This window comes from Musca domestica, unplaced genomic scaffold (genome assembly GCF_030504385.1).
Source record: "Musca domestica strain aabys unplaced genomic scaffold, Musca_domestica.polishedcontigs.V.1.1 30, whole genome shotgun sequence".
Lineage (NCBI taxonomy): Eukaryota > Metazoa > Arthropoda > Insecta > Diptera > Muscidae > Musca > Musca domestica.
In genome coordinates, this window is record NW_026712300.1 from 8,216,034 (window position 1) to 8,504,391 (window position 288,358).

At 36.6% G+C, this 288,358-nt stretch overlaps 2 protein-coding genes and 5 long non-coding RNA genes across 9 annotated transcripts; 3 read left to right on the top strand and 4 right to left on the bottom strand.

The window, feature by feature from the left end:
* Positions 1-50,022: 50,022 nt before the first annotated feature.
* LOC131803516 (uncharacterized) lies at positions 50,023-81,649 on the bottom strand. The gene is made up of 3 exons (XR_009342624.1): positions 81,607-81,649; positions 50,544-50,825; positions 50,023-50,449 (listed from the first exon to the last, which is right to left on the bottom strand). It is a non-coding gene; the product is annotated as an uncharacterized LOC131803516 (long non-coding RNA).
* On the bottom strand, positions 50,907-73,218 carry LOC131803517 (uncharacterized). Of its 2 annotated transcripts, none has more exons than XR_009342626.1 (3): positions 72,861-73,218; positions 72,054-72,781; positions 50,907-51,055 (listed from the first exon to the last, which is right to left on the bottom strand). It is a non-coding gene; the product is annotated as an uncharacterized LOC131803517 (long non-coding RNA). The 2 variants fall into 2 exon arrangements; XR_009342625.1 differs by lacking the exon at positions 50,907-51,055 and adding an exon at positions 71,107-71,356.
* On the top strand, positions 66,680-69,981 carry LOC131803519 (uncharacterized). The gene is made up of 3 exons (XR_009342627.1): positions 66,680-67,037; positions 67,117-68,487; positions 68,542-69,981. It is a non-coding gene; the product is annotated as an uncharacterized LOC131803519 (long non-coding RNA).
* Positions 81,650-92,267: 10,618 nt separating the features above from the next.
* LOC131803515 (uncharacterized) lies at positions 92,268-162,007 on the bottom strand. Of its 2 annotated transcripts, none has more exons than XR_009342623.1 (7): positions 161,870-162,007; positions 102,015-102,075; positions 101,075-101,938; positions 100,706-101,008; positions 100,306-100,646; positions 92,661-92,721; positions 92,268-92,585 (listed from the first exon to the last, which is right to left on the bottom strand). It is a non-coding gene; the product is annotated as an uncharacterized LOC131803515 (long non-coding RNA). The 2 variants fall into 2 exon arrangements; XR_009342622.1 differs by having other exon boundaries at positions 100,710-101,008; positions 161,870-162,003.
* Positions 113,376-122,214, top strand: LOC131803514 (uncharacterized). Its single transcript, XM_059124864.1, has 2 exons — positions 113,376-113,558; positions 120,637-122,214. Exons 1-2 carry the CDS (start codon positions 113,432-113,434, stop codon positions 121,629-121,631), a joined length of 1,122 nt encoding a protein of 373 aa, XP_058980847.1. The 5' UTR covers positions 113,376-113,431; the 3' UTR covers positions 121,632-122,214.
* A 68,969-nt stretch (positions 162,008-230,976) lies between the features above and the next one.
* Positions 230,977-239,631, bottom strand: LOC131803497 (uncharacterized). Its single transcript, XR_009342619.1, has 2 exons — positions 239,513-239,631; positions 230,977-231,158 (listed from the first exon to the last, which is right to left on the bottom strand). It is a non-coding gene; the product is annotated as an uncharacterized LOC131803497 (long non-coding RNA).
* A 31,408-nt stretch (positions 239,632-271,039) lies between these two features.
* On the top strand, positions 271,040-271,587 carry LOC131803511 (histone H3-like). Its single transcript, XM_059124862.1, has one exon. The coding sequence runs from the start codon at positions 271,128-271,130 to the stop codon at positions 271,488-271,490; it is 363 nt and encodes a 120-aa protein (XP_058980845.1). The 5' UTR covers positions 271,040-271,127; the 3' UTR covers positions 271,491-271,587.
* The last annotated feature ends 16,771 nt before the right edge of the window (positions 271,588-288,358 follow it).

A 288,358-nucleotide genomic window follows, 5' to 3' on the forward strand; every position in this document is an offset into this window, starting at 1 on the left:
AAAGTGAAGGATACTTATGAAAAGTATCTCGATTATTTGATAACCGTTGAGGGTACTACCTCAGACGGAATTGCTTCTGCTGATGAAAAATATCAGTCAACCAGGGAAAACTTCGTTGAATGTTTATCGGAAATAACCGAAATGTTGCAGAAACTAAGGTCTGCGAAAACACCTCCTTCCACACCATCTGAAATTCGTGTCAGTACCCCCCAGAATGTCCAAAATCAGGTTTCTGTGGCGCGGTCATGCAATAGGTCGAATACTTAACAGTCAGGTACTACCAATCCAAACAATGTACTAAATAATAGTTTGCCGCCTTTATCCAATATGGCTTATCCAGATATTCAGAGTACTTCTGATATCTCAGTTTCGAATTGGAGTTTACCGCCTTGTAGTTCCGACACCATGCATAACCTTAATTTACCGCCGTGCGATAAGATGATTTCCACGGAGATTTTTTGTCGTGGCCTACGTTCCGGGATTTATTTTCTGCAATGTTTATAAATAATTCCCGATTAACTGATATTGAGAGGTTGTGTCATTTGATTAAGAAAACTCAAGGTGAGGCTAGGGAAATTGTGTCGAAGTTTCCACTCACGTATAAAAGTCTTGTTCTGGCTTGGAAAGCTCTTAGGGACGCTTATGACAACAAAAGAATTCTAGTCAATAGTCATTTAAAAATTCTGTTCGATCTTCCATCGTTAGCTATTGAAACGAGTTCAGGTCTTAAGACTTTACAAAGGGGCATTAACGGTTGTTTATCTGTCATGTCAGTTTATGACATTGTCACGGATCATTGGGATCCTATTTTAGTTTTTATTTGTATTCAGCGTCTGCCAAAACTTACAGTGACACTCTGGGAACAGAGTCTCACAGATAAGTCTTCCTTATCGTCATGGGCTCAGCTCGATTCGTTCCTTACGGAGAGAATTCAGACGCTTGCCTGTTTGCGGGACATAAAAGGTATAGATTCATCAAAATCCCCAAACAAACGCAACGTTAAGGTACAAGTGGCGAAAACTTCTCCTTGTCATCGTTTCAAAAAGATGTCTTTCGATCAAAAAATTACTGTTGTAAAAAAGTTTGGCTTGTGTTTCAATTGTTTGTCAAGAGGTCATTCGGTTAGTAACTGTCCTAGTGCACATAGTTGCAATGTATGCCATGAAAAACATCATACGCTTATGCATAAACCTAATCGTTCGACACCTACAAATAGTTCCTCCTCAAATGTGACGCCCACAGTCCGAGTCCCAAGAACTGTTTCCAATTCTATTCTAGATAATGTTGCCTCTACATCCACTGGTGCCAATCCGAATGTAGTAAACCGTCAAGTGTTTCATACATCGCATAATTCGCGAGTCCTTCTCAGTACCGCCATGGTAAATATTATTCACGAAGGAAATTCTTATCCTGTTCGAGCCCTCATTGACCCTGCGTCTGAGGCTAGTTTTATAACTGAGAACCTTCAAAATAGATTGAAGTTATCGTCTCGATCCACTCTTGTAACCATTTCCGGTGTAAATGGTTCGTCCTCCGTTACCTCTAGGAAAAACTGTCGGATTTGTCTAAGCTCTCGCTTAAGTGCTTCAATTTTGTTGAAAACAGATGCTTTTGTGCTCCCCAAGATTTCTAGCAACCTTCCATCGTTTTCGGTTGACCCTACTTTAGTTCATTCTCTGCCAAATCTCCGATTGGCTGATCCAAACATTTTTGACTGTCGTTCCGTAGATATGTTGTTGGGTGCAGACTTATATCCGCAAATATTGTTGCCTGGGGTACAACAAAATATATTAGGCTCTCTATTGGCGCAAAATACCGTCTTTGGTTGGATTCTCTCGGGTCCAATTCCCTCCTCACCCATGCAGGTCTTTACGACCACTTTGAGGTTCAATAAAACCATTCTGCAGTTTTGGGAACTTGAGGAGGTCCCCAAACGCAAATTACTTTCGCCATCAGACAAGTTCTGCGAGGATAATTATCGGGCCACAACTACGAGAAATTCAGAGGGTCGTTACGTTGTCACACTTCCCATCCGTACTGAATTTCCTCACAGCCTGAAAATTGGTGATTCGCGTCAGAATGTTCTGAGTCAATTTTTTAGGAACGAAAATTCGCTTTTAGGCAAACCTTCTCTCAAAGAAATGTATGATGCAGTTGTTCGCGAGTATCTTGACTTAGGTCACATGTGCTCCGTTTCTCCCTCACAAGCGCCCCTAGTATGTTACTTACCCCATCACCCAGTTGTCAATCTAGAAAAACAGACCTCCAAATTGCGCGTAGTTTTTAATGCATCAAACAAAACTTCTACTGGTATAAGTCTAAACGACATCCTTCACGTGGGACCAACTCTCCAAGCAGACTTAGTCTTGTTAATATTAAGATGGCGCTTATTTCGGTTTGTGTTTAATTGTGACATCACGCAAATGTATCGTCAAATTCGCCTTCACCCACAACATACATCTCTTCAAAGAATTTTGTTTCGGGAATCCCCCAATGACCCTATCTCAGACCACGAATTGCAAACTGTCACTTTTGGAGTAAATTGTGCCCCTTATTTAGCAATTCGTACTTTGCTCCAACTTGCTGATGATTGTGAGTCTGAATATCCTTTGGCTTCAAATATCCTTCGAAAAAGTATGTATGTTGATGACGTCCTTGCTGGCGCTCATGACCTAGACACCGCTATTCTTGCTCGGGACCAGCTCATTGCATCTTTGTCCACAGCTAAATTTGAGTTGAGAAAGTGGACTGCAAACGACAAATCTGTTCTTGCTAGTTTGCCCACTGACCATCTAGTTGACGCTCAGGTTCTTTCCTTTATAGAGGCAAGTAGTTCCAAACCATTGGGTATTCGATGGAATGCCAGTTTGGACTCGTTATTTTTCTGTGTAAATCCCATTCCTAAAAAATCTAATTATTCGAAGCGGGAAGTTCTTTCACATATAGCCAAGTTGTTTGATCCCGTAGGTTGGTTAGCTCCCATTTTAGTGGTAGCAAAAATTATTATGCAAAAGGTGTGGCTAGATAACATCGGATGGGACGATTCGCTTCTTCTTGCTACGAAGAATTCCTGGCTCACTTTTGTTGACAATTACCCTCATGTTAACTCGATTACAATTCCGCGTTGGGTTCGTTATGAACCAAACACCTTGGCAGAACTACATGTGTTCTCTGATGCTTCGGAGAAAGCATACGCGGGGGTAATTTATATGCGAATAAAAAATTCTTTAGGGGAAATTAGTGTTCATTTGCTGGCATCTAAGACAAGAGTAGCCCCAATTAAGTCGGTTTCATTACCTCGCTTGGAATTATGTGGTGCTGTACTAGCGTCGGAACTCCTAAAGCCCATTTTGAGTGACTTGGATATTCCAATTGACAAGATTTACTGTTGGACTGATTCCACAATTGTGTTAGCTTGGTTGCGAAAAACTCCTACATCTTGGAATACTTTTGTGGCAAACAGGGTTTGTCGAATACAACATAACGTAGGAAATGGTCATTGGCTCTATGTTAGGTCTGAGGACAACCCGGCGGATTTGGGAAGCCGCGGGTCTCTCCTTTAGAACTTGCTAATAATTCCCTTTGGTGGAAAGGGCCTAGTTGGTTGAGTTTAGATAGCTCTACTTGGAGAACTGCAGATCCTTCTCCACTCGAAACTGAATTGGAAACTCGTAGTGTAAAAACACATTTTTCATTCTTTACAAAATATGAAGATATTTTGGAGCGATTTTCATCACTTGATAGAGCGTTGCGAGTTTTGGCATATATGTACCGTTTCATTCATAAAACTCATCCCCACAATCGGCCTGCAAATTGTTTCACAAGTAAAATCCCAACCTCTGAAGAAATTAGAATGGTTAAGAATCATTTAGCCATATTAGCACAGAAGTGTCATTGTGCAGATGAGTACAAGCATCTTTTGGATAAACGGCCTTTACCTTCCTCTAGCTCCCTTCTTTCTTTAAACCCCATTCTAGACGACTTTGGTGTTATGCGTCTGCATGGACGTTTAGTAAATTCTCCCACTTTATCTGAAAATGAAAAGTGTCCCATTTTTCTACCATATGGTTGTCGATTGGCACGTCTTCTTGTTGAATACGCACATTCAAGAACTGTGCACGGTGGAAATCAGCTAATGTTGCGTATAATTCGAATAGAGTTTTGGATTCCTCGTGTCAAAACGCTCATCCGTACAGTAGTTAATCGTTGTAAGGTTTGCTGGCTAGAGAAAAATCGATCGTGTCCGCAGATTATGGCTGCACTTCCTCCCGAAAGAACTTCGATAAATAGACCTTTCACTACAACTGGAAGACTTTGCTGGACCTTTTGATATTAAGTCATTTACGGGTCGTGCTTATCGTATCACCAAAGGATACGTTTGTGTCTTTGTTTGTTTCACGACCAAAGCCGTGCATTTAGAGGCGGCGTCTGATCTATCGACGGCTTCATTTCTGGCTACCTTTTATCGATTCATAGGTCGTCGTGGTTGTCCAAAAACCATATTTTCGGACAACGGGACTAATTTTGTTGGTGCATCGCATGAATTCGAAAAAGATTTTAGAACATTTCTTAGTGAAAGTCGTCATACCATTTGTTCCTCTATGGGGTATCAGGAACTTACTTGGCAATTTATACCAGCTGGCGCTCCCCACATGGGTGGTCTTTGGGAGGCAGCAGTCAAAAGTTTTAAAAAACATTTTTATCGGCATGCCAAGTCCTTGTCATATACGTTTGAAGAATTTTCTATATTAGCTCGCATTGAAGCCTGTTTGAATTCTCGGCCCCTATATCCTATGTCGGATAGTCTCAATGAATTGGTAGCGCTTACACCGGGCCATTTTCTTATAGGTGCCCCCCTTCTTGCTCCGCCAGAACCCCTTGTTGAAGAATCGCCATTGAGTTTAGTCAATTGGTATAGAAAACTGAAGGCATTGACGCATCAGTTCTGCATTAGGTGGAAAGAAGAGTATTTGTTTAGTTTGAATAAGCGTTATAAACGGAAATATCCAGAGAGAAATGTTGCAATCAATGATTTAGTAGTCATTAGGCATGAAAAACTTCCACCTACTTCTTGGAAACTAGGACGTGTAGTCGAGACACATCCCGGTAATGACGGTAACGTTCGCGTTGTAGACGTCCGAACTGCTCAGGGTATTATTAGGCGACCAGTCGTCAAGTTAGTCGTGTTACATAATTAAGTCTGTTGTTTGCGAAATATACCTCGTTTGGTTGGGTAATTTCAGGCCCGTCAATTTGTAATTGCCGCGGTATAGATATCTAATTATATGAATTAAAATGATTTGAATAATATGCTCACAAATAAACTGAACTTACGTCCTTGTAAATCTTATTGTACATATTTATATATAACATAATTCCTTTGAGCTTTTATTAGTTGATACACATGCATGTATATCAAGGTGGGCGGCAATGTATAAGTTAGATACTTTGTCCCTCAACTTCCCTTGCTCGATCAATCACGGATGCTGATTGGCGCACAGGCATCTCCTCTACAACTCCCCTGGCGGAGACCGTAGTGAGCGGATCGTCGCTGGGCATTGGTTGTTGTCGGTAACCTCACCTTGTTACACATGCTCTCATTGGAAGTAGTTGTAGTTGTATTAGTAGACAGACATGAGACCCTCAGCGGTCACCTAGAACCTCTGCGTTCACTTGTCTTTAGTTTTTGAAACGAAACACAACACGGCCACTGTCGCCAACACACCATATTGAAAAGAGGTAATACTTATTGTCGAAAACACACCAAAAGCAATTCAATAAACCAGCAAATTTTGCATGAAAAGAAATTAATTCTATTTGTTTGTTTTATTTCTTATTGTTTCTTTTCCCCCATTACTCCACATAAACACCAAATTTTGATCGATTCTTCTCAAGTCGGAAAGATTGGAAGATTGGCCTGTTTCGAGGCTTTATAAATTTTTTAAGTAGGTTTTGGCGGATAGTAACATATTTAATTTTTCTTTATACTTTTTGAATCTTTTTTGAAAGAAGTTTTCGGAATTTCAGAAAATTTTTGTGCAATATAAATAAATATATGTGCACAAATTTAGAATACCTCTTCGTGGTCGCTTTATATTATTAAAAAGGTATGCAATTTTCTCCTGTTTAATACTCATTTTCAAAATGTGTTTCCGCAAACTTGCTTTGATTGAAATTGAAAGTTTTATGTTATGCTATCAAATATTCTATTAATGTACTGCGTACCTGATTAAAATTCGATCTTTTCTCCCAAGTTTTGTTTTAGGATTTTTATAAACTACATCATAGTACGGAGGGTATGTTTAGTTCGAGTTAGTCAGATGTCTTTTATGAAGCAACCATAACCAATTTGGGTTTATTTAATAAACATCGTCTTTCCTTCAAGTTTATGTGATTGTAAGGAGAATTTTAAGGACTGTAAGTGTCAGTTCAAATTTATGTGTTTGAACTGAATCCCACTAGGTCCGATTTATATTAACATTTTTGGTGACCCCGACGTGATCCTTTTAGCCCACAAGTGGTAAAGGATCTGAAACGTAATAGGGTTCGTTTACACACATCTTTTGCCCCACAAGTGGTAAGTGTTTTGATCGTAATACGCGTTCGTTAACACACCTCCTTTTACCCCACAAGTGGTGAAGGATTTGAATCGTAATACGCGTTCGTTTACACACATCCTTTTTAAAGGATTTTGGTCGTTATACGCGTTCTTTAACACAAATTCTTTTACCTCACAAGTGGTAAAAGAGGTTGATCGTTAAACGCAGCCTTCTGCCCCACAAGTGGTAAAGGATTTGGCAACATATATCCTGTTTTGTCAAACGTGATACACACGCATCTTGTACACAAATTTCTTTGGAAATTTAAATGTCAACAATCGCACTAAGTTTAAATATAAACAATGGCATCGCTTCAAGACCTTATAGTCCAACAAGAAGTAAGGGGCAGTAATTTCGAAAAATTCATTGCGACAATTAAGAAGGCACCGCTTGAAAGAAGATCTGAGAAGTTCTACATTGGCAAGCGTAAGGAGGTAGAGCAGCTTTGGCAGACGGCAGAAAACCAGATCCGCAAAGACCCATCATTGGCAGAGGATGATCCGTATATAGCGAAGAATCTGCACCACGCCATAGGAGAAAAGTTCAATGCAACAGTGGACTATATAAAGGCGGAGTTGGATCAGCTGAAGTCTGTCAAGGTCAATCCAGATAACCCCGCAAGGACAAGATCGGCAGAAAATGATTCAGAACCCTAAGCATCAGCCCAGGTTAAGGAACCTGAAGTTGAGGAACTGGCCCGAAGGGTAAAAGCGAGAATGACAGCCCTCGGTCGCCTTCTGCAGAGTTTGAAAATATAGAGACGGGACAGTCAAACCAAGTCTATGTGATAAAAGAAGAGTCGATTAAAGGGCTGTGGAGTCAAATTACAGGCCTGTATGATGAAATTTGGCAACAGGTCGAGGATCCTTCAAGAATCGGGCTGAATCAAGACTACTACGATAGCCTAAAAGATGCGGTTCAAAGCAACTTGATAAGGCTGGCAGTACTGAAAGAAAAATGCGGTGGCAATATAACAAGCACACCTCAATTGGGAACTGACTTGGTAGCACACAGCTCACTTCCACTACCAAAGGTAACAATTCCTCAATTCAATGGGGATTGTCTGAAGTGGCGTCAGTTCTATGAACTCTTTCTGGAGATGGTGGACAAGCAGCATCTTCCTAATGTCCAAAAGATGTGGTACTTAAAAACTAATATGTTGGGCGAAGCTGGAAAACTCATAAGCCACTTAGCCTTGACAGAGGACAACAACGCAACTGCATGGATGTTGCTCCAAGAACGGTACAATAACAAAGAACGTATTCTGAACCAGCCAACAGGAACCTCATCAACCGCTTCTATCAAAGCTTTGCATGATACGACGAGGGAATGTATGCTTGCCCTGAACAACCTGGATATTGACACTTCATCGTGGGACGCGCTATTGATCCAATTGATTACGAAGAAGTTGGATCATACGTTGTACATACGGTTTATGCAATCGTTAAAAAGGCCGAAGTAGGTCCCTTCCATGAAAGAACTGTTTGCATTTTTGGAATTGCAGTTTGAGTGGATGGAATCGATTGGGAAAGTGGCAACTGCTCACAAAGGTTCAAGCAAAGCTGTTTCGTCCACAACATCAAGCTGATTGAGCTCTATAGACTTATGAGCGTGAAGGGTGCAGTGACAAAGCATGAAGTCATCTTCGAGGTCAAGATACCCTTAGTCAATCAACAGTTTTTTGAACTATTCATGGTAGTACCCGTTCCAGCAATAAGGAATGGCAATCTAATAGCCATTAAGCCAGAATAGTCATACTTGGCTACAGATGCGCACAGAGACGAATACATACTTTTCCAACCTGAGGACATATCAAGATGCCTTAAACCAAAGAATGACGAATACATCTGTAGAAATCAGATCACGATATTCGTTGTTTTGATCATTTTAGCGCATTATTCACCAGAATTGTTTTAAATTTGGTATTTGAAGTTCGTAATAGATACTACAGCTTAAGACAGAAAATTGTCTGTGCAGGTCCAAGTCTTCGTATAGTTTATATTGGAAATATTACTTTTCACAATATTATAAACCTGGTATTTGAAGTTCGTAATATATACTACAGCTTGTCAAGTTAAATGTAGTAGATACATTTTGTTGCATACATGTGAAAATGTACGATTATATACAACCCTGATACAACCCATCATTTTTTAATGTAACGAAGTTGAATATACTCAGCCAACCTGACAACACGTATTAGTTTAAGCTTTTATAATTGACTTCAATAAAAGTTTTTGAATTCTTATTTTAATATTAAAAGGGTCGTTGTATTTCATTTGAGTATACGGAATCCAATACTCTGCAATCGATCACCTGACATTTTTCTCAGAAATGGGATACGAATAGTCTTATTGGAAGAAGAAATATGGAGAATTTGCACAAATGCACGATTAAGCAATTGCAAGCGACATGCAGAGAAATTGGTGTTTCTCAAAGTGGTAACAAAAAGCAATTGATTGAACCACTTGAAGTCAACAACGAAAGGGAGCTGCACGGATTCACATCTCCTCATGATATGCGGTAGCGAATTTCGCATTTGGTAGATATTGTAACTGATTTGCGTTTATCTATGGAGCAACGTGAACAATCAGAATTTGAGTCGAACAACGCAGCATCCCCTTTGAACACTTTTGCGACACCTGGTGGTAATATGTCCTTGCACACGCCCTAGCTTGCCAAACGTGGCAAACGTTGTGACAATATTACCGGAATCACGTTCGATTCCATCGTATGTTCAAACGAATACTTCTTTTGGTGCAGTTCAGACTACGTCAGCAATTCCAACGCTGGTACTGTAGTTCTAACGAGGAAAGAAGAGTGCTGAACCCGATATCGAATTAAGACGAAAAACAACAATGAAAATAGAACTGCCCCAGAAATGAAAAGCGATGAAAAAGTGAATAAATTCAAATGTTTTAATTGTTGTAATACTGGTCACAAAGCCATAGTCTGCCCAGATCCACAGAAAGAGAATAGATGTACGGTATGCAAACGGACTTCACACGGAGCAAGTGAATGTCCAACGAAAACTCCGAACACAAATGTGAACAATATAAGGGACAGCGTAAAGTCCAACGAAATACTATGTAACCGTGTCAAAGTAAAGGACAAGGAGTTTGAGGCATTTATTGATTCTGGAAGTGATCGGAGTCTGATCAGACGAAGTTTTGCAATGATAATTGGCGAAACGAAAAATTGCAGTATTGTTTTAAATGGTTTTGCTGGAGGAAAAGAAGTGCACAACTGTTGTTAATGAGCCAATTGATATTGATGAGACGAGTTACGACGTGAATCTTTATGTTGTGGAAGATTCTATGATCCCGAATGATGTTCTTTTAGGTCGAGATGTTTTAAGCCAAAAAGGTCGACGCACCATTATTGAAGGAGATGAGTGTTTGATGCAAAACGTAAATGCAATTAGTAGCAACGAAAGCTTAACATCTGAAGAGCAAGAAACCGACAATGTTTTTCAGAGAAGTCAAGCGAATTGGGTAAGTGTAACTTAGTGAAGATGGACATCGAAGTTACTACTCCAGAACCAATACGATGAAGGCCATATCGACTAGCATTTGCCAAACGTCCTATTGTGGCAAATATTGTGAAAGACTTGCTGAATTACGAAATCATAAGGAAATCGAATTCTCCGTATGTATCGGGAATTGTTTTGGTCGAAAAGAAAAATGGTGAACACCGTTTATGTATAGATTATAGACAGTTGAATCAAATAACCGTACGTATAGCGCATCCTATGCCTGTACTGGATGAACAGATTGCACAATTGTTCGACACCTACAAATAGTTCCTCCTCAAATGTGACGCCCACAGTCCGAGTCCCAAGAACTGCTTCCAATTCTATTCTAGATAATGTTGCCTCTACATCCACTGGTGTCAATCCGACTGTAGTAAACCGTCAAGTGTTTCATACATCGCATAATTCGCGAGTCCTTCTCAGTACCGCCATGGTAAATATTATTCACGAAGGAAATTCTTATCCTGTTCGAGCCCTCATTGACCCTGCGTCTGAGGCTAGTTTTATAACTGAGAACCTTCAAAATAGATTGAAGTTATCGTCTCGATCCACTCTTGTAACCATTTCCGGTGTAAATGGTTCGTCCTCCGTTACCTCTAGGAAAAACTGTCGGATTTGTCTAAGCTCTCGCTTAAGTGCTTCAATTTTGTTGAAAACAGATGCTTTTGGGCTCCCCAAGATTTCTAGCAACCTTCCATCGTTTTCGGTTGACCATACTTTAGTTCATTCTCTGCCAAATCTCCGATTGGCTGATCCAAACATTTTTGACTGTCGTTCCGTAGATATGTTGTTGGGTGCAGACTTATATCCGCAAATATTGTTGCCTGGGGTACAACAAAATATATTAGGCTCTCTATTGGCGCAAAATACCGTCTTTGGTTGGATCCTCTCGAGTCCAATTCCCTCCTCACCCATGCAGGTCTTTACGACCACTTTGAGGTTCAATAAAACCATTCTGCAGTTTTGGGAACTTGAGGAGGTCCCCAAACGCAAATTACTTTCGCCATCAGACAAGTTCTGCGAGAATAATTATCGGTCCACAACTACGAGAAATTCAGAGGGTCGTTACGTTGTCACACTTCCCATCCGTACTGAATTTCCTCACAGCCTGAAAATTGGTGATTCGCGTCAGAATGTTCTGAGTCAATTTTTTAGGAACGAAAATTCGCTTTTAGGCAAACCTTCTCTCAAAGAAATGTATGATGCAGTTGTTCGCGAGTATCTTGACTTAGGTCACATGTGCTCCGTTTCTCCCTCACAAGCGCCCCTAGTATGTTACATACCCCATCACCCAGTTGTCAATCTAGAAAAACAGACCTCCAAATTGCGCGTAGTTTTTAATGCATCAAACAAAACTTCTACTGGTATAAGTCTAAACGACATCCTTCACGTGGGACCAACTCTCCAAGCAGACTTAGTCTTGTTAATTTTAAGATGGCGCTTATTTCGGTTTGTGTTTAATTGTGACATCACGCAAATGTATCGTCAAATTCGTCAAATTTGTTTCGGGAATCCCCCAATGACCCTATCTCAGACCACGAATTGCAAACTGTCACTTTTGGAGTAAATTGTGCCCCTTATTTAGCAATTCGTACTTTGCTCCAACTTGCTGATGATTGTGAGTCTGAATATCCTTTGGCTTCAAATATCCTTCGAAAAAGTATGTATGTTGATGACGTCCTTGCTGGCGCTCATGACCTAGACACCGCTATTCTTGCTCGGGACCAGCTCATTGCATCTTTGTCCACAGCTAAATTTGAGTTGAGAAAGTGGACTGCAAACGACAAATCTGTTCTTGCTAGTTTGCCCACTGACCATCTAGTTGACGCTCAGGTTCTTTCCTTTATAGAGGCAAGTAGTTCCAAACCATTGGGTATTCGATGGAATGCCAGTTTGGACTCGTTATTTTTCTGTGTAAATCCCATTCCTAAAAAATCTAATTATTCGAAGCGGGAAGTTCTTTCACATATAGCCAAGTTGTTTGATCCCGTAGGTTGGTTAGCTCCCATTTTAGTGGTAGCAAAAATTATTATGCAAAAGGTGTGGCTAGATAACATCGGATGGGACGATTCGCTTCTTCTTGCTACGAAGAATTCCTGGCTCACTTTTGTTGACAATTACCCTCATGTTAACTCGATTACAATTCCGCGTTGGGTTCGTTATGAACCAAACACCTTGGCAGAACTACATGTGTTCTCTGATGCTTCGGAGAAAGCATACGCGGGGGTAATTTATATGCGAATAAAAAATTCTTTAGGGGAAATTAGTGTTCATTTGCTGGCATCTAAGACAAGAGTAGCCCCAATTAAGTCGGTTTCATTACCTCGCTTGGAATTATGTGGTGCTGTACTAGCGTCGGAACTCCTAAAGCCCATTTTGAGTGACTTGGATATTCCAATTGACAAGATTTACTGTTGGACTGATTCCACAATTGTGTTAGCTTGGTTGCGAAAAACTCCTACATCTTGGAATACTTTTGTGGCAAACAGGGTTTGTCGAATACAACAAAACGTAGGAAATGGTCATTGGCTCTATGTTAGGTCTGAGGACAACCCGGCGGATTTGGGAAGCCGCGGAGTCTCTCCTTTAGAACTTGCTAATAATTCCCTTTGGTGGAAAGGGCCTAGTTGGTTGAGTTTAGATAGCTCTACTTGGAGAACTGCAGATCCTTCTCCACTCGAAACTGAATTGGAAACTCGTAGTGTAAAAACACATTTTTCATTCTTTACAAAATATGAAGATATTTTGGAGCTATTTTCATCACTTGATAGAGCGTTGCGAGTTTTGGCATATATGTACCGTTTCATTCATAAAACTCATCCCCACAATCGGCCTGCAAATTGTTTCACAAGTAAAATCCCAACCTCTGAAGAAATTAGAATGGTTAAGAATCATTTAGCCATATTAGCACAGAAGTGTCATTGTGCAGATGAGTACAAGCATCTTTTGGATAAACGGCCTTTACCTTCCTCTAGCTACCTTCTTTCTTTAAACCCCATTCTAGACGACTTTGGTGTTATGCGTCTGCATGGACGTTTAGTAAATTCTCCCACTTTATCTGAAAATGAAAAGTGTCCCATTTTTCTACCATATGGTTGTCGATTGGCACGTCTTCTTGTTGAATACGCACATTCAAGAACTGTGCACGGTGGAAATCAGCTAATGTTGCGTATAATTCGAATGGAGTTTTGGATTCCTCGTGTCAAAACGCTCATCCGTACAGTAGTTAATCGTTGTAAGGTTTGCTGGCTAGAGAAAAATCGATCGTGTCCGCAGATTATGGCTGCACTTCCTCCCGAAAGAACTTCGATAAATAGACCTTTCACTACAACTGGAGTAGACTTTGCTGGACCTTTTGATATTAAGTCATTTACGGGTCGTGCTTGTCGTATCACCAAAGGATACATTTGTGTCTTTGTTTGTTTCACGACCAAAGCCGTGCATTTAGAGGCGGCGTCTGATCTATCGACGGCTTCATTTCTGGCTACCTTTTATCGATTCATAGGTCGTCGTGGTTGTCCAAAAACCATATTTTCAGACAACGGGACTAATTTTGTTGGTGCATCGCATGAATTCGAAAAAGATTTTAGAACATTTCTTAGTGAAAGTCGTCATACCATTTGTTCCTCTATGGGGTATCAGGAACTTACTTGGCAATTTATACCAGCTGGCGCTCCCCACATGGGTGGTCTTTGGGAGGCAGCAGTCAAAAGTTTTAAAAAACATTTTTATCGGCATGCCAAGTCCTTGTCATATACGTTTGAAGAATTTTCTATATTAGCTCGCATTGAAGCTTGTTTGAATTCTCGGCCCCTATATCCTATGTCGGATAGTCTCAATGAATTGGTAGCGCATACACCGGGCCATTTTCTTATAGGTGCCCCCCTTCTTGCTCCGCCAGAACCCCTTGTTGAAGAATCGCCATTGAGTTTAGTCAATTGGTATAGAAAACTGAAGGCATTGACGCATCAGTTCTGCATTAGGTGGAAAGAAGAGTATTTGTTTAGTTTGAATAAGCGTTATAAACGGAAATATCCAGAGAGAAATGTTGCAATCAATGATTTAGTAGTCATTAGGCATGAAAAACTTCCACCTACTTCTTGGAAACTAGGACGTGTAGTCGAGACACATCCCGGTAATGACGGTAACGTTCGCGTTGTAGACGTCCGAACTGCTCAGGGTATTATTAGGCGACCAGTCGTCAAGTTAGTCGTGTTACATAATTAAGTCTGTTGTTTGCGAAATATACCTCGTTTGGTTGGGTAATTTCAGGCCCGTCAATTTGTAATTGCCGCGGTATAGATATCTAATTATATGAATTAAGATGATTTGAATAATATGCTCACAAATAAACTGAACTTACGTCCTTGTAAATCTTATTGTACATATTTATATATAACATAATTCCTTTGAGCTTTTATTAGTTGATACACATGCATGTATATCAAGGTGGGCGGCAATGTATAAGTTAGATACTTTGCCCCTCAACTTCCCTTGCTCGATCAATCACGGATGCTGATTGGCGCACAGGCATCTCCTCTACAACTCCCCTGGCGGAGACCATAGTGAGCGGATCGTCGCTGGGCATTAGTTGTTGTCGGTAACCTCACCTTGTTACACATGCTCTCATTGGAAGTAGTTGTAGTTGTATTAGTAGACAGACATGAGACCCGCAGCGGTCACCTAGAACCTCTGCGTTCACTTGTCTTTAGTCTTTGAAACCAAACACAACACGGCCACTGTCGCCAACACACCATATTGAAAAGAGGTAATACTTATTGTCGAAAACACACCAAAAGCAATTCAATAAACCAGCAAATTTTGCATGAAAAGAAATTAATTCTATTTGTTTGTTTTATTTCTTATTGTTTCTTTTCCCCCATTACTCCACATAAACACCAAATTTTGATCGATTCTTCTCAAGTCGGAAAGATTGGAAGATTGGCCTGTTTCGAGGCTTTATAAATTTTTTAAGTAGGTTTTGGCGGATAGTAACATATTTAATTTTTCTTTATACTTTTTGAATCCTTTTTGAAAGAAGTTTTCGGAATTTCAGAAAATTTTTGTGCAATATAAATAAATATATGTGCACAAATTTAGAATACCTCTTCGTGGTCGCTTTATATTATTAAAAAGGTATGCAATTTTCTCCTGTTTAATACTCATTTTCAAAATGTGTTTCCGCAAACTTGCTTTGATTGAAATTGAAAGTTTTATGTTATGCTATCAAATATTCTATTAATGTACTGCGTACCTGATTAAAATTCGATCTTTTCTCCCAAGTTTTGTTTTAGGATTTTTATAAACTACATCATAGTACGGAGGGTATGTTTAGTTCGAGTTAGTCAGATGTCTTTTATGAAGCAACCATAACCAATTTGGGTTTATTTAATAAACATCGTCTTTCCTTCAAGTTTATGTGATTGTAAAGAGAATTTTAAGGACTGTAAGTGTCAGTTCAAATTTATGTGTTTGAACTGAATCCCACTAGGTCCGATTTATATTAACATTTTTGGTGACCCCGACGTGATCCTTTTAGCCCACAAGTGGTAAAGGATCTGAAACGTAATAGGGTTCGTTTACACACATCTTTTGCCCCACAAGTGGTAAGTGTTTTGATCGTAATACGCGTTCGTTAACACACCTCCTTTTACCCCACAAGTGGTGAAGGATTTGAATCGTAATACGCGTTCGTTTACACACATCCTTTTACCCCACAAGTGGTAAAGGATTTTGGTCGTTATACGCGTTCTTTAACACAAATTCTTTTACCTCACAAGTGGTAAAAGAGGTTGATCTTTAAACGCAGCCTTCTGCCCCACAAGTGGTAAAGGATTTGGCAACATATATCCTGTTTTGTCAAACGTGATACACACGCATCTTGTACACAAATTTCTTTGGAAATTTAAATGTCAACAATCGCACTAAGTTTAAATATAAACAATGGCATCGCTTCAAGACCTTATAGTCCAACAAGAAGTAAGGGGCAGTAATTTCGAAAAATTCATTGCGACAATTAAGAAGGCACCGCTTGAAAGAAGATCTGAGAAGTTCTACATTGGCAAGCATAAGGAGGTAGAGCAGCTTTGGCAGACGGCAGAAAACCAGATTCGCAAAGACCCATCATTGGCAGAGGATGATCCGTATATAGCGAAGAATCTGCACCACGCCATAGGAGAAAAGTTCAATGCAACAGTGGACTATATAAAGGCGGAGTTGGATCAGCTGAAGTCTGTCAAGGTCAATCCAGATAACCCCGCAAGGACAAGATCGGCAGAAAATGATTCAGAACCCTAAGCATCAGCCCAGGTTAAGGAACCTCAAGTTGAGGAACTGGCCCGAAGGGTAAAAGCGAGAATGACAGCCCTCGGTCGCCTTCTGCAGAGTTTGAAAATATAGGGACGGGACAGTCAAACCAAGTCTATGTGATAAAAGAAGAGTCGATTAAAGGGCTGTGGAGTCAAATTACAGGCCTGTATGATGAAATTTGGCAACAGGTCGAGGATCCTTCAAGAATCGGGCTGAATCAAGACTACTACGATAGCCTAAAAGATGCGGTTCAAAGCAACTTGATAAGGCTGGCAGTACTGAAAGAAAAATGCGGTGGCAATATAACAAGCACACCTCAATTGGGAACTGACTTGGTAGCACACAGCTCACTTCCACTACCAAAGGTAACAATTCCTCAATTCAATGGGGATTGTCTGAAGTGGCGTCAGTTCTATGAACTCTTTCTGGAGATGGTGGACAAGCAGCATCTTCCTAATGTCCAAAAGATGTGGTACTTAAAAACTAATATGTTGGGCGAAGCTGGAAAACTCATAAGCCACTTAGCCTTGACAGAGGACATCTACGCAACTGCATGGATGTTGCTCCAAGAACGGTACAATAACAAAGAACGTATTCTGAACCAGCCAACAGGAACCTCATCAACCGCTTCTATCAAAGCTTTGCATGATACGACGAGGAAATGTATGCTTGCCCTGAACAACCTGGATATTGACACTTCATCGTGGGACGCGCTATTGATCCAATTGATTACGAAGAAGTTGGATCATACGTTGTACATAAGGTTTATGCAATCGTTAAAAAGGCCGAAGTAGGTCCCTTCCATGAAAGAACTGTTTGCATTTTTGGAATTGCAGTTTGAGTGGATGGAATCGATTGGGAAAGTGGCAACTGCTCACAAAGGTTCAAGCAAAGCTGTTTCGTCCACAACATCAAGCTGATTGAGCTCTATAGACTTATGAGCGTCAAGGGTGCAGTGACAAAGCATGCATCATCTTCGAGGTCAAGATACCCTTAGTCAATCAACAGTTTTTTGAACTATTCATGGTAGTACCCGTTCCAACAATAAGGAATGGCAATCTAATAGGAATGGCAATCCATTAAGCCAGAAAAGTCATACTTGGCTACAGATGCGCACAGAGACGAATACATACTTTTCCAACCTGAGGACATATCAAGATGCCTTAAACCAAAGAATGACGAATACATCTGTAGAAATCAGATCACGATATTCGTTGTTTTGATCATTTTAGCGCATTATTCACCAGAATTGTTTTAAATTTGGTATTTGAAGTTCGTAATAGATACTACAGCTTAAGACAGAAAATTGTCTGTGCAGGTCCAAGTCTTCGTATAGTTTATATTGGAAATATTACTTTTCACAATATTATAAACCTGGTATTTGAAGTTCGTAATATATACTACAGCTTGTCAAGTTAAATGTAGTAGATACATTTTGTTGCATACATGTGAAAATGTACGATTATATACAACCCTGATACAACCCATCATTTTTTAATGTAACGAAGTTGAATATACTCAGCCAACCTGACAACACGTATTAGTTTAAGCTTTTATAATTGACTTCAATAAAAGTTTTTGAATTCTCAGAAATTTTTCTCAGAAATGGGATACGAATAGTCTTATTGGAAGAAGAAATATGGAGAATTTGCACAAATGCACGATTAAGCAATTGCAAGCGACATGCAGAGAAATTGGTGTTTCTCAAAGTGGTAACAAAAAGCAATTGATAGCATAGCAATTGAGCAATTGATTGAACCACTTGAAGTCACCAACGAAAGGGAGCTGCACGGATTCACATTTCCTCATGATATGCGGTAGCGAATTTCGCATTTGGTAGATATTGTAACTGAATTGCGTTTATCTATGGAGCAACGTGAACAATCAGAATTTGAGTCGAACAACGCAGCATCCCCTTTGAACACTTTTGCGACACCTGGTGGTAATATGTCCTTGCACACGCCCTAGCTTGCCAAACGTGGCAAACGTTGTGACAATATTACCGGAATCACGTTCGATTCCATCGTATGTTCAAACGAATACTTCTTTTGGTGCAGTTCAGACTACGTCAGCAATTCCAACACTGGTTTACCAACGTTTACACCTTTATTACACGGACATGCTCAACTTCCACGAAATACAACGCGAAATGTAGTGACGTCATGCTACAACGTACCAACACATACAACGACACATTCGAATTTCACAACAGCAATATCGACAGGATTGTTCACCCAGCAGAACAATGGGTATCTTCAATCAACGCAACCGTATAACGCATATGTGCAGCCGCCGATATTTGCAACAAGTGTCTATTCAGCGCCGCCGCAGTCAGAAATAGTCATGCAGAATTCACAACGTTATGTTCAGTCCAACCCCTTTGGGAACGTTAAGGAAATAATTGAACTTTTGCCAGAGTTTAATCCGTCATCTGAAGAATCGATTAATCCTTCGCAATTCGTGCGGAGTGTGGAATTATTGAAGACAGCTTATAACTGGGACGACGCATCAGTTATATTTGCAGTGCAACAGAAAATGGCTGGCCCAGCTAAGTATTGGGTTGACTCATTGCAGGAGGTATTTCTGTCTTGGACTCAGATTGTTAACAAATTTCTTTTAGATTTCCCTCAAAATGAAAATGCAGCCGATGTACACATTAGAATGGCACAGACAAAACGACAGTTCAACGAATCGCCGCAGGAATATAATTACAGAATGTATGCTATTGGGAAACGGGGCAATATAAATGAATCATCCATAACACGGCATATCGCCAGCGGAATTAATGATCAAAGATTGAAGCAGAAAATATCTAACGAGTATATTACCTGTAATCAACTTCTGAGTGACATCAACGCGTACTGTAGTTATAACGAGGAAAGAAGAGTGCTGAACCCGATATCGAATTAAGACGAAAAACAACAATGAAAATAGAACTGCCCCAGAAATGAAAAGCGATGAAAAAGTGAATAAATTCAAATGTTTTAATTGTTGTAATACTGGTCACAAAGCCATAGTCTGCCCAGATCCACAGAAAGAGAATAGATGTACGGTATGCAAACGGACTTCACACGGAGCAAGTGAATGTCCAACGAAAACTCCGAACACAAATGTGAACAATATAAGGGACAGCGTAAAGTCCAACGAAATACTATGTAACCGTGTCAAAGTAAAGGACAAGGAGTTTGAGGCATTTATTGATTCTGGAAGTGATCGGAGTCTGATCAGACGAAGTTTTGCAATGATAATTGGCGAAACGAAAAATTGCAGTATTGTTTTAAATGGTTTTGCTGGAGGAAAAGAAGTGCACAACTGTTGTTAATGTGCCAATTGATATTGATGAGACGAGTTACGACGTGAATCTTTATGTTGTGGAAGATTCTATGATCCCGAATGATGTTCTTTTAGGTCGAGATGTTTTAAGCCAAAAAGGTCGACGCACCATTATTGAAGGAGATGAGTGTTTGATGCAAAACGTAAATGCAATTAGTAGCAACGAAAGCTTAACATCTGAAGAGCAAGAAACCGACAATGTTTTTCAGAGAAGTCAAGCGAATTGGGTAAGTGTAACTTAGTGAAGATGGACATCGAAGTTACTACTCCAGAACCAATACGATGAAGGCCATATCGACTAGCATTTGCCAAACGTCCTATTGTGGCAAATATTGTGAAAGACTTGCTGAATTACGAAATCATAAGGAAATCGAATTCTCCGTATGTATCGGGAATTGTTTTGGTCGAAAAGAAAAATGGTGAACACCGTTTATGTATAGATTATAGACAGTTGAATCAAATAACCGTACGTATAGCGCATCCTATGCCTGTACTGGATGAACAGATTGCACAATTGTTCGACACCTACAAATAGTTCCTCCTCAAATGTGACGCCCACAGCCCGAGTCCCAAGAACTGCTTCCAATTCTATTCTAGATAATGTTGCCTCTACATCCACTGGTGCCAATCCGACTGTAGTAAACCGTCAAGTGTTTCATACATCGCATAATTCGCGAGTCCTCCTCAGTACCGCCATGGTAAATATTATTCACGAAGGAAATTCTTATCCTGTTCGAGCCCTCATTGACCCTGCGTCTGAGGCTAGTTTTATAACTGAGAACCTTCAAAATAGATTGAAGTTATCGTCTCGATCCACTGTTGTAACCATTTCCGGTGTAAATGGTTCGTCCTCCGTTACCTCTAGGAAAAACTGTCGGATTTGTCTAAGCTCTCGCTTAAGTGCTTCAATTTTGTTGAAAACAGATGCTTTTGGGCTCCCCAAGATTTCTAGCAACCTTCCATCGTTTTCGGTTGACCATACTTTAGTTCATTCTCTGCCAAATCTCCGATTGGCTGATCCAAACATTTTTGACTGTCGTTCCGTAGATATGTTGTTGGGTGCAGACTTATATCCGCAAATATTGTTGCCTGGGGTACAACAAAATATATTAGGCTCTCTATTGGCGCAAAATACCGTCTTTGGTTGGATCCTCTCGAGTCCAATTCCCTCCTCACCCATGCAGGTCTTTACGACCACTTTGAGCTTCAATAAAACCATTCTGCGGTTTTGGGAACTTGAGGAGGTCCCCAAACGCAAATTACTTTCGCCATCAGACAAGTTCTGCGAGGATAATTATCGGTCCACAACTACGAGAAATTCAGAGGGTCGTTACGTTGTCACACTTCCCATCCGTACTGAATTTCCTCACAGCCTGAAAATTGGTGATTCGCGTCAGAATGTTCTGAGTCAATTATTTAGGAACGAAAATTCGCTTTTAGGCAAACCTTCTCTCAAAGAAATGTATGATGCAGTTGTTCGCGAGTATCTTGACTTAGGTCACATGTGCTCCGTTTCTCCCTCACAAGCGCCCCTAGTATGTTACTTACCCCATCACCCAGTTGTCAATCTAGAAAAACAGACCTCCAAATTGCGCGTAGTTTTTAATGCATCAAACAAAACTTCTACTGGTATAAGTCTAAACGACATCCTTCACGTGGGACCAACTCTCCAAGCAGACTTAGTCTTGTTAATTTTAAGATGGCGCTTATTTCGGTTTGTGTTTAATTGTGACATCACGCAAATGTATCGTCAAATTCGTCATATTTGTTTCGGGAATCCCCCAATGACCCTATCTCAGATTACGAATTGCAAACTGTCACTTTTGGAGTAAATTGTGCCCCTTATTTAGCAATTCGTACTTTGCTCCAACTTGCTGATGATTGTGAGTCTGAATATCCTTTGGCTTCAAATATCCTTCGAAAAAGTATGTATGTTGATGACGTCCTTGCTGGCGCTCATGACCTAGACACCGCTATTCTTGCTCGGGACCAGCTCATTGCTTCTTTGTCCACAGCTAAATTTGAGTTGAGAAAGTGGACTGCAAACGACAAATCTGTTCTTGCTAGTTTGCCCACTGACCATCTAGTTGACGCTCAGGTTCTTTCCTTTATAGAGGCAAGTAGTTCCAAACCATTGGGTATTCGATGGAATGCCAGTTTGGACTCGTTCTTTTTCTGTGTAAATCCCATTCCTAAAAAATCTAATTATTCGAAGCGGGAAGTTCTTTCACATATAGCCAAGTTGTTTGTTCCCGTAGGTTGGTTAGCTCCCATTTTAGTGGTAGCAAAAATTATTATGCAAAAGGTGTGGTTAGATAACATCGGATGGGACGATTCGCTTCTTCTTGCTACGAAGAATTCCTGGCTCACTTTTGTTGACAATTACCCTCATGTTAACTCGATTACAATTCCGCGTTGGGTTCGTTATGAACCAAACACCTTGGCAGAACTACATGTGTTCTCTGATGCTTCGGAGAAAGCATACGCGGGGGTAATTTATATGCGAATAAAAAATTCTTTAGGGGAAATTAGTGTTCATTTGCTGGCATCTAAGACAAGGGTAGCCCCAATTAAGTCGGTTTCATTACCTCGCTTGGAATTATGTGGTGCTGTACTAGCGTCGGAACTCCTAAAGCCCATTTTGAGTGACTTGGATATTCCAATCGACAAGATTTACTGTTGGACTGATTCCACAATTGTGTTAGCTTGGTTGCGAAAAACTCCTACATCTTGGACTACTTTTGTGGCAAACAGGGTTTGTCGAATACAACAAAACGTAGGAAATGGTCATTGGCTCCATGTTAGGTCTGAGGACAACCCGGCGGATTTGGGAAGCCGCGGAGTCTCTCCTTTAGAACTTGCTAATAATTCCCTTTGGTGGAAAGGGCCTAGTTGGTTGAGTTTAGATAGCTCTACTTGGAGAACTGCAGATCCCTCTCCACTCGAAACTGAATTGGAAACTCATAGTGTAAAAACACATTTTTCATTCTTTACAAAATATGAAGATATTTTGGAGCGATTTTCATCACTTGATAGAGCGTTGCGAGTTTTGGCATATATGTACCGTTTCATTCATAAAACTCATCCCCACAATCGGCCTGCAAATTGTTTCACAAGTAAAATCCCAACCTCTGAAGAAATTAGAATGGTTAAGAATCATTTAGCCATATTAGCACAGAAGTGTCATTGTGCAGATGAGTACAAGCATCTTTTGGATAAACGGCCTTTACCTTCCTCTAGCTACCTTCTTTCTTTAAACCCCATTCTAGACGACTTTGGTGTTATGCGTCTGCATGGACGTTTAGTAAATTCTCCCACTTTATCTGAAAATGAAAAGTGTCCCATTTTTCTACCATATGGTTGTCGATTGGCACGTCTTCTTGTTGAATACGCACATTCAAGAACTGTGTACGGTGGAAATCAGCTAATGTTGCGTATAATTCGAATGGAGTTTTGGATTCCTCGTGTCAAAACGCTCATTCGTACAGTAGTTAATCGTTGTAAGGTTTGCTGGCTAGAGAAAAATCGATCGTGTCCGCAGATTATGGCTGCACTTCCTCCCGAAAGAACTTCGATAAATAGACAACTGGAGTAGACTTTGCTGGACCTTTTGATATTAAGTCATTTACGGGTCGTGCTTGTCGTATCACCAAAGGATACGTTTGTGTCTTTCTTTGTTTCACGACCAAAGCCGTGCATTTAGAGGCGGCGTCTGATCTATCGACGGCTTCATTTCTGGCTACCTTTTATCGATTCATAGGTCGTCGTGGTTGTCCAAAAACCATATTTTCGGACAACGGGACTAATTTTGTTGGTGCATCGCATGAATTCGAAAAAGATGTTAGAACATTTCTTAGTGAAAGTCGTCATACCATTTGTTCCTCTATGGGGTATCAGGAACTTACTTGGCAATTTATACCAGCTGGCGCTCCCCACATGGGTGGTCTTTGGGAGGCAGCAGTCAAAAGTTTTAAAAAACATTTTTATCGGCATGCCAAGTCCTTGTCATATACGTTTGAAGAATTTTCTATATTAGCTCGCATTGAAGCCTGTTTGAATTCTCGGCCCCTATATCCTATGTCGGATAGTCTCGATGAAGTGGTAGCGCTTACACCGGGCCATTTTCTTATAGGTGCCCCCCTTCTTGCTCCGCCAGAACCCCTTGTTGAAGAATCGCCATTGAGTTTAGTCAATCGGTATAGAAAACTGAAGGCATTGACGCATCAGTTCTGTATTAGGTGGAAAGAAGAGTATTTGTTTAGTTTGAATAAGCGTTATAAACGGAAATATCCAGAGAGAAATGTTGCAATCAATGATTTAGTAGTTATTAGGCATGAAAAACATCCACCTACTTCTTGGAAACTAGGACGTGTAGTCGAGACACATCCCTGTAAAGACGGTAACGTTCGCGTTGTAGACGTCCGAACTGCTCAGGGTATTATTAGGCGACCAGTCGTCAAGTTAGTCGTGTTACATAATTAAGTCTGTTTTTTGCGAAATATACCTCGTTTGGTTGGGTAATTTCAGGCCCGTCAATTTGTAATTGCCGCGGTATAGATATCTAATTATATGAATTAAAATGATTTGAATAATAGGCTCACAAATAAACTGAACTTACGTCCTTGTAAATCTCATTGTACATATATATATAACATAATTCCTTTGAGCTTTAATTAGTTGATACACATGCATGTATATCAAGGTGGGCGGCAATGTATAAGTTAGATACTTTGCCCCTCAACTTCCCTTGCTCGATCAATCACGGATGCTGATTGGCGCACAGGCATCTCCTCTACAACTCCCCTGGCGGAGACCGTAGTGAGTGGATCGTCGCTGGGCATTGGTTGTTGTCGGTAACCTCACCTTGTTACACATGCTCTCATTGGAAGTAGTTGTAGTTGTATTAGTAGACAGACATGAGACCCTCAGCGGTCACCTAGAACCTCTGCGTTCACTTGTCTTTAGTCTTTGAAACGAAACCCAACACGGCCTTATTGTCGAAAACACACCAAAAGCAGTTCAATAAACCAGCAAATTTTGCATGAAAAGAAATTAATTCTATTTGTTTGTTTTATTTCTTATTGTTTCTTTTCCCCCATTACTCCACATAAACACCAAATTTTGATCGATTCTTCTCAAGTCGGAAAGATTGGAAGATTGGCATGTTTCGAGGCTTTATAAATTTTTTAAGTAGGTTTTGGCGGATAGTAACATATTTAATTTTTCTTTATACTTTTTGAATCCTTTTTGAAAGAAGTTTTCGGAATTTCAGAAAATTTTTGTGCAATATAAATAAATATATGTGCACAAATTTAGAATACCTCTTCGTGGTCGCTTTATATTATTAAAAAGGTATGCAATTTTCTCCTGTTTAATACTCATTTTCAAAATGTGTTTCCGCAAACTTGCTTTGATTGAAATTGAAAGTTTTATGTTATGCTATCAAATATTCTATTAATGTACTGCGTACCTGATTAAAACTCGATCTTTTCTCCCAAGTTTTGTTTTAGGATTTTTATAAACTACATCATAGTACGGAGGGTATGTTTAGTTCGAGTTAGTCAGTTGTCTTTTATGAAGCAACCATAACCAATTTGGGTTTATTTAATAAACATCGTCTTTCCTTCAAGTTTATGTGATTGTAAGGAGAATTTTAAGGACTGTAAGTGTCAGTTCAAATTTATGTGTTTGAACTGAATCCCACTAGGTCCAATTTATATTAACATTTTTGGTGACCCCGACGTGATCCTTTTAGCCCACAAGTGGTAAAGGATCTGAAACGTAATAGGGTTCGTTTACACACATCTTTTGCCCCACAAGTGGTAAGTGTTTTGATCGTAATACGCGTTCGTTAACACACCTCCTTTTACCCCACAAGTGGTGAAGGATTTGAATCGTAATACGCGTTCGTTTACACACATCCTTTTACCCCACAAGTGGTAAAGGATTTTGGTCGTTATACGCGTTCTTTAACACACATTCTTTTACCTCACAAGTGGTAAAAGAGGTTGATCGTTAAACGCAGCCTTCTGCCCCACAAGTGGTAAAGGACTTGGCAACATATATCCTGTTTTGTCAAACGTGATACACACGCATCTTGTACACAAATTTCTTTGGAAATTTAAATGTCAACAATGGCACTAAGTTTAAATATAAACAATGGCATCGCTTCAAGACCTTATAGTCCAACAAGAAGTAAGGGGCAGTAATTTCGAAAAATTCATTGCGACAATTAAGAAGGCACCGCTTGAAAGAAGATCTGAGAAGTTCTACATTGGCAAGCGTAAGGAGGTAGAGCAGCTTTGGCAGACGGCAGAAAACCAGATCCGCAAAGACCCATCATTGGCAGAGGATGATCCGTATATAGCGAAGAATCTGCACCACGCCATAGGAGAAAAGTTCAATGCAACAGTGGACTATATAAAGGCGGAGTTGGAGCAGCTGAAGTCTGTCAAGGTCAATCCAGATAACCCCGCAAGGACAAGATCGGCAGAAAATGATTCAGAACCCTAAGCATCAGCCCAGGTTAAGGAACCTCAAGTTGAGGAACTGGCCCGAAGGGTAAAAGCGAGAATGACAGCCCTCGGTCGCCTTCTGCAGAGTTTGAAAATATAGGGACGGGACAGTCAAACCAAGTCTATGTGATAAAAGAAGAGTCGATTAAAGGGCTGTGGAGTCAAATTACAGGCCTGTATGATGAAATTTGGCAACAGGTCGAGGATCCTTCAAGAATCGGGCTGAATCAAGACTACTACGATAGCCTAAAAGATGCGGTTCAAAGCAACTTGATAAGGCTGGCAGTACTGAAAGAAAAATGCGGTGGCAATATAACAAGCACACCTCAATTGGGAACTGACTTGGTAGCACACAGCTCACTTCCACTACCAAAGGTAACAATTCCTCAATTCAATGGGGATTGTCTGAAGTGGCGTCAGTTCTATGAACTCTTTCTGGAGATGGTGGACAAGCAGCATCTTCCTAATGTCCAAAAGATGTGGTACTTAAAAACTAATATGTCGGGAGAAGCTGGAAAACTCATAAGCCACTTAGCCTTGACAGAGGACAACTACGCAACTGCAAGGATGTTGCTCCAAGAACGGTACAATAACAAAGAACGTATTCTGAACCAGCCAACAGGAACCTCATCAACCGATTCTATCAAAGCTTTGCATGATACGACGAGGGAATGTATGCTTGCCCTGAACAACCTGGATATTGACACTTCATCGTGGGACGCGCTATTGATCCAATTGATTACGAAGAAGTTGGATCATACGTTGAACATACGGTTTATGCAATCGTTAAAAAGGCCGAAGTAGGTCCCTTCCATGAAAGAACTGTTTGCATTTTTGGAATTGCAGTTTGAGTGGATGGAATCGATTGGGAAAGTGGCAACTGCTCACAAAGGTTCAAGCAAAGCTGTTTCGTCCACAACATCAAGCTGATTGAGCTCTATAGACTTATGAGCGTCAAGGGTGCAGTGACAAAGCATGCATCATCTTCGAGGTCAAGATACCCTTAGTCAATCAACAGTTTTTTGAACTATTCATGGTAGTACCCGTTCCAACAATAAGGAATGGCAATCTAATAGGAATGGCAATCCATTAAGCCAGAAAAGTCATACTTGGCTACAGATGCGCACAGAGACGAATACATACTTTTCCAACCTGAGGACATATCAAGATGCCTTAAACCAAAGAATGACGAATACATCTGTAGAAATCAGATCACGATATTCGTTGTTTTGATCATTTTAGCGCATTATTCACCAGAATTGTTTTAAATTTGGTATTTGAAGTTCGTAATAGATACTACAGCTTAAGACAGAAAATTGTCTGTGCAGGTCCAAGTCTTCGTATAGTTTATATTGGAAATATTACTTTTCACAATATTATAAACCTGGTATTTGAAGTTCGTAATATATACTACAGCTTGTCAAGTTAAATGTAGTAGATACCTTTTGTTGCATACATGTGAAAATGTACGATTATATACAACCCTGATACAACCCATCATTTTTTAATGTAACGATGTTGAATATACTCAGCCAACTTGACAACACGTATTAGTTTAAGCTTTTATAATTGACTTCAATAAAAGTTTTTGAATTCTTATTTTAATATTAAAAGGGTTGTTGTATTTCATTTGAGTATACGGAATCCAATACTCTGCAATCGATCACCTGACATTTTTTTCAGAAATGGGATACGAATAGTCTTATTGGAGAAATTGGTGTTTCTCAGAGTGGTAACAAAAAGCAATTGATTGAACCACTTGAAGTCAACAATGAAAGGGAGCTGCACGGATTCGCATCTCCTCATGATATGCGGTAGCGAATTTCGCATTTGGTAGATATTGTAACTGAATTGCGTTTATCTATGGAGCAACGTGAACAATCAGAATTTGAGTCGAACAACGCAGCATCCCCTTTGAACACTTTTGCGACACCTGGTGGTAATATGTCCTTGCACACGCCCTAGCTTGCCAAACGTGGCAAACGTTGTGACAATATTACCGGAATCACGTTCGATTCCATCGTATGTTCAAACGAATACTTCTTTTGGTGCAGTTCAGACTACGTCAGCATTTCCAACGCTGGTTTACCAACGTTTACACCTTTATTACACGAACATGCTCAATTTCCACAAAATACAACGCGAAATGTAATGACGTCATGCTACAACGTGCCAACACACACAACGACACATTCGAATTTCACAACAGCAATATCGACAGGAGTGTTCACCCAGCAGAACAATGGGTGTCTTCAATCAACGCAGCCGTATAACGCATATGTGCAGCCGCCGATATTTGCAACAAGTGTCTATTCAGCGCCGCCGCAGTCAGAAATAGTCATGCAGAATTCACAACGTTATGTTCAGCCCAACCCCTTTGGGAACGTTAAGGAAATAATTGAACTTTTGCCAGAGTTTAATCCGTCATCTGAAGAATCGATTAATCCTTCGCAATTCGTGCGGAGTGTGGAATTATTGAAGACAGCTTATAACTGGGACGACGCATCAGTTATATTTGCAGTGCAACAGAAAATGGCTGGCCCAGCTAAGTATTGGGTTGACTCATTGCAGGAGGTATTTCTGTCTTGGACTCAGATTGTTAACAAATTTCTTTTAGATTTCCCTCAAAATGATGATGCCGATGTACACATTAGAATGGCACAGACAAAACGACAGTTCAACGAATCGCCGCAGGAATATAATTACAGAATGTATGCTATTGGGAAACGGGGCAATATAAATGAATCATCCATAACACGGCATATCGCCAACGGAATTAATGATCAAAGATTGAAGCAGAAAATATCTAACGAGTATATTACCTGTAATCAACTTCTGAGTGGTATGCAAACGGACTTCACACGGAGCAAGTGGATGTCCAACGAAAACTCCGAACACAAATGTGAACAATATAAGGGACAGCGTAAAGTCGAGCGAAATACTATGTAACCGTGTCAAAGTAAAGGACAAGGAGTTTGAGGCATTTATTGATTCTGGAAGTGATCGGAGTCTGATCAGACGAAGTTTTGCAATGATAATTGGCGAAACGAAAAATTGCAGTATTGTTTTAAATGGTTTTGCTGGAGGAAAAGAAGTGCACAACTCTTGTTAATGTGCCAATTGATATTGATGAGACGAGTTACGACGTGAATCTTTATGTTGTGGAAGATTCTATGATCCCGAATGATGTTCTTTTAGGTCGAGATGTTTTAAGCCAAAAAGGTCGACGCACCATTATTGAAGGAGATGAGTGTTTGATGCAAAACGTAAATGCAATTAGTAGCAACGAAAGCTTATCATCTGAAGAGCAAGAAACCGACAATGTTTTTCAGAGAAGTCAAGCGAATTGGGTAAGTGTAACTTAGTGAAGATGGACATCGAAGTTACTACTCCAGAACCAATACGATGAAGGCCATATCGACTAGCATTTGCCAAACGTCCTATTGTGGCAAATATTGTGAAAGACTTGCTGAATTAGGAAATCATAAGGAAATCGAATTCTCCGTATGTATCGGGAATTGTTTTGGTCGAAAAGAAAAATGGTGAACACCGTTTATGTATAGATTATAGACAGTTGAATCAAATAACCGTACGTATAGCGCATCCTATGCCTGTACTGGATGAACAGATTGCACAACTCGCCGGATATCGTTATTTCACCACACTCGACTTACGGTTGGGTTACCACCAAATTGAAGTAGAGGAGGAATCGAAAAAGTTCACAGTTTTCGTGACTTCAGATGGTCATTATGAATTCAACCGGATGCCATTTGGTTTGGTAAACGCACCTGCAGTTTTTCAGACAACGATGAACCGAGTTATAGGCTTTATGAAACTAGGAAAAGTTTTAGCGTATCTGGATGACGTCATAATTCCCAGTAAAATGGTCGATGAAGGTCTGAACCGAATAAAAAGATTTTTGGATATCCTAAAGAAATGTGGTCTCACGTTACGATTGGCAAAATCTTCGTTCCTAGCCGAAAAGATTTCTTATTTAGGACACAAGTTACACGTGACGGAATTTCACCTGGAGAAGAAAAAGTAAAAGCGATTAGAAATTTTAAGGTACCAACGAATGTAACAGAAGTACCACGATTCCTTGGCCTAACTAACTTCTTCCGAAAATTAGTAGAAGATTATGCAGCCATTATGAAAACTCTTACGATGTTGGCACGAAAGAGCGAAGAGAATAAATTTCGTTGGGACGTAACCAGGAAAACGAATTCAGAAATCTAATCCAAATTTTGTGTAGTGAACCAGTTTAACACGAGTAGGTGCACACGAGTAGCACGATGGCTGATGAAATTACTTGAATTTGATTGTGAGTACGTACACCGACAAGAGTCACGTATGGCTCACGTTGATGCTCTCAGTCTTTCGCCGGATCAACCACAGACAGAGATTGAATCAGCAGTGTTCATAATGAATATTGATAGCGATGATTGGGATCTCACGATGCAGCTAAACGACAACCACATAAAGAATGTTATGAGAGTACTGCGAGATAAATTGAAATCTGTGCAAGATAAGCAGATAAAATCTGAATACGTATTTCAAAAACATCGACTATACCGGAAAACGAAAAATGGACTACGATTTGTCATACCGAAGGCAAAACACTGTCATGATGATATTGGTCATTACGGGTTGGAGAAAGGCCTCTCACGAATCGAACAAACGTTTTGGTTCCTGTATGAGGAAATATATGAAGGAGTACATTGCAGCGTGTATAGAGTGTTGCTACAACAAGGCAAAAGGTGGTAAACACGAAGGAGCTCTACATTTTAGTAACGTCGAACAGCTATGAAGCAAGCATGGTCATTCGCATATAGTGGCAATCGCTGATTCCTTTACGAAATTTGTGGCTATTAAAGCTGTACGGAATACGAAGACATTGCCCGTCATCAACGTTTTAAATGAGGTTAGTGGATATTTTGGCTTACCTCGAAGAATAATTTCCGACCATTGAATAGCTTTTACGTCAAAAAAGTTTGAGGGATATTGTGATCGAAACAATATTCAACACATCAAGAATGCCGTTCGTACACCAAGAACCAAAGGACAAGTTGAGAGGGTCAATCAACATATCCTGTCTGTTTTACGAACTACCACCGAAGAACCGAAGGATTTGGACTCGGCACTTCGCGTTTTACAATGGTCAATCAATTAAACGAAAAATTCGACAGAATTTTTCCACCAGCGACAGGTGAATCCCGGAAGTTAGAATCTAAATACTAAGGTCCATACATAATAGCACGAGTATTGGGCAACGACACCTGATAGAGGACATTCCTGGGATAAACAGGAATAGGAAATTCTGTTCCGTATTCAGTTCCGACAAGTTGAAGAAATGGTGTGAATGTTCCCTGAATTGGATGTTTCAAGCGAAGATAAAGCCGAGGACGACTTCAGGTCAGTCAAGTTAAAAGTAGTAGTAGATACCTTTTGTTGCATACATGTGAAAATGTTCGGTCTTCGTATAGTTCATATTGGAAATACTACTTTCCACAATATTATAAACCTGTTAGTTATACAGTTATTGAAGTATATATTTTTTCATTATGATTAATACTGAATAAAGCTTTGAATCGTTTGGAAACTTGTTCTTGATCCTAATTCATTTTCTAACATTGGTTGTGGGCCAAGGAATTTTGATGGATTAAAGAATAATCTGAGGAATTTTCTAAAGGAAAAACTGTTCAAGATGACGTCGTTTTTGCAGATTAAAAAAAAAACTAGATGAAACAAGTAAAAAAACATTAAGTTCGGCCGGCCAAACTTTAAATACCCTCCAACTCATGGTAAAGGAAACATTAGAGCCTATATACCAATTTCTAGACATATTCATGGGAAAATGTGCCAAAAATCATCAAAATACCGAATATTGGGAAATACGGCTATATGGGGCTATACAAAAACGTGGACCTATACATACAGTGTTTCGCCAAAAGAGCTAGAACCCATTAGGACCAATAAATACCAATTTCTAGACAAATCCGCTAAGAAATGTGGCAAAAACCATTAAAATACCGAAAATCGGGAGGTACCATTATATGGGGGCTATACCAAATCGTGGACCTATAAATACAATGTTTCGCCAAAGGAGCTGAAACCTAGTATGAACTACAAATATCAATTTTCAGACAAATCCGTGAAAAATGTGACAAAAATCACCAAAATACCGAATATCGGGAGGTACCGTTATATGGGGACTATACCAAAACGTGGCTCTATAATTACAATGATTCGCCACACGAACTAGGACTCATGATGACCCACAACTACCAATTTTTCGAGAAATCCGTGAAAAAATGTGTCAAAAATCATCAAAATACCGAATATCGGGAGGTACCGTTATATGGGGGCTATACCAAATCGTGGACCCATACATCATAGATGCCAACTGGATTTTTCTATTCATTTTATTTAGTCGTCATATAACACATTGCATATCATCAAAAGCATTTTGTAGCATATAATAGTTTTCAAATGACATCATTGACATATCACAATAATTTTCAGTGTATGTGTTCACTAACAGCGGGCTCGATTACGATTAAATGTAAATATTACACAGAACTTCTGCCTGCGTAAATTGTCTCTCCCACTCATATTTCTGCTTTCCTATTGGTTGATTGGCAAACAAAAGATCGTAAGAATACGTGTGAGCTGAAATTGCTGAAATCAGCCACTACTGGGCATTTATGGTATACATGTAATGTCTCGCCACACGAACTTGGACCTGTCGTGACCTACAAATACCAATTTTCAGATAAATCCATGAAAAAATAATAATATAAATCATTATAATAAATCATCAAAATACCGAATATCGGGAGGCACCGTTATATGGGGACTATACCAAAACATGGACCGATATATCTCATTTTCAATACCAACCATCGTTGACACAAATCAAATAATGTGGTAAATTTATACCCTCCTTTCCAAGGTAGAGGGTATAAATTTATAATTCCTGGCATCTGCAAAAGAAATGCGTGTTGATCCACAATGGATTTTGGAAGTATGCTAATGGGCAATTAAAATGTAACCCTGAGTGGAATGCAGAACAAAAGGCAGATTGGGTAACAAATGATGAAAAGGCGCTAGCAACTATTGTTTTGAGCATCAGGGTTACTCAGATGTATTACATTAAAAAATGTAAGATATTGGTAGAGGCAAATTAGCAGAAGTGCACAAGCTCAAAGGACCTATTCAGAAGGTCATGCTTTACAAACGTCTGATGAATTTAAAAATGGAAGACAACGAGGATATGATCTAGTTTTTAAATAAATTCCAAGAAGTAATTAAAAGACTTGCCAATGTAGGTATTGAACTTCAAGATGAATTAATTGTGATTGTACTTTTGTCAATTTTACCGAAATTGTATTATTTACCATCATTTCACGTATTGAAACTGAAATTGCTTGAAGAAAGTGACCGCCGATGAAATATACAGCAAGATCCCGAAGTGAGTGGACAACAAGCATACACAGCATGTTCTAATAAAAACAAGTAAAAAAGCTGTAAGTTCGGCCGGGCCGAACTTTGAATGCTCTCCACCATTTAGAACGAATTTGTACATTTTCGAAAAAGATAACATTCGCCAAAAATTCTGTTAATATTTTAAAAATACCGATTGTTTAATTAAGAATCACTATTATTTTTCTAATTCCAATTAATTTTAATTGTATTCACATACCTTATAATTCTTGTACTACGTTTAAATACAACTTTGTGGTTTTAGTACAAATTGCTAATGTCAAGATTATATCTAACGAATTAAGCATTGAGCGCCACTTTGGAACACCTACGCTTTTCTCGTTACATCGTAACGATTAGATTAGAATCATAGAATTCGTTTCTGGATTACGTCCACTGCACCAGCATATCTAAGGTAACAATATTATTTACGATAATATTACCAAAATTACTAACAATAAAACCCAAGTCAATATTGACAACATCAAAACTAAACCATTTTGTGTTTTTTATTTTCTATTTCTATTTTTATTTTTTATTGCTACGCAAACATTTGGTCCAAGCGAGCCGGATAAAGTTTTTGTTTACGACAAACAACTAAACATCTGTTATTCTATTTCCATAGAAGCTCTACATCATCCTCATCAAAACTTCACATTTTCCCTTTAATCATATATAAAAATCAAGGTACGTATCTCTATTAAAGAGTACATTCGAGAGTGTTTCGATTTGTTTATTTTTTTCATAAAATAATTTGGCAAAACAATAACGCGTATCGTTTTTGTTGTTATTCTTCTTCACGATCGGTTTTTGCAAAGAGAGCAAGTAAAATCAATAATAATAACAAGCGAGAACAGTGAAAGAGTGCCTAAAACAAATTCAGTGGTTGTTTATAGTTATTCAATAACAATAAAAGCCTAAATATGGATTTACATCAAAAGAAATAAAAGGCTTAAGCATAAAACAGAATTGAAAACAACAACAAATACACAGGCATTCGTCGAACCACGCAGCAGCATTAACCGCAGTGACCATTATTGTTGTTGTTGTTAATGTTGGATGGTCTCTCACTTTTCCCACTCAACACCAGTTAAACTCACGAATAGGGTTGCCATCGCGTATTATAAAAATTGGTATAAGTAAAATTTTTGGTCGGAAATTTTTTGGTAGAATTTTCGGTAAAATATTATTTTAATATAAACGCGAATAAAAAATTGTTGGAAAATTGTCGTGCACCCTACAGTCGGTCCTCGTTAGTAGTGAATATATATTTTCATATATATATTATTAAAGATATTTTATTGTATATCTAAAAATTTGATATATTATTGATTTTTATTAATTTTGATATACTTTTTAAATACTTTGTTATTGGAAAATGGTCAGGCTTATCCCTTTATTGTTGTTTTTATAAAAACAACGTTTGTTTATTAGTGGAGAACGATGGTAATGTTTACCAGGGGGTAAGGCAGGGTATACCTAGGTTTCGGAAAGAGCCACCAATCCTCATCAGTTCCCTTGTTTTTTTGTCTGGGATATTCTCCCCAGAAGTTATTTTAAAAATAACTTCTATGACAAAAAACATATTTTACCCAAGTGACGAGATCGTAAGCTCAATAGAAGAGGAACCAAAGAATTAAATAAAACTAACGAAAGCATAACAAGTGGAGAAAGATGAAAATGTTTATAAGTGCGGTTGTAAGATTTAGAAGACTTTCCGAAAGAATTTTAGTTTTATTTAATTCTTTGGTTCCTCTTCTATTGAGCTTACGATCTCGTCACTTGGGTAAAAAATGTTTTTTGTCATAGAAGTTATTTTTAAAATAACTTTTTAAAATAACAAAAAAAACAAGGGAACTGATGAGGATTGGTGGCTCTTTCCGAAACCTAGGTATTCCCTGCCTTACCCCCTGGTAAACATTACCATCGTTCTCCACTAATAAACAAACGTTGTTTTTATAAAAACAACAATAAAGGGATAAGCTTGACCATTTTGCAATAACAAAATACTACGGTATCCCGAACAAACAAGCCACACTGTTCTGTTTTTTAAATACTTAAAAAAAAATTTTGGTCGTGTGTACCCTACTGTCCGTGCACACTACATCCGGTAATTTAAAAAATTACTTATTTTGTGAATATTTTTGATTTTTTTTTTTTTTTCGAGAAAATAATTCTTCTCTCGTAAAAAGTTTTAATATTTTTGGACACTTTGGTGTTATAATTAAAACTTTGTATATTACGTATACACTGAGAGAAATTTCTGGTATTTTCAATACACTTTGAAAAATTGTGTTTTTGCTTTTTTTCACTTTTTTATTAAATTTTGAGTAGTTTTCGCTACATTTCGACAAAAAATCTGTGTTGTATTTACGATACATTACACAAATAGAAAACTTTGTTTGTTTATTAAAAGAATTTCGTTCTTCTACAAGACTTTTATCTTTAATTCACTTGCAACTTTTAGCAAAAGTTTTGATTTTTGGGTTTTTTTTTTGCATTTTTATTTGTTCTTTTTCTATTTTATTACTTTTGTTGGAAATTTTGATTTCTTTAAACTTTGAAAACAATTGTCTATTTGCGCCATTTGAGTTTTTATCTACGATAATTAACTGGTTTTTTGACTTTTGAGCTTTTTTACATAAATTATACCCTCAACATGCCTTTGACTCCTCTCGATTTCTTCATCAGAGCCACTGATGCTCTTGTAAAATTCGAAGCCAACTTCACTTCCATTCTGGATGAAGATTTAGACGTCTATTCTTTAGAAATTCAAGGGGCTGAAGCAAAGGAGCTTTGGGTTAAAGTAAAAGATTTCTTCGAAAAGTGTTTAAACGACATTCAGTCCTCTGATACTTCATCTGCAGAAGAATTAACATCGGTTGAAAGTAAGTACGATGTCGCATTTAAAGCTTATGTAAAGGTGTTATCGGCTATAAATAGGAAAGTTGATCAGCTTCGGATTTCGCCGAAAGCTCAAACTTCTCCTAGAGTAGCAAATCAATCTAGCACTCCACGTGCCAATTTATCACAATTTGAGGAAACTATTTCTGTTTCAGGTGTTTCGCATCAATCAGCAAATCTTCCAGATGTTTCCACTGGTTCGATGAATGATAGTTTCCTGCATTGTATCAACCTTTCCCCATGTGTTATTGATGTTTTCGATGGTGACATTCTTACTTGGCCGACATTTAGAGATTTCTTTTCTGCGGTCTACATTAACAATTCGCGACTTAGTGATATAGAGAAATTGTGCCATATTCTCAAAAAAACAAGTGGTGACGCCCGAGAAATTGTGAAAAGATTCCCTCTCACTCATAAAAGTTTTAACTTAGCCTGGAAATCATTAAAAGAAGCGTATGATAATGTTCGAATTCTGGTTAACAACCAACTTAAGGCTCTTTTTGATCTTCCAGTGCTTGAAATTGAAACTAGCGCAGGTTTAAAAGGTTTGCAAAGAGGTATTAATGGTTGTGTCTCTTCTATGTCAATTTATGAGGTTGCTACTGACAATTGGGACCCAATTTTAGTATTTCTTTGTTTACAAAGGCTTCCCAAAAATACAGTTACGCTGTGGGAACAAGGTATTAGAGATAAATCAGCGTTGCCTTCCTGGAAAGACTTGGATCTTTTTTTGACAGAAAGAATCCAGACGCTCACCTGCCTTAAAGATATAAAGGGAATAGATTCTACTCAAATATCAGAGCGAAATAAAGTTAGGACACATTTTACGAATGCTGCTCCACCTAGGTCTCCACAATCTTCCTCTGAAAAATTCTGTTTATTTTGTCCTAGGCAGATACATCATTTACGTGTATGCCCAGAATTTAGAAAGCGCACTTCAGCAGACCGCTATTCACTTGCAAAGCGGCACAGACTTTGCATTAATTGCCTATCTCGAGGTCATGATGTTAGGAATTGTACCAGTTCCCATAGTTGCTCGAAATGTCATAGACGTCATCATACTCTGCTTCACCATGACACGGCACCAAATAATAATTTTACGACTCCTTCACAGAGTTCTCCTCAATCGATTTGTATTCCACGCTCCCCCCAACAATCTACTTCTACTCCAAATACGCCTTCGACTTCTTCGGGTCAAACGTCGAATGCCTTAACTAGGCAGGTATTCCATACCTCGCAAAATAAATCGGTCCTACTGGGCACATGGTGTCACGTATACAGCTCGTGCTCTTATAGACCCTGCTTCCGAAGCATCGTTTGTGTCAGAAAGCTTACAGCAGCGACTGGGTATAGACACAATTCCTACTCAAGCTACAATATGCGGGAAAACCAAGCGGCTTCAATCATGTCGCAAAAATTGTGTTCATTGTGTTTAGGATCTCCCGTAGACAGTACTCTCTTTATAGAAATGACAGCACTAGTTGTACCAACTATATCAGGCAATCTTCCTTTGATTCCCATCAGCAGGGAACTTGCTTCTAATTTGCCAAATCTACGTTTGGCAGATAAAAATTTGTTCGACTGTCGTCCAGTAGAAATATTAATAGGGGCAGATTTATATCCAAAAATACTTCTTCCAGGATTACAATCCAATATTTTAGGTTCGCTAGTTGCCCAAAAAACTGTTTTCGGCTGGGTTATTACAGGTCCGGTCCCTACAAGCATAACTCCTTCAAGAAGAGTAACGACATTTGCAACCAACGTTTCTCACTCCCCTCGTAACACACCTTTTCGTTTCTGGAAACTAAACCATTCGCTACATGCATAGATTTCGCTGATCTTTTCAATTTAAAATCCTTTACAGGGCGTTGTTGTGCAATTACGAAGGGCTACGTATGTGTGTCCGTTTGCTTTTCTACGAAAGCAATACATCTTGACGCTACCACAGATTTATATCCAATGAATGATTGTCCTGAGAATCGTATGGCATTAACATCAGGTCATTTTTGATAAGGGTCTCCGATCCTAGCACCTCCTGAACCTCTTATAGATGAATCTCCTCTGAATATCGAGAATCAGCATTGTAGATTAAAAGCGTCTACTCAAATCTACTTACGGCAGAAAGAAGAGTACGTTAAAAATATCCATAAACGGTATAAATGGCTGTATCTAGAGCGCGATATTCAAACGGATGATATTATAGCAATTCAAAACAAACAATTACCTCCCACAACGTGGAAATTAGTTCGTGTAACTCACGTTTATCCCGGCACCAAGGGTCGCGCCCTCGTCGCCTATGTATAAACGAAATTGTAAGACGACCAGTAGACTAGTTGGTCAATTTGGCCATTTTAAATTGTTAGTTCTTTTCACTTCGCGACGTCTCTATCTTTTCACAGAATGGAAAATATTTGTATGATGGCCGCCACTCTTCCCGATTATGAGGATCTCGTCCCCATATCCGGCAAGGAGAGAGACGAACTTCCGGCTACAACCATCACAGGAGGTATACAATCCCTATCTGGAAATTACCCCATACACAAGTTCCTAGTGATAACAAATCGGCAGCTGACACTCCCATGTACCATATTCTATCAGCGCTATCTTCCTAACATACAAAGGAGGCAAACCAGGCCGGGAGCACTGGACCTGCCCCTCTTTTAGAGGAAATCAAAGAATCAGGTCCCAGTGTAATACCTATGAAAGCACATAAAGGAGTGAAACAGGCTTCCCGTATTCGGTACAACTAACCATGTTTGGTTGGTGGTGCTTTCGAAAGGTGACCTGTTTGGCCTCTTTCTGAGTGCAGCCATACGGTGTCCCGCGACCTGCTGATTACTGAGCTCCAAACCATTTTTTCCAAATTATGCAATTGGCTTGGCTCACCGAGCATACTTTTATATTGAAATTTTAAAACTTCATTACTTTATTGCAACATAGCAAGATGTTGCAAGGCTGGCGGCAATGTTTAATTAAGAATCACTATTGTTCTTATATTTTTCTAATTCCAATTAGTTTTAATTGTATTCACATACCTTATAATTCTTGTACTACGTATAAATACAACTTTGTGGTTTTAGTACAAATTGCTAATGTCAAGATTATAACTAACGAATTAAGCATTGAGCGCCACTTTGCAACACCTACGCTTTTCTCGTTACATCGTAATGATTAGATTGGAATCATAGAATTCGTTTCTGGATTACGTCCACTGCACCAGCATATCTAAGGTAACAATATTATTTACGATAATATTACCAAAATTACTAACAATAAAACCCAAGTCAATATTGACAACATCAAAACTAAACCATTTTGTGTTTTTTATTTTCTATTTCTATTTTTAGTTTTTATTGCTACGCAAACATTTGGTCCAAGCGATCCGGATAAAGTTTTTGTTTACGACAAACAACTAAACATCTCTTATTCTATTTCCATAGAAGCTCTACATCATCGTCATCAAAACTTCACATTACTCTCTCATTTTCCCTTTAATCATATATAAAAATCAAGGTACGTATCTCTATTAAAGAGTGCATTCGAGAGTGTTTCGATTTGTTTATTTTTTTCATGAAATAATTTGGCAAAACAATAACATAACCTACGGTCGTCTTGCAATACGCGTATCGTTTTTGTTATTATTCTTCTTCACGATCGGTCGCATAAAAAGTGGTGGTTTTTGCAAAGAGAGCAAGTAAAATCAATAATAATAACAAGTGAGAACAGTGAAAGAGTGCCTAAAACAAATTCAGTGGTTGTTTATAGTTATTCAATAACAATAAAAGCCTAAATAGTGATTTACATCAAAAGAAATAAAAGGCTTAAGCATAAAACAGAATTGAAAACAACAACAAATACACAGGCATTCGTCGAACCACGCAGCAGCATTAACCGCAGTGACCATTATTGTTGTTGTTGTTAATATTGGATGGTCTCTCACTGTTCCCACTCAACACCAGTTAAACACACGAATAGGGTTGCCATCGCGTATTATAAAAATTGGTATAAGTAAAATTTTTGGTCGGAAATTTTTTGGTAGAATTTTCGGTAAAATATTATTTTAATATAAACGCGAATAAAAAATTGTTGGAAAATCGTCGTGCACCCTACAGTCGGTCCTCGTTAGTAGTGAATATATATTTTCATATATATTATTAAAGATATTTTATTGTATATCAAAAAATTTGATATATTATTGATTTTTATTAATTTTGATATACTTTTTAAATACTTTGTTATTGGAAAATGGTCAGGCTTATCCCTTTATTGTTGTTTTTATAAAAACAACGTTTGTTTATTAGTGGAGAACGATGGTAATGTTTACCAGGGGGTAAGGCAGGGAATACCTAGGTTTCGGAAAGAGCCACCAATCCTCATCAGTTCCCTTGTTTTTTTGTCTGGGATATTCTCCCCAGAAGTTATTTTAAAAATAACTTCTATGACAAAAAACATTTTTTACCCAAGTGAAGAGATCGTAAGCTCAATAGAAGAGGAACCAAAGAATTAAATAAAACTAACGAAAGCATAACAAGTGGAGAAAGATGAAAATGTTTATAAGTGCGGTTGTAAGATTTAGAAGACTTTCCGAAAGAATTTTAGTTTTATTTAATTCTTTGGTTCCTCTTCTATTGAGCTTACGATCTCGTCACTTGGGTAAAAAATGTTTTTTGTCATAGAAGTTATTTTTAAAATAACTTTTGGGGAGAATATCCCAGACAAAAAAACAAGGGAACTGATGAGGATTGGTGGCTCTTTCCGAAACCTAGGTATTCCCTGCCTTACCCCCTGGTAAACATTACCATCGTTCTCCACTAATAAACAAACGTTGTTTTTATAAAAACAACAATAAAGGGATAAGCCTGACCATTTTGCAATAACAAAATACTACGGTATCCCGAACAAACAAGCCACACTGTTCTGTTTTTTAAATACTTTAAAAAAAAAATTGGTCGTGTGTACCCTACAGTCCGTGCACACTACATCCGGTAATTTAAAAAATTACTTAATTTGTGAATATTTTTGATTTTTTTTCGAGAAAATAATTCTTCTCTCGTAAAAAGTTTTAATATTTTTGGACACTTTGGTGTTATAATTAAAACTTTGTATATTACGTATACACTGAGAGAAATTTCTGGTATTTTCAATACACTTTGAAAAATTGTGTTTTTGCTTTTTTCACTTTTTTATTAAATTTTGAGTAGTTTTCGCTACATTTCGACAAAAAATCTGTGTTGTATTTACGATACATTACACAAATAGAAAACTTTGTTTGTTTATTAAAAGAATTTCGTTCTTTTACAAGACTTTTATCTTTAATTCACTTGCAACTTTTAGCAAAAGTTTTGCTTTTTGGGTTTTTTTGCATTTTTATTTGTTCTTTTTCTATTTTATTACTTTTGTTGGAAATTTTGATTTCTTTAAACTTTGAAAACAATTGTCTATTTGCGCCATTTGAGTTTTTATCTACGATAATTAACTGGTTTTTTGACTTTTGAGCTTTTTTACATAAATTATACCCTCAACATGCCTTTGACTCCTCTCGATTTCTTCATCAGAGCCACTGATGCTCTTGTAAAATTCGAAGCCAACTTCACTTCCATTCTGGATGAAGATTTAGACGTCTATTCTTTAGAAATTCAAGGGGCTGAAGCAAAGGAGCTTTGGGTTAAAGTAAAAGATTTCTTCGAAAAGTGTTTAAACGACATTCAGTCCTCTGATACTTCATCTGCAGAAGAATTAACATCGGTTGAAAGTAAGTACGATGTCGCATTTAAAGCTTATGTAAAGGTGTTATCGGCTATAAATAGGAAAGTTGATCAGCTTCGGACTTCGCCGAAAGCTCAAACTTCTCCTAGAGTAGCAAATCAATCTAGCACTCCACGTGCCAATTTATCACAATTTGAGGAAACTATTTCTGTTTCAGGTGTTTCGCATCAATCAGCAAATCTTCCAGATGTTTCCACTGGTTCGATGAATGATAGTTTCCTGCATTGTATCAACCTTTCCCTATGTGATATTGATGTTTTCGATGGTGACATTCTTACTTGGCCGACATTTAGAGATTTCTTTTCTGCGGTCTACATTAACAATTCGCGACTTAGTGATATAGAGAAATTGTGCCATCTTCTCAAAAAAACAAGTGGTGACGCCCGAGAAATTGTGAAAAGATTCCCTCTCACTCATAAAAGTTTTAACTTAGCCTGGAAATCATTAAAAGAAGCGTATGATAATGTTCGAATTCTGGTTAACAACCAACTTAAGGCTCTTTTTGATCTTCCAGTGCTTGAAATTGAAACTAGCACAGGTTTAAAAGGTTTGCAAAGAGGTATTAATGGTTGTGTCTCTTCTATGTCAATTTATGAGGTTGCTACTGACAATTGGGACCCAATTTTAGTATTTCTTTGTTTACAAAGGCTTCCCAAAAATACAGTTACGCTGTGGGAACAAGGTATTAGAGATAAATCAGCGTTGCCTTCCTGGAAAGACTTGGATCTTTTTTTGACAGAAAGAATCCAGACGCTCACCTGCCTTAAAGATAAAAAGGGAATAGATTCTACTCAAATATCAGAGCGAAATAAAGTTAGGACACATTTTACGAATGCTGCTCCACCTAGGTCTCCACAATCTTCCTCTGAAAAATTCTGTTTATTTTGTCCTAGGCAGATACATCATTTACGTGTATGCCCAGAATTTAGAAAGCGCACTTCAGCAGACCGCTATTCACTTGCAAAGCTGCACAGACTTTGCATTAATTGCCTATCTCGAGGTCATGATGTTAGGAATTGTACCAGTTCCCACAGTTGCTCGAAATGTCATAGACGTCATTATACTCTGCTTCACCATGATACGGCACCAAATAATAGTTTTACGACTCCTTCACAGAGTTCTCCTCAATCGATTTGTATTCCACGCTCCCCCCAACAATCTACTTCTACTCCAAATACGCCTTCGACTTCTTCGGGTCAAACGTCGAATGCTTTAACTAGGCAGGTATTCCATACCTCGCAAAATACATCGGTCCTACTGGGCACAGCTATGGTCAACATCATTCATCATGGTGTCACGTATACAGCTCGTGCTCTTATAGACCCTGCTTCCGAAGCATCGTTTGTGTCAGAAAGCTTACAGCAGCGACTGGGTATAGACACAATTCCTACTCAAGCTACAATATGAGGGGAAACCAAGCGGCTTCAATTATGTCGCAAAAATTGTGTTCTTTGTGTTTAGGATCTCCCGTAGACAGTACTCTCTTTATAGAAATGACAGCACTAGTTGTACCAACTATATCAGGCAATCTTCCTTTGATTCCCATCAGCAGGGAACTTGCTTCTAATTTGCCAAATCTACGTTTGGCAGATAAAAATTTGTTCGACTGTCGTCCAGTAGAAATATTAATAGGGGCAGATTTATATCCGAAAATACTTCTTCCAGGATTACAATCCAATATTTTAGGTTCGCTAGTTGCCCAAAAAACTGTTTTCGGCTGGGTCATTACAGGTCCGGTCCCTACAAGCATAACTCCTTCAAGAAGAGTAACGACATTTGCAACCAACGTTTCTCACTCCCCTCGTAACACACCTTTTCGTTTCTGGAAACTAAACCATTCGCTACATGCATAGATTTCGCTGATCTTTTCAATTTAAAATCCTTTACAGGGCGTTGTTGTGCAATTACGAAGGGCTACGTATGTGTATCCGTTTGTTTTTCTACGAAAGCAATACATCTTGACGCTACCACAGATTTATATCCAATGAATGATTGTCCTGAGAATCGTATGGCATTAACATCAGGTCATTTTTGATAAGTGTCTCCGATCCTAGCACCTCCTGAACCTCTTATAGATGAATCTCCTCTGAATATCGAGAATCGGCATTGTAGATTAAAAGCGTCTACTCAAATCTACTTACGGCAGAAAGAAGAGTACGTTAAAAATATCCATAAACGGTATAAATGGCTGTATCTAGAGCGCGATATTCAAACGGATGATATTATAGCAATTCAAAACAAACAATTACCTCCCACAACGTGGAAATTAGTTCGTGTAACTCACGTTTATCCCGGCACCAAGGGTCGCGCCCTCGTCGCCTATGTATAAACGAAATTGTAAGACGACCAGTAGACTAGTTGGTCAATTTGGCCATTTTAAATTGTTAGTTCTTTTCACTTCGCGACGTCTCTATCTTTTCACAGAATGGAAAATATTTGTATGACGGCCGCCACTCTTCCCGATTATGAGGATCTCGTCCCCATATCCGGCAAGGAGAGAGACGAACTTCCGGCTACAACCATCACAGGAGGTATACAATCCCTATCTGGAAATTACCCCATACACAAGTTCCTAGTGATAACAAATCGGCAGCTGACACTCCCATGTACCACATTCTATCAGTGCTATCTTCCTAACATACAAAGGAGCCAAACCAGGCCGGGAGCACTGGACCTGCCCCTCTTTTAGAGGAAATCAAAGAATCAGGTCCCAGTGTAATACCTATGAAAGCACATAAAGGAGTGAAACAGGCTTCCCGTATTCGGTACAACTAACCATGTTTGGTTGGTGGTGCTTTCGAAAGGTGACCTGTTTGGCCTCTTTCTGAGTGCAGCCATACGGTGTCCCTGCTGACCTGCTGATTACTGAGCTCCAAACCATTTTTTCCAAATTATGCAATTGGCTTGGCTCACCGAGCATACTTTTATATTGAAATTTTAAAACTTCATTACTTTATTGCAACATAGCAAGATGTTGCAAGGCTGGCGGCAATGTTTAATTAAGAATCACTATTGTTCTTATATTTTTCTAATTCCAATTAATTTTAATTGTATTCACATACCTTATAATTCTTGTACTACGTTTAAATACAACTTTGTGGTTTTAGTACAAATTGCTAATGTCAAGATTATAACTAACGAATTAAGCATTGAGCGCCACTTTGCAACACCTACGCTTTTCTCGTTACATCGTAACGATTAGATTAATATCATAGAATTCGTTTCTGGATTACGTCCACTGCACCAGCATATCTAAGGTAACAATATTATTTACGATAATATTACCAAAATTACTAACAATAAAACCCAAGTCAATATTGACAACATCAAAACTAAAGCATTTTGTGTTTTTTATTTTCTATTTCTATTTTTATTTTTTATTGCTACGCAAACACCGATTATAGCCGCTATATTTGGGCCTGCCATTACCATATTCAAATTCAAAACTTGAAAAAAACGGTGAATAATGTAGCCAAAATCATCAAAGTAACGTACATAGGGAGGTACCGTTATATAGCAGCTACGAAGACCTGGACCTGCAGAGACAATTTTCTGTCACAAGCTGTAGCTTTCGTTACGAACTTCAAGTACGACATCTCAAACATTTTCGTTGAGTATTGTACCTAAAATCGTCAAAATACCGAATATAAGAAGGTACTGATATATGGGGCCTATACGAAGACCTGGACCTGCATAGACAATTTTCTGTCACAGACTGTAGTTCCCATTACGAACTCTTTATACATAATTTGATACTACTACGGCGAATAACGACGCTAAAATCATCAAAATACCGAATATTGGGAGGTACCGTTATATGGGGGCTATACGAAGACGTGACTTGCATAGACAATTTTCTGTCAAAGGCCCATTTACGAACTTTACCTTAAATAAACATGTGTGTAAAATTTTAGCCTTATATCTCAATTCGTTCGAAAGATAGCGTGATTACAACAGGCAGACAGACGGACATGGCTAAATCGTCTTAGAATTTTACGCTGATCAAGAATATATATACTTTGTTGGGTCTAAGATCATTATTTCGATGAGTTACAAACGGAATGACAAAATGAATATACCCTCCATAGTATGGTGGATGGTATAAAAACAAATTACTGAAACAGTAAGGAGACAAAAGAAAAGAGAACAATTAGTGGAAAATGCAAATTGTGAAATTCAACTAAAAAGATATTATATGCTCCGAAACTACAAGGCAACTTGATTTCTATTAGCATAGCAGTTGACAATGGATATACTGCCACATTTAATTCTGATGGAGTGCAAATAAAGATAGCCATGGTTATATTGTTTTTAAAACATACAAAAGAGACAATTTATTTTTTATATGGTATGGTATTTCTTATTACGTATGGATCCGACGTGTGTATTTATGCAGTAAACAACAAGGATATGTTGTCTTGTTAAAAGGTCTTGTTAATTGCATAAAGATTAAACAAGCAAAAGATTTAGGTCTTGCAATTTCCAAAATTTACTGAAAACGTTCCGAACATGTATTGGAGCTAATTCATTCAGACGTCTGTGGCCCGAGGAATATATCTTCAGTAGGTGGGTCGAAATACTTTGTCGCCTTTGTCGACGATAACACAAGAACTATATTCGTTTACTTTATGAAGATAAAAGATGTAATATTTGAAAATTTTAAAATATTTACGCAGTTCAACGTCAAACAGGAGAAATAATAACAAGTAAAAACAGCTCCACCAAGAAGAGTATTAAACCTCTCAATTAAGAAAGTACTTAGCTCCACCGCCACGCTAAGGCTTATTCCTAGGAGGAGTAGGCCATGTTAATTGTTGTATAGCATTTTATTTTAAATAATATGTACAAACTAACATAAAACGAACGTAATATGAGTTTGTTATTCAATAAGTATTTTTTATTTTGAAGAAATACATTTTAAAATGTATAAAAGTATATACGAAAATTTTGATTTATTTTAGAACAATAACATTGAGTATTTCTTTAATATTAATCTATATTTGGATTCAATTCAATTTAGAATTTTTGGAACTTTCCCTATATTGCGATTACTATACCGTCATGATGGATATGTCCAGTTGGATAAGTCTTACAAATAATATCACCATGTGGTATATTAGAGAAAGCCCAATCTATTTGAGTTTCTTGCTTTGTTGTGTGCACATATCTGTATAAAAGGGAAAGAATTCCTTTCATACAAAATAGTGTATCTGTTATGCTCTGTGTGCTTCGCCTGCACATATTAAAGTCACCAATAATTATTAGTTTTTGGTCGTGTTGCCAATCAATTTCATTCAGAGACTCGAATAGCACCTGTCGAAAGGTCGTTTCCGGAAAAGAAGGGTTTCTGTATAAAATCATTAATATTATATCTTTATATCTCTCGTTGACGCATTATTTCCGTCAACTCATAAAATTCGAAAAGATCCTAGAACCAACAATTAGTCCGTTAGGATTAAACGTTTTATCACTAAAAGCCATCTATCGCCTACCGGTGGAAGTTATTTGAATTCCACCAAATGGATTAATGCTCTTAAAATCTTGTTTTAATCGAGCATCCAAGTGACCTAGCATCCTTGATCCTACAATTGATATTTCATCAATAATTATTAGATTTACATTTATTAATTTTTAAATTATTGTGTTAACCATGTCGCTACTAAGTGGCCGAAGTTCTCCCGAATATTAGTTAACCGGCAGGCAGGACACGTAACGTTGATCCTCCAATACCAAATGCAGTTTTTCTAGTTGGCGATGTTAGTAAAACATTAGGCATTTCTGGATTACTTCCAGGAATAGAATAAATTCAGATTGGAAAATTGCTCTAATTAAACGGCTTTTACCTACACCAGTATCACCACCTATGTATTCATAGAAAGTTTTTTCTTTTTCAACAACATTATGTTAAATATGATGCAAATATGCACGATGTATAACATTTAGAGATCTTATGTCCGCAAGAACATCTCTTTCAATAACCAATGGAGGTAACTTTATAAATCTAATATCATCGTTAGTATCCGGGTCATTATTGTGATCAACATCGAAAATATTCATATTATTATCAATCAGGACATGAAACTCTTTACCCAGCATATAAGAAGCTAAGATGTTATTAACAATTTCATTATTTTCGGCGTTATCTTCATATTTTACTTGCAACTATATTTCTTCAAGTTTTCCTTTCTTATACAACTCAAATTGTGATCGGTTTTCTTCAATGGTGCTCTTGTGGGTAAGCAAGTATTCTAATTGTCATTTTGTAATAAGTCATCACCTTCATTTCTCCAAGGCAAATCCTAGTCCTCCCTATTTGTTTCAACTTTGTAAAAAGGAAATCTTTTAACTTTCCTTTTGTACACGTATCCCGAGTAATTTTTTAGTCGGATGGGGGCACCAACTTGATCCAAATTGGTATCATCGTTCTTAAAGAAACCTTCCTCTTCTTCTTGGTAGCATGATTTTTTTAATTTTCGGGAACAGCTGTAGTAAGCACCGAAGCATGCCAAACGCATGTTTTTAAATATATCGGGTCTTTGAATGTAATGATCGAGTATGTTTGTCTTAAATATATTAGTTGAATCTCTTTCGAGAGTTTGTAGCTCTTGCTTCGATTTTATCATACGCACTCGTTTCTCAGGAGCAAATGTGTTGATATAGACTTCTGCAATGCTACATTGTGACAAATTCATGCCGATGCATCTTGAGCTGATTCTTCAGATGATGAACTTATTTCCATTATGTTGAAGCCTCTCTTTTACTAAATAATGGACATCTCTAATTTCAGCCATAGCTTCTTGCATCAGTCTCGAAACTCTTCTATTCGATTTTTTAATATAATTAATGATGTATGATGCACAAGCATATGTATCAAAGATGAACAGAATATCCATTATAGATTATATGTATTGATTGCTCTATCCCTAAATGTTCTTTTTAAGAACATTTGTGGTTTTTTAATGGATAACCTTATATCCATTATGTATGCCGCTCTGTTTAAGTTAAGGTATCTGTGGAATAAAAACTGGTCAAAATTTTGAAGTCCTTCTACTTCATCATTTGATAAATTTGCGATAAGCGATGTACTTATTTTAGCCAAGTTTTCCTTATGTAGGTTTAATACATCTGAATCAATATCTTCAGGAAGTGGAAGCAATAGTTGTGTTTGAGGCATTGGAGGATATGGAATACGAAAGCGGCAAAACTGTTGACCTCTTACCTCACGCTGACAAGTCCTGGTGTGGTTGTGACGTTGAACGTTTATAATATTTTGAATACACCACTGGATGGAATGTAGCATCATCAACAATGTTTAATTGAGGTGCGTTATTTAACCAGTATATTCCATGTAGATGGGGAGATCCTCGTGTTGAAATTCTATTCTCCAATAAAGTTTAATAACATAATGATCTTTAAATATTCCAACAAATTTAAATAACAGTCTTCTCCCAGATAGGAATACCTAGAGCATGTTATTGGATCTGTTCGGATAAAATCATAATTTATCTAGGTTGAGTAAGATATTGATTCTTTTTCTATAACATCTTTTCCTTCCAATACTTTTACCAACATAAAGATTAATTCAAGCCATTGGGATTCAGCTGCGGATTAAGGTTTAAAATTGTAGGGAGTCCAAACAATCATGGCCAAAACATTTCTCCTTTCCCCTTCCCAATGCTGGTGACTTTCAATATATGATAGCCATCGTCATGTTGCTCAAGGTTTTGGATGAGTTGATCACCTCAAGTTTCAGCAGCAGTAAATTGTCTATTTCCATCTTTTTTTTCTCAAGCATGTAGCAGCAATATAAAACTTTTTCCACACGTGCACACCGTCTGTCATAACGCCGAACTTCAGACTTAATAATTTTTCCAATAGTAGCAGTGCATTTTTTTAACACCGCAGTATATTGACGGATATGACAGTTTATCAGAATCCTCATCCAAGAGCATATCTAATGGTCGTTGTCCCTCACCTGGGGCAATGGAAATTCTCTGTAATGGTAACGTCTTTACAGGATTATTATCTAATAATGTTTCTTGTGGATTTACTTCACCCACATCATCTTGTATGAAGTTGGTATTGTTTAACCGCGATACTTACTTGAGATCTTCAACGTTAGAAGCAAAGGGTTGTTCTTATGTACAATCCATTCTATTTAACCACTCCCTGAAAAGAACTAGTTTGTGTTTTTTGTAGAGTTCCGTAATTACAAGATATCTTCCGGCTTTGTAAATCTTCGCTGGTCTTATCGTTTCAGACATGAAACTGTATTCGTATTGTAGTCTACACTTAAGGTGAACTTGCACAACTCCAGTGTGATTGACTGTTCGCCGAAGCACATTCAGAGTTGTATTTAACTGAATTGGTACGTTAAAACGGCACCTCTTACAGCACATTGGCGATTGTATCCTAGGGAAACGATTTTCATAAAGGGTATTCTAGGTGAAACGAATCGCTGTTCTAACTGTGTTAAACCACGAAGGTCAGCTGGTATGTCTGGGAAATGTAATCCTTTAGAAAGGCATATTGAAGGTATTTTTCCATCTTGAGCAATATACATGCTATACGTATTTTAAAATTTGTATGAATTTTTTCTGATGGAAATGTTGAAGCTAGAAAGAAAACTTCAGTTAGATGTGCATATAATGTGATCTTACTGATATTTTTAATTTTTTTTAATGAACCAAAGCCCTCCGCAGCAAATACAAATTTCTGTTGGACCACTTATATCGGAGAACTCGCTCAATTGTCTTGACCTGTGTCTTATGGAGTCTGCTTGTAAAATTTCCCTGCGGGATTCTGGGGAAAGCATTCCTTTGTTGCTCGGATAATCTGTAGGTTTCGTCCTGACGATGAGCTTGATTGTTCATAGCGTCTGTTTCCCGCTCTAATTGCCTCTAAGATTCATCCTGTTTACGAAAATGGTGGCTTAATGCATCTCGTGCACGCTCCAATTGTTACATCTTGTCGGCGAAGAGAATGTTGGGCAGCATCACGTAGTTGTTCAACTCTTCGGTTAAATGAGTTATGCCTCCTCAATTGCCGAGAAACTCGGTCTCTTTTCCGTTCCTCTTCGTGGAAATTTATATTTAGCCGCCTGGTTGCTATAGACATAGCATTTCTACGTCTGTCAGATGGATTGCGTTCACGGTATTCATTTATTCGATTTGTTGCTAGTCTTTGGCGTTGTAAAGAAGATTGCTTGCGTAGTATAGACATATTTATATAATTAAATAGATAAATAGTTGTATACATAGTAAAATCGTATTTAAACTGTATTAACATTATTTATGGCACTGTTATATATTTTAACTGTTTTTAACTTTATTTGTGACACTTGTGGCACTGTTATATTTTAACTGTTGCATAACTGTGTTCTCTCTGTCGGACTGTTCACTACTAAACACTAAAGTAAACAAGTTAAAAACAGTAAGTTCGGCCGGGCCGAAATTTGAATACCCTCCACCATTTGGAACGAATTTGGAAATAAAATCCTGAAAAAAAAACTTTGTTAAATTTTATAAAAATACAGAATATTGCCTTTATATTGGTGCCTAAACGAAGTGAACCCACACAGGCATTATTTGTCATAAGTCATTACCAAATTCAAATTCGGAACTTGCAATAAACGGTGAATAATGTATAGAATATAGGGAGGTACCGTTATATCGGAGCTGTGCGAAGACCTGAACCTGCGTAGACAATTTTTTGTCATAGGCTGTAGCATCCATTACGAACTTCAAATACGACATTTCAAACAATTTCGGTGAGTATTATGCGTAATTTGAAAAAAAATTTAGTGAATAAAGACGCTGAAATCACCAAAATACCGAATATAGGGAGGTACCGTTATATGGGAGCTATACGAAGACCTGGACCTGCATAAACAAATTTCTGTCACAGACTGGAGTTTCCATTACGAACTCTAAATGCGTAATTTGAAAAAAATTTGGTGAATAAAGACGCTAAAATCATCGAAATACCAAATATCGGGAGGTACCGTTATATGGGGGCTATTCGAAGACGTGGACGTGAACAGAAAATTTTCTGTCTTAGGCTGGTAACAATTATGTGAGGCTATATGGAAATGTGGCCTTTATAAGCAGAGTGGTGTCTCACAAGGGAGAACCTTTGAAATGTTAGAATAGAACAATTGTCTAAGAAAATGTGGCTTAAATTTGCAAAATACTGAATATATGGAGGTACGGCTATATGTGGGATATAGGGCAACATGGAACCATATAGACAATGTTCTGTCACAAAAGATAGAACCCATTGCGAAATCAAAGTACCGAAGTTTAAAAAAATCTGTTAGAAAATGAGACCCACATTTTAGGAGCATTAGGAGGTACCGTTATATGGCGGCAATACCTAAAAACCTTAACCAACATGGCCGAACTTAACCTGTAGACGGGCAGACGCACTCATGTGCAAAATTACATCTTTCGAAAGATAACGTGATTACAATATCTATATATGTTTTTGTTATACTTTTACGCTGATCTATAATATATGCTTTGTAAGGTCCACCTTAAATATTCCGAGAAATTACAAACGGAATGACACTTTTAATGTACACTCCAAGGTATAGTGGGGGTATTAAAATACCGAATATAAGGAGGTACCGATGTAAGGGTGCTATAAGATGACGTTGACATGAATATGGAATTTTGTGTCATATGCTTAGAATATATAGCGAGCTTCAAATACGAAATTTGAAAAAAATCCGGTGATGTACAAATACGAAATTTGAAACAATTCCGGTGAATAATATGGCTAAAATTATAAAAAATACTGAATATCGGGAGGTACCGTTATATGGGTTATATACGAAGACGTCGACCTGAATATGCAATTTTGTGTCATAAGCTGTAGAATCTATTGCGAACTTCAAATCCGAAATTCCGTTGAATAATGTGGCTAAAGTTATCAAAATACCCAATATCGGGAGGCACTGTTATATGGAGGCTATACGGAGACGTGGACCTGAATAAATAACTTTTTTGTCAAGGGCTTTAATAACCATTACGATCTTCGAATATCGGGAGGTACCGTTTTATGGGTGCTATACGAAGACGTGTACCTGAAATTGCAATTTAGTGTCATATGCTGTATTGCGAACTCCAAACACGACATTTGAAACAATTCCGGAGAATAATGTAGCTAAAATCATCAAAATACCGAATACTGGGAGGTACCGTTTATGGGAGCTATATATATATATTGATATTACGAGGAGTTACAAACGGAATGACATTGTGGAGGCTATAGAATTCTGTGAAGTGAAAATGGACGCAAGTATCTTAATAAAGATTTCGATGCATATTTGCAGGAACAGGGTATTCTGCGTCAGTTAACAGTTGCTTATACACCACCACCAAAACCGTGCTGCCGAACGTACAAATCACACGTTAGATCCTATTGCGAACTTCAAACACGAAATTTGAAACAATTCCGGAGAATAATGTAGCTAAAATCATCAAAATACCGAATACTGGGAGGTACCGCTTATGGGAGGTACCGCTATGAGAGCTATACGCAAACGTGAACCGACACGGCCCATTCTCGCACTTAGCCTGCCTACTGAAAAACGTACATGTATGCAAAATTTTTCAGACAGGCAGACGAACTGACAGACAGACGGACATCTATAAATCGATAATGAATTTTACGCTGATCCAGAATATATATATATATATATATATATACAGAATATTGCCTTTATATTGGTGCCTAAACGAAGTGAACCCACACAGGCATTATTTGTCATAAGTCATTACCAAATTCAAATTCGGAACTTGCAATAAACGGTGAATAATGTATAGAATATAGGGAGGTACCGTTATATCGGAGCTGTGCGAAGACCTGAACCTGCGTAGACAATTTTTTGTCATAGGCTGTAGCATCCATTACGAACTTCAAATACGACATTTCAAACAATTTCGGTGAGTATTATGCGTAATTTGAAAAAAATTTAGTGAATAAAGACGCTGAAATCACCAAAATACCGAATATAGGGAGGTACCGTTATATGGGAGCTATATATATATATATATATATATATATATATATATATATATATATATATATATATATATATATATATATATATATTCTGGATCAGCGTAAAATTCATTATCGATTTATAGATGTCCGTCTGTCTGTCAGTCCGTCTGCCTGTCTGAAAAATTTTGCATACATGTACGTTTTTCAGTAGGCAGGCTAAGTGCGAGAATGGGCCGTCATCAGAAATGTTTAATTGAGGTGCGTTATGTAACCAGTATATTCCATGGGGAGATCCTCGCTGTTGAAACTCTTTTCTCAAGTAATGTTCAATAACATAATGGTCTTTAAATATTCCATCATTGGACCTGAAAAATTTAAATAAATGTCTTACTCTCTGATAGAAATACCTAGAGCATGTTATTAGATCTCTTCGGATAAGATCATATTTTTTCTGGGTTGAGTAAGATATTGCTTCTTCTTCATTAAAATCTTTTCCTTCCAAAATTTTTACCAATTTAATGTAATTCTGGCCATTGGGATTCAGCTGCGAATATAGTTCTAAAAATGTCGGTAGTCCTAGCTGTCTAATCATGGCCAAAACATATTTATTTTTTTCCCTTCCCAATGAGCTGGTGGCTATCGTACGCCTTTAAATATATAATAGCCGTCGTCATGTTGCACAAGGTTTGGATAAGTTAATCATCTAGAATTTAAGCAGCAGTAAATTGTCTAATTCCAACTTTTTTTCTCAAGCATGTGGAAATGCTACTATAGCAATATAAGACTTTTTCCACACGGGCACACCGTCTGTCATAACGCCGAACTACAAACTTAATAATTTTTCAAATAGTAGCAGTGCAATTTTTTACCACCGCTGTATATTGAAGTATGGTACAGTTTCTCAGAATCCTCATCCAAGAGCATATCTAATGGTTGCTGTCCCTCACCTGGGGCAATGGAAATACTCTGCAATGGTAAATTCTTTACAGGATTATTACCGAATCATGTTTCTTGTGGATTTACTTCACCCACATCATCTTGTATAAAGGTGGCATTGTTTAACCGCGATACTAACTCGAGATCTTCAACGTTAGAAACAAAGGGTTGTTCTTATTTACAATCCATGCTATTTAACCAATCGCTAGAAGAACTATGTTGTGTATTTTGTATTTACCGTATTTATAAGATATCTTGCGGCTTTCTAAATCTTCGCCGGGCATATCGCTTCAGTCATGAAACTGTGTTCGTATTGTAGTCTACGCTTAAGGTAAACTTGCACAACTTCAGTATGATTGACTGTTCGCGGAATCACATTCAGAGTTGTATTTAACTAAATTGGTACGTTAAAACGGCACCTCTTACAGCACATTGGCGATTGTATCCTAGGGAAGCGATTCTCATAAAGGGTATTCAAGGTGAAACGAATCGCTGTTCTAACTATGTTAAACCACAAAGGTCATCTGGTATATCTGGGAAATGTAACCTTTTAGAAAGGCATATTGAAGGTATTTTTCCACCTTGAGCAACATACATGATATACGTATGGAATTTTTTCTGATGGAAATGTTGAAGCTAGAAAGAAAAATTCAGTTAGATGTGCATATTTCTGCAATAATGTGATCTTACTGATATTTTTAATTTGTTTAATGAACCAAAGCCTTCCGCAGCAAATACAAATTTCTGTTGGACCCCTGATTATATCGTAGAACTCGCTCAATTGTCTTGACCTGTGTCGTATGGAGTGTGCTTGTAACATTTCCCTGCGGGATTCTGGGGAAAGATTTTGTTAGCACTTCTCTTCGACTGAAGGCTATTTTAACGTTCACGATTGTAAGGATTCATCCAATGAATTAAGACACGACAATGTCTAATCCTATTCTACTCCTGAAATTCCTGACTAGCAACTCGTCGCACTTCGCGACGTTGTTCAGTATTACGGACTGGTTCAATTGTGCGATAAGTTACATCGTGTCTTCGAACATTGCGACGTTGTGAGTCCAATTCACGTTCGGTTTGTCTCTAGTTCTCATTACGTCTACGTTGGGAACGACGAAAAGTACCCCCCGCCCCCTTTTGCTCAAGTTGTCTGTACGTTTCATCCTGCCGACGAACTTGACGGTTTAGAACATCTCTCTCGCTCCATTTCTCTATACAATTCATCTTGCCTACGAGCCTCTCTCTCTCGTTCTTTTTGTCTACAAACTTCATCCTGCCGAAGAGCTTAGTGATAAAATGCATCTCTTTCTCGTTCTAGTTCTATAATTTTCACCTTGGCGACGGACCTGGTGATTTAATGCGTTTCTCGTTCTTGTTGTCTAAAATCTTATCCTGCTGGAGAGCCTGGTAATTGAAGGCACCTCTTTCTCGTTCTTGTTGACCATAAACTCCATCCTGGCGACGAACCTGGTGACTTAATGCATCTCTCTCGCTCCAATCTTCTATAGACTTCATCCAGGCGACTAACTCGATGACTTAATGTATCCCTATCTCGTTTTAATTGCCTCTGGGATTCATCTTCCCGACGAACAGAGCGTTGTGCAGCATTTCTTTGTTGCTCGGATAATCTGTAGGTTTCGTCTTGACGACGAGCTTGATGGTTCATCTTCCCGACGAACAGAGCGTTGTTCGGATAATCTGTAGTTTTCGTCCTGACGACGAGCTTTGTGGTTCATAGCGTCTCTTTCCTATGGACGGTATATTAAGTTGGCCATTCCGTTTGTAACTCCTCGAAATGTCCATGTTAGATCCAACGATGTTTATATATTCTGGATCAGCGTAAAATGCTAAATCGATCTATCAGGTTAAGTTCGAAAGTGGGCCGTGTCGGTTCACGTTTTCGTATTTGATGATTTTAGCTACATTTTCCGGAATTGTTTCAAATTTCGTATTTGAAGTTCGTAATGCATATTAAAGCCCTTGACAAAAAATTACTTATGCAGGTTCACGTCTTCGTGTAGCCCCCATATAACAGTACCTCCCGATATTCGGTATTTTGTTTATTTTTTTGCCACATTTTTCACCGGAATTGTTTAACATTTCGTATTTGAAGTTCGCAATAGTTTCTACAGCATATGACACTAAAATGCATATTCAGGTCCACGTGTTCGTCTAGCACCCATATAACGGTACCTTCCGATATGTGGTATTTTAATGATTTTAGCGCCATTATTCACCCTAATTGTTTCAAAGTTCGTATTTGAAGTTCGTAATGGATACTAAAGCCTTTGCAAAAAATTAATTATGCAGGTCCACATCTTCGTGTAGCCCCCATATAACATTACCTCCCAATATTCGGTATTTTGATAATAATTTGCTTATACTCCTAAGCAATCTTCTTTGCAACGCCAAAGACTAGCAACAAATCGGTACCGTGAACGCAATCTCGGCAATTGAGGAGGCACAACTCATTTAACCGAAGAGTTGAACAACTACGTGATGCTGCCCAACATTCTCTTCGCCGACAAGATGCATTAAACAAACATTTTCGTAGACAGGATGATTCTTACAGCAATTAGAGCGGGAAACAGACGCTATGAACCATCAAGCTCGTCGTCAGGACGAAACCTGCAGATTATCCGAGCAACAAAGGAATACTGGACAAAGCTCTGTTTGTCGGTAAAATGAATCCCAGAGGGATTTGGAGCGAGAGAGAGATGTATTAAGTTACAAGCAGACTCCATAAGACACAGGTCAAGACAGTTGAGCGAGTTCTACGAGATAATCAGGAGGGTCCAACAGAAATTTGTATTAGCTGCGGAGGGCTTTGGTTCATTAAACAAATTAAAAATATCAGTAAGATCACATTCTTGCGGAAATATCTTCATCTAACTGAAGTTTTCTTTCTAGCTTCAACATTTCCATCAGAAAAAAATCCATAAAAATTTTGAGATACGTATATCATGTATATTGCTCAAGGTGGAAAAATACCTTCAATATGCCTTTCTAAAAGATTACATTTCCCAGATATACCAGCGGACCTTCGTGGTTTAACATAGTTAGAATAGAGATTCGTTTCACCTAGAATACCCTTTATGAGAATCGTTTCCCTAGGATACAATCGCTAATGTGCTGTAAGAGGTGCCGTTTTAACGGAACATTCAATCAAACTGATGTTGTGCAAGTTCACCTTAAGCGTAGACTACAAGACGAACACAGTTTCATGACTGAAACGATAAGTCCGGCGAAGATTTACAAAGCCGCAAGATATATTGTAAATACGGAACTCTACAAAAACACAACATAGTTCTTTCTAGCGACTGGTTAAATAGCATGGATTGTACATAAGAACAACCCTTTGCTTCTAACATTGAAGATCTCGAGTTAGTATAACAACTTCATACAAGATTATGCGCGTAAAGTAAATCCACAAGAAACATTATTAGATAATAATCCTGTAAAGAATTTACCATCACAGAGAATTTTCATTGCCAAATGTGAGGGACAACGACCATTAGATATGCTCTTGGATGAGGATTCTGAGAAACTGTCCTATCCTTTAATATACTGCGGTGTTAAAAAATGCACTGCTACTATTGGAAAAATTATTAAGTCTGAAGTTCGGCGTCTTGACGTGTGGAAAAAGTTTTATATTGCTATAAAAAATTAAAAATTTCCCGCATTAAAAATATCATTTCCACATGCTTGAGAAAAAAAGTTAGAAATAGACAATTTACTGCTGCTGAAATTTTAGATGATTTACTTATCCAAAACCTTGTACTACGATGGCTCTCACATATTTAAAGGCGTACGATAGTAACCAGCTCTTATATGTATATATATATATATATATATATATATATATATATATATATATATATATATATATATATATATATATATATATATATATATATATATATATATCACTTTGCTAATAAAGGCCACATTCCCATATAGCCTTATATAATTGTTACCACATAAATTTGGTATTTTGCTTTTAAAATTTTGCCAAAATATTCAAAGAAATTGTGTTAAATTCGGTATCTAAACTTCGCATTTGTTCTTACCTCCAGTGGCATGACACTAAATAATTCTGGATATTCGATGTTTTGGTTATTTGTCCAAATTTGATCGGATTTGGTAAAAACAGGTTCTACATATGTGCATATACCCTTTGTATAGGTAAATTGAATAATTCGACCATATTCGGCGAAAGTCGGTCACAATTTGGAAATATACCTGTAGGATTGATTTGTTTCGTTTGGCAATATTTCGACAGAGCCTTTTTTTAATAAATTTTAGGTCCAGGTATACGACATTTAAATATATTGATATTGTCATAAAATGTCGTAAAATGGTAGAAAACTTAATGGTGTTTTAAAAAATTAATAAGTAAATGTAGGCATAACTATTATTAAACACCATAACACAGGACCTACCTGATAAATATTTGTTCCAACAATATTACCTAAATACATTATATGTTGTATTTTACCGTGTAGTGGGCTACATGTATTGTTAAATGTTCAATTTATTTTGATTCTATTGGTAGATTTGGAGTATGGTTTGATAGGGTTTTAGTAGCAGCACGGTTCCGCAGCTGTAGCAACACCTTCTGGCAAAATATTTTGGTTCAGTTTCGTATGGACTGACATCGATCCGGACATCTCCACTAACGTGCGATTTGCACTTTCGGCAACAGCGTTTTGTTGTGGTGTATAAGCCACTGTTAACTGACGCAGAATGCCCTGTTCCTGCAAATATGCATCGAATTGCGAATCGCCTCCACTTTTTCTGGGCTCGTTTTGATGCCATCTCTAGATACAGCGAAGCCAATATATTCAACACTTTCCTTAAAAAAGTGAGATTCGAGAAACTCTCATGTTGGCTTCAAGCAATCTAGTCAAGACCCACGAAATGTGTCTAATGTGGTCTTCCTCGTTTTCGGAAAAAATTATAACATCGTCCACATAAACATAACATGTCTTTCCGATTTGTTCTCTCAAGACATCATCAATGGCTCAGGCCAAAAGGAAGTCTACAAAATTCATATTTTCCGTTTGCCACCGAAAATGAAGTTTTCTCCCTATCTTGGTCTTAGAGAGTAATCTTATGAAATCCTGATTTGAGGTCGAGAGTTGTAAAGTACCTTGCTTTGCCAAGGTTTGCTAGTATTGCTCTCACCTCTGGAATCTGATATTTATCATCGACTGTAATATTATTTAGTTTTCTGTAATCAATGACGATACGTTATTTAATGTTTCCTTGCTCATCCTTTCCCTTCTTCTCAACAACCCAGATAAGGTATGGGTACCTAGAAGCCCTTATTATTCCATTTTTTAACAACTCCTTTATTTCAGAATTTACAAATTCCGCCACACCCATTGGGTATGGGTAGAGCTTGGAATACGTGGGATCAGTCGTAGTAGTACGAATTGTGGCCACGATATTCGTATTGTATGGAAGTGCCTAGTCTCACTTTTTTAAGGAAAGTGTTGCATATCTTGGCTTCACCGTATCTAGAGATGGCATCAAAACGAGCCCAGAAAAAGTGGAGGCGATTCGCAATTACGAACAGTCCACTACGCTTTATAATATCAGCTCATTTCTAGGCCTGACAAGTTATTACAGATGTTTCATTAAAGACTTTGCTGCAATAGCAAAACCTCTGTATGACATTTTAAAAGGGGAGAATGGGAAGGTTAGCGCATCTCAATCAAGGAAACATAAGATTAATTTTGATGACAATCAACTCCATGCTTTCCAAAGGTTGAAAGAAATCTTTGCCTCCGAAGGTGTCTTACTGTTATACCCTGATTTTAAAAAGCCATTTGATTTGACAACAGACGCTTCGGCATTAGGACTAGGGGCAGTGTTGTCTCAAGGTGGTAGGCCTATAACAATGATTTCCAGATCATTGACCAAAAGGGAGCTAAATTATGCCACTAATGAGCGTGAATTATTAGCTATTGTTTGGGCTCTAGGAAAATTGAGAAATTACCTTTATGGTGTTAGCAACTTGAACATCTTTACGGACCACCAACCCCTTAAGTTTGCAGTCTGAGACAAAAACCCAAACGCCAAAAACAAACGTTGGATGGCCTTTGTTGATGAACATAACGCCTAAATCTTCCACAAACCTGGAAAAGAAAATTATGTGGCAGACGCCCTCTCAAGACATGCGATACATTGTTTGGAATTAAATTCACACGACGCCGTGAATCCAGAATCTCAGATCTTATATGCACTGGAAGATGATATGTCATCAGAGGTAGCGACAGTACACAGTGAGATATCTTTGACTCATACGATTGACGCAACTGACAAACCAGTCAACTGTTTCAAGAACCAGATTATACTCCACGAGGCGAACTTTCCTAAAACCAGAAAGTTCATCATTTATTCGGAGAAAGTCCGTCATATGATTGACTTCACTGACAAGAACACTCTAGTCAATGATGTGAAGTTACTAGTCAGCCCAAATGTTGTAAATGCCATTCATTGCAATCTACCTATTCTTGCGTGCATCCAGCACGAATTGGTAAGTCTTTTTCCAGGAACAAAATTTTGGCATTGCAAGAATATGGTTCAGGATATTTTTTATAGAAATCAACAAAGAGAGATAGTTGTTACTGAACATAATCGTGCTCATAGAGCAGCGCGGGAAAACGTGAAACAAATTCACTCAGACTATTACTTGCCAAATATGGGTAGGATAGCAAACGAAGTTGTGGCAAACTGTAGACTATGCACCAAAGCCAAATACATTAGGCACCCCAGGAAACAGGAGATGGGTTCAACACCGTTACCCTGCTATGTTGGTGAGATGCTGCATATCGATATATTTTCCACAGATAAGAAATATTTTCTAACCTGTGAATATAAATTTTCAAAGTTCGCTATAGTACAGACTATACCTTTACGAACCATAGCGGACCTAAAAGGTCCAATTTTACAATTAATCAATTTCTTTCCTCATACGAGGAATGCCTACTGCGACAATGAACCTTCATTAAAGTCCGATACAATAGGATCCCTATTACGAGACCAATTTGGTGTCAATATTTCCTACGCACCCCCACTTCATAGTGCTTCAAACGGCAAGGTGAACGCTTTCACAGTACCCTTTCAGAGATCTCAAGATGCCTCAAATTAGGAAAACAAGATTGAGAGGACGGTTGATCTAATCCTACTTGCAACAGTGAAATATAACCGAACCATACACTCAGTGACAAACCAAAGACCAATAGACATAATTCACTTTTCATCAGAAGATGGTAAAGAGAAGGTGAAAGAAGGATTAACTAACGCTCAACTGACTTCGTTAGAAAGAAACAACACCTCTCAACAGAACAGATCATTTAATGATGGATACAGAGTGATGGTAAGGAACAATAAACGGTTATGTAATAAACTAACCCCCATATATTCTGAGGAAATTGTTGAAGCAGATCTAGGAACAACTGCTCTTATACAAGGGAGGGTAGTCCACAAAGACAATTTAAGATAAAACGAACTCACCCTTACTACCTTTTTTTGAATAAATTACCTCTTTCAACTGATTTTGACAATGATACTATCCATCCGTCCAACGACAGCAACACTAATGGACTATTCCAACAGTAAATACATCCTGATTACAGACAGCAACGTGATTATTTGGAGAGATTTTGACTACTTGAGACATACAACAAACTTAATATTGCATTCTGAAATCGCAGATAAAACTGAAAGCCTCATTAAACACTTTTCTTTATCACACATGGTTAAATTACTAAATTCCGATACAATGCGGATACGAGACCTTTTAACAACTTTAGAAGTTCACCACAGACATGCAAGGAGCATCAATGTGATAGGAACAACTCTTAAAATAATAGCTGGAACGCCTGACTTTGATGACTTCGAGGGACTTAAATTTAAACAACAAGAAATCACAAACGCTATGAACAGACAAATATCAATAAACACAAAAACTCAGGAACAAATTAATAAATGTAGCTAAAATCATCAAAATACCGAATACTGGGAGGTACCGTTTATGGGAGCTATACGAAAACGTGAACCGACCCGGTCCATTCTCGAACTTAACCTGCCTACTGAAAAAATATACATGTGTGCAAAATTTTAGCCTTTAATCCAATTTTGTTCGAAAGATAGCGTGATTACAAAAGACAGGCAGACGAACTGACAGACGAACATCGATAAATCGATTTAGAATTGTACGCTGATCCAGAATATATAATCTTTGTGGGGTCTAACATGAGTATTTCGAGGAGTTACACACGGAATGACAAACTTAATATACCCTCCATAGTATGGTGGAGGGTATAAAAATTCTACGAAGTGACAATGGACGCGAGTAACTTAATATAGCATACAGACTCTATGATAAAGAATCTCACTGCATTATTGAGAAACGTGATGTAAGATTTGAAGAAAGTATATTCGAGAATTTCCCAAGTTTCGAATGTTCCCGTTGATGAAGATTCGGTAAAGATGGTTTTAATACTGCTGAAGAAGGAGAAGATATTACATGTGAAGAAGAAGAATCTGACGAAAACGCACTAAATAACGAGAACCAAATGGAAAAAACTCAATCACAAGAGGAGCTCGTTGTTTCTGACATTCAGCCACAGGGGGAGAATTCGGAAAATATTTTTCAAGGGTAATCAAAAGGATGAGGAGGTCATCCTAAAATAATTCGTGATGGTAAGCCTGGCGGACCTAAGAAGCAATATAATATGATAAATGGCTTGTCAACACAAGCAAATTTGGTTCCTCAAACTCTAACTGAAGCAGTATTTAGCAATACGTCAGCGGAATGGAAAAAAGCTATGAAGATTGAATACAATTGTTTGAATAAAAATCGAACCGGACCTTGTTTATTTGCCAACTGATAAAAATGCGATTGGATGCAAATGGGTTTATGACATAAAAGCTACGAAAAATGGTGATATAGAGCGATACAAAGCAAGACTTGTGGAAAAGGGCTGCAGCCAGAAATATGGTGTGAACTATCATGAAACATTCTCACCAGTCATACGTTATGCTAACATAAGACTTGTATTTGCCATAGCTGTTAACAAAGGTATGCATATACACCATATTGATGTTGTTAGTGCTTGTTTGAATGGTGATCTCAACGAGGAAGTATACATGCAGCAACCAAAGATGTTCTTTGATGAAATACATCTACGGTCTTAAGTAATCTGGCCATGCGTGGAATGCAAAGTTAAATTCATGTGTGAAAAAGATTGGATCCTCAAGCTGTGATAATGAATCATGCTTGTACAAAATGAAAGTAGAAGGGGAACTTGTTTTATTAACAGTATATATTGATGACTTTCTTATTGCAAATAAAGATAAAGCTTTTATCAAAAAAAGGAAACTTAAGATTAATTTTGATGAAAATCAACTCCAAGCTTTCCAAAGGTTGAAAGAAATCTTTGCCTCCGAAGGTGTCTTACTGTTATACCCTGATTTTAAAAAGCCATTTGATTTGACAACAGACGCTTCGGCATTAGGACTAGGGGCAGTGTTGTCTCAAGGTGGTAGGCCTATAACAATGATTTCCAGATCATTGACCAAAAGGGAGCTTAATTATGCCACCAATAAGCGTGGCTTATTTGCTATTGTTTGGGCTCTAGGAAAATTGAGAAATTACTTTTATGGTGTTAGAAACTTGAACATCTTTACGGACCACCAACACCTTACGTTTGCGGTCTGAGACAAAAACCCAAACGCCAAAATCAAACGTTGGATGGCCTTTGTTGATGAACATAACGCCAAAATCTTCCACCAACCTGGAAAAGAAAATTATGTGGCAGACGCCCTCTCAAGACATGCCATATATTGTGTGGAATTAAATCACACGACGCCGTGAATCCAGACTCTCAGATCATATATGCATTGGAAGATGATATGTCATCAGAGGTAGCGACAGTACACAGTGAGATATCTTTGACTCATACGATTGACGCAACTGACAAACCAGTCAACTGTTTCAAGAACCAGATTATACTCCACGAGGCGAACTTTCCTAAAACCAGAAAGTTCATCATTTATTCGGAGAAAGTCCGTCATATGATTGACTTCACTGACAAGAACACTCTAGTCAATGATGTGAAGTTACTAGTCAGCCCAAATGTTGTAAATGCCATTCATTGCAATCTACCTATTCTTGCGTGCATCCAGCACGAATTGGTAAGTCTTTTTCCAGGAACAAAATTTTGGCATTGCAAGAATATGGTTCAAGATATTTTTTATAGAAATCAACAAAGAGAGATAGTTGTTACTGAACATAATCGTGCTCATAGAGCAGCGCAGGAAAACGTTAAACAAATTCACTCAGACTATTACTTGCCAAATATGGGTAGGATAGCAAACGAAGTTGTGGCAAACTGTAGAGTATGCACCAAAGCCAAATACATTAGGCACCCCAGGAAACAGGAGATGGGTTCAACACCGTTTCCCTCCTATCATGGTGAGAGGCTGGATATCGATATATTTTCCACAGATAAGAAATACTTTCTAACCTGTGTATACAAAGTTCGCTATAGTACAGACTATACCTTTACGAACCATAGCAATTTCTTTCCTCATACGAGGAATGTCTACTGCGACAATGAACCTTCATTAAAGTCCGAGACAATAGGATCCCTATTACGAGACCAATTTGGTGTCAATATTTCCTACGCACCCCCACTTCATAGTGCTTCAAACGGCAAGGTGAACGCTTTCACAGTACCCTTTCAGAGATCTCAAGATGCCACAAATTAGAAACAAAAAGATTGAGAAGACGGTTGATCTAATCCTACTTGCAACAGTGAAATATAACCGAACCATACACTCAGTGACAAACCAAAGACCAATAGACATAATTCACTTTTCATCAGAAGATGGTAAAGAGAAGGTGAAAGAAGGATTAACTAACGCTCAACTGACTTCGTTAGAAAGAAACAACACCTCTCGACAGAACAGATCATTTAATTATGGATACAGAGTGATGGTAAGGAACAATAAACGGTTATGTAATAAACTAACCCCCTATATTCTGAGGAAATTGTTGAAGCAGATCTAGGAACAACTGTTCTTATAAAAGGGAGGGTAGTCCACAAAGACAATTTAAGATAAAACGAACTCTCCCTTACTACCTTTTTTTTGAATAAATTACCTTTTTCAACTGATTTTGACAATGATACTATCCATCCGTCCAACGACAGCAACACTAATGGACTATTCCAACAGTAAATACATCTCGATTACAGACGGCAACGTGATTATTTGGAGAGATTTTGACTACTTGAGACGTACAACAAACTTAACATCGTATTCTGAAATCGCAGATGAAACTGAAAACCTCACCTAACATTTTTCTTTATAACACATGGTTAAATTACTAAATTCCGATATAATGTGGATACGAGACCTTTTAACAACTTTAGAAGCTCATCACAGACATGCAAGTAGCATCAATGTGATAGGAACAATTCTTAAAATAATTGCTGGAACGCCTGACTTTGATGACTTCGAGGGACATAAATTTAAACAACAAGAAATCACAAACGCTATAAACAGACAAGACAACGAAGACGTGGACCTGAATATGCAATTTTGTGTCATATGCTGCAGAATCTAAATGGAAAGGTAATACGGGATCTGCCTGAAAAATATTTGTTCAAGCAATATTGCCTTCATACATTATATGTTGTATTTTACCGTGTAGTTGGCCACATGTATTGTTAAATAATTATTTTGTTTTGATTCGAGTAAATGAATACCGTGAACGCAATCCATCTGACAGGCCTAGAAATGCTTTGTGTATAGTAACCAGGCGGCTAAAGGCAAATTTCCGGAAGAATAACGAGTTTCTCGGCAATTGAGGAGGCATAACTCATTTAACGTAGAGTTGAACAACTACGTGATACTGCCCAACATTCCCTTCGCCGACAAAGTGTAACATATAGGCAATTCGAGCGTGAACGAGAAGCATTAAACAACTTCGTAGGCAGGATGAATCTTAGAGGCAAATAGAGCGGGAAAGAGACGCTATGAACCACAAAGCTCGTCGTCAGGACGAAAACTACAGATTATCCGAACAACGCTCTGTTCGTCGGGAAGATGAACCATCAAGCTCGTCGTCAGGACGAAACCTACAGATTATCCGAGCAACAAAGAAATGCTGCACAACGCTCTGTTCGTCGGGAAGATGAATCCCAGAGGCAATTAAAACGAGATAGGGATACATTAAGCCATCGAGTTAGTCGCCTGGATGAAGTCTATAGAAGATTGGAGTGAGAGAGATGCATTAAGTCACCAGGTTCGTCGCCAGGATGGAGTTTATGGTCATCAAGAACGAGAAAGAGGTGCCTTCAATTACCAGGCTCTCCAGCAGGATAAGATTTTAGACAACAAGAACGAGAAACGCATTAAATCACCAGGTTCGTCGCCAAGGTGAAAATTATAGAACTGGAACGAGAAAGAGATGCATTTTATCACCAAGCTCTTCGGCAGGATGAAGTTTATAGACAAAAAGGACGAGAGAGAGAGGCTCGTAGGCAAGATGAATTGTATAGAGAAATGGAGCGAGAGAGATGTTCTAAACCGTCACGTTCGTCGGCAGGATGAAACGTACAGACAACTTGAGCAAAAGGGGGCGGGGGGTACTTTTCGTCGTTCCCAACGTAGACGTAATGAGAACTAGAGACAAACCGAACGTGAATTGGACTCACAACGTCGCAATGTTCGAAGACACGATGTAACTTATCGCACAATTGAACCAGTCCGTAATACTGAACAACGTCGCGAAGCGCGACGAGTTGCTAGTCAGGAATTTCAGGAGTAGAATAGGATTAGACATTGTCGTGTCTTAATTCATTGGATGAATCCTTACAATCGTGAACGTTAAAATAGCCTTCAGTCGAAGAGAAGTGCTAACAAAATCTTTCCCCAGAATCCCGCAGGGAAATGTTACAAGCACACTCCATACGACACAGGTCAAGACAATTGAGCGAGTTCTACGATATAATCAGGGGTCCAACAGAAATTTGTATTTGCTGCGGAAGGCTTTGGTTCATTAAACAAATTAAAAATATCAGTAAGATCACATTATTGCAGAAATATGCACATCTAACTGAATTTTTCATTCTAGCTTCAACATTTCCATCAGAAAAAATTCCATACAAATTTTGAGATACGTATATCATGTATGTTGCTCAAGGTGGAAAAATACCTTCAATATGCCTTTCTAAAAGGTTACATTTCCCAGATATACCAGATGACCTTTGTGGTTTAACATAGTTAGAACAGCGATTCGTTTCACCTTGAATACCCTTTATGAGAATCGCTTCCCTAGGATACAATCGCCAATGTGCTGTAAGAGGTGCCGTTTTAACGTACCAATTTAGTTAAATACAACTCTGAATGTGATTCCGCGAACAGTCAATCATACTGAAGTTGTGCAAGTTTACCTTAAGCGTAGACTACAATACGAACACAGTTTCATGACTGAAGCGATATGCCCGGCGAAGATTTAGAAAGCCGCAAGATATCTTATAAATACGGTAAATACAAAATACACAACATAGTTCTTCTAGCGATTGGTTAAATAGCATGGATTGTAAATAAGAACAACCCTTTGTTTCTAACGTTGAAGATCTCGAGTTAGTATCGCGGTTAAACATTGCCACCTTTATACAAGATGATGTGGGTGAAGTAAATCCACAAGAAACATGATTCGGTAATAATCCTGTAAAGAATTTACCATTGCAGAGTATTTCCATTGCCCCAGGTGAGGGACAGCAACCATTAGATATGCTCTTGGATGAGGATTCTGAGAAACTGTACCATACTTCAATATACTGCGGTGGTAAAAAATTGCACTGCTACTATTTGAAAAATTATTAAGTTTGTAGTTCGGCGTTATGACAGACGGTGTGCCCGTGTGGAAAAAGTCTTATATTGCTATAGTAGCATTTCCACATGCTTGAGAAAAAAAGTTGGAATTAGACAATTTACTGCTGCTTAAATTCTAGATGATTAACTTATCCAAACCTTGTGCAACATGACGACGGCTATTATATATTTAAAGGCGTACGATAGTCACCAGCTCATTGGGAAGGGAAAAAAATAAATATGTTTTGTCCATGATTAGACAGCTAGGACTACCGACATTTTTAGAACTATATTCGCAGCTGAATCCCAATGGCCAGAATTACATTAAATTGGTAAAAATTTTGGAAGGAAAGGATTTTAATGAAGAAGAAGCAATATCTTACTCAACCCAGAAAAAATATGATCTTATCCGAAGAGATCTAATAACATGCTCTAGGTATTTCTATCAGAGAGTAAGACATTTATTTAAATTTTTCAGGTCCAATGATGGAATATTTAAAGACCATTATGTTATTGAACATTACTTGAGAAAAGAGTTTCAACAGCGAGGATCTCCCCATGGAATATACTGGTTACATAACGCACCTCAATTAAACATTTCTGATGATGCTACATTCCAACCAGTGGCGAACTTCATTGGCCACTTCATTTCTACTGATTCGACTTCTACTGACATTCAAAATATAACAAATATGACAAGCTTTCATATGGATTCATAGGGTTTTAGTAGGTGCACGATTCCGCAGCTGTAGCAACACCTTCTGCCCACATATTTTGGTTCAGTTTCGCATGGACTAACATTCATCGGGACATCTCCACTAACATCGGGACATCTCCACCATACAATGGAGGGTATATTAAGTTTGTCATTCCGTTGGTAACTCCTCGTAATACCAATGTTAGACAATGTATATATATATATATATATATATATATATATATATATATATATATATATATAAGATCATATTTTTTCTGGGTTGAGTAAGATATTGCTTCTTCTTCATTAAAATCTTTTCCTTCCAAAATTTTTACCAATTTAATGTAATTCTGGCCATTGGGATTCAGCTGCGAATATAGTTCTAAAAATGTCGGTAGTCCTAGCTGTCTAATCATGGCCAAAACATATTTTTTTTCCCTTCCCAATGAGCTGGTGACTATCGTACGCCTTTAAATATATAATAGCCGTCGTCATGTTGCACAAGGTTTGGATAAGTTAATCATCTAGAATTTAAGCAGCAGTAAATTGTCTAATTCCAACTTTTTTTCTCAAGCATGTGGAAATGCTACTATAGCAATATAAGACTTTTTCCACACGGGCACACCGTCTGTCATAACGCCGAACTACAAACTTAATAATTTTTCAAATAGTAGCAGTGCAATTTTTTACCACCGCAGTATATTGAAGTATGGTACAGTTTCTCAGAATCCTCATCCAAGAGCATATCTAATGGTTGCTGTCCCTCACCTGGGGCAATGGAAATACTCTGCAATGATAAATTCTTTACAGGATTATTACCGAATCATGTTTCTTGTGGATTTACTTCACCCACATCATCTTGTATAAAGGTGGCATTGTTTAACCGCGATACTAACTTGAGATCTTCAACGTTAGAAACAAAGGGTTGTTCTTATTTACAGTCCATGCTATTTAACCAATCGCTAGAAGAACTATGTTGTGTATTTTGTATTTACCGTATTTATAAGATATCTTGCGGCTTTCTAAATCTTCGCCGGGCATATCGCTTCAGTCATGAAACTGTGTTCGTATTGTATGATTGACTGTTCGTGGAATCACATTCAGAGTTGTATTTAACTAAATTGGTACGTTAAAACGGCACCTCTTACAGCACATTGGCGATTGTATCCTAGGGAAGCGATTCTCATAAAGGGTATTCAAGGTGAAACGAATCGCTGTTCTAACTATGTTAAACCACAAAGGTCATCTGGTATATCTGGGAAATGTAACCTTTTAGAAAGGCATATTGAAGGTATTTTTCCACCTTGAGCAACATACATGATATACGTATCTCAAAATTTGTATGGAATTTTTTCTGATGGAAATGTTGAAGCTAGAAAGAAAAATTCAGTTAGATGTGCATATTTCTGCAATAATGTGATCTTACTGATATTTTTAATTTGTTTAATGAACCAAAGCCTTCCGCAGCAAATACAAATTTCTGTTGGACCCCTGATTATATCGTAGAACTCGCTCAATTGTCTTGACCTGTGTCGTATGGAGTGTGCTTGTAACATTTCCCTGCGGGATTCTGGGGAAAGATTTTGTTAGCACTTCTCTTCGACTGAAGGCTATTTTAACGTTCACGATTGTAAGGATTCATCCAATGAATTAAGACACGACAATGTCTAATCCTATTCTACTCCTGAAATCCCTGACTAGCAACTCGTCGCGCTTCGCGACGTTGTTCAGTATTACGGACTGGTTCAATTGTGCGATAAGTTACATCGTGTCTTCGAACATTGCGACGTTGTGAGTCCAATTCACGTTCGGTTTGTCTCTAGTTCTCATTACGTCTACGTTGGGAACGACGAAAAGTACCCCCCGCCCCCTTTTGCTCAAGTTGTCTGTACGTTTCATCCTGCCGACGAACTTGACGGTTTAGAACATCTCTCTCGCTCCATTTCTCTATACAATTCATCTTGCCTACGAGCCTCTCTTTCTCGTTCTTTTTGTCTATAAACTTCATCCTGCCGAAGAGCTTGGTGATAAAATGCATCTCTTTCTCGTTCTAGTTCTATAATTTTCACCTTGGCGACGAACCTGGTGATTTAATGCGTTTCTCGTTCTTGTTGTCTAAAATCTTATCCTGCTGGAGAGCCTGGTAATTGAAGGCACCTCTTTCTCGTTCTTGTTGACCATAAACTCCATCCTGGCGACGAACCTGGTGACTTAATGCATCTCTCTCGCTCCAATCTTCTATAGACTTCTTCCAGGCGACTAACTCGATGGCTTAATGTATCCCTATCTCGTTTTAATTGCCTCTGGGATTCATCTTCCCGACGAACAGAGCGTTGTGCAGCATTTCTTTGTTGCTCGGATAATCTGTAGGTTTCGTCTTGACGACGAGCTTGATGGTTCATCTTCCCGACGAACAGAGCGTTGTTCGGATAATCTGTGGTTTTCGTCCTGACGACGAGCTTTGTGGTTCATAGCGTCTCTTTCCCGCTCTATTTGCCTCTAAGATTCATCCTGCCTACGAAGTTGTTTAATGCTTCTCGTTCACGCTCGAATTGCCTATATGTTACACTTTGTCGGCGAAGGGAATGTTGGGCAGTATCACGTAGTTGTTCAACTCTACGTTAAATGAGTTATGCCTCCTCAATTGCCGAGAAACTCGTTATTCTTCCGGAAATTTGCCTTTAGCCGCCTGGTTACTATACACAAAGCATTTCTAGGCCTGTCAGATGGATTGCGTTCACGGTATTCATTTACTCGAATCAAAACAAAATTATTATTTAACAATACATGTGGCCAACTACACGGTAAAATACAACATATAATGTATGAAGGCAATATTGCTTGAACAAATATTTTTCAGGCAGATCCCGTATTACCTTTCCATTTAGATTCTGCAGCATATGACACAAAATTGCATATTCAGGTCCACGTCTTCGTTGTCTTGTCTGTTTATAGCGTTTGTGATTTCTTGTTGTTTAAATTTAAGTCCCTCGAAGTCATCAAAGTCAGGCGTTCCAGCAATTATTTTAAGAATTGTTCCTATCACATTGATGCTACTTGCATGTCTGTGCTGAACTTCTAAAGTTGTTAAAAGGTCTCGTATCCACATTATATCGGAATTTATTAATTTAACCATGTGTTATAAAGAAAAATGTTAGGTGCGGTTTTCAGTTTCATCTGCGATTTCAGAATACGATGTTAAGTTTGTTGTACGTCTCAAGTAGTCAAAATCTCTCCAAATAATCACGTTGCCGTCTGTAATCGAGATGTATTTACTGTTGGAATAGTCCATTAGTGTTGCTGTCGTTGGACGGATGGATAGTATCATTGTCAAAATCAGTTGAAAAAGGTAATTTATTAAAAAAAAGGTAGTAAGGGAGAGTTCGTTTTATCTTAAATTGTTTTTTTGGCTACCCTCCCTTTTATAAGAACAGTTGTTCCTAGATCTGCTTCAACAATTTCCTCAGAATATAGGGGGTTAGTTTATTACATAACCGTTTATTGTTCCTTACCATCACTCTGTATCCATCATTAAATGATCTGTTCTGTCGAGAGGTGTTGTTTCTTTCTAACGAAGTCAGTTGAGCGTTAGTTAATCCTTCTTTCACCTTCTCTTTACCATCTTCTGATGAAAAGTGAATTATGTCTATTGGTCTTTGGTTTGTCACTGAGTGTATGGTTCGGTTATATTTCACTGTTGCAAGTAGGATTAGATCAACCGTCCTCTCAATCTTTTTTTTTCTAATTTGTGGCATCTTGAGATCTCTGAAAGGGTACTGTGAAAGCGTTCACCTTGCGGTTTGAAGCACTATGAAGTGGAGGTGCGTAGGAAATATTGACACCAAATTGGTCTCGTAATAGGGATCCTATTGTCTCGGACTTTAATGAAGGTTCATTGTCGCAGTAGACATTCCTCGTATGAGGAAAGAAATTGCTTTGGTTCGTAAAGGTATAGTCTGTACTATAGCGAACTTTGTATACACAGGTTAGAAAGTATTTCTTATCTGTGGAAAATATATCGATATGCAGCCTCTCACCAACATAGCAGGGTAACGGTGTTGAACCCATCCCCTGTTTCCTGGGGTGCCTAATGTATTTGGCTTTGGTGCATAGTCTACAGTTTGCCACAACTTCGTTTGCTATCCTACCCATATTTGGCAAGTAATAGTCTGAGTGAATTTGTTTAACGTTTTCCTGCGCTGCTCTATGAGCACGATTATGTTCAGTAACAACTATCTCTCTTTGTTGATTTCTATAAAAAATATCTTGAACCATATTCTTGCAATGCCAAAATTTTGTTCCTGGAAAAAGACTTACCAATTCGTGCTGGATGCACGCAAGAATAGGTAGATTGCAATGAATGGCATTTACAACATTTGGGCTGACTAGTAACTTCACATCATTGACTAGAGTGTTCTTGTCAGTGAAGTCAATCATATGACGGACTTTCTCCGAATAAATGATGAACTTTCTGGTTTTAGGAAAGTTCGCCTCGTGGAGTATAATCTGGTTCTTGAAACAGTTGACTGGTTTGTCAGTTGCGTCAATCGTATGAGTCAAAGATATCTCACTGTGTACTGTCGCTACCTCTGATGACATATCATCTTCCAATGCATATAAGATCTGAGAGTCTGGATTCACGGCGTCGTGTGATTTAATTCCACACAATATATGGCATGTCTTGAGAGGGCGTCTGCCACATAATTTCTTTTCCAGGTTGGTGGAAGATTTTGGCGTTATGTTCATCAACAAAGGCCATCCAACGTTTGATTTTGGCGTTTGGGTTTTTGTCTCTGACCGCAAACGTAAGGTGTTGGTGGTCCGTAAAGATGTTCAAGTTTCTAACACCATAAAAGTAATTTCTCAATTTTCCTAGAGCCCAAACAATAGCAAATAAGCCACGCTTATTGGTGGCATAATTAAGCTCCCTTTTGGTCAATGATCTGGAAATCATTGTTATAGGCCTACCACCTTGAGACAACACTGCCCGTAGTCCTAATGCCGAAGCGTCTGTTGTCAAATCAAATGGCTTTTTAAAATCAGGGTATAACAGTAAGACACCTTCGGAGGCAAAGATTTCTTTCAACCTTTGGAAAGCTTGGAGTTGATTTTCATCAAAATTAATCTTAAGTTTCCTTTTTTTGATAAAAGCTTTATCTTTATTTGCAATAAGAAAGTCATCAATATATACTGTTAATAAAACAAGTTCCCCTTCTACTTTCATTTTGTACAAGCATGATTCATTATCACAGCTTGAGGATCCAATCTTTTTCACACATGAATTTAACTTTGCATTCCACGCATGGCCAGATTACTTAAGACCGTAGATGTATTTCATCAAAGAACATCTTTGGTTGCTGCATGTAGACTTCCTCGTTGAGATCACCATTCAAACAAGCACTAACAACATTAGTATGGTGTATATGCATACCTTTGTTAACAGCTATGGCAAATACAAGTCTTATGTTAGCATAACGATGATAGTTCACACCATATTTCTGGCTGCAGCCCTTTTCCACAAGTCTTGCTTTGTATCGCTCTATATCACCATTTTTCGTAGCTCTTATGTCATAAACCCATTTGCATCCAATCGCATTTTTATCAGTTGGCAAATAAACAAGGTCCGGTTCGATTTTTATTCAAACAATTGTATTCAATCTTCATAGCTTTTTTCCATTCCGCTGACGTATTGCTAAATACTGCTTCAGTTAGAGTTTGAGGAACCAAATTTGCTTGTGTTGACAAGCCATTTATCATATTATATTGCTTCTTAGGTCCGCCAGGCTTACCATCACGAATTATTTTAGGATGACCTCCTTTTGATTACCCTTGAAAAATATTTTCCGAATTCTCCCCCTGTGGCTGAATGTCAGAAACAACGAGCTCCTCTTGTGATTGAGTTTTTTTCCATTTGGTTCTCGTTATTTAGTGCGTTTTCGTCAGATTCTTCTTCTTCACATGTAATATCTTCTCCTTCTTCAGCAGTATTAAAACCATCTTTACCGAATCTTCATCAACGGGAACATTCGAAACTTGGGAAATTCTCGAATATACTTTCTTCAAATCTTACATCACGTTTCTCAATAATGCAGTGAGATTCTTTATCATAGAGTCTGTATGCTATATTAAGTTACTCGCGTCCATTGTCACTTCGTAGAATTTTTATACCCTCCACCATACTATGGAGGGTATATTAAGTTTGTCATTCCGTGTGTAACTCCTCGAAATACTCATGTTAGACCCCACAAAGATTATATATTCTGGATCAGCGTACAATTCTAAATCGATTTATCGATGTTCGTCTGTCAGTTCGTCTGCCTGTCTTTTGTAATCACGCTATCTTTCGAACAAAATTGGATTAAAGGCTAAAATTTTGCACACATGTATATTTTTTCAGTAGGCAGGTTAAGTTCGAGAATGGACCGGGTCGGTTCACGTTTTCGTATAGCTCCCATAAACGGTACCTCCCAGTATTCGGTATTTTGATGATTTTAGCTACATTTATTAATTTGTTCCTGAGTTTTTGTGTTTATTGATATTTGTCTGTTCATAGCGTTTGTGATTTCTTGTTGTTTAAATTTAAGTCCCTCGAAGTCATCAAAGTCAGGCGTTCCAGCTATTATTTTAAGAGTTGTTCCTATCACATTGATGCTCCTTGCATGTCTGTGGTGAACTTCTAAAGTTGTTAAAAGGTCTCGTATCCGCATTGTATCGGAATTTAGTAATTTAACCATGTGTGATAAAGAAAAGTGTTTAATGAGGCTTTCAGTTTTATCTGCGATTTCAGAATGCAATATTAAGTTTGTTGTATGTCTCAAGTAGTCAAAATCTCTCCAAATAATCACGTTGCTGTCTGTAATCAGGATGTATTTACTGTTGGAATAGTCCATTAGTGTTGCTGTCGTTGGACGGATGGATAGTATCATTGTCAAAATCAGTTGAAAGAGGTAATTTATTCAAAAAAAGGTAGTAAGGGTGAGTTCGTTTTATCTTAAATTGTCTTTGTGGACTACCCTCCCTTGTATAAGAGCAGTTGTTCCTAGATCTGCTTCAACAATTTCCTCAGAATATATGGGGGTTAGTTTATTACATAACCGTTTATTGTTCCTTACCATCACTCTGTATCCATCATTAAATGATCTGTTCTGTTGAGAGGTGTTGTTTCTTTCTAACGAAGTCAGTTGAGCGTTAGTTAATCCTTCTTTCACCTTCTCTTTACCATCTTCTGATGAAAAGTGAATTATGTCTATTGGTCTTTGGTTTGTCACTGAGTGTATGGTTCGGTTATATTTCACTGTTGCAAGTAGGATTAGATCAACCGTCCTCTCAATCTTGTTTTCCTAATTTGAGGCATCTTGAGATCTCTGAAAGGGTACTGTGAAAGCGTTCACCTTGCCGTTTGAAGCACTATGAAGTGGGGGTGCGTAGGAAATATTGACACCAAATTGGTCTCGTAATAGGGATCCTATTGTATCGGACTTTAATGAAGGTTCATTGTCGCAGTAGGCATTCCTCGTATGAGGAAAGAAATTGATTAATTGTAAAATTGGACCTTTTAGGTCCGCTATGGTTCGTAAAGGTATAGTCTGTACTATAGCGAACTTTGAAAATTTATATTCACAGGTTAGAAAATATTTCTTATCTGTGGAAAATATATCGATATGCAGCATCTCACCAACATAGCAGGGTAACGGTGTTGAACCCATCTCCTGTTTCCTGGGGTGCCTAATGTATTTGGCTTTGGTGCATAGTCTACAGTTTGCCACAACTTCGTTTGCTATCCTACCCATATTTGGCAAGTAATAGTCTGAGTGAATTTGTTTAACGTTTTCCCGCGCTGCTCTATGAGCACGATTATGTTCAGTAACAACTATCTCTCTTTGTTGATTTCTATAAAAAATATCCTGAACCATATTCTTGCAATGCCAAAATTTTGTTCCTGGAAAAAGACTTACCAATTCGTGCTGGATGCACGCAAGAATAGGTAGATTGCAATGAATGGCATTTACAACATTTGGGCTGACTAGTAACTTCACATCATTGACTAGAGTGTTCTTGTCAGTGAAGTCAATCATATGACGGACTTTCTCCGAATAAATGATGAACTTTCTGGTTTTAGGAAAGTTCGCCTCGTGGAGTATAATCTGGTTCTTGAAACAGTTGACTGGTTTTTCAGTTGCGTCAATCGTATGAGTCAAAGATATCTCACTGTGTACTGTCGCTACCTCTGATGACATATCATCTTCCAGTGCATGTAAGATCTGAGATTCTGGATTCACGGCGTCGTGTGGATTTAATTCCAAACAATGTATCGCATGTCTTGAGAGGGCGTCTGCCACATAATTTTCTTTTCCAGGTTTGTGGAAGATTTTGGCGTTATGTTCATCAACAAAGGCCATCCAACGTTTGTTTTTGGCGTTTGGGTTTTTGTCTCAGACTGCAAACTTAAGGGGTTGGTGGTCCGTAAAGATGTTCAAGTTGCTAACACCATAAAGGTAATTTCTCAATTTTCCTAGAGCCCAAACAATAGCTAATAATTCACGCTCATTAGTGGCATAATTTAGCTCCCTTTTGGTCAATGATCTGGAAATCATTGTTATAGGCCTACCACCTTGAGACAACACTGCCCCTAGTCCTAATGCCGAAGCGTCTGTTGTCAAATCAAATGGCTTTTTAAAATCAGGGTATAACAGTAAGACACCTTCGGAGGCAAAGATTTCTTTCAACCTTTGGAAAGCATGGAGTTGATTGTCATCAAAATTAATCTTATGTTTCCTTGATTGAGAGGCGCTAACCTTCTCATTCTCCCCTTTTAAAATGTCATACAGAGGTTTTGCTATTGCAGCAAAGTCTTTAATGAAACATCTGTAATAACTTGTCAGGCCTAGAAATGAGCTGATATTATAAAGCGTAGTGGACTGTTCGTAATTGCGAATCGCCTCCACTTTTTCTGGGCTCGTTTTGATGCCATCTCTAGATACGGCGAAGCCAAGATATGCAACACTTTCCTTAAAAAAGTGAGACTAGGCACTTCCATACAATACGAATATCGTGGCCACAATTCGTACTACTACGACTGATCCCACGTATTCCAAGCTCTACCCATACCCAATGGGAAAGGAGTTGTTAAAAAATGGAATAATAAGGGCTTCTAGGTACCCATACCTTATCTGGGTTGTTGAGAAGAAGGGAAAGGATGAGCAAGGAAACATTAAATAACGTATCGTCATTGATTTCAGAAAACTAAATAATATTACAGTCGATGATAAATATCAGATTCCAGAGGTGAGAGCAATACTAGCAAACCTTGGCAAAGCAAGGTACTTTAAAACTCTCGACCTCAAATCAGGATTTCATAAGATTACTCTCTAAGACCAAGATAGAGAGAAAACTTCATTTTCGGTGGCAAACGGAAAATATGAATTTTGTAGACTTCTTTTTGGCCTGAGCCATTGATGATGTCTTGAGAGAACAAATCGGAAAGACATGTTATGTTTATGTGGACGATGTTATAATTTTTTCCGAAAACGAGGAAGACCACATTAGACACATTTCGTGGGTCTTGACTAGATTGCTTGAAGCCAACATGAGAGTTTCTCGAATCTCACTTTTTTAAGGAAAGTGTTGAATATATTGGCTTCGCTGTATCTAGAGATGGCATCAAAACGAGCCCAGAAAAAGTGGAGGCGATTCGCAATTCGATGCATATTTGCAGGAACAGGGCATTCTGCGTCAGTTAACAGTGGCTTATACACCACAACAAAACGCTGTTGCCGAAAGTGCAAATCGCACGTTAGTGGAGATGTCCCGATCGATGTCAGTCCATACGAAACTGAACCAAAATATTTTGCCAGAAGGTGTTGCTACAGCTGCGGAACCGTGCTGCTACTAAAACCCTATCAAACCAAACTCCAAATCTACCAATAGAATCAAAATAAATTGAACATTTAACAATACATGTAGCCCACTACACGGTAAAATACAACATATAATGTATTTAGGTAATATTGTTGGAACAAATATTTATCAGGTAGGTCCTGTGTTATGGTGTTTAATAATAGTTATGCCTACATTTACTTATTAATTTTTTAAAACACCATTAAGTTTTCTAACATTTTACGACATTTTATGACAATATCAATATATTTAAATGTCGTATACCTGGACCTAAAATTTATTAAAAAAAGGCTCTGTCGAAATATTGCCAAACGAAACAAATCAATCGTACAGGTATATGTCCAAATTGTGACCGACTTTCGCCGAATATGGTCGAATTATTCAATTTACCTATACAAAGGGTATATACACATATGTAGAACCTGTTTTTACCAAATCCGATCAAATTTGGACAAATAACCAAAACATCGATTATCCAGAATTACTTAGTGTCATGCCACTGGAGGTAAGAACAAATGCGAAGTTTAGATACCGAATTTAACACAATTTCTTTGAATATTTTGGCAAAATTTTAAAAGTAAAATACCAAATTTATGTGGTAACAATTATATAAGGCTATATGGGAATGTGGCCTTTATTAGCAAAGTGATGTCTCACAAGGGAGAACCTTTGAAATGTTAGTATCGGACAATTTTCTAAGAAAAGGTGGTTTAAATTGGCAAAATACTGAATATATGGAGGTACCGCTAAATGTGGGATATAGGGCAACATGGACCCATATAGACAATATTCGGTCACAAAAGGTAGAACCCATTAGGAACTCAAAGTACCGAAGCTTAGAAAAATCTGTTAGTAAATGTGGCCCACATTTTAGGAGTATATATGTGTATGTATATATATATATATATATATATATATATATATATATATATATATATATATATATATATATATGTATATATATATATATATATATATTATGTATATATATATATATATATATATATATATATATATATATATACATATATATATATATATATATATATATATATATATATATATATATATATATATATATATATATATATATATATATATATATATATATATATATATATATATATATATATATATATATACATATAAGAGCTGGTTACTATCGTACGCCTTTAAATATATCAGAGCCATCGTAGTACAAGGTTTTGGATAAGTAAATCATCTAAAATTTCAGCAGCAGTAAATTGTCTATTTCTAACTTTTTTTCTCAAGCATGTGGAAATGCTATTTTTAATGCGGGAAAATTTTAATTTTTTATAGCAATATAAAACTTTTTCCACACGTATATCTAATGGTCGTTGTCCCTCACATTTGGCAATGAAAATTCTCTGTGATGGTAAATTCTTTACAGGATTATTATTTAATAATGTTTCTTGTGGATTTACTTTACGCGCATAATCTTGTATGTAGTTGTTATACTAACTCGAGATCTTCAATGTTAGAAGCAAAGGGTTGTTCTTGTGTACAATCCATGCTATTTAACCAGTCGCTAGAAAGAACTATGTTGTGTTTTTGTAGAGTTCCGTATTTACAATATATCTTGCGGCTTTGTAAATCTTCGCCGGACTTATCGTTTCCGTCATGAAACTGTGTTCGTCTTGTAGTCTACGCTTAAGGTGAACTTGCACAACATCAGTTTGATTGACTGTTCCGTTAAAACGGCACCTCTTACAGCACATTAGCGATTGTATCCTAGGGAAACGATTCTCATAAAGGGTATTCTAGGTGAAACGAATCTCTATTCTAACTATGTTAAACCACGAAGGTCCGCTGGTATATCTGGGAAATGTAATCTTTTGGAAAGGCATATTGAAGGTATTTTTCCACCTTGAGCAATATACATGATATACGTATCTCAAAATTTTTATGGATTTTTTTCTGATGGAAATGTTGAAGCTAGAAAGAAAACTTCAGTTAGATGAAGATATTTCCGCAAGAATGTGATCTTACTGATATTTTTAATTTGGTTAATGAACCAAAGCCCTCCGCAGCTAATACAAATTTCTGTTGGACCCTCCTGATTATCTCGTAGAACTCGCTCAACTGTCTTGACCTGTGTCTTATGGAGTCTGCTTGTAACTTAATACATCTCTCTCTCGCTCCAAATCCCTCTGGGATTCATTTTACCGACAAACAGAGCTTTGTCCAGTATTCCTTTGTTGCTCGGATAATCTGCAAGTTTCGTCCTGACGACGAGCTTGATGGTTCATAGCGTCTGTTTCCCGCTCTAATTGCCTGTAAGAATCATCCTGTCTACGAAAATGTTTGTTTAATGCATCTTGTCGGCGAAGAATGTTGGGCAGCATCACGTAGTTGTTCAACTCTTCGGTTAAATGAGTTGTGCCTCCTCAATTGCCGAGATTGCGTTCACGGTATTTATTTACCCGATTTGTTGCTAGTCTTTGGCGTTGCAAAGAAGATTGCTTAGGAGTATAAGCAAATTATTATCAAAATACCGAATATTGGGAGGTAATGTTATATGGGGGCTACACGAAGATGTGGACCTGCATAATTAATTTTTTGCAAAGGCTTTAGTATCCATTACGAACTTCAAATACGAACTTTGAAACAATTAGGGTGAATAATGGCGCTAAAATCATTAAAATACCACATATCGGAAGGTACCGTTATATGGGTGCTAGACGAACACGTGGACCTGAATATGCATTTTAGTGTCATATGCTGTAGAAACTATTACGAACTTCAAATACGAAATGTTAAACAATTCCGGTGAAAAATGTGGCAAACAAATAAACAAAATACCGAATATCGGGAGGTACTGTTATATGGGGGCTACACGAAGACGTGAACCTGCATAAGTAATTTTTTGTCAAGGGCTTTAATATGCATTACGAACTTCAAATACGAAATTTGAAACAATTCCGGAAAATGTAGCTAAAATCATCAAATACGAAAACGTGAACCGACACGGCCCACTTTCGAACTTAACATGCCTACTGAAATAATATACCTGTGTGCAAAATTTTAGCCTTCTATCTCACATCGTTCGAAAGATAGCGTGATTACAACAGATAGACAGACAGATGGACACTGATAGATCGATTTAGCATTTTACGCTGATCCAGAATATATAAACATCGTTGGATCTAACATGGACATTTCGAGGAGTTACAAACGGAATGGCCAACTTAATATACCGTCCATAGTACAGGAACAGGGCATTCTGCGTCAGTTAACAGTGGCTTTTACATCACAACAAAACGCTGTTGCCGAACGTGCAAATCGCACGTTAGTGGAGATGTCCCGATCGATGTCAGTCCATACGAAACTGAACCAAAATATTTTGCCAGAAGGTGTTGCTACAGCTGCGGAACCGTGCTGCTACTAAAACCCTATCAAACCAAACTCCGAAACTACCAATAGAATCAAAATAAATTGAACATTTAACAATACATGTAGCCCACTACACCGTAAAATACAACATATAATGTATTTAGGTAATATCGTTCGAACAAATATTTATCAGGTAGGTCCTGTATTACCTTGCCATTTATGGTGTTTAATAGTAATTATACCTACATTTACTTATTAATTTTTTAAAAAAACCATTAAGTTTTCTACCATTTTATGACACTTTATGACAATATCAATATATTTAAATGTCGTATGCCTGGACCTAAAATTTATTAAAGCAAGGCTCTGTCGAAATATTGTCAAACGAAACAAATCAATCCTACAGGTATATTTCCAAATTGTGACCAACTTTCGCCGAATATGGTCGAAATATTCAATTTACCTATACAAAGGGTATATGCACATATGTAGAACCTGTTTTTACCAAATCCGATAAAATTTGGACAAATAACCAAAACATCGAATATCCAGAACTATTTAGTATCCTGCCACTGGAGGTAAGAACAAATGCGAAGTTTAAATACCGAATTTAACACAATTTCTTTGAATATTTTGGCAAAATGTTAAAAGTAACAATTATATGAGGCTATATCGGAATGTGGCCTTTATTAGTAAAGTGATGTCTCACAAGGGAGAACCTTTGAAATGTTAATATCGGACAATTTTCTAAGAAAATGTGGCTTAAATTGGCAAAATACTGAATATATGGAGGTACCGCTAAATGTGTGATATAGGACAACATGTAGACAATGTTCGGTCACAAAAGGTAGAATCCATTAGGAACTCAAAGGACCGAAGCTTAGAAAAATCTGTTAGAAAATCTGGCCCACATTTTAGGAGTATTAGGAGGTGGTGTAATATGGCGGCAATACGAAAACCTGATGAATCCTTACAATCGTGAACTTGAAAATAACCGTCAGTCGGAGAGAAGTACTAATATTAGACAATATCTTTCCCCAGAATCCCGCAGGGAAATGTTACAAGCAGACACAACATAACCAGGAGGCTCCAACAGAAATTTGTATTTGCTGCGCAGGGCTTTGGTTCATTACACAAATTAAAAATATCAGTAAGATCACATTCTTGCGGAAATATCCACATCTAACTGAAGTTTTCTTTCAAGCTTCAACATTTTCATCAGAAATAATACATACAAATTCTGTAATACATGTTATAAAATTGCTCAAGATGGAAAAATACCTTCAATATGCCTTTCTAAATGATTACATTTCCCAGACATACCAGCTGACCTTCGTGGTTAGAAGTGCGATTCGTTTCACCTAGAAAACCCTTTATGGGAATCGTTTCTCTAGGATACAATCGCCAATGTGCTGTAGGAGGTGCCGTTTTAACGTACCAATTCAGTTAAATACAACTCTGAATGTGCTTCGGCGAACAGTCAATCAAACTAAAGTTGTGCAAGTTCACCTTAAGCGTAGACTACAGTACGAACACAAGTTCATGACTGAAACGATAAGTCCGGCGAAGATTTACAAAGCCGCAAGATATCTTGTAAATACGGAACTCTACGGTTAAATAGCATGGATTTTATATAAGAACAACCCTTTGCTCTAACAATGAAGATCTCGAGCTAGTATCGCGGTTAAACAATACCAAATTCATACAAGATTATGCGGGTGAGGTAAATACACAAGAAACATTATTAGATAATAATCCTGTAAAGAATTTACAGAGAATTTCCATTGAGGGACAACGACCATTAGATATGCTCTTGGATGAGGATTCTTTGAAACTGTCCTATCCTTCAATATACAGCGGTTTTAAAAAAAATTGCACTGCTACTATTGGAAAAATTATTAAGTGTGAAGTTCGGCGTTATTACAGACGGTGTGCACGAGTGGAAAACGTTTTATATTGCTTTAGTAGCATTTCCACATGCTTGAGAAAAAAAGTTGGAAATAGACAATTTACTGCTGTTGAAATTTTAGATAATTAACATATGCAAAACCTTATGAAACATGACGCTATCTATATCATATATTTAAAGGCGTACGATAGTCACCAGCTCATTGGGAAGGGGAAAAGAGAAATGTTTTGGCCATGATTAGACAGCTTGGACTCCCGACATTTTTATAACATTATCCGCAGCTGAATCCCAATGGCCAGAATTAATCGTTATATTGGTAAAAACTTTGGATGAAAACGATATTAATGAAGAAGAAGCAATATCTTACTGAACCCAAAAAAAATATTATCTTACCCGAACAGATCCAATAACATGCTCTAGATATTTCTATCAGGGAATAAGACATTTATTTAAATTTTTCAGGTCCAATGGTGGAATATTGAAAGGCCATTATGTTATTAAACATTACAGGAGAATAGAGTTACAACAACCAGGATCTCCCCATTTACATGGAATATATTGGTTAAATAACGCACCTCAATTAAACATTTCTGATGATGCTACATTCCAAGCAGAGGCGGACTTCATTGGCCTCTTCATCTCTATTGACATTAGAAATATGGAGTATGACAAGCTTCATATGGATTTATGTTTGATAGGGTTTTAGTAGGATTACGATTCCGCAGCTGTAGCAACACCTTCTGCCCACATATTTTGGTTAGTTTCGCATGGACTAACGGATCTCCACTAATGTGTAATTTGCATGTTCGGCAACACTGTTAACTGACGCAGAATGCCCTGTTCCTGCAAATATTCATCGAAAGTTTCAAATTTCGTATATATATATATATATATATATATATATATATATATATATATATATATATATATATATATATATATATATAAATTTCGTATATATATATATATATATATATATCTTTTACGATGTTCTATAATACGTACTTTGTAAGGTCTATTTTGTGTCACATGCTTAGATTCTATAGCGAACCTCAAATACGAAATTTGAAACAATTCCGGTGAATAATATGGCTAAAATTATGAAAATACCTAATATCGGGAGGTACTGTTATGTGGATGTAATACCAAGACGTGGACCTGAATATGTAATTTTGTGTCATATGGTTAGAATCTATAGCAAACTTCAAATCCGAATTTGAAAAAATTCCGGTGAATAATGTGGCTAAAATTATTAAAATACCGAATATCGGGAGGTACATTTATATGGGTGCTATACGAAGACGTGGACCTGAATATGCAATTTTTGTCAAATGCTGTATAATCTATTGCGAACTTCAAATCCGAAATTTGAAAAAAATCCGGCTACACGAAGACGAGGACCTGCATAAGTAATTTTTTGTCAAAGGCTTTAGTATCCATTACGAACTTCGAATATCGGGAGGTACCGTTATATGAGTGCTATACCAAAACGTAGACCTGCACAGACAATTTTCTGCCATAGGCTGTAGTATCCATTACGAACTTGAAATACCAAATTTGAAACGATTCCAGTGAGTAATGTGGCTAAAATCATCAAAATACCAAATATCGGGAGGTACCTTTATATGAAGGCTATACGCAGACATGCACCTACGTAGACAATTTTCTGTCTTAGGCTGTAGAATCCTTTACGAACTTTAAATACCAAATTTGAAACAATTTTGGTGAACAATGTAGCTAATATCATCAAAATGTCGAATATCGTGAGGTACCGTCGTATGCAGGCTTTACGAAGACGTGGATCTGCAAAGACAATTTTCTGTCTTAGGAGGTAGTATCGATTACGATTTTCAAGTACCAAATATCGAGTGGTGCCTTTATATGGGGGCTAGACGGCGACGTGGACCTGCACAGACAATTTTCTGTCGTAGGGTATAGGATCCATTACGAACTTCAAATACCAAATTTGAAACAATTCCGGCTGAAATTATGAAAATACCGAATATCGGGATGTACAGTTATGTGGGTGTAATACCAAGACGTGGACCTGCATAAGTAATTTTTTGTCAAAGCTTTAATATCCATTACGAACTTCGAATATCGGGAGGTACCGTTATATGGGTGCCATACGAAGACGTGGACCTGAACATGCAATTTAGTGTCATATGCTGTAGAATCTCTTGCGAACTTCAAATACGAAATTTGAAACAATTCCGGAGAAAAATTTAGCTAAAATCATCAAATACGAAAACATGAACCGACACGGCCCACTTTCGAACTTAACCTGCCTACTGAAATAATATACCTGTGTGCAAAATTTTAGCCTTCTATCTCACATCGTTCAAAAGATAGCGTGATTACAACAGATAGACAGACAGATGGACACTGAAAGATCGATTTAGCATTTTACGCTGATCCAGAATATATAAACATCGTTGGATCTAACATGGACATTTCGAGGAGTTACAAACGGAATGGCCAACTTAATATATCGTCCATAGTACAGGAACAGGGTATTCTGCGTCAGTTAACAATAGCTTATACACCGCAACAAAACGGTGTTGCCGAACATGCAAATCACCACTTAGTGGAGATGTGCGATCGATGTTAGTCCATGCGAAACTGAACCAAAATATGTGGGCAGAAGGTGTTGCTACAGCTGCGGAATCGTAATCCTACTAAAACCCTATCAAATATAAATCCATATGAAGCTTGTCATACTCCATATTTCTAATGTCAATAGAGATGAAGGGGCCAATGAAGTCCGCTTCTGGTTGGAATGTAGCATCTTCAGAAATGTTTAATTGAGGTGCGTTATTTAACCAGTATATTCCATTTAAATGGGGAGATCCTCGTTGTTGAAACTCTATTCTCCTGTAATGTTTAATAACATAATGGTCTTTCAATATTCCACCATTGGACCTGAAAAATTTAAATATATGTCTTACTTGTTGCATGTGATTTTTTATTTAAAAACAAGTAAAAAAGCTGTAAGTTCGGCCAGGCCGAACTTTGAATACCCTCCACCATTTGGTACGAATTTAACAATTTTCAAAAAAACTAAAAGGATTTTAAAATAGGCAACTTTTGTCACAAGGCAACTTATATCACAATATTCAAATGCGAAAATTGAAAAAAAATCTGTTTACAATGTAGATAAAATCGTCAAAATCCTCGAATATAGGGAGGTACCAAGGTGGTTATAAAACGTGGATCTGCACAGAAAATTTTTTTTCATAGGCTGTTATATCGAACTTCACGAACTTCAAATGCGAAATTTGAAACAATTCCGATAAATAATGTCGCCAAAATCATCAAAATACCGAATATCGGGGTGTACCGTTATATGGGGGCTATACGAAGACGTAGACCTGCACAGACAATTTTCTGTCATAGGCTGTAGTATTCATTACGAACTTCAAATGCGAAATTTGAAACAATTCCGGTAAATAGGTTCGCTAAAATCATGAGAATACCGAAGATCGGGGGTACCGTTATATGGGGGCTATACGAAGGCGTGGTTCTGCACAGACAATTTTCTGTGATAGGCTGTAGTATTCATTACGAACTTCAAATACCAAATTTGAAACCATTCCGGTAAATAATGTCGCTAAAATCATCAAAATACTGAATATTGGGGGGTACCGTTATATGGGGGCTATACGAAGACGTAGACCTACATGGCTTATTTTCTGTCGTAGGATGTAGTATCCATTATGAACTTCAAATACCAAAATTGAAGCAATTTCGGTAAATAATGTGGCAAAAATGATCAAAATACCGAATATCGGGGGGTACCGTTACATGGGGGCTATACGAAGACGTGGACCTACATTGCCCATTTTCTGTTTTATGCTGTGGTATCTATTAAAAACTTTAAATACCAAATTTGAAACAATTCCGGTAAATAATGTAGCTAAAATCATCAAAATACCGAATATCGGGAGGTACAGTTATATGGGAGCTATCCGAAGACGTGGACCTATATGGCCCATTTTCAATACCAAAAGTCCTGCAGACATAGTACACATTTGAGTAAAATTTTATCAACCTACTTCATTTCGTTCGGAAGCTAGAGTGATTTCCACAGACGGACAGACGGACGGACATTGATAAATCGACATAGAATTTTATGCTGATCAAGAATATATATACTTTGTGGGGTCTAAAATGTATATTTCGAGGTGTAACAAACGGAATGACAAACTTAATATACCCTCCATACTATGGTGGAGGGTATAAAAAAAACAAGTAAAAAAGTTGTAAGTTCGGCCAGGCCGAACTTTGAATACCCTCCTCCATTTGGTACGAATTTAACAATTTTCAAAAAAAAAAAAAAAAAAAAAAAAAAAAAATAAAAAGATTTTAAAATTCTGTTAAAATCATATAGCCGTATATTAGAGTCTATATGGCGACGTGGACCTGCATAGGCAACTTTTGTCACAAGGCAACTTATATCACAATATTCAAATGCGAAAATTGAAAAAAATCTGTTTACAATGTAGATAAAATCGTCAAAATCCTCGAATATAGGGAGGTACCAAGGTGGTTATAAAACGTGGATCTGCACAGAAAATTTTTTTTCATAGGCTGTTATATCGAACTTCACGAACTTCAAATGCGAAATTTGAAACAATTCCGGTAAATAGGTTCGCTAAAATCATGAGAATACCGAAGATCGGGGGTACCGTTATATGGGGGCTATACGAAGGCGTGGTTCTGCACAGACAATTTTCTGTGATAGGCTGTAGTATTCATTACGAACTTCAAATACCAAATTTGAAACCATTCCGGTAAATAATGTCGCTAAAATCATCAAAATACTGAATATTGGGGGGTACCGTTATATGGGGGCTATACGAAGACGTAGACCTACATGGCTTATTTTCTGTCGTAGGATGTAGTATCCATTATGAACTTCAAATACCAAAATTGAAGCAATTTCGGTAAATAATGTGGCAAAAATGATCAAAATACCGAATATCGGGGGGTACCGTTACATGGGGGCTATAGGAAGACCTGGACCTACATTGCCCATCTTCTGTTTTATGCTGTGGTATCTATTAAAAACTTTAAATACCAAATTTGAAATAATTCCGGTAAATAATGTAGCTAAAATCATCAAAATACCGAATATCGGGAGGTACAGTTATATGGGAGCTATCCGAAGACGTGGACCTATATGGCCCATTTTCAATACCAAAAGTCCTGCAGACATAGTACACATTTGAGTAAAATTTTATCAACCTACTTCATTTCGTTCGGAAGCTAGAGTGATTTCCACAGACGGACAGACGGACGGACATTGACAAATCGACATAGAATTTTATGCTGATCAAGAATATATATACTTTGTGGGGTCTAAAATGTATATTTCGAGGTGTAACAAACGGAATGACAAACTTAATATACCCTCCATACTATGGTGGAGGGTATAAAAAAAACAAGTAAAAAAGTTGTAAGTTCGGCCAGGCCGAACTTTGAATACCCTCCTCCATTTGGTACGAATTTAACAATTTTCAAAAAAAAAAAAATAAATAAATAAATAAAAGGATTTTAAAATTCTGTTAAAATCATGTAGCCGTATATTAGAGTCTATATGGCGACGTGGACCTGCATAGGCAACTTTTGTCACAAGGCAACTTATATCACAATATTCAAATGCGAAACTTGAAAAAAATCTGTTTACAATGTAGATAAAATCGTCAAAATCCTCGAATATAGGGAGGTACCAAGGTGGTTATAAAACGTGGATCTGCACAGAAAATTTTTTTTCATAGGCTGTTATATCGAACTTCACGAACTTCAAATGCGAAATTTGAAACAATTCCGATAAATAATGTCGCCAAAATCATCAAAATACCGAATATCGGGGTGTACCGTTATATGGGGGCTATACGAAGACGTAGACCTGCACAGACAATTTTCTGTCATAGGCTGTAGTATTCATTACGAACTTCAAATGCGAAATTTGAAACAATTCCGGTAAATAGGTTCGCTAAAATCATGAGAATACCGAAGATCGGGGGTACCGTTATATGGGGGCTATACGAAAGCGTGGTTCTGCACAGACAATTTTCTGTGATAGGCTGTAGTATTCATTACGAACTTCAAATACCATATTTGAAACCATTCCGGTAAATAATGTCGCTAAAATCATCAAAATACTGAATATTGCGGGGTACCGTTATATGGGGGCTATACGAAGACGTAGACCTACATGGCTTATTTTCTGTCGTAGGATGTAGTATCCATTATGAACTTCAAATACCAAAATTGAAGCAATTCCGGTAAATAATGTGGCTAAAATGATCAAAATACCGAATATCGGGGGGTACCGTTACATGGGGGCTATACGAAGACGTGGATCTACATTGCCCATTTTCTGTTTTATGCTGTGGTATCTATTAAAAACTTTAAATACCAAATTTGAAACAATTCCGGTAAATAATGTAGCTAAAATCATCAAAATACCGAATATCGGGAGGTACAGTTATATGGGAGCTATCCGAAGACGTGGACCTATATGGCCCATTTTCAATACCAAAAGTCCTGCAGACATAGTACACATTTGAGTAAAATTTTATCAACCTACTTCATTTCGTTCGGAAGCTAGAGTGATTTCCACAGACGGACAGACGGATAGACGGACAGACGGACGGAAATTGATAAATCGACATAGAATTTTATGCTGATTAAGAATATATATACTTTGTGGGGTCTAAAATGTATATTTCGAGGTGTTACAAACGGAATGACAAACTTAATATACCCTCCATACTATGGTGGAGGGTATAATAAATAATTAGCAACAAGTCCCCGGCATGATGTGGTTGCTTGCTGCCGGTCAGGGAAAAGTGAACCGGATATGTTAAGCTCGTTGCAGAGGTTGAAGAAATCAGTGTTGCCAACCGGTGGAAAACATAAACCCGATAAATACAACTCTAATGTAGGGCTCAGTAGGCACGACAAAGGTAATTTGATGAATCAGGAAAATTGCACGAGAATCCCGGAGAATTGTAAATAGCTGCGGCCATATAAAAGGCATAACGGGGAGATATTTTTTATTTTGCTATATAAGATATTTGAAGAAAATCTCCCAAAAAAAAAAAAAAAAAATTAATTAAATTTTGTTTTTGTGTTTAATTAACATTTGTGTTTTATTGTTGTGTGTGAATGCGGTTGTGCGAACAAGTTAAAGCAACGCCAACATTTACACCAACCGTTAGAACCATCTCTGACCCCTCCGATTCTATGAACGGAGGAGGTCAGCCAATTAATGTTGAATTCCTTGGCGGAAATAATTGTGTCCATGACAGGGCTTAAGCCAAGCCAAGTAACCTGGTACTGGAACGACAGCAAAGTTAGTCCTGTGTTTGAAATGTCCGTCCAGCACCAGCCAGAAGTATCTCTTGTGCCAAAATCCGTGGTGTCCAAAAACCTGAAATGATAAAAACTAAATAAGTATACGCTGACCAGGTAACAATATTTAAAAAGAAAAAAAAGAGCTACTTACCGGCCTTGAGCAACGCTTTGGTTACAATATTTATGCCCAGAGACCGAGTGTTTACTAATATCTAAAAGGGAAAAATATAAATAAAAGATTAGAAAATCTGAAAATAACACCGAACTCTTAAACAATCTGCAATAATATTTATACGTTAGTTTAAGTATATGTTAGTATTTAGTGATTAGTATATAAGATTTAATTTGTGTTTGTAAAAGTTTTTAACGCCAGATAGAATGCGACAAGTGTAGGGTTACCCCAGAAAAATCCTATTAGAAATTTGTTTATTGTGGGATCAAATGTTAATGTCTCTTAGAACCACATAAGAGAGCTCTTTTAGGTGAGGAAATAATTTACAAAAGAGGCCCAAGTTGACAGAAATTCAATAGGATAAGGCGGTAGTCCGAGGTATTGACTTATCGATGTGTCAGGTGTTAGAAATTTAGAATTCTGACAAGAAAATAATGAAGGCAATAAATTGTTTTAATGTTTAAGTGTTTAGATTAAAATGAATTGCTAGTGTTTTTTTTGTTAGGGAGGAAAATAGGATGATGTTGAAGTGAGATAAGTGTGTGTGGAAAACGGGACCCTTATAAAATTGAATTCAAATCTTTGAGGAGGATCTAAGGGTCAAGGTTGGGTGGGCGAAGTGTGGGAATTATTAACATCAATTTCCCGTGTTATGGTGGTATGTGTTTTGTCGTTTTATTTTGATTTGTTTGTTGTTATTTCATGTGTTCCTTTTTTAATATTCGACCCCTGGGGCTAATGGTGGCAGGGTTGGGAATTCACCCCTAAAGCGGTGCCCCGACTGAGCACGTTGGAACTCACCATAGCGCCGTATCAGGTGGCACGTAACAATATGGCGCCCAAACCAAAGATTATTGTCTGATCGTCCAAAATTTTTAAGGCAACAAAACATCAGCCACTTCCTCGGTGCAAAAACAAAGGTGCCAAAAACATTAACATGACGCGGACAAATAAGTAGATACGTTGTGCAATAATATCTACGCACAGAATAATAGACCATAGGGTGAAATATTTTAAAACATAATATTAAATTTTCAAAGTGCTTACGGATATTGCATCCACATATTTTTAAAAAATCTGTGATAAAAGTTAGTTAAGTAATTAGGAAATTAGGATATTACGTTCCATAAGTTAGGGTCTAGTGCAATAGCTCTTGTTCGTTAATTGTAACAATGAATGTATTGTTTTCATGACCTGTTTTTTCATGTTTCCTGTCCTTTTAGATTAGATAGATTAAGGATGACATATGGGAAGGTGTAATATCTGCTGTGACCATGGGTGTCATTGACTGTATTGTGCAATTTCTCTTAACACGAGATCTTGTTTCGTCTTAATGGAAGAAAAATGCCGTGGTGTTATTTCCTTTAATGTTTTAATGTTTCTTCAATGTAATACGCCATAACAACCTTTTTTTAAGGACACTTACTTTTATTATAGCAAATACCACACACTTTATCTCGCATACAACTGAGATTACATCCTATTACCTCCCATATTTGTAATTGTGTTGTGAAAGTAAACTAACTTTGTTTTTATTTTGTTGTTTTATATACATATTTTTATATTATATTTTATTAATTTATTATTTAATTTTTTATGCTTGTTTTTTAAACCCGTTTATCGTCTGTATGTCTGTTTGTGTCGCATGAGAAAACAATTTTTTTATTGATAGTTTTCTTAAATATTTAAGCTTTCATTTTATTTGTTTATTATTTATTATTGTTTTAGTTCCTTTTTATTTATCGAACCATATTCAGCAAATGAGTTTTCGTGTTTTATAGTTTTGTCTTTTTTTTATTATCCTACATATTTAGATTCGTTGTACTATTTTTATTTGTTAACTATTTTCAGTATATATGTTTTTATTTTCTTTTATTTTTAAGTTCTTGTGCTTCGCAAACATTTTTTTAATGAGCGAAAAATTAGAAAATAGTAAAAAGAGGAGTGAAAGAAATCACTCACATTTGATGTAAGCAGATCTTCTATTTCTTCGCCAATGCCGAAACTAAATAAAAAGCCAACAATGCAAAACCCAATTACCAATGTCGAACCCACGATTCGGGATCTGTCAGGTTCTATTACCAATTCTGATAACCGACAGCCTGTTTTACAGACAAATCCATCCACTCGTCCGATCGAAGTAGAAAATCTGGTTAGGAGCTTAGTTCAAGAAAGCCTGAACCATGCGACTTCTAATTTACACTCAATGGTACAAGATAGTGTTACCAAAGAGATGGAGAAGATGTATGGAATCATACACAAACTAAGTGAGGCAGTTTCAAGGATTTCCGTTGATGGACGTAATACTGCCGCAAATCCAACAGTTCAGCCTGAGAGTACAAGAAAGTATTCGCGCCCATCTGACACGTATATGCCATCTAATGATAACTTCGTACCTCAGTTTTCACCTCAAAATAGGGACTATAACCCAAACCTACATCGGCGAAATACCATCACACCCTCTATTATGACGTTTTCGGATGGTCCGGGATCGAGAGTCGAAAGGTTTGGCATACATTTTTCTGGTAGACCGAACAGCCTAAGTGTAGAAGATTTTATATATCGCTTGGAATATTTCCAACATCATTATGATTTAGCATGGGAAGACATTCTAAATGAATTTCACTTGCTAGTATCAGGGCCTGCAGTAGAATGGTTTTGGCTACAGCAACGTAATAATTGTATTTCAGATTGGCAATCTTTAAAACATGGTTTAATCGAGAGGTTTAAAACTAGACGCACCTATTTCGAGGAAATGCGAGATCTACTCGAACGCAAACAAATGCCAGGGGAGTCAATTGATTCTTTTTTCCACGAAATAAATTTGATGAGATCGAAGCTAGAAAGACCTGTTTCAGAATTTGAAATGATTTCCCTAGTCAAGAAGAATTTACGCAAAAATCTATCGAGCATCGTCTATTCTATGAATGTGTCGTCTCTTGAACAGCTGAGGGTAGAGTGTTTAGAGGTAGAGCGAACTTTTTTCAACGGGAGCAACCCCCCATACAAGCTCCATCAACACACAAGCCTATGAGAATAAATGCCATAACCGATGAAAACGATACCAACAATTATCAAGTATTCGAAGAACCTGAGGAAGTTGTAGATGTTTCTGCAATTAGCAACTCATTGGTATGTTGGAATTGCCAAAAACCCGGTCATGTTTTTCGTGATTGCACGTCCTCTCAAAGAGGTTTTTTTCTGTTTTAAATGTGGAAAGCCAAAAACTACAGCCCCAAAATGCGTTAATTGTAGATCGGAAAACTCGAGGAAGAACGTGGTAACAGCGGGGAACCAACGTTCATCCGAACAACCCGCCGGTGTAAACCCTTAAATCAGTCAATTGGGAGCAATGAAGAAGTAGACTATGCTAAACGTCGACATTATTTGCCATTGGAAGTTAGAGAGGAGAATTATAGAAAAATAAAGGCAAAAATTTTCCAAAATAATACCAATGAAAATAATAAAAATGAAGAAAGAACTAAAAACATAAATTATAAGAAAATTTTTAATAAGCAACAACGAATACTAAAACTGAGAAACAAGCAAAATCAATACAAAGCTTTGAAAACTCTGTCTCGGAGGCTATTTGTGGGTACAATAACAAGAAAGATCCTAGACCGTATGCGACTGTGAAAATCGAAGGCAAAGAAATTAGAGGTCTCCTAGAATCTGGTGCTACAGTTAGCTTATTAGGAAAGAATTGTAGAGAACTAATAGAAGAATAAAGGATTGAATTTGAATCGTATGTGTCAAGCGTGGTTACTGCATCAGGACAGCATTATCGGATATTGGGTACTATAGAAGTTGAAATTGTATATCAGGGAAAAGCAGCTATGATGAAATTAGTTCTGTGTCCCGATCTTGAACAAGATTTATATCTGGGAGCTGATTTCTGGAAAATATTTGAATTCGCTCCAGCAATATTCCCAGTAGAGGAGATAGATTTTGATCTGGTTAAAAAATTCCATAATCCAAATACTCCCAACTAGACCAAGATGCATGACTTAACAGAGGACCAACATAATAATTTGGAAGAAGTCAAGAAAATGTTTCTAACTTTTGAAGAACATGGTTTAGGATGCACAAAACTAGAAAAGCATGCCATTAAATTAGTAGAAGGTGCAAACCCGGTAAAGGATAAACATTATCCCCTGTCGCCAACGGTACAAGAGATCGTGTACAAAGAGATTGATAATATGCTCGCTTTGAAGGTCATAGAGGAGAGTGACTCAACTTGGAGCAATCGAACAACGGTAGTGCGGAAACCTTGTAAAAACAGATTCTGTTTGGATGCCAGAAAGCTTAATGGCTTAACAGTAAAACACGCTTATCCGCTGCAGAATATAGATGGTACCCTTAGCCGAATAGATCAGACCCATTACATAAGCAGCGTCGACCTGAAATATGCCTTTTGGCAAATAGAGTTAGAAGAGGAAGCAAAACAATACACTGCCTTCACTGTTCCAGGTCGAACGCTATACCAATTTCGGGTAATGCCGTTTGGCTTACGTAATGCGGCTCAAAGACTTTGCAGACTGATGGATAAAGTGATACCGGGAAGACTGAAATCTAATGTCTTCATATATTTGGATGACCTTATAGTTATAGCGGATGACTTTGAACATCACATACGCCTATTAAAGGAAGTAGCAGAGTCTTTGAAAAGGGCTAACCTGATGATAGGGCTAAAAAAGTCATTTTTCTGTTTCCGTGAACTCAGATATCTAGGATTTATAATCGGGAATGGATGTCTGAAAACGGACCCGGAAAAGGTTAGTGCTATCCAGCGAATCGCGTTACCGAAGATATCCAGAGAAGTCCGAAGGTTTCTTTGAACAGCTGGATGGTACAGAAGCTATGGAATCGTTCAAGACGCTGAAACAAGCTCTGACGTCAGCACCAGTCCTTCGACATCCAGACTTCCGTCGAGAGTTTTTCATCCAATGCGATGCATCAGAATACGGAGTCGGGGCCGTGCTGTTTCAAAAGAATGACGAGGGTGAGGAAAATCCCATCGCCTTTTACTCCCAAAAATTAAATTCGTGTCAAACGAATTACTTCGTGACCGAAAAGGAGTGTTTGGCAGCTGTATTAGCAGTAAAGCGTTTCCGTCCTTACGTAGAGCTAATGAAATTCACTATTATAACCGACCACGCAAGTCTCAAGTGGCTAATGTCCCTCAAGCATCTCAGCGGCAGACTTGCGCGATGGTCACTTCAGCTGCAAGCGTATAATTTTTCGATTGAACACAAAAAAGGGATCAGAGAACGTGGTAGCGGATACATTATCGGGAATGCCAGTAGAGTCAGATATTATAATAGAAGAGATTAATCATGACGAACTACTAGATTTTGAAACGACCGCATTTGATAACGAGGAATACTCTGAACTTCGAGAAACGATTTTGAACAATAAAGAAGGGCTTCCGGATTTGAAAGTGGATGGAAACAAAGTCTACAAACGAACTAAGCATATTGACAATGATTTAACCGAATTCGAATGGAAATTGTGGATATCACTTGACATCACCTACGTTCTTATAGAAAAGGCACATAACTATAACAATACGGTCCACGAGGGAATAAATAAAAGTCTGAACCACCTTAGGACGTTTTATTACTGGCCTAAGATGGTTTCCCAAGTCAGACAGCATACAATACGAAACTGTACTACCTGCAAAGAGACAAAGCCGTCAAACCAATGATTGAATCCTACCATTGGAAGTGAAGTCATTACGGAAAGACCATTTCAAAAGTTATATGTGTACTTTCTCGGAAAATACCCTCGGTCAAAAATGGGAAACGCATATATCTTTATTGTGGTGGACCATTTCACAAAATTCACGTTTTTGCATACTATGAAAGAAGCTACCGCTCAAAATGTCGTGAAGTTTTTAGAGAGCCAAGTATTCCACAATTTCAGCGTACCTGAGATCATTCATAGCGATAATGGCAAACAATTTGTTTCCAAAGTATTCGAATAGATGGTAAATAATTATAAAATACAGGATTTAACAAAAGCGTTTTACTCCCCTCAGTCAAACGCTTCAGAACGAGTTAACCAATCGGTATTGGCTGCTATAAGAACCTATGTTGAGAACGACCATCGAGACTGGGATTTATATTTACCGGAAATTAAACAAGCCCTTCGAACCTCCGTGCATTCAGCAACCGGTGTTAACCCCTTCTTCGCTCTATTCGGATATAACATGTTCACAAGTGGCACAGATTATAAATTAGAAGAAATCACGTATTATCTGACTTCAAGAACAATATTAACGCCAAATTTTGCAAAAAGTTTTTAAAATGTAGAGTCGTTAGGCCGATAGGGAATAATGTGTATGAACTGGAAACAACACAAGGCAAACCAATAGGAAATTTCCATGTCAAGGATATTAAAATGTAAAACGTGCAATAATTCTGTGATATAGTTATTTAAGTGCAATATTAGGTTTAAAATGAATGTTTGTGAAAGTCCATTTTTGGCCCTTTTGCATTTTTTTATTATATTAGAAATTATTGACCGATTTTATTGTTTTTTATATTTTTTGACTAAGAAATATTTTTTTTATTGCCCGGCTTTTGAGACTACAGGGCGTGGGAGTTCCCCACGTTGGAAAAACATATGAGCGAAATAAAATTATAATCTCCAAGAAAATAAAACGATCCTATAAATCTAAAGGAAAGGACTATCCGATGGAAATAAATATAGGATTAGCAATCACCAAAATACGTCCTGATCTACAAAACCTCCATATTTGTACAAAACAGAAACTATCTAGACGAGTTAACCATTCTTAAGGCTCCTCAAATAATTAGCTCACGTGCCTATTTATAGTTTTTTCACAACGATTTTTAATAACCCGAATATAGTGTTATTTTTTGTGAAAATTGCACTTCAAATGTGAAACAAAGGGACCTAAAAGGGTACATTAAATATAATTAATAAATAATTATTATAGGAATAAATTTATGTCTGTGTTTTAAATTTAATCGATAGATTATTCACAAATTAACAGTAACAATATTTAAATGCAAATTATAATAAATGCATATCCATTCGGATATATTCACGGCCCACTGAGGATTTTTTCTAAAACCATTACATATACTGTTTTGATAAACATTGCAAATTTATACGTTTCGATTGAAAGATTATTTTGTTTAAACCCAAGTCGTTTCACGGGTTTTCCTTTATAAGCTCAATATCATATAATGTCAGTTTATTTGTTCTTCAATACATTGCATAATGTGAATACGTATAAAAGTATATAAAAATTACTATTATACGTATTCACATTATACACGTTAACTATCTACTATCGAAAAACAATAATTTTCCATTCCATTTTTATGCGCTAATAAGTTAAACAGTCCATTTTTACATTGTTTTTAAAGGCGCAATTATCATTAGTTTTCACTTTTCCTTCATCAGGTAACCATTTTTTTTTATAAGCCTGTAGACTCAATAGCTTACAATTCTTATGTCAGGTATCACTTTTATTCATTTTAACTATGGGTATAACCAAAACACAATCTCTTCTATTGATTGCTACAAACTTATTTTCATGTTTAAAACACACACCAGAGGTCATGAAGAGATGCACCAATCAAATACTCACCTACAAATTATGGGTTGTAATTGTGCTGCGAAAATATTTATGAATCCTTTTTTTTGCTCAAGTAGCAAAACCACGGATGTGCAGATTGCACACAGTGACTTGTCTGGTTCGGTGAAACATTTTTATGATTATTTCCCACATCAACAAAGTTAAAAATTTATTGCCTGTATATGTGGCTAAAACATTTGTCTCTGCAACGAAAGGTGTTCGGGCTGACATTTTAACCATGTATGGTGTTACCCATATTTCGTCGCCAGGTGCAGATGAAATCAATAAAGGTACAACACTACCTGAAGCGCAAGTGCGTTTTTTTTAGGTAAACGGTGTTTTTAAAGAATTCCCTAGAAATAAAGAAAATATTGTAGTAGAAATATATGGACCATAAATAATTTATACCTACTTACTTCCAAGACGCTGTGAATTCTGTGTGAGTTCCGTTAGTTATGGGAAAATGTGCAATACATTGGTGATGCGTGAAGTGCCGCAATGAGTGGTGTGTATTCAATCCATTCAAAGAAATGACACGACATGAATTTACTCAGTTGCATTGTGTGAGTGAATGAGTGTTGTAACACACTCTCACACATAGGTGTATTACTCACACCACTTGCACGAACAATAGATTTGTGGAACCCACGCCACTTTTGAGATTACACACACACTCACATGACATTTTATTTGTAAAATCTTGCTTATGGTTTTTCTGGAACAAAAACGAAAAAAAATAATAATGTATTGCAATTAATTATTATGCCATGTAAATGCTTACCTGCGTATTCTGTTCCATGCCTGTTTTAATTTTTTTGTTTGTACATTCCTCGTGGTCACCCAGATCTCCAAAACGGCTCGCCCGATAATTTATATAAGCCTCGCAGTCATTGTTAAAAGAAAAAACATGCACATCACCATATCCGTCGTTTTCACTGGATTTGTTGCATGTGATTTTTTATTAAAAAAAAAAAAAAATAATTAGCAGCAAGTCCCCGACATGATGTGTTTGCTTTCTGCCGGTCAGGGAAAAGTGAACCGGATATGTTAAGCTCGTTGCAGAGGTTGAAGAAATCAGTGTTGCCAACCGGTGGAAAATATAAACCCGAGAAATACAACTCCAATGTAGGGCTCAGTAGGCACGACAAAGGTAATTTGATGAATCAGGAAAATTGCGCGAGAATCCCGGAAAATTGTAAATGGCTGCGGCCATATAAAAGGCATAACGGGGGAAAATCGAGGCAGTTTGTTTGGCGTTCAGCAAAGGAGATATTTTTTATTTTGCTATATAAGATATTTGAAGAAAATCTCCCAAAAAAAAATTAATTAAATTTTGTTTTTGTGTTTAATTAACATTTGTGTTTTATTGTTGTGTGTGAATACGGTTGTGCGAACAAGTTAAAGCAACGCCAACATTTACACCATCCGTTAAAACCATCTCTGACCCCTCCGATTCTATGAATGGAGGAGGTCAGCCAATTTATGTTGAATTCCTTGGCGGAAATAATTGTGTCCATGACAGGGTTTAAGCCAAGCCAAGTAACCTGGCTACTGGAACGACAGCAAAGTTAGTCCTGTGTTTGAAATGTCCGTCCAGCACCAGCCAGAAGTATACCTTGTGCCAAAATCCGTGGTGTCCAAAAACCTGAAATGATAAAAACTAAATAAGTATACGCTGACCAGGTAACAATATTTAAAAAGAAAAAAAAAGAGCTACTTACCGGCCTTGGGCAACGTTTTGGTTACAATATTTATGCCCAGAGACCGAGAGTTAACTAATATCTAAAAGGGAAAAATATAAATAAAAGATTAGAAAATCTGAAAATAACACCGAACTCTTAAACAATCTGCAATAATATTTATACGTTAGTTTAAGTATATGTTAGTATTTAGTGATTAGTATATAAGATTTAATTTGTGTTTGTAAAAGTTTTTAACGCCAGATAGAATGCGACAAGTGTAGGGTTACCCCAGAAAAATCCTATTAGAAATTTTTTCATTTTGGGATCAAATGTTATTAGAACCACATAAGAGAGATCTTTTAGGTGAGGAAATAACTTAGAAAAGCGGCCCAAGTTGACCGAAATTCAATAGGATAAGGCGGTAGTCCGAGGTATTGACTTATCGATGTGTCAGGTGTTAGAAATTTAGAATTCTGACAAGAAAATAATGAAGGTAATAAATTGTTTTAATGTTTAAGTGTTTAGATTAAAATGAATTGCTAGTGTTTTTTTTTTTTGTTAGGGAGGAAAATAGGATGATGTTGAAGTGAGGTAAGTGTGTGTGGAAAACAGGGCCCTTATAAAATTCAATTCAAATCTTTGAGGAGGATCTAAAGGTCAAGGTTGGGAGGGCGAAGTGTGGGAATTATTAACATCAATTTCCCGTGTTATGGTCGTATGTGTTTTGTCGTTTTATTTTGATTTGTTTGTTGTTATTTCATGTGTTCCTTTTTGATTGTTTGACCCCTGGGGCTGATGGTGGCAGGGTTGGGAATTCACCCCTAAACGGTGCCCCGACTGAGCTAGTTGGAACCCCACCATAGCGTCGTATGAGGTGGCACGTAACATACTCTAATTTTTTTTGGGTTGAGTAAGATATTGCTTCTTCTTCATTAATATATTTTTCATCCAAAATTTTTACCTATATAACGATTAATTCTGGCCATTGGGATTCAGCTCCGGATAATGTAATAAAAATGTCGGGAGTCCAAGCTGTCTAATCATGGCCAAAACATTTCTCTTTTCCTCTTCCCAATGAGCTGGTGGCTATCGTACGTCAAGGTTTTGGATAATTAATTATGTAAAATTTCAGCAGCAGTAAATTGTCTATTTCCAACTTTTTTTCTCAAGCGTGTGGAAATGCTACTAAAGCAATATAAAACGTTTTCCACACGTGCACACCGTCTGTCATAACGCCGAACTTCACACCTTATAATTTTTTCCAAAAGTAGCAGAGCAATTTTTTTTTAACACCGCTGTATATTGAAGGATAGGACAGTTTCAAAGAATCCTCATCCAAGAGCATATCTAATGGTCGTTGTCCCTCAATGGAAATTCTCTGTAAATTCTTTACAGGATTATTATCTAATAATGTTTCTTGTGTATTTACCTCACCCGCATAATCTTGTATGAATTTGGTATTGTTTAACCGCGATACTAGCTCGAGATCTTCAATGTTAGAGCAAAGGGTTGTTCTTATATAAAATCCATGCTATTTAACCAGTCGCAAGAAAGAACTATGTTGTGTTTTTTGTAGAGTTCCGTATTTACAAGATATCTTGCGGCTTTGTAAATCTTCGCCGGACTTATCGTTTCAGTCATGAACTTGTGTTCGTACTGTAGTCTACGCTTAAGGTGAACTTGCACAACTTCAGTTTGATTGACTGTTCGCCGAAGCAAATTCAGAGTTGTATTTAACTGAATTGGTACGCTAAAACGGCACCTACTACAGCACATTGGCGATTGTATCCTACAGGAACGATTCTCATAAAGGGTTTTCTAGGTGAAACGAATCGCGCTTCTAACTGTGTTAAACCACGAAGGTCAGCTGGTATGTCTGGGAAATGTAATCCTTTAGAAAGGCATATTGAAGGTATTTTTCCACCTCGAGCAATTTTATAACATGTATTACAAAATTTGTATGTATTATTTCTGATGAATATGTTGAAGCTTGGAAGAAAACTTCAGTTAGATGTGGATATATCCGCAAGAATGTGATCTTACTGATGTTTTTAATTTGTGTAATGAACCAAAGCCCTCCGCAGCAAATACAAATTTCTGTTGGAACCTCCGACGACTTGATCGTTCATTGCGCGAAAATGTTGGTTTAATGCATCTCGTTCGCGCTCCAATTGCCTATATGTTACATCTTGTCGGCGTAGAGAATGTTGTACAGCATCACGTAGTTGTTCAACTCTTTGGTTAAATGAGTTATGCCTCCTCAATTGCCGAGAAACTCGGTCTCTGTCCCGTTCTTCTTCCCGGAAATTTATATTTAGTCGCCTGGTTGCTATAAACATAACATTACTAAACCTGTCAGATGGATTGCGTTCACGGTATTCATTTACTCGATTTGTTGGTAGCCTTTGGCGTTGCAAAGACAATTGCTCACGTTGTATAGGCATATTTTTATAAATAAATAGATAAATAGTTGTATACTTAGTAATATCGTATTTAAACCGCATTAATATTATTTATGACACTGTTATATATTTTAACTGTTTTTAACTTTATTGGTGACACTTTTGGCACTGTTGTATTTTAACTGTTGCGTAACTGTGTTCTCTCTGTCGGACTGTTTACTACTAAACACTAAACTAAACAAAAAAATCCATTCATATATATATTTAAGCCTTTCAAAATTGTACCAACTAATAGAATTAAAACAAAATTAGTATTTAACAATACATGTGTCATGTGGAGGTGAAATACAACATATAATGTATTCAGGTTATATTGCTTGAACAAATATTTTTCAGGTAAATCCTGTATTACCTTTCCATTTATGGTGTTTAATAGTAAATATACCCACATTTAATTATTAATTTTTTTAAAACACAATTAAATATATATATTTCCAAATTGTGACCGACTTTCGCCGAATATGGTCGAAATATTCAATTTACTTATACAAAGGGTATATTCATATATGTAGAGCCTGTTTTTACCAAATCCGATAAAATTTGGACAAATAACCTATTTAATGTTCTGCCACTGGAGGTAAAAACAAATACGAAGTTTAAATACAGAATTTAAAGCAATTTCTTTGAATATTGTGGCAAAATTTTAAAAGTAAAATACCAAATTTATGTGGTAACAATTATATGAGGCTGTATGGAAATATGGCCTTTATAAGGAAAGTGATGTCTCACAAGGGAGAACCTTTGAAATGTTAGTATCGAACGATTGTCTAAGAAAATGTGGCTTAAATCGGCAAAATACTGAGTATATGAAGGTACCGCTATATGTGGGATATAGGGCAACATGGACCCATACAGACAATGTTCGGTCACAAAAGGTAGAACCCATTACAAACTTAAGGTACCGAATAAAATCTGTTAGAAAATGTGGCCCATATTTAGGAGGTGCCGTTATATGGCAGCAATACGAAAATCTGAACCGACATGGCCGAAATTAACCTGTAGACAGGCAGACGCACTCTTGTGCAAAATTGCATCTTTTGAAAGATAGCGTGATTACAACACACAAACAAACGGGAATCTATATATATATATTTTTTTTGTGATACTTTTTTGCTGATCTATAATATATACTTTGTAAGGTCCACCTTGAATATTCTGAGAAATTACAAACGGAATGACACTTTTAATGTACATTCCAAGGTATAGTGGGGGTATTAAAATACCGAATATAAGGAGGTACCGTTGTATAGGCGCTATACGAAGACGTGGACCTGAATATGTAATTTTGTGTCATATGGTTAGAATCTATAGCGAACTTCAAAACCGAATTTAAAGAAAATTCCGGTGAAAAATGTGGCTAAAATTATCAAAATACCGAATATCGGGAGGTACTTTTATATGGGTGCTATACGAAGACGTGGACCTGAATATGCAATTTTTGTCAAATGATCTATAATCTATTGCGCACTTCAAATCCGAAATTTGAACAAATCCGGCTACACGAAGACGTGGACCTGCATAAGTAATTTTTTGTCAAAGGCTTTAGTATCCACTACGAACTTCGAATATCGGGAGGTACCGTTATATGGGTGCTATACGAAGACGTCGACCTGAATATGCAATTTTGTGTCATATGCTGTAGAATCTATTGCGAACTTCAACTACGGAATTTTAAACAATTCCGGAGAATAATGTAGCTAAATTCATCAAAATACCGAATATTGGGAGGTACCGTTATATGGGAGCTATACCAAAAAGTGAACCGGCACGGCTCATTTTCGAACTTAACCTGCCTACTGAAAAAATATACATGTGTGCAAAATTTAAGCCTTTAATCTAATTTTGTTCGAAAGATAGCGTGATTACAAAAGACAGGCAGACGAACTGACAGACGAACATCGATGAATCGATTTAAAATTGTACGCTGATCCAGAATATATACTCTTTGTGGGGTCTAACATGAGTATTTCGAGAAGTTACAAACGGAATGACAAACTTAATATACCCTCCATAGTATGGTGGAGGGTATAAAAATTCTACGAAGTGACAATGGACGCGAGTAACTTAATATAGCATACAGACTCTATGATAAAGAATTTCACTGCATTATTGAGAAACGTGATGTAAGATTTGAAGAAAGTATATTCGAGAATTTCCCATGTTTCGAATGTTCCCGTTGATGAAGATGCGGTAGAAGATGGTTTTAATACTGCTGAAGAAGGAGAAGATATTACATGTGAAGAAGAAGAATCTGACGAAAACGCACTAAATAACGAGAACCAAATGGAAAAAACTCAATCACAAGAGGAGCTCGTTGTTTCTGACATTCAGCCACAGGGGGAGAATTCGGAAAATATTTTTCAAGGGTAATCAAAAGGATGAGGAGGTCATCCTAAAATAATTCGTGATGGTAAGCCTGGCGGACCTAAGAAGCAATATAATATGATAAATGGCTTGTCAGCACAAGTAAATTTGGTTCCTCAAACTCTAACAGAAGCAGTATTTAGCAATACGTCAGCGGAATGGAAAAAAGCTATGAAGATTGAATACAATTGTTTGAATAAAAATCGAACCGGACCTTGTTTATTTGCCAACTGATAAAAATGCGATTGGATGCAAATGGGTTTATGACATAAAAGCTACGATAAATGGTGATATAGAGCGATACAAAGCAAGACTTGTGGAAAAGGGCTGCAGCCAGAAATATGGTGTGAACTATCATGAAATATTCTCACCAGTCATACGTTATGCTAACATAAGACTTGTATTTGCCATAGCTATTAACAAAGGTATGCATATACACCATATTGATGTTGTTAGTGCTTGTTTGAATGGTGATCTCAACGAGGAAGTCTACATGCAGCAACCAAAGATGTTCTTTGATGAAATACATCTACGGTCTTAAGTAATCTGGCCATGCGTGGAATGCAAAGTTAGACTCATGTGTGAAAAAGATTGGATCCTCAAGCTGTGATAATGAATCATGCTTGTACAAAATGAAAGTAGAAGGAGAACTTGTTTTATTAACAGTATATATTGATGACTTTCTTACTGCAAATAAAGATAAAGCTGTTATCAAAAAAATAAATGAAATAAAATTTAAAATATCGATTGATTTTGATGTTAGTGACAAAGGCCCAATACAGCATTTTCATGTGTGAAAAAGATTGGATCCTCAAGCTGTGATAATGACCCATGCTTGTACAAAATGAAAGTAGAAGGGGAACTTGTTTTATTAGCAGTATATATTGATGACTTTCTTATTGCAAATAAAGATAAAGCTGTTATAAAAAAATAAAAAAATAAAATATCGATATCGATTTAACAGTGAGTAACACTCAAAACACCTTATTGAAAAAGCATAACATGGAACAGTGTAAGTTGAAGTTCGTAATGGATACTATACCCTACGACAGAAAATTGTCTGTGCAGGTCCACGTCGTCGTCTAGCTACCATATAACGGCACAACAGTTAAGTTGATCATCTAAAATTTCAGCAGCAGTAAATTGTATATTTCCAACTTTTTTCTCAAGCATGTGGAAATTCTACATTTAATGCGGTAAAATTCTAATTTTTTTTATAGCAATATAAAACTTTGTCGACACGTGCACACCGTCTGTCATAACGCCGAACTTCAGACTTTTTCCAATAGTAGCAGTGCAATTTTTTTAAAATTTTCCTAGTGTCCTTCAACTTCAAACGATCGCAAATATCTCGGAAACTAATAGACTTAGGACTCTGGAAATGATTCCATTGTGTCTAGGAACATTTTTTAAACTAAAAACAGTTCTAATATGAGTTGTATTTTATTTAAACAAAGAGATAAGAGCGTTCATTTCAAGAAGTTGGAAATTTTCCTGAAAATTGACTAGTGTCCTTAATATTGACATATAGGACATATTGACGGATAGGACAGTTTCTCAGAATCCTCATCCAAGAGCATATCTAATGGTCGTTGTCCCTCACCTGGAGCAATGGCAATTCTCTGTAATGATAAATTCTTTACAGGATTATTATCTAATAATGTTTCTAGTGGATTTACTGTCACTGTACAATCTATGCTATTTAACCAATACCTGGAAAGAGCTATGTTGTGTTTTTGTTAGAGTTCCGTATTTACAAGATATCTTGCGGCTTTGTAAATCTTCGACGTTCTTATCGTTTCAGTCATGAAACTGTGTTCGTATTGCAGTGTGCACTTAAGGTCAACTTGCTCAACTTCAGTTTGATTGACTGTTCGCAGAAGCACATTCACAGTTGTATTTAACTGAATTGGTACGTTAAAACGGCACCACTTACAGCACAGTGGCGATTGTATCCTAGGGTATTAAGGGTATTCTAGCTAAAATAAATCGATCTTCTAACTGTGTTAAACCATGAAGGTCAGCTGGTATGTCTGGGAAATGTAATCCTTTAGAAAGGCATATTGAAGGTATTTTTCCACCTTGAGCAATTTTATAGCATGTATTACAAAATTTGTATGTTTTATTTCTGAAGAAAACTCAGATGTGGATATTTCCGCAATAATGTGATGTTACTGATATTTTTAATTTGTTTAATGAACCAAAGCACGCCGCAGCAAATACAAATTTCTGTTGGACCCCTTCTGGTTATGTCGTAGAACTCGCTCAATTGTCCTGACCTGTGTCTTATGGTGTCTGCTTGTAACATTTCCCTGCGGGATTCTGGGGAAAGATGCTGTCCAATATTAGCACTTCTCTCCGACTGATGGTTATTTTTAAGTTCACGATTGTAAGGATTCATCCGATGAATTAAGACACGACAATGTCTAGTCCTATTCTGCTCCTGAAATTCCTGACTAGCAATTCGTCGCGCTTCGCGACGTTGTTCAGTATTACGAATTTGTTCAATTGTGCGATAATCTACATCGCGTCTTCGAACATTGCGACGTTGTGGGTCCAATTCACATTCGGTATGTAGCTCTCATTACGTCTACGTTGGGAACGACGAAAAGTATCCCTCTCTTGCTCAAGTTGTTTGTACGTTTCATCCTGCCGACGAACTTGACGGTTGAGAACATCTCTCTCGTTCCACATCTCTATACACTTCATCTTGCCTACGGGCGTGGTGGCTTGATGCTTCTCTCACTCGCTCTATTTCTCTAAACATTTCATTCTCTAGAAGAACTTGGTGATTATGTGCATTTCTCTCTCGTTCTTGTTGTCTATAAACTTTGTCCTGCCAAAGAACTTGGTGTTTAAATGCATATCTTTATAGCTCTCTATAATTTTAATCTTGGCGACGAAGCTGGTGATTTAATCCGTTTCTCTCTTGTTCTTGTTGTCTAACAACTTAATCCTGCTGTAGAACTTGGTGATTGAAGGCATCCCTTTCTTGTTCATGTTGACTATAAACTTCGTCTTGGCGACGAACCTGGTGACTTAATGCATCTCTCTCGCTCCAATCTTCTATAGACTTCATCCAGGCGACTAACTCGATGGCTTAATGTATCCCTATCTCGTTCTAATTGCCTCTGGGATTCATCTTCCCGACGAACAGAGCGTTGAGCAGCATTTCTTTGTTGCTCGGATAAACTGTAGGTTTCGTCCTGACGACTTGATCGTTCATTGTGTCTGTTTCCCGCTCTAATTGCCTCTAAGATTCATCCTGTCTACGTCTTCTGCCAGAAGCTCTGGTGACTTTTCTTTTCCTTTTGTTTGTCCTCTTATTTCGCTGCCCAGACTATTTCAAAGCTTTGGTGACTTGGAATATTTTTTTTTTTTAAATATTTGTAATTTAAATGCGAAAAATTTTTTATTTTATTAAAAAATTGTCCTTTTTGCGCTTTGCACTTTTAATTTTTTTTTTGTTTACAATTGTTACTTTGTCCCGTAAGATGACGAAAGTATTTTCTGGATTGTATTTATGTTTTGTCCCGTAAGGTAACAAAAATATAATGTTACTAGTCTGTTTGCAATTTTTACTTTGTCCCATAAGATGACAAAAGTACTTCTTGTTAACACATTTAGCACTTTGGTTTTTTATTTTTCCCGTAAGGCAACAAGAATTTTTTAAATTTTTTAATTTCTTTTCTTTTCCTTATTGGGCGTCAATTAACGAATGGAAAACTATATAACTTAATCTAAAAAGACATTTAATAATGTTCGTAATTGCGAATCGCCTCCACTTTTTCTGGGCTCGTTTTGATGCCATCTCTAGATACAGTGAAGCCAATATATTCAACACTTTCCTTAAAAAAGTGAGATTCGAGAAACTCTCATGTTGGCTTCAAGCAATCTAGTCAAGACCCACGAAATGTGTCTAATGTGGTCTTCCTCGTTTTCGGAAAAAATTATAACATCGTCCACATAAACATAACATGTCTTTCCGATTTGTTCTCTCAAGACATCATCAATGGCTCAGGCCAAAAGGAAGTCTACAAAATTCATATTTCCCGTTTGCCACCGAAAATGAAGTTTTATCTCTATCTTGGTCTGAGAGAGTAATCTGATGAAATCCTGATTTGAGGTCGAGAGTTGTAAAGTACCTTGCTTTGCCAAGGTTTGCTAGTATTACTCTCACCTCTGGAATCGGATATTTATCATCGACTGTAATACTATTCAGTTTTCTGAAATCAATGACGATACGTTATTTAATGTTTCCTTGCTCATCCTTTCCCTTCTTAACAACCCAGATAAGGTATGGGTACCTAGAAGCCCTTATTATTCCATTTTTTAACAACTCCTTTATTTCAGAATTTACAAATTCCGCCACACCCATTGGGTATGGGTAGAGCTTGGAATACGTGGGATCAGTCGTAGTAGTACGAATTGTGGCCACGATATTCGTATTGTATGGAAGTGCCTCGTCTCACTTTTTTAAGGAAAGTGTTGAATATCTTGGCTTCACCGTATCTAGAGATGGCATCAAAACGAGCCCAGAAAAAGTGGAGGCGATTCGCAATTACGAACAGTCCACTACGCTTTATAATATCAGGTCATTTCTTGGCCTGACAAGTTATTACAGATGTTTCATTAAAGACTTTGCTGCAATAGCAAAACCTCTGTATGACATTTTAAAAGGGGAGAATGGGAAGGTTAGCGCCTCTCAATCAAGGAAACTTAAGATTAATTTTGATGAAAATCAACTCCAAGCTTTCCAAAGGTTGAAAGAAATCTTTGCCTCCGAAGGTGTCTTACTGTTATACCCTGATTTTAAAAAGCCATTTGATTTGACAACAGACGCTTCGGCATTAGGACTAGGGGCAGTGTTGTCTCAAGGTTGTAGCAATTATATGAGGCTGTATGGAAATGTGGCCTTTATAAGGAAAGTGATGTCTCACAAGGGAGAACCTTTGAAATGTTAGTATCGAACGATTGTCTAAGAAAATATGGCTTAAATCGGCAAAATACTAAGTATATGAAGGTACCGCTATATGTGGGATATAGGGCAACATGGACCCATACAGACAATGTTCGGTCACAAAAGGTAGAACCCATTACAAACTTAAGGTACCGAATAAAATCTGTTAGAAAATGTGGCCCATATTTAGGAGGTGCCGTTATATGGCAGCAATACGAAAATCTGAACCGACATGGCCGAACTTAACCTGTAAACAGGCAGACGCACTCTTGTGCAAAATTACATCTTTTGAAAGATAGCGTGATTACAACACACAAACAAACGGGCATCTATATATATATATTTTTTGTGATACTTTTTTGTTGATCTATAATATATACTTTGTAAGGTCCACCGTGAATATTCTGAGAAATTACAAACGGAATGACACTTTTAATGTACATTCCAAGGTATAGTGGGGGTATTAAAATACCGAATATAAGGAGGTACCGTTGTATAGGCGCTATACGAAGACGTGGACCTGAATATGTAATTTTGTGTCATATTGTTCATAAAAGATGCTAGATTTTTGCGCAACAGTGTTGTTTGTTACATTACCGGTGGCTGCATAAATAACATCATAAAAAAATGATGTACATATACACACACACATGCACATATATGCAGCCACCGGTAAATTCCAATGCTGAATTCAAATAAATAAGCATCGTCACCAGCCAAAACAGGTTTGCTGTGACGATGCAAATTTGAGTTAGATCAGTTCTGTCTCGAATTTGAAAGCGCGTACGCAAGTTTCCCCCCCGAAGTGAACAGTGCCCAAAAACAAAAAAAAAACCAAAGTGTTAACAAAAAAACATAATACAAAAAACATAAAACATTGTACAAAAAATTGAAAATAAAACATTGTACAAAAAAAAAAAAATTGAACAGATTGAACAAAAAACTACAAATAAACAAAAAAATTGTAAACAAAACATTGTACAAAAAAAAAGGAAATTAATTGAACAAAAAAACCTAAATCTATACAAAAGTGTAAACGAAACAAATTGAATTTAAAGAATTGAAACAAAATAATAAAAGAAAAAAAAAGCAAAAATAAACATCATCTTTTAATTAAATAACAAATAAAAAAGGTGAAGTAAAAAACATTTGGTCCTCCAGAGCCGGAGCATAAAGTGAAGTTTTTAAAATATTAAAAACAAAAAACAAAGTATTAAGTGGACAGACACAGTGAAGTGAAACAAAAACAAAAGTGCATAATAAAATATAAATAAATAAATTAACAAAAAGTGACGTTTAAAAAAGTGCAACCAAAAGAAAAAGTGAAAAAAATAGAAAGTACACTGTGCTACAAAAAAGTGACATTAAACAAACAAATATATATTTTTACAAATTTACTACAAAAAAAAGACAACACACAGTGCTACAAAACAAACAGAAAATACACAGTGCTACAAAAGTGACATTAAGAAGTGATACAAAGTGACATTACACGGTGCTACAGAACTAAAAGAAATTACACAGTGCTACAAAAATAAACAAAATTTAATTAAATTTTTTATTTTTTTCGTTAATATAAAAAAGGTCTACACAAAAGACAAAATACAAAAATAAAAGGTGTGAAAAAAGTGACAGTACACAATATCACAAAAAAACCAAACAAAATAAAGATGTACGCAAAATTGTGGAAGCTGCCAGAAGACCACGAAGGACCCCGGCAACACAACAACAATACAACAACAACAACAATAGCAACACTACAACAACAAATTTTTGAGACCCAAAGGCTAAATCAAAGTGAGTACTTAATCAAATTTATCTTGTTGGACATAAAGGGCATACCGGGAGCAGGCAAATCCTCAATATTTGCATTGACCCGAAGATTCCCATACTTTTAAATCTCAAGTTGACACTTTTTAAAGTTGCTGCGTTGCCTCAAAGACACTTTTTTGAGAAAATTTCCCTTTTTGGAGCCATTTTGTGGACGGACATCTAAATATAGACTCACATAGGCGCAATAAGTACTTATAAAATAGCGCGAATTTTCATACACATAAATATATAATATTGGAAATTGCTGAACGTGCAGTTCAAAAATAAATAAGCGCCATATTGGAAAAAACATTCTTATTGGAAAATTGGCGTCACTTGACACATATAAACGCCATATTGGAAAAAACATTCTTATTGGAAAATTGGCGTCGCTTGACACATATATAAACGCCATATTGGAAAAAAATCTAGCGTCACATAAAAATATATAATCGCCATATTTTTAACATTTTTGGCGTCACAAAAATACATAAGCGAAATACATAGCAACCGTTTGGTGGACAGACGGATTTTGCAAATAATAGCGTCTAGTGGACGGACATGAAACAATACTTAACCTAGAATTTTTTTCCGGATTTTTGGAAAAAAAATTAGATTGGCGTCTGTGGACAGACAAAAAAAAAATCGATCCCATATATAATATAACACATTTTTATTATATTTTACAAATATCTTAAAATTTTTAAATCAAGAAAAACATTTCTGGGACCCAAAATTTATTTCTGCATTTTTTCGCAGAAATATTTTGCTGGTATTTTTTTTTGCTTTTTGCTAAAACAAACATTTTGAAAGAATTCGCTGAACGAAAAAAGTTAGATTTTTGTGGAAATTTTAATTGGAGTTTGACACAACAAACATTTGGCTGGGATATACAAATTTTTTGGAAAATTTTGAAAATTATTGGAATTTTTCTGGAAAAAAAAAAAAAATTTTTGTGGAACTTGACCCAATACTAGCACCTTGTGATTTTAAATTAATTACCTAGCGTTTTTAGAAAATTTGTTGCTTCAAACAAATTTTCATAGCAATATTTTTGTCTCGTCAAAATTTAAAAATACTCCTGCAATTTTATGGTAATATTTTTGAGGATTCTTTGTTCGACAACCCAGCACACATTTTCATTTCAATAGAAAATATTTTTCATTTTTGGAAATATTTATTGAAAATTTTCATTTTCTACAATTTTACTGCTGGGAAAAAACCCTCGTTGGTGGAAAATCAAAAATCTTTTGGTCGTTTTTGTAGCGTTTTTTGCCTGTACAATCCTCACCTTTACTCTTTTTGGAATAATATTGATTATTTCTGGATTTTCTTAAAATAAAATATCCCTGTGAGTGGATTTCAAGATATTTTATGACACCTTGGTATATCTTGATTGAGTTTGACTTCTCTGGACAACCCAGCAAACATTTTTAAACAAAATTATTTCGGCGTCTCATACAAAGTAAAGTTTTTGGGATTTTGCAAGAACTTTCAAGTCTTTGGAACAAAACGAAATATAATTCGACCCAAACCAAAAATTGAACATAGATTTCGTTGATCAAATTGAAGAAGATAGCTTATCCTTATTTTTTAAAAATAAAAATTTGGATAAAAGTTTGAATCTTATTCCAAGTCAATCCTTTTCATTGGGTTGCCTTTCCTTTTTTCAACACAACAAAATTTCGGTAAAGGTTAATACTCAGTCATCAAAATGGATAAGACCCTAAGCGAAAAATTCGCAAACTGCGTCAACGATCTTCAGGATTATATTTCAATTTTTTCAATAACCAAACCGGATGACACGGTTCATACTTTGGAGACAACACGTATGGAGTTGGATTCTGCATGGGACCAGGTCAAAAGGGCATATTTAGACTGCCGTGATTATGTTCCAGAGGAAGGAGGAAAAACCATCGACAAAAATTAACTGAGGAAACATTATATGGATACCATGGGATCATATAAACAGGTGCTGAGTTCAATAAATGGACAAATTCAAAATATCTTGGATGAAAAAGCACAGGAGAAAATGAAAAGAGATTCAGAGATGTCACAGCAAGGAAAGGAAGTGGATTTTACGCCAATATCACGGCTGCCGCCATGCGACACAGACACTTTTAAAGGGGGTTATCGAGAATGGCCGACTTTCAGAGATTTATTTTCGGCAATTTACATAAACAATTCAAAATTAAGTAATGTCGAAAAGTTATTCCATTTGACTCAAAAGCAGGAGAAGCACGAGAAATTATAACGCATGTTCCACTAACTAATGATGGATTTGCATTAGCATGGAAAAATCTTACGGATCGTTATGACAACAAAAGGATGCAAATTAATGAAGAAATTAAAACACTTTTTAATCTACCTGGTGTTTCTACAGACTCAAGTCACACTATTCAAAAACTACAACGCACTGTAAATAGCTGTATTCAAACTTTGGGGATGCTTGACGTCGATGTAAAAGGATGGGATCCGATTTTAATATACATTTGCTCAACAAAATTACCTAGAGGCTTCCTAGAAGAATTCGAGAACTCATTAAGCGATTGTAAACAAATACCAAAATGGGAACATTTTGACGATTTCTTAACAAACAAATTCAAAACCTTGGAATCAGTAGGGAATATAAAACTCTCAACATCAAAATTTGTTCAACAGAAGCAAAATAACATCAATAAACCTAGATTTTTGAAAACATTTCAAACAAATGTCGCAAAAAATACAACCAATTTTGGAGGAAGAAACAACTTAGCACAACCTCAACAAAATAAATCACAAAATATTCAAACATGTCAAGTCTGCAAATCAAATCATTTTATCAGGGATTGCAGCGAATTTTTAAAAAAGAGTGTAAATGACAGAATTCACACTGTGAAAACGTCACACTTATGCTACAACTGCTTGTCTTCAAACCACGGAGTAAGAGATTGCAAAAGTCGCTTTGGTTGTCGTATTTGTACTATGAGACATAATACTTTGTTACACAAGGGGTCGGAAACCCAAACCACAAACACATACCTAGCTCGAGTGGAAGCACAACCTAGTACCAGTGCTGCTGCTCTTTCAACTCACATACAGTCCACTACCAACCTAGAACCAACTACTATTACCACTTTGACCCTCCAAGATGAGCGAGTTAGTGAGCAACAATCTGGAGGAACTCTACTTTTCACAGCAATAGTACAAATTGAAACCAAAGGACAACTTTACGATGCCCGAGCTCTAATATACTCAGGATCACAATCCACTTTTATTTCTGAGAAGATGAAAAACCTCTTGAAATTACCCACAAGGAACAATCTAGTTCATATCACCGGCCTTAGTCAATTTGTTGCCGAAACATCTAAGAAATCTTGCTTGTTTACTATGAGATCCAAATACGACCCTAGCTTTAAACTGGAAGTATGGGCTCCAGTTTTAAAGAATTTACCTTCAAATCTACCACCACAAAACTTAGATGAATCACAACTTCGAGATGTAACAGCATTAGAACTGGCTGACCCGAAATTTTACGTTAGTCAACCCATTGATTTACTTATTGGAATGGACATAGGAACATTAATATTCACACTTGGAACTCCGATGAGAACATTTGGATCAATTTTAACTCAAAAAACCAAATTTGGATGGATAGTTGGAGGACCCATACCGGGAAGCACTCTTCAACGAAAACAAATATCACTTCTAAATACAACATCAATAGAGAAAGTACTTACACGATTTTGGGAGGTGGAAGAGACCCCTAAAAAAGTTTTACGGTCAGAAGAGGACCAATTTTGTGAACAAAATTTTACTGAAACAACAATACGAAACAAGGATGGAAGATATGTGGTGACTCTCCCATTCAAAAAATGCGAAGAATTAGGAAATTCCCGAAACATCGCCTTAGCTCAATTCTACAGAATGGAGAAAAAACTTATGAAAACGCCCGAGATAAAAGAACAATATGATGCCTCAATACTTGAATATTTAGAACTTGCTCATATGCGGAGGATCAATCCGGATGAAAGAGACGAAATGCCCAATTATTATCTACCACATCATGCAGTAATTAAGCCAGATCGAATCACGACAAAGTTAAGAGTCGTCTTCAATGCTTCTTGCCCATCATCAAACAAAACAAGTCTCAATGACATATTGTTTCCGGGACCCATTTTACAACAAGATTTGGTACTACAAATTCTAAAATGGAGATTTTTTAAGTATGCTTTTAACGCCGATATTACTAAAATGTATAGGCAAATACTGTTGGATTCAACTCAAACAAAATATCAAAGAATTCTGTTTAGAAAATCGCCAACAGACCCAGTTGACGACTATGAATTACTAACTGTAACATTTGGAGTAAATTGCGCACCGTTTCTGGCACTGAGAACTCTTATGAAATTGGCAGATGATGTTCAAGATTCGTATCCAAGAGCTGCAAGAATTATAAGACAAAATCTTTATGTGGATGATGTACTTGCGGGTGGACACACAATTGAGGAGACTATAAAAGCTCGGAAGGACTTAGTAGCAGCGCTCGAATCCGCTGGATTTCAACTTATGAAATGGGCCTCAAATTATCATACAATAATAAAAGATATTCCACAAGAAAATTTATTGCCTCTTAACTGGTTGCATATCTCTGAAGATGCGTCCACGAAAACGTTGGGAATACGATGGAATATATCAGGTGATTTTTTCACTTTTACACCTCCAACCGTGGAAAACAAGAACATTTACACAAAACGAGAAGTTTTATCAACTATAGCCAAATTGTTTGATCCATGCGGATGGCTAGCGCCAATAGTGATCGTAGCAAAACTGATAATGCAACAAATTTGGCTGGATAAAATCGATTGGGATGATACACTGAAACCAATCACCCATATAAATTGGCAAAACTTTGTCAAAAATAGCAATGATATTAAATCTCTCAGAGTTCCAAGATGGATACAGTTTACACTAGATGCTTCTGTTGAGATTCATGGATTTTGTGACGCATCGGAGAGCGCGTATGGAGCCACGCTATATGTTCGGATTGAAAAAACTGACCATACCACACACACCTTTTTATTAGCAGCAAAGACTCGTGTAGCACCAATCAAAAAACTTTCAATACCAAGGCTCGAATTATGTGGGGCAGTCTTACTTTCCAAATTAGCAAAATCTATTACAAACAGTCTACAAATATCAAAATATTCAACACATTTTTGGACAGACTCTACTATTGTCTTGGCCTGGTTAAAAAAGCCTCCTTGTCATTGGAGCACCTTTGTGGGAAATAGAGTCTCGGAAATATCTGATAATGTTGGGCAAGAAAACTGGAAACATGTTGACTCTGAAAGCAACCCAGCTGACATTGCTAGTCGTGGATGTTCTCCAACTGAACTAACGACTCATGAGCTCTGGTGGCATGGACCTCAATGGCTCAAAATGCCAAAAGATCGTTGGCCATCGCAAGATATCCCAAACGACACAAATTTAGAGGCTAAAGCTGTAAAAGTTCTGACTATATTTCAAGAAAGAGAAGATCCATAAAAAAAATTCTCATCATTGGCAAAAGTCTACCGATCATACGCCTATGCTCTGCGATTTTGGAAAAATACAGGCGCAAATCGGCAAAATATTCGCTCCTCATCAATAGATCTTACCGCAGCCGAAATCCAAGATGGAAAACGATCTTGCATAATTCGTACACAAAAATTCGTTTATGCAGATGAATATAATTCACTAATGAAAAAGTCTCCAATTTCTCCATCGAGCCCTCTATTGACGTTAAACCCGTTTCTCGACTCAAAGGGTATTATTCGAGCTAATGGCAGATTAGTTCAATCTCCAGCCCTTACATATAGCGAACGTCATCCCATAATACTACCACACGGAACTACCCTTAGCAAATTGTTGGTCGAATTCACTCATAAGATCACTTTACATGGTGGTAATCAATTGATGACCCGAGTGCTAAGATCCGAATTCTGGATATTTGGACTCAAATCTCTGGTTAAACAAACTATACGAAAATGTCGAATCTGCTTAATTCACAAGAAACAAACCCAAACACAAATAATGGCCTCGCTGCCACCCGAACGTACTTTTCTGTCTCGACCCTTTACAAACACTGGGGTAGATTTTGCAGGACCCTTTAATATTAAAAGTTATTCAGGAAGGGCTTGCTTTATCACAAAAGGCTATGTTTGCCTGTTCGTCTGCTTCGCCACCAAGGCTATACATTTAGAACCAACTAGCGATTTATCTACTTATGCCTTTCTCGCCGCTTTCTCCAGATTCATAAGTCGGCGAGGTTGTCCGTCTTGTATATTTTCCGACAACGGAACCAATTTTGTGGGAGCGGTCGATCTATTAAAGCGAGATCGATTAGCTTTCATGAAGAATATTCAAAGTAGCACAATCCAAAACAATTTCAATCAAAATCTTACTTGGAAATTTATCCCGCCTGGCGCTCCGCACATGGGCGGTTTGTGGGAGGCCGGCGTTAAATCGTTTAAAATGCATTTGCGAAAAAGTATTCCAAAAATGAATTTCACATTTGAAGAATTTACAACTATCTTAGCAAGAATTGAAGCCTGCCTTAATTCGCGACCCTTAAGTCCTGGTAGCGATGATCCAAATGACCTTTCCCCGTTAACTCCTGGTCATTTCTTAATTGGAACATCAATTCTTACTCCTGCTGAACCCGACATTTCCGACACAGATCTTAGTCTAGTAAATCGTTGGAAACGACTCAAAGTTATTTCACAATACTTTTGCAATAGGTGGAAATTAGAATATCTCCACGAACTTCACAGAAGAACTAAATGGAAGCGTGAAAAGGAGAATGTCAAAGAAGGAGATTTAGTAGTCATCAAGGACGATAGGTTGGCTCCAAATGAATGGAAGTTGGGTCGAATTGCAAAAACATATCTCGGTAGCGATCAGAATACGAGGGTTGTAGACATACGGACATCAAGTGGCAACATTAGCAGACCTATCACAAAAATTGTCAAATTGTTTTCCGACTGACTAGCCGGAATCCTACTTAAAAAAGAACATAGTACTCGCCTTTGGTTTTTTTCAGATATGGCTGCCTACTTGCCCAATCAAGACTGCCGTTTAGATGATCGCAGCCGCAGTCCCAACCAATCCGCACGTCCAACAGCGAGAAGTTCTAGCAGACCCAGACGCCCAACCGAACCCATTCCCAGCAGACCGGCTCATAGACACCGCAGACTTCCCAGTTCCACATCGCCAGAAAGACGTCAACGAAGCCGCTCCGCTGCAAGATCCCGCCAACGCCAAGAACGACCCAGCTATTGGCAGTATTCCTGTGGGTTGTGTCAGGAGGACCATGCCCTAAGTGCTTGCGAGAGGTTTCGCCACCAGACCCCCTTCCAACGCTATGAGACCGTGGAGCGTAGGGGGTACTGCAGAAATTGCCTTGCCAGAAGTCATTTGGCCCCTGACTGTCCGTCGTTGACTGGTTGCAGGAGGTGCAACAATCGGCATCATACGCTGCTACACGGGGCGTCTCAGCTGGAGGAAGTATCCCTAAACGTGGAAGTTGTAACAACACCAAACTTTGCGTGGGATTTGGTATTTGTGCCAACGGCTATGGTGCGCATCAAGGCTGACAAAATAGAGGGGTACAGCATGCTAAGGGCATTAATCAGGCAATCAGCGACGATGTCCAAAATATCGTATGCGGCTTTCCGTAGATTGGGCCTACAATCGCGGATTTACAAAGGGCAGCGATTTACCACCTTTACGGTTTCGCCCCGCCGCACAAACAGCCACTGGAGTCTTAGAGTTAATGCCTTGATAATCGAAGATTTGCCCAGGCGCATTTACTCGGACCCAATCCTCGAGGACCCCACAAGAAGTTTCCGAAATTGCGCCCTAGCCGACCCTGATCCCCGAGGCAACAATCCCGTCGATGTGGAACTGGGTGCTGACGTTTACTCAGCCATAAGAAAAGACGAGTGCAAGGAGGCTGGAATTGGAGATGTCCTGGCCTATGATACCCAGCTGGGTTACGTGTTTGCCGGTCCAATAAAAAATATGCCAAAAATATAAGAACAACATTGTATTTCAAAAATGAATGTAAACACTTGTCATTCGGGGGCCAGAAATGTTCATAAAAGATGCTAGATTTTTGCGCAACAGTGTTGTTTGTTACATTACCGGTGGCTGCATAAATAACATCATAAAAAAATGATGTACGTATACACACACACATGCACATATATGCAGCCACCGGTAAATTCCAATGCTGAATTCAAATAAATAAGCATCGTCACCAGCCAAAACAGGTTTGCTGTGACGATGCAAATTTGAGTTAGATCAGTTCTGTCTCGAATTTGAAAGCGCGTACGCAAGTTTCCCCCCCGAAGTGAACAGTGCCCAAAAACAAAAAAAAAAACCAAAGTGTTAACAAAAAAACATAATACAAAAAACATAAAACATTGTACAAAAAATTGAAAATAAAACATTGTACAAAAAAAAAATTGAACAGATTGAACAAAAAACTACAAATAAACAAAAAAATTGTAAACAAAACATTGTACAAAAAAAAGGAAATTAATTGAACAAAAAAACCTAAATCTAAACAAAAAGTGTAAACGAAACAAATTGAATTTAAAGAATTGAAACAAAATAATAAAAGAAAAAAAAGCAAAAATAAACATCATCTTTTAATTAAATAACAAATAAAAAAGGTGAAGTAAAAAACACATATGGTTAGAATCTATAGCGAACTTCAAAACCGAATTTAAAAAAAATTCCGGTGAAAAATGTGGCTAAAATTATCAAAATACCGAATATCGGGAGGTACTTTTATATGGGTGCTATACGAAGACGTGGACCTGAATATGCAATTTTTGTCAAATGATCTATAATCTATTGCGCACTTCAAATCCGAAATTTGAAAAAATCCGGCTATACGAAGACGTGGACCTGCATAAGTAATTTTTTGTCAAAGGCTTTAGTATCCACTACGAACTTCGAATATCGGGAGGTACCGTTATATGGGTGCTATACGAAGACGTCGACCTGAATATGCAATTTTGTGTCATATGCTGTAGAATCTATTGCGAACTTCAACTACGGAATTTTAAACAATTCCGGAGAATAATGTAGCTAAAATCATCAAAATACCGAATATTGGGAGGTACCGTTATATGGGAGCTATACCAAAAAGTGAACCGGCACGGCTCATTTTCGAACTTAACCTGCCTACTGAAAAAATATACATGTGTGCAAAATTTAAGCCTTTAATCTAATTTTGTTCGAAAGATAGCGTGATTACAAAAGACAGGCAGACGAACTGACAGACGAACATCGATAAATCGATTTAAAATTGTACGCTGATCCAGAATATATACTCTTTGTGGGGTCTAACATGAGTATTTCGAGAAGTTACAAACGGAATGACAAACTTAATATACCCTCCATAGTATGGTGGAGGGTATAAAAATTCTACGAAGTGACAATGGACGCGAGTAACTTAATATAGCATACAGACTCTATGATAAAGAATTTCACTGCATTATTGAGAAACGTGATGTAAGATTTGAAGAAAGTATATTCGAGAATTTCCCAAGTTTCGAATGTTCCCGTTGATGAAGATGCGGTAGAAGATGGTTTTAATACTGCTGAAGAAGGAGAAGATATTACATGTGAAGAAGAAGAATCTGACGAAAACGCACTAAATAATGAGAACCAAATGGAAAAAACTCAATCACAAGAGGAGCTCGTTGTTTCTGACATTCAGCCACAGGGGGAGAATTCGGAAAATAGTTTTCAAGGGTAATCAAAAGGATGAGGAGGTCATCCTAAAATAATTCGTGATGGTAAGCCTGGCGGACCTAAGAAGCAATATAATATGATAAATGATAACACAAGTAAATATGATAAATGTCAACACAAGTAAATTTGTTTCCTCAAACTCTAACAGAAGCAGTATTTAGCAATACATCAGCGGAATGGAAAAAAGCTATGAAGATTGAATACAATTGTTTGAATAAAAATCGAACCGGACCTTGTTTATTTGCCAACTGATAAAAATGCGATTGGATGCAAATGGGTTTATGACATAAAAGCTACGAAAAATGGTGATATAGAAATATGGTGTGAACTATCATGAAACATTCTCACCAGTCATACGTTATGCTAACATAAGACTTGTATTTGCCATAGCTGTTAACAAAGGTATGCATATACACCATATTGATGTTGTTAGTGCTTGTTTGAATGGTGATCTCAACGAGGAAGTCTACATGCAGCAACCAAAGATGTTCTTTGATGAAATACATCTACGGTCTTAAGTAATCTGGCCATGCGTGGAATGCAAAGATAGACTCATGTGTGAAAAAGATTGGATCCTCAAGCTGTGATAATGAATCATGCTTGTACAAAATGAAAGTAGAAGGCGAACTTGTTTTATTAACAGTATATATTGATGACTTTCTTATTGCAAATAAAGATAAAGCTTTTATCAAAAAAATAAATGAAATAAAATTTAAAATATCGATTGATTTTGATGTTAGTGACAAAGGCCCAATACAGCATTTTCATGTGTGAAAAAGATTGGATCCTCAAGCTGTGGTAATGACCCATGCTTGTACAAAATGAAAGTAGAAGGGGAACTTGTTTTATTAGCAGTATATATTGATGACTTTCTTATTGCAAATAAAGATAAAGCTGTTATCAAAGAAATAAATGAAATAAAATTTAAAATATCGATTGAGTTTGATGTTAGTGACAAAGGCCAATACAGCATTTTCATGTGTGAAAAAGATTGGATCCTCAAGCTGTGATAATGACCCATGCTTGTACAAAATTAAAGTAGAAGGCGAACTTGTTTTATTAGCAGTATATATTGATGACTTTCTTATTGCAAATAAAGATAAAGCTGTTATAAAAAAATAAAAAAATAAAATTTCGATATCGATTTAACAGTGAGTAACACTCAAAACACCTTATTGAAAAAGCATAACTTGGAACAGTGTAAGTTGAAGTTCGTAATGGATACTATACCCTACGACAGAAAATTGTCTGTGCAGGTCCACGTCGTCGTCTAGCTCCCATATAACGGCACAACAGTTAAGTTGATCATCTAAAATTTCAGCAGCAGTAAATTGTATATTTCCAACTTTTTTTCTCAAGCATGTGGAAATTCTACATTTAATGCGGTAAAATTCTAATTTTTTTATAGCAATATAAAACTTTGTCGACACGTGCACAGCGTCTGTCATAACGCCGAACTTCAGACTTAATAATTTTTCCAATAGTAGCAGTGCAATTTTTTTAATACCGCATATTGACGGATAGGACAGTTTCTCAGAATCCTGGAAAGAGCTATGTTGTGTTTTTGTTAGAGTTCCGTATTTACAAGATATCTTGCGGCTTTGTAAATCTTCGACGTTCTTATCGTTTCAGTCATGAAACTGTGTTCGTATTGCAGTGTGCACTTAAGGTCAACTTGCTCAACTTCAGTTTGATTGACTGTTCGCAGAAGCACATTCACAGTTGTATTTAACTGAATTGGTACGTTAAAACGGCACCACTTACAGCACAGTGGCGATTGTATCCTAGGGTATTAAGGGTATTCTAGCTAAAATAAATCGATCTTCTAACTGTGTTAAACCATGAAGGTCAGCTGGTATGTCTGGGAAATGTAATCCTTTAGAAAGGCATATTGAAGGTATTTTTCCACCTTGAGCAATTTTATAGCATGTATTACAAAATTTGTATGTTTTATTTCTGAAGAAAACTCAGATGTGGATATTTCCGCAATAATGTGATGTTACTGATATTTTTAATTTGTTTAATGAACCAAAGCACTCCGCAGCAAATACAAATTTCTGTTGGACCCCTCCTGGTTATGTCGTAGAAATCGCTCAATTGTCCTGACCTGAGTCTTATGGTGTCTGCTTGTAACATTTCCCTGCGGGATTCTGGGGAAAGATACTTCTCTCCGACTGACGGTTATTTTTAAGTTCACGATTGTAAGGATTCATCCGATGAATTAAGACACGACAATGTCTAGTCCTATTCTGCTCCTGAAATTCCTGACTAGCAATTCGTCGCGCTTCGCGATGTTGTTCAGTATTACGAATTTTTTCAATTGTGCGATAATCTACATCGCGTCTTCGAACATTGCGACGTTGTGGGTCCAATTCACATTCGGTATGTAGCTCTCATTACGTCTACGTTGGGAACGACGAAAAGTATCCCTCTCTTGCTCAAGTTGTTTGTACGTTTCATCCTGCCGACGAACTTGACGGTTGAGAACATCTCTCTCGTTCCATTTCTCTATACACTTCATCTTGCCTACGGGCGTGGTGGCTTGATGCTTCTCTCACTCGCTCTATTTCTCTAAACATTTCATTCTGTAGAAGAACTTGGTGATTATGTGCATTTCTCTCTCGTTCTTGTTGTCTATAAACTTTGTCCTGCCAAAGAACTTGGTGTTTAAATGCATATCTTTATAGCTCTCTATAATTTTAATCTTGGCGACGAAGCTGGTGATTTAATCCGTTTCTCTCTTGTTCTTGTTGTCTAACAACTTAATCCTGCTGTAGAACTTGGTGATTGAAGGCATCCCTTTCTTGTTCATGCTGACTATAAACTTCGTCTTGGCGACGAACCTGGTGACTTAATGCATCTCTCTCGCTCCATCGATAGCTTAATGTATCCCTATCTCGTTCTAATTGCCTCTGGGATTCATCTTCCCGACGAACAGAGCGTTGAGCAGCATTTCTTTGTTGCTCGGATAAACTGTAGGTTTCGTCCTGACGACTTGATCGTTCATTGTGTCTGACGAATGACGAAAGTATTTTCTGGATTGTATTTATGTTTTGTCCCGTAAGGTAACAAAAATATAATGTTACTAGTCTGTTTGCAATTTTTACTTTGTCCCATAAGATGACAAAAGTACTTCTTGTTAACACATTTAGCACTTTGGTTTTTTATTTTTCCCGTAAGGCAACAAGAATTTTTTAATTTTTTTAATTTCTTTGCTTTTCCTTGTTGGGCGTCAATTAACGAATGAAAAACTATATAACTTAATCTAAAAAGACACTTAATAATGTTCGTAATTGCGAATCGCCTCCACTTTTTCTGGGCTCGTTTTGATGCCATCTCTAGATACAGTGAAGCCAATATATTCAACACTTTCCTTAAAACAGTGAGATTCGAGAAACTCTCATGTTGGCTTCAAGCAATCTAGTCAAGACCCACGAAATGTGTCTAATGTGGTCTTCCTCGTTTTCGGAAAAAATTATAACATCGTCCACATAAGCATAACATGTCTTTCCGATTTGTTCTCTCAAGACATCATCAATGGCTCAGGCCAAAAGGAAGTCTACAAAATTCATATTTTCATATTGGGAGGTACCGTTATATGGGAGCTATACCAAAAAGTGAACCGGCACGGCTCATTTTCGAACTTAACCTGCCTACTGAAAAAATATACATGTGTGCAAAATTTTATCCTTTAATCCAATTTTGTTCGAAAGATAGCGTGATTACAAAAGACAGGCAGACGAACTGACAGACGAACATCGATAAATCGATTTAGAATTGTACGCTGATCCAGAATATATACTCTTTGTGGGGTCTAACATGAGTATTTCGAGGAGTTACACACGGAATAACAAACTTTATATACCCTCCATAGTATGGTGGAGGGTATAAAAATTCTACGAAGTGACAATGGACGCGAGTAACTTAATATAGCATACAGACTCTATGATAAAGAATCTCACTGCATTATTGAGAAACGTGATGTAAGATTTGAAGAAAGTATATTCGAGAATTTCCCAAGTTTCGAATGCTCCCGTTGATGAAGATTCGGTAAAGATGGTTTTAATACTGCTGAAGAAGGAGAAGATATTACATGTGAAGAAGAAGAATCTGACGAAAACGCACTAAATAGCGAGAACCAAATGGAAAAAACTCAATCACAAGAGGAGCTCGTTGTTTCTGACATTCAGCCACAGGGGGAGAATTCGGAAAATATTTTTCAAGGGTAATCAAAAGGATGAGGAGGTCATCCTAAAATAATTCGTGATGGTAAGCCTGGCGGACCTAAGAAGCAATATAATATGATAAATGGCTTGTCAACACAAGTAAATTTGGTTCCTCAAACTCTAACAGAAGCAGTATTTAGCAATACGTCAGCGGAATGGAAAAAAGCTATGAAGATTGAATACAATTGTTTGAATAAAAATCGAACCGGACCTTGTTTATTTGCCAACTGATAAAAATGCGATTGGATGCAAATGGGTTTATGACATAAGAGCTACGAAAAATGGTGATATAGAGCGATACAAAGCAAGACTTGTGGAAAAGGGCTGCAGCCAGAAATATGGTGTGAACTATCATGAAACATTCTCACCAGTCATACGTTATGCTAACATAAGACTTGTATTTGCCATAGCTGTTAACAAAGGTATGCATATACACCATATTGATGTTGTTAGTGCTTGTTTGAATGGTGATCTCAACGAGGAAGTCTACATGCAGCAACCAAAGATGTTCTTTGATGAAATACATCTACGGTCTTAAGTAATCTGGCCATGCGTGGAATGCAAAGTTAGACTCATGTGTGAAAAAGATTGGATCCTCAAGCTGTGATAATGAATCATGCTTGTACAAAATGAAAGTAGAAGGCGAACTTGTTTTATTAACAGTATATATTGATGACTTTCTTATTGCAAATAAAGATAAAGCTTTTATCAAAAAAATAAATGAAATAAAATTTAAAATATCGATTGATTTTGATGTTAGTGACAAAGGCCCAATACAGCATTTTCATGTGTGAAAAAGATTGGATCCTCAAGCTGTGATAATAACCCATGCTTGTACAAAATGAAAGTAGAAGGCGAACTTGTTTTATTAGCAGTATATATTGATGACTTTCTTATTGCAAATAAAGATAAAGCTGTTATAAAAAATAAAAAAATAAAATTTCGATATCGATTTAACAGTGAGTAACACTCAAAACACCTTATTGAAAAAGCATAACATGGAACAGTGTAAGTTGAAGTTCGTAATGGATACTATACCCTACGACAGAAAATTGTCTGTGCAGGTCCACGTCGTCGTCTAGCTCCCATATAACGGCACAACAGTTAAGTTGATCATCTAAAATTTCAGCAGCAGTAAATTGTATATTTCCAACTTTTTTTCTCAAGCATGTGGAAATTCTACATTTAATGCGGTAAAATTCTAATTTTTTTTATAGCAATATAAAACTTTGTCGACACGTGCACACCGTCTGTCATAACGCCGAACTTCAGACTTAATAATTTTTCCAATAGTAGCAGTGCAATTTTTTTAATACCGCATATTGACGGATAGGACAGTTTCTCAGAATCCTGGAAAGAGCTATGTTGTGTTTTTGTTAGAGTTCCGTATTTACAAGATATCTTGCGGCTTTGTAAATCTTCGACGTTCTTATCGTTTCAGTCATGAAACTGTGTTCGTATTGCAGTGTGCACTTAAGGTCAACTTGCTCAACTTCAGTTTGATTGACTGTTCGCAGAAGCACATTCACAGTTGTATTTAACTGAATTGGTACGTTAAAACGGCACCACTTACAGCACAGTGGCGATTGTATCCTAGGGTATTAAGGGTATTCTAGCTAAAATAAATCGATCTTCTAACTGTGTTAAACCACGAAGGTCACCTGGTATGTCTGGGAAATGTAATCCTTTAGAAAGGCATATTGAAGGTATTTTTCCACCTTGAGCAATTTTATAGCATGTATTACAAAATTTGTATGTATTATTTCTGAAGAAAACTCAGATGTGGATATTTCCGCAAAAATCTGATGTTACTGATATTTTTAATTTGTTTAATGAACCAAAGCAATCCGCAGCAAATACAAATTTCTGTTGGACCCCTCCTGGTTATGTCGTAGAAATCGCTCAATTGTCCTGACCTGAGTCTTATGGTGTCTGCTTGTAACATTTCCCTGCGGGATTCTGGGGAAAGATACTTCTCTCCGACTGACGGTTATTTTTAAGTTCCTGACTAGCAATTCGTCGCGCTTCGCGACGTTGTTCAGTATTACGAATTTGTTCAATTGTGCGATAATCTACATCGCGTCTTCGAACATTGCGACGTTGTGGGTCCAATTCACATTCGGTATGTAGCTCTCATTACGTCTACGTAGGGAACGACGAAAAGTATCCCTCTCTTGCTCAAGTTGTTTGTACGTTTCATCCTGCCGACGAACTTGACGGTTGAGAACATCTCTCCCGTTCCATTTCTCTATACACTTCATCTTGCCTACGGGCGTGGTGGCTTGATGCTTCTCTCACTCGCTCTATTTCTCTAAACATTTCATTTTGTAGAAGAACTTGGTGATTATGTGCATTTCTCTCTCGTTCTTGTTGTCTATAAACTTTGTCCTGCCAAAGAACTTGGTGTTTAAATGCATATCTTTATAGCTCTCTATAATTTTTATCTTGGCGACGAAGCTGGTGATTTAATCCGTTTCTCTCTTGTTCTTGTTGTCTAACAACTTAATCCTGCTGTAGAACTTGGTGATTGAAGGCATCCCTTTCTTGTTCATGTTGACTATAAACTTCGTCTTGGCGACGAACCTGGTGACTTAATGCATCTCTCTCGCTCCAATCTTCTATAGACTTCATCCAGGCGACTAACTCGATGGCTTAATGTATCCCTATCTCGTTCTAATTGCCTCTGGGATTCATCTTCCCGACGAACAGAGCGTTGAGCAGCATTTCTTTGTTGCTCGGATAAACTGTAGGTTTCGTACTGACGACTTGATCGTTCATTGTGTCTGTTTCCCGCTCTAATTGCCTCTAAGATTCATCCTGTCTACGTCTTCTGCCAGAAGCTCTGGTGACTTTTCTTTTCCTTTTGTTTGTCCTCTTATTTCGCTGCCCAGACTATTTCAAAGCTTTGGTGACTTGGAAAATTTTTTTTTAAACATTTGTAATTTAAATGCGACAAATTTTTTTATTTTATTAATAATTTGTCCTTTTTGCGCTTTGCACTTTTAATTTTTTGTTTTTGTTTACAATTGTTACTTTGTCCCGTAAGATGACGAAAGTATTTTCTGGATTGTATTTATGTTTTGTCCCGTAAGGTAACAAAAATATAATGTTACTAGTCTGTTTGCAATTTTTACTTTGTCCCATAAGATGACAAAAGTACTTCTTGTTAACACATTTAGCACTTTGGTTTTTTATTTTTCCCGTAAGGCAACAAGAATTTTTTATTTTTTTTTAATTTCTTTGCTTTTCCTTGTTGGGCGTCAATTAACGAATGTAAAACTATATAACTTAATCTAAAAAGACACTTAATAATGTTCGTAATTGCGAATCGCCTCCACTTTTTCTGGGCTCGTTTTGATGCCATCTCTAGATACAGTGAAGCCAATATATTCAACACGTTCCTTAAAAAAGTGAGATTCGAGAAACTCTCATGTTGGCTTCAAGCAATCTAGTCAAGACCCACGAAATGTGTCTAATGTGGTCTTCCTCGTTTTCGGAAAAAATTATAACATCGTCCACATAAACATAACATGTCTTTCCGATTTGTTCTCTCAAGACATCATCAATGGCTCAGGCCAAAAGGAAGTCTACAAAATTCATATTTCCCGTTTGCCACCGAAAATGAAGTTTTCTCTCTATCTTGGTCTGAGAGAGTAATCTGATGAAATCCTGATTTGAGGTCGAGAGTTGTAAAGTACCTTGCTTTGCCAAGGTTTGCTAGTATTGCTCTCACCTCTGGAATCGGATATTTATCATCGACTGTAATACTATTCAGTTTTCTGAAATCAATGACGATACGTTATTTAATGTTTCCTTGCTCATCCTTTCCCTTCTTCTCAACAACCCAGATAAGGTATGGGTACCTAGAAGCCCTTATTATTCCATTTTTTAACAACTCCTTTATTTCAGAATTTACAAATTCCGCCACACCCATTGGGTATGGGTAGAGCTTGGAATACGTGGGATCAGTCGTAGTAGTACGAATTGTGGCCACGATATTCGTATTGTATGGAAGTGCCTCGTCTCGCTTTTTTAAGGAAAGTGTTGAATATCTTGGCTTCACCGTATCTAGAGATGGCATCAAAACGAGCCCAGAAAAAGTGGAGGCGATTCGCAATTACGAACAGTCCACTACGCTTTATAATATCAGGTCATTTCTAGGCCTGACAAGTTATTACAGATGTTTCATTAAAGACTTTGCTGCAATAGCAAAACCTCTGTATGACATTTTAAAAGGGGAGAATAGGAAGGTTAGCGCCTCTCAATCAAGGAAACTTAAGATTAATTTTGATGAAAATCAACTCCAAGCTTTCCAAAGGTTGAAAGGTTGCCTCCGAAGGTGTCTTACTGTTATACCCTGATTTTAAAAAGCCATTTGATTTGACAACAGACGCTTCGGCATTAGGACTAGGGGCAGTGTTGTCTCAAGGTGGTAGGCCTATAACAATGATTTCCAGATCATTGACCAAAAGGGAGCTTAATTATGCCACCAATGAGCGTGACTTATTTGCTATTGTAGGGCTTTAGGAAAATTGAGAAATTACTTTTATGGTGTTAGAAACTTGAACATCTTTACGGACCACCAACACCTTACGTTTGCGGTCTGAGACAAAAACCCAAACGCCAAAATCAAACGTTGGATGGCCTTTGTTGATGAACATAACGCCAAAATCTTCGACCATCCTGGAAAAGAAAATTATGTGGCAGACGCCCTCTCAAGACATGCCATATATTGTGTGGAATTAAATCACACGACGCCGTGAATCCAGACTCTCAGATCTTATATGCATTGGAAGATGATATGTCATCAGAGGTAGCGACAGTACACAGTGAGATATCTTTGACTCATACGATTGACGCAACTGACAAACCAGTCAACTGTTTCAAGAACCAGATTATACTCCACGAGGCGAACTTTCCTAAAACCAGAAAGTTCATCATTTATTCGGAGAAAGTCCGTCATATGATTGACTTCACTGACAAGAACACTCTAGTCAATGATGTGAAGTTACTAGTCAGCCCAAATGTTGTAAATGCCATTCATTGCAATCTACCTATTCTTGCGTGCATCCAGCACGAATTGGTAAGTCTTTTTCCAGGAACAAAATTTTGGCATTGCAAGAATATGGTTCAAGATATTTTTTAAAGAAATCAACAAAGTGAGATAGTTGTTACTGAACATAATCGTGCTCATAGAGCAGCGCAGGAAAACGTTAAACAAATTCACTCAGACTATTACTTGCCAAATATGGGTAGGATAGCAAACGAAGTTGTGGCAAACTGTAGACTATGCACCAAAGCCAAATACATTAGGCACCCCAGGAAACAGGAGATGGGTTCAACACCGTTACCCTGCTATGTTGGTGAGATGCTGCATATCGATATATTTTCCACAGATAAGAAATACTTTCTAACCTGTGAATATAAATTTACAAAGTTCGCTATAGTACAGACTATACCTTTACGAACCATAGCTGACCTAAAAGGTCCAATTTTACAATTAATCAATTTCTTTCCTCATACGAGGAATGTCTACATCGACAATGAACCTTCATTAAAGTCCGAGACAATAGGATCCCTATTACGAGACCAATTTGGTGTCAATATTACCTACGCACCCCCACTTCATAGTGCTTCAAACGGCAAGGTGAACGCTTTCACAGTACCCTTTCAGAGATCTCAAGATGCCTCAAATTAGGAAAACAAGATTGAGAGGACGGTTGATCTAATCCTACTTGCAACAGTGAAATATAACCGAACCATACACTCAGTGACAAACCAAAGACCAATAGACATAATTCACTTTTCATCAGAAGATGGTAAAGAGAAGGTGAAAGAAGGATTAACTAACGCTCAACTGACTTCGTTAAAAAGAAATAACACCTCTCGACAGAACAGATCATTTAATGATGGATACAGAGTGATGGTAAGGAACAATAAACGGTTATGTAATAAACTAACCCCCCTATATTCTGAGGAAATTGTTGAAGCAGATCTGGGAACAACTGCTCTTATACAAGGGAGGGTAGTCCACAAAGACAATTTAAGATAAAACGAACTCACCCTTACTACCTTTTTTTGAATAAATTACCTCTTTCAACTGATTTTGACAATGGTACTATCCATCCGTCCAACGACAGCAACACTAATGGACTATTCCAACAGTAAATACATCCTGATTACAGACGGCAACGTGATTATTTGGAGAGATTTTGACAACTTGAGACATACAACAAACTTAACATTGCATTCTGAAATCGCAGATAAAACTGAAAGCCTCATTAAACACTTTTCTTCATCACACATGGTTAAATTACTAAATTCCGATACAATGCGGATACGAGACCTTTTAACAACTTTAGAAGTTCACCACAGACATGCAAGGAGCATCAATGTGATAGGAACAACTCTTAAAATAATAGCTGGAACGCCTGACTTTGATGACTTCGAGGGACTTAAATTTAAACAATAAGAAATCACAAACGCTATGAACAGACAAATATCAATAAACACAAAAAATCAGTAACAAATTAATAAATTGACAGAAACAGTCAACAAAATTATTTCAATGACAAATCCTAAACAAACCAGCACGGATCAAACGCTATGAACAGACAAATATCAATAAACACAAAAACCCAGGAACAAATTGATAGATTGACAGAAACAGTCAACAAAATTATTTCAATGACAAATCCTAAACAAACCGGCATGGATCAGTTGTATGAGACCCAACTTTCCAGAAATCGAATAATAATTAGCGAAATCGAGTCATTAATGTTATCAGTCGCCTTGGCAAAGATAGGAATAATTAACCCCATGTTTTTAGACACTGAAGAGTTGAAAAATATAATGGAAATAGATAATATAAATGTAACTATTACAGATTTGTTGGAAGTATGTACTGTTTAAATCCTTCATGTTGACTATAAACTTCGTCTTGGCGACGAACCTGGTGACTTAATGCATCTCTCTCGCTCCAATCTTCTATAGACTTCATCCAGGCGACTAACTCGATGGCTTAATGTATCCCTATCTCGTTCTAATTGCCTCTGGGATTCATCTTCCCGACGAACAGAGCGTTGAGCAGCATTTCTTTGTAGCTCGGATAAACTGTAGGTTTCGTCCTGACGACTTGATCGTTCATTGTGTCTGTTTCCCGCTCTAATTGCCTCTAAGATTCATCCTGTCTACGTCTTCTGCCAGAAGCTCTGGTGACTTTTCTTTTCCTTTTGTTTGTCCTCTTATTTCGCTGCCCAGACTATTTCAAAGCTTTGGTGACTTGGAAAATTTTTTTTAAACATTTGTAATTTAAATGCGACAAATTTTTTATTTTATTAATAATTTGTCCTTTTTGCGCTTTGCACTTTTATTTTTTTGTTTTTGTTTACAATTGTTACTTTGTCCCGTAAGATGACGAAAGTATTTTCTGGATTGTATTTATGTTTTGTCCCGTAAGGTAACAAAAATATAATGTTACTAGTCTGTTTGCAATTTTTACTTTGTCCCATAAGATGACAAAAGTACTTCTTGTTAACACATTTAGCACTTTGGTTTTTTATTTTTCCCGTAAGGCAACAAGAATTTTTTAATTTTTTTAATTTCTTTGCTTTTCCTTGTTGGGCGTCAATTAACGAATGTAAAACTATATAACTTAATCTAAAAAGACACTTAATAATGTTCGTAATTGCGAATCGCCTCCACTTTTTCTGGGCTCGCTTTGATGCCATCTCTAGATACAGTGAAGCCAATATATTCAACACTTTCCTTAAAAAAGTGAGATTCGAGAAACTCTCATGTTGGCTTCAAGCAATCTAGTCAAGACCCACGAAATGTGTCTAATGTGGTCTTCCTCGTTTTCGGAAAAAATTATAACATCGTCCACATAAACATAACATGTCTTTCCGATTTGTTCTCTCAAGATATCATCAATGGCTCAGGCCAAAAGGAAGTCTACAAAATTCATATTTCCCGTTTGCCACCGAAAATGAAGTTTTCTCTCTATCTTGGTCTGAGAGAGTAATCTGATGAAATCCTGATTTGAGGTCGAGAGTTGTAAAGTACCTTGCTTTGCCAAGGTTTGCTAGTATTGCTCTCACCTCTGAAATCGGATATTTATCATCGACTGTAATACTATTCAGTTTTCTGAAATCAATGACGATACGTTATTTAATGTTTCCTTGCTCATCCTTTCCCTTCTTCTCAACAACCCAGATAAGGTATGGGTACCTAGAAGCCCTTATTATTCCATTTTTTAACAACTCCTTTATTTCAGAATTTACAAATTCCGCCACACCCATTGGGTATGGGTAGAGCTTGGAATACGTGGGATCAGTCGTAGTAGTACGAATTGTGGCCACGATATTCGTATTGTATGGAAGTGCCTCGTCTCGCTTTTTTAAGGAAAGTGTTGAATATCTTGGCTTCACCGTATCTAGAGATGGCATCAAAACGAGCCCAGAAAAAGTGGAGGCGATTCGCAATTACGAACAGTCCACTACGCTTTATAATATCAGGTCATTTCTAGGCCTGACAAGTTATTACAGATGTTTCATTAAAGACTTTGCTGCAATAGCAAAACCTCTGTATGACATTTTAAAAGGGGAGAATGGGAAGGTTAGCGCCTCTCAATCAAGGAAACTTAAGATTAATTTTGATGAAAATCAACTCCAAGCTTTCCAAAGGTTGAAAGAAATCTTTGCCTCCGAAGGTGTCTTACTGTTATACCCTGATTTTAAAAAGCCATTTGATTTGACAACAGACGCTTCGGCATTAGGACTAGGGGCAGTGTTGTCTCAAGGTTGTAGCAATTATATGAGGCTGTATGGAAATGTGGCCTTTATAAGGAAAGTGATGTCTCACAAGGGAGAACCTTTGAAATGTTAGTATCGAACGATTGTCTAAGAAAATATGGCTTAAATCGGCAAAATACTAAGTATATGAAGGTACCGCTATATGTGGGATATAGGGCAACATGGACCCATACAGACAATGTTCGGTCACAAAAGGTAGAACCCATTACAAACTTAAGGTACCGAATAAAATCTGTTAGAAAATGTGGCCCATATTTAGGAGGTGCCGTTATATGGCAGCAATACGAAAATCTGAACCGACATGGCCGAACTTAACCTGTAAACAGGCAGACGCACTCTTGTGCAAAATTACATCTTTTGAAAGATAGCGTGATTACAACACACAAACAAACGGGCATCTATATATATATTTTTTGTTGATCTATAATATATACTTTGTAAGGTCCACCTTGAATATTCTGAGAAATTACAAACGGAATGACACTTTTAATGTACATTCCAAGGTATAGTGGGGGTATTAAAATACCGAATATAAGGAGGTACCGTTGTATAGGCGCTATACGAAGACGTGGACCTGAATATGTAATTTTGTGTCATATGGTTAGAATCTATAGCGAACTTCAAAACCGAATTTAAAAAAAATTCCGGTGAAAAATGTGGCTAAAATTATCAAAATACCGAATATCGGGAGGTACTTTTATATGGGTGCTATACGAAGACGTGGACCTGAATATGCAATTTTTGTCAAAGGAGGTATAATCTATTGCGCACTTCAAATCCGAAATTTGAAAAAATCCGGCTACACGAAGAGCTATACCAAAGAGTGAACCGGCACGGCTCATTTTCGAACTTAACCTGCCTACTGAAAAAATATACATGTGTGCAAAATTTTATCCTTTAATCCAATTTTGTTCGAAAGATTACAAAAGACAGGCAGACGAACTGACAGACGAACATCGATAAATCGATTTAGAATTGTACGCTGATCCAGAATATATGCTCTTTGTGGGGTCTAACATGAGTATTTCGAGGAGTTACACACGGAATGACAAACTTAATATACCCTCCATAGTATGGTGGAGGGTATAAAAATTCTACGAAGTGACAATGGACGCGAGTAACTTAATATAGCATACAGACTCTATGATAAAGAATCTCACTGCATTATTGAGAAACGTGATGTAAGATTTGAAGAAAGTATATTCGAGAATTTTCCAAGTTTCGAATGTTCCCGTTGATGAAGATGCGGTAAAGATGGTTTTAATACTGCTGAAGAAGGAGAAGATATTACATGTGAAGAAGAAGAATCTGACGAAAACGCACTAAATAACGAGAACCAAATGGAAAAAACTCAATCACAAGAGGAGCTCGTTGTTTCTGACATTCAGCCACAGGGGGAGAATTCGGAAAATATTTTTCAAGGGTAATCAAAAGGATGAGGAGGTCATCCTAAAATAATTCGTGATGGTAAGCCTGGCGGACCTAAGAAGCAATATAATATGATAAATGGCTTGTCAACACAAGTAAATTTGTTTCCTCAAACTCTAACAGAAGCAGTATTTAGCAATACGTCAGCGGAATGGAAAAAAGCTATGAAGATTGAATACAATTGTTTGAATAAAAATCGAACCGGACCTTGTTTATTTGCCAACTGATAAAAATGCGATTGGATGCAAATGGGTTTATGACATAAAAGCTACGAAAAATGGTGATATAGAGCGATACAAAGCAAGACTTGTGGAAAAGGGCTGCAGCCAGAAATATGGTGTGAACTATCATGAAACATTCTCACCAGTCATACGTTATGCTAACATAAGACTTGTATTTGCCATAGCTGTTAACAAAGGTATGCATATACACCATATTGATGTTGTTAGTGCTTGTTTGAATGGTGATCTCAACGAGGAAGTCTACATGCAGCAACCAAAGATGTTCTTTGATGAAATACATCTACGGTCTTAAGTAATCTGGCCATGCGTGGAATGCAAAGATAGACTCATGTGTGAAAAAGATTGGATCCTCAAGCTGTGATAATGACCCATGCTTGTACAAAATGAAAGTAGAAGGGGAACTTGTTTTATTAGCAGTATATATTGATGACTTTCTTATTGCAAATAAAGATAAAGCTGTTATCAAAGAAATAAATGAAATACAATTTAAAATATCGATTGAGTTTGATGTTAGTGACAAAGGCCAATACAGCATTTTCATGTGTGAAAAAGATTGGATCCTCAAGCTGTGATAATGACCCATGCTTGTACAAAATTAAAGTAGAAGGCGAACTTGTTTTATTAGCAGTATATATTGATGACTTTCTTATTGCAAATAAAGATAAAGCTGTTATAAAAAAATAAAAAAATAAAATATCGATATCGATTTAACAGTGAGTAACATTCAAAACACCTTATTGAAAAAGCATAACATGGAACAGTGTAAGTTGAAGTTCGTAATGGATACTATACCCTACGACAGAAAATTGTCTGTGCAGGTCCACGTCGTCGTCTAGCTCCCATATAACGGCACAACAGTTAAGTTGATCATCTAAAATGTCAGTAGCAGTAAATTGTATATTTCCAACTTTTTTTCTCAAGCATGTGGAAATTCTACATTTAATGCGGTAAAATTCTAATTTTTTTTATAGCAATATAAAACTTTGTCGACACGTGCACACCGTCTGTCATAACGCCGAACTTCAGACTTAATAATTTTTCCAATAGTAGCAGTGCAATTTTTTTAATACCGCATATTGACGGATAGGACAGTTTCTCAGAATCCTCATCCAAGAGCATATCTAATGGTCGTTGTCCCTCACCTGGGCCAATGGAAATTCTCTGTACAGGATTATTATCTAATAATGTTTCTTGTGGATTTTCTTCACCCGCATAATCTTGTATGAAGTTGTTATACTTTAACCGCGATACTAACTCGAGATCTTCAATGTTAGAAGCAAAGGGTTGTTCTTATGTACAATCCATGCTATTTAACCAATCGCTACAAAGAACTATGTTGTGTTTTTTATAGAGTACCGTATTTACGATATATCTTGCGGCTTTGTAAATCTTCGCCGGAATTATCGTTTCAGTCATGAAACTGTGTTCGCCTTGTAGTCTACACTTAAGGTAAACTTTCACAACATCAGTTTGCTTGACGGTTCCGCAAGCACATTCACAGTTGTATTTAACTGAATTGATACGTTAAAACGGCACCTCTTACAGCACATTAGCGATTGTATCCTAGGAAAACGATTCTCATAAAGGGTATTCTAGGTGAAACGGATCGCTATTCTAACTATGTTAAACCACGAAGGTCACAAAGGCTGGTATATCTCGGAAATGTAATCTTTTAGAAAGGCATATTGAAGGTATTTTTCCACCTTGAGCAATATACATGATATACGTATCTCAAAATTTTTATGTATTTTTATACCCTCCACCATAGTATGGAGGGTATATTAAGTTTGTCATTCCGTTTGTAACACCTCGAAATATACATTTTAGACCCCACAAAGTATATATATTCTTGATCAGCATAAAATTCTATGTCGATTTATCAATGTCCGTCCGTCTGTCCGTCTGTGGAAATCACTCTAGCTTCTGAACGAAATGAAGTAGGTTGATAAAATTTTACTCAAATGTGTACTATGTCTGCAGGACTTTTGGTATTGAAAATGGGCCATACAGGTCCACGTCTTCGGATAGCTCCCATATAACTGTACCTCCCGATATTCGGTATTTTGATGATTTTAGCTACATTATTTACCGGAATTGTTTCAAATTTGGTATTTAAAGTTTTTAATAGATACTACAGCATAAAACAGAAAATGGGCAATGTACGTCCACGTCTTCGTATAGCCCCCTTGTAACGGCACCCCCCGATATTCGGTATTTTGATCATTTTAGCCACATTATTTACCGGAATTGCTTCAATTTTGGTATTTGAAGTTCATAATGGATACTACATCCTACGACAGAAAATAAGCCATGTAGGTCTACGTCTTCGTATAGCCCTAATATAACGGTACCCCCCAATATTCAGTATTTTGATGATTTTAGCGACATTATTTACCGGAATGGTTTCAAATTTGGTATTTGAAGTTCGTAATGAATACTACAGCCTATCACAGAAAATTGTCTGTGCAGAACCATGCCTTCGTATAGCCCCCATATAACGGTACCCCCGATCTTCGGTATTTTCATGATTTTAGCGAACCTATTTACCGGAATTGTTTCAAATTTCGCATTTGAAGTTCGTAATGAATACTACAGCCTATGACAGAAAATTGTCTGTGCAGGTCCACGTCTTCGTATAGCCCCCATATAACGGTACACCCCGATATTCGGTATTTTGATGATTTTGGCGACATTATTTATCGGAATTGTTTCAAATTTCGCATTTGAAGTTCGTTAAGTTCGATATAACAGCCTATGAAAAAAAATTGTCTGTGCAGATCCACGTTTTATAACCACCTTGGTACCTCCCTATATTCGAGGATTTTGACGATTTTATCTACATTGTAAACAGATTTTTTTCAAGTTTCGCATTTGAATATTGTGATATAAGTTGCCTTGTGACAAAAGTTGCCTATGCAGGTCCACGTCGCCATATAGACTCTAATATACGGCTACATGATTTTAACAGAATTTTAAAATCCTTTTATTTTTTTATTTATTTTTTTTTTTTTTTTTTGAAAATTGTTAAATTCGTACCAAATGGTGGAGGGTATTCAAAGTTCGGCCTGGCCGAACTTACAGCTTTTTTACTTGTTTTTGTGAAAAACGTAACGTAAAAACGTTCGTAAATGGGCCATGTAGGTCCACGTTTTCATATAGCCCCCATATAACTGTACCTCCCTATATTCGGTATTTTGATGATTTTAGCGACATTATTCACCGGAATTGTTTCAAATTTGGTATATGAAGTTCGAAATGGATACTACACCCTAAGACAGAAAAATGTCTATGCAGGTCCACGTCTTCGTATAGCCCCCATATAACGGTACCTCCCTATATTCGGTATTTTGATGATTTTAGCGTCATTATTCACCAGAGTTGTTTCAAATTACATATTTGGAGTTCGTTATGGGAACTACAATCTGTGACAGAAAATTGTCTATGCAGGTCCAGGTGTTTTGATTTTAGGTACTATACCCATCGGAATTGTTTGAGATGTGGTATTTGAAGTTCGTAATGGATGCTACAGCCTGTGACAGAAAATTGTCTATGCAGGTGCAGGTCTTCGTACAGCTCCGATATAACGGTACCTCCCTATATGCGATATTTTGACGATTTTAGCTACATTATTCACTGTTTATTTCAAGTTTCGAGTTTGAATAAGGTAATGGCTTATGGCAAACAATGCATATGTAGGTCCACGTCGTATAGACCCCAATAGAGGGCTATATTTGGTATTTTTAAAATTGTAACAGAATTTTTTAAAAGTTTAATTTTTTGAAAATTTCCAAATTCGTTCCAAAAGGTGGAGGTTTTTCAAAGTTCGGCCCGGCCGAAGTAACTGCTTTTTAACTTGTTTGTCTGTGATGTTCTCCCCAGAAGTTATTTTAAAAATAACTTCTATGACAAAAAACATTTTTTTACCCAGTGACGAGATCGTAAACTCAATAGAAGAGGAGCCAAAGAATTAAATAAAACTAGAATTCTTTTGGAAATTTTTCTAAATCTTACAACCGCACTGATAAACATTTAAATTTTTCTCCACTTGTTATGCTTTCGTTCTACCTGTAGCATAACCATGTAAGTTGGTTTCAAAAATAAGAAATTGATCTTATGAAAATAAATTAATTAAGTCGTTTAGTGTTAGGTTTAAGAAGGAGTACGGGAAATACTACTGTCCACAATATTATAAACCTGGTACAAAACACACTTTGTATTTATATTATTGTAATTATCATAGTTGGTTTGGAGTTTTTTGTATGGTTAATGAAAAACATATTTTTTTCATTTTGATTAGTACTGAATAAAACTTTAAATCCTTTGGAAACTATTTCTTGATCCTAATTAATTTTCTGAAAGAACCTCCCGATATTCGTTATTTTGATGATTTTAGCGACATTATTCACCAAATTTTTTTCAAGTATCGCATTTGAATATTGTAATGGCTTATGGCGAAAGTTGCCTATGCAGTTCCACGTCGTCGTATAGACCCTAATATAACGGCTACATTCTCTATTTTTATACCCTCCACCATATACATTTTAGACCCCACAAAGCATTTATATACTCTTGATCAGCATAAAATTCTATGTCGATTTAGCGATGTCCGTACGTCAGTGGAATTACCTCTAGCTTTCGAACGAAATGCAGTAGGTTAATAACATTTTACTGAAATGTAAATTATGATGCAGGACTTTTGGTATGTAAAATGGGCTATTTAGGGACACGTTTTGTCATAGCCCCCATATAATGGTACCTCACAATTTTTGGTATTTTGATAATTTTAGCGCCATTATTCAGCGGAATGGTGTCAAAATTCTACGAAGTGACAATGGACGCGAGTATCTTAACAAAGCTTTCGATGAATATTTGCAGGAACAGGGCATTCTGCGTCAGTTAACAGTAGCTTATACACCACAACAAAACGGTGTTGCCGAACGTGCAAATCGCACGTTAGTGGAGCTGTCCCTATCAATGTTAGTCCGTGCGAAACTAAACCAAAATATGTGGGCAGAAGGTGTTGCTACAGCTGCGGAATCGTGATCCTACTAAAACCCTATCAAACAAAACTCCATATGAAGCTTGGTATGGCAGGAAGCCAAAAGTTTGTCATTTAAAGGTTTTTGGTTCGTGTGCAGTCGATTTAAATAAAAAGCCAAAGCAAAAGTTTGACGCAAAAGGAAAGTAATTCGTTATGGTTGGCTATTCTCAAGTAGCGAAGTCATACAGACTCTATGATAAAGAAACTCACTGCATGATTGAGAGACGTGATGTAAATTTTAAAGAAAGTATATTCGAGAATTTTGCTGATAGTACCAACAGCGGAGAGAAGAACAACGATTTTTTATTTCTGTCAACGGTGAAAATCAAAATCATTCCCAAGATTCGAATGTTCCCGTTGATGAAGATGCGGTAGAAGATGGGTTTAATACTGCTGAAGAAGGGGAAGATATTACATGTGAATAAGAAAAATCTGACAAAAACGCACTAAACAACGAGAATCAAATGGAAACAACTCAATCACAGGAGGAGCTCGGTGTTTCTGGCATTCAGCCACAGCGGGAGTGTTTAACGCAGGGGAGTGGGGGTAAGGCTTCGATAGCGGCAACAACAAAACTCCCCAGAGTTATTATGTGTGAGATGTGTAGGTGAGAGATGTGGTGAGGTGCGGGTGTGGTGCAGGATAAAAGAAAGACAAATGCAAAGAATAAAACACAAGATTAATTAGTATTATTTCTACATTAAATTCATGCTTTATTGGTGATTCTTTCTTTTCTAACAACAAATTACCTTCAGTAATTGGGGTGGCGACAGAGGCCTGTGTGCTTTCGCTTTCGTTTCTAAAAGACAAGTGAACGCAGATGTTCTAAGTGATCGCAGAGGATCCCTTGTCTATTTCTAATACATATGCAAATACAGACAAGTGAACGCAGAGGTTCTGAGTGACCGCTGAGGGTCCCATGTCTGTATATTATTACAACTAAAACTACTTCCAATGAGAGCAAGGTGAGCCTACCGCCAACAACCAATACCCACCGGCGATCCGCTCACTACGGTATCCGCCAAGGGGATTGTAGAGGAGATGCCAGTGTGCCAATCAGCATCCATGATTGACGAGTATTGGAAAGTTGTGGTGGAACGTATCGAACTTATACATTCCGGCCCCCTTGCTAGAACTACCAGTCTAGCAATCTATATAAAGTTATCATAAATTAGGAAGGAACGTAAATTCAGATTCCTAAGTGATCTATAGTTGTAGATTTTCAAATTATCAAAGCGATATGACGAATTATTAATAGATTCGATTTACTATTTCCGTGTTTAGCGCAAGTGACTATTTCAAAATAAATTGGATTTTAAAAGATACAATGGTTTTCTTGATTGGTCGATTTCAATTCTTACGAGACTATGCCTGTAGCGGGAGGAACTGGACCGGTGAGAATGTACCCGAAAATAGACTTTTGGGCTAGCAACGAATCAAAAACAATTTTGGGCGGTTCAGCTTCAATAATCTTAGGGTATAGGTCAGCGCCGAGTAGCAAATCAATTGGGCTGTCATCGAAAGAATCCGCTAATTCAAGATCAGGAATTCGAGTCTTCAAATTACAAGTATATGGCGACGAGAACAACTTTCCTTTGACCTTAGGCAAGATTAACGCTTTTGTTTCCACAATTCTAGATGCGTTTCTAGGGGAAGACAACATAAGAGAACAGACTTCTCTCGGCGATGTAGATTTGTTTGTCAAAGAACAAGTTGAAATACCAAGTGCATTTTTAAGTTTCTTACTTATAATTGATGTCTTAGAAGAAGGGTCTACAATTGCGCGAGTAGTGTACGATTTACCGTTATGAACTATGTTGACTACTGCAGTTCCCGAAAGCACATTATCTTCTATGGTGTTGGGAGACTGGCCATTCGAATTATTTTTTGCAGGGAGTGGGTGCGTTTCAGAGGGCTTTGTATCTCGACTTTTGACCTTCGTAAAAGCCGAAGGGGTCTTTGAACCTCGACTTTTGACCTTTGTAAAAGCCGGAGGGGTATTCTTAGAATTCAAAACCAGATTTTGAGCAGACTTGCAGAACAGCGAGGATTTTCGACTTTTAGAATTATTAGAAAACAAAGATGGTTTTGAGCATGATGCTGCAACAACTCTACTACTTTGTGGCCGGTGAAGAAGGCTGTGGTGCCGTTGATTGCAAGATTTGCAACTATTGATACTTCGACAATGTTTAACTACATGGCCACGAGAAAGACAATTTATGCAACACTTATTCTTCTTAAGAATCGAGAATTTGTCCTCAAATGATAGTTTAATAAACTTGGGGCAGAGATGCAGCACATGTCTCTGGTTAGGACAAATGGGGCAATAAGTGTTTGGCCGAGGAGAAGGATCAACACATTTTGGTTCATGTACCAACGACTTACTAATGGAACTAGATGTACGAACATGCTTAGATGCCAACGATCTAGTGGAGGAGTAATGAGGTGAAACATGCTGTGATGTTAACGATTTCTTTGCAGGGCTGGAAGGAGTACCATTCTTTGGCGACAATAAGGACTTAGGAGACAAAACTATTTTGGGCAAGTACTTTTGGGTGGACTGATTTTTATGTATACTCTGAATACACTGCAAAGTTTGTATTCTGTTTGTGAGGAAAGCATAAGTCTGGCCAGGAAGGCAACAACGACTTATTTTTGATACTTTGCTCCCACAAAGTCAAGGTGGTTAAAGGCAAGCGCTGCAAACAGATATGTACAAGAATTGGATCCCACTGATCCGTGGCGACGCCATAGACGGCCATTGCAGCAAGACAACTATTTACTCCACGTTGAATTGTTTTCAAAGAATGACTAGTTTCTTTTTTAAAAGAGGGAATTTCGAATAAACGTCTAATGTGACTATTTACTAGGATACGCTTATTGTCGTAGGTATCCGACAATGCTTTCCACGCTAAATGGAAACTACTATTGGTTAGGGGTAAGTTGTCCACGATTTCTTGAGCCTCACCGATAGTCTTCTGCCTAAGATGACAAAGACGTTCTATATTTGAGAGCCGAACATTATTTATAAATAGTGTGGTAAACAGGTCACGAAAGGTGGGCCAAGACACAAAATCTCCAGCAAAGACTTCTATGTCAAGTGGAGGTAAGGCGAAATTATTGTACTCGAAAGGAGGACTGGAGCAAGTATTGGTGGCAGAAGATTTGGAGCAAGTATTGACGGTTGGAGAAGCAGACTGTACAGAAGCCGGTTCGATGAGACTGCTCAAAATTAGCTCAGTAGGGGGTCTTCTAATAGACATATCAGGAAAGGATCTGTTTTGCACACTAGAACTGGAAGCAGGTGAGGAATGAGAAGCCACAGCAGAAGAACAATGATCATTGTTCGGAGATTTGAGGCGATCAAGGTTCTTGTTTATTGTGGTCAAACACCAATGGTAAGCAATAAATGAATTATTGTATTTATCCTCAACGACATCAATAGTTCCAACCTGTGCAGTCTCGGATGCCGTGAGGTAGTTTTTACACTCAGTATAAGTGTTCTGAACCTTTGCCCATAAATCTCGAATTTCAGAAAGACGAATTTCGAGGCTGTAAGTAGTGAACTGTGTGGCATCAATTCGTTCAAAATATTCTACACTCCTCAAAACAATGTCAGCGGCTCTAGAAAAACGTGTGAGCGGAGTGATCGACATTTTATTTCTAAATTTATAACAAATACTTGATATGCAAAGAAAAGAAAATTCGAACAAAGGTTTCTACCGTCCAAAGGGAATAAGAAATTTCCACAAATAAAAACCTCCAAATACTTCAAATAGTTGTAAATGTTACAACAGAGTTAAATAGGAGAAAGTTTAAGAAAAACTTTTCCTCTGTGACAAAAACGAAATTTAAAAGACTAACATTGCTCCAATAGGCTAACAAACAAAGATTTTTTTTTTAACAAGAATTTTTAGTGTATGCCAAAAGTAGGGTGTATTATTCCAAGAATACCAAAACCCCACGAAGAGCCACCAATTTTACAAACAACAATTAAATAATTGACCAAATGAAAATAGCCACAAAAACGAATATTTTCAACTAATGTTTGTTTTGAAAATATCTGCAAATAATGCCTAATGTAGTGTGAATTTGTCCAAAAATTCCAAAAATCCTAGTAGGTTGCAATTATTCAGCCAAATGTGAAATAATATTTACAATTTTTTCAAATCTAGCCAGGAAAATCGATTAATTTTCATCAATATATGTAGCCAAATATGCCTGCAAAGAATGCCGAAGGTAGGGTGAATTTGTCTAAAAATTCCAAAAACCCTACTACTAGTCAAAATTATATCACAAAATTAACAAAAAATAATTTCTAAAATAAATTGCAAAAAATCACAATTTGTACTGTTTTACCCCACTGTGCCGAACCAACAACGGATATCGCACAAAGAGGAATAAAACACAAGCGACGTCGGCAGAGAAATGACTATGCGAAAGCAGCTACGCACCCACACAACAAGCGACGCCACAAACGATCCAACAGTGAGCGTTGGAGATCAAAGCACTTTGCTGTTATTTTTACTGAATATCAAACCGACGCTAAAAAGGGCGCGTGGAATGATGAGATATTGTTGTTGCAATTTTTGGCAATGTAAATTCTCAAGTGAGAATTGATCTACGTTAAGAAAACGAAGGAGAATTGCAACAAGTGTTGTTGGAGAGGACGACAAATAAACAACCGACAGAGATGTGGACTGTTATTATATGTGCGTTGTTTTTATACCAGCGGTGCTCAAGAAGAAATATCTCTTTTCAGTCAAATTTCTCTTTGCTTATTTAAATCAAGAACAAAACAGTGTTAAGTCATTATTTATACAAATATTTTTTATCTATTTGCTTTATAAATTATTTTGGCAAACGTTCGTGTTTAAAAACAATTAAATAGAACCGTAAAATATAAAGAAAAACAGAATTTTAATTTTCTCTTAAATTATATCTTTTTTCTCTTCATGTTCTAGAACACGGTTTTGAGCACCGATGTTTTATACCCTCCACCATAGTATGGAGGGTATATTAAGTTTGTCATCCCGTGTGTAACACCTCGAAATATACATTTTAGACCCCACAAAGTATATATATTCTTGATCAGCATAAAATTCTATGTCGATCCGTCTGTCCGTCTGTGGAAATCACTCTAGCTTCCGAACGAAATGAAGTAGGTTGATAAAATTTTACTCAAATGTGTACTATGTCTGCAGGACTTTTGGTATTGAAAATGGGCCATATAGGTCCACGTCTTCGGATAGCTCCCATATAACTGTACCTCCCGATATTCGGTATTTTGATGATTTTAGCTACATTATTTACCGGAATTGTTTCAAATTTGGTATTTAAAGTTTTTAATAGATACTACAGCATAAAACAGAAAATGGGCAATGTACGTCCACGTCTTCGTATAGCCCCCTTGTAACGGCACCCCCCGATATTCGGTATTTTGATCATTTTAGTCACATTATTTACCGGAATTGCTTCAATTTTGGTATTTGAAGTTCATAATGGATACTACATCCTACGACAGAAAATAAGCCATGTAGGTCTACGTCTTCGTATAGCCCTAATATAACGGTACCCCCCCAATATTCAGTATTTTGATGATTTTAGCGACATTATTTACCGGAATGGTTTCAAATTTGGTATTTGAAGTTCGTAATGAATACTACAGCCTATCACAGAAAATTGTCTGTGCAGAACCACGCCTTCGTATAGCCCCCATATAACGGTACCCCCGATCTTCGGTATTTTCATGATTTTAGCGAACCTATTTACCGGAATTGTTTCAAATATCGCATTTGAAGTTCGTAATGAATACTACAGCCTATGACAGAAAATTGTCTGTGCAGGTCCACGTCTTCGTATAGCCCCATATAACGGTACACCCCGATATTCGGTATTTTGATGATTTTGGCGACATTTTTTATCGGAATTGTTTTAAATTTCGCATTTGAAGTTCGTGAAGTTCGATATAACAGCCTATGAAAAAAAAAATTTTCTGTGCAGATCCACGTTTTATAACCACCTTGGTACCTCCCTATATTCGAGGATTTTGACGATTTTATCTACATTGTAAACAGATTTTTTTCAAGTTTCGCATTTGAATATTGTGATATAAGTTGCCTTGTGACAAAAGTTGCCTATGCAGGTCCACGTCGCCATATAGACTCTAATATACGGCTACATGATTTTAACAGAATTTTAAAATCCTTTTATTTTTTTATTTTTTTTGAAAATTGTTAAATTCGTACCAAATGGTGGTGTAAGGTCCACCTTGAATATTCTGAGAAATTACAAACTGAATGACACTTTTAATGTACATTCCAAGTTATAGTGGGGGTATTAAAATACCGAATATAAGGAGGTACCGTTGTATAGGCGCTATACGAAGACGTGGACCTGAATATGTAATTTTGTGTCATATGGTTAGAATCTATAGCGAACTTCAAAACCGAATTTAAAAAAAATTCCGGTGAAAAATGTGGCTAAAATTATCAAAATACCGAATATCGGGAGGTACTTTTATATGGGTGCTATACGAAGACGTGGACCTGAATATGCAATTTTTGTCAAAGGAGGTATAATCTATTGCGCACTTCAAATCCGAAATTTGAAAAAATCCGGCTACACGAAGAGCTATACCAAAGAGTGAACCGGCACGGCTCATTTTCGAACTTAACCTGCCTACTGAAAAAATATACATGTGTGCAAAATTTTATCCTTTAATCCAATTTTGTTCGAAAGATTACAAAAGACAGGCAGACGAACTGACAGACGAACATCGATAAATCGATTTAGAATTGTACGCTGATCCAGAATATATGCTCTTTGTGGGGTCTAACATGAGTATTTCGAGGAGTTACACACGGAATGACAAACTTAATATACCCTCCATAGTATGGTGGAGGGTATAAAAATTCTACGAAGTGACAATGGACGCGAGTAACTTAATATAGCATACAGACTCTATGATAAAGAATCTCACTGCATTATTGAGAAACGTGATGTAAGATTTGAAGAAAGTATATTCGAGAATTTTCCAAGTTTCGAATGTTCCCGTTGATGAAGATGCGGTAAAGATGGTTTTAATACTGCTGAAGAAGGAGAAGGTATAACATGTGAAGAAGAAGAATCTGACGAAAACGCACTAAATAACGAGAACCAAATGGAAAAAACTCAATCACAAGAGGAGCTCGTTGTTTCTGACATTCAGCCACAGGGGGAGAATTCGGAAAATATTTTTCAAGGGTAATCAAAAGGATGAGGAGGTCATCCTAAAATAATTCGTGATGGTAAGCCTGGCGGACCTAAGAAGCAATATAATATGATAAATGGCTTGTCAACACAAGTAAATTTGTTTCCTCAAACTCTAACAGAAGCAGTATTTAGCAATACGTCAGCGGAATGGAAAAAAGCTATGAAGATTGAATACAATTGTTTGAATAAAAATCGAACCGGACCTTGTTTATTTGCCAACTGATAAAAATGCGATTAGATGCAAATGGGTTTATGACATAAAAGCTACGAAAAATGGTGATATAGAGCGATACAAAGCAAGACTTGTGGAAAAGGGCTGCAGCCAGAAATATGGTGTGAACTATCATGAAACATTCTCACCAGTCATACGTTATGCTAACATAAGACTTGTATTTGCCATAGCTGTTAACAAAGGTATGCATATACACCATATTGATGTTGTTAGTGCTTGTTTGAATGGTGATCTCAACGAGGAAGTCTACATGCAGCAACCAAAGATGTTCTTTGATGAAATACATCTACGGTCTTAAGTAATCTGGCCATGCGTGGAATGCAAAGATAGACTCATGTGTGAAAAAGATTGGATCCTCAAGCTGTGATAATGACCCATGCTTGTACAAAATGAAAGTAGAAGGGGAACTTGTTTTATTAGCAGTATATATTGATGACTTTCTTATTGCAAATAAAGATAAAGCTGTTATCAAAGAAATAAATGAAATAAAATTTAAAATATCGATTGAGTTTGATGTTAGTGACAAAGGCCAATACAGCATTTTCATGTGTGAAAAAGATTGGATCCTCAAGCTGTGATAATGACCCATGCTTGTACAAAATTAAAGTAGAAGGCGAACTTGTTTTATTAGCAGTATATATTGATGACTTTCTTATTGCAAATAAAGATAAAGCTGTTATAAAAAAATAAAAAATAAAATATCGATATCGATTTAACAGTGAGTAACATTCAAAACACCTTATTGAAAAAGCATAACATGGAACAGTGTAAGTTGAAGTTCGTAATGGATACTATACCCTACGACAGAAAATTGTCTGTGCAGGTCCACGTCGTCGTCTAGCTCCCATATAACGGCACAACAGTTAAGTTGATCATCTAAAATGTCAGCAGCAGTAAATTGTATATTTCCAACTTTTTTTCTCAAGCATGTGGAAATTCTACATTTAATGCGGTAAAATTCTAATTTTTTTATAGCAATATAAAACTTTGTCGACACGTGCACACCGTCTGTCATAACGCCGAACTTCAGACTTAATAATTTTTCCAATAGTAGCAGTGCAATTTTTTTAATACCGCATATTGACGGATAGGACAGTTTCTCAGAATCCTCATCCAAGAGCATATCTAATGGTCGTTGTCCCTCACCTGGGCCAATGGAAATTCTCTGTAATGGTAAATTCTTTACAGGATTATTATCTAATAATGTTTCTTGTGGATTTTCTTCACCCGCATAATCTTGTATGAAGTTGTTATACTTTAACCGCGATACTAACTCGAGATCTTCAATGTTAGAAGCAAAGGGTTGTTCTTATGTACAATCCATGCTATTTAACCAATCGCTACAAAGAACTATGTTGTGTTTTTTATAGAGTACCGTATTTACGATATATCTTGCGGCTTTGTAAATCTTCGCCGGAATTATTGTTTCAGTCATGAAACTGTGTTCGCCTTGTAGTCTACACTTAAGGTAAACTTTCACAACATCAGTTTGCTTGACGGTTCCGCAAGCACATTCACAGTTGTATTTAACTGAATTGATACGTTAAAACGGCACCTCTTACAGCACATTAGCGATTGTATCCTAGGAAAACGATTCTCATAAAGGGTATTCTAGGTGAAACGGATCGCTATTCTAACTATGTTAAACCACGAAGGTCACAAAGGCTGGTATATCTCGGAAATGTAATCTTTTAGAAAGGCATATTGAAGGTATTTTTCCACCTTGAGCAATATACATGATATACGTATCTCAAAATTTTTATGTATTTTTATACCCTCCTCCATAGTATGGAGGGTATATTAAGTTTGTCATTCCGTTTGTAACACCTCGAAATATACATTTTAGACCCCACAAAGTATATATATTCTTGATCAGCATAAAATTCTATGTCGATTTATCAATGTCTGTCTGTCTGTCTGTCCGTCTATCCGTCTGTGGAAATCACTCTAGCTTCCGAACGAAATGAAGTAGGTTGATAAAATTTTACTCAAATGTGTACTATGTCTGCAGGACTTTTGGTATTGAAAATGGGCCATATAGGTCCACGTCTTCGGATAGCTCCCATATAACTGTACCTCCTGATATTCGGTATTTTGATGATTTTAGCTTCATTATGTACCGGAATTGTTTCAAATTTGGTATTTAAAGTTTTTAATAGATACTACAGCATAAAACAGAAAATGGGCAATGTAGGTCCACGTCTTCGTATAGCCCCCATGTAACGGTACCCCCCGATATTCGGTATTTTGATCATTTTAGCCACATTATTTACCGGAATTGCTTCAATTTTGGTATTTGAAGTTCATAATGGATACTACATCCTACGACAGAAAATAAGCCATGTAGGTCTACGTCTTCGTATAGCCCCCATATAACGGTACCCCCAAATATTCAGTATTTTGATGATTTTAGCGACATTATTTACCGGAATGGTTTCAAATTTGGTATTTGAAGTTCGCAATGAATACTACAGCCTATCACAGAAAATTGTCTGTGCAGAACCACGCCTTCGTATAGCCCCCATATAACGGTACCCCCGATCTTCGGTATTTTCATGATTTTAGCGAACCTATTTACCGGAATTGTTTCAAATTTCGCATTTGAAGTTCGTAATGAATACTACAGCCTATGACAGAAAATTGTCTGTGCAGGTCCACGTCTTCGTATAGCCCCCATATAACGGTACACCCCGATATTCGGTATTTTGATGATTTTGGCGACATTGTTTATTGGAATTGTTTCGAATTTCGCATTTGAAGTTCGTGAATTTCGATATAACAGCCTATGAAAAAAATTTTCTGTGCAGATCCACGTTTTATAACCACCTTGGTACCTCCCTATATTCGAGGATTTTGACGATTTTATCTACATTGTAAACAGATTTTTTTCAAGTTTCGCATTTGAATATTGTGATATAAGTTGCCTTGTGACAAAAGTTGCCTATGCAGGTCCACGTCGCCATATAGACTCTAATATACGGCTACATGATTTTAACAGAATTTTAAAATCCTTTTATTTTTTTATTTATTTTTTTGAAAATTGTTAAATTCGTACCAAATGGTGGAGGGTATTCAAAGTTCGGCCTGGCCGAACTTACAGCTTTTTTACTTGTTTTTGTGAAAAACGTAACGTAAAAACGTTCGTAAATGGGCCATGTAGGTCCACGTTTTCATATAGCCCCCATATAACTGTACCTCCCTATATTCGGTATTTTGATGATTTTAGCGACATTATTCACCGGAATTGTTTCAAATTTGGTATATGAAGTTCGAAATGGATACTACACCCTAAGACAGAAAAATGTCTATGCAGGTCCACGTCTTCGTATAGCCCCCATATAACGGTACCTCCCTATATTCGGTATTTTGATGATTTTAGCGTCATTATTCACCAGAGTTGTTTCAAATTACGTATTTGGAGTTCGTTATGGGAACTACAATCTGTGACAGAAAATTGTCTATGCAGGTCCAGGTGTTCGTATAGGTCCCATATATCAGTACCTACCTATATTCGGTATTTTGATTTTAGGTACTATACCCATCGGAATTGTTTGAGATGTGGTATTTGAAGTTCGTAATGGATGCTACAGCCTGTGACAGAAAATTGTCTATGCAGGTGCAGGTCTTCGTACAGCTCCGATATAACGGTACCTCCCTATATGCGATATTTTGACGATTTTAGCTACATTATTCACTGTTTATTTCAAGTTTCGAGTTTGAATAAGGTAATGGCTTATGGCAAACAATGCATATGTAGGTCCACGTCGTATAGACCCCAATAGAGGGCTATATTTGGTATTTTTAAAAATGTAACAGAATTTTTTAAAAGTTTAATTTTTTGAAAATTTCCAAATTCGTTCCAAAAGGTGGAGGTTATTCAAAGTTCGGCCCGGCCGAAGTAACTGCTTTTTAACTTGTTTGTCTGTGATGTTCTCCCCAGAAGTTATTTTAAAAATAACTTCTATGACAAAAAACATTTTTTTACCCAGTGACGAGATCGTAAACTCAATAGAAGAGGAGCCAAAGAATTAAATAAAACTAGAATTCTTTTGGAAATTTTTCTAAATCTTACAACCGCACTGATAAACATTTAAATTTTTCTCCACTTGTTATGCTTTCGTTCTACCTGTAGCATAACCATGTAAGTTGGTTTCAAAGATAAGAAATTGATCTTATGAAAATAAATTAATTAAGTCGTTTAGTGTTAGGTTTAAGAAGGAGTACGGGAAATACTACTGTCCACAATATTATAAACCTGGTACAAAACACACTTTGTATTTATATTATTGTAATTATCATAGTTGGTTTGGAGTTTTTTGTATGGTTAATGAAAAACATATTTTTTTCATTTTGATTAGTACTGAATAAAACTTTAAATCCTTTGGAAACTATTTCTTGATCCTAATTAATTTTCTGAAAGAACCTCCCGATATTCGTTATTTTGATGATTTTAGCGAGATTATTCACCAAATTTTTTTCAAGTATCGCATTTGAATATTGTAATGGCTTATGGCGAAAGTTGCCTATGCAGTTCCACGTCGTCGTATAGACCCTAATATAACGGCTACATTCTCTATTTTTATACCCTCCACCATATACATTTTAGACCCCACAAAGCATTTATATACTCTTGATCAGCATAAAATTCTATGTCGATTTAGCGATGTCCGTACGTCAGTGGAATTACCTCTAGCTTTCGAACGAAATGCAGTAGGTTAATAACATTTTACTGAAATGTAAATTATGATGCAGGACTTTTGGTATGTAAAATGGGCTATTTAGGGACACGTTTTGTCATAGCCCCCATATAATGGTACCTCACAATTTTTGGTATTTTGATAATTTTAGCGCCATTATTCAGCGGAATGGTGTCAAAATTCTACGAAGTGACAATGGACGCGAGTATCTTAACAAAGCTTTCGATGAATATTTGCAGGAACAGGGCATTCTGCGTCAGTTAACAGTAGCTTATACACCACAACAAAACGGTGTTGCCGAACGTGCAAATCGCACGTTAGTGGAGCTGTCCCTATCAATGTTAGTCCGTGCGAAACTAAACCAAAATATGTGGGCAGAAGGTGTTGCTACAGCTGCGGAATCGTGATCCTACTAAAACCCTATCAAACAAAACTCCATATGAAGCTTGGTATGGCAGGAAGCCAAAAGTTTGTCATTTAAAGGTTTTTGGTTCGTGTGCAGTCGATTTAAATAAAAAGCCAAAGCAAAAGTTTGACGCAAAAGGAAAGTAATTCGTTATGGTTGGCTATTCTCAAGTAGCGAAGTCATACAGACTTTATGATAAAGAAACTCACTGCATGATTGAGAGACGTGATGTAGAACTACCAGTCTAGCAATCTATATAAAGTTATCATAAATTAGGAAGGAACGTAAATTCAGATTCCTAAGTGATCTATAGTTGTAGATTTTCAAATTATCAAAGCGATATGACGAATTATTAATAGATTCGATTTACTATTTCCGTGTTTAGCGCAAGTGACTATTTCAAAATAAATTGGATTTTAAAAGATACAATGGTTTTCTTGATTGGTCGATTTCAATTCTTACGAGACTATGCCTGTAGCGGGAGGAACTGGACCGGTGAGAATGTACCCGAAAATAGACTTTTGGGCTAGCAACGAATCAAAAACAATTTTGGGCGGTTCAGCTTCAATAATCTTAGGGTATAGGTCAGCGCCGAGTAGCAAATCAATTGGGCTGTCATCGAAAGAATCCGCTAATTCAAGATCAGGAATTCGAGTCTTCAAATTACAAGTATATGGCGACGAGAACAACTTTCCTTTGACCTTAGGCAAGATTAACGCTTTTGTTTCCACAATTCTAGATGCGTTTCTAGGGGAAGACAACATAAGAGAACAGACTTCTCTCGGCGATGTAGATTTGTTTGTCAAAGAACAAGTTGAAATACCAAGTGCATTTTTAAGTTTCTTACTTATAATTGATGTCTTAGAAGAAGGGTCTACAATTGCGCGAGTAGTGTACGATTTACCGTTATGAACTATGTTGACTACTGCAGTTCCCGAAAGCACATCATCTTCTATGGTGTTGGGAGACTGGCCATTCGAATTATTTTTTGCAGGGAGTGGGTGCGTTTCAGAGGGCTTTGTATCTCGACTTTTGACCTTCGTAAAAGCCGAAGGGGTCTTTGAACCTCGACTTTTGACCTTTGTAAAAGCCGGAGGGGTATTCTTAGAATTCAAAACCAGATTTTGAGCAGACTTGCAGAACAGCGAGGATTTTCGACTTTTAGAATTATTAGAAAACAAAGATGGTTTTGAGCATGATGCTGCAACAACTCTACTACTTTGTGGCCGGTGAAGAAGGCTGTGGTGCCGTTGATTGCAAGATTTGCAACTATTGATACTTCGACAATGTTTAACTACATGGCCACGAGAAAGACAATTTATGCAACACTTATTCTTCTTAAGAATCGAGAATTTGTCCTCAAATGATAGTTTAATAAACTTGGGGCAGAGGTGCAGCACATGTCTCTGGTTAGGACAAATGGGGCAATAAGTGTTTGGCCGAGGAGAAGGATCAACACATTTTGGTTCATGTACCAACGACTTACTAATGGAACTAGATGTACGAACATGCTTAGATGCCAACGATCTAGTGGAGGAGTAATGAGGTGAAACATGCTGTGATGTTAACGATTTCTTTGCAGGGCTGGAAGGAGTACCATTCTTTGGCGACAATAAGGACTTAGGAGACAAAACTATTTTGGGCAAGTACTTTTGGGTGGACTGATTTTTATGTATACTCTGAATACACTGCAAAGTTTGTATTCTGTTTGTGAGGAAAGCATAAGTCTGGCCAGGAAGGCAACAACGACTTATTTTTGATACTTTGCTCCCACAAAGTCAAGGTGGTTAAAGGCAAGCGCTGCAAACAGATATGTACAAGAATTGGATCCCACTGATCCGTGGCGACGCCATAGACGGCCATTGCAGCAAGACAACTATTTACTCCACGTTGAATTGTTTTCAAAGAATGACTAGTTTCTTTTTTAAAAGAGGGAATTTCGAATAAACGTCTAATGTGACTATTTACTAGGATACGCTTATTGTCGTAGGTATCCGACAATGCTTTCCACGCTAAATGGAAACTACTATTGGTTAGGGTAAGTTGTCCACGATTTCTTGAGCCTCACCGATAGTCTTCTGCCTAAGATGACAAAGACGTTCTATATTTGAGAGCCGAACATTATTTATAAATAGTGTGGTAAACAGGTCACGAAAGGTGGGCCAAGACACAAAATCTCCAGCAAAGACTTCTATGTCAAGTGGAGGTAAAGCGAAATTATTGTACTCGAAAGGAGGACTGGAGCAAGTATTGGTGGCAGAAGATTTGGAGCAAGTATTGACGGTTGGAGAAGCAGACTGTACAGAAGCCGGTTCGATGAGACTGCTCAAAATTAGCTCAGTAGGGGGTCTTCTAATAGACATATCAGGAAAGGATCTGTTTTGCACACTAGAACTGGAAGCAGGTGAGGAATGAGAAGCCACAGCAGAAGAACAATGATCATTGTTCGGAGATTTGAGGCGATCAAGGTTCTTGTTTATTGTGGTCAAACACCAATGGTAAGCAATAAATGAATTATTGTATTTATCCTCAACGACATCAATAGTTCCAACCTGTGCAGTCTCGGATGCCGTGAGGTAGTTTTTACACTCAGTATAAGTGTTCTGAACCTTTGCCCATAAATCTCGAATTTCAGAAAGACGAATTTCGAGGCTGTAAGTAGTGAACTGTGTGGCATCAATTCGTTCAAAATATTCTACACTCCTCAAAACAATGTCAGCGGCTCTAGAAAAACGTGTGAGCGGAGTGATCGACATTTTATTTCTAAATTTATAACAAATACTTGATATGCAAAGAAAAGAAAATTCGAACAAAGGTTTCTACCGTCCAAAGGAAATAAGAAATTTCCACAAATAAAAACCTCCAAATACTTCAAATAGTTGTAAATGTTACAACAGAGTTAAATAGGAGAAAGTTTAAGAAAAACTTTTCCTCTGTGACAAAAACGAAATTTAAAAAACTAACATTGCTCCAATAGGCTAACAAACAAAGATTTTTTTTTTAACAAGAATTTTTAGTGTATGCCAAAAGTAGGGTGTATTATTCCAAGAATACCAAAACCCCACGAAGAGCCACCAATTTTACAAACAACAATTAAATAATTGACCAAATGAAAATAGCCACAAAAACGAATATTTTCAACTAATGTTTGTTTTGAAAATATCTGCAAATAATGCCTAATGTAGGGTGAATTTGTCCAAAAATTCCAAAAATCCTAGTAGGTTGCAATTATTCAGCCAAATGTGAAATAATATTTACAATTTTTTCAAATCTAGCCAGGAAAATCGATTAATTTTCATCAATATATGTAGCCAAATATGCCTGCAAAGAATGCCGAAGGTAGGGTGAATTTGTCTAAAAATTCCAAAAACCCTACTACTAGTCAAAATTATATCACAAAATTAACAAAAAATAATTTCTAAAATAAATTGCAAAAAATCACAATTTGTACTGTTTTACCCCACTGTGCCGAACCAACAACGGATATCGCACAAAGAGGAATAAAACACAAGCGACGTCGGCAGAGAAATGACTATGCGAAAGCAGCTACGCACCCACACAACAAGCGACGCCACAAACGATCCAACAGTGAGTGTTATTTTTACTGAATATCAAACCGACGCTAAAAAGGGCGCGTGGAATGATGAGATATTGTTGTTGCAATTTTTGGCAATGTAAATTCTCAAGTGAGAATTGATCTACGTTAAGAAAACGAAGGAGAATTGCAACAAGTGTTGTTGGAGAGGACGACAAATAAACAACCGACAGAGATGTGGACTGTTATTATATGTGCGTTGTTTTTATACCAGCGGTGCTCAAGAAGAAATATCTCTTTTCAGTCAAATTTCTCTTTGCTTATTTAAATCAAGAACAAAACAGTGTTAAGTCATTATTTATACAAATATTTTTTATCTATTTGCTTTATAAATTATTTTGGCAAACGTTCGTGTTTAAAAACAATTAAATAGAACCGTAAAATATAAAGAAAAACAGAATTTTAATTTTCTCTTAAATTATATCTTTTTTCTCTTCATGTTCTAGAACACGGTTTTGAGCACCGATGTTTTATACCCTCCACCATAGTATGGAGGGTATATTAAGTTTGTCATTCCGTTTGTAACACCTCGAAATATACATTTTAGACCCCACAAAGTATATATATTCTTGATCAGCATAAAATTCTATGTCGATTTATCAATGTCCGTCCGTCTGTCCGTCTGTGGAAATCACTCTAGCTTCCGAACGAAATGAAGTAGGTTGATAAAATTTTACTCAAATGTGTACTATGTCTTGGTATTGAAAATGGGCCATATAGGTCCACGTCTTCGGATAGCTCCCATATAACTGTACCTCCCGATATTCGGTATTTTGATGATTTTAGCTACATTATTTACCGGAATTGTTTCAAATTTGGTATTTAAAGTTTCTAATAGATACTACAGCATAAAACAGAAAATGGGCAATGTAGGTCCACGTCTTCGTATGGCCCCCATGTAACGGTACCCCCCGATATTCGGTATTTTGATCATTTTAGCCACATTATTTACCGGAATTGCTTCAATTTTGGTATTTGAAGTTCATAATGGATACTACATCCTACGACAGAAAATAAGCCATGTAGGTCTACGTCTTCGTATAGCCCCATATAACGGTACCCCCCAATATTCAGTATTTTGATGATTTTAGCGACATTATTTACCGGAATGGTTTCAAATTTGGTATTTGAAGTTCGTAATGAATACTACAGCCTATCACAGAAAATTGTCTGTGCAGAACCACGCCTTCGTATAGCCCCCATATAACGGTACCCCCGATCTTCGGTATTTTCATGATTTTAGCGAACCTATTTACCGGAATTGTTTCAAATTTCGCATTTGAAGTTCGTAATGAATACTACAGCCTATGACAGAAAATTGTCTGTGCAGGTCCACGTCTTCGTATAGCCCCATATAACGGTACACCCCGATATTCGGTATTTTGATGATTTTGGCGACATTTTTTATCGGAGTTGTTTCAAATTTCGCATTTGAAGTTCGTGAAGTTCGATATAACAGCCTATGAAAAAAAATTTTTCTGTGCAGATCCACGTTTTATAACCACCTTGGTACCTCCCTATATTCGAGGATTTTGACGATTTTATCTACATTGTAAACAGATTTTTTTCAAGTTTCGCATTTGAATATTGTGATATAAGTTGCCTTGTGACAAAAGTTGCCTATGCAGGTCCACGTCGCAATATAGACTCTAATATACGGCTACATGATTTTAACAGAATTTTAAAATCCTTTTATTTTTTTATTTTTTTTGAAAATTGTTAAATTCGTACCAAATGGTGGAGGGTATTCAAAGTTCGGCCTGGCCGAACTTACAGCTTTTTTACTTGTTGTAAATTAGAAACAAATTCTCATTACAGGGCTCAGCCTTTAGAGGGGAAAAGAAATGTTGGAGTTAGAATTACAGCACCGTTTGGTTGGTGAGGAATGCAAAAACAAATAAACCAAACAACCGAATGTGATAAAATATGTATGTGTGCTGTAACAACAAATGTGGTGATGCAAATTCTTCTTCAGCTATGGCGAGGGAGTAGAGATACAACGAGGGGGAATAAAACAACATCAACACCTCTGTAAAGATCCACTTGTTGGATCGATGTAAAATGAATTGTGAGCGAAGCAAAAAGAGATTATTGGATGTTGTTTTTGCTAAATGAGAGTGCCAATACTAACAAATGTTTCGACTTTGGAAATTAGAGTTAGAAAACGAAACAAATGAACGAAGCGGAACAAGAGCACCAAATATTTTTGTATGATCAACGCGACGACGGATGATCAGTACAAAGAAAACTAATTATTTTCACAACAACAGAACTACTTGTTGTAGGGGAATGCACTTGATTAACACAAGAAGTGTTAATATAAGTCGACCAACTGACTTGTTTTCAAACGAAAGGCAAATGTATGATCAACGCAACGTAGGTTGATCAGTACAACAAATGCAATTTAATGCAACAAGAGTGGACTGTATTCGAATTACAATAACACACGCGAAGGGTGATTGAAGCTCGACACAATACGATGTTTTTTTTTTTTTTTTTCAAATAAAAACAATTAACATACGCACTAACAAAAATGGGTAGCTCACTTCAAATAGAGATCTGAATTTACGTACCTGATTTTTAGTCTTATGTATGTTGATGATATGATGAGAGATAATCCGATGATTTCTTCATGCAAACGAGGGAGCAAGAGCAAGTGATGGCTTCAATCCGGCTCGATGCGACCAATGTTTAACTCAGGGGAGTGGGGGTAAGGCTTCGATAGCGGCAACAACAAAGCTCCCCAGAGTTATTATGTGAGGTGTTGTGTAGGTGAGAGATGAGGGTGATTCGAGCGTGTGGTTTAAGTAAAAGGAAGAAAATAACGAGAAATAAAACAAAGATAAATTTGTATTATTTCTTAATATAATTCATGCTTTATTTATGCTTCTTTTCAATGCGACAAATTGGGGTGGCGACAGAGGCCGTGTGTGTTCGCTTTCGTTTCTAGGAGACAAGTGAACGCAGATGTTCTAAGTGATCGCAGAGGATCCCTTGTCTATTTCTAATACATATGCAAATACAGACAAGTGAACGCAGAGGTTCTGAGTGACCGCTGAGGGTCCCATGTCTGTATATTATTACAACTACAACTACTTCCAATGAGAGCAAGGTGAGCCTACCGCCAACAACCAATACCCAGCGGCGATCCGCTCACTACGGTATCCGCCAAGGCGATTGTAGAGGAGATGCCAGTGTGCCAATCAGCATCCATGATTGACGAGTATTGGAAAGTTGTGGTGGAACGTATCGAACTTATACAGGGAGAATTCGAAAAATATTTTTCAAGGGTAATCAAAAGGAGGAGGAGGTCGTCCTAAAATAATTCGCGATGGTAAGCCTGGCAGACCTAAGAGGCAATATAATATGATAAATGGTAATGATAATGGAAAAAAGCCATGCAAATTGAATACAATGCTTTGAAGAAAACTCCAACCGGTCTTGGTGATTTGCCAATTGGTAAAGATGCGATTGGATGCAAATGGCCATGCCATAAAAACTGCGAAAAATGGTGATATAGAACGATACAAGGCAATGCATGTGGCAAAGGGCTGCAGCCAGAAATATGGTGTGAACTATCATGAAACATTCTCACCAGTCATACGTTATGCTAACACCATACTGATGTTGTTAGTGCTTATTTGAATTGTAATCTCAACGAGGAAGTCTACATGCAGCAACCAAAGATGTTCGTTGATAAAATGCTTCTACGGTCTTAAGTAAACCGGACGTGAGTGGAATGCAAAGTTAGACTCATGTGTGATAAAATTGGATTCTCAAGCTTTGATGAACCATGCTTGTACAAAATGAAAGTAGAAGGCGAACTTGTTTTATTAGCAGTATATATTGATGACATTCTTTTTAAAGCTGTTATCCAAAAAAAAAGTAAAAAAAAAACATTAAGTTCGGCCGGGCCAAACTTTTAATACCCTCCATTTTAGGGTAAAGTATACATTAGAAGAAATGTGGCATATACCATTAAAATACCGAATATAGGCAGGTACCGTTATATTGGGGCTGTACAAAATCGTGGACCTACACATGCAATGTTTCGCCTTTATGGGGTCTACGACGAATATTTAAGGATGTTACAAACGGAATGACAAAGTTAATATACCCTCCTTTCCAAGGTGGAGGGTATAATAAAATTTAAAATATAAACTGAGTTTGATGTTAGTGGCGAAGGCCCAATACTGTATTTTCTTGAAATGAAAGTTAACAGAAATGGTGAAACAGGTGATTTAACAGTGAGTAACACTCAATATATAAACATCTTATTGAAAAAGCATAACATGGAACAGTTTAAGGAAGTATCTTTACCACTTGATTCTGGTTCCCAAGTTCGATTTGCAAATGGTTGTGGAAAGCAGATGTGCTGTCAAATCAGTCAATTATGAGAAAACTGATGTATTTAGCACTTACAACCCGACCGGATATATTACTTTCTGTGGCAAAATTATCACAGAGAAATACGGATCGACATACAGAACATAGGAATGCTGCTATACATATTTTAAGGTACTTATCCGGAATTACTCAGCAAAAACTTATATACCGAAGTAGTCAAAATTTCCAAAAATTATACAAAAAATCAAAGATAAGAAATCGATCTTATGAAAATAAATTAATAAGGTTGTTTAGTGTTAGGTTTAAGAAGGAGTTCTGGAAATACTACTGTCCACAATATTATAAACCTGGTACAAAACACACTTTGTATTTATATTATAGTAATTATCATAGTTGTTTTGGTGTTTTTTGTATGGCTAATGAAAAACAAATTTTTTCATTTTGATTAGTACTGAAAAAAACTTTAAATCCTTTGGAAACCATTTCTTGATCCTAATTCATTTTCTAAAAGTACATCCCGATATTCGTTATTTTGATGATTTTAGTGACATTATTCACCGAATTTTTTTTCAAGTATCGCATTTGAATATTGTAATGGCTTATGGCGAAAGTTGCCTATGCAGTTCCACGTCGTCGTGTAGACCCTAATATAACGGCTACATTCTCTATTTTTATACCCTCCACCATATACATTTTAGACCCCACAAAGCATTTATATACTCTTGATCAGCATAAAATTCTATGTCGATTTAGCGATGTCCGTACGTCAGTGGAAATACCTCTAGCTTTCGAACGAAATGCAGTAGGTTAATAACATTTTACTGAAATGTAAATTATGTTGCAGGACTTTTGGTATGTAAAATGGGCTATTTAGGTCCACGTTCTGTCATAGCCCCTGATTAAGCGTGGAATTTGTGAGGAGGTGAAAGGAGGAAAATAGAAATAAACACAATAGTAATTAGTTTTAAGTTCATATAAGTTTTGTGGTTTATTGAGTTATTCTTTTCGAGCAAACAAACAAAATTACCTTGTGTAATTTGGGGTGGCGCAGAGACCTTTATGTGTACTTTTGAACTACTGGTCGACAAGTGAACGCTGAGGTTCTTGCAATCGCAGAGGATCGCAGTGATCGCCGAGGATCATTGTCGATTACTACTACTACATCTACAATTATTTCCAATGAGAGCAGAGTCTCGTATGTATCAAAGTGAGCTAACCAACAACAACCACCGCCCGGTGGCATCTGCGCTCTACGGTCTCCGCCGAGGGAAGTATGCCGAGGAGATGCCCGTTGTGTCAATTGCCATTGACTGGACTCGGGAAGTTGAAGGCCAACTTAAACATTGCCGCCCACCTTGATACATTTCAACGTATTAACAAAAGCAAGTTTACATCAGTGATATTTCAAAATTAAATTTTTAGCAAAAATAGAGTATAGACAGGATCGTAAGTTCAGGTCGTTGTGAGCTTTTTAATACGTTTCAATACAATTCAATTTTAAGCGAGATTTTACAAGTGTTCTGGACTAAATTCAAATTATGAGATGAAGGTGGTAGTTCCCGAATAAATTCTTAAATAACCTATCGAAAAGAAAACAGTTACGGTTAAAGTGGAAGTTGTGAATACAGAAGCATATTTTTTGGTGAATGATGAAGAAATGGAACGAAATCAGTGAGGCTTTGGCGAAATTTTTGGTGAATGTAGCATATTTAGTGGTGATCTTGTAGTACTTCGAGGCGAACGTCAGTAATTTGGTTAGGGCTCTGAATATATCGATGCTTTCGGAACAGAGGTGAACCTTTCAGGAGGTAGCGGAGTATTTTGGAGATGAATAGTTGACATGTGAAAGTAAATATTTCAACTTCTGTGAAGAGATATTGAACTAGGTGTACTGTGAGATGGCAAAGAGCGGATAGATACACAAGACGAGAGAGACTTATGTCTGGTCGAGGGAGAATAACTAATTGATTGTTTATTATAACGTAGCGTAGGAGAAGAATTACGTGGTGATATTGAACAATATGGTGGACAAGAGCGGGAAGTTCCCGTTAACGATGAATGATAATTTGGTGAATAAGGAGAACATAGTTGAATGGGAGGGGGTATTAGTGATCAAGATGTTCTAGATAAAGAACCGATAGTGGCTGGTAACGACGACGAAATCAATTGGTGCTTGGGAACCTCAAGTCTACGGAATTGGGGAATAGATTTATTGGAGTTAGCTCCCTTACCTGACCGTACAGTGGTCGTAAAGACCTTCAGGGCTGAACCAGGAATTGGACCAGATACAATTCATCCGAAGACCGTATTTTGTGCCAAAAATGAACCAAGTATGTTCTGTTGGACACCTGGCAACACAATTTGGGGATACAAATAATAATAATATATATATATATATACATATATATATATATATATATATATATATATATATATATATATATATATATATATATATATATATATATATATATATATATATATATATATATATATATATATATATATATCCACAGGACGAGAATCGAAAATTCTTTGATCTGCTAGATGGATATTAGAAAAAACACTTGACAGGGAAAGAAGGGAGATTACCTGAGATCTTCGGGGAAACAAATGCTTCGGTTTTCAATAAAATTGTGGAATCTAACCCAGAGCTAATATTAATGATGCAATTTTCCCTGGAGGTAGCGGTAGATGAAGCATTTACACCAGATATTCTAGCAGGAGAGGAACGGGAGGGCAATTTTAATCTTTTTTGGAGGTGCTCACTTATGAAAGTTGCCTCGGACGCAGGGTCAACAAGGGCTCGAACAGGGTAGGATTTGCCTTTATGTATTAAATGAACTATAACGGTGCTGAGAAGAACTTTAGAATTGTTGGTAGTGTGATACACCTGGCGATTAACTGGTGTCAGATTTGAACCAGTGGAGGTAGAAGTCCCGTTAGCTGAATTAGGAATAGATTGCGGACTAGAGGGCAGAACTGTAGCACTCGGATTGGTATTGGAGAATGGACTTCTATTCGGTTTGTGTAAAAGGGTGCGGTGTCCCCCATGACAAAAATTACAATTATGTGTGCTGGAACAATTCTAACCGAGTGACCTTTAGATAAACAATTGAAACACCACTCTTGTCTTTTTACCAGATCTATTTTTTCATCAATAGTTAACTTTTTAAAACGAGGACAGCAGTAAAGTGCTTGAGTTTCATTGGGACAGTAGAAATAACTATGTTTAGAACGTGGTTTTATTATATCAGACGAATTTTTCACCAAAGGTGCCCTAACGATGCGTGAATTTGATCTTGATTCAGAAGAATCGATGCCTTTGAGATCACGCTGACAGGCAAGCGTCTGAATTCTTTCAGTGAGGAAAGAATCGAGCTAGGACCATAACGATAAGGACGACTTATCTTTGAGACTCTGTTCCCAGAGTGTCACAGTAAGTTCTGGCAGACGCTGAATACAAATAAAAACCAGAATAGGATCCCAGTGATCCTTAACAATGTCATAGACTGACATGGCAGACAAACAGCCGTTTATGCCCCGTTGCAAGGTTTTTAAACCTGAACTCGTCTCACTTGTTAACGAGGGGAGATCAAACAACTTTTTCAAATAACTATTCACAAGAATGCGTTTGTTATCATAAGTGTCGTGCAGAGACTTCCAAGCTAGAGGAAAACTTCTGTGGGTAAGTGGAAATTTAGAAACAATTTCCTTTGCCTCACCTTTAATTTTCTGCACTAAGTGACATAACCTCTCAATGTCACTTAGCCGATCATTATGTATGTATATGACCGAGAAAAGATCACGAAATATGGGCCACGACATGAAGTCTCCATGGAAATCATTTATTTCACACGGCGGTAGATTTAAGTTGTGCATGTTATTGCAATTATCAGGCGGAAAACTACCATTGGAAATCGAAATGTTAGCAGGGGACTTAATATTAGGGTTAACGAAGTTGGACAAATTTAATCTTTGGCTAGAGATGGTTTCACAATTAGAAATAGATGGCTGAGCATTATTTTCCCGGTTTGACTCACAGTTTTGAAATGGGGAGTTTTGTGGTGTAACGTTGATAACGGTCGTTGTGGACGCAGGAGATTTCACCGATTTTAGACTTTGCAACTTCTCATTCATTTCTGCGAAACAATCAATATAGCTCTGACTCGAAGATTGAAATTTCGCATCGGCAGAGGAGATTTCATCTGTAGCAGTTTCTAATGTCATCAAAAAGTCAAGACACTGGTCATAAGTGTTCTTGACCTTGCTCCATAAGTCTTGAAGTTCTGAACGCCGAACTTCAAGGTTAAAGGCTGTATGGCTATCAGAATCAAGAAGGTGATATGAAACTTGACTACATTGTCAGAAGAACGGATAAACTGTGAAAAAGGTGTGACCGACATTTTGCGAAATTGGGCAAAGATCAAAATCTAAACAAAATCGCAGTTTTATAACAGAAAAAGTTTAAAGACTAGAACAACTTTTATATTTCGGTAAATGCCGGGAGTGGCGCGCACGACTTTTTCAAAGAATATTTTAAATTAGGAGCTCAGCTATATACACAGGTGTATCTCCAAAAAACCAACATTTTTTTTTATAAAAAATTCCAAAATAGAACAACAGGGGATTTATTAGTATAATGGTAGACCAAAATGCCAAAAGTAGGGTGTATTCAAACTAAAAATTCCAAAACCTTTCTACAAATCAATTATATATTTTTTTTAATTTCCAAAAAATATTTTAAAATGTAATTTTTTCTAATTCACAATTTTTGTCAGATAGACCAACTGTGCAGTGGTGAATAAAGAATACCACACAAAAGAGAATAAAACACAAGCAGTGTTTGATGATCGAACGGTTACTGGGGTTGGTTAACTACCACACTACGAACAGATCACTGATAATGGTGATTACGAATATCGCACAACAGGGAATAAAACACAAGCAGTGTTTGTGGATCGAACGGCGACGGGGAGGGGTTGGCTAACACACTACAGACAGATCACTGACAATGGTTGTGAAGGATATCGCACAAAACAGAATAGAACACAAGCAGTGTTTTGTTGATGGGACGGGGAGGGGATTGACTACCACAATACGAATAGATCACTGACAATTAACCAACAGTGATTGGTGAGAGAGCTAAATAATTGTTGGTGTGATTATGTATTAGTAAACCGACGCTAATAAAGGCGCGTGGAATATTGGGGAATACAATAACTAAGCAAACTTGAGAGTAGGGGAGATGAAGTTGTTGTTCCGTTTATTTGTTAAACCGATGATAGAAACACCGATTGGAATATTGTCGTAGTCTTTTGTTGAGAGCAAAACGAAGATGAAATCAGAGAATGTTGTCTCAACAGAGAAAATAGAGTGTGTTGAATATAGCAAAATGGAAACACAAATTAAAACACTCTATGTCGGCAAATTCGTTCAATCAATATTTCAATTTAGGAGGAAGATTTTAATGAAATTAATTAGAGATTTTAATGAAATTACTTATAATGGCGCAAAAGGAGAAATAAATCTTTAACAACACAGTTTCAAAATAAATGTACTTCACGATATGGAGCAAAAGTGGACTGTAAATAAATATGATGAAGTGTATGATATCGCGAAATAGGGTGTAGCTAGCGACCAGTACCGCGGAACAATTTAAAACACAACACTTTTCTTATTTTTTTACTTAGGCGAAGCTCACAATTGCAAAACACTGTACTTACGTACCTTATTCTTGATGATGATGCGTTTTGAGGAGAGGTATTGAGGCGGTGGTGAGATATATGCGGGGGAAGTATTGTTGGTGATGGTGATTCCTTATGAAAAAAAGAACAAACAGTAATTAACGCCAGCCAAACTTCGCTTTTTCAATCAGCATCCGTGCTTGATTGGACACGGGAAGTTGAAGGCCAACTTAAACAGCCCCCATATAATGGTACCTCCCAATTTTTGGCATTTTGATAATTTTAGCGCCATTATTCAGCGGAATGGTTTCAAGTTTAGTATTTGAAATTCGTAATGGATAGTAGAGAATATGCCAGAAAAAATTGTCTATGCAGGTCCACGTCTTCGTCTAGCCCCCATATAACGGCACTACTCAAAATTTTAAAATCGTAATCGAAACTACATCCTAAGACAGAAAATTGTCTTTGCAGGTCCACGTCTTCGTATAGCCCGCATATGACCGTACCTCCCGATAATCGGTATTTTGATGATTTTAGCACATTATTCACGGGAATTGTTTCAAATTTGGTATTTGAAGTTGGCAATAAATAATGCAGCCTAAGACAGAAAATTGTCTGTGCAGGTCCACGCCTTCGTATAGCCCCCATACAACGGTACATCCCGATAATCGGTATTTTGATGTTTTTAGTGCATTATTCAACGGAATTGTTTCAAATTTGTTATCTGAAGTTCATAATGAATACTACAGCCTAAGACAGAAAATTGTCTATGTAGGTCCATATCTGCGTAAAGCCTTCATATAAAGGCACCTCCCGATATTTGGTATTTTGATGATTTTAGCGACATTACTCACTGGAATTGTTTCAAATTTGGCATTTGAAGTTTGTAATGGATACTACAGCCTATGGCAGAAAATTGTATGAAGTCTACGTTTTGGTATAGCCTGCAGATACTGGTACCTCCCTATACTCGGTATTTTTATGATTTTAGCTACATTATTCACCAAAATTTTTTTCAAGTATCGCAATTGAATATTCTAATGACTTATAGCGAAAGTTGCCTATGCAGCTCCACGTCGTCGTATATACCCTAATATAACGGCTACATTTAGACCCCACAAAGTATATATATTCTTGATGAGCATAAAATTTTATGTCGATTTAGCGATATATTGAAATCAGTCTAGGTTCCTAACAAATAGATATAGATTGTTCAAATTGTACTCAAATGTATATTATGTCTGCAGGACTTTTGGTTTTGAAAATGAGACATGTAGCTCCCCGTTTCAAATTTGGTATTTGAGATGTTAAGTGAATACTTCAGCCTATGACAGAAAATTGGCTGTGCAGGTCCACGTCTTCGTATAGCCCCATGTATAGCGGCACATCCCGATATTCGCTATTTTTATGATTTTAGCGATATTATTCACCGTAATTGTTGCAGATTTGGTATTTGATGTTCGTAGTGGATACTGCAGCCTATGACAGAAAACTGTTTTTGCAGGTCTACGTCTTTGTATACCTCCCATATAACGGTATCTCCCGATATTCGGTATGTTAATGATTTTAGCTACATTATTCACCGATTTTTTGTAAGTTTCGAATTTGAATCTTTTAATAGCTTATGACAAAATTTACCTATGCATGTCCATGTCGTCGTGTAGACCCTAACGTAACAGCTACATTCGGTATTTTTAAGATTTTAGCAGAGTTGTTTTTAAGAATTGCCAAATTCGTTCCAAATGGTGGAGGATATTCAAAGTTCGGATCGGCCGAACTTACAGCTTGTTTACTTGTTTATTTTTAGAAATAATTGAGTTTTTGTTGGTCTGGGGCTGCATTCTGGTTCTACGATAGTGAACATTCAATCAACTATTTAAATTATATGAAATTCTGAACTTATTAACTAAAGTTTTTGTCGGGTCCTCTTTTATCTCGTCAACAACAATGAAACCCACAATTATGGGAATAAGTCCATCTATTTTGCAAAGCCAAGATGCCTTCAACTATTTAAATTATATGAAATTCCGAACTTATTAACTAAAGTTTTTGTCGGGTCCTCTTTTATCTCGTAAACAACAATAAAATCCACAATTATGGGAATAAGCACATCTATTTTGCAAAACCAAAATGCCTTCGGGATCTGTAAAAGAATGCAAACACTGCACAGTGGTCGCTGTCATTGGCCAAAATTCAAAAAATGAAAATCAGATATTTTTTGTCAAATGTGTACAAATGAACTCTTAAGGGGTTAAGCTTTTTAGAAAACATATTAATCTTGGCTTCATTCTAACAGCCCACTTCAAAAATAGCATCAAAAAAGAGAAAATGTAGTTACTTGCTTTTTTCAGTGGGATCATAGAAAAAGTGGAGTAAAAATAGAACTGTATTACAAAATTAAATACATTTTAAAATGACAAATATTGGCATTATTATTGAAAAGCAAGGTGTTGACTTATTTTAAGTGCAGTAATTTGTATAATATAGAAGATGTGAGTGTTCTGAGTCGCCTTTCAGATCAATTTTGAAAATAAAATTGGATTTCAGTTAAGGTTTTAATTGTTTTCCCCCCTGAATCCTCCAATGTGATTTTTTTCACGCCATTAGTAATGACCCTAAGATTCTAAAAGTGCTAATTAAACTTTCAGATTTTGTCAGATGTGTACGTTATGCCCAATATACTGAAGTGACTTCGCTGGAATTTTGTCAGTTCTATGGTGCTAGGGACATAGAATATGTTTATGTTGTTTGGGTTTGATAAGAATGTAATTGAGGTGTGTTCAATAATGTTGCAAGCATCGTCTTCTGGGTATAATAATAATGTCGAAAAATGTAAGGCTTTTGCACTGGAAACTGCTTAAGAGTTAACAAATATATATCCATGGCACTACCTTCCACCCACAGTTCATAAAATTTTAATACATGCACCCGACATTAAAAATTTGTCATTTTATCGATTATATAATTTTAGGAGGAGGCCGTGGAGTCTTGAAACAAAGATATAAAAAAGTTTCGACTAAATCATACCCAATAAATTCTCGTGTTTCAAAAAACACATATCTTATTAACCGCCAGCGAACGTTACCAAACAATAACCAGTAAAGAAAGTCTTAAAGTCGGGCGGGGCCGACTTCATGATACCCTACACCACTTTGCATACTTAGTAAACCGTCACATAACAAATAAAGGTTTTAATGGGGAATTTGTGAGAATTAAATCATACCATCTATGATTACAGTAATAATTAAAAGTACAAAAGAACTAATATATATATTGATTTCTACTAAATTTGTCGAGGCATTTGCGTCTTTTAAACACGGTCTTGTATTATTCATTTGGTGCACAATTAACTTAAAATTGGATTGATATATATGAGAGCTATATCTAAATTTGATTTGGGCTAATATTACACGTTTGGTGCACAATAAAAGGCAAATCGGACGAAGATATATATTTGAGACATATCCAAATATTAACAGATCTCGATAAAATTTAGAAAGGATATTTCTGAGTTATATGTGATATATTTCCACAAATATCGTTGGTACAGAGTGCATATTACGGCTGCGGAGGACAAAAATAACAAATCGGATGAACAATATATATGGGAGCTATATCTATTTCTGAACCGAATTCGATCAAATTTGGCATACTTATTTTCAGGTCCAATCTGGTCGTACGTATATTCTATACTATTCGGGCTAATATTACAAGTTTGGTGCACAATATAAGGCAAATTGGATGAATTGAATGGATGGGACCTATACCTAAATTTTGACAGATTATCTCCAACTTCAATAGGGCCTTAAGTCAAACAAATTATTTGTGCAAACTTTAACTTTGATTTAATTTTAATTAAATTGTTATTTTATTTTGTTTACAAAAAATAATCGAATTTGGACTCGATTTGTATAAAAAATGCTTCTATTTTTGGAGGTACCTTTACAGGGGGAATCTACCTGAAGGCGGGCTGTTCCAAATAATTTTCAGTAAGATTATTTTTTAACTCCTTAGAACGTAAAATGTCAAATAACATTATAATATGATGCAGAAATGTGACAAGAACTGGCCAAATAACCCTTATTCGGGAGGTACGTTGTAAGGGGACCATGCCAAAACATGCATTGACCATATCCATTTTGTCACATTTTTTATTTGTATCCCATCACGGTACCATAACCAAAACGTTTTGTGCATGTTGGAGTCCAACACGTCTTACTTAATATCAAAAACCGAACAATTTTACACAATGCATTTTGGTTTTAGCTTAACATAATAATAATTCTAAAGTGCTGACGTGGTTCACGCGCCGAGTGATGAGTATGGGAATGTTGATTGTTGTCCAGTCTCACCGACATGTGTAATATGACGCTTGGAATGTTCGTGCTGATGGTGTGGCTGGGTAATATGCGCGTGTGGCAACAGTTGCAATGAGAAATGTATTAACTCTTCCCCCTTTGAGTTCCATACGTCTCGAATGGAACCTCAGAAAAATGGCAGGCTGTGAATGCTCCTATTCTGGTTATTTATCTGCATCCTGGGGGTGCTGCTTACAGGTTGGTTGGGTTGGATAGTCTCTTCTGTATTAGTTTCAGCTTCATTAGCTTTGATGATTTTGCAGTTTTTCAAATGATTTCTATCTACGAAAATCACAACAAGAAGTACGGTTGGTACTACACCCAGATTAAAGGATAAGCTGACTTTATTCATTGCCTTCAATTTGTGGATTGCCAGAGTGTTTTCCGAGTTAATAGCGTTTACCATTTGCAAGGATAATGTTCTTTCCTCGGTGCCTGAGTTCATGGGTTGAATAAGGGCAGGAAGAGGTTTTGTTGCGGTGATCCGTCGTGATGTGTAATTCATCTTGGCAATCCTTATTGCGCTGTTATAATGTTGAATAACATATTATCCGTTGAGCCACATGTTTTAGTTATCCACAGCGATTTCGCCATCGTACTGATTAAGAAATAATATGTCGTCCTCGATCTCCTCTATTGTAGTAATATGCTCGTTGTTGGTTGTGATACACGTAGTTTCTTCATACATTTCCGGGCTACATATCGATAAACTATTATATGTCTTGCATTTACCTTTTAGACCAAAAATTTTATTCTTACAATCCAATACGTAATCATAATCTAGTTTAGTTACTATAGTCCCTCTCTTTACGGCTTTAATCGGTAATTCATTACAATTCCCGGTGTCTGTAGTTGGAATGCTAAGAATATACAATATGCTGTGTCCTTTAATGGCTATCTTGACTTCAGCAAAATGCAACAGTTCATCAGTAGATGAGAATGGTATTTTGCTTATATTAAATCTTTTATTAAGGGTCTCAATTTCAAAAGTAGAAAGGATAAATGAGTTTACTATACTTGCTTTTGCTAGGTGGATTGCGAATTCAACATTGGCAATGTCCTCTTTTAGCAATTCAAGTTTGTATTTAAATTCAAGTATTTTTTCATTATGGAGATTTTGTTCTGTTTTTATTATCTTAATTATTTCATTTGTAGCATTGGTAAGCTTATTAATTCTTTCAAGTGACAGGCGATTCATTATGATTTGATTGCTATTGTCTTCCAATAAATTTTCTATTTTTTTCTGAATTATTTCATAATTTTGATGGTCTGGACTTCCTGCGATCCATTTCCAAGCGCTGCCGAGAAAGTCTAGTGACATTTTAAATTTATTATTTGGTTTAAGCCGGGATATGTACCTTTTGATTTGGGATATGGTGAATTTTAGGTAAGGGATGAGGGGGTGATTTGAGTTGATATTCTGAAAAATATTACTTTCTTTCACTATGAGTTTGCCATAGCTTTCTACGTTTATGGTATGGATTATCTTGAAAGAGAACCTTTGCAAGTCCTGAGTGCATCGCTACCAATTTTGAATTTGTGTAATCCAGTATCTGAATTTCTCCGGCACACAGCGCGGTTAAGATTAATAATCTGTAAATGAAAATCTGTGCATAGAGGTGTGAGTTAATTTCTTATATGCCTCTTGTGGACGATTCGCCCGCTTTCGGTGACCATTGTTGAATTCCTATTTTCCCTTACTATTTCTTCCTTAAATCTCTCGGAGAGTTTTGTTCCTCCCTTCTTTTATTGCCCCTAACCAAAACTAACTGACCCGGTGTATATTCCTTAATATCGTGTTTCCTTTTATTGTGATACCTTAGATACCGTTCCTGTTTTTCTTTTATTTTCTCCATATTTGAATATCGGGTTATATCATAGCTACCGGGAGAAAAGTCAACTGTGCGTCCAAAGAATAGATCCACAGGTTTCCTCTCGACAGTTGAATGAATTGAATGGTTGTATTCATTCACCGCCTTTTCGAGGAGTTCTTCAAAATTTCTACATACTCCCTCCGCCCTTAGACACCTGAGCAATTCTGCGAGGGTTGAATGGAATCTCTCAACTTGTCCGTTCGCTTCGCTAAAGTAAAGAGAAGTAGAATAGTAGCCGAATTCAAAGATTTTTCATTATCTATCACGTTTTCGGCACTCCGTAGAAAAATAATAGATCCCTGAGGATTTTCTAATATCCTCGATAGACTTTCCGTTAAGAATTTTGACTTGTGCGTACTTCGAAAATTTGTCTAAAGCAGCCAGTACCAATTTTTTGTCTGTTGAAAAAATATCGATGTGAACTACCTGTCCGGGGTATGAGGGTATAGGAGTTTCTTTGATTATCGAATCGTTAGGGTGCCTGTCATATTTATTATTTTTGCATGCCTGGAAAATACCACTTCTCCAATATCTTCATTTTATTTTCCGCCGCGTTTCTATGCGCTCTGTTATGCGTATCAATGATAATGTTTTCTTGGTCGTTCTCAGATATGACGTCTCCCACAAATATTCGTGTAAAAGAAACCTTATAATTGACGAGATGCAGTGGATAGATTTCCTGTATTTAACCTAATACGAACTCTGGAGCACTTATAGCATTCTTTACAGACGGATTTAAATATCTTTTCAACAGTGTCAACAAAGTTTGCTGATCATATTCCCTTTCCACAATGGTGTGTCTGTGATAACCGGGGAATATTATTTGGAACTGATAAGATGCGAGATTATCCGTTCTGAAAAAACGTTGATTCTTAAATGCGTTAATAGGGGCTTCTACCCAAGGTACTAAATTTTCTCCGGAACTCTCTTAACTGTGAATGGTACCGGTTAGCGAATTAACATTGGTTATTGGTGTTCTAGAGAAAGTGTCTGCCACAATATTCGCCTTTCCTGGTTTGTATCTGATCTCGTAGTTGTATTCTTCGAGGATAGCCCCCCATCTTTTCATTTTATTATTAGTGTTTTTATAGCTTAGAGCGTAAGTCAGAGGCTAATGATCAGTAAAGATGATAACTTTTGCGGGTTCATAAAGGGTGATTTTTTTGAGGTTAGGATTTTCATGCATTAGTATTTGACAGATCACGTGGGATTTAAGACATGGTGTCAAAGAGAAAGATGCTCAGTATGCTTTGACATTTCATCATGAATAGACTTACTAACGAGCAACGCTTGCAAATCATTGAATTTTATTCGGTTCGAAATGTGTTTCGGGCTTTACGTCCGATTTATGGTCTACATAATCGACCAAGTGAGTAAACAATTAATGCGATTGTGACCAAGTTTCGCACTCAGTTTACTTTATTGGACATTAAACCAACCACACGAATGCGTACAGTGCGTACAGAAGAGAATATTGCGTCTGTTTCTGAGAGTGTTGCTGAAGACCGTGAAATGTCGATTCGTCGCCGTTCGCAGCAATTGGGTTTGTGTTATTCGACCACATGGAAGATTTTACGCAAAGATCTTGGTGTAAAACCGTATAAAATACAGCTTGTGCAAGAAGTGAAGCCGAACGATCTGCCACAACGTCGAATTTTCAGTGAATGGGCCCTATAAAAGTTGGCAGAAAATCCGCTTTTTTATCGATGAGCGATGAGGCTCATTTCTGGTTGAATGGCTAGGTAAATTAGCAAAATTGCCGCATTTGGAGTGAAGAGCAACCAGAAGCCGTTCAAGAACTGCCCATGCATCCCGAAAAATGCACTGTTTGGTGTGGTTTGTACGCTGGTGGAATCATTGGGCCGTATTTTTTCAAAGATGCTGTTGGACGCAACGTTACGGTGAACGGCGATCGCTATCGTTCGATGCCAACAAACTTTTTGTTGCCAAAAATGGAAGAACTGAACTTGGTTGACATATGGTTTCAACAAGATGGCGCTACATGCCACACAGCTCGCGATTCTATGGCCATTTTGAGGGAAAACTTCGGAGAACAATTCATCTCAAGAAATGGACCGGTAAGTTGGCCACCAAGATCATGCGATTTGACGCCTTTAGACTATTTTTTGTGGGGCTACGTCAAGTCTAAAGTCTACAGAAATAAGCCAGCAACTATTCCAGCTTTGGAAGACAACATTTCCGAAGAAATTCGGGCTATTCCGGCCGAAATGCTCGAAAAAGTTGCCCAAAATTGGACTTTACAAACGACAACCTAAGACGCAGCCGCGGTCAACATTTAAATGAAATTATCTTCAAAAAGTAAATGTCATGGACCAATCTAACGTTTCAAATAAAGAACCGATGAGATTTTGCAAATTGTATGCGTTTTTTTTTTTTTTTTTTTTTAAAGTTATCAAGCTCTTAATAAATCACTCTTTACAAATAATTTCTGAAGATATGTAGAGCCCACACTATAGCAAGCATCTCCTTCTCATTTGTAGCGTAGTTCTCTTCCGTTTGTGATAATACTCTTGAAATAAAATCTATTGGTCTATCATCCTGGCTAAGTACGGAGATGCTAGAGCATTGTTTAGGGAATCCATTGCTTCCATCTCCTTGCATCCAAGTGATATCCTAACTTTGCTTGACTCGGAACGGAGGATCGAACCATTTGGTCCCCTCAATATGGCTGTAAGTGGTTTGGCTAAATCAGCGTAGCCATTCACAAACCTTCTGTAATAATTACAGAGACCCAAAAATGATCTAACTTGCCCTAAGGTTAGCATTCTTAGCATTGCTTCTATTCTGTCCTGCATGGCACTGATGCCTTCAGCGGAAACTGAAAACCTTAGAAATTCGACCTTTGTCTTAAAGAACGCACATTTATCCAATTATACTCTCATATTTGCCGCTGCAAGTGTGCTAAAGATTTCATTCAGTGCGATTCCTCGTCCATACTAAAGACGATTATATCATCAATATAGACGTAGCAAGTTCTTCCAATGAAATTTCTGAGGATATCATACAATGCTCTCTGAAATATTGCAGGGACAATTTTTAGGCCGAACGGCAGTCTCGTGAATTCATATTTCCCATTATTTATCGAGAATGCCGTTTTTTCGATATCCTTTGCCTTTTGATTTTGATGAAATCCGCTCTTCAGGTCGATAACGGTAAAGAATTTGTTGCCACCAAGGTGTGACAGTACTTCTCCGGTTTCTGGTATAGGGTATTTGTCAGCTATCGTAACTGCATTCAGTTTCCTAAAATCTACTACGACTCTATATTTCCTTTTCCCCGACGCGTCCCCTTTTTTTGGAACCACCCATATAGGCTAATTATATGGGGAGCGAGATGGTCTTATAATTCCATCTTTGAGTAATTTATCTATTTCTTCCTCTTTGATTTCGAGATTGTTAACGTCCTGCGACACATATTGATATATTGGTATCTTCATGCCATTTTTAATAGCGAAGTAATTGTCTGCTGTATGAATTACTGTTGATAGTTCTCTTAAAGTATCGTTGGCTAAAATTGCATCGAAAGTTCGCAATCCTGGCAGAAGGTAGAATTTTATAGGTTGGGTTTTATCACCAAATAGATTCACAAGGGTATGGTGTGTTATTTGATCTTCCCCTGATATAGTTTTTGCGCGAAAAATATCCAGTTTTTTTGATGCTTTTCCGCTAAAATATAGTTAATATAGTTTTTGTTGCTGCCTGTATCCAAAAGAATTGTAAGTATTTCTCCGTTCCTCGTCTTAATCTTAAAGTAATGCAACGAGGAATTGTTTAACCACAAAAATTAATATCTGCATTAAGGTCTTCGACAGAATAGTCTCTATTTGTTGGTAGGGGGTACCTTCCGCTCTTACGTGGAAGTTCCTTTGGGCTTTGTTAGCGGGGCCCTGGAAAGAGCCTCCATAAGTTCTTTTGACACTATTATGGATCGGCGGCCTGTAAGCATAGTTTATCTGTTTGGTCATGTGCGAGTTTAGGAAAGAATCTACTGCCAGTGAATGCATGAGAGGTCTGATTATAACCACCTGCATTCGGCTTGGGTATCTGTCCGTGAGCATTTTGCATGCGATAGGCCATATTATCTAGCTTCAGACAGATGTGTAATGCCTGAGGCAAGGATGTAGGTTCTCTGATGCTTAATAATCTCGGCAAATCGCCTTATCCCTATAGGCGTTTGTCATCGAGGCGAGACTACTCCTGTCCAGGTCAAGGTAGGCTATTTTATCTAATATAAAGGACATATGTTGATATACTGCCTGATAAAACTCTGATATCGTTCTGTGGCCCTGGGTATCTGTCCGTGAGCATTTTGCATGCGATAGGCCGTATCATCTAGCTTCAGACAGAGGTGTAATGCCTGAGGCAAGGATGTAGGTTCTCTGATGCTTAATAATCTCGGCAAATCGCCTTATCCCTATAGGCGTTTGTCATCGAGGCGAGACTACTCCTGTCCAGGTCAAGGTAGGCTATTTTATCTAATATAAAGGACATATGTTGATATACTGCCTGATAAAACTCTGATATCGTTCTGTGGCCCTGACACATTGTAGACATTTGTCTCGCCTATCTGAATAATGCATCATAAGGCATTTCCTTATTTTTGGCCAGTCTAGAGGTGTCCTGTACGAGTCGAGAGCAGTATCTGCTTCCCCGACAATCTTAGTCCGTATTGTGTGGAGTATAGCGTAATACCTGCCAGTATTTTTGAAGCTATTGAAAAGTCCAAGTACACTTTCGATGGATTTACGCCAAGAGTCGAACTCGCCAGCTTTCCCCGAGAATTTTTTTAAGGATCTTACTATGTCGGGTATTTTATCTAACTCGTCGATTCGAAAAGTTTTTTTACAATTTGATATTCTTATTTATTTTTCAATATTCTATTTTTCTATTTTCTTCGCTATTTTCCGTTTTTTCTTAATATAACAATTTTTTAACAATTTCATATTCTTATTTATTTTTTAATATTCTTTTTTCAATTTTCTTCACTATTTTCCATATTCAATTTCATATGCTTTTCAATTTTCTATTTTCTTCATTGTTTTCCGTATTTTTCTTGATATAATATTTTTTTTTACAATTTCATATTCTTGTTTATTTTTTTAATATTCTTTTTTTCAATTTTCTTCACTATTTTTCATATTCAATTTCATATTCCTTTTAATATTCTATTTTTCTTAATATAATGGAAAGGCCGCTGGTAACCCGTGTCACCTCTCTTTTACCTTTTAGGCTACTGGAGCGCCTCCTTTCCTTGCACTGATGTTGAGCCGGTTTTTTTTATTGCACCTTCTTTTGGGGGTAAACTCTTGGTCTTTACTTATCTATCGACTCAGACAAATACGTGTAAGGACACAAAAAGAGGTGCCTGCTAGGGCGCCAATTAATAAATTAATTAATTATTTTATTTTTTAAAAAAGGTGTGCGTGTTGGAGCCCCACACTTCTTACTTTATTAATATCAACAAGTTAAAAAGCAGTAAGTTCGGCCGGGCCGAACTTTTAATACCCTCCACCATTTGCAACGAACTTGGAAATTTTCAAAAAATAAAATCCTTAAAAAATTCTGTTAATATTTTAAAAATACCGAATATAGCCGTTATATTGCATTGTTTGTCATAAGCCATTACCATATTCAAATTCGAAACTGGACCCGCACCGACAATTTTCTGTCACAGACTGTAGTTCCCATAACAAACTTTAAATACCAAATTTGAAACAATTCCCGTGAATAATGTCGCTAAAGTCATCAAAATACCAAATATCGGGAGGTACCGTCATATAGGGGCTATACGAAGACATAGACTTGCACAGACAATTTTCTATCTTAGGGTGTAGTATCCATTTGGAACTTCAAATACCAAATTTGAAACAATTCCGGTGAATAACGTCGCTAAAATCATCAAAATACCGAATATAGGGGGGTTACCGTTATATGCGAGCTATATGAAAACGTGGACCTAATGGCCCATTTACGAACTTAACCTGCCTACTGGAAAAATAAACATGTGTGCAAAATTTTAGCCATCTATCTCAATTCATTCGAAAGATAGCGTGATTACAACAGACAGACAGACGGACATCGCTAAATCGACTTAGAATTTTACGCTGATCAAGAATATGTATACTTTGTGGAGTCTATGTATATTTCGAGGAGTTACAAACGGATTGACAAATACCCTCCATAGTATGGTGGAGGGTATAAAAACCGAACAATCAACATTCCCATACTCATCACTCGGCGCGTGGACTACGTCAGCACTTTAGAATTATTATTATGTAAGCTAAAACCAAAATGCATTTTGTAAAGTCTTGTTTTAGAATATGTATACCCTACACCATTGTATGGAGGGTATATTAAGTTGTCATTCCGTTTGTAACACCTCGAAATATACATTTTAGCCCCAACAAAGTATACAAATTCATGATCAGCATAAACTTCTATGTCGAGTTAGCGATATCCGTCCGTCAGTGGAAATAGCAAGAGTTTCCGAACGAAATGAAGTAGGTTGATAACATTTTATCCAAATGTAAATTATATGCAAGATTTTTTTAAACCCTCCACCAAATATAGTATGGAGGGTATATTAAGTTCATCATTCCGTGTGTAACTCATCGAAATAATCATTTTAGACCCAACAAAGTATATATATTCTTGATCTGCGTAAAATTCTAAGACGATTTAGCACTGTCCGAATTGTTGATATAGGTCCATGATACCGTACATCCCCCATATAACGGTACCCCCCGATATTCGGTATTTTGATAATTTTACCCACATTTTTCAATGGAATGGTCACAAGTGGTTCTTTGTGGGCACTTTACCCCCCGAGAGAGAATTCTCTATATAGGTTAACGATAACGTATAGCTCCCATATAGCGGTGCCCCGCGATATTCGGTATTTTGATGATTTTAGCGACATTTTCCAATCGTATTGTCTGTATCCACACACGGAGTTCTTTGTGAGCACTTTATCCCTGAAACGGAATTGTCTATATAGGTCCACAGTATCGTATAACCCCCATATAACGGTACCCTATATTCGGTATTTTGATGATTTTAGCCACTTTTTCCAATGGAATTATCTGAAAATACACACAAAGGGTTCCACGTGAGTACTACACACGCAGACATAGATTTGTCTTTATAGGTCCACAATATCGTATATCCCCCCATATATTGGCACCTTCCTATATTAGATATTTTAAAGATTTTAAATGAATTTTTAATAGATTTTATTTTTTTGAAAATTTTCTAATGCGTTCCAAATTGTGGAGGGTATTCATAGTTCGGCCCGGCCGAACTTACTGCTATTTTCCTTGTCGTATCTAAAATTCTCTATGCAGGTCCCTCTGTCTGTTGTAATCGCGCTATCTTTTGAACGAATTGGGATAGAAAGCTAAAATTTTGCATACGTGCATAGTTTACCAGTAAGCAGGTTAAGTTTGTAAATGGGCCATGTCGGTACACGTTTTCGTTTAGCCCCCATATAACGGTACCTCCCGATATTCGGTATTTTGATAATTTTAGCAACAGTATTCACCGGAATCATTTCAAATTTCTTAATGAAAGTTCCTAATGGTTGCTACATCCTAAGACAGAAAATTGTCTGTGCAGGTCTGCATCTTCTATAGCCCCCATATAACAGTACAACCCGACTGTTTCAACTTTGGTATTTAAAGCTCGTAATATATACTACAGCCTTTGATAGAAAATTGTCTATGCAGGCCACGTCTTCGTATAGCACTCATATGACGGCACCTCCCGATATTCGGTATTTTGATGATTTTAGCGACATTATTCATTGTTTCAAATTTGGTATTTGAAGTTCGAAATCAATACTACAGCTTACGTCAGAAAACTTCCTCGTCCTCGTCTTCGTAAAGCCCCCACATAACGGTACCTCCCTATTTTTGGTATCTTGATGATTTTAGCGACATTATTCACTGGAATTGATTCAAATTTTATGTTTTAAGCTCGTAATGGATACTAGAGCCTACGACAGAAAATTATCTATGCAGATTCATATCTACATATAGCTCACATATAACGGTATTTCCTGATATTCGGTATTTTGGTTATTTTAGCGACACTATTTACCGGAATTGTTTCAAATTTGGTATTTGAAGTTCCCAATGAATACTACTGCCTACGACAGAAAATTGTCTATGCAGGTCCACGCCTTCGTGTAGCACCCATATAACGGCACCACCTGATATTTGGTACTTGAAGTTCGTAATCGATACTCCAGCCTAAGACAGAAATTGTCTATGCAGGTCCATGTCTACGTGTAGCCTCCATATAACTGTACCTCCCGATATTTGTTATTTTGATGGTTTTGGTAGCATTATTCAAAGGAATTGTTTCAAATTTCGTATTTGAAGTTCGTAATGCATATTACAACCTATGACAAAAAATTGTCCGTGAAGGTCCAAGTCTTCGTATAGTTCCTAAATAACAGTACCTCTCGATTTTCGGTAGTTTGATAATTTTTATCGATATTTTTTACCGAAACTGTTTTAAATTTGCTATTTACAATTCTTAATGGATAATACAGTCCATGACAGAAAACTGTCTGTGCAGGTCTATGTTTTTGTGTAGCCCCCACATGATAGTACCTCCTCTTTTCGGTATAATGATGATTTAAGCTACATTATTCACAGGAATCATTTTAAATTTCGTACTGGAAATTCCTAATGGATGCTACGGCCTAAGACAGAAAATTGTCTTTACAGGTCCACGTCTTCGTATAGCCACCATATAACGGTACCTCCCGATATTCGGTTTTTGATGATTTAGCGACAGTATTCACCGGAACTGTTTCAAATTTGGTATTTGAAGTTCGTAATGGATACTACAGAATGTGCCAGAAAACTGTGAGCAAGTCAACGTTTTAGAATAGTCCGCAAATGTAAGTACCTCTCGATATTCGGTATTTCGGTGATTTTAGCGACATTATTCAACGGAATTATTGCAAATTTAGTATTTGGAGTTTGTAATGGATAATACAGTCTATGACAGAAAACTGTCTGTGCATGTCCACGTTGTGGTATAGCCCCCACATGATGGTACCTCCCTATTTTCGGTATCTTGATGATATTAGCGACATTATTCACCGGAATTGTTTGAAATGTAAATTAATGATTTTAGCGACATTTTTTCGGTAACTGCCGTACAAGAATGCAAACACTGGTTGAGTCAGGAATCTCCGATATTCAGATCAGTGGAAACAATCGGAAAATCGTAAGAAAATGTGTACATTGAGCCATATAATAAATAAAATGGATGTAGAAAATATATCACTTAACAGAGGTATAATGTAGGAAGTATACATTTAAATGTCAATATAATTATTAACTAGAAAAAGGACATTAAGTTCGGCCGCTCCGAACTTTTAACACCCTCCACTTTAGGGTAATGGAGACATTAGAACAAATTATGAACCACAAATACCAATTTTTAGACATATTCCTGGGAAAATGTGGCAAAATCATCAAAATACTGAATATCGGGAGGTACCGTTATATGAGGGCTATAGCCCCCATTTTTTTTTTTGGGGGGCTTAAGTCCGTTTCATAGCTCGGACATAACCCCAAATTTAACTGGGGGGTTTGTCCGAAGTATGGAACGGACTTAATCCCCAAAAAATATGCGGACATAACCCCCATAATTTTGAGGGTTAAGTCCGCGCTGAAAAACGGATATAACCCCTAAAATTTGTTTTTTTAATATATCCCAAAATATTAGTTTATTCATAATTTAACAATTTACCGTTATAATTCTGCATGAAAGAACTAGATTTCGAGTATTATTTACGTTTTTTATCACAATTATTTAGTCGTTGACGAGGCAACATGAATACAGAAATGGACTTTGAATACATTACGGGTGCGCGTAAAGGTAGGGTTTTAGTTTATTTAAAAAACGAAAAGCAGATTTTTGCGTTCAAATCTAAGCATTTTAATAAAAAGACAAGTGAAAATACTAAAAGATATGAATGCTATCAAAGTAAGTGTAAAGCTTCAATCCTAATCTCTGAGGTAAATGGAAAATGCACCCTGGCGCCCTGGCAAAGAAGTTCATCTGGAACACGGAGATCAGGAGGAACATAAAAAACAACTTGTTTTAAAAAATAAAATCAACACTGAAGTTGCTAAACCATCTTTGCAAGCTAACATAGTAAGAGATGTATTCAATAATGAATGCCAGAAGAATAACGATATTGCAAAATCGCTGGTTATTAGTAAAATGCAGCGCCTCTTACGTAGGATTAAGTGTGAAAAAATGCCAAGGGTACCTCAAAGCCCACAAGACTTCATAAAATTATTTAAAAATCCTACCATACTTAATGAATTCGGAATGTGTGCGAGTAATAATAAAGAAAAATTTAATCAAACAACTGTGACAGAAGACGATTTTTCATACACGCTCTTTTTGTCAATTCCTATCACGAAATTGATAAATGATAATATTAACTGCGATGATCGACATTACTTAATGGATGCAACATTTGCCGTAGTTCCAGCATGCGGATACAAACAGCTACTAATAATACATATTGCTCAAGATAGACACGTAAGTAATGTGTATAAACTTAAGCTTAGTGAATAATTTGTTTACAATTTAGAAATGCAGATATGTTATGAAAAATTTTTCATAACAATAATTTTAAAAGTTTTCCTATGAAAAATTTTTATTACCGTTTTGTTTCAGTTATAAGAACAATTATAAATTTGAAATTAGAACGTATAAATATATTGCATTATTATTTAAATACTTACAGACTTTTCCTTTTCCTTTTGTTCTTATGTAAAATAAGAAACAAAAAGCATATGAACACGTGCTGCAATACATTGATTCAAATATATTCAAATTTGATGCCAGAAGCTTTACTACTACTAAATCTATGAGGAATGCCACCCTTTCGGTTTTTCCACATACAAAAATTAAGGGCTGTTGGTTTCATTTTTGTCAAGCTGTAAGAAGAAAGGCTTCTAAAATAAAACAACTCTCAAGATTTATGCAAACATCAACAGAGGCAAAGCGAATTTTTAAAAAAATTCTCCTTTTGCCACTTTTGAAAGATGTTGCAATTAAAGAAGCCTTTAATATTTGTAAAATGGAAGTTTGCTACAGGAAATGAAAATGTATTTGAACCTCTTTTTAAATATTTTGAGGTATAGTGGTTAAAAAAGGTAACATCTTGAACAAAAAATAAATAAAATAATTCCATAAACATTAATATACAACATTTAATTTTGATAGGAAACTCCCAAAATATGTCCCTTTACAAGGAACATATTAGAACGGCAAGTGCCTTAGAAGGGTATAATAGCTACTTATCGACGCGAATTCCAACACATGGAAACTTCTGGGAGTTTTTCAAAGTTTTGAAACATGATGAGAGTCGACAGTTTAATGAATTATCGCAAACCCTGGATGGATTTTATGAACTTTTTGAAAGGCCAAAAAAGAAGAATAGGGACCGACATGATTTAATAAATGAATTAGTTTCGAAGTATGATTTGGGCGAAATTACTCTTAAAATTTTTTTACAAAGTATGACAAATAAAAGCAACAACATAATGCGTGATAACGAAAATATTTCTACTAACTTGGACTCGGAAGCATCAGAATCCGAAGAAGAGAACGAAAAAAATGCAGATGGACTTCTGTGTGAAGTTTGCTTTACAAATAAAAAGAACGCAATTCATAAACCATGCAAACATGGAAAAATTTGTTGGGCATGTTTTGATGAAATTAATAAAAGAAATCTTAATAACGACACACTCACATTATGTCCATTTTGTAAACAAGTAGTTGGTCATGTGGAAGAGTTCTAAATTAAACAAAATTATATATAAATTTATTATCTAATGAAATCTAGTTTTTGTTACATTAAAATATTCATTTTTGGTTGAAAAATAATAAAATTATTTACATTATTTTACCTTTCTATAACGTTTAATGCTACAAATAAAATCGGTCATAACCCCCATTGGGGATTACGTCCGTCAACTACGTCGGACATAGCCCCCGGTCAAATTGGGGGTTATGCCCGCGATATGGGACGGTCTTATGCCCCCCCCCCCCAAAAAAAAATGGGGGTTATGTCACGGCACCATACAGAATACGCCAAAAAATTGTCCATGCAGGTCCATGTCTTCGTATAGCCCCCATATAACGGCACCACCCGATATTTAATATTATGATGTATCAAATTTGGTATTTGAAGTTCGTTACGGATACTATAGCATAAGACCGAAAATTGTTTCTGCAGGTCCTCGTCTTCGTAAAGCCCCCGCATAACGGTGCCTCCCTATTTTCGATAACTTGAAGATTTTAGCGACATTATTCATTGGAATTGTTTCAAATTTGATATTTGAAGTTCGTAATAGATACAACAGCTTAAGACAGAAAATTGTCTGTACAGGTCAATGTCTACGTATAGTTCTCATATAACGGGAGGTACCGTTATCGATATTATGATGATTTTAGCGACATTATTCACGGGAATTGTTTCAAATTGGGTATTCGAAGTTCGTAATGCATTCTAAAGCCTAAGATAAAAAAATTGTCTGTGCAGGCCCAAGACTTCGTATAGTTCCCATATAATGGTACCTCTCTATATTCGGTATTGTGATAATTTTAGCGACATTGTTCACCGGAATTGTTTCAAATTTGGTATTTACAATTCGTAATGGCTAAACAGCATATGGCAGAAAATTGTTTGTGCAGGTCCTCGTCTTCGTATAGCCCACATATATCGGCACCACCCAATATTCGGTATTTTAATGATTTTAGCGACATAGCTGACCGGAATGGTTTCAAATTTGGCATTTGAAGTTCATAATTGATACTACATGACAGAAAATTGTCTGTGTATATTTCCGAATATTCGATATTTTGATGATTTAAGCGATATTATTCACCGGAATTGTTTCAAATTTGATACTTGAAGTTCGTAATGGATACTACAGAATATGCCAGAAAAATGTCTATGCAAGTTCGCGTGTTAGAATAGCCCGATATTTGGTATTTTGATGATTTTTGACTCATTTTTCACGGATGTCTCGAAAAATTTGTTGTTGTAGGTCATAATGAGTCCCAGTTCATGTGGCGAATCATTGTTATTATAGGGCCACGTTTTGGTATAGTCCCCATATAACGGTACCTCCCGATATTCGGTATTTTGATGATTTTAGCGACATTATTCACCGGAATTGTTTCAAGTTTAGTATTTGAAATGCGTAATGGATACTACAGAATAAGCCAGAAAACTGTGTGCAAGTCCACGTTTTAGAATAGTCTGCAAATAGAAGTACCTCTCGGTATTCGGTATTTCGGTGATTTTAGCGACATTATTCAACGGAATTATTGCAAATTTGGTATTTGGAATTTATAATGGATTATACAGTCTATGAAAGAAAACTCCCTATTTTCGGTATCTTGATGATATTAGCGACATTATTCACCGAAATTGTTTGAAATTTTGTACTTGAAGTAATACATACAACAGCTTAAGTCAGAAAATTGTCTGTGCAGGTCCTCGTCTTCGTAAAGCCCCCACATAACTGTACCTCCCCATTTTCGGTAACTTGATGATTTTAACGACATTATTCACTCGATTTTTTTTCAAAATTTGATATTTAAAGTTCGTAATATATACCACAGCTTAAGACAAAAAATTGTCTGTGAAAGTCCTCGTCTTCGTAAAGCCCCCACATAACGGTGCCTCCCGATGTTCGATATTTTGATGATTTTAGCAACATTTTTCACCGGAATTGTTTTAAATTTAGCATTTGAGATTCGTTATGGATGTTACAACCTAAGACGGAAAATTGTGTGTGCAGGTCCATGTCTACGTAAAGACTCCATATAACGGCACGGTACCTTACACGGTACCTTTATATTTTCGCTAACTTTATGAGTTTAGCGACATTATTCAGCGAAATTGTTTCTAGTTTAGTTATTTACATTCTTAATGAATACTACTGTACTTGGCAGAAAATTGTTTGTGCAGGTCCACGTCTTCGTGTTTTTCCCATATATCGGTACCTCCCGATATTCGGTATTTTGATTATTTTAGTGACATTATTCACCGGAATTGTTTCAAATTTGTAATTTGAAGTTCACAATGAATACTACAGCCTATGACAGAAAATTGTCTATGCAGGTCCCTCTGTCTGTTGTAACCGCGCTATCTTTTAAACGAATTGAGATAGAAGGCTAACATTTTGCATACTTGCATAGTTTACCAGTAGGCAGGTTAGGTTTGTGAATGGGCCATGTCGGTCCACGTTTTCGTATAGCCCCATATAACGGTGCCTCCCGATATTCGGTATTTTGATGATTTTAGCGACATTATTAGCGAAATTGTTTCAAATTTCGTATTTGAAGTTCGTAATGGGCAGTACAGCCTATGACACAACAAGTAAAATAACATAAAGTTCGGCCGGGCCAAACTTTTAATACCCTCCAAATTAGGGTATAGTAACCATTAGAAGAAATGTGGCAAAACCCATTCAAATGCCGAATATCGGCAGGTACCGTTATATTGGGGCTACACCAAGTCGTGGACCTACACATATAATGTTTCGCCAAAGGAGCTAGAACCCATTATAACCTACAAATACCAATTTTCAGACAAATCCGTAAAAAAATGTGGCAAAAACCTTCAAATCATAAAATGTGGCAAAAAAATTAAAATACCGAATATCGGGAGGTACCTTTATATGGGGGCTATACCAAAACGTGAACGCATACATGCAATGTTTTGCCACGCGCACAGGGACCCGTTATGACCAACATATACCAATTTTCAGAAAAATCCGTGAAAAAATGTGGCATAAATCATCAAAATACCGAATATCGGGAGGTACCCAACAAAGTACATATATTTCTGATCAGCGTAAAATTCTAAGTCGATTTAGAAATGTCCGTCTGTCTGTCTGTTGCAATCACGCTATCTTTCGAACGAATTGAGATAGAAGGCTAAAATTTTGCACACGTGCTTATTATTCCAGTAAGCCATGTAGGTCCACGTTTTCATATAGCCCCCATATAATGGTACCTTCCGATATTCGTATCTTTATGCTTTAAGTGACATTATTCACTGGAATTGTTTCAAATTTGATGTTTTAAGCTCGTAATGGATGCTGCAGCCAACGACAGAAATTTGTCTATGCAGATTCATATCTACGTACAGCCCCCATATAACGGTATTTCCGATTATTCGATATTTTTGTTATTTTAGACATTATTCACCGGAATTGTTTCAAATTTGGTACTTGAAGTTCGTAATGCATATTACAGCCTACGGCAGAAAATTGTCCGTTAAGGTCCAAGTTTTCGTATAGTGCCCAAATAACAGTACCCTTCGATATTCGGTACTTTGATAATTTATTATATATCGACATTATTCACCGGAATTGTTTTATATTTGCTATTTACAATTCTTAATGGATAATACAGCCTATGACAGAAAACTGTCGGTGCATGTCCACATTTTGGTATAGCCCCCACATGATGGTACCTCCTCTATTCGGCATAATGATGATTTTAGCTACATTATTCACAGAATTTTATTCACCGGAACTGTTTCAAATTTGGTATATGAAATTCGTAATGGATACTACAGCCTATGACAGAAAATTGACTATGCTGGTCCACATCTTCGTATAGCCCCTATATAACGGCACCAACCGATACTCGGTATTATGATGATTTTAGGGACATTATTCATATTTGGTGCTTGACGTTCGTAGTAGATACTACAGCCTAAGACAGAAAATTGTCTGTGCAGGTCCACATCTTCGTATATCCCCCATATAACCGTACCTACCGATATTCGGTGTTTTGATGATTTTAGAGACATTATTCTACGGAATGGTTTCACATTTGGTATTTGAAGTTCGTAATTGATAATACAGCCTATGACAGAAAAGTGTCGGTGCAGCTCTACGTTTTGGTATAGCCCTTACATACTGGTACCTCCCTAAATTCGGTATTTTGATAATTTTAACTACATTATTCACCGATTTCTTCAAGTTTCGCATTTGAGTATTGTAATGGCTTATGACGAATGTTGTCTATGCAGGTCCACGTCGTCGTATAGACCCTAATATAATGACTACAATTTCTATTTTTAAGATTATAAAAGAATTTTTGATGGATAAAATATTTTGAAAACTTGCCAAATTCGTTCCAAATGGTGGAGTATGTTTAAGTTATAGTTTGTTAACTTGTTTATTGTTTAGAAATAATGGAGTTTTTGTTCGTCTGGGTCTGGATTCTGGTTCTGCAATAGTGAACATTTAATCAACTGTTTAAATTATATGAAATTTTGAACGTATTAACTAAAGTTTTTGTTGGGACCCCTTCTGTCTCGTCAACAACAATAAAATCCCCAACAATGGATTAAGCCCATCTACTTTGCAAAACCAAATTGTCTTTGGGATGCCGTACAAGAATACAAACGCTGGTTGAGTCAGCAATCTCCGATATTCAGATCAGTGGAAACAATCGAGAAATCGTAAGAAAATATGTACAATGAGCCATATAATAAATAAAATGGATGTAGAAAATATATGGCTTAACAGAGGTATAAATGTAGAAAGTATACATTTAAATACCAATATAATTATTGGCAAGTAAAAAAACATTAAGTTCGGCCGGGCCGAACTTTTAATATCTATACATATAATGTTTCGCACACGGAGCTAGAACCTATTATGACCAACTATTTCCAATTTTTAGACAAATCCGTGAAATAATGTGACAAAAAATATCAAAATACCGAATAACGGGAGATACCGTTATATGGGGGCTATATCAAAGCGTCCACCTATACATGCAATATTTCGCCACCGCATCTAGAACCCACTATGATCAACAAATACCAATTTTTAGACAAATCCATTAAAAAATGCGTTAAATCGACTTAAAATTGTATGCTGATTATGAATATATATACATTATGGGGTCTACGACAAATATTTAGACATCTTACAAACGGAATGAACATGTTAATATACCCTCCTTTCCAAGGTGGATGGTATACAAATAAAATTAGCTTTATTTTATCTAAACTAGAAATATTTGAAACTCAAAAGCATTGAGAAAACTCTGCATACCAAATTTTGATCGATTCTTCTCAGCTCGGAAAGATTGGGAGATTGACATGCTTCGAAGATTTACCCATTTTTAAGTAGATTTTGGCGGATAGTAACATCTTTAATTTTTCTTTTTACTTTTTGAGTCCTTTTTGAAACAGATTTTCGGAGTTTCAGCAAACATTTTGTGCAATAAAGGAGGGTATATTAACTTTGTCATTCCGTTTGTAACATGTCTAATTATTCGTCGTAGACCCCATAATGTATATATACAGGGTTGCCCATATTCGACGGACCTTTGGGCCCATTCCAATCGACGAGGCTTGTCTTCAGGCAACATTCTTAGAGTCAATTGAGTTTTGTATGGGAACAAATAAAATCAATGCGAATAATCCGTTGTAAAGTGGACAGAGCCATGCCCAACTGCTGAGAACGTCGTTTTTGGGATGTTCTTGAGGACCTCTCAACACTAGCTCGTACGGCAGCGATATTCTCGGCCGATCGCCTTGGTCGACTTTTATATGGCCTCTTCGGATTAGAAAGAGCCTTACCAGTGTTCTTAGAAGGCGCACTTCTCACATTTTTTAATGTTTTAAAAGCACGTTGAGTTTTCACAATTGACTTTTTCTGTTGAATGTCAGAGCGCTCGCGTGGCGTGTATTGGTTCATGGTAAAAATCCGCTTGGACTGACGCTTCAAACGCGGTATGTCATTAAGCGATGTGACATCTCTGTCAAAAGTTATGGCGTTGCCAGATAGGTCCGTCGAATATGGGCAACCCTGTATTCATAATCAGCATAAAATCCTAAGTCGATTTAACGATGTCCGTCTGTCGGTCCGTCTGCCTGTCTGTTTGTCCGTCTGTCTGTTAAAATCACGATACAGTCCACATTATTTGACGTAGAGCGCAATTTGTATTGTGTCTAGGATGGTTGGACGGTATTTTGATGGTTTTTGCCACATTTTTTCACTAATTTGTCTAAAAATTGGTATTTGTAGATCATAGTGGGACCTAGTTCGTGTGGCGAAACATTGTATGTATATTTGCACGTTTTGGTATAGTCCCCATATAACGGTACCTCCCGATATTCGGTATTTTGATGATTTTTGTCACATTTTCACGGATTTGTCTGAAAATTGGTATTTGGTCATAATAGGTTCCAGCTCCTTTGGCGAAACATTATATTTATATGTCCACGATTTGGTATAGCCCCCCATATAACGGTACCTCCCGATATTCGGTATTTTAATGGTTTTTGCAACATTTATTCACGGAGTTGTCTAGAAATTGACATTTGTTGTTCTTAATGGGTTCAAGCTCTTTTGGCGAAACACTGTATGTATAGGTCCAATTTTTGTATATCCCCATATAGCCGTATTTCCTGATATTTGGTATTTTGATAATTTTTGGCAAATTTTCCCATGAATATGTCTGAAAATTGGTATATAGGCTGTAATGTTTCCTTTACCTTACGGAGGCCGAACTTAATGTTTTTTACTTGTTTTAATTTTTACACCCTCGACCATACAATGGAGGGTATATTAACTTTGTCATTCCGATTGTAACTCCTCGAAATACTCATATCAGACCCAACAAAGTACATATATTTCTGATCAGCGTAAAATTCTAAGTCGATTTAGAATGAATCTTTCGAACGAATTGAGATAGAAGGCTAAAATTTTGCACACGTGCTTATTATTCCAGTAAGCCATGTAGGTCCACGTTTTCATATAGCCCCCATATAATGGTACCTTCCGATATTCGTGTCTTTATGCTTTAAGTGACATTATTCACTGGAATTGTTTCAAATTTGATGTTTTAAGCTCGTAATGGATGCTGCAGCCAACGACAGTAATTTGTCTATGCAGATTCATATCTACGTACAGCACCCATATAACGGTATTTCCGATTATTCGATATTTTTGTTATTTTAGACATTATTCACCGGAATTGTTTCAAATTTGGTACTTGAAGTTCGTAATGCATATTACAGCCTACGGCAGAAAATTGTCCGTTAAGGTCCAAGTTTTCGTATAGTGCCCAAATAACAGTACCCTTCGATATTCGGTAGTTTGATAATTTATTATATATCGACATTATTCACCGGAATTGTTTTATATTTGCTATTTACAATTCTTAATGGATAATACAGCCTATGACAGAAAACTGTCGGTGCATGTCCACATTTTGGTATAGCCCCCACATGATGGTACCTCCTCTATTCGGCATAATGATGATTTTAGCTACATTATTCACAGAATTTTATTCACCGGAACTGTTTCAAATTTGGTATATGAAATTCGTAATGGATACTACAGCCTATGACAGAAAATTGACTATGCTGGTCCACATCTTCGTATAGCCCCTATATAACGGCACCAACCGATACTCGGTATTATGATGATTTTAGGGACATTATTCATATTTGGTGCTTGACGTTCGTAGTAGATACTACAGCCTAAGACAGAAAATTGTCTGTGCAGGTCCACATCTTCGTATATCCCCCATATAACCGTACCTACCGATATTCGGTGTTTTGATGATTTTAGAGACATTATTCTACGGAATGGTTTCACATTTGGTATTTGAAGTTCGTAATTGATAATACAGCCTATGACAGAAAATTGTCGGTGCAGCTCTACGTTTTGGTATAGCCCTTACATACTGGTACCTCCCTAAATTCGGTATTTTGATAATTTTAACTACATTATTCACCGATTTCTTCAAGTTTCGCATTTGAGTATTGTAATGGCTTATGACGAATGTTGTCTATGCAGGTCCACGTCGTCGTATAGACCCTAATATAATGACTACAATTTCTATTTTTAAGATTATAAAAGAATTTTTGATGGATAAAATATTTTTAAAACTTGCCAAATTCGTTCCAAATGGTGGAGTATGTTTAAGTTATAGTTTGTTAACTTGTTTATTGTTTAGAAATAATGGAGTTTTTGTTCGTCTGGGTCTGGATTCTGGTTCTGCAATAGTGAAAATTTAATCAACTGTTTAAATTATATGAAATTTTGAACGTTTGTTGGGACCCCTTCTGTCTCGTCAACAACAATAAAATCCCCAACAATGGATTAAGCCCATCTACTTTGCAAAACCAAATTGTCTTTGGGATGCCGTACAAGAATACAAACGCTGGTTGAGTCAGCAATCTCCGATATTCAGATCAGTGGAAACAATCGAGAAATCGTAAGAAAATATGTACAATGAGCCATATAATAAATAAAATGGATGTAGAAAATATATGGCTTAACAGAGGTATAAATGTAGAAAGTATACATTTAAATACCAATATAATTATTGGCAAGTAAAAAAACATTAAGTTCGGCCGGGCCGAACTTTTAATATCTATACATATAATGTTTCGCACACGGAGCTAGAACCTATTATGACCAACTATTTCCAATTTTTAGACAAATCCGTGAAATAATGTGACAAAAAATATCAAAATACCGAATAACGGGAGATACCGTTATATGTGGGCTATATCAAAGCGTCCACCTATACATGCAATATTTCGCCACCGCATCTAGAACCCACTATGATCAACAAATACCAATTTTTAGACAAATCCATTAAAAAATGCGTTAAATCGACTTAAAATTGTATGCTGATTATGAATATATATACATTATGGGGTCTACGACAAATATTTAGACATCTTACAAACGGAATGAACATGTTAATATACCCTCCTTTCCAAGGTGGATGGTATACAAATAAAATTAGCTTTATTTTATCTAAACTAGAAATATTTGAAACTCAAAAGCATTGAGAAAACTCTGCATACCAAATTTTGATCGATTCTTCTCAGCTCGGAAAGATTGGGAGATTGACATGCTTCGAAGATTTACCCATTTTTAAGTAGATTTTGGCGGATAGTAACATCTTTAATTTTTCTTTTTACTTTTTGAGTCCTTTTTGAAACAGATTTTCGGAGTTTCAGCAAACATTTTGTGCAATAAAAATAAATATATGCACACAAATTTAGATCAATACCTGTGTAAGTTCGATACGTTCCACCACAACTTTCCAATACTCGTCAATCACGGATGCTGATTGGCACACTGTCATCTCTTCTACAACTCCCTTGGCGGATGCTGTAGTGAGCGGATCGTCGCTGGGTATTGGTTGTTGGCGGTAGGCTCACCTTGCTCTCATTGAAAGTAGTTGTAATCATATACAGATATGGGACCCTCAGCGGTCACTAAGAACCTCTGTGTTCACCTGTCTATATTTGCATATGTATTAGAAATAGACAAGGGATCCTCTGCGATCACTTAGAACCTCTGCGTTCACTTGTCTTTTAGAAACAAAAGCGAAAGCACTCGGCCGCTGTCGCCACCCCAACTACTAAAGGTCATTTTCTCATTAATTGTAAGAAAAGAAAGAACCACCAATAATACCATGGATTTATATGAAATATACTAATTCTCGTATTGTGTTTTATTTCTTGCATATCTCTTTCTTTTATCTCACACCATACACGTGAATCACCCGCATCTCACCACATCTCTCATTTACACATCATCTCACATAATAACTCTGGGGAGTTATCGTTGTTGCTACCGCTATCGAAGCCATTCCCCCACTCCCCGGAGTTAAACATTGGTCGCATCGAGCCGGATTGAAGCCATCACTTTGTCATTGCTCTCTCGTTTGCATGAAGAAATCATCTGATTATCTCTCATCATATCATCAACATACATAAGACTAAAAACCAGGTACGTAAATTCAGATCTATATTTGAAGTGAGCTACCCGTTTTTGTTAGTGAGTATGTTAATTGTTTTTATTTGAAAAAAAAAAAACTCTTGTTGCAATAAATTGCATTTGTTGTACTGATCAACCTACGTTGCGTTGATCATACACTTGCCTTTCGTTTGAAAACAAGTCAGTTGGTCGACTTATATTAACACTTCTTGTGTTAATCAAGTGTATTCTCCTACAACAATTAGTTCTGTTGTTGTGAAAATAATTAGCTTCCCTTGTACTGATCATCCGTCGTCGCGTTGATCATACAAAAATATTTGATGCTCTTGTTCCACTTCGTTCATTTGTTTCGTTTTCTAACTCTCGTTTCAATGAACTCTTTGTGAGAAAAGAAACTCTCATTTGACAAAAAAATTGTTCCCCTCGTTGTTGCCCTACTCCCTCGCCTTATCTAAAGAAGAATTTGCATCTCCACATTTGTTATTACAGCACACATACATATTTCATCACATTCGGTCGTTTGGTTTATTTGTTTTTGCATTCTAACTCCAACATTTCTTTTCCCCTCTAAAGGCTGAGCCCTGTAATGAGAATTTGTTGTTTCTAATTTACAAAAACAACGCACATATAATAAAACTCCAAATCTCTGCCGGTTGGTTATTTGTCGTCCTCTCCAACAACACTTGACATGTTGCAATTCTACTTCGTTTTCTTAACGTAGATCAATTCTCACTTGAGAATTTACATTGCGAAAAATTGCAACAACAACAATTCCACGGGCCCTTTTTAGCGTCGGTTTGATATTCAGTAAAAATAACAGCAAAGTGCTTTGATCTCCAACGCTCACTGTTGGATCGTTTGTGGCGTCGCTTGTTGTGTGGGTGCGTAGCTGCTTACGCATAGTCATTTCTCTGCCGACGTCGCTTGTGTTTTATTCCTCTTTGTGCGATATCCGTTGTTGGTTCGGCACAGTAGGATACAACTGCACAAATTGTGAATTTTTTGTATTTTATTTTAGAAATTATTTTTAGATAATTTTCTGAAATATTTTGACTAGTAGTAGGGTTTTTGTAATTTTTTGACAAATTCACCCTACATTCAGCATTCTTTGCAGAAATATTTAGCAACACATATTTGTAAAAATTAATCGTTTTTTTTTGCTAGTTTTGCAAAAATTTTAAATTTTATTTATTGTTTGCTTGATTAATTGATATTGTACTTAGGGTTTTTTGAATTTTTGAACAAATTCACCCTACATTCGGCATTCTTTGCACAAATTCCAGCAAAATATATTCGTTGAAACTTTTCGTTTTGTGACTATTCTTGTAATTGTTTGGGCAATTTATTAATAGTTGTCGATACTGATTGTGATTCTCTGTAGAGTTTTTTATTTTTTGGAAGAATATACCCTACTTTCGGCATAAACCTCAAAAGTTTACCAACTTCAGCTTCAAATATTTTGTAAAAATACTCAATTTTGCAAGACTTTTGGTAAATACTTGTACAAAGATAGTACTGAAAATTGTAAATACATTTTGCAAAATACCAGTTAGCATTACCAAATCATTTATTTTCTTAATGTGTTAATTAATTGGAGCAATTTTAGTAATATTTGTCACATAGGAAAAGATTTTCTTAATTTCTCTCCTATTGAACCCTGCTATATCCTCAACATTTATAACATATTTTGAAGTATTTGGAGGTTTTTATTTGTGGAAATTTCTCATTTCCTTTGGACCACAGCAACTTTTGGTCGAATTTTATTTCCTTTGCATACTGTTTGTATTGTTTTTGTTATAAATTTAGTATCAAAATGTCGATCACTCCTCTCGCGCGTTTTACTAGAGCCGCTGACATTGTTCTTAGGAGTGTTGAATATTTCGAACAAATTGATGCCACACAGTTCACTATTTACAGCCTCGAAATTCGTCTGTCTGAAATTCGAGAATTATGGGAAAAGGTTCACAACACATATACTGAGTGCAAAAACTACATCCCGGCATCCGAGACTGCACAGGTTGAAACTATTGATGTCGTTGAGGATAAATACAATAATTAATTTATTGCTTACCATTGGTGTTTGACCACCATAAACAAGCACCTTGATCGCCTTAAATCTCCAAAAAAAGGTTCATTGTTCTTCTGCTGTGGCTCCTCATTCCTCAGCTGCTTCCAGTCCGAGTGTGCAAAACAGATCTTCGCCTGATATTTCTAATAGAACACTCCCATCCGAGCAAATTTTGGCCAGTCTCGTCGAACCGGTTTCTGTGCTGTCTGTTTCTCCACCCGTTAATGCTTGCTCCAAATCTTCTGCCAGTAATATGTGCTCCAATCCACCTGTCGATAATCATAGTTACTTGTTACCACCTATTGAAATTGAAGTCTTTGCTGGTGATTTTATGTCTTGGCACACCTTTCGCGACTTGTTTACAACCTTTTTTGTACAAAATTCACGTCTATCCGATATTGAGCGCCTCTGCGACCTTATGCAGAAGACCACCGGTGAGGCTCGGGGAATCGTTAGCAGATTTCCACTCACTAATTATAGTTTCCATTTAGCTTGGAAAGCTTTGTCGGATGTGTATGATAATAAGCGTATCGTGGTGAAAAGCCATATCACAAACTTGTTTGATATTCCTCCACTAAATATTGAAACTTGTTCGGGTTTGAAAAGTGTCCAACGTGGAATTAATAGTTGTCTCGATGCAATGGACGTCTGTGACGTCGCCACGGATCAGTGGGATCCAATTATTGTACATATTTGTTTGCAGCGTTTGCCTTTAACCACCGTGACCTTGTGGGAGCAAAGTATCAAAAATAAGTCGTTGTTGCCTTCCTGGCCATAGAAAGAATACAAACTTCGCAATTTCCTCCAAGAGTGTTCCACTTCATCACTCCTCCACTAGGTCGTTAGCATCCAAGCATGCTTGTACATCTAGTTCCACCATTAACAAGCCATTGGTACATAAGTCAAAATGTGTTGCTCCTTTTCCTCGGCCAAACACTTATTGCTCCTTTTGTCCTAACGAGAGTCATGTTCTTCGACGCTGCCCAAGTTTATACAACTTTCGTTTGAGGACAAATTCTTAATTGTAAAAAAGAATAAGTGTTGCATAAATTGTCTTTCGCGTGGCCATGTAGTTCACAATTGTCATAGCACAAATAGTTGCAAATCTTGCAAGCAAAGGCATCACAGCCTTCTTCACTGGCCACAAACTAGTAGATTTGTTGCAGCATCATGCTCAAAACCATCTCTGGTTTCTAATAATTCTAAAAGTCGAAAATCCTCGCTGTTCTGCCAGTCTGCTCAAAATCTGGTTTTGAATTCTAAGAAATTACCTCCGGCCTTTACCAAAGTCAAAAGTCGAGGTTTAAACCCCCCTCCGGCTTTTACGAAGGTCAAAAGTCGAGGACCTAAGTCTTCTATAACGCATCCACCTTCTGCTAAAAATAATTCAAACAGTCAGTCTCCCAACACCATTGAAGATCATGTGTTCTTGGGAACTGCACTGGCAAATGTTGTTCATGATGGTAATTCGTACACTACTCGTGCAGTTGTAGACCCTTCTTCTAAGGATGTTAGTTGTAAGAAACTTAAAAATAAACTTGGCATTTTAACTCAATCTGAGAAAACTTGTTCTAAAGCTGTTACACGAAGAGAAGTTTGTTCTTTTCAGTTGTCTTCCCCTAAAAATTCATCTAGAATTGTCAAAACTAAAGCGTTAGTCTTACCTTTAATCAAGGGGAAGTTGTTCTCGTCACCATCTTTTTGTAATTTAAAGACTCGAATTCCTAATCTTGATTTAGCGGATTCTTTCGATAATAGCCCAATAGATTTGCTGCTTGGCGCTGACCTATATCATAAGATACTCGAAGCTGAACCACCCCAAATTGTTTTGGATTAGTTGCTGGCCCAAAAGTCTATTTTCGGGTACCTTCTCACCGGTTCAGTACCTCCCGCGACTGTTACATAATCTCGCACCAAAAATTGAAGTCGACCATTTCTTAAAATTACGCATATCTATTAAAATTTAAAAGTATCTCATGCACTAAACATTAAAATTGTAAACCGAATTTATCGATAATTCATATCGCTTTGATAATTTGAAAATCTGCAACTATAGCTCACTAAGGAATCTGAATTTACGTTCTTTCTTAATTTATGATAACTTTTTATAGATTGCTATACTTATAGTTCTAGCAAGGGGGCCGGAATGTATAAGTTCGATACGTTCCACCACAACTTTCCAATACTCGTCAATCACGGATGCTGAGGCGGATACCGTAGTGAGCGGATCGCCGCTGGGTATTGGTTGTTGGCGGTAGGCTCACATTGCTCTCATTGGAAGTAGTTGTAGTTGTAATTATTTACAGACATGGGACCCTCAGCGTTCACTCAGAACCTCTGCGTTTACTTGTCTACATTTGCATATGTATTAGAAACATACAAGGTATCCTCTGCGATCACTTAGAACCTCTGCGTTCACTTGTCTTTGAGAAACGAAAGCGAAAGCACACGGCCTCTGTCGCCACCCCAATTACTAAAGGTCATTTTGTCATTTATTGTAAGAAAAGAAAGAAACACCAATAAAACCATGCATATCTCTTTCTTTTATCTCACACCATATACGCGAATCACCCGCATCTCACCACATCTCTCACTTACACATTAAAATGTGTTTCCGCAAACTTGTTTTGATTGAAATTGAATATTTTATGTTATGCTACCAGATATTCTGTTAATGTACTGCATACCTGATTAAAACTCGATCTTTTTGTTTTAGGATTTGTATACCCTACACCATAGTATGGAGGGTATATTATATTTGACATTCCGTCAGTAACACCTCGAAATATACATTTCAGACCCAACAAAGTATACAAATTCTTGATCAGCATAAACTTCTATGTCGAGTTGGCGATGTCCGTCCGTCAGTGGTAATAACAAGAGTTGAGTTTTCACAATTGACTTTTTCTGTTGAATGTCAGAGCGCTCGCGTGGCGTGTATTGGTTCATGGTAAAAATCTGCTTGGACTGACGCTTCAAACGCGGTATGTCATTAAGCGATGTGACATCTCTGTCAAAAGTTATGGCGTTGCCAGATGGGTCCGTCGAATATGGGCAACCCTGTATTCATAATCAGCATAAAATCCTAAGTCGATTTAACGATGTCCGTCTGTCGGTCCGTCTGCCTGTCTGTTTGTCCGTCTGTCTGTTAAAATCACGATACAGTCCACATTATTTGACGTAGAGCGCAATTTGTATTGTGTCTAGGATGGTTGGACGGTATTTTGATGGTTTTTGCCACATTTTTTCACTAATTTGTCTAAAAATTGGTATTTGTAGATCATAGTGGGACCTAGTTCGTGTGGCGAAACATTGTATGTATATTTGCACGTTTTGGTATAGTCCCCATATAACGGTACCTCCCGATATTCGGTATTTTGATGATTTTTGTCACATTTTCACGGATTTGTCTGAAAATTGGTATTTGTAGGTCATAATAGGTTCCAGCTCCTTTGGCGAAACATTATATTTATATGTCCACGATTTGGTATAGCCCCCCATATAACGGTACCTCCCGATATTCGGTATTTTAATGGTTTTTGCAACATTTATTCACGGAGTTGTCTAGAAATTGACATTTGTTGTTCTTAATGGGTTCAAGCTCTTTTGGCGAAACACTGTATGTATAGGTCCAATTTTTGTATATCCCCATATAGCCGTATTTCCTGATATTTGGTATTTTGATAATTTTTGGCAAATTTTCCCATGAATGTCTGAAAATTGGTATATAGGCTGTAATGTTTCCTTTACCTTACGGAGGCCGAACTTAATGTTTTTTACTTGTTTTAATTTTTACACCCTCGACCATACAATGGAGGGTATATTAACTTTGTCATTCCGATTGTAACTCCTCGAAATACTCATATCAGACCCAACAAAGTACATATATTTCTGATCAGCGTAAAATTCTAAGTCGATTTAGAAATGTCCGTCTGTCTGTCTGTTGCAATCACGCTATCTTTCGAACGAATTGAGATAGAAGGCTAAAATTTTGCACACGTGCTTATTATTCCAGTAAGCCATGTAGGTCCACGTTTTCATATAGCCCCCATATAATGGTACCTTCCGATATTCGTATCTTTATGCTTTAAGTGACATTATTCACTGGAATTGTTTCAAATTTGATGTTTTAAGCTCGTAATGGATGCTGCAGCCAACGACAGAAATTTGTCTATGCAGATTCATATCTACGTACAGCCCCCATATAACGGTATTTCCGATTATTCGATATTTTTGTTATTTTAGACATTATTCACCGGAATTGTTTCAAATTTGGTACTTGAAGTTCGTAATGCATATTACAGCCTACGGCAGAAAATTGTCCGTTAAGGTCCAAGTTTTCGTATAGTGCCCAAATAACAGTACCCTTCGATATTCGGTAGTTTGATAATTTATTATATATCGACATTATTCACCGGAATTGTTTTATATTTGCTATTTACAATTCTTAATGGATAATACAGCCTATGACAGAAAACTGTCGGTGCATGTCCACATTTTGGTATAGCCCCCACATGATGGTACCTCCTCTATTCGGCATAATGATGATTTTAGCTACATTATTCACAGAATTTTATTCACCGGAACTGTTTCAAATTTGGTATATGAAATTCGTAATGGATACTACAGCCTATGACAGAAAATTGACTATGCTGGTCCACATCTTCGTATAGCCCCTATATAACGGCACCAACCGATACTCGGTATTATGATGATTTTAGGGACATTATTCATATTTGGTGCTTGACGTTCGTAGTAGATACTACAGCCTAAGACAGAAAATTGTCTGTGCAGGTCCACATCTTCGTATATCCCCCATATAACCGTACCTACCGATATTCGGTGTTTTGATGATTTTAGCGACATTATTCTACGGAATGGTTTCACATTTGGTATTTGAAGTTCGTAATTGATAATACAGCCTATGACAGAAAACTGTCGGTGCAGCTCTACGTTTTGGTATAGCCCTTACATACTGGTACCTCCCTAAATTCGGTATTTTGATAATTTTAACTACATTATTCACCGATTTCTTCAAGTTTCGCATTTGAGTATTGTAATGGCTTATGACGAATGTTGTCTATGCAGGTCCACGTCGTCATATAGACCCTAATATAATGACTACAATTTCTATTTTTAAGATTATAAAAGAATTTTTGATGGATAAAATATTTTGAAAACTTGCCAAATTCGTTCCAAATGGTGGAGTATGTTTAAGTTATAGTTTGTTAACTTGTTTATTGTTTAGAAATAATGGAGTTTTTGTTCGTCTGGGTCTGGATTCTGGTTCTGCAATAGTGAAAATTTAATCAACTGTTTAAATTATATGTGTAGTGTAATCGACTGTTATCGATACGCGCACCTAGAGATCCCAAAATATCACATGATAGATCAGCTGTAATTTATCAGCTGTAATTTAGCATTTGTTTTATTGTTTACAATTAAGGATAATAGTTTATAAGATAATAGAAAATAAGTAAAATCCCGTTATTTACGTATATATGTAGGACATTTTTGTAATAAAAATTAATCAAGTTTTATCTGCCGATCTGTCGGCATAAAGAAAACTACAAGTCTTTTATTTGAGCACTCTAAAGTGCTCTAAAAGGAAATTGCTTTGGCACTATTAAGTGCCAGCAAACAGATAAATCCTTTAGTGGCCAGTGGCGTTTTTAAGCGCCGGCTAAAAAAACAGCAGGCAGATTTTTTCCATAAAGTGTCTTTCATCACATGGCGATCCTGCCAAATTCCGACATTTTACCTCAGGAAGCTGAGATTCCAGCCGTACCTCAACCTGGCCCTTCCCGTCTGTCCATACGTGACTACTTGGCTAGGCAGCAGAGAAGAAAAGAGGCCACTTTAACTCGGATTCCAGTTACCGAAAAGCCGAAACACAGAAGAGGTGGCAAAATAGTAAAATTGCAGCGACAATTAGCCGATTTAAAGACTCGCATCAACGCGGATCCTCCACCACCATGGAACACAGCATCCGAGCTATGGATTCTCGTTGACAAAATTGAGGCACAAATGCCAAAAAAGAATAAAATTAACATTGATAAATAAAACACATAACAATCACTAAAATTTGGTTGTATTTTTTTATTTTAAAAGAAGATAATACATAACATATTAAAAACAATAATTATTCCACAAAATATCAAAAAAAAGAACATTAAACTAAATATTTTGTTGAAACAAAAAGAGAGGTATAGAACAAGAAGAAGAATACAAATAAAACTAAGAAATGAATTATCATGTTTTATAACAACTACTCGAATGTTAAATACCTAATAACCAAAATAACCAGTAACCATATGCACAGTTGATCAAATGAAACAGATTCAGTGATGGCAATGCTGTAAAAGTTTAAAGGGGGTTCACACTAATGCATATATTTGAAGACATATGTTGAACAAATCTTTAATAATTAAGAAATATTTATTTTAATAAATGGAAGAATATATTGAATATGTACACGAATTATATACATTAAAAACAAATCTAAAGAAAAGTATTAACAAAATCTTCTCGCGAAAATATATCAACGAGAAATTAGATAGAATAGAATTTATTAGAAATAGAATAAATGAAATCAATGATACTGAAGAATTAATACAATCAAAACAACGAATTGTACTACTTTGTAAAGAAGTTGAAGAAATTTTAAAAGCATTGAAAACTAAAAAGGTAGATATTAAAGAAAGTTTACTAAATATGGCACAGTTCGACATTTCAGTTGTAGGCAAAAACCTACAGGTATTCAAGGGTGCATACAAATATTTAGACGATTTTTTGTCACAAACTGAACTATTACACGACTTAGTGATAGAAGAAGAAAGACACCTATTCATTAAATATGTTTACAATTTTAAACTTACGAGCCAAGTAAGAAGCACATTAGGTAGGTCAAGTAAACCAACGACATATGTAGAACTAAAGAAAATTCTAATTGAATCATATCCAAACCCTAGAACTTTACAGAAAGTCTTAACGGAATTAGGAACGACAAATCAAGGGAATACGACAATAAGTGAATTTAGAGAACAAATATCAGAGCTTGCAGATCAATTAAGCGCTTTTGAAATAAATAGCTTAACAAAACCATCACAAGAAACGAAAGATGCTATTTATACGGTTAGCGACAATATGGCGTTGAATGTATTCGTAAAAGGAGTGAATCCAGAATATCAAACTATACTGCTATCCAATCCACCAACCAATATAAACGAGGCAGTTCAAAGATGCCTGAGTGCAGAAAAGAGTTTTGGAAACGATAACAAAAACGTATATGCTATAAAGAAGAGAAATTACAATGATAGATACAGAAGCAGTGAAGATACTGATAACAGATACAACGATGAACGTAAAAACTATAATAATTATAAGTCAAGGGAAAGATACAATGAATATAGATGCAATTGCTGTGAAAATAATAGAAACAACAGCCGCACTAAACACTCCAACTATTATAATAATAGGAATTACAGAAAAAATAATAACAACAGTGGTTACAACAGTGAAAATCGACCTTATAACAATGGAAAGCAAAATGATAGAAACACGCCACAGTACAATCAATTTAGCAACAGAAAAGACAACAGTTTCAAAACATTTGCTTATGAGGAGCAGGGAAACTGCCACGGCCGGATGACGGAAGAAGTATTCCACGAAGGCCAAATGTAAAGATATTTAATATAACTATTAATTCTGGTGCATTTATTATATTGAAGTGCAAAACAATTAATAAACACCTGTCATTCCTAGTAGATACAGGCGCAGATGTATCAATATGCAAAGACATAAATCTGAATTACATAAATACTAATGAAATTGCAAAATTGAGTGGAATAACAGAAAATTCAGTTCATTGTTTGGGAACCTCACGTCTAGATCTATGTGTTGACATTGAAGACATATCACACAAGTTCTACATCGTAAAAAAAAATTTCCCAATACCAACTGATGGCATAATTGGACGTGATATATTAACAAAATTTTTATGCAAAGTTGACTTTGAAACGTACACCATCAACTTCTTAATAAGCAACAGCGAAATTACGCTTCCCTTACATACTAACGACAAACGTTCAGAGGAGATTAAGATACCGGCACGTACAGAACTAGTAATTCCGGTTCACCTAAACATCGATGAAGACAGCATAATATTGAACAAAGAAGTTTCAAGTGGTGTGTTCATAGCAAATTGCATAATACCAGGAAACGGTTTAAAACATGTTAAATTATTAAATACAACAAACAACTCGGTAGTACTCAAAGAATTAGATTTTGAGATACATAACTTAAAGGATTATTACATCTATAAAGTTGCTAACAATCGTTCACAAGTACACAATCGAGTTTCAACGCTGCTAACAAACTTGGACATTGGTACACTTGATCCAGAAGCAAAAGATTCCATTACCTCTATAATAGAAGACTTCCACGATATATTTCACTTACCGGGAGATAAACTAACAGTCAACAACTTTTACTCACAACATATAATAGTTAGTGATAACACACCAGTATATATTAAGAACTATAGATTACCAGAAGCACAAATGAATGAAGTTAACAATCAAGTAATAGAGCTTTATAAAGATGACATAATTGAGAATTCCGTCAGTCCCTACAATGCACCATTGCTAGTGGTACCAAAAAAGTCAAAAGATGATAAAAAGAAGTGGCGCCTTGTTGTAGACTTTCGAAAATTAAACAATAAGATAATAAACGACAAATTCCCACTAACCAGACTAGAAGATGTTCTAGACAGGTTGGGCAGAGCGAAATATTTCTCCACGCTCGATATGACAAGCTCGTTTCATCAAATTAATCTCGACAATGAATCTCGCCCACTTACAGCGTTTTCCACAGGAAATGGTCACTATCAATTTAAGAGACTACCGTTTGGCCTGAAAATTTCATCAAACAGTTTCCAACGCATGCTAACAATAGCGTTAAGCGGTCTGGATGCTGCTGCCTTCTTATATGTTGACGACATAATAGTATTCGGATGTAGCCTGAAACACCACAATGACAATTTGATAAAAGTTTTTAACCGCTTAAGGGGATACAATTTAAAATTAAATGCAACCAAATGCAGCTTTCTCAAACCAGAAGTGATTTATCTTGGTCATTTAATCACAGACAAAGGCATAAAAACTGATCCACAGAAGGACGAAGTAATCAAAAAATATCCTATCCCGAAAAATGCGGATGAAACCCGAAGATTTGTAGCATTCTGTAACTACTATAGACGTTTCATACCGAGATTCGCGGACATCGCAAAATGTCTCAATGCTCTATCTAAAAAAGACAAACCTTTCGTATGGAACGAAGAATGTCAAAAAGCTTTCGAAACACTAAAAGAAAAACTATTGAAACCGCCAATCTTACAATATCCGGATTTTAAGAGGCCATTTATACTAACAACAGATGCCTCAAATTATGCCCTTGGTGCTGTCCTCTCACAAGGAAGTATTGGTTCCCATTTACCTATATCATATGCTAGCACAACGCTGCAAAAACATGATCTAAACAAACCAATCATAGAGAAAGAGTTACTAGCAATTCATTGGGGAATTAATTTCTTTCGACCGTACCTCTATGGTAGGAAATTTTCTGTAGTAACAGATCACCGTCCTTTGGTATCGCTGTTCTCCCATAAGAATCCATCATCTAAAATGACTCGCATACGAATGGATCTTTCTGATTATGACTTCGATATAATATATAAAAAGGGCAAAATGAATACAAATGCTGATGCACTATCCCGGATACCGCTAAACATCGAAACACTGAAAGCAATGATTCCAATCAGAACAGATGAAAAGCGAATACTTGCAATAACAAGATCCATGACTAAAAATTCAAATAAAATCACAAACAACCAACAACAAGACAAGAAAATTAGCACAAAATCAAAAATCAATAATATCCTTATTTGGGATTGCACATCTATTAGTGATATAAAGTGCATGAAAAAACTGAAATTTATACCACAAAAGAATACTGAAGAAATTCACATAGAAATATCAGATGATAGCGTAATAGTCAAATGCAGCGATGATCCATCAAAGATAAAGTTGACTCTAGAGAAGTTGGTATCAAAAGTGCGTAACTCGAGATCGGACGAGTTAGCACTAAATAAAAATGATGACATATTCAAAAATATAGACGTCGAAGAGTTTAAGATGATATTTACAAATATACAAAAAGAACAAAAACAACAAATAAAAATCTTAATCTACTGTGAACCAGTAAAGGTCTATAATCAACAAACGCAAACAGAAATAATTAAAGAATTTCACAATTCAATACATGGCGGACACCTTGGTGTGAGAAAAACAACTCTGAAATTAAAACAAAGATTTATATGGAAAAATATGAATAAAATGGTCAAAAAATACATTCTAAATTGTCCTCAATGCAAACTCAATAAACTAACAAAACATACTAGAGAAAAGCTCATTTTAACTAACACCCCAGGAACTAGTTTTGAAACTGTATCCTTAGACACTGTGGGGCCTCTAAGAATAGCAGACAAGTATCGTTATATTCTAACTATTCAATGTGACTTAACTAAATATATAGTAGCTTGCCCAATGGAGACGAAGGACGCAAAGACTGTTGCTACAACATTAGTTAATAAATTCATTCTCGTATATGGTACCTTCAAAATTTTAAAATCAGACAAAGGTACTGAGTTTACCAACCAATTGTTATCAGAAATATGTAAACTACTCGAGATTAAACAGACTTTTAGTACTCCTTACCACCATGAAACTTTGGGTTCAATAGAAAGAAATCACAGAGTGCTTAATGAATTTCTTCTTAATTATTCTAAAGACAACGATTGGCACACTTGGATACCTTTCTTTGCTTTCGCCTACAACACAACACCACATGTTGAAACAGGTTACTCACCATATGAACTAGTATTTGGTAAGCTTCCTTACCTACCAAATGATGAGGTAAAAAACAATGCACCTATTTATAATGAAGAAGATTATGTAAAAGAATTAAAACATAGACTAAATTATTCTCTTAGCAAAGCAAAAGATTTCTTGGAAAAAAGCAAAATCAAACGAACTTCTTTACAAGGTAATACCAATCCATTGAATCTAGAAATCGGAGATAAAGTTCTTCTTAAAGTTATGAATCGAAGAAAGAATCAACCTCCCTATCAAGGTCCGTACACAATTATTAAACGAAATGGCGTTAATTCTTCAATATCGATAGATGGTAAATTAAAAGAATATCATAACAATATGCTAAAGAAATGGAATATAATATGAATATATAAACACCAATAATTTTTATTGCATAAAAATTATTCTTTTAAAGGGTGAGGGTGTAGTGTAATCGACTGTTATCGATACGCGCACCTAGAGATCCCAAAATATCACATGATAGATCAGCTGTAATTTATCAGCTGTAATTTAGCATTTGTTTTATTGTTTACAATTAAGGATAATAGTTTATAAGATAATAGAAAATAAGTAAAATCCCGTTATTTATGTATATATGTAGGACATTTTTGTAATAAAAATTAATCAAGTTTTATCTGCCGATCTGTCGGCATAAAGAAAACTACAAGTCTTTTATTTGAGCACTCTAAAGTGCTCTAAAAGGAAATTGCTTTGGCACTATTAAGTGCCAGCAAACAGATAAATCCTTTAGTGGCCAATGGCGTTTTTAAGCGCCGGCTAAAAAAACAGCAGGCAGATTTTTTCCATAAAGTGTCTTTCATCACATATGAAATTTTGAACGTATTAACTAAAGTTTTTGTTGGGACCCCTTCTGTCTCGTCAACAACAATAAAATCCCCAACAATGGATTAAGCCCATCTACTTTGCAAAACCAAATTGTCTTTGGGATGCCGTACAAGAATACAAACGCTGGTTGAGTCAGCAATCTCCGATATTCAGATCAGTGGAAACAATCGAGAAATCGTAAGAAAATATGTACAATGAGCCATATAATAAATAAAATGGATGTAGAAAATATATGGCTTAACAGAGGTATAAATGTAGAAAGTATACATTTAAATACCAATATAATTATTGGCAAGTAAAAAAACATTAAGTTCGGCCGGGCCGAACTTTTAATATCTATACATATAATGTTTCGCACACGGAGCTAGAACTTATTATGACCAACTATTTCTAATTTTTAGACAAATCCGTGAAATAATGTGACAAAAAATATCAAAATACCGAATAACGGGAGATACCGTTATATGGGGGCTATATCAAAGCGTCCACCTATACATGCAATATTTCGCCACCGCATCTAGAACCCACTATGATCAACAAATACCAATTTTTAGACAAATCCATTAAAAAATGCGTTAAATCGACTTAAAATTGTATGCTGATTATGAATATATATACATTATGGGGTCTACGACAAATATTTAGACATCTTACAAACGGAATGAACATGTTAATATACCCTCCTTTCCAAGGTGGATGGTATACAAATAAAATTAGCTTTATTTTATCTAAACTAGAAATATTTGAAACTCAAAAGCATTGAGAAAACTCTGCATACCAAATTTTGATCGATTCTTCTCAGCTCGGAAAGATTGGGAGATTGACATGCTTCGAAGATTTACCCATTTTTAAGTAGATTTTGGCGGATAGTAACATCTTTAATTTTTCTTTTTACTTTTTGAGTCCTTTTTGAAACAGATTTTCGGAGTTTCAGCAAACATTTTGTGCAATAAAGGAGGGTATATTAACTTTGTCATTCCGTTTGTAACATGTCTAATTATTCGTCGTAGACCCCATAATGTATATATACAGGGTTGCCCATATTCGACGGACCTTTGGGCCCATTCCAATCGACGAGGCTTGTCTTCAGGCAACATTCTTTGAGTCAATTGAGTTTTGTATGGGAACAAATAAAATCAATGCGAATAATCCGTTGTAAAGTGGACAGAGCCATGTCCAACTGCTGAGAACGTCGTTTTTGGGATGTTCTTGAGGACCTCTCAACACTAGCTCGTACGGCAGCGATATTCTCGGCCGATCGCCTTGGTCGACTTTTATATGGCCTCTTCGGATTAGAAAGAGCCTTACCAGTGTTCTTAGAAGGCGCACTTCTCACATTTTTTAATGTTTTAAAAGCACGTTGAGTTTTCACAATTGACTTTTTCTGTTGAATGTCAGAGCGCTCGCGTGGCGTGTATTGGTTCATGGTAAAAATCTGCTTGGACTGACGCTTCAAACGCGGTATGTCATTAAGCGATGTGACATCTCTGTCAAAAGTTATGGCGTTGACAGATGGGTCCGTCGAATATGGGCAACCCTGTATTCATAATCAGCATAAAATCCTAAGTCGATTTAACGATGTCCGTCTGTCGGTCCGTCTGCCTGTCTGTTTGTCCGTCTGTCTGTTAAAATCACGATACAGTCCACATTATTTGACGTAGAGCGCAATTTGTATTGTGTCTAGGATGGTTGGACGGTATTTTGATGGTTTTTGCCACATTTTTTCACTAATTTGTCTAAAAATTGGTATTTGTAGATCATAGTGGGACCTAGTTCGTGTGGCGAAACATTGTATGTATATTTGCACGTTTTGGTATAGTCCCCATATAACGGTACCTCCCGATATACGGTATTTTGATGATTTTTGTCACATTTTCACGGATTTGTCTGAAAATTGGTATTTGTAGGTCATAATAGGTTCCAGCTCCTTTGGCGAAACATTATATTTATATGTCCACGATTTGGTATAGCCCCCCATATAACGGTACCTCCCGATATTCGGTATTTTAATGGTTTTTGCAACATTTATTCACGGAGTTGTCTAGAAATTGACATTTGTTGTTCTTAATGGGTTCAAGCTCTTTTGGCGAAACACTGTATGTATAGGTCCAATTTTTGTATATCCCCATATAGCCGTATTTCCTGATATTTGGTATTTTGATAATTTTTGGCAAATTTTCCCATGAATATGTCTGAAAATTGGTATATAGGCTGTAATGTTTCCTTTACCTTACGGAGGCCGAACTTAATGTTTTTTACTTGTTTTAATTTTTACACCCTCGACCATACAATGGAGGGTATATTAACTTTGTCATTCCGATTGTAACTCCTCGAAATACTCATATCAGACCCAACAAAGTACATATATTTCTGATCAGCGTAAAATTCTAAGTCGATTTAGAAATGTCCGTCTGTCTGTCTGTTGCAATCACGCTATCTTTCGAACGAATTGAGATAGAAGGCTAAAATTTTGCACACGTGCTTATTATTCCAGTAAGCCATGTAGGTCCACGTTTTCATATAGCCCCCATATAATGGTATCTTCCGATATTCGTATCTTTATGCTTTAAGTGACATTATTCACTGGAATTGTTTCAAATTTGATGTTTTAAGCTCGTAATGGATGCTGCAGCCAACGACAGAAATTTGTCTATGTAGATTCATATCTACGTACAGCCCCCATATAACGGTATTTCCGATTATTCGATATTTTTGTTATTTTAGACATTATTCACCGGAATTGTTTCAAATTTGGTACTTGAAGTTCGTAATGCATATTACAGCCTACGGCAGAAAATTGTCCGTTAAGGTCCAAGTTTTCGTATAGTGCCCAAATAACAGTACCCTTCGATATTCGGTAGTTTGATAATTTATTATATATCGACATTATTCACCGGGATTGTTTTATATTTGCTATTTACAATTCTTAATGGATAATACAGCCTATGACAGAAAACTGTCGGTGCATGTCCACATTTTGGTATAGCCCCCACATGATGGTACCTCCTCTATTCGGCATAATGATGATTTTAGCTACATTATTCACAGAATTTTATTCACCGGAACTGTTTCAAATTTGGTATATGAAATTCGTAATGGATACTACAGCCTATGACAGAAAATTGACTATGCTGGTCCACATCTTCGTATAGCCCCTATATAACGGCACCAACCGATACTCGGTATTATGATGATTTTAGGGACATTATTCATATTTGGTGCTTGACGTTCGTAGTAGATACTACAGCCTAAGACAGAAAATTGTCTGTGCAGGTCCACATCTTCGTATATCCCCCATATAACCGTACCTACCGATATTCGGTGTTTTGATGATTTTAGCGACATTATTCTACGGAATGGTTTCACATTTGGTATTTGAAGTTCGTAATTGATAATACAGCCTATGACAGAAAACTGTCGGTGCAGCTCTACGTTTTGGTATAGCCCTTACATACTGGTACCTCCCTAAATTCGGTATTTTGATAATTTTAACTACATTATTCACCGATTTCTTCAAGTTTCGCATTTGAGTATTGTAATGGCTTATGACGAATGTTGTCTATGCAGGTCCACGTCGTCGTATAGACCCTAATATAATGACTACAATTTCTATTTTTAAGATTATAAAAGAATTTTTGATGGATAAAATATTTTGAAAACTTGCCAAATTCGTTCCAAATGGTGGAGTATGTTTAAGTTATAGTTTGTTAACTTGTTTATTGTTTAGAAATAATGGAGTTTTTGTTCGTCTGGGTCTGGATTCTGGTTCTGCAATAGTGAAAATTTAATCAACTGTTTAAATTATATGAAATTTTGAACGTATTAACTAAAGTTTTTGTTGGGACCCCTTCTGTCTCGTCAACAACAATAAAATCCCCAACAATGGATTAAGCCCATCTACTTTGCAAAACCAAATTGTCTTTGGGATGCCGTACAAGAATACAAACGCTGGTTGAGTCAGCAATCTCCGATATTCAGATCAGTGGAAACAATCGAGAAATCGTAAGAAAATATGTACAATGAGCCATATAATAAATAAAATGGATGTAGAAAATATATGGCTTAACAGAGGTATAAATGTAGAAAGTATACATTTAAATACCAATATAATTATTGGCAAGTAAAAAAACATTAAGTTCGGCCGGGCCGAACTTTTAATATCTATACATATAATGTTTCGCACACGGAGCTAGAACCTATTATGACCAACTATTTCCAATTTTTAGACAAATCCGTGAAATAATGTGACAAAAAATATCAAAATACCGAATAACGGGAGATACCGTTATATGGGGGCTATATCAAAGCGTCCACCTATACATGCAATATTTCGCCACCGCATCTAGAACCCACTATGATCAACAAATACCAATTTTTAGACAAATCCATTAAAAAATGCGTTAAATCGACTTAAAATTGTATGCTGATTATGAATATATATACATTATGGGGTCTACGACAAATATTTAGACATCTTACAAACGGAATGAACATGTTAATATACCCTCCTTTCCAAGGTGGATGGTATACAAATAAAATTAGCTTTATTTTATCTAAACTAGAAATATTTGAAACTCAAAAGCATTGAGAAAACTCTGCATACCAAATTTTGATCGATTCTTCTCAGCTCGGAAAGATTGGGAGATTGACATGCTTCGAAGATTTACCCATTTTTAAGTATTTTTTGGCGGATAGTAACATCTTTAATTTTTCTTTTTACTTTTTGAGTCCTTTTTGAAACAGATTTTCGGAGTTTCAGCAAACATTTTGTGCAATAAAAATAAATATATGCACACAAATTTAGATCAATACCTGTGTAAGTTCGATACGTTCCACCACAACTTTCCAATACTCGTCAATCACGGATGCTGATTGGCACACTGTCATCTCTTCTACAACTCCCTTGGCGGATGCCGTAGTGAGCGGATCGTCGCTGGGTATTGGTTGTTGGCGGTAGGCTCACCTTGCTCTCATTGAAAGTAGTTGTAATCATATACAGATATGGGACCCTCAGCGGTCACTCAGAACCTCTGTGTTCACCTGTCTATATTTGCATATGTATTAGAAATTTTGTCACATTTTCACGGATTTGTCTGAAAATTGGTATTTGTAGGTCATAATAGGTTCCAGCTCCTTTGGCGAAACATTATATTTATATGTCCACGATTTGGTATAGCCCCCCATATAACGGTACCTCCCGATATTCGGTATTTTAATGGTTTTTGCAACATTTATTCACGGAGTTGTCTAGAAATTGACATTTGTTGTTCTTAATGGGTTCAAGCTCTTTTGGCGAAACACTGTATGTATAGGTCCAATTTTTGTATATCCCCATATAGCCGTATTTCCTGATATTTGGTATTTTGATAATTTTTGGCAAATTTTCCCATGAATATGTCTGAAAATTGGTATATAGGCTGTAATGTTTCCTTTACCTTACGGAGGCCGAACTTAATGTTTTTTACTTGTTTTAATTTTTACACCCTCGACCATACAATGGAGGGTATATTAACTTTGTCATTCCGATTGTAACTCCTCGAAATACTCATATCAGACCCAACAAAGTACATATATTTCTGATCAGCGTAAAATTCTAAGTCGATTTAGAAATGTCCGTCTGTCTGTCTGTTGCAATCACGCTATCTTTCGAACGAATTGAGATAGAAGGCTAAAATTTTGCACACGTGCTTATTATTCCAGTAAGCCATGTAGGTCCACGTTTTCATATAGCCCCCATATAATGGTACCTTCCGATATTCGTATCTTTATGCTTTAAGTGACATTATTCACTGGAATTGTTTCAAATTTGATGTTTTAAGCTCGTAATGGATGCTGCAGCCAACGACAGAAATTTGTCTATGCAGATTCATATCTACGTACAGCCCCCATATAACGGTATTTCCGATTATTCGATATTTTTGTTATTTTAGACATTATTCACCGGAATTGTTTCAAATTTGGTACTTGAAGTTCGTAATGCATATTACAGCCTACGGCAGAAAATTGTCCGTTAAGGTCCAAGTTTTCGTATAGTGCCCAAATAACAGTACCCTTCGATATTCGGTAGTTTGATAATTTATTATATATCGACATTATTCACCGGAATTGTTTTATATTTGCTATTTACAATTCTTAATGGATAATACAGCCTATGACAGAAAACTGTCGGTGCATGTCCACATTTTGGTATAGCCCCCACATGATGGTACCTCCTCTATTCGGCATAATGATGATTTTAGCTACATTATTCACAGAATTTTATTCACCGGAACTGTTTCAAATTTGGTATATGAAATTCGTAATGGATACTACAGCCTATGACAGAAAATTGACTATGCTGGTCCACATCTTCGTATAGCCCCTATATAACGGCACCAACCGATACTCGGTATTATGATGATTTTAGGGACATTATTCATATTTGGTGCTTGACGTTCGTAGTAGATACTACAGCCTAAGACAGAAAATTGTCTGTGCAGGTCCACATCTTCGTATATCCCCCATATAACCGTACCTACCGATATTCGGTGTTTTGATGATTTTAGCGACATTATTCTACGGAATGGTTTCACATTTGGTATTTGAAGTTCGTAATTGATAATACAGCCTATGACAGAAAACTGTCGGTGCAGCTCTACGTTTTGGTATAGCCCTTACATACTGGTACCTCCCTAAATTCGGTATTTTGATAATTTTAACTACATTATTCACCGATTTCTTCAAGTTTCGCATTTGAGTATTGTAATGGCTTATGACGAATGTTGTCTATGCAGGTCCACGTCGTCGTATAGACCCTAATATAATGACTACAATTTCTATTTTTAAGATTATAAAAGAATTTTTGATGGATAAAATATTTTGAAAACTTGCCAAATTCGTTCCAAATGGTGGAGTATGTTTAAGTTATAGTTTGTTAACTTGTTTATTGTTTAGAAATAATGGAGTTTTTGTTCGTCTGGGTCTGGATTCTGGTTCTGCAATAGTGAAAATTTAATCAACTGTTTAAATTATATGAAATTTTGAACGTATTAACTAAAGTTTTTGTTGGGACCCCTTCTGTCTCGTCAACAACAATAAAATCCCCAACAATGGATTAAGCCCATCTACTTTGCAAAACCAAATTGTCTTTGGGATGCCGTACAAGAATACAAACGCTGGTTGAGTCAGCAATCTCCGATATTCAGATCAGTGGAAACAATCGAGAAATCGTAAGAAAATATGTACAATGAGCCATATAATAAATAAAATGGATGTAGAAAATATATGGCTTAACAGAGGTATAAATGTAGAAAGTATACATTTAAATACCAATATAATTATTGGCAAGTAAAAAAACATTAAGTTCGGCCGGGCCGAACTTTTAATATCTATACATATAATGTTTCGCACACGGAGCTAGAACCTATTATGACCAACTATTTCCAATTTTTAGACAAATCCGTGAAATAATGTGACAAAAAATATCAAAATACCGAATAACGGGAGATACCGTTATATGGGGGCTATATCAAAGCGTCCACCTATACATGCAATATTTCGCCACCGCATCTAGAACCCACTATGATCAACAAATACCAATTTTTAGACAAATCCATTAAAAAATGCGTTAAATCGACTTAAAATTGTATGCTGATTATGAATATATATACATTATGGGGTCTACGACAAATATTTAGACATCTTACAAACGGAATGAACATGTTAATATACCCTCCTTTCCAAGGTGGATGGTATACAAATAAAATTAGCTTTATTTTATCTAAACTAGAAATATTTGAAACTCAAAAGCATTGAGAAAACTCTGCATACCAAATTTTGATCGATTCTTCTCAGCTCGGAAAGATTGGGAGATTGACATGCTTCGAAGATTTACCCATTTTTAAGTATTTTTTGGCGGATAGTAACATCTTTAATTTTTCTTTTTACTTTTTGAGTCCTTTTTGAAACAGATTTTCGGAGTTTCAGCAAACATTTTGTGCAATAAAAATAAATATATGCACACAAATTTAGATCAATACCTGTGTAAGTTCGATACGTTCCACCACAACTTTCCAATACTCGTCAATCACGGATGCTGATTGGCACACTGTCATCTCTTCTACAACTCCCTTGGCGGATGCCGTAGTGAGCGGATCGTCGCTGGGTATTGGTTGTTGGCGGTAGGCTCACCTTGCTCTCATTGAAAGTAGTTGTAATCATATACAGATATGGGACCCTCAGCGGTCACTCAGAACCTCTGTGTTCACCTGTCTATATTTGCATATGTATTAGAAATAGACAAGGGATCCTCTGCGATCACTTAGAACCTCTGCGTTCACTTGTCTTTTAGAAACAAAAGCGAAAGCACTCGGCCGCTATCGCCACCCCAACTACTAAAGGTCATTTTCTCATTAATTGTAAGAAAAGAAAGAACCACCAATAATACCATGGATTTATATGGAATATACTAATTCTCGTATTGTGTTTTATTTCTTGCATATCTCTTTCTTTTATCTCACACCATACACGTGAATCACCCGCATCTCACCACATCTCTCATTTACACATCATCTCACATAATAACTCTGGGGAGTTATCGTTGTTGCTACCGCTATCGAAGCCATTCCCCCACTCCCCGGAGTTAAACATTGGTCGCATCGAGCCGGATTGAAGCCATCACTTTGTCATTGCTCTCTCGTTTGCATGAAGAAATCATCTGATTATCTCTCATCATATCATCAACATACATAAGACTAAAAACCAGGTACGTAAATTCAGATCTATATTTGAAGTGAGCTACCCGTTTTTGTTAGTGAGTATGTTAATTGTTTTTATTTGAAAAAAAAAAAAAAACTCTTGTTGCAATAAATTGCATTTGTTGTACTGATCAACCTACGTTGCGTTGATCATACACTTGCCTTTCGTTTGAAAACAAGTCAGTTGGTCGACTTATATTAACACTTCTTGTGTTAATCAAGTGTATTCTCCTACAACAATTAGTTCTGTTGTTGTGAAAATAATTAGCTTCCCTTGTACTGATCATCCGTCGTCGCGTTGATCATACAAAAATATTTGATGCTCTTGTTCCACTTCGTTCATTTGTTTCGTTTTCTAACTCTCGTTTCAATGAACTCTTTGTGAGAAAAGAAACTCTCATTTGACAAAAAAATTGTTCCCCTCGTTGTTGCCCTACTCCCTCGCCTTATCTAAAGAAGAATTTGCATCTCCACATTTGTTATTACAGCACACATACATATTTCATCACATTCGGTCGTTTGGTTTATTTGTTTTTGCATTCTAACTCCAACATTTCTTTTCCCCTCTAAAGGCTGAGCCCTGTAATGAGAATTTGTTGTTTCTAATTTACAAAAACAACGCACATATAATAAAACTCCAAATCTCTGCCGGTTGGTTATTTGTCGTCCTCTCCAACAACACTTGACATGTTGCAATTCTACTTCGTTTTCTTAACGTAGATCAATTCTCACTTGAGAATTTACATTGCGAAAAATTGCAACAACAACAATTCCACGGGCCCTTTTTAACGTCGGTTTGATATTCAGTAAAAATAACAGCAAAGTGCTTTGATCTCCAACGCTCACTGTTGGATCGTTTGTGGCGTCGCTTGTTGTGTGGGTGCGTAGCTGCTTACGCATAGTCATTTCTCTGCCGACGTCGCTTGTGTTTTATTCCTCTTTGTGCGATATCCGTTGTTGGTTCGGCACAGTAGGATAAAACTGCACAAATTGTGAATTTTTTGTATTTTATTTTAGAAATTATTTTTAGATAATTTTCTGAAATATTTTGACTAGTAGTAGGGTTTTTGTAATTTTTTGACAAATTCACCCTACATTCAGCATTCTTTGCAGAAATATTTAGCAACACATATTTGTAAAAATTAATCGTTTTTTTTTTGCTAGTTTTGCAAAAATTTTAAATTTTATTTATTGTTTGCTTGATTAATTGATATTGTACTTAGGGTTTTTTGAATTTTTGAACAAATTCACCCTACATTCGGCATTCTTTGCACAAAATCCAACACAATATATTCGTTGAAACTTTTCGTTTTGTGACTATTCTTGTAATTGTTTGGGCAATTTATTAATAGTTGTCGATACTGATTGTGATTCTCTGTAGAGTTTTTTATTTTTTGGAAGAATATACCCTACTTTCGGCATAAACCTCAAAAGTTTACCAACTTCAGCTTCAAATATTTTGTAAAAATACTCAATTTTGCAAGACTTTTGGTAAATACTTGTACAAAGATAGTACTGAAAATTGTAAATACATTTTGCAAAATACCAGTTAGCATTACCAAATCATTTATTTTCTTAATGTGTTAATTAATTGGAGCAATTTTAGTAATATTTGTCACATAGGAAAAGATTTTCTTAATTTCTCTCCTATTGAACCCTGCTATATCCTCAACATTTATAACATATTTTGAAGTATTTGGAGGTTTTTATTTGTGGAAATTTCTCATTTCCTTTGGACCACAGCAACTTTTGGTCGAATTTTATTTCCTTTGCATACTGTTTGTATTGTTTTTGTTATAAATTTAGTATCAAAATGTCGATCACTCCTCTCGCGCGTTTTACTAGAGCCGCTGACATTGTTCTTAGGAGTGTTGAATATTTCGAACAAATTGATGCCACACAGTTCACTATTTACAGCCTCGAAATTCGTCTGTCTGAAATTCGAGAATTATGGGAAAAGGTTCACAACACATATACTGAGTGTAAAAACTACATCCCGGCATCCGAGACTGCACAGGTTGAAACTATTGATGTCGTTGAGGATAAATACAATAATTAATTTATTGCTTACCATTGGTGTTTGACCACCATAAACAAGCACCTTGATCGCCTTAAATCTCCAAAAAAAAGGTTCATTGTTCTTCTGCTGTGGCTCCTCATTCCTCAGCTGCTTCCAGTCCGAGTGTGCAAAACAGATCTTCGCCTGATATTTCTAATAGAACACTCCCATCCGAGCAAATTTTGGCCAGTCTCGTCGAACCGGTTTCTGTGCTGTCTGTTTCTCCACCCGTTAATGCTTGCTCCAAATCTTCTGCCAGTAATATGTGCTCCAATCCACCTGTCGATAATCATAGTTACTTGTTACCACCTATTGAAATTGAAGTCTTTGCTGGTGATTTTATGTCTTGGCACACCTTTCGCGACTTGTTTACAACCTTTTTTGTACAAAATTCACGTCTATCCGATATTGAGCGCCTCTGCGACCTTATGCAGAAGACCACCGGTGAGGCTCGGGGAATCGTTAGCAGATTTCCACTCACTAATTATAGTTTCCATTTAGCTTGGAAAGCTTTGTCGGATGTGTATGATAATAAGCGTATCGTGGTGAAAAGCCATATCACAAACTTGTTTGATATTCCTCCACTAAATATTGAAACTTGTTCGGGTTTGAAAAGTGTCCAACGTGGAATTAATAGTTGTCTCGATGCAATGGACGTCTGTGACGTCGCCACGGATCAGTGGGATCCAATTATTGTACATATTTGTTTGCAGCGTTTGCCTTTAACCACCGTGACGTTGTGGGAGCAAAGTATCAAAAATAAGTCGTTGTTGCCTTCCTGGCCAGATTTAGATGCTTTCCTCACCGAAAGAATACAAACTTCGCAATTTCCTCCAAGAGTGTTCCACCTCATCACTCCTCCACTAGGTCGTTAGCATCCAAGCATGCTTGTACATCTAGTTCCACCATTAACAAGCCATTGGTACATAAGTCAAAATGTGTTGCTCCTTTTCCTCGGCCAAACACTTATTGCTCCTTTTGTCCTAACGAGAGTCATGTTCTTCGACGCTGCCCAAGTTTATACAACTTTCGTTTGAGGACAAATTCTTAATTGTAAAAAAGAATAAGTGTTGCATAAATTGTCTTTCGCGTGGCCATGTAGTTCACAATTGTCATAGCACAAATAGTTGCAAATCTTGCAAGCAAAGGCATCACAGCCTTCTTCACTGGCCACAAACTAGTAGATTTGTTGCAGCATCATGCTCAAAACCATCTCTGGTTTCTAATAATTCTAAAAGTCGAAAATCCTCGCTGATCTGCCAGTCTGCTCAAAATCTGGTTTTGAATTCTAAGAAATTACCTCCGGCCTTTACCAAAGTCAAAAGTCGAGGTTTAAACCCCCCTCCGGCTTTTACGAAGGTCAAAAGTCGAGGACCTAAGTCTTCTATAACGCATCCACCTTCTGCTAAAAATAAAACAGTCAGTCAGTTAAACAGTCAGTCTCCCAACACCATTGAAGATCATGTGTTCTTGGGAACTGCACTGGCAAATATTGTTCATGATGGTAATTCGTACACTACTCGTGCAGTTGTAGACCCTTCTTCTAAGGATGTTAGTTGTAAGAAACTTAAAAATAAACTTGGCATTTTAACTCAATCTGAGAAAACTTGTTCTAAAGCTGTTACACGAAGAGAAGTTTGTTCTTCTTGATTTAGCGGATTCTTTCGATAATAGCCCAATAGATTTGCTGCTTGGCGCTGACCTATATCATAAGATACTCGAAGCTGAACCACCCCAAATTGTTTTGGATTAGTTGCTGGCCCAAAAGTCTATTTTCGGGTACCTTCTCACCGGTTCAGTACCTCCCGCGACTGTTACATAATCTCGCACCAAAAATTGAAGTCGACCATTTCTTAAAATTACGCATATCTATTAAAATTTAAAAGTATCTCATGCACTAAACATTAAAATTGTAAACCGAATTTATCGATAATTCATATCGCTTTGATAATTTGAAAATCTGCAACTATAGCTCACTAAGGAATCTGAATTTACGTTCTTTCTTAATTTATGATAACTTTTTATAGATTGCTATACTTATAGTTCTAGCAAGGGGGCCGGAATGTATAAGTTCGATACGTTCCACCACAACTTTCCAATACTCGTCAATCACGGATGCTGAGGCGGATACCGTAGTGAGCGGATCGCCGCTGGGTATTGGTTGTTGGCGGTAGGCTCACCTTGCTCTCATTGGAAGTAGTTGTAGTTGTAATTATTTACAGACATGGGACCCTCAGCGGTCACTCAGAACCTCTGCGTTTACTTGTCTACATTTGCATATGTATTAGAAACATACAAGGTATCCTCTGCGATCACTTAGAACCTCTGCGTTCACTCGTCTTTGAGAAACGAAAGCGAAAGCACACGGCCTCTGTCGCCACCCCAATTACTAAAGGTCATTTTGTCATTTATTGTAAGAAAAGAAAGAAACACCAATAAAACCATGCATATCTCTTTCTTTTATCTCACACCATATACGCGAATCACCCGCATCTCACCACATCTCTCACTTACACATTAAAATGTGTTTCCGCAAACTTGTTTTGATTGAAATTGAATATTTTATGTTATGCTACCAGATATTCTGTTAATGTACTGCATACCTGATTAAAACTCGATCTTTTTGTTTTAGGATTTGTATACCCTACACCATAGTATGGAGGGTATATTATATTTGACATTCCGTCAGTAACACCTCGAAATATACATTTCAGACCCAACAAAGTATACAAATTCTTGATCAGCATAAACTTTTATGTCGAGTTAGCGATGTCCGTCCGTCAGTGGTAATAACAAGAGTTTTCGAACGAAATGAAATAGGTTGATAACATTTTACCCAAAAGTAAATTATGTTGCAGGACTTTTGGTATTTAAACTGGGTCTTGTGGATCCGCCACATTTTCGGTATTTTGATGATTTTAGCGACATTCTTCAGCGGAATTTTTTTCAGGTTTATTATTTTAAATTCGTAATAGATACTACAGAATATGCCAGGAAATTGTCTGTGCAGGTCCACTTGACGATTTTAGCGGCATTATTCACTGGAATTGTTTCAAATTTGTTATTTGAAGCCCGTAATGCATACGACTGAAAATTGTCTATGAAGGTCCACGCCTTCGTCTAACCCCCATATAACGGCACCACCTAATATTTGGCACTTGAAGTTCGTAATCGATGCTGCAGGCTATGACAGAAATTTGTCTTTACAGGTCCATGTCTTCGTTCATAACGTCACCTCCCTATTTTTGGTATCTTGATGATTTTAGCGACATTATTCACTGGAATTGTTTCAAATTTGATATTTTAAGCTCGTAATGGATACTACAGCCTACGACAGAAAATTGTCTGTGCAGGTCCATGTCTACGAATAGCCTCCATATAACGGCACCACATGATATTTGGTACCATCCATAAAGCAGAAAATGAACCATGTAGGTCCAAGTTATCATATAGCCCCCATATACAGTACCCCCGATATTCGGTATTTTGATGATTTTAGCGACATTATTTACCGGGATTGTTTCTAATTTCGCATGTGAAGTTCGTAATTGATACTTCAGCCCATGACAGAAAATTGTCTGTGCAAGTCCACGTCTTCGTATAGCCCCCATATAACGGTACCCCCTATATTCGGTATTTTGATGATTTTAGCTACATTATAAACACATTTTTCTTCAAGTTCCGCATTGATAACTTGTGATAACTTACGACAAAAGTTGCCTATGCAGGTCCACGTCGTCGTATAGGCATTAACGGATTTTATATTTTTGGAAATTGCCAAATTTGTACCAAATGGTGGAGGGCATTAAAAGTTCGGCCCGGCCGAACTTACAGCTTTGTTACTTGTTAAAATTTCGGTCCTGCCGAACTTACCTTCTTTTTATACCCACCACCTTGGAAAGGAGGGTATATTAACTTCGTCATTCCGTTTGTAACATCCTTAAATATTCGTCGTAGACCCCATAATATATATATATATATATATATATATATATATATATATATATATATATATATATATATATATATATATATATATATATATATATATATATATATATATATATATATATATATATATATATATATATATATATATATATATATATATATATATATATATATATATATATATATATATATATATATATATATTCATAATCAGCATAAAATTCAAAATCGATTTAATGATGTCCGTCTGTCTGTTGAAATCACGATACAGCCCACATTATTTGACGTAGAGCGCCAAAATTTATCAGAGCTATTTGTATTGTGTCTAGGATGGTTGGTATTGAAAATGATATATCGGTCCACGTTGTGGTATAACGGTACCTCCCAATATTCGGTATTTTGATGATTTTTGACACATTTTTTCAAGAATTACTCTGAAAATTGGTAGTAGTAGATCATAATGAGTTCCAGTTCGAGTGGCTAGTCATTGTAATTATAGGTGCACGTTTTGGTATAGCCCCCATATAGCGGTACCTCCCGACATTCGGTAATTTGGTGATTTTTGGCACATTTTTTCACGGATTTGTCTGAAAATTGATATTTGTTTTTTGATGATTTTAGCGACATTGTTTACCGGAATCATATTCATATTTGATATTTAAAGTTCGTAATGGATACTACATCATAAGTCAAAAAATGAGAAATGAGGTCCACGTCTTTATATAGGCCCCATATAAAGGTACCCCCGATATTCGGTATTTTGATGGTTTTAGCGACATTATTTATCGGAATCGTTCCAAATTTGGCATTTGAAGTTCGTAATAGATACTGCAGCATAAAGCAGTAAATGGGCCATTTAGGTCCACGTCTTCATATAGTCCCCATATACCGTACCCCCCGATATTCGGTATTTTGATGACTTCAGCGACATTATTTACCGGGATTGTTTCAAATTTCGCATGTGAAGTTCGTAATGGATACTTCAGCCCATGCCAGAAAATTGTCTGTGCAGTTTCACGTCTTCGTATAGCCCCCATATAACGGTACCCCCATATTCGGTATTTTGATGATTTTTAGATACATTATAAACAGGATTTTCTTCAAGTTTCGCATTTAAATATTGTAATAACTTATGACAAAAGTTGCCTATGCAGGCCCAAGACGTCGTATAAGCATTCGGTATTTTTAAGATTTTAACAGAATTTTTAACGGATTTTATTTTTTGGAAATCGCCAAATTTGTACCAAATGGTGGAGGGTATTAAAAGTTACAGCTTTTTTACTTGTTAGAAAGTAATATTTCCTTCAGTCACCTCTAGTGACCCATTCATATGTCGTAACAAATCATCTACTGTAATTTGTTATGAATTATCCACCTCTAGTGAACAATTTTAGTACAAATAATTATATTCATTTCAAATTTTAGTTGTCACGTACAGTGACTTTGATTTAAAAAGTAAAAAAGATCTTCAGCGGTTGATTTGCAATTACCTAACCACCATTTATTGTGCCTCAGATACAAGATTTGTTTTTAATAAATGTTTCAACTCTGTCAATAGTACTAAGTAATTTCGGACTCGATCAATACATTTTACATTTTTTTAATGTCGCCAATTTTTAGTTTCTATTAATATTTAATAATGTTATAAATACATTTTCAAGTACCAATTCAGACGAATAGTCTCGTAATCCACATTTTCATTTGCTTTAAATGGATGTATGTATAACTTTAGTGTTGATGCGCTGCCACTTTTTTATATTATTCATATATTTTCCGTGTTCTTCTTCAATATTTCCGTGTTGCCTTTATTTCTTTTCTTTTTAATTATAGGACCATCCAAAGATGGAATTTTAAGCTATCATACTCCCAAACACATTTGTTCTAGTTCCATTCAATATGATGGATGGTAATATATCACTACCAATTAACATGTCAACCTCATTTGATTGTAAGAAAAGAGGATCTGCAAGTTTTAGATCGCGGATTTCATTCGGCGTAGACATTGGAATAGATTCAGTGGAATTGTTTTTCGTTATGTTTTCGATAACTAAAGCGTTTACTTCTACAAAGATATGTTGCACATTTTATTTGTATACGCAACTACTGAACCACTTATTCCGCTAAAATGGAAATTAGACTTAGTTGTTGCACTCCCTATTCTTTCTACCGCTTTAGTTGTTATAATTGATCGTTTCGATCCAGTGCCTAATAAAGCTCTAGCTGTAAAAGTTTTCCCACAGTGCTTGATTTTTACAAGCGCAGTTGGTAACAAAACATCACCATCACTGATTGATAAATTGATTTCCGTATTTGATCTTTGGAAGGTAGAACTTGTAGTACAGGGCATGTCATATGTCGTGACATGATTAATTATAATATTTGCCTCTGAAGCTCTATGTGATATAATTGATGTCGTAGAACTTCTTGGTAGAGTGTCTGCGTTTCCAATGTCCAACTTAGTGTGATGTTTTTTCTTACAATATAAACATCTACGAGCACTGAAACATTCCCTTGTGTTATGTCCACTTTTCAAACAGTTATTACATAAACCTAGATCTCTTATGAATTTAACTCTCGTCTTGACACTCATACTATTAAATCTTGAAAAATTTCTTAAAGTATGATTTCTATTACACATGACACATCTATTTCATTGTGTCGATTGCGCTTTTTGATGCGCTTGAAATTCATCATTAAAGGCCGTTGAAGCTGCTATATTTCTTAGACTGTCTATTCTCTCTAGGACTCTATGTTTGTTTTTTGGAAAATCTTCCATTTGTGACCATTTGGGTAGCTCTGAATGTGATTCGAGCGATTGTGATTCAGTCTTTGCTGCCAAAAGATTGAATAAAATCTTTAATTGATTATCTACCAGCACACTCACATTTTCGTATCGCACTGATAATGCTTCCCATGCCAACGAGAAATTCTGATCAGATAACGGGTACCGATCAACAATTCTACCAGCCTCACCCTTTGTTTTGTTACGCAAATGATAGAGTTTTTACGCAGGCGTGAGACTGGGATGGTTTCCATATATGGCCGTGAACATGTCTCTAAAAGTTGGCCATTCTTCATAACTTTCGTAAAAGCCTTGAGTGTCACAAGGTGGCACTTCAATACAAATCTCTGACATATCAAATGTTGTACCCGGAGGATACACAGCTGAGATGTGAAACAATGGCGGATTTGTAACATCGCCTCTAGCGGTATTATTTTGATTTTGTTTTCTATTTTTCAATATTTCCAACAAATTGGCCTTTGTTGTTTGATAATTGTCTCTGGCGAACACAAACATATCTCTAGCTCTCAATTTGTAATCTTCATCTCCCTCATTAAAATATACACTTTCAAATGCACTGCGTACATTGTGCCAATCTTCATCCATTGATTCTAATTTTGTTTCTAATAAGGAATCAAACAGCTCGTTTTCTGCTGTGCTTCCTATTTTAATGCAAGTTTGAATAAGGTTTTCGGTCTCGTATTCTAATCTAGTATACATTTTAGAAACCATTTTGTAATATTAATTTAAATTAGTTATTTAATTTATTTTATTAGTTTTTATATAATATTGATATTTATTGATATTTTTAAAATTATTTTATTATTTATGAATCATATTATTATTGAATATACAAACACTTCAACTATCAATTTATTTTTAAATTTAAAAATAAATGAAGTTTTGTAAAATATAAAGTGTGTTTCTATTGTATATTCTCGTGTTCTCAATAAATGTTAATTTTTTAAACTTTAAGAAACCATTTTGTAATATTAATTAAAATTAGTTATTTAATTTATATTATTAGTTTTTATATAATATTGACATTTATTGATATTTTTAAAATTGTTTTTCTTATTTATGAATTATATTATTATTGAATATACAAACACTTCAACTGTCAATTTATTTATAAATTTAAAAATAAATAAAGTCTTGTAAAATATAAAGTGTGTTTGTATTGTATATTCTCGTTTTCCCAATGAATGTCAATTTTTTTAACTTTAAGAAACCATTTTGTAATATTAATTTAAATTAGTTATTTAATTTATTTTATAAGTTTTATGTAATATTGATATTTTTATTATTTATGAATTATATTATTATTGAATATACAAACATTCAACTATCAATTTATTTATAAATTTAAAAATAAATGAAGTTTTGTAAAATATAAAGTGTGTTTGTATTGTATATTCTCGTTTTCTCAATAAATGTATATTTTTTAAACTTTAAGAGAAATGTTAATATTGTTAATTTTTAGATTTATGTATGTTGTTGATTTATGTGCCTTTTTAATTAAGATCTATTTTTATTTATTTGTTCCTATTAGTTTTATTTTTTGTTATTATTCGATTGTTTATTATTATTATTATTTACTAGCTTTATACGTTACGTTACTCGTCGCAGTAACTGCACAATTCTTTTTCACCACACCAGCTGATCGATAGTCGAACAATGGTAGATGACAGATCGATCAAAGAAGCAATGAAACAGATGACAACAGTTATTTTTGTTGCTAACGAATGTAAGCAAAACAAAGGTATCAAAAAATGATGCAGCAAAGTGAGAGTGGTCTTTTTTATGGTGTTAGTGTATGTGTTAATTTCCATTGTGTTAAGCAACAACAAACATACATATAAAAGAGTTTTCCTGTATAAAATAACTCTGTTGATTATTTGGCAACAGAACAAAAGCAAAGCACCAAATTAAAAATGAATTGTTTTTTTTTTCTGCAAATCAGCCGATTCTTTTTATTAAGGGCTCGAAGGACCATGTACAAGTTCCGATACAGGTGTATGGACTTGTAGGGGTTCTAAATCGACAGAGTAGATTTAGATCCGGAAGTGTATTATTTGTTGCACAAAGACGAACAACAAAACTATGAATAATAGACAACACAACAAGTATACAGGCGATACTTACGTGTTGCTAATAAGACACTGGTAATTAAGGCTTCAATAAAACACTCTGATGGTCTGAATTTATGTATTTATTTGTTAAAACAATTATTTTTGTTGTTGCAAAGTTTAGCTTCTTGCTTAGCGATCAATCTCTCTTGATGACAGCAGGTAATTGTTGTGGTATCGATTGTTGGCCTATCGGTATAATGAACCAGGAACCTCAACACTGGTTGAGTCAGGAATCTCCGCTATTCAGATCAGAAAATATGTACATTGAGTTAATCAGAGGTATAACTATAGAAAGCATATATGTAAATGCCTATATAATTATTAACAAGTAAAAAAGCTGTAAGTTCGGCCGGGCCGAACTTTTAATTCCCTCCACCATTTGGTACAAATTTGACAATTTCCAAAAAAAAAATCCGTTTAGTATTCTGTTAAAATCTTAAAAAATACCGAATGCGTATACGACGACGTAGACCTGCAAAGGCAACTTTTGTCATAAGTTATTACAATATTTAAATGCGAAACTTGAAAAATCTGTTTATGATGTAGGTAAAACCAGCAAAATACCGAATATAGGGGGTACCGTTATATGGGGGCTATACGAAGGCGTGGACCTGCACAGACAATTCTCTGGCATGGGCTGAAGTATCCATTACGAACTTCACATGCGAAATTTGAAACAATCCCTATAAATAATGTCGCTAATGTCGGGGGGGTACGGCATATGTGGGATATACGAAGACGTGGACCTACATGACCCATTTTCTGTTTTATGCGGAAGTATGTATTACGAACTTCAAATACGAAATTTGGAACGATTCCGTTAAATAATGTCGCTAAAATCATCAAAATACCAAATATCGGGGAGTACCGTTATATCGGGGCTATATGAAGACGTGGTCCTACATGGCTCATTTACGAACTTAACCTGCCCACTGGCAAAATACACATGTGTGCAAAATTTTAGCCTTCTATCTCAATTTGTTTGAAAGATAGCGTGATTACAAGAGACACACAGACAGACGGACATGGCTAAGTCGCCTTAGAATTTTACACTGATCAAGAATATATATACTTTGTTGAGTCTGACATGAGTATTTCGAGGAGTTACAAACGGAATGACAAAATTAATATACTCTTCATAGTATGGTGGAGGGTATAAAAATAAAATAAGCTTTATTATATCTAAACCAGACACATTTGAAACTCAACAAGTTAAAAAGCAGTAAGTTCGGCCGGGCCGAACTTTGAATAGCCTCCACCATATGGAACGAATTTGGAAATAAAATTCTGAAAAAATGTTGGTAAAATTTTAAAAATACCGAATATAGCCGTTATATTGGTGCCTATACGACGTGGACCCACACAGGCATTATTTGTCATGAGTCATTACCAAATTCAAATTCGGAACTTAAAATAAACGCGAATAATGTAGCTAAAATCATCAAAGTATAGAAAATAGGGAGGTACCGTTAGACAATTTTTTGTCATTTTCTGTAGCATCCATTACGAACTTCAAATACGACATTTCAAACAACTTCGGTGAGTATTGTACCTAAACTCGTCAAAATACCGAATATAGGGAGGTACTGTGTATATGGCGCTTATACGAAGACCTGGACCTGCATAGACAATTTTCTGTCACAGACTGGAGTTTCCATTACGAACTCTAAATGCATAATTTGAAACAATTTTGGTGAATAAAGACGCTAAAATCACCAAAATACCGAATATAGGGAGGTACCATTATATGGGGGCTATATGAAAACGTGGACCTGCACAGACAATTTTCTGTCTTAGGCTGTAGTATCCATTGCGAACTTCAAATACCAAATTTTGAACAATTCCGATTAATAATGTCGCTAATATCATCAAAATACCAAATATCGGGAGGTACAGTCATATGGGGCCTATACGAAGACGTGGACCTGCACAGACAATTTTCTGTCTTAGGCTGTAGTATTCATTTCGAACTACAAATACTAAATTTGAAAAATTCCGGTGAATAATGTCGCTAAAATCATCAAAATACCGAATATCGGGTGGTACCATTATATGGGGGCTATATGAAAACGTGGACCTACCATTTACGAACTTAACCTGCCTACTGTAAAAATAAACATGTGTGCAAAATTTTAGCCTTGTTTCTCATTTCGTTCGAAAGATAGCGTGATTACAACCGACAGACGGACAGACAGACGGACACAGCTAAATCGACTTAGAATTTTACGCTGATCAAGAATATATATACTTTGTTGGGTCTGACATGAGTATTTCGAGGAGTTACAAACGGAATGACAAAGTTAATATACCCTCCATAGTATGGTGGAGGGTATAAAAATGAGCCATGTAGGTCCACATCCTCATATAGCCCCCATGTAACGGGAGCCCCCGATATTCGGTATTTTGATGATTTTAGCGACATTATTTAGCGAAATCGTTCCAAATTTGGTATTTGAAGTTCGTAATAGATACTGCAGCATAAAACAGAAAATATCTGTCTGTCCGTCTGTCTGTTGTAATCACGCTATCGTAAATGGGCCATGTAGGTCCAAGTTATCACATAGCCCCCATATAACGGTAACTCCCGATATTCCGTATTTTGATGATTTTAGCGACATTATTCACCGGAATTGTTTCAAATTTGGCATTTGAAGTTCGTAATGGTTACTACAGCGTAAGACAGAAAATTATCTGTGCAGGGACACGTCTTCGTGTAGCCCCCATATAACGGTACCCCCCGATATTCGGTATTGTGATGATTTTAGCGACATTGTTTACCGGAAGCGTTTCCAATTTGGTATTTGAAGTTCGTAATGGATACTACATCCAAAGTCAAAAAATGAGCCATGTTGGTCCACGTCTTCATATAGTCCCCAAATAACAGTACCCCCCAATATTCCGAATTTTGATGATTTTAGCGACACTATTTACCGGGATTGTTTCAAATTTCGCATGTGAAGTTCATAAAGGATACTTCAGCCCATGCCAGAAAATTGTCTGTGCATGCCCACGTCTTCGTATATACGGTATTTTAATGATTTTAGCTACATTATAAACAGATTTTTCTTCAAGTTTCGCATTTAAATATTGTAATAACTTATGATAAAAGTTGCCTATGCAGGCCCACGTCGTTGTATAAGCATAAGGTTAAGTTCGTAAACGGGCCATGTAGGTCCAAGAAATCATATAGCCCCCACATAACGGTACCTCCCGATATTCGGTATTTTGATGATTTTTGCGACATTATTCACCGGAATTGTTTCAAATTTGTCATTTAAAGTTCGTAATGGATACTACAGCCTAAGACAGAAAATAATCTATGTAGGTCCACGTCTTCGTATAGCCCCCATATACCATACCCCCCGATATTCGGTATTTTGATGATTTTAGCGACATTATTTAACGGAATCGTTCTAAATTTGGTAAATGAAGTTCGTAATAGATACTGCAGCATAAAACAGAAAATGGGTCATGTAGGTCCACGTCTTCGTATAGCCCCCATATATCATACCCCCCGATATTCGGTATTGTAATGATTTTAGCGACATTATTTACCGGTATCGTTTCAAAGTTGGCATTTGAAGTTTGTAATAGATGTTGCAGCATTAAACAGAAAATGGGCCATGTAGGTCCACATCTTCGTATAGCCCCCATATACCGTACCCCCCGATATTGATGATGATGATGATTTTATCGACATTATTTACAGGGATTGTTTCAAATTTCGCATGTGAAGTTCTTAATGGATACTTCAGCCCATGGCAGAAAACTGTCTGTGCAGGTCCGCGTCTTCGTATAGCCCCCATAAAACGGTACCCCCTATATTCGGTATTTTGATGATTTTAGCGACATTATTTAGCGCAATCGTTCCAAATTTGGTATTTGAAGTTCGTAATAGACACTGCAGCATAAAGCAGAAAATGGGCCATATAGGTCCAAGTCTTCATATAGCCTCCATAGACCGTACCCCCCGATATTCGGTATGTTGATGATTTTAGCGACATTATAAGCAGATTTTTCTTCAAGTTTCGCATTTAAATATTGTAATAACTTATGACAAAAGTTGCCTATGCAGGTCCACGTCGTCGTATAGGCATTCGGTCCTTTTAAGATTTTAACAGAATTTTTAACGAATTTTATTTTTATACCCTCCACCATACTATGGAGGGTATATTAATTTTGTCATTCCGTTTGTAACTCCTCGAAATACTCATGTCAGACCCAACAATTCGGTATTTTGATGATTTTAGCGACATTATTTAACGGAATCGTTCCAAAGTATCGTAATAGATACTGCAGCATAAAACAGAAGGTCCATGTAGGTCCACGTCTTCGTATAGCCCCCATATACCACACCCCCTGATATTCGATATTTTGATGATTTTAGCAACATATTTTACCGGAATCGTTTCAAAGTTGGCATTTGAAGTTCGTAATAGATGCTGCAGCATTAAACAGAAAATGGGTCATGTAGGTCCACATCTTCGTATAACCCCCATATACCCTATCCCCCAATATTCGGTATTTTGATGATTTTAGCGACATTATTTACCGGGATTGTTTCAAATTTCGCATGTGAAGTTCTTAATGGATACTTCAGCGCATGCCAGAAAATTGTCAGTGCAGGTCCACGTCTTCGTATAGCCCCCATATAACGGTACCCCCTATATTCGGTGTTTTGATAATTTTAGCTACATTATAGACAGATTTTTCTTCAAGTTTCGCATTCAAATATTGTAATAACTTATGACAGGCCCACGTCGTCGTATAGGCATTCGGTATTCTTAAGATATTAACAGAATTTTTAACGGATTTTATTTTTTGGAAATTGCCAAATTTGTACCAAATGGTGGAGGTTATTAAAAGTTCGGCCCGGCCGAACTTACAGCTTTTTTACTTGTTAAAATGTGTTTCCGCAAACTTGCTTTGATTGAAATTTAAAGTTTTATGTTATGCTATCAAATATTCTATTAATGTACTGCGTACCTGATGAAAACTCGACCTTTTTTCCCAAGTTTTTTTTTATGATTTTTATACCCTACACCATAGTATGGAGGGTATATTAAGTTTGATATTCCGTTTGTAACACATCGAAATATACATAGACTCCACAAAGTATACATATTTCAATTTCTCCAGATCCACGTTTTATAACCACCTTGGTACCTCCCTATATTCGAGGATTTTGACGATTTTATCTACATTGTAAACAGATTTTTTTCAAGTTTCGCATTTGAATATTGTGATATAAGTTGCCTTGTGACAAAAGTTGCCTATGCAGGTCCACGTCGCCATATAGACTCTAATATACGGCTACATGATTTTAACAGAATTTTAAAATCCTTTTATTTTTTTTTTAAATTGTTAAATTCGTACCAAATGGTGGAGGGTATTCAAAGTTCGGCCTGGCCGAACTTACAGCTTTTTTACTTGTTACTTGTTAAAATGTGTTTCCGCAAACTTGCTTTGCTTGAAATTTAAAGTTTAATGTTATGCTATCAAATATTCTATTAATGTACTGCGTACCTGATGAAAACTCGATCTTTTCTCCCAAGTTTTGTTTTATGATTTTTATACCCTACACCATAGTATGGAGGGTATATTAAGTTTGATATTCCGTTTGTAACACATCGAAATATACATAGACTCCACAAAGTATACATATTCTTGATCAGCATAAAATTCTATGTCGACTCTAGCTTCCGAACGAAATGAAGTAGGTTGATAAAATTTTACTCAAATGTAAATTATGTTGCAGGACTTTTGGTATTTAAATGGGCCATGTAGGTCACGTTTTGATATAGCCCCCATATAATGATACCTCCCTATTTTCGGTATTTTGATGATTTTAGCGACATTATTCACCGGAATTTTTTTAAGTTTAACATAAAAAATTCGTAATGGATACAACAGCCTACGACAGAAAATTGTCTATACATCTCCACGCCTTCGTCTTACCCCCATATAAAAGAACCAACTGAAATTTGGTACTTGAAGTTCGTAATCGACACTGCAGCCTAAGACAGAAAATTGTCTTTACTGGTCCACGTCTTTGTATAGCCTCCATATAACGGTATTTTGATGATTTTAGCGACTTTTTTCACCAGAATTGTTTCAAATTTGTTATTAGAAGTTCCCAATGAATACTACAGTTTACGTCAGAAATTTTCTCTGCAGGTCCTCGTCTTCGTAAAGCCCCCACATAACGGTACCTCCCTATTTTCGTTATCTTACTGATATTAGCGACATTATTCACCGGAATTATTTCAAATTTGTTATTAGAAGTTCGCAATGAATACCACATCCTAAACCAGAAAATTGTCTGTGCAGGTCCACGTCTTCGTATAGTGCATATATAATGGTAACTCCCGATATTTGGTATTTTGACGAGTTTAGCGACATTATTCCCCGGAATTGTTTCCAATGCGGTATTTGAAGTTCGTAACGGATACTACAGCCTACGACAAAAATCGTCTATGCAGGTCCATGTCCAAATAACGGTACCTCCCGGTATTCGTTATTTTGATTTTAGTAACATTATTCACAGGAATTGTTTCAAATTTGGTATTTACAACCCTTTATGAATAATACAGCCTATGACAGAAACTGCATGTGCATGTCCACGTTTTTGTATAGCCCCCACATGATGGTACATCCCTTTATTCGGTATTATGATGATTTTAGCTACATTAATCACAGAATTTCATTCACCGGAAATGTTTCAAATTTGGTATTTGAAGTTCGCAATGAATACTATCAAATATTCTATTAATGTACTGCGTACCTGATTAAAACTCGATCTTTTCTTCCAAGTTTTGTTTTAGGATTTTTATACCTTACACCATAGTATGGTGGTATGGTATATTAAGTTTGGCATTCCGCTTGTAACACCTCGAAATATACATTTTAGATCAGCATAAACTTCTATGTCGAGTTAGCGATGTCCGTCCGACAGTGGAATTAACTCTAGCTTCCGAACGAAATAAAGTAGGTTGACAATATTTTAGCCAAATGTAAAATATATTGCACGACTTTTGGTATTTAAAATGGGCCCTCACCATTTTCGGTATTTTGATGATTTTAGCGGCATTATTCAGCGGAATTGTTTCAAGTTTAGTATTTAAAATTCGTAATGAATACTACAGAATATGCCAGAAAATTGTCTGTGCAGCTCCACGTCTTCGTATAGTTCCCATCTAACGGTACCTCCTGATATTCGGTATTTTGATGATTTTAGCGATATTATTCACCGGAATTGTTTCAAATTTGGTATTTGAAGTTCGCAATGAATACTACAGCCTACGACAGAAAATTGTCTATGCAGGTCCGTCTGTCTGTTGTAATCACGATATCTTTCGAACGAATTGAGATAGAAGGCTAAAATTTTGCATACATGCATAGTTTACCAGTAGGCAGATTAAGGTTGTAAATGGGTCATGTCGGTTCACGTTTTCGTATAGCCCCCATGTAACGGTACCTCCCGATATTTGGTATTTTGATGATTTTAGTGATATTATTCCCCGGAATTGTTTCAAATTTCGTATTTGAAGTTCGTAATGGGTACAGGTGCACGTCTTTGTATAGTCCCCATATAACGGTTTTCATTTAGGTGGTAGTTTTAGGATTTTTTTTTAATTTTATCAATTTCCTTCGAAATGGAGGAGGGTATTAAAAGTTTGGTCCGGCCGAACTTAGATTCTTTTTTGCTTGTTAACATTATAAAAGAATTTTTGATGGATTTAATTTTTTGAAAATTGCCAAATTCGTTCCAATGGTGGGGGGTTTTCACGGCACGGCCGAACATATAGTTTGTTTACTTGTTTGTTTTTAGAAATAATGGAGTTTTTGCTGGTCTGGGGATGGATTCTTTTTCTACAATAGTGAACATTTAATCAACTATTTAAATTATATGTAATTTTGAACGTATTAAATAACGTTTTTGTCGGGTCCTCTTCTATCTCGTCAACAACAATAAAATCCACAATTATGGGATTAATCCCATCTATTTTGCAAAACCAAAATGCCATCGGGCTGCTGTACAAGAATGCAAACACTGGTTGAGTTAGGAATCTCCGATATTCAGATCAGTGGAAAAAATCGAGAAATCGTAAGAAAATATGTACATTGAGCTAAACAGAGGCATAAATATAGAAAGCATACATGTAAGTGCCAATATAATTATTAAAAATAAAATTAGCTTTATTATATCTAAACTAGATACATTTGAAACTCAAAAATACTGAGACAACTCTGTATACCAAATTTTGATCATATAGAAAGCATACATGTAAATGCCAATATAATTATTAAAAATAAAATTAGTTTTATTATATCTAAACTAGATACATTTGAAACTCAAAAATACTGAGACAACTCTGTATACCAAATTTTGATCGATTTTTCTCAAGTCGGAAAGATTGGGAGATTGATATGCTTCGAAGATTTACCCATTTTTTAAGTAGATTTTGGCGGATAGTAACATGTTTATTTTTTCTTTGTACTTTTTGAGTCCATTTTGAAACAGATTTTCGGAATTTCAGCAAACGTTTTGTGCAATATAAATAAATATATGTACACAAATTTAGAGCAATACCTCTTCGTGGTCGCTTCATATTATTGAAAAAGGATGTAATTTTCTCCCGTTTAATACGAATTTTCAAGATGTGTTTCCGCAAACTTGCTTTGATTGAAATTGAAAGTTTTATGTTATGCTACCAAATATTCTATTAATGTACTGCGTACCTGATTAAAACTCAATCTTTTCTTGCAAGTTTTGTTTTAGGATTTTTATACCTTACACCATAGTACGGAGGTAACACCTCGAAATATACATTTTAGACCCAACAAAGTATACATATTCTTGATCAGCATATACTTCTATGGCGAGTTAGCGATGTCCGTCCGACAGTGGAATTTACTCTAGCTTCCGAACGAAATAAAGTAGGTTGATAATATTTTACCCAAATATAAAATGTAAATCTTCTATAGCCCCCATATAACGGCACAACCCCATATTCGGTATTTCTATGATTTTAGCGACATTATTCACCGGAATTGTTTCAAATTTGGTATATGAAGTTCGTAATAGATACTACACCCTTTGACAGAAAATTGTCTGTGCAGGTCAACGTCTTCATGTAGCCCCCATATAACGGCACCACACAATGTTCGGTATTTTGGTTATGTTAGCGACATTATTCACCGGAATTGTTTAAAATTTGGTATTTGAAATTCGCAAAGCATACTACTGCCTACGACAGAAAATTGTCTGTGCAGGTCAACGTCTTCATGTAGCCCCCATATAACGGCACCACACGATGTTCGGTATTTTGGTTATGTTAGCGACATTATTCACCGGAATTGTTTCAAATTTCGTGTTTGAAGTTCCCAATGAATACTACAGCTTACGTCAGAAAATTTTCTCTGCAGGTCCTCGTCTTCGCAAAGCCCCTACATACCGGTACCCTCCTATTTCCGGTATCTTGATAATTTTAGCGACATTATTCACTGTAATTGTTTCAAATTTGATATTTTAAGCTCGTAATGCCTACGACAGAAAATTATCTCTGCAGGACCACGCCTTCGTCTAGCCCCCACACGACAGCAACTCCTGATATTTGGTACTTGAAGTTCGTAATGGATGCTGCAGCCTAAGACAGAAATTTGTCTTTACAGATCCACATCTTCGTACAGACCCTATATAATGGTACCTCCCTATTTTCGTTATCTTATCTGCCTGTACATGTCCACGTTTTTGTATAGCCCCCACATGATGGTACATCCCTTTATTCGGTATTATGATGATTTTAGCTACATTAATCACAGAATTTCATTCACCGGAACTGTTTCAAATTTGGCATTTGAAGTTCGCAATGAATACTATCAAATATTCTATTAATGTACTGCGTACCTGATTAAAACTCGACCTTTTCTTCCAAGTTTTGTTTTAGGATTTTTATAACTTACACCATAGTATGGTGGTATGGTATATTAAGTTTGGCATTCCGCTTGTAACACCTCGAAATATACATTTTAGATCAGCATAAACTTCTATGTCGAGTTAGCGATGTCCGTCCGACAGTGGAATTAACTCTAGCTTCCGAACGAAATAAAGTAGGTTGATAATATTTTACCCAAATGTAAATTATATTGCAGGACTTTTGGTATTTAAAATGGGTATTTTGATGATTTTAGCGGCATTATTCAGCGGAATTGTTTCAAGTTTAGTATTTAAAATTCGTAATGGATACTACAGAATATGCCAGAAAATTGTCTGTGCAGTTCCACGTCTTCGTATAGTTCCACGTCTTCGTATAGTTCCCATCTAACGGTACCTCCCGATATTCGGTATTTTGATGATTTTAGCGATATTATTCACCGGAATTGTTTCAAATTTGGTATTTGAAGTTCGCAATGAATACTACAGCCTACGACAGAAAATTGTCTATGCAGGTCCGTCTGTCTGTTGTAATCACGATATCTTTCGAATGGATTGAGATAGAAGGCTAAAATTTTGTATAAATTTAAATTTTGCATGCATAGTTTACCAGTAGGCAGGTTAAGGTTGTAATTGGGTCATGTCGGTTCAGGTTTTCGTATAGCCCCCATGTAACGGTACCTCCCGATATTTGGTATTTTGATGATTTTAGCGATATTATTCCCCGGAATTGTTTCAAATTTCGTATTTGAAGTTCGTAATGGGCACTACAGCCTATGACAAAAAAAAATCGTGTACAGGTGCACGTCTTTGTATAATCCCCATATAACGGTTTTCATTTTTTTAATTTTATCAATTTCCTTCGAAATGGAGGAGGGTATTAAAAGTTTGGTCCGGCCGAACTTAGATTCTTTTTTGCTTGTTAACATTATAAAAGAATTTTTGATGGATTTAATTTTTTGAAAATTGCCAAATTCGTTCCAATAGTGGGGGGTATTCACGGCACGGCCGAAAATATAGTTTGTTTACTTGTTTGTTTTTAGAAATAATGGAGTTTTTGCTGGTCTGGGGATGGATTCTTTTTCTACAATAGTGAACATTTAATCAACTATTTAAATTATATGTAATTTTGAACGTATTAAATAACGTTTTTGTCGGGTCCTCTTCTATCTCGTCAACAACAATAAAATCCACAATTATGGGATCAATCCCATCTATTTTGCAAAACCAAAATGCCATCGGGCTCCTGTACAAGAATGCAAACACTGGTTGAGTTAGGAATCTCCGATATTCAGATCAGTGGAAAAAATCGAGAAATCGTAAGAAAATATGTACATTGAGCTAAACAGAGGCATAAATATAGAAAGCATACATGTAAGTGCCAATATAATTATTAAAAATAAAATTAGCTTTATTATATCTAAACTAGATACATTTGAAACTCAAAAATACTGAGACAACTCTGTATACCAAATTTTGATCATATAGAAAGCATACATGTAAGTGCCAATATAATTATTAAAAATAAAATTAGTTTTATTATATCTAAACTAGATACATTTGAAACTCAAAAATACTGAGACAACTCTGTATACCAAATTTTGATCGATTTTTCTCAAGTCGGAAAGATTGGGAGATTGATATGCTTCGAAGATTTACCAATTTTTTAAGTAGATTTTGGCGGATAGTAACATGTTTATTTTTTCTTTGTACTTTTTGAGTCCTTTTTGAAACAGATTTTCGGAATTTCAGCAAACGTTTTGTGCAATATAAATAAATATATGTACACAAATTTAGAGCAATACCTCTTCGTGGTCGCTTCATATTATTGAAAAAGGATGTAATTTTACGAATTTTCAAGATGTGTTTCCGCAAACTTGCTTTGATTGAAATTGAAAGTTTTATGTTATGCTACCAAATATTCTATTAATGTACTGCGTACCTGATTAAAACTCAATCTTTTCTTGCAAGTTTTGTTTTAGGATTTTTATACCTTACACCATAGTACGGAGGTAACACCTCGAAATATACATTTTAGACCCAACAAAGTATACATATTCTTGATCAGCATATACTTCTATGGCGAGTTAGCGATGTCCGTCCGACAGTGGAATTTACTCTAGCTTCCGAACGAAATAAAGTAGGTTGATAATATTTTACCCAAATATAAAATGTAAATCTTCTATAGCCCCCATATAACGGCACAACCCCATATTCGGTATTTCTATGATTTTAGCGACATTATTCACCGGAATTGTTTCAAATTTGGTATATGAAGTTCGTAATAGATACTACACCCTTTGACAGAAAATTGTCTGTGCAGGTCAACGTCTTCATGTAGCCCCCATATAACGGCACCACACGATGTTCGGTATTTTGGTTATGTTAGCGACATTATTCACCGGAATTGTTTAAAATTTGGTATTTGAAATTCGCAAAGCATACTACTGCCTACGACAGAAAATTGTCTATGCAGGTCCACGCCTTCGTATAGTCCCCATATCATGGTACCACCCGATATTCGGTGTTTTGATGATTTTAGCGACATTATTAACCGGAATTGTTTCAAATTTCGTGTTTGAAGTTCCCAATGAATACTACAGCTTACGTCAGAAAATTTTCTCTGCAGGTCCTCGTCTTCGCAAAGCCCCCACATAACGGTACCCTCCTATTTCCGGTATCTTGATAATTTTAGCGACATTATTCACTGTAATTGTTTCAAATTTGATATTTTAAGCTCGTAATGCCTACGACAGAAAATTATCTCTGCAGAACCACGCCTTCGTCTAGCCCCCACCCGACAGCAACTCCTGATATTTGGTACTTGAAGTTCGTAATGGATACTGCAGCCTAAGACAGAAATTTGTCTTTACAGATCCACGTCTTCGTACAGACCCTATATAATGGTACCCCCCGATATGCGGTATTTTGATGATTTTAGCGACATTATTTAACGGAATCGTTCCAAATTTGGTATTTGAAGTTCGTAATAGATACTGCAGCATAAAATAGAAAAAGGGCCATGTAGGTCCACGTCTTCGTATAGCCCCCATATACCATACCCCCCGATATTCGGTATTTTGCTGATTGTAGCGACATTTTTTACAGGAATCGTTTCAAAGTTGGCATTTGAAGTTCGTAATATATGCTGCAGCATTAAACAGAATTTCAAATTTCGAATGTGAAGTTCGTAATGGATACTTCAGCCCATGCCAGAAAATTGTCTGTGCAGGTCCACGTCTTCGTATAGCCCCCATATAACGGTACCCGGTATATGGGGGTATTTTAATGATTTTAGCTACATTATAAACAGATTTTTCTTCAAGTTTCGCATTTAAATATTGTAATAACTTATGACAAAAGTTGCCTATGCAGGCCCACGTCGTCGTATAAGCATTCTGCATTCTTAAGATATTAACAGAATTTTTAACGGATTTTATTTTTTGGAAATTGCCAAATTTGTACCAAATGGTGGAGGGTATTAACAGTTCGGCCCGGCCCAGCCCGGAACTTACAGCTTTTTTACTTGTTAAAATGTGATTCCGCAAACTTGCTTTGATTGAAATTTAAAGTTTAATGTTATGCTATCAAATATTATATTAATGTACTGCGTACCTGATGAAAACTCGATCTTTTCTCCCAAGTTTTGTTTTATGATTTTTATACCCTACACCATAGTATGGAGGGTATATTAAGTTTGATATTCCGTTTGTAACACATCGAAATATACATAGACTCCACAAAGTATACATATTCTTGATCAGCATAAAAGTCTATGTCGACTCTAGCTTCCAAACGAAATGAAGTAGGTTGATAAAATTTTACTCAAATGTAAATTATGTTGCTGGACTTTTGGTATTTAAATGGGCCATGTAGGTCACGTTTTGATATAGCCCCCATATAATGATACCTCCCTATTTTCGGTATTTTGATGATTTTAGCGACATTATTCACCGGAATTTTTTCAAGTTTAACATAAAAAATTCGTAATGGATACAACAGCCTACGACAAAAAATTGTCTATGCATCTCCACGCCTTCGTCTTACCCCCATATAAAAGAACCAACTGAAATTTGGTACTTGAAGTTCGTAATCGACACTGCAGCCTAAGACAGAAAATTGTCTTTACTGGTCCACGTCTTTGTATAGCCTCCATATAACGGTACCTCCCTATTTTCGTTATCTTACTGATATTAGCGACATTATTCACCGGAATTATTTCAAATTTGTTATTAGAAGTTCGCAATGAATACCACATCCTAAACCAGAAAATTGTCTGTGCAGGTCACGTCTTCGTATAGCCCATATATAACGGTAACTCCAGATATTTGGTATATTGACGATTTTAGCGACATTATTCCCCGGAATTGCTTCCAATGCGGTATTTGAAGTTCGTAATGGATACTACAGCCTACGACAAAAATCGTCTATGCTGGTCCATGTCCAAATAACGGTACCTCCCGGTATTCGTTATTTTGATTTTAGTGACATTATTCACAGGAATTGTTTCAAATTTGGTATTTACAACCCTTTATGAATAATACAGCCTATGACAGAAACTGCCTGTGCATGTCCACGTTTTTGTATAGCCCCCACATGATGGTACATCCCTTTATTCGGTATTATGATGATTTTAGCTACATTAATCACAGAATTTCATTCACCGGAAATGTTTCAAATTTGGTATTTGAAGTTCGCAATGAATACTATCAAATATTCTATTAATGTACTGCGTACCTGATTAAAACTCGATCTTTTCTTCCAAGTTTTGTTTTAGGATTTTTATACCTTACACCATAGTATGGTGGTATGGTATATTAAGTTTGGCATTCCGCTTGTAACACCTCGAAATATAAGTTAACGTTAACTTCTTTATTTCTGTTTCTGTTGCGCGTGCAAGTTCGATGGCACTTAAATATGCTTGCAAAATGCTTACAATGCATTCATGTCATTCATTCGTATAAACAACAGATAAATGCTTACATTTTAAGAAACCTAACTCTAAGAAATAATAAAATCAAAAGTGCTAACGTTGCACTAAATACATTGTCCAACAAAACTTAATTTTAAGAATAAAGGAAAAATAAAGTCAGTCCCATTTTGTCACTCGAAAAAGAACGTTATGTTTAATTGGCGCCCAACGAAAAATTAAAAGCACCCAAACGGCTGCAAAGTTAATAAAGGCACCTCATGAAGCTGCAAACTGTCAACTAAAAATTAAAGCACCCAAACGGCTGCAAATTAATAAAGGCACCTCATAAGCTGCAAACTGCTAACTAAAAACATCAAAACCTGTGGAAGAAGGCATCTCATAAAGCTGCGTACTGGTAACTAAAAACATCAATAACCTGTTGAAGAAGACACCCTATAAAGGCTGTAAATTAACACTAAATCCCCAAAAGCTGTGGGAAAAACTTGTGGAGTACGAGAGAGTCAACGACATCCAGCCGGCTCAAAAGATTGAAGACACCCCCTTAGTAGCGGAAGCAAAAAGGAATACGGAGAATCAACAGGAGACGGCATGCTCTACAAAGTTTTATTGTAAGTTTAGAAAGAAAAGTGATAGTGTTTAAGTGAAGAAAAAAAAAAACTAAAAACATTGATAAAAACAATTTCCCTATTATTAATTTTGAAAAGTTAAAACAAAACAGACGGCATGCTCTATAAAGTTGTATTGTAAATTTAGAGATAAAAAGTGATAGCGTTTAAGAAAAAAAAAACCCAAAAACTAAAAACATTGATAAAACAATTTTCCTATTATTAATTCTGAAAAGTTAAAACAAAACAAAATTGTAAAAATATAATTTGTGTTCTAAAAGGTTAACAACTAAATAGTGATCGTTTAAAATGTCCAACCCAAATAACCTTATCCGACCACCCATCCTTAACGTCAATAACTCCGACGGACAAAATAATAACGGACAGAATAATAATAACAATAATAGCGCAATAAATTCAGCAAACATGGAACAAACCATTGCCAGAATCTGTGCACAGCAATGCCAAATTGCCATAGCCCAATTTTTAAGACCTAGTTCAGACATAGCAGGCGAAGACGAAACTATCGACGTCAGATATAGAGAGAACTTGACAGATTTAGATAAAGTACCCGACGTAGTGAGAAGCTTGAGAGAATTTTCAGGAAAAGCATCGGAATTCAGCTCTTGGAAAAAGAGTGTCGAAAGGATCCTTAAGTTATACGAATCTACAAAAGGTACCCCAAAATACTTTGCCATCCTTAACACCATAAGGAATAAAATCATCGGTAATGCCGATGCGGCCTTAGAGTCTTACAATACACCCCTTAATTGGAGTAGTATTTCAAAGTGTCTAACGCTTCACTACGCAGATAAGCGTGATCTTACGACACTAGAATATCAAATGACAACCTTAATACAAGGTAACAACAGTATCCAAGATTTTTATCAAGAAGTGTATTCACACCTTACGCTTATTATGAACAAATTGTCATGTCTCGATGTAGGTAAAGAAGCTCTAGATATCCTAGCCCAAACTTATAGGGATAAAGCTTTAGACATTTTCATAAGAGGACTAAAAGGACAAATGTCAATTCATCTTGGCATGAAAGAACCGACGGATCTCCCACAAGCACTACAATTATGTCTCAAAATGGAAAATCAATTCGCTAGAGCACAATTTGCTAACTCACACAATCCAACAGTTAAAAATAATAGACTAAATTTTCAGAAACCACCCCATCCAAAAACTCATTTTCAAAATACGAATCAGATGCCATTTTACCCACAATTGGCATATTTGCCACAACACTCTGGTGTTCGACAAAATAATTCTAATCCTCCTATTTATCCTCGTAATAATTATAATCAACATAATTACCCCCAAAATCAAAATTTGCAACCACCAAGACCAACAGCACCAAAACATCAGCCCAAGCCTGAGCCGATGGAAATAGATGCTTCCATGCAATCCCGAGCTGTTAACTACATGAATAGGCCAGCACAAAATAATAGATTTTATGGAAAGAGACCATCAGAACATTCTGACCAATTTAGGAGACCTGATAAGGCACAAAGAAATTTTCATGTAGACACAGATGAATTAGGTCCCACCGCTGAAGAATACGAAACAATGTTAGAGCAGTATGAAAATCAAGAACAATTATCTGATCTCAATGATTACATAAAAAATCAATATGATGTTCTTGACAACGATGACAAAGAAGATACACAAGAATTCGTAGATATTCATTTTTTAGATTAACGAATTCGTCCTTACCTTATTTTGAATGTAGGACGAATTCAGGGCAAATTCTTAAAATCTTGATTGATACGGGTTCAAATAAAAACTATATCCAACCTGGACTTATAAAAAATCCTTTAGAAAATAAAACCCCGTTTTTTGCAAACTCAGTAGGAGGAAAAACAGCAATAACACAACACACTTTTATTAATCTTTTTGACAAAAATTGTTGCCCTCTACAATTCTTCCTTTTACCAACCCTTAAATCTTTTGACGGAATTTTAGGAAACGATAGCTTAAAAAAATTATCTACTGTCATTTATACGTCAAAAGACTACATGCTTATAGACAATAGAATAAAAGTGAAAATAAAGCAGAAATTATCTAGATCTGTGAACACTATCGACCTTAGGACAGACCATTTAACCCCACAAGAGAAACAAAAATTAGATCTAGTGATCCAAAGGCATAAATCACTCTTTGGGGAACCAAATCAAAAACTTACTTACACTACGACAGTAGTCGCCGATATTCAGACTACCAATGTCGAACCAGTTTATTCAAAATTTTATCCCTACCCTATGCATTTGAAAGGAGAAGTAGAAAAACAAATAAAGGAACTCCTCGATCAAGGTATAATTAGACCTTCACGGTCACCATATAATTCACCCATCTGGATCGTGCCAAAAAAATCGGATGCATCAGGCAAAGTGAAATACAGAATGGTGATAGACTATAGAAAATTAAATAAGGAGACAATTCGAGATAGATATCCCATCCCAGAAATAAATGAAATCCTACCACAAATAGGAAAAAATAAACTGTTTAGTGTATTAGATTTAAAAAGTGGATTTCACCAAATATTACTTAGGGAAAGTGATAGAGAAAAAACTGCCTTTTCTATTAATAATGCAAAATACGAATTCACTCGACTTCCATTTGGTTTGAAAAATGCTCCGTCCATATTCCAACGAGCCTTGGACGACATTCTTAGGGAGCACATTGGCAAAATATGTTTCATCTATATGGATGATATAATAATATTCGCAGAGGATGAAGATTCACATCTCAAGAATATTTCAACCATATTCGAGACATTAGAGAAAGCCAATATAAAGGTACAACTCGACAAATGTGAATTTTTGAAAAAAGAAGTTGAATTCCTAGGTTTCATAATATCCGATTCCGGTATAAAAACAAACCCAAAAAGGGTTGAAGCAATAGAAAAATTTCCACTTCCGTTAACACTAAAAGACTTAAGATCATTTTTAGGACTTTGTAATTTCTACAGACGCTTTATTAGAGATTATGCCAAAATTTCTAAACCTCTGACAATATATTTAAGGGGGGAGGCAGGACGTGCGTCCAAATACGTTTCCAATAAAATGGCTATAGATCTCGATCAAGAAGCAGTAGAAGCTTTTAATAAATTAAAGAGAATATTGTCATCGGAAGACGTAATATTGGCATATCCCGATTTTAATAAAGAATTTGAACTTACTACTGACGCTTCGCACTATGCAATGGGCGCAGTGCTTTCACAAGATAATAAACCAATTGTATTTTTGTCTAAAACTTTCAAAAAGGAAGAGGAACATTATGCAACAAACGAAAAGGAGATGCTTGCAATTACTTGGGCTCTCAAATCCCTCAGAAACTACCTTTACGGTTCTGCCAAACTTAAAATTTATACCGATCACCTTCCACTGACATACGCATTGAATAATAAAACAGCTAATTTCAAGCTAAGAAGATGGAAAGCCTTCCTTGAGGAATTCAATTACGAATTACTATACAAACCCGGTAGTACAAATGTAGTTGCCGATACACTATCAAGACCTCCTAAAGAACCAGAAGAGATAAATGCTCTGACTTCGACCCAACACAGTCATGAAAGCTCATCTCATAATTTAATACAATACACTGACGCTCCGATAAACGCATTTAAGAATCAAATTCTCATCTCTTCAGAAGATGATGAACCATCTTATAAATTTGAAATTGTCTTTCCAACTTATCACAGACATACTATAAATGAACGAAATATTACACCAGAATTTCTCAGAGACATTTTGAAGAAATATTTAAACCCATCGGTAACAAACTGCTTAAAGACTAATGACGAAATCTTGGGAGTATTGCAAGAAGTGTTCCGTGATAATTTCACACAATACAAAGTCAAATATTCAAGACAAATGGTAACCGACTTGAAAAATGATGAAGACCAAGAAAACAAGATTATTGCTGAACATAATAGAGCACACCGAAATAGCGTAGAAAATAAAGCACAGTTATTGACAAAGTACTACTTTCCCAGAATGCAAGCTAAAATTAAGAAAATAGTCGATCAATGTAAAGTTTGCAAAGAAAACAAATACGATAGACATCCTAATAAGATAGGCCTACAGGAAACACCTATCCCACAAAATCCTGGACAGATTGTTCACATAGACATTTACATAACCGAAAAGACATCCGTATTGACGGCTATAGACAAGTTTTCTAAATACGCTCAAGCAAAAATTCTGAAATCAAGATCAGCAGAAGACATTAAAGAACCACTTAGGGAATTAGTCATATCCTTTGGAATTCCTGAAATAATAGTTATCGACAACGAAAGATCTTTTAATTCCAAAGCAATAGTTTTCATGTTAGAAAATCAGTACAACATCAAATTGTTCAAAATCCCGCCGTACAGTAGTACTGTAAATGGGCAAATTGAGCGGTTCCACTCTACACTGTCAGAGATAATGCGATGTCTAAAAGCACAGAACTTACACAAATCCTTCTCAGAGCTTTTACATAGATCCATTTACGAATATAATAACACAATACACTCAAGCATTCAAAAGAAACCAGTTGAAGCATTTCTTGGAAAAAGGGCAAACATGAGTCAGGATGATATAGAGAAAGAAAGATCCGAAATTGCCCAAAGGCTTAAAGAAAAACAAGCAGAAGATATTAACTACCACAATAAGAAAAGGACTCAACCAAAAACCTATACGCCAGGAGAAATCATATTCGTAAAAGAGAATAGGAGACTTGGGACAAAGTTAAGTAAGGCATACAGACAAGAAATAGTAAAAGAAAACCAAAATACAACTGTTATTACAGAATCAGGAAAAACCGTACACAAAAACAATATCAGAAATTAAGAAATCAAATATTTTCAGATTTTTATTCGCCACGGCGACCGCCTATGTCAAGATTTTGGACTATACAAACTCTCAAATTGTTGCGTTTGATTCCGGTTTGGCAAAAATTCAAGATGGTAACTTCAGGATAATTCATATCATTGACATCGACAAATATCAAGAAACAATAAATTCCCTACAAAACATCCTTTCCCAGAACATAACCAAACACCATTTCCTTCATCCCTTCCTAACCCATGAGCTGACAGAGATTCAAGGATACTTGGACCGTTTGAAGCCAAACGTGAAAAATAAACGATCATTGAATTTTATAGGTTCAGCGTGGAAATGGATTGCTGGAAATCCAGACCACGATGATTTTGAAATAATAACTCAGAAAACTAATGAAGTTCTAGAAAACAATAATAAACAAGTTGTAATTAACAAATTGTCATTGAGAAAAATTAATGAGTTAACACAAATAACTAATGAAATAATAAAAAGTATAAATTACAGTGATGTAAACAGAGATAGATTAAGTTCAAAATTAAAATTTAAAATAGAAATATTAAAACAAGAAATTGTAAATATTCAATACGCTATCCATTGGGCAAAAATAGGAATTGTAAACTCATTCATACTTTCATCTGACGAGATAAATATTATTAAAAATATAATTGGAAAAGATTCAATACCGTTTGTTAATGTAGAAGAAATCTTTGAATTTGCTCAAATAAAAATCGCAACTAATAATCAATCTATCATTTATATTATTAGAATACCAATGACAGACAACAAAGTTTGTAATAGATTATTACTGAAACCTATAAAATTTGAGAAGTTCGTCAATAAATTAAAATTCGAAAATGTAATAATGTGCAAACAAGATTTAAAATTATACGGAATCAAGAGTGAATGCATGAAATACAATAATATAAGTATCTGTAATAGCATAAACTTAGAAGCTATAGAGAATAACACCTGTATTTCTAATTTGTTAAATAGCAAGACATCGAATTGCACGGTAACTGATAACAAAACAGTACCAACAGTTGAAGAAGTTTCTCCAGGGGTAATCCTGTTAAATAATTTCAATGAAACAATCCTAATAAATAATGTTGCACAAAGACTTATTGGATCGTATGTCATCCAATATAGCAACACTACACTAAGTATTTCCGACAAATCATATTCCTTTTTTGAAATAAGCCATATTCAACCATTACCGGCGATTCTGCAACCTAGGGAGTCTGTTCTCAGTATAGAAGAGACGCTCTCTTTAGAGTCAATTAAAGAAATTCAAATTAGTAACACAAAAGCCATAAATTTATTGGGAGGCAAATACGAGTGGGGTCAAACCACAAATTTTGGACTTACCTCCTTCGCGATAATATTGATAATCGTTTTCATTATAAGGTCCAAGATCTGCAAAAGGGGAAAAGAAATTATACTCACCCCGTCTATAGCAGATTCATGTCCGTATGACGCACGTAATCGTGTTCCTATGCCGGAAGTAGTGGAATTGCCGGGAATACGAAGAATTTCTCATATTCCCTATTTTTGACCGATCGAGGACGCTCGGTTTAAAGAGGGGAGGAGTTAACGTTAACTTCTTTATTTCTGTTTCTGTTGCGCGTGCAAGTTCGATGGCACTTAAATATGCTTGCAAAATGCTTACAATGCATTCATGTCATTCATTCGTATAAACAACAGATAAATGCTTACATTTTAAGAAACCTAACTCTAAGAAATAATAAAATCAAAAGTGCTAACGTTGCACTAAATACATTGTCCAACAAAACTTAATTTTAAGAATAAAGGAAAAATAAAGTCAGTCCCATTTTGTCACTCGAAAAAGAACGTTATGTTTAATTTATACATTTTAGATCAGCATAAACTTCTATGTCGAGTTAGCGATGTCCATCCGACAGTGGAATTAACTCTAGCTTCCGAACGAAATAAAGTAGGTTGACAATATTTTAGACAAATGTAAAATATATTGCACGACTTTTGGTATTTAAAACGGGCCCTCACCATTTTCGGTATTTTGATGATTTTAGCGGCATTATTCAGCGGAATTGTTTCAAGTTTAGAATTTAAAATTCGTAATGGATACTACAGAATATGCCAGAAAATTGTCTGTGCAGTTCCACGTCTTCGTATAGTTCCCATCTAACGGTACCTCCTGATATTCGGTATTTTGATGATTTTAGCGATATTATTCACCGGAATTGTTTCAAATTTGGTATTTGAAGTTCACAATGAATACTACAGCCTACGACAGAAAATTGTCTATGCAGGTCCGTCTGTCTGTTGTAATCACGATATCTTTCGAACGAATTGAGATAGAAGGCTAAAATTTTGCATACATGCATAGTTTACCAGTAGGCAGGTTAAGGTTGTAAATGGGTCATGTCGGTTCACGTTTTCGTATAGCCCCCATGTAACGGTACCTCCCGATATTTGGTATTTTGATGATTTTAGCGATATTATTCCCCGGAATTGTTTCAAATTTCGTATTAGAAGTTCGTAATGGGCACTACAGCCTATGACAAAAAAATCGTGTACAGGTGCACGTCTTTGTATAGTCCCCATATAACGGTTTTCATTTAGGTGGTAGTTTTAGGATTTTTTTTTTAATTTTATCAATTTCCTTCGAAATGGAGGAGGGTATTAAAAGTTTGGTCCGGCCGAACTTAGATTCTTTTTTGCTTGTTAACATTATAAAAGAATTTTTGATGGATTTAATTTTTTGAAAATTGCCAAATTCGTTCCAATGGTGGGGGGTTTTCACGGCACGGCCGAACATATAGTTTGTTTACTTGTTTGTTTTTAGAAATAATGGAGTTTTTGCTGGTCTGGGGATGGATTCTTTTTCTACAATAGTGAACATTTAATCAACTATTTAATTTATATGTAAATTTGAACGTATTAAATAACGTTTTTGTCGGGTCCTCTTCTATCTCGTCAACAACAATAAAATCCACAATTATGGGATTAATCCCATCTATTTTGCAAAACCAAAATGCCATCGGGCTGCTGTACAAGAATGCAAACACTGGTTGAGTTAGGAATCTCCGATATTCAGATCAGTGGAAAAAATCGAGAAATCGTAAGAAAATATGTACATTGAGCTAAACAGAGGCATAAATATAGAAAGCATACATGTAAGTGCCAATATAATTATTAAAAATAAAATTAGCTTTATTATATCTAAACTAGATACATTTGAAACTCAAAAATACTGAGACAACTCTGTATACCAAATTTTGATCGATTTTTCTCAAGTCGGAAAGATTGGGAGATTGATATGCTTCGAAGATTTACCCATTTTTTAAGTAGATTTGGGCGGATAGTAACATGTTTAATTTTTCTTTGTACTTTTTGAGTCCTTTTTGAAACAGATTTTCGGAATTTCAGCAAACGTTTTGTGCAATATAAATAAATATATGTACACAAATTTAGAGCAATACCTCTTCGTGGTCGCTTCATATTATTGAAAAAGGATGTAATTTTCTCCCGTTTAATACGAATTTTCAAGATGTGTTTCCGCAAACTTACATTTATACATTTATACATTTTAGATCAGCATAAACTTCTATGTCGAGTTAGCGATGTCCGTCCGACAGTGGAATTAACTCTAGCTTCCGAACGAAATAAAGTAGGTTGACAATATTTTACCCAAATGTAAAATATATTGCACGACTTTTGGTATTTAATATGGGCGCTCACCATTTTCGGTATTTTGATGATTTTAGCGACATTATTCAGCGGAATTGTTTCAAGTTTAGTATTTAAAATTCGTAATGGATACTACAGAATATGCCAGAAAATTGTCTGTGCAGTTCCACGTCTTCGTATAGTTCCCATCTAACGGTACCTCCCGATATTCGGTATTTTGATGATTTTAGCGATATTATTCACCGGAATTGTTTCAAATTCGGTATTTGAAATTCGCAAAGCATACTACTGCCTACGACAGAAAATTGTCTATGCAGGTCCACGCCTTCGTATAGTCCCCATATCATGGTACCACCCGATATTCGGTGTTTTGATGATTTTAGCGACATTATTAACCGGAATTGTTTCAAATTTCGAGTTTGAAGTTCCCAATGAATACTACAGCTTACGTCAGAAAATTTTCTCTGCAGGTCCTCGTCTTCGCAAAGCCCCCACATAACGGTACCCTCCTATTTGCGGTATCTTGATAATTTTAGCGACATTATTCACTGTAATTGTTTCAAATTTGATATTTTAAGCTCGTAATGCCTACGACAGAAAATTATCTCTGCAGGACCACGCCTTCGTCTAGCCCCCAGACGACAGCAACTCCTGATATTTGGTACTTGAAGTTCGTAATAGATACTGCAGCCTAAGACAGAAATTTGTCTTTACAGATCCACGTCTTCGTATAGACCCTATATAATGGTACCCCCCGATATGCGGTATTTTGATGATTTTAGCGACATTATTTAACGGAATCGTTCCAAATTTGGTATTTGAAGTTCGTAATAGATACTGCAGCATAAAATAGAAAAAGGGCCATGTAGGTCCACGTCTTCGTATAGCCCCCATATACCATACCCCCCGATATTCGGTATTTTGCTGATTGTAGCGACATTTTTTACAGGAATCGTTTCAAAGTTGGCATTTGAAGTTCGTAATAGATGCTGCAGCATTAAACAGAATTTCAAATTTCGAATGTGAAGTTCGTAATGGATACTTCAGCCCATGCCAGAAAATTGTCTGTGCAGGTCCACGTCTTCGTATAGCCCCCATATAACGGTACCCCCCATATACGGTATTTTAATGATTTTAGCTACATTATAAACAGATTTTTCTTCAAGTTTCGCATTTAAATATTGTAATAACTTATGACAAAAGTTGCCTATGCAGGCCCACGTCGTCGTATAAGCATTCTGCATTCTTAAGATATTAACAGAATTTTTAACGGATTTTATTTTTTGGAAATTGCCAAATTTGTACCAAATGGTGGAGGGTATTAACAGTTCGGCCCGGCCCAGCCCGGAACTTACAGCTTTTTTACTTGTTAAAATGTGATTCCGCAAACTTGCTTTGATTGAAATTTAAAGTTTAATGTTATGCTATCAAATATTATATTAATGTACTGCGTACCTGATGAAAACTCGATCTTTTCTCCCAAGTTTTGTTTTATGATTTTTATACCCTACACCATAGTATGGAGGGTATATTAAGTTTGATATTCCGTTTGTAACACATCGAAATATACATAGACTCCACAAAGTATACATATTCTTGATCAGCATAAAAGTCTATGTCGACTCTAGCTTCCAAACGAAATGAAGTAGGTTGATAAAATTTTACTCAAATGTAAATTATGTTGCTGGACTTTTGGTATTTAAATGGGCCATGTAGCTCACGTTTTGATATAGCCCCCATATAATGATACCTCCCTATTTTCGGTATTTTGATGATTTTAGCGATATTATTCACCGGAATTGTTTCAAGTTTAACATATGAAATTCGTAATGGATACAACAGCCTACGACAGAAAATTGTCTATGCATCTCCACGCCTTCGTCTTACCCCCATATAAAAGAACCAACTGAAATTTGGTACTTGAAGTTCGTAATCGACACTGCAGCCTAAGACAGAAAATTGTCTTTACTGGTCCACGTCTTTGTATAGCCTCCATATAACGGTACCTCCCTATTTTCGTTATCTTACTGATATTAGCGACATTATTCACCGGAATTATTTCAAATTTGTTATTAGAAGTTCGCAATGAATACCACATCCTAAACCAGAAAATTGTCTGTGCAGGTCCACGTCTTCGTATAGCCCATATATAACGGTAACTCCAGATATTTGGTATATTGACGATTTTAGCGACATTATTCCCCGGAATTGCTTCCAATGCGGTATTTGAAGTTCGTAATGGATACTACAGCCTACGACAAAAATCGTCTATGCTGGTCCATGTCCAAATAACGGTACCTCCCGGTATTCGTTATTTTGATTTTAGTGACATTATTCACAGGAATTGTTTCAAATTTGGTATTTACAACCCTTTATGAATAATACAGCCTATGACAGAAACTGCATGTGCATGTCCACGTTTTTGTATAGCCCCCACATGATGGTACATCCCTTTATTCGGTATTATGATGATTTTAGCTACATTAATCACAGAATTTCATTCACCGGAAATGTTTCAAATTTGGTATTTGAAGTTCGCAATGAATACTATCAAATATTCTATTAATGTACTGCGTACCTGATTAAAACTCGATCTTTTCTTCCAAGTTTTGTTTTAGAATTTTTATACCTTACACCATAGTATGGTGGTATGGTATATTAAGTTTGGCATTCCGCTTGTAACACCTCGAAATATACATTTTAGATCAGCATAAACTTCTCTGTCGAGTTAGCGATGTCCGTCCGACAGTGGAATTAACTCTAGCTTCCGAACGAAATAAAGTAGGTTGACAATATTTTAGCCAAATGTAAAATATATTGCACGACTTTTGGTATTTAAAATGGGCCCTCACCATTTTCGGTATTTTGATGATTTTAGCGGCATTATTCAGCGGAATTGTTTCAAGTTTAGAATTTAAAATTCGTAATGGATACTACAGAATATGCCAGAAAATTGTCTGTGCAGTTCCACGTCTTCGTATAGTTCCCATCTAACGGTACCTCCTGATATTCGGTATTTTGATGATTTTAGCGATATTATTCACCGGAATTGTTTCAAATTTGGTATTTGAAGTTCGCAATGAATACTACAGCCTACGACAGAAAATTGTCTATGCAGGTCCGTCTGTCTGTTGTAATCACGATATCTTTCGAACGAATTGAGATAGAAGGCTAAAATTTTGCATACATGCATAGTTTACCAGTAGGCAGGTTAAGGTTGTAAATGGGTCATGTCGGTTCACGTTTTCGTATAGCCCCCATGTAACGGTACCTCCCGATATTTGGTATTTTGATGATTTTAGCGATATTATTCCCCGGAATTGTTTCAAATTTCGTATTAGAAGTTCGTAATGGGCACTACAGCCTATGACAAAAAAATCGTGTACAGGTGCACGTCTTTGTATAGTCCCCATATAACGGTTTTCATTTAGGTGGTAGTTTTAGGATTTTTTTTTTTAATTTTATCAATTTCCTTCGAAATGGAGGAGGGTATTAAAAGTTTGGTCCGGCCGATCTTAGATTCTTTTTTGCTTGTTAACATTGTAAAAGAATTTTTGATGGATTTAATTTTTTGAAAATTGCCAAATTCGTTCCAATGGTGGGGGGTTTTCACGGCACGGCCGAACATATAGTTTGTTTACTTGTTTGTTTTTAGAAATAATGGAGTTTTTGCTGGTCTGGGGATGGATTCTTTTTCTACAATAGTGAACATTTAATCAACTATTTAATTTATATGTAAATTTGAACGTATTAAATAACGTTTTTGTCGGGTCCTCTTCTATCTCGTCAACAACAATAAAATCCACAATTATGGGATTAATCCCATCTATTTTGCAAAACCAAAATGCCATCGGGCTGCTGTACAAGAATGCAAACACTGGTTGAGTTAGGAATCTCCGATATTCAGATCAGTGGAAAAAATCGAGAAATCGTAAGAAAATATGTACATTGAGCTAAACAGAGGCATAAATATAGAAAGCATACATGTAAGTGCCAATATAATTATTAAAAATAAAATTAGCTTTATTATATCTAAACTAGATACATTTGAAACTCAAAAATACTGAGACAACTCTGTATACCAAATTTTGATCGATTTTTCTCAAGTCGGAAAGATTGGGAGATTGATATGCTTCGAAGATTTACCCATTTTTTAAGTAGATTTGGGCGGATAGTAACATGTTTAATTTTTCTTTGTACTTTTTGAGTCCTTTTTGAAACAGATTTTCGGAATTTCAGCAAACGTTTTGTGCAATATAAATAAATATATGTACACAAATTTAGAGCAATACCTCTTCGTGGTCGCTTCATATTATTGAAAAAGGATGTAATTTTCTCCCGTTTAATACGAATTTTCAAGATGTGTTTCCGCAAACTTACATTTATACATTTATACATTTTAGATCAGCATAAACTTCTATGTCGAGTTAGCGATGTCCGTCCGACAGTGGAATTAACTCTAGCTTCCGAACGAAATAAAGTAGGTTGACAATATTTTACCCAAATGTAAAATATATTGCACGACTTTTGGTATTTAATATGGGCGCTCACCATTTTCGGTATTTTGATGATTTTAGCGACATTATTCAGCGGAATTGTTTCAAGTTTAGTATTTAAAATTCGTAATGGATACTACAGAATATGCCAGAAAATTGTCTGTGCAGTTCCACGTCTTCGTATAGTTCCCATCTAACGGTACCTCCGGATATTCGGTATTTTGATGATTTTAGCGATATTATTCACCGGAATTGTTTCAAATTCGGTATTTGAAATTCGCAAAGCATACTACTGCCTACGACAGAAAATTGTCTATGCAGGTCCACGCCTTCGTATAGTCCCCATATCACGGTACCACCCGATATTCGGTGTTTTGATGATTTTAGCGACATTAGTAACCGGAATTGTTTCAAATTTCGAGTTTGAAGTTCCCAATGAATACTACAGCTTACGTCAGAAAATTTTTTCTGCAGGTCCTCGTCTTCGCAAAGCCCCCACATAACGGTACCCTCCTATTTGCGGTATCTTGATAATTTTAGCGACATTATTCACTGTAATTGTTTCAAATTTGATATTTTAAGCTCGTAATGCCTACGACAGAAAATTATCTCTGCAGGACCACGCCTTCGTCTAGCCCCCAGACGACAGCAACTCCTGATATTTGGTACTTGAAGTTCGTAATAGATACTGCAGCCTAAGACAGAAATTTGTCTTTACAGATCCACGTCTTCGTATAGACCCTATATAACGACATTTCCCAATATTCGGTATTTTTATGATTTTTGCTGCATTATTCACCGGAACTGTTTCAAATTTGGTGTTTGAAGTTCCCAATGAATACTACAACTTACGTCAGAAATTTTCTCTGCAGGTCCTCGTCTTCGTAAAGCCCCCACATAACGGTACCTCCCTATTTGCGTTATCTTACTGATATTAGCTACATTATTCACAGGAATTGTTTCAAATTTGGTATTAGAAGTTCGCAATGAATACCACAGCCTACGACAGAAAATTGTATATGCAGGTTCGTCTGTCTTTTGTAATCACGCTATCTTTCGAATGAATTGAGATAGAAGGCTAAAATGTTGCATACATGCGTAGTTCACCAGTAGGCAGGTTAAGGTTGTAAATGGGTCATGTCGGTTCACATTTTCGTATAGCCCCCATGTAACGGTACCTCCCGATATTCGGTATTTTGATGATTTTAGCGATATTCTTCCCCGGAATTGTTTCAAATTTCCTATTTGAAGTTCCTAATGGGTACTACATCCTAAGGCAGAAAATTGACTGTGCAGGTCCACGTCTTCGTAAAGCCCCTATATAACGGTAACTCCCTATATTTGGTATTTTGACGATTTTAGCGACATTATTCCCCGGAATTGTTTCCAATGCGGTATTTGAAGTTCGTAATGGATACTACAGCCTACGACAAAAAGTCGTCCATGCAGGTCCATGTCTATGTATATCCTCCAAATGACGGTACCTCCCGGTATTCGTTATTTTGATTTTAGTGACATTATTCACCGGAATTGTTTCAAATTTGGTATTTAAATTTCGCAATGCATACTACAGCCTTTGACAGAAAATTATCTATGCAGGTCCACGCCTTCGTATAGCCCCCATATAACGGCACCACACGATGTTCGGTATTTTGGTTATGTTAGCGACATTATTCACCGGAATCATTTCAAATTTCGTACTGGAAGTTCCTAATGGCTACTACATCTTAGGACAGAAAACAGTCTGCGCAAGTCCGCGACTTCGTATAGACCCTATATAACGGTACCTCCCGATATTCGTTATTTTGATAGTTTTAGTGACATTATTCACCGGAATTGTTTCAAATGCGGTATTTGAAGTTCGTAATGGATGCTACAGCCTACGACAGAAAATTGTCTATGCAGGTCCATATCTACGTATAGCCTCCATATAACGGTACCTCCCGATATTCGTTATTTTGATGGTTTTAGTGACATTATTCACCGGAATTGTTTCAAATTTGGTATTTAAATTTCGCAATGCTTACTACAGCCTTTGACAGAAAATTGTCTATGCAGGTCCACGTCTTCGTATAGCCCCCATATAACGGAACCCCCGATATTTGGTATTTTGATGATTTTAGCGACATTATTTACCGGAATTATTTCAAATTTTGTATTTGAAGTTCATAATGGATACTACAGCCTATGACGGAAAATTGGATGTGCAGGTCCACGTTTTATAACCCCCATGGTACCTACTTATATTTGGTATTTTGATGATTTTATCTACATTATAAACAGATTTTTTTTTAAGTTTCGCATTTGAATATTGTAATAGCTTGTGACAAAAGTTGCCTATGTAGGTCCACGTCGTCGTATAGACCCTTATTTTCGTTTACATTTGGTATTTTTAAGATTTTAACAGAATTTTTAACTGATTTTATTTTTTTGAAAATTGTTAAATATTTACCATATGGTTGAGGGTATTCAAAGTTCGGCCCGAACTTACAGCTTTTTTACTTGTTTTCGTTATTTTAATTAAAAAAATATATTTCAAACGTCTAAGACAAACGTCTAAGAACTAGCTTGGTAATACCTTGGATGTTATCACGGAGCACTTTCCTGTGACGTTTGGCGCTACCTTTCCCCAAGCCTTTACCACCTTTACAACGACCAGTCATTTTTTCACTTTAGTTTATTTCACTTATCACTTCACTAACGTTCAAAGCACGAATGTTTTTTTGAACCCAGGTCCGCTTGTACAAAATTTGAGGCTCTCTCCAACCATTGAACGCACAAGTAAAGTACAAGTATATGTGTGTGTGTGTGCATCTGCCGTTAGTATTGTATTTTCTCTTTTGTGTGCGTGTACATTTGGAATATCGATAGGTAAGAATTCCCTAACATATCAACCCCAAAAGTTGATGCTAACAACGCAATTTGCTATTAATACTTTCTATTAATACAGTTGTTTAGTTTTGTAGAAACTGTACTTGTTGTATAAATAGTTTTGTATGTTTAATATACTTCTTTAGATTCTTATCTCATTCTTATTTGTCTTTTCCGAAGAATGTAAATTAGTTAAATAAAGAAAACACTTAAAGATGCATGTGCTTTCTATATGCTATGTTTATCGTCGGTAATAAATAATGTAATTAATGGCACGGCCACAAATAGAAGATAAGAAAGGGTCGATCACACAGCAGGTATGTTTCGTTTCTCCCGCAACGTATTGTGTGCGTGGAGTGCATTATGTATTTTGGGACAGCGTGCATTAGTAAATAAGCTCATGTGTATTTTTATGTTAGATGTTAAGGCTAGATTTAGTTTTTCGATTGAATAAAGAATCAGTTCTCGTCAAACACTCAACAACATCGTTTCATTCCCTCTCCCCCTAAACATTGGTGACCCCTAGTATTTTGAACGCGTGCCTGTGTGAAAGTGAAAAAAAAAAAAATTGGTGAAATTTTGGAACTTAATGAAAAATATAATATAATAATAACAAAAAAAAAAAAAAAAAAAATTGTGAAAATTCCAAAATTAATATTTGTAAAAAAAAGTAATAAAAAAAAATATATTTTTTAATATATATACCTTTAAAAAAAATAAAAAAATAAATAGATAGATTATAACAAACCGAACTCGCGCCGTGTAAATCAAAAAAAAAAATAAATAAATAAACAAATAATAATAAAAGTTAAAGATTCAAAAATCGGTAAGTCTTTATTTATATTTTTATTTTAAACTCATTCATTATTTTTATATAAAAAAAAAAATATTTTCATTAACATCGTTCACTTGTAAACAAAAAAATGGATTTTTCTAAAACAAATGAAAAACAATTTGAGTTAGGACAGGCTATGTGTAATATATACAATGATTTACACAAAATTGTAAAAAAGGCCTTATGGGGGGAATTAGTTATAGAACAAGTGAACGCAATGTGTGAGTCCTTCACGGACTATCAAGCCAAGTTTGAGGAAAACGACGGGAAACTCCAATCACCATCCCATGTGTTAAGCAAAAACAGATACTACACGAGTAAATTCGTATCTGACGTAAGGGATGTGATTGAAAAGTTTGCCATTTTGAAAAAGGAAATTGATGGCAAACTAGAAGAGTCAAAAAGAGTTTCTACTCTGACTCTAAACGAATTTCCTGGAGCAAATGCTCCTCCTGCATATTCGGGATATCAAATTCCCTCAACATCAAAAAAATTAGTTGAGAACAAAAATATGATAGGTGAAGAAAATAGGTCGTCGTCAGAGAGACAAACAGGGAAGGATTCGTCTTATTTGATAGGACATTTCCAGTACGCTCTCGACGATCTAGAATACAATATCAACGAGGCAAACGAAAAGAAAATTTCTCGTGAAGAGATACGAGATCGGTTTAACACAGCCGAAAGATTCTATTTCGAATATTCTAAGGAATTCGGGGAAGATGAGCTAACTGGTCTCTTCTTCAATTTAAAAGATAGGTACGTAATGATTCCTAGGACAGAGGCAAAGGCTACGTCTTTTCCATTTAAACTTCCATCCATTGAAATCCCAGTGTTCAATGGAAAGATGGAAGAATGGGAATCATTTCGGGAACTATTCGAGCAGCTTGTACTCGATCAGCCAATAACAAAAACACAAAAAATGTGTATGTTAAAGGCAAAGGTAAGTGGCGAGGCGCGTAGAAAAATTTCTAAATTGCCAGCCACTGAGGAATATTTAGAAACGGCTTGGAATATATTAAAAGAGCACTACTCAAATAAGAGGGCTACGACGTCAATATACTTCAGGTCGATTTTAGATGCCCCAAATGTATACTACAATTCACAAAGTGTGAAAAAATTTGTAGATACTGTAGGGGAAAGCTTACAAGCCTTAGAAGCAACACGAATTGATACAGAAGAAATGTATCAAGGATTCGTGTGCTATTTACTGCAAAGAAAACTGGATGAACAGTTAAGAATCCAGTTTGAGCAGTCTGTAGGAGCGCAGAAAAAGCTTCCGAAAGTTGACGACCTCATGAAATTCCTAAAGCAAATGCAATTTTCATTAGAGGCGAGTCAACAATTTTCAGGGTATAACGGTAAGCAAAACTCCGTTGGCCCATGCTCACGGGGAGGTCAGTCAAGATCGCAATCACAAGATGTGAAAGAATGGCGATCTGATAGAAATACAAAAGGGCAATATATACAAAAGGAAAAATGTCCCCTTGGTTGCTCTATTGGTCATCATTTAAATAGATGTACCAAATTTCGTATCCTTCCCGTGGATAAGAAATGGAACATAGTAGTTGAAAATAACATATGTTCTAAGTGCCTAGCTAGTGGGCACTATAAAAAAATGTGCACTAGTGCGGTAAGTTGTAGAACTTGTCAAGGCGAGCACAACTCTTTGTTACACAAAGAAAAAGGTTGCTCAAAAATTACAGTTATAAACAATAGGCAGAGTGAGAAAGCATGCGTATTGTTATCAACAGCCACTGTTTTAGTTAAGAACAGGGAGAATAAATGGACTAGTTGCAGAGCCTTGCTAGATAGCGGCTCTCAGGTTTGTCTAATGACGAAAATGTTCATGGACAAATTGAAATTGACTGGAACGAAATCTGAAGTAGAAATTGAGGGTTTGTCCAGAAATAAGTCCCTTTGCCAAGAAAAGGTAGAGGTAAAGATGAAGTCAACAACTTCAAAATATAATACGAATATGGAAGTGTTAGTAATACCAACCATATTATCAAATGTGCCAGAGACAAAAGTCATAGCGGAAAAAGTTCCACAAGAAATCGCACTAGCGGACCCCAGGTACAATATTCCAAGTGGAATAGATATGCTGTTGGGGGCTGAAAATTTTTATGACATATTGGTAGATGGGAAAATCAAATCAGGGACTACGTTTATACAGAATACAAAACTGGGATGGATAGTCAGCGGTCCTGCGATTATTGATACATCTACCAATGACAGAAAAGTTGTAGCAGCAGTGCAAACTACGTGCGATGAGTTGTTGCAAAAGTTTTGGGAGATTGAAGAGATCCCTAAAAAAGTAAAGCTCACATTAGATGAAAAAAGATGTGAGGAGTTGTTTGAAGAAGGTATAAAAAGGACACCTGATGGTAAATTCGAAGTTCAATTGCCATTCAAACAAAATGTGGAAACATTAGGCGACTCTAAAATAGTAGCAAGGAGAAGGTTCATGGCATTGGAGAGGAAACTTAATAAAAATAGTGACCTAAAAATGCAATACGATGAGTTTCTTAGTCAGTATTTAAAGTTGGGACACATGAGTCTGGTGAGGAATCTACAAGATGGAGAAGGTGGGTATTATTTACCTCATCATTGCGTCCTCAGACCAGACAGCTCAACAACAAAATTGAGGGTAGTATTTGACGCATCGTGTAAGACGTCCACAGGTTCGTCATTAAACGACATACTACATACTGGGCCTAGGATCCAAGATGAGCTGTTTAGCATTTTGCTCAGATTTAGGAAGCACAAGTATGTGTTTTCTGCCGATATTGAAAAAATGTATCGGCAAATATGGGTGGCAGATGCTGACAGGAAGTTCCAGTTGATTTACTGGAGGTTTAATACAAATAGTGAAATTAAAACGTATGCATTAAACACAGTTACATACGGAACTGCATCTGCTCCATATTTAGCAGTAAAATGTCTGCAAAGAATAGCAGATATACATGAAATGTCGTATCCATTGGAGTCACTGGCGATAAGAAGTGACTTCTACATGGATGATCTAATGACGGGTGGAGATACTCTGCAGCATGTCATACAAATGAGGAGAAATATTGAAAGAATATTGGACGAGTTTGGCATGCCACTAAGAAAGTGGTGTGCAAATAATAGTACAATTTTAGAAGGTGTGGAGAAGGAAAATATAGAAGAGAGCCTTGATATTGAAAAGGAAGAAGTTTCGGTGAAAACACTGGGGGTTGTATGGTATCCACGGAAGGATGTGTTTTCTCTTAGGTACAAAGCAACAGAGGATACAAGAATTTCGAAACGATCAATATTGAGCGAGATCGCGAAGTTATTTGATCCTTTAGGGTTCGTTGGTCCAGTCACAGTGACTGCAAAAATGTTGCTTCAGGATCTATGGAAACAGAAGATAGACTGGGATGACGAAGTTCCCCAGGATATATGTTCCACCTGGACAAGAATACGGCAAGAGCTAGGTAAGCTCAACGACTTAAAAGTAGATCGTTATATCATCTGTAACGATCCAACGCGAGTGGAACTAGTAGGTTTCGCTGACGCCTCAATGAGAGCATATGGAGCGGTGGTATATTTGCGATCGAAGAATGTAACAGGGGATATTACAGTACGGTTAGTGTGTTCCAAGTCAAGGGTAGCACCAACCAAGATAGTCACACTTCCAAGATTAGAGTTGTGTGCAGCAGTGCTGTTAGTTGACCTAATGGAAAAAGTTAGGGAAGGTTTAAAGATGGAAGTTGACGTAGTGCATTATTATACCGATTCTGCAATTGTGCTGAGTTGGATAAAAATGGATCCGGGTAGACTGCAGATATTTGTCTCGAATCGAGTAAATGAAATACAAACCAAGAGTATAATAGAGAACTGGAGACATGTGCCCTCAAGCCAGAATCCGGCAGACTTGTTGTCTAGAGGTGTACTTCCCCAAGAAATAATAAAAAATAAGCATTGGTTTGAAGGACCAGACTTCTTAAGAGAGAATTCACCAATGGTGAGGGAAGCGGAACCTTTGGTTTTTATACCAGAAATTAAAAAGTTAGTAAAAGTGAGCGTCGGGGTAAAACTAACATCTGTATGGGAAAAAATAAATCACCGAAATAAATTTAGATTTTTACAAAATGTTATGGCGTGGGTGTTGAAGTTTGTCAATATAACAAGGAAAGGTCCTTCTAAGTCATTAATGACTTACAGAAAAGAAGCTCTGATAGTATTAGTGCAAGACATCCAAAGAGATAATTTTGCAGAGGAGATCTCAGTTCTGAAAAAAGGTGGGAATGTAACAAAATCTTCACAAATCAGAACGTTGTGCCCATTTGTGGACGAAAAGGGAACTTTAAGAGTAGGTGGGAGACTGAAAAATAGTCATTTATCATTTGAGGCCAAACATCCTATTTTACTACCATACAAAAATAAAATAGTCGAGTTAATGATGGAACAAATACATCAAGAGAAACTACATATCGGAGCTCAAGGATTGCTAGCGATATTCAGGCAGCAATTCTGGCCTCTTCGCGGTAGGCAACTCGCCAAGAAAGTAATTAGCAAGTGTTATAGATGTTTCAGAGCGGAGCCCAGGAATTTGTATCAACAAATGGGTGATCTTCCACAGGATAGGGTAATAAGGACTCGCCCTTTCTTAAATACAGGTGTTGACTTTCTGGGACCGCTTATGATTCATCACAAAATCAGGGGAAAACGAACGGACAAAGCCTACGTGTGCGTTTTTGTATGCTTTGCGACAAAAGCTGTTCATTTGGAAGTTGTAGCAGACTTAACAGCAGCAGCATTTATTGGGGCTTTGAAAAGATTTGTGGCCAGAAGGGGTTGTCCACTGAAAATTTATTCTGATAACGGCACAAATTTTGTCGGAGCTGCCAATAGTTTGCATGAGGTATATGAGTTGTTTCGTAGCAGAGATCTAACAAAAGAACTAGACAGCTATTGCACACAACGAGACATTGAGTGGATTAATATTCCAGCTAGGTCTCCTCATGTAGGAGGATTATGGGAAAGCTGTGTGAAATCTGTAAAACGGCATATGAATAGGGTCGCAAGTGGGATCATGACGTTTGAGGAAATGTGCACACTCATGGCGCAAATAGAGTCCGTTTTGAATTCACGTCCGTTAACGCCATTGTCAGACGATCCAAATGATTTCAGTGTTCTGACGCCAGCTCATTTTCTGATAGGGGAATGCTTTTCTACATTTACTGATACCGAGAAAAATAAAAGTTATGTAGGGCTGCGGGGACATTGGAAAGATGTACAGGCAATAACGAAAGAATTTTGGGAAAGATGGTCTAACGAATATTTGTCCGAACTTCAAAAGAGGTATAAGTGGGCTAAAAAATGTGCTAATATTAAACCAGGCACTCTGGTTTTATTAAAAGAAGACAACCTTCCTCCGCTTTGCTGGAGGCGGGGGAGGGTCATCCGAACTATAATGGGTTCGGATGGATTATGTCGGATGATAGACGTAAGGACAAGCAATGGGGAAACCAAAAGATCGGTCCACAATGTTTGTCCCTTTCCTATCGACGATAATGAGGATGATGAAAATCACGAGGAGGGGTCGGTCCAATCGACTCCAATAGTAAAAAAAGATATAATGATTAAGGATAATGTGAAAAGTAGATTTAAGTCAAAAAATGTATTTTTCCATATATTATTTATGCTTATAATAAGCAGACCTGGGAAAGCCCAGGTAAATGTAATAAAATTTGAAGATAGGGCTGGCGTGTTTTTCGAAGAAGTGGCTGCTGTTGGGCTGACTAAGACGTCATGGAATATTGTGGCGCACGTAAAGATGGCGGAATATGTGTCGGGGATGAAGGCGCTTGATGAAGCCGTGGAGAAATTCAAGATGGATGTAGCAACGGTGCCCGAGATGAAAGAATTGAGGTTAATTCAGCGGTTGCAAGAAGCCCATGACCGCATGAGGAATCAACATGAACTGATAATGGCATCAGCTCCAGCTGCAAGGGTGAGAAGGTCTGCATTGCCGTTCGTCGGTGGTCTGTTTCGTTCTCTATTTGGTTTAATGGACGAGGAGCACGCTGAAGAGTTAGTGAAGAGGATCACTAAGGTTGAAGAAAACCAGGATTCCTTGGTAGAGTTGCTAAATAACCAGACATCTCTCCAGGACATTACCGCGCAAGTAATCAAGGAACAAAACAAAGCGGTATTTAAAAGCATTTCCAATCTAAGTGATTCCTTAGGCGTGGTGCAATCTGAGATTAACGCAATGAAAGATCGAGGCGCGATGACGTTAAAGAGTTCAGAGCTTCTTGCTACAGTACAAGAGGCGGAAGTAGTCCAAAGAGATTTAATTGGCGCAATGGTCAACATTCGGGGTTGCTTCCTTCACGAAATTCTTCCCGTGAAGGTCTTCAAGAAGCAGATCCAGATGATAAATGCTGCAGTGGCAAAAAGATTGCATCTACCAGCAGAATCTCCAATAGAACTCGCCAAGATTGCTGAGGTAACGACCCGAACAACGGAAGAATATATGTTATTTAACATTCGCATACCTCTGATTAATACTGACCTGTTTGCTGCTTATGCAATCCAGTCTTATCCAATCAAACAGGATGGATTGTCAATACAGTTCAAAGCAAAAAGCGAGTATCTTCTGATAGATGAGGGAAAGACGTCATTCTACACCCTCAAGGAAGATGAATTTACTAGATGTCAGAAAATGGAGAAACTATTGATATGCCAGCAGACGCACCCCATTTACAACACTAGAGAACCGGCTGACTGTGAAGTAAGGCTATACCTGAAACCTAATACGATACCAGATAGTTGCGAATTCGCCATTTCAAAATTTCGCAACGTCTGGAAGCAACTTCACACACCGAATACATGGGTATTTTCGGTTGAAAAAGGTACTGTCACTGAAGTCAAATGTGATGGTAAACGTCAAAACGTAAGAATCCGAGATCAAGGAATATTACGCATGCAGCCGGGTTGTACGCTAGAAACTGAAGAGATGAAGTTATGGGCGCACGAGAACTACAACAGCGAGATAAGCTACAAATTCCCGCAATTCAACATTTCCGCATCCCTGCCACCTCTCACCCATCTAAGTCTGAAGAACGAAGTCGAAGTCTACAAGTTGCCAGATATCCCGCAAGCTAAACGATTTCTGGGTTTCCCTATTCACCTAGACACGCATCACCTTACGCATTACAGCCTGAGCCTTACGACTTGTGTTTTCATCGTTGGTATAATCACAGTGTTATACTTGGTTCTCCGAAGACTCTACCATCTGTCCAGCCGCTACCTGCCGATAGCCATCGCACCTCCTCGACTTTAGTTAGGGTATTTTTATGGTATGTAGGTAAATCCGTAACAATAGAATACGTTAATTATATTTCAATATGAATTAGTGTAATTTGAGAAATGATTTCAGAATTAATTTAGATTTGCACCATTTACTTTAAATAAATAACAATGAAATTTACGAAGCACGCAATTGAAATGTTAAAAGGTGATCGATCTCAGTTTGTTAAAAGATTAGGATCTTTTAAGGCCGGGGGTATGTTTAGTTTTGTAGAAACTGTACTTGTTGTATAAATAGTTTTGTATGTTTAATATACTTCTTTAGATTCTTATCTCATTCTTATTTGTCTTTTCCGAAGAATGTAAATTAGTTAAATAAAGAAAACACTTAAAGATGCATATGCTTTCTATATGCTATGTTTATCGTCGGTAATAAATAATGTAATTAATGGCACGGCTACAAATAGAAGATAAGAAAGGGTCGATCACACAGCAGGTATGTTTCGTTTCTCCCGCAACGTATTGTGTGCGTGGAGTGCATTATGTATTTTGGGACAGCGTGCATTAGTAAATAAGCTCATGTGTATTTTTATGTTAGATGTTAAGGCTAGATTTAGTTTTTTCGATTGAATAAAGAATCAGTTCTCGTCAAACACTCAACAACATCGTTTCATTCCCTCTCCCCCTAAACAACAGTGTTAACAGTGTTTGTGTGCATATCTAGTGAAGTGAAAAAATTCAAGTCAAAAATGGCTCGTACTAAGCAAACTGCCCGTAAATCGACCGGTGGAAAGGCTCCCCGTGAACAACTAGCCACCAAAGCTGCCCGTCCTGGTATAGTTGCTTTGCGTGAAATCCGTCGTTACCAGAAGAGTACTGAATTGTTGATCCGTAAATTGCCCTTCCAACGTTTGGTTCGTAAAATCGCTCAAGATTTCAAAATTGACTTGCGTTTCCAGAGCTCTGCTGTTATAGCCTTGCAAGAAGCCAGCGAAGCCTACTTGGTTGGTCTTTTCGAAGATACTAACTTGTGCGCCATCTATGCTAAGCGTGTCACCATCATGTCTAAGGATATCCAATTGGTCAGACGTACTCGTGGAGAACGTGCTTAAATTCTTGACGTTTTAAAAGCAACAATTTTACGACAAAACAATCGGTCCTTTTCAGGACCGCAAATATTTTACAAAATATAGGTATTTTTTCACTCAATCTACAATTTTAAGATTTTTTTGAAATAAATAATATATTCATAATCAGCATAAAATTCTAAGTCGATTTAACGATGTCCGTCTGTCTGTCTGTCTGTTGAAATCACGATACAGCCCACATTATTTGACGTAGAGCGCCAAAATTTAGCAGAGCAATTTGTGTTCTGTCTAGGATGGTTGGTATTAAAATGAGATATATCGGATGATTTATGCTACACGGGTCCCTGTGCGTGTGGCAAAACATTGCATGTATAGGTCCACGTTTTGGTATACCCCCATATAAAGGTACCTCCCGATATTCGGTATTTTAACTTTTTTTCCACATATTTTCACGGATTTGTCTAAAAATTGTTATTTTTTGGTCATAATGGGTTCCAGCTCCGGTGGCGAAACATTGCATGTATGGGTCCATGATTTGGTATAGCCCCCATATAACGGTACCTCCTGATATTCGGTATTTTGATGGTTTTTGCCACATTTTTTCACTGATTTGTCTAAAAATTGGTATTTGTGGATCGTAATAGGTCCTAGCTCGTGTGGCGAAACATTGTATGTATACGTCCACGTTTTGATAAAGTCCCCAGATAACGGTACCTTCCAATATTCGGTATTTTGATGATTTTTGACACATTTTTTCAAGAATTTCTCTGAAAAATTTTAGATCATAATGGCTCCCAGTTCTTGTGGCGAGTCATTGTTATTATAGGTCCACGTTTTGGTATAGCCCCCATATAACGGTACCTCCCGATATTCGGTAATTTGATTATTTTTGCCACATTTCTTCACGGATTTGTCTGAAGATTGGTATTTGTAGGTAGTAATGGGTTCTAGCTCCTTTGGCGAAACATTGCTTGTGTAGGTCCACGATTGATATTTACCTGTAAAGAGGACTTTTTTTTGGAAATATTTTTTAAAGAAATTAAAAAAAGATATATTGACAAAATCAAGTAGAAAATGGCTTTCAATATTATTTGAATAAATTCTAGAAAGCAACATGCTAAATTTCATAAAAAATATTTGCAAAATGAAAATACACAACCGTTTGTCACTGAATGCCTTACATGGGTAGTGTTCATAAAAGATGCTATATTTTTGCGCAACAGTGTTGTTTGTTACATTACTGGTGGCTGCATAAATAACATCATAAAAAAGTGATGTACATATTAGACACATATGCACACACACATGCACATATATGCAGCCACCGTTAAATTCCAATGCTGAATTGAAATAAATAAGCATCGTCACCAGCCAAAACAGGTTTGCTGTGACGATGCAAATTGGAGTTAGTTCAGTTCAGTCTCGAATTTAAAAGCGCGTACGCAAGTTAACCCCCCCCCCAGGGTGAACAGTGCCCAAAAACAAAAAAAAAGTGTTAACATTAAAACATCATACCAAAAAAACATAAAACATTGTACAAAAAACCAAAACCAATTGAACAAAACACTACAAATAAACAAAAAAATTTGTAAACAAAAACATTGTACAAAAAAAAGTAAAAATTAATTGAACAAAAAAAAAACCCTAAAACTAAACAAAAAAGTGTAAACGAAACAAATTGAATTTAAAAATATACAAAAAAAAAAAAACAAAAATAAAACAACATCTTTTAATTACATCAAAAATAAAAAAAGGTGAAGTAATAAACATTTGGTCCGGATCAAAAAGTGAGGTTTTTAAAATATTAAAAACAACCAGTAAAGAAAGTCCTAAAGTCGGGCGGGGCCGATTTTATGATACCCTACACCACTTTGCTAATTTAGTTGAGCTCCACTTAATAATTAAAAGTTTTTATGGGAGAATTCAATCATACACGCTATGATTATAATTATAATTTAAAATTCAAAGGACTAAATATCCCGAAGCATTTGTATCTTTTAAATTCGGACTTGTATTGCCCATTTGGTGCGAAATTAATTTGAAATCAGATAAAGATATATATGGGAGCTATATCCAAATCTGAACCGATCTCGATAAAATTTGGCAAAGATATTTCTGAGCTGTATTTGATCCCATATATAATATAACACATTTTTATTATATTTTAAAAATCTTTTAACATTTTTAAATCAAGAAAAACATTTCTGGACCCAAAATTTATTTCTGGATTTTTTCGCAGAAATATTTTTTTGGTATTTTTTGCTTTTTGCAAAAACAAACATTTTGAAAGAATTTGCTGAACGAAAAAGTTAGATTTTTGTGGAAATTTTAATTGGAGTTTGACACAACAAAAATGTTGCTGGAATATACAAATTTTTTGGAAAATTTTGCAAATTACTGGAATTTTTTTTTTTGTGGAACTTGACCCAATACTAGCACCTTGTGACTTTAAATTAGTTACCTAGCGTTTTTAGAAAATTTGTTGCTTCAAACAAATTTTCATAGTAATATTTTTGGCTCGTCAAAATTTAAAATTCCTCCTGCAATTTTATGGTAATATTTTTGAGGATTCTTTGTTCGACAACCCAGCACACATATTTATTTCAATAGAAAATATTTTTCACTTTTGGAAATATTTATTGAAAATTTTCATTTTCTACAATTTTACTGCTGGGAAAAAGCCCTCGTTGGTGGAATATCAAAAATCTTTTGGTCGTTTTTGTAGGGTTTTTTGCCTGTACAATCCTCACCTTTACTCCTTTTGGAATGATATTGATTATTTCTGGATTTTCTTAAAATAAAATATCCCTGTGAGCGGATTTCAAGATTTTTTATGACACCTTGGCATATCTTGATTGAGTTTGACTTCTCTGGACAGCCCAGCAAACCTTTTTAAACAAAATTATTTCAGCGACACATACAAAGTAAAGTTTTTGGGATTTCGAAAAACTTTCAAGTCTTTTGGAACAAAATGAAATATAATTCGACCCAAACCAAAAATTGAACATAGATTTCGTTGATCGAAATAAAGAAGATAGCTTATCCTTATTTTTTAAAAATAATAATTTGGATAAAGGTTTGAATCTTATTCCAAGTCAATCCTTTTCATTGGGTTGCCTTTCCTTTTTGCAACACAACAAAATTTCGGTAAAGGTTAATACTCAGCCATCATGATGGATAAGACCCTAAGCGAAAAATTCGCAAACTGCGTCAACGATCTTCAGGATTATATTTCAATTTTTTCAATAACCAAACCGGATGACACGGTTCATACTTTGGAGACAACACGTATGGAGTTGGATTCTGCATGGGACCAGATCAAAAGGGCATATTTAGACTGCCGTGATTTTGTTCCAGAGGAAGGAGGAAAAACCATCGGCAAAAATAAACTGAGGAAACATTATATGGATACCATGGGATCATATAAACAGGTGCTGAGTTCAATAAATGGACAAATTCAAAATATCTTGGATGAAAAAGCACAGGAGAAAATGAAAAGAGATTCAGAGATGTCACAGCTAGGAAAGGAAGTGGATTTTACGCCAATATCACGGCTGCCGCCATGCGACACAGACACTTTTAAAGGGGGTTATCGAGAATGGCCGAAATTCAGAGATTTATTTTCGGCAATTTACATAAACAATTCAAAATTAAGTAATGTCGAAGAGTTATTCCATTTGACTCAAAAGACAACAGGAGAAGCACGAGAAATTATAACGCATGTTCCACTAACTAATGATGGATATGCATTAGCGTGGAAAAATCTTACGGATCGTTAAGAGAACAAAAGGATGCAAATTAATGAAGAAATTAAAACACTTTTTAATCTACCTGGTGTTTCTACAGACTCAAGTCACACTTTTCAAAAACTACAACGCGCTGTAAATAGCTGTATTCAAACCTTGGGGATGCTTGACGTCGATGTAAAAGTATGGGATCCGATTTTAATATACATTTGCTCAACAAAATTACCTAGAGGCTTCCTAGAAGAATTCGAGAACTCATTAAGCGATTGTCAACAAATACCAAAATGGGACCATTTTGACGATTTCTTAACAAACAAATTCAAAACCTTGGAATCAGTAGGGAATATAAAACCCTCAACATCAAAATTTGCTCAGCAGAAGCAAAATAACATCAATAAACCTAGATTTTTGAAAACAATTCAAACAAATGTTACAAAAAATACAACCAATTTTGGAGGAAGAAGCAACTTAGCACAACCTCAACAAAATAAATCACACAATACTCAAACATGTCTGCAAATCAAATCATTTTATCAGGGATTGCAGCGAATTTTTAAAAAAGAGTGTAAATGACAGAATTCACACTGTGAAAACGTCACACTTATGCTACAACTGCTTGTCTTCAAACTACGGAGTAAAAAATTGCAAAAGTCGTATTTGTACTATGAGACATAATACTTTGGAGTCGGAAACCCAAACCACAAACACAAACCTAGCTCGAGTGGAAGCACAACCTAGTACCAGTGCTGCTGCTCTTTCAAATCACATACAGTCCACTACAAACCTAGAACCAACTACTATTACCACTTTGACTCTCCAAGATGAGCGAATTAGTGAGCAACAATCTGGAGGAACTCTACTTTTCACAGCAATAGTACAAATTGAAACCAAAGGATAACTATACGATGCCCGAGCTCTAATAAACTCAGGATCACAATCCACTTTTATTTCTGAGAAGATGAAAAACCTCCTGAAATCACCCACAAGGAACAATCTAGTTCATATCACCGGCCTTAGTCAATTTGTTGCCGAAACATCTACGAAATCTTGCTTGTTTACTATGAGATCCAAATACGACCCTACCTTTAAACTGGAAGTCTGGGCTCCAGTTTTAAAGAATTTACCTTCAAATTTACCACCACAAAACTTAGATGAATCACAACTTCGAGATGTAACCTCATTAGAACTGGCTGACCCGAAATTTTACGTTAGTCAACCTATTAATTTACTTATTGGAATGGACATAGGACCATTAATATTCACAATTGGAACTCCAATGAAAACATTTGGATCAATTTTAGCACAAAAAACCAACTTTGGATGGATAGTTGGAAGACCTATGCCAGGAAGCATCCTTCAACGAAAACAAATATCACTTCTAAACACAACTTCAATAGAGAAAGTACTTACACGTTTTTGGGAGGTGGAAGAGACCCTTAAAAAGTTTTACGGTCAGAAGAAGACCACTTTTGTGAACAAATTTTACTGAAACAACAATACGAAACAAGGATGGAATATATGTGGTGACTCTCCCATTCAAAAAATGTGAAGAGTTAGGAAATTCCCGAAACATCGCCTTAGCTCAATTCTACAGAATGGAGAAAAAACTTATGAAAACGCCCTAGATAAAAGAACAATATGATGCCTCAATACTTGAATATTTTGAACTTGGTCATATGCGGAGGATCAATCCGGATGAAAGAGACGAAATGCCCAATTATTATCTACCACATCATGCAGCAATTAAGCCAGATCGAATCACGACAAAGTTAAGAGTCGTCTTCAATGCTTCTTGCCCATCATCAAACAAAACAATGACATATTGTTTCCGGGACCCATTTTACAACAAGATTTGGTACTACAAATTCTAAAATGGAGATTTTTTTAACGCCGATATTACTAAAATGTATAGGCAAATAATTTTGGATTCAACTCAAACAAAATATCAAAAAAGTTGAAGACTATGAATTACTAACTGTAACATTTGGAGTAAATTGCGCACCGTTTCTGGCACTGAGAACTCTTATGAAATTGGCAGATGATGCTCAGGATTCGTATCCAAGAGCTGCAAGAATTATAAGACAAAATCTTTATGTGGATGATGTACTTGCGGGTGGACACACAATCGAGGAGACTATAAAAGCTCGGAAGGACTTAGTAGCAGCGCTCGCTGGATTTCAACTTATGAAATCGGCCTCAAATTATCATACAATAATAAAAGATATTCCACAAGAAAATTCATTGCCTCTTAACTGGTTGGATATCTCTGAAGATGCGTCCACGAAAACGTTGAGAATTCGATGGAATATATCAGGTGATTTTTTCACTTTTACACCTCCAACCGTGGAAAACAAAAACATTTACACAAAACGAGAAGTTTTATCAACTATAGCCAAATTGGTATACCCATGCGGATGGCTAGCGCCAATAGTGCTCGTAGCAAAACTGATAATGCAACAAATTTGGCTGGATAAAATCGATTGGGATGATACACTGAAACCAATCACCCATATAAATTGGCAAAACTTTGTCAAAAATAGCAATGATATTAAATCTCTCAGAGTTCCAAGATGGATACAGTTTACACTAGATGCTTCTGTTGAGATTCATGGATTTTGTGACGCATCAGGGAGCGCGTATGAAGCCACGCTGTATGTTCGGATTGAAAAAACTGACCATACCACACACACCTTTTTATTAGCAGCCAATCAAAAAACTATCAATACCAAGGCTCGAATTATGTGGTGCAGTATTATTTTCCAAATTAGCAAAATCTATTACAAACAGTCTACAAATATCAAAATATTCAACACATTTTTGGAAAGACTCTACTATCGTCTAGGCCTGGTTAAAAAAGCCTCCTTGTAATTGGAGCACCTTTGTGGGAAATAGAGTCTCGGAAATATCTGATAATGTTGGGCAAGAAAATTGGAAACATGTTGACTCTGAAAGCAACCCAGCTGACATTGCTAGTCGTGGATATTCTCCAACTGAACTAACGACTCATGAGCTCTGGTGGCATGGACCTCAATGGCTCAAAATGCCAAAAGATCATTGGCCATCGCAAAATATCCCAAACGACACAAATTTAGAGGCTAAAGCTGTAAAAGTTCTGACTACATTTTAAGAAAGAGATGATCCATTAAAAAATTTCTCATCTTTGGCAAAAGTCTACCGATCATACGCCTATGCTCTGCGATTTTGGAAAAATACGGGCGCAATCGGGAAAATCTTCGCTCCTCATCAATAGATCTTACCGCAGCCGAAATCCAAGATGGAAAACTATCTTGCATAATTCGTACACAAAAATTCGTTTATGCAGATGAATATAATTCACAAATGAAAAAGTCTCCAATTTCTCCATCTAGCCCTCTATTGACGTTAAACCCGTTGCTCGATTCAAAGGGTATTATTCGAGCTAACGGCAGATTAGTTCAATCTCGAGCCCTTACATATAGCGAACGTCATCCCATAATACTACCACACGGAACTACCCTTAGCAAATTGTTGGTCGAATTCACTCATAAGATCACTTTACATGGTTGATGACCCGAGTACTAAGATCCGAATTCTGGATATTTGGACTCAAATCTCTGGTTAAACAAACTATACGAAAATGTCGAATCTGCTTAATTCACAAGAAACAAACCCAAACTCAAATAATGGCCTCGCTGCCACCCGAACGTACTTTTCTGTCTTGACCCTTTACAAACACTGGAGTAGATTTTGCAGGACCCTTTAATATTAAAAGTTATTCAGGAAGGGCTTGCTTTATTACAAAAGGCTATGTTTGCCTGTTCGTCTGCTTCGCCACCAAGGCTATACATTTAGAACCAACTAGCGATTTATCTACATATGCCTTTCTCGCCGCTTTCTCCAGATTCATAAGTCGGCGAGATTGTCCGTCTTGTATATTTTCCGACAACGGAACCAATTTTGTGGGAGCGATCGATCTATTAAAGCGAGATCGATTAGCTTTCATGAAGAATATTCAAAGTAGCACAATCCAAAACAATTTCAATCAAAATCTTACTTGGAAATTTATCCCGCCTGGCGCTCCGCACATGGGCGGTTTGTGGGAGGCCGGCGTTAAATCGTTTAAAATGCATTTGTGAAAAAGTATTCCAAAAATTAATTTCACGTTTGAAGAATTTACAACTATCTTAGCAAGAATTGAAGCCTGCCTTAATTCGCGACCCTTAAGTCCTGGTAGCGATGATCCAAATGACCTTTCCCCGTTAACTCCTGGTCATTTCTTAATTGGAACATCAATTCTTACTCCTGCTGAACCCGACATTTCCGACACAGCTGTTAGTCTAGTAAATCGTTGGAAACGACTCAAAGTTATTTCACAATACTTTTGCAATAGGTGGAAATTAGAATATCTCCACGAACTTCACAGAAGAACTAAATGGAAGCGTGCAAAGGAGAATGTCAAAGAAGGAGATTTAGTAGTAAAGGACGACAGGTTGGCTCCAAATGAATGGAAGTTGGGTCGAATTGCAAAAACATATCTCGGTAGCGATCAGAATACAAGGGTTGTAGACATACGGACATCAAGTGGCAACATTAGCAGACCTATCACAAAAATTGTCAAATTGTTTTCCGACCGACTAGTCGGAATCCTACTTAAAAAAGGCCATAGTACTCGCCTTTGGTTTTTTTCAGATATGGCTGCCTACTTGCCCAATCAAGACTGCCGTTTAGATGATCGCAGCCGCAGTCCCAACCAATCCGCACGTCCAACAGCGAGAAGTTCTAGCAGATCCAGACGCCCAACCGAACCCAGTCCCAGCAGACCGGCTCATAGACAGCTATTGGCAATATTCCTGTGGGTTGTGTCAGGAGGACCATGCCCTCAGTGCTTGCGAGAGGTTTCGCCACCAGACCCCCTTCCAGCGCTATGAGACTGTGGAGTGTAGGGGGTACTGCAGAAATTGCCTTGCCAGAAGTCATTTGGCCCTTGACTGTCCGTTGACTGGTTGCAGGAGGTGCAACAATCGGCATCATACGCTGCTACACGGGGCGTCTCAGCTGGAGGAAGTATCCCTAAACGTGGAAGTTGTAACAACACCAAACTTTGCGTGGGATTTGGTATTTGTGCCAACGGCTATGGTGCGCATCAAGGCTGACAAAATAGAGGGGTACAGCATGCTAAGGGTATTAATCAGGCAATCAGCGACGATGTCCAAAATATCGTATGCGGCTTTCCGTAGATTGGGCCTACAATCGCGGATTTACAAAGGGCAGCGATTTACCACTTTTACGGTTTCGCCCCGCCGCACAAAGTCTCAGAGTCAATGCCTTGATAATCGAAGATTTGCCCAGGCGCATATACTCGGACCCGATCCTCGAGGACTCCACAAGAAGTTTCAGAAATAGCGCCCTAGCCGACCCTGATCCGGTCGATGTGGAACTGGGTGCTGACGTTTACTCAGCCATAAGAAAAGACGAGTGCAAGGAGGCTGGAATTGGAGATGTCCTGGCCTATGATACCCAACTGGGTTACGTGTTTGCAGATCGAATAAAAATATGCCAAAAATATAAAGAACAATATTGTATTTCAAAAATGAGTGTAAACACTTGTCATTCGGGGGCCAGAAATGTTCATAAAAGATGCTATATTTTTGCGCAACAGTGTTGTTTGTTACATTACCGGTGGCTGCATAAATAACATCATAAAAAAATGATGTACATAAGTGAACAGTGCCCAAAAACCAAAAAAAAAACAAAGTGTTAATATAACAACATCATACCAAAAAACATAAAACATTGTACAAAAAACCAAAACCAATTGAACAAAAAACTACAAATAAACAAAAAAAAATTGTAAACAAAAACATTGTACAAAAAAAATAAAAATTAATTGAACAAAAAAACCCTAAAACTAAACAAAAAAGTGTAAACGAAACAAACTGAATTTGAAAATTGAAATAAAACAATACAAAAAAAAAAAAACAGAAATAAAACAACATCTTAATTACATCAAAAATAAAAAAGGTGAAGTAATAAACAGGTAGTATGAAGTATTCTGGGGATTTTGTAACTTTTCCCCGTAAATTATGGCTTTTTGTGAAAAATGTTATATTTTGATGTGAATAAACAATTTCTGAAATGTTTTTTAAGAAATTTTTATAAAACTTATTAAGATTTTTCAATTTATTTGAAGAAAAACGTTTCTTCATTGAAATTATGCCAACAAGAGGATTTCTGCTGTCATAGACCACATAATAATTTTATTTTTTTCACATAGTATTTTCAAAAAGAATTTTCAATTACGGATATGTTTGTATACATAATACAGCATATGTATATATAACCGATATAGACTTAGAACAATAGTAATATGCTAAGTAATATTAAGAACTATTTTTAAACGTAAGTTATTGAAATATTGTTTATTGATTTTGGAATCAATAAATTTGAAGCGCCGCTAACAAACGAGGGCTATTTAGGCTAAAACTCTTCCTCAATAGCTCAATTAAAGTCAGTAAAAATAAGAGTAAAAGATTGACTCAGTGCCATAACTGCCAACGTTATAAGAATATATCGACAAACTGCGGCATGCCGTATAGATGCGTGAAATGTGGAGGCGGTCAAAACCAAAATTGAGCGAGGTAATGGTGAAAAAAACCTTGCAGCCAGAATTCACATCGCCTTAGCTCAATTCTACAGAATGGAGAAAAAACTTATGAAAACGCCCTAGATAAAAGAACAATATGATGCCTCAATACTTGAATATTTTGAACTTGGTCATATGCGGAGGATCAATCCGGATGAAAGAGACGAAATGCCCAATTATTATCTACCACATCATGCAGCAATTAAGCCAGATCGAATCACGACAAAGTTAAGAGTCGTCTTCAATGCTTCTTGCCCATCATCAAACAAAACAATGACATATTGTTTCCGGGACCCATTTCACAACAAGATTTGGTACTACAAATTCTAAAATGGAGATTTTTTTAACGCCGATATTACTAAAATGTATAGGCAAATAATTTTGGATTCAACTCAAACAAAATATCAAAAAAGTTGAAGACTATGAATTACTAACTGTAACATTTGGAGTAAATTGCGCACCGTTTCTGGCACTGAGAACTCTTATGAAATTGGCAGATGATGCTCAGGATTCGTATCCAAGAGCTGCAAGAATTATAAGACAAAATCTTTATGTGGATGATGTACTTGCGGGTGGACACACAATCGAGGAGACTATAAAAGCTCGGAAGGACTTAGAAGCAGCGCTCGCTGGATTTCAACTTATGAAATCGGCCTCAAATTATCATACAATAATAAAAGATATTCCACAAGAAAATTTATTGCCTCTTAACTGGTTGGATATCTCTGAAGATGCGTCCACGAAAACGTTGAGAATTCGATGGAATATATCAGGTGATTTTTTCACTTTTACACCTCCAACAGTGGAAAACAAAAACATTTACACAAAACGAGAAGTTTTATCAACTATAGCCAAATTGTTATACCCATGCGGATGGCTAGCGCCAATAGTGCTCGTAGCAAAACTGATAATGCAACAAATTTGGCTGGATAAAATCGATTGGGATGATACACTGAAACCAATCACCTATATAAATTGGCAAAACTTTGTCAAAAATAGCAATGATATTAAATCTCTCAGAGTTCCAAGATGGATACAGTTTACACTAGATGCTTCTGTTGAGATTCATGGATTTTGTGACGCATCAGGGAGCGCGTATGAAGCCACGCTGTATGTTCGGATTGAAAAAACTGACCATACCACACACACCTTTTTATTAGCAGCCAATCAAAAAACTATCAATACCAAGGCTCGAATTATGTGGTGCAGTATTATTTTCCAAATTAGCAAAATCTATTACAAACAGTCTACAAATATCAAAATATTCAACACATTTTTGGAAAGACTCTACTATCGTCTAGGCCTGGTTAAAAAAGCCTCCTTGTAATTGGAGCACCTTTGTGGGAAATAGAGTCTCGGAAATATCTGATAATGTTGGGCAAGAAAATTGGAAACATGTTGACTCTGAAAGCAACCCAGCTGACATTGCTAGTCGTGGATATTCTCCAACTGAACTAACGACTCATGAGCTCTGGTGGCATGGACCTCAATGGCTCAAAATGCCAAAAGATCATTGGCCATCGCAAAATATCCCAAACGACACAAATTTAGAGGCTAAAGCTGTAAAAGTTCTGACTACATTTTAAGAAAGAGATGATCCATTAAAAAATTTCTCATCTTTGGCAAAAGTCTACCGATCATACGCCTAAGCTCTGCGATTTTGGAAAAATACAGGCGCAATCGGGAAAATCTTCGCTTCTCATCAATAGATCTTACCGCAGCCGAAATCCAAGATGGAAAACTATCTTGCATAATTCGTACACAAAAATTCGTTTATGCAGATGAATATAATTCACAAATGAAAAAGTCTCCAATTTCTCCATCTAGCCCTCTATTGACGTTAAACCCGTTGCTCGATTCAAAGGGTATTATTCGAGCTAACGGCAGATTAGTTCAATCTCGAGCCCTTACATATAGCGAACGTCATCCCATAATACTACCACACGGAACTACCCTTAGCAAATTGTTGGTCGAATTCACTCATAAGATCACTTTACATGGTGGTAATTAATTGATGACCCGAGTGCTAAGATCCGAATTCTGGATATTTGGACTCAAATCTCTGGTTAAACAAACTATACGAAAATGTCGAATCTGCTTAATTCACAAGAAACAAACCCAAACTCAAATAATGGCCTCGCTGCCACCCGAACGTACTTTTCTGTCTCGACCCTTTACAAACACTGGAGTAGATTTTGCAGGACCCTTTAATATTAAAAGTTATTCAGGAAGGGCTTGCTTTATTACAAAAGACTATGTTTGCCTGTTCGTCTGCTTCGCCACCAAGGCTATACATTTAGCGATTTATCTACATATGCCTTTCTCGCCGCTTTCTCCAGATTCATAAGTCGGCGAGATTGTCCGTCTTGTATATTTTCCGACAACGGAACCAATTTTGTGGGAGCGATCGATCTATTAAAGCGAGATCGATTAGCTTTCATGAAGAATATTCAAAGTAGCACAATCCAAAACAATTTCAATCAAAATCTTACTTGGAAATTTATCCCGCCTGGCGCTCCGCACATGGGCGGTTTGTGGGAGGCCGGCGTTAAATCGTTTAAAATGCATTTGTGAAAAAGTATTCCAAAAATTAATTTCACGTTTGAAGAATTTACAACTATCTTAGCAAGAATTGAAGCCTGTCTTAATTCGCGACCCTTAAGTCCTGGTAGCGATGATCCAAATGACCTTTCCCCGTTAACTCCTGGTCATTTCTTAATTGGAACATCAATTCTTACTCCTGCTGAACCCGACATTTCCGACACAGATGTTAGTCTAGTAAATCGTTGGAAACGACTCAAAGTTATTTCACAATACTTTTGCAATAGGTGGAAATTAGAATATCTCCACGAACTTCACAGAAGAACTAAATGGAAGCGTGCAAAGGAGAATGTCAAAGAAGGAGATTTAGTAGTAAAGGACGACAGGTTGGCTCCAAATGAATGGAAGTTGGGTCGAATTGCAAAAACATATCTCGGTAGCGATCAGAATATAAGGGTTGTAGACATACGGACATCAAGTGGCAACATTAGCAGACCTATCACAAAAATTGTCAAATTGTTTTCCGACCGACTAGTCGGAATCCTACTTAAAAAAGGCCATAGTACTCGCCTTTGGTTTTTTTTTTCAGATATGGCTGCCTACTTGCCCAATCAAGACTGCCGTTTAGATGATCGCAGCCGCAGTCCCAACCAATCCGCACGTCCAACAGCGAGAAGTTCTAGCAGATCCAGACGCCCAACCGAACCCAGTCCCAGCAGACCGGCTCATAGACAGCTATTGGCAATATTCCTGTGGGTTGTGTCAGGAGGACCATGCCCTCAGTGCTTGCGAGAGGTTTCGCCACCAGACCCCCACGTTTACTCATCCATAAGAAAAGACGAGTGCAAGGAGGCTGGAATTGGAGATGTCCTGGCCTATGATACCCAACTGGGTTACGTGTTTGCAGATCCAATAAAAAATATGCCAAAAATATAAAGAACAATATTGTATTTCAAAAATGAGTGTAAACACTTGTCATTCGGGGGCCAGAAATGTTCATAAAAGATGCTATATTTTTGCGCAACAGTGTTGTTTGTTACATTACCGGTGGCTGCATAAATAACATCATAAAAAAATGATGTACATAAGTGAACAGTGCCCAAAAACCAAAAAAAAACAAAGTGTTAATATAACAACATCGTACCAAAAAACATAAAACATTGTACAAAAAACCAAAACCAATTGAACAAAAAACTACAAATAAACAAAAAAAAAAATTGTAAACAAAAACATTGTACAAAAAAAATAAAAATTAATTGAACAAAAAAACCCTAAAACTAAACAAAAAAGTGTAAACGAAACAAACTGAATTTGAAAATTGAAATAAAACAATACAAAAAAAAAACAGAAATAAAACAACATCTTAATTACATCAAAAATAAAAAAGGTGAAGTAATAAACAGGTAGTATGAAGTATTCTGGGGATTTTGTAACTTTTCCCCGTAAATTATGACTTTTTGTGAAAAATGTTATATTTTGATGTGAATAAACAAATTCTGAAATGTTTTTTAAGAAATTTTTATAAAACTTATTAAGATTTTTCAATTTATTTGAAGAAAAACGTTTCTTCATTGAAATTATGCCAACAAGAGGATTTCTGCTGTCATAGACCACATAATAATTTTATTTTTTTCACATAGTATTTTCAAAAAGAATTTTCAATTACGGATATGTTTGTATACATAATACAGCATATGTATATATAACCGATATAGACTTAGAACAATAGTAATATGCTAAGTAATATTAAGAACTATTTTTAAACGTAAGTTATTGAAATATTGTTTATTGATTTTGGAATCAATAAATTTGAAGCGCCGCTAACAAACGAGGGCTATATAGGCTAAAACTCTTCCTCAATAGCTCAATTAAAGTCAGTAAAAATAAGAGTAAAAGATTGACTCAGTGCCATAACTGCCAACGTTATAAGAATATATCGACAAACTGCGGCATGCCGTATAGATGCGTGAAATGTGGAGGCGGTCAAAACCAAAATTGAGCGAGGTAATGGTGAAAAAAACCTTGCAGCCAGAATTCACATACGTCTGTGTTTTCGGAATTTCAGAAAACCTTTTGTGCAATATAAATAAATATATTTGCACAACTTTAGAACAATACCTCTCGTGGTCGCTTCATATTATTGAAAAGGTATGCAATTTTCTCCAGTTTAATACGAATTTTTATACCCTCCACCATATTATGGAGGGTATATTAATTTTGTCATTCCGTTTGTAACTTTTCGAAATACTCATGTCAGACCCAACAAAGTATATATATTCTTGATCAGCGTAAAATTCTAAAACGATTTAGCCATGTTCGTCTGTCTGTCTGTCTGTTGTAATCACGCTATCTTTCGAACAAATTGAGATAGAAGGCTAAAATTTTGCACACATGTATATTTTGCCAGTAGGCAGGTTAAGTTCGTAAATGGGCCATGTAGGTCCAAGAAATCATATAGCCCCCGTATAACGGTACCTCCCGATATTCGGTATTTTGATGATTTTTGCGACATTATTCACCGGAATTGTTTCAAATTTGGCATTTGAAGTTGGTAATGGATACTACAGCCTAAGACAGAAAATGGGCCATGTAGGTCCACGTCTTCGTATAGCCCCCATATACCATACCCCCCGATATTCGGTATTTTGCTGATTGTAGCGACATTTTTTACCGGAATCGTTTCAAAGTTGGCATTTGAAGTTCGTAATAGATGCTGCAGCATTAAACAGAATTTCAAATTTCGAATGTGAAGTTCGTAATGGATACTTCAGCCCATGCCAGAAAATTGTCTGTGCAGGTCCACGTCTTCGTATAGCCCCCATATAACGGTACCCCCCATATACGGTATTTTAATGATTTTAGCTACATTATAAACATAATTTTTCTTCAAGTTTCGCATTTAAATATTGTAATAACTTATGACAAAAGTTGCCTATGCAGGCCCACGTCGTCGTATAAGCATTCGGCATTCTTAAGATATTAACAGAATTTTTAACGGATTTTATTTTTTGGAAATTGCCAAATTGGTACCAAATGGTGGAGGGTATTAACAGTTCGGCCCGGCCCAGCCCGGAACTTACAGCTTTTTTACTTGTTAAAATGTGTTTCCGCAAACTTGCTTTGATTGAAATTTAAAGTTTAATGTTATGCTATCAAATATTCTATTAATGTACTGCGTACCTGATGAAAACTCGATCTTTTCTCCCAAGTTTTGTTTTATGATTTTTATACCCTACACCATAGCATGTAGGGTATATTAAGTTTGATATTCCGTTTGTAACACATCGAAATATACATAGACTCCACAAAGTATACATATTCTTGATCAGCATAAAATTCTATGTCGACTCTAGCTTCCGAACGAAATGAAGTAGGTTGATACAATTTTACTCAAATGTAAATTATGTTGCAGGACTTTTGGTATTTAAATGGGCCATGTTGGTCACGTTTTGATATAGCCCCCATATAATGATACCTCCCTATTTTCGATATTTTGATGATTTTAGCGACTTTATTCACCGGAATTGTTTCAAGTTTAACATATGAAATTCTTAATGGATACAACAGCCAACGACAGAAAATTGTCTATGCATCTCCACGCCTTCGTCTTACCCCCATATAAAAGCACCAACTGAAATTTGGTACTTGAAGTTCGTAATCGACACTGCAGCTTAAGACAGAAAATTGTCTTTACTGGTCCACGTCTTTGTATAGCCTCCATATAACGGTATTTTGATGATTTTAGCGACTTTTTTCACCAGAATTGTTTCAAATTTGGTGTTTGAAGTTCCCAATGAATACTACAGCTTACGTCAGAAATTTTTTCTGCAGGTCCTCGTGTTCGTAAAGCCCCCATATAACGGTACCTCCCTATTTTCGTTATCTTATCTGCCTGGGCATGTCCACGTTTTTGTATAGCCCCCACATGATGGTACATCCCTTTATTCGGTATTATGATGATTTTAGCTACATTAATCACAGAA

Bases quoted from the DNA above. Each gene is read 5' to 3' on its own strand.
- LOC131803514 (XM_059124864.1), top strand. From the start codon at position 113,432: ATGTACGCAAAATTGTGGAAGCTGCCAGAAGACCACGAAGGACCCCGG. The intron at 113,559-120,636 runs GTGAGTACTTAA...GGTTTTTTTCAG, and splicing joins GACCCAAAGGCTAAATCAAA to ATATGGCTGCCTACTTGCCC.
- LOC131803511 (XM_059124862.1), top strand. From the start codon at position 271,128: ATGGCTCGTACTAAGCAAACTGCCCGTAAATCGACCGGTGGAAAGGCT.